Raw genomic sequence first — 288,358 nt, 5'->3', positions numbered from 1 at the left:
ATTACATATTAAAATCTTCTAATGAGCTATTCTGAACACTGTGTGTGCCTGAAGCAGAGACAGTATCTCAGAGAGTGTTTGTTTACATTCCAGTGTTGATACATTTGTGTTTAACAAGTAAAGCCCCCTCATCGGGATTCGATCGGTAGTGTGGTCAATTTTGCATAGTTATCAATGCAAAATCAACCACACTACCGATCGAATCCCGATCGTATCCCAATCAGACAGGTCGGATTTATTTGATCCAATCGATCGCGTGTGGAATTGTATGGTGTATAGGGGGGCTTAAAAAAGATACTGTTATCTGCAGTTTGGATGCAGATTTGAAGCTCAATAGCAGGACAAAGTGCTGTGTTTAACCATTTCAATAATGTTCAGCTAGAAGTTTTTTCTGGGATAGTAGCTTTCAAGCTGTGAGGAATCTTTTAGAGCAAAGTAGAAATGCTGCCTTTCAGACCACTTTAACGTGAACCCGAGGTGAAAATAAGCAGATGAGATAAACAATTATATTATCCTACTACTCCTAAAAATGACTTTTTTTTAGATATCCCATGGTTTTATTTTACATTTAAGCATTTACAAAGTAGGCTGAATGTTTTATTGTCTCTGTTCAATGGCAGTCTATTAAGTGTCCCAGAGTTAAAATACATGAATTGCTGACCTTTTTCTATCTCTCCCCTGCCCTCACAAGTTGTATTTTGCCAGGAAAACTTTTATGGATGTAATTTACTTATCAGTGATGTTTACTATATTCCTGACAAGCTACTGACAAGACAGAAGCTGTCACTTTCATGCCTGGAAATTAACTCTTTTAAGCAGCAAAATAAAACAAGAAAAACAGCCTAGTTATTAACCACTTCTGTACCACAGGGTTTTTTGCTGATCGTTGCTGCGTGGACTCTTCAGCCCACAGCACCGATCAGCTGGCAGCCAGGGCGATCAGACCCTTTTTTCCCCACTAGGGGGATGTCCTGCTGGGGGGAGTCTGATCGCCGCCGGCTGCTTGCACTTGCGGGGGGGCTCTTCAAAGCCCCCCTCCGCAGCGCTTCCTGGCCTCTTTCCACTTCCCTCCCTCTCTCTTCCTCTGTGAGCGGCGCAGGACGGATTTCCGTCCTGCGCCTGATGGGATAGGCTTTAGCCTATCAGATGCCGGCGATCCCCGGCCAATCAGAGGCCGGGGATCGCCGATCTCCTCTACGACGCTGCTGCGCAGCAGCGCCGTATACATGTAAACACCGGGGAAGATCTTCCCCGTGTGTTTACATTTACCCTGCGAGCCGCCGATCGGCTCGCAGGGTGTTCACGGAGATACCCTCCGTGAGCTGACATGGATCGTGCGAGCGGCCGTTTCCATGGAATCCACTTCAGGATTCAGGGGCGTACTTAAGCGTACGCAGAATCCTGAAGTGGTTAATATGTTTAGTACTGTACATACACATGTTTATCTTATCATGTCACATGTCGCCTCGGGTACCTTCTAAGGCACACATGAAGTGAGAGGCAGATGAAAGCTGTCATATTTGTTTCCTTTTTAACCTCTTGACGACCAGCTAATGCCGATTGGCGTAAACTGGTCGTCTGCGGTTAACCATGGTGTCAGTTCACGGAGGGTGTCTCCGTGAACAGCCGGAGAGCCGCCGATCGCGGCTCGCCAGCAAAATGTAAACAGGCGGGGAAGAAATCCCCGCTGTTTACATCATATGGCGCTGCTGCGCAGATCGGCGGTCCCCGGCCTCTGATTGGCCGGGGATCGCCGGCATATGATAGGCTGAAGCCTATCCTTCAATGCGCGGGACGGAAATCCGTCCTGCGCAGCTCACAGGGGGAGGGAGAGGGAGGGAGCGGGAGAGACGGCGGAGAACGCTGCGGAGGGGGGCTTTGAAGAGCCCCCCCGCTAAGCAACTGCAGCCGGCGGCGATCAGACCCCCCCAGCAGGACATCCCCCTAGTGGGGAAAAAAAGGGGGGTAGTCTGATCGCCCTGCTGCACTCCTGATCGGTGCTGCGGGCCGTAGAGCCCACGCAGCACCGATCAGTGAAAAATCCCCTGGTCGGCAAGTGGTTAAACAATGCAGATTGCCTAGCTGTCCTACTGATTCTCTGCCTATAATACTTTTAGCCATTGACCCTGAACAAGCATGCAGATCCGATGTTTCTGGATTAAGTATGGTTGGATTAGCTGCATGCTGTCCTGGGAATCTAATTAGTGTGCAGCCAGGGCCGGCCCTAGACTTTTTGCCGCCTGAGGCAAATTTTTAAAAAATTGTCACCGCTGCCCCTCCCCCCCCTTGGGGGGGGGGCGCCGAGCTGGAGGGGTAGCTGGCAGGACGGGGGTATTGGGCCAGCGGCGGGGAGGGGGGTCGGACCCCCCCCCCTCCCTCGCCTGGGTCCCCCGTCCTCCGCTCCCCTCCAGCCTAAATAGAAGCAGCCGTATGTGTAAGAGGCACGGGCGGGGAGGACACTCACCTCTTCCCAGCGTGCGCTCCACTGACGTCACTTCCTGCAGTGTTGCAGGAAGTGATGTCAGTGGAGCGCACGCTGGAGCGAGGAGGAGGTGAGTGTCTCCCCGCCCGTGCCTCTTACACATACGGCTGCTTCTATTTAGGCTGGAGGGGAGCGGAGGACGGGGGACCCAGGCGAGGGAGGGGGGGGGGTCCGACCCCCCTCCCCGCCGCTGGCCCAATACCCCCGTCCTGCCAGCTACCCCTCCAGCTCGGCGGGCCGGCTCCCCGCACCCACGGACGGGCGGGTGCCGCCCCTGGAAATTTGCCGCCTGAGGCAAAAGTTTCACCCCGCCTCATGAGCGGGCCGGCCCTGTGTGCAGCACTTAGACCTCTTGCACACTGCAAGTGATTCCGATTCAGATTCCGCTTTTCAATCCGTTAACATCCGATTCAGATTCTGATTTGCAGTTTTCTCCCTGCACACTGCAAATCGGAATCTGAATCTGATGTAAAAACTGATTAAAAAGCGGAATCTGAATCGGAATCGCGTGCGGTGTGCATGAGGCCTTAGGTGACTATACAGCTATCGACTTGAAAACTATGAAAATTGGTGCCGCCAAGAGCATGCCCGATTGAGGATGTGACCAATTGCTGGGCAAAATTGGTTGCATGTACGACTGAACATGCTGCAAGATGTTGGGCCGTCGTGGTCGGCCGGGTGTGTGGTAGTAACAGCGAGGGATAGCGGGATGAGACGAAACCCCTACCCCTATACTATACTTTACCTGTCCGTGTCCGCCGCTGACTCCAGGCTCCACCTGCAATCCACATATACATGTCCCACATGGTTGCCAGAGTAATGTGGGTGCATTTGTGACATCACACACACGCTCACGTATAGCCCAGCAACCAGCATGTATGCAGATTGCGGATGGAGCCTGGATCCATCGGTGGACATGGACAGATAGAGTACAGCGCACTGGGCAGGGCACATTTGACTGAAGGGTGGATAGCGGCGAGGCGGTGGATGCGGCGCCACAAGGCCAATTCCTGATCGATTTCAGCATGAATCAGCCTGCGGTGTTTGGGCAGCCAAGAGATCTCTCTCTAATCAGATTCGATCAGAGAGAGATTTTTCTCTTGGTCGAATCTGCCCATCATTGCACTAGATGTATGGCTACCTTAAGGGCCCGTTTCCACTAGCGTAAAGGATGTGAGGCGATCGCCGCAACGCCTCGCATCCTCCCGCAGGTAGTTCCGGTTGCCATCTGTACAACTGGATGTGGCATCATGTGGCTTCCCGTCGGCGGCTATGGGGACTCAGATGCATGCTGCAGAAAACTGAAGCAGGCTGTCCATAATTCCCCTCATGTCGCATCGCACTGGATCGCGTAGGTAAATTTGCGTCAATGGAAACTACTCCATTAATGTGAATTGGTTGCAGTTTCCTTGCGTTGCGATGTGGAGTGGTTTCCACATAGCAACACGTCTAATGGAAATGGGCCCTAAGCTTTCCCACCTGCATAAATATTGTTGTTTTATCTCTAATTGTAGGAGATAAGGCTCATTTATATGAGAGAGTTTCTTTGTGTAACCTGAACTGATAGAAAGCTGGACATTCTGGGAAAAGACAGGAAAATTGCAGCAGCCTGTCTTATGTCTGTTTGCTATAATGTTTTTTTCAGATGTCTGCCTATCTGCCTAGATTAGATCACATGGACATGAGGGGTGGAGTTATGACATTAATCTCCCGGCATCCTTTGCACCTATGGTTTGGAAAGAAAAAAAATGTCCCGTGCCCAATTTCACACTAGGGGCGGGAATTTCAAGACCATATGTGGAATACGGATCCTGGGAGTGAGAAAATCACACTTTATTATGGGTGATTTTATATATCTTGGCAACTTATTAGGTTTAAAGCAAACTGTTATTTTTAATTTAGGTACTCTTTAAGGTGGCCATACATCTAGCAATTATGAGTATCAAGAGACAGATCTCTCTCTGATCGAATCTGATTTGAGAGAGATCTGTAAGCTGCCCATACACCACAGGCCGACTCTCGATGAATTTCAGCGTAAAATCTAGCGGTAATTGGCCTAGTTATGCCACCACGTCCCTTCACCATCCCCAGCACTGCCCCACTGTTATGCAAGATTGCTGCTCCCAGTAATAAGCATTGTGTAGGGACAGTCATTTTCCCAAAGACAATGTTACTTTGGCTCAAAGGCAGATAGGATAACTATATGGTCAATAAGGAGCTGGCTGACAGATTTTTAATTGTTAATTATACAAAACTTTAAATCAGGGGTCAGGAACCTTTTTGGCTGAGAGAGCCATAAATGCCACATATTTTAAAATGTAATTCTGTGCGAGCCATACAATAGGTTTCAAACTCGGACAGTGCGCATGTGCAGCAGAGGGCTCATGACCCTGTTGCCATGGTGATGTGTATACAGTTGATCTTCTGGGCAGCGGAAGTGTGAGACACGTCTTCAGCTTCTCTTGGGTTTAAGCAACATCAGCAATTTCCCAGGCAGGAGAAATACCGACAAACAGCTTGTACAATTAGCTAGCTGACTTGGGGGTTGATTTACTTTGTAGGACAAAATCCCCGCACTTTGGCCCAGTAGGCTGTCTGTCAAGTGACAGGCAGTCTATTGGGCCAATCAAAGTGCGGGGATCTCATCCTACAAAGTCACCGGACCTGACAGGGTTCAGAGTGAGGTAATTGGAGCAGCTGTTTGTTTTTTTGTTTTGTTTTTTTTTGGGGGGGGTGGCGAGTAAGCTAGTAGTCACTACTTAAATCCTCCCCCTTTTAACATCTCAGTACTTCTGGTTGTGGTTCCTCCTTTCTTGTTTCTCCTCCTCATGACAGATTAAAAAAGTAATTCTCACTTTGAGAAATATGCAAGTGATTCATGGGTTTTGAAGGATCAATTCTCACAACCTTACACCACTTGTTTGGTAATCCCCACAGAAATAATGACAAATATATTCCGGTGACACATCAACAAAACTTGATGAATTAGCCCCGAGAAAATGCCAATATGTTATGTGTGTTCCCCACATCCGAGTTCTCTGATCTTTCCACTACGGCTGCGAGAAAAAGGATCGGAGAGGGTCAGATGTATTCTTGGTTATTATTGGAAATGAAGCGGACCCGAACCTTCATTATTAGAAGGATAGAAAACCGCATATTCAAAATGATCATAAAATCATATTAAAGAGAAGCTGTCAGCCATACTATCTCAGAAAAAAACACATATATAAGTAGATAAATACTTGCTCTACTCACATAACATATGTATTGTACTGTCCACGTTTTGATTTTAGTGATTTTTTTTACAGTAAAAAAAAGAGAAAATCCTTCTTAGCAATTCCCATATTAACTGTGGCTATTATGAAGCCAATCCTGATGTCATTTCCTCCCTTACTCTCCTCTGCCTGATTTGCTCGCCCTTCACTATAAAAAGTACATTGTCTCAGCATGAGAAATTTTGGCCAATCAGAGAGGAACAGAGGTGTGGGAGGGAAAACAAGAGTAAAAGAAGCTTCAGCCAATCAGGCTGCATTAATTAAGTCCAAGGGGAAGTAGAGAAGCAAAAAAGGACAACCTAGCTAGCATGCCTTGCAACTTCCTTTTTGTGTACCAAATTTTGTGTGTACCAAATAAAGAGTCAGGTAAACTGGGGAATGATCATTTATCAACAAGAAAAGTAACAGTGATTTTAACTTTTGCATTGCTGTGTTACCATCCTTATTACTTGTTTACCAGATAAAAATAAAGAATTGATTTTTTTCATTTTGTGCCTGACTGTTACACTTTAAAGGCCTAGCTCAGTTTCTGAATAAAGCTAATAGCACTGTAAATCATATTTTAATGTGTAAAGTTTACAGTTTTTGCAATTAAACATTATAACTAATTAAAACCTGGTGTACCAGTTCATTGTTATTGAGCTTCTTCCAATGGCAGATGTCCAGCTGCTGCTCTCACCCTCTTCCCTCCTCCCTGAATTAGTGCCCACCCCCTACAATGATGCGTGCATCAATAAAATGTTTCGCCTATAGTATAGGCAAAGTCCGGATTTTAGCGGAAGTGTGATGGTTGGAAATCTGGTTGGGTGGATGGATGTGCTCTTGATGGGTGGTTGAAAATCTGAATGAATAAACTTGCTAGAATGTGGGATGGATGGATAGATCTGAACAGATGGATGGATGGATGGATGGATGGATGGATGGATGGATGGATGGATGGAAGTCTGTATGTATGGATTCCTTGCTGAATATTTGGATGGATGGAAAACTGGATCTGGGTGGAGCTGCATGGATGGTTTGAAGGATTGATCTGGATGGATCAATGTAAATAGTTGGCTGGAAGAATCTGGATAATTGGATGAATGGATAGAGATGGAATGAAGTCCAAATGGATCAATAGTGATGGTCATGCCTAAGAGAAGTCATAAAAACAAGGAACACCAAGAGCCCCAATAGTGTAATATGTACTGATAAATGGTTACTAGATAGAGTAAATATTAACACTTACAAACCAGGGTTACCATTAGGCAACCACTGTAAAGGCAGGTGGGGAGATTTTCCTGACCCCACTCAGGAATAAGAAGTCGCTCTCTGTAGATGAGAAAAAAGGGGGTTCAACCCTCCACCCAGGGTGGACTTAATATTATGCAGGAGAACAGAGGCACCAAAAGGATAAAAGGAAGCTAAATGAGCTTAAAAACCAAATACTTGGTAAAAAGAGGAGGTAGTGGTGGACTTACCTCCTCCAAGTAGACACACAATGACTGTAGTAAAGACAGTCAATATATTTTATTTATGAACTCCAAATATGCAACGCGTTTCACAGGTTTGATCCCGCTTCATCAGGCAATAACAACGGAGCAATAGCATATGTGGTCAGTAGAAGAGCCAGGCACCTCTGTGAAGCAAGAATTTGTTTTTTAAGCTCATTTATCTAAGATAAGTCATGGAGAAGCATGTGATTTGTTTGATCAGCTGATTTGCTGTGACCACATCCTGATTTAAAACAAGATCATGACTAGCAAATCCAGGGGCGGACTGACAACTCATGGGGCCCCCGGGCAATAGGAGATTATGGGGCCCCGTACCAGTGTCGCCCACATTTCATGTTATTTTTTACAGCGTAAGATCTAATAATTTACTGCCGATAGATATTTTATACTGAAAAAAAACACCCCTGCGCGGCGCGCCAAAAACCGGGTGTGGTCACGCAACAGAATGTGGGCGTAGTCATGGGTGGGGCAAAATATACATGACCTTGGCAGTGGTGTAAAAGGTCTGTCGGGGAAGTTTGAGCTCTGCCTTAGTGTTTCCCCCCAAAATACATGCAATCTGACTGAATTTCACCAAAAATCTACACCATTTGGCAGAGGTTCCTCCAAAATACAGATAATAAGGCAGTCGTTCCCCCAAAATAGACGTAATCTGGCAGCAGCAGTTTCCCTAAAATACACATAATTTGGCAGCGGTTGCCTAAAATATACATAATCTGGCAGCGGATCACCCAAAATACATGTAATCTTGCAGGAGTGGTTCCCCCAAAATACACATAATCTGGAAGCAGCGGTTACCCCAACATACACAATCTGGCATCGGTTCCCCAAAAATACACATAATCTGGTAGCAGCGGTTCCCCAAAAATAGTTAATCTGGCAGCAGGTACCCCAAAATAGGTGCCCCCAGTATAGGTAACCAGGTCAAAAGGTATCTCCAGTGGAAGTAACCAGGTCTATAGGTTTTCCCAGTGCAGGTATCCAGGTCTATAGGTGTCCCCAATATAAGTAGCCAGGTCTATAGATGTCCCCAGTTAAGATATGTTGGACTAATCAAAAACAGCTGTTACAAATGACACACTGCTACCGCACTCCAAAGCAAACCTATGGGGGAAAACACATTATCTGCATTGCGGTGCGGTCCATAGGAAGTCCTTGATCTGACAATGGTCCAGAACTACGTTAGCGTGCAGCTTCTGCGGCGATTTGTGTCGGCCCAAAATTCTCGTTCGTCTATGGCGACGCAGGGATTTTTAAACACTTTCCAATGCGACGTCGCAGCGCACATGCATGGAAGTGTATTTTTTACAATACACTTCCGCGCACATGATCGCTTGGTCGGCAGGAAGTGAGCGTCACTTCCTGTTTGGCCAGATGCCAGATGGGGAATAACCGTGGGGAATAACCGTGTAGTAATGCGATATTCCCCTGTTTCTGTTGGTGCGGCTGCCGAACCGCCAGTTTGCAGTGTGAAACCAGCCTCACAGTCTGGGCAAAGCACCTCCCCCAGCCTCTTGATTGCACCATGTGGAGGAGGAGCATAATGCTAAGCCATCATTCTGCTCTCCCCTCCTGTAGTCAATCCACGTTAAACTTGTAGACAACCAGCATTGTTGGAAGCAGTAAAAGTTGAACTCGATGGACGTATGTCTTTTTTCAACCCAAATAACTATGTAACTATAACTGACTGACAGTAGTTCCTCCCCTGGCAGTGCAGACTGTACCTGAGGATGATGTAAAGGTGCTTTCTGGGTTCTCCTGCTGGCTGTATATAAATGCATTTAATCTTCTTTATTGAACACATAACCAGATTAAATGGCATATTTTATATATCCCCATATTTTCCCAGAATTCAGCCTGAGCTTGGGCACACTCACTCTGCCATCGTGCAACCATATTTTAATTAAATACTCCCCAAAGAGCTGGTTCATCTGTTTTCGTCCTATTCCATCATGAGCCCTAATAAAATTAATAATGAATTATGTGTGCGGCGAGCCAGCCTCCCTGAATAATTAACATGTGCGAGACGCTGATAACGGCGCATTTTACAAGGTTTATCTCAACCCAAACAAACATAAACTGCAACATATAAAATGTTTATATCCCTGATGTCTAACGAGGGCGAAAAACGCTGTTGTCTATTTGCGGCGTAGAGGCAGACGTCTCATCAGAGGTGGGTCACTTACCTGTGATTTGCACCCTCTGCTCTTCATTGGCATTTAAAGGACACCTGAAGTGAGAGGAAGTGGTGGACTTACCTCCATAAAGCAGACACGAAAGACTGTCTGAAAAGTAGCAATCACATTTATTAAATAGTACCCCAAAAGTGCAACGCGTTTCGCAGGCCAAGCCCACTTCATCAGGCAATAAACGTGGGGACAAAACAGAATTTTGGCAATAGCAGGTGTAGTGCCTCTAACTGAGGCGCTACACCTGCTATTGACTGAGGCGCTGCACCTGCTATTGCCGAAATTCTGTTTTGTCCCCACGTTTATTGCCTGATGAAGCGGGCTTGGCCTGCGAAACACGTTGCACTTTTGGGGTACTATTTAATAAATGTGATTGCTACTTTTCAGACAGTCTTTCATGTCTGCTTTATGGAGGTAAGTCCACCACTTCCTCCAAGCAAATTTTAAAGGTTTTATCCACTTTTATTCTGCTGGCGCCTCTGTTCTCCTACTGCTATACCGTGTCCACCCCTGGTGGAGGGGTGATCTACCCCTTTTTCTCATCTACAGAGAGCGACTTCTTAATCCTGAGTGAGGACAGGTCTAATCTCCTCACCTGCTTATACAGTGGTTGCCTGTGTGGTAACCCATGTTTGTGAATATACTCTTCTCACTGATTTGCCTTCCTTCGTTTAGGTTTTAACATACTACATTATATTGGGCTCTCGGTTTCTCTACACTTTACCTGAAGTGAGAGGGATATGGAGGCTGCCATAGTTATTTCCATTTAAAGGGAATCTTAAGCGAATAACAAAAAAAAAACAGATACTCACCTAAGGAGAGGGAAGGTTCTGAGTCCTATAGAGCCTTCTGTCAGAGGCATAGCGATGGGTGGGCAAGGAGGGACATATGTACCCGGGCACAACACTGTGAGGGCGCTCAGCACAGGCGCTGTACCCTCACGTGTGAGAGGCAGCTCTCTGGTTACCTTAAATGCCCCTGCTTCTTTATTTCCCTCTGCAGAGGAGTGCAGAAGCATTAACAGCAGCAGAAAAAGCAGGGCACATATGGCTATCTAAAGGGGTGGTGTCAGGCTTGTCTGGTCAATGACTATAGGTCAGGTTGTATGCCCATATGACTGACCTATAGCCCAGCCCGTAACACCTGCACAATAACTCTGCAGGTAGATGTAGCATACAGACTGACAGATGGTATTCTCCAAACAAAGCAGTATGAGTAATACAAGGAAGACAAAGAACAAACTTGCGTTCAACAAAACAGTCTGGCCCTTTAACAGTGCACTATGTTTTCGGTGTTGTTCTCTTATACTGGGTGGTGCCAGTTAGCTATAAAAACAAGAGGGTAAGGGAGAGAGAGAGAGCGCTCCGATAGTGCATTAAACTTGGTGGGTAATTAACACACGCTATAAATTTGCACTTACTATTTGTATCTATTTGCTGCACTTTCGCACATAACCTCCTCCAGTAGGTCGCCTCAACCTCTTCCAGCCTGGCCAGGGCTGGTAGTGCAGATGGGATGTATGGGAGATCGTCTGTCTCCCTTACCCTCTTGAGTAATACAAGGCACAGTGTTCACAAGTGAGATAGTCACCTGAGGCCTAAAGGCTGAGGCAGTCCAGATGATAGCCAAGTGACTGCAGGCTGGAGAGGATAGGTAGACAATTCAATCACTTTACAGGTAGCATGGTCAGTTCAAGCCGATGTCGGTCCAGGCTGAGTTCATGAGAACCTTTAACAAGCAGGGGTCGATCCAGGCGGCAATCAGGAAGATCCAGGTACAAGCAAAGTCGGCAACAGAAAATCCAATCAGAAGACGTGGTCAGGAACAAGCAGTGGTCGGCTACAGGGATCAATCTAGAATAAAACTTGGTCAGGATACAGTCAGTCGGCAACAAGATCAATCAGGTGTGTAAGCACAATCTCAGCAACAAACCACAGCATAAGCTATCACGGGCGATGACAGAGGTCGCTCAGTTTAGCTTTATACAAGGACTAACCAATCAGAAAGCAAAGGAATCCAAAGTAACCAAAGGGCAGCGTGTCAGCAGGAAGGCTGACACGCATTGTGCACACATGGTCACTGTTTACAGTGAGCCGGGAGCCGAGCGCCGTGCACTCCAGTGACGTCAGGTGCTTGCCGAGACACAGAGGCTTGCGCCTCAGCGTGGGTCTCGGCGTTCCGCTGCCATGAGTGGCCACCGGATCTTACTGATTATCAAAAGGGAGGCACGTCTAACTATCTATAGGGGCGCACATCTGGCTATCTAAACGGAGGGGGGATGGGGGGGGCACATCTGGCTATCTAAACCGCATTTGTACATTTGACTCCACCCTTGACCATGACCATATTCTGATGCGTAGCCACGTCTATTTTTTCCGGGGGGGGGGGGGGGGGGCAAAAGCTGTATTTGTCCCCGGGTGCTGAAATCCCTAGCTATGCCTCTGCTTCCTGTTCCTCCTACGGTCCCTTTGTTCCATGACTGGATCCCCAGTTAGCAGTCTGATGGAAGAGAAACTTCTCTCTTCCATCACTTCCGCTGCTGAGAGAGGCTTCGGCAATCTTCCGGAGCCCGAGTGCTCCTGAAGACAGCCGCTCCGTACCTACGCGTGCACTAGAATGCCTGCCTGTCTTAGGGAGCACTCGGGCTCCCGAAGATTGCCTAAGCCTCCCTCGATGGTGGAAGTGACAGTAGAGTGCAGTCTCTGATTGGTCAAAGACTGCTAATGGGGGATCCCGTACTGGAAAGTGGGGACCGTAGGAGGAACGGGAAGGCTCTGTAGGACCCAGTGCCTTCCCTCTGCTTAGGTGAGTATTTGTTGTTGTTTTTTTTATACTCACTTCAGACTCACTTTAAATCCATACTATGCCATGGAAAGAAATACATATATAAGTAGATAAACACTTGATCTACTTACATAACATGTATTGTACTGTCCACGTTTTGATTTCAGTAAATGTTATATAGTAAATGAAGTGATCTAGTAAAAGCCACTGCACCAATGGTAACAGAGTGATGTGCCAAAATCTCCTCTGGAGTCACAAGTACAATGTAGAATGCTCCATATGATCCGCACCATCAAAGTAATTTCTTTATTGTTGCTCAATTAAAAGAATTAAAATCCATATGTGGGTTTGTACATAAGGATGACGCACAAGAACGCCTGTGCGTCATCCTTATGTACAAACCCACATATGGAGTTTAATTCTTTTAATTGAGCAACAATAAAGAAATTACTTTGATGGTGCGGACCGTATGGAACATTCTATATAGTAAATGAAGAGAATTCTGTTCCTGGTGGGAACCATGTCTTTTGCCCACAGTTTGAGGCTAAATACTGATGTCATTTCTGCCCTTAACTTTTTTTTCTTTTCTCCTCCAATTGCTGAGTCACCTCAGCCTTGCTTGTAAACAGTGAGCAGGGGATCGTGTTTCGGATAAGCAGCTAGCAGAGAAATAAAGGGAAGAAGAGGAATATATTATAGATAAAAAGAAACCCAGCATGCAACTGTTTGGCACTGACTACTAAAGGGCCAGTGCTCCTTAAGGTGAGTGTAAAGCTGAAAAAAAGTCTTGTCTTGAGGCAGTAAATTTAAATGGGAGCGACGGCTCTGGAATGAGGGGAACAAGAGAGGAGGACAGTGAAGGCTCCCCTCTCCATAGGTAATAATTACATTTTATTTTATTTGGGGGGGGGGGGAGCTTCAGGGCCAGGCTGAGTCAGAGGCAAGAGAGGCTCCAGCTTTAGGGCGCAGTGTAGGAGGGGGCGCACAACTCACTCAGTTATCATTCCCCTATTGTGTTTGAAGCAGAGAGAAATAAGAGAAGGGGATACATGGCAGTGACTGCAAGCCAGATAACTAGAGATGAAGGTGTTGGGGGCCCTGGGGCGCCTCTTAGTCTAATAGCAATCAGTGTGTGCCGGCTGGGGTGGGAGAGATAGAGGGGCGCACTTTGGTGTCTCAGCCTTGGGTGCTGGAGGACCTTGTCCCGGCTCTGGGGGGCTTTACACTCACTTAAAGTGTGATAAAAAAAAGTTCTTGCCTGATATTTTTTTTTTCGATCAAACAAGCTATAAACACAGATGAGTTGCATCGCCCCCAATCCACAAAGGATGGAGAATTACAAGACCTTTTTTTGTACAAAAATATGTCACATTTCCTTCATCGGCACAGCGTGATCAATATAACTGCTTTTAATGGATAAAGGCTTACAAGTCACAAAGATAATGATGTTACTGAATTTCTATGGCAATTTTCTGCAGCTTTCAAAAAGTCTGATGTAGCTACAGCACCACCCAGTGGTTGGCCAAGGAGCTTGCAGATAAAATTATTTCTATAAGGCTAGGTATAGATAAAAACAGGGTCGGTTGTAGACTTCTTGCAGCCTGAGGCAACCTTGTGAGGATGCTCCCCCCCTTTCCCCCGTTTTCGAGTGATCGCACAGCACCAAAAAATGTTTTCATCCCAAAGTATAGGTAGGTAGCCAGCCAGGTGTAGTTGCCCCCCAAATATAGCTAGTATAGTTTCACCCTAATATAGATAGTATAGATGCCCGAGTATAGCTAATATAGTTGCCCCAAGTATAGATAGTATAGTTACCTCCAGTATAGGTAGTATAGTTGCCAGTTGCCACAGTATAGGTAGTATAGTTGCCCGCAGTATAGCTTAGCTAGTATAGTTGCCCCCAGTATAGCTAGTATAGTTGCCCCCGGTATAGATAGTATAGTTCCCCAGTATAGCTAGTATAGTTCCCCCAGTATAGCTAGTATAGTTGCCCCCGTATAGCTAGTATAGTTGTCCCAGTATAGCTAGTATAGTTGCCCCTAGTATAGCTAGTATAGTTGCCTCCAGTATAGATAGTATAGTTGCCCCAGTATAGAGAGTATAGTTGCCCCCAGTATAGCTAGTATACTTGCCCCAGTATAGCTAGTATAGTTGCCCCAGTATAGCTAGTATAAATACCGCAGTATAGATAGTATAGTTGCCCCCAGTATAGCTAGTACAGACTATACTAGCTAAACTGGGGGCAACTATATTCGCTATACTGTTGCAACTATACTGTATAGTTGCCGCAATATAGCTAGTATAGTTGCCCCCAGTATAGCTAGTATAGTTGCCCCAGTATAGCTAGTATAAATGCCGCAGTATAGATAGTATAGTTGCCCCCAGTATAGCTAGTATAGACTATACTAGCTAAACTGGGGGCAACTATATTAGCTATACTGTGGCAACTATACTGTATAGTTGCCGTAATTTGGCTAGTATAGTTGCCCCCAGTATAGCTCGTATAGTTGCCCCCAGTGTAGCTAGTATAGTTGCCCCACTATATCTAGTATAAAGTGAGATGCGAAAGTTTGAGCAACCTTGTTAATTGTCATGATTTTCCTGTATAAATTGTTGGTTGTTATGATAAAAAATGTCAATTAAAGATATCAAATAGGAGACACACACAGTGATATGTGAGAAGTGAAATTAAGTTTATTGGATTTACAGAAAGTGCGCAATAAGTGTTTAAATAAAATTAGGCAAGTGCATAAATTTGGGCATTTTATTTGTCATTTCATTGATTTCAAAACCTTTAGAACTAATTATTGGAACTCAAATTGGCTTGGTGAGCTCAGTGACTCCTAACCTACATACACAGGTGAATCAAATTATGAGAAAGAGTATTTAAGAGGGTCAATTGCAAGTTTTCCTCCTCTTTTAATTTTCTCTGAAGAGTAGCAATATGGGGGTCTCAAATCAGCTCGCAAATGACCTGGATTGTTCACCATCATGGTTTAGGGGAAGGATACAGAAAGCTGTCTCAGAGATTTCAGCTGTCTGTTTCCACAGTTAGGAAGTTATTGAGGAAATGGAAAATTACAGGCTCAGTTCAAGTTAAGGCTCGAAATAGCAGACCAAAAAATCTCAGGTAGACAGAAGCGAGGAATGTGGAGAACAGTCAGAACCAACCCACAGACCAGCATCAAAGACCTACAACATCATCTTGCTACAGATGGAGTCACTGTGCATCGGTCAACCAATCGGCGCACTTTATACAAGGAGATGCTGTATGCGAAAGTGATGCAGAGGAAGCTTTTTCTCCGCCCACAGCACAAACAGAGCCGCTTGAGGTATGCTAAAGCACATTTGGACAAGCCAGCTTCATTTTGGAATAAGGTGCTGTGGACTAGTGTTGGGCGAACAGTGTTCGCCACTGTTCGGGTTCTGCAGAACATCACCCTGTTCGGGTGATGTTCGAGTTCGGCCGAACACCTGACGGTGCTCGGCCAAACCGTTCGGCCATATGGCCGAACTAAGAGCGCATGGCCGAACGTTCCCCGAACGTTCGGCTAGCGCTGTGATTGGCCGAACGGGTCACGTGGTTCGGACCCGAACGCGCTCTGATTGGCCGAACTGTCACGTGGTTCGGGTAAATAAATACCCGAACCACGTCATATCTCCGCCATTTGTCTGTGGGTTTAGCTTTGGGTAGGCAGGCAGGGTAGTTCGCGCTCCAGCCACGCTAGCCAGGGTCCCCCCTGTCATTGTGTCACTGCTGGGAACAGTAGTACACCGCTTGCTCAGCCACACTATATAGCATTCTGTTTACTGCCACTCTGTGTACCTCGCTCAGCCACACTATATAGCATTCTGTTTACTGCCACTCTGTGTCTGCTGGGAATAGTAGTACACCGCTTGCTCAGCCACACTATATAGCATTCTGTTTACTGCCACTCTGTGTACCTCGCTCAGCCACACTATATAGCATTCTGTTTACTGCCACTCTGTGTCTGCTGGGAATAGTGGTACACCGCTCGCTCAGCCACACTATATAGCATTCTGTTCACTGTTCTGTGTCTGCTTGGAATAGTGGTACACCGCTCGCTCAGCCACACTATATAGCATTCTGTTTACTGTTCTGTGTCTGCTGGGAATAGTGGTACACCGCTCGCTCAGCCACACTATATAGCATTCTGTTTACTGTTCTGTGTCTGCTGGGAATAGTGGTACACCGCTCGCTCAGCCACACTATATAGCATTCTGTTCACTGTTCTGTGTCTGCTGGGAATAGTGGTACACCGCTCGCTCAGCCACACTATATAGCATTCTGTTCACTGTTCTGTGTCTGCTGGGAATAGTGGTACACCGCTCGCTCAGCCACACTATATAGCATTCTGTTTACTGTTCTGTGTCTGCTGGGAATAGTGGTACACCGCTCGCTCATCCACACTATATAGCATTCTGTTCACTGTTCTGTGTCTGCTGGGAATAGTGGTACACCGCTCGCTCAGCCACACTATATAGCATTCTGTTCACTGTTCTGTGTCTGCTGGGAATAGTGGTACACCGCTCGCTCAGCCACACTATATAGCATTCTGTTCACTGTTCTGTGTCTGCTGGGAATAGTGGTACACCGCTCGCTCAGCCACACTATATAGCATTCTGTTTACTGTTCTGTGTCTGCTGGGAATAGTGGTACACCGCTCGCTCAGCCACACTATATAGCATTCTGTTTACTGTTCTGTGTCTGCTGGGAATAGTGGTACACCGCTCGCTCAGCCACACTATATAGCATTCTGTTTACTGTTCTGTGTCTGCTGGGAACAGTAGTACACCGCTCGCTCAGCCAGAGTATATAGCATTGTGTTTACTGCCACTCTGTGTACACCGCTCAGCCAGACTATATACCATTGTTTACTGACACTCTGTGTACACCGCTCAGCCAGACTATATACCATTGTTTACTGACACTCTGTGTACACCGCTCAGCCAGACTATATACCATTGTTTACTGCCACTCTGATTCTGCTGGGAACAGTAGTACACCGCTCGCTCAGCCAGACTATATACCATTGTTTACTGACACTCTGTGTACACCGCTCAGCCAGACTATATACCATTGTTTACTGCCACTCTGATTCTGCTGGGAACAGTAGTACACCGCTCGCTCAGCCAGACTATATACCATTGTTTACTGACACTATATAGCAGACTATATAGCATTGTGTGTACACCGCTCAGCCAGACTATATACCATTGTTTACTGACACTCTGTGTACACCGCTCAGCCAGACTATATACCATTGTTTACTGCCACTCTGATTCTGCTGGGAACAGTAGTACACCGCTCGCTCAGCCAGACTATATACCATTGTTTACTGACACTCTGTGTACACCGCTCAGCCAGACTATATACCATTGTTTACTGCCACTCTGATTCTGCTGGGAACAGTAGTACACCGCTCGCTCAGCCAGACTATATACCATTGTTTACTGACACTATATAGCAGACTATATAGCATTGTGTGTACACCGCTCAGCCAGACTATATACCATTGTTTACTGACACTCTGTGTACACCGCTCAGCCAGACTATATACCATTGTTTACTGCCACTCTGATTCTGCTGGGAACAGTAGTACACCGCTCGCTCAGCCAGACTATATACCATTGTTTACTGACACTCTGTGTACACCGCTCAGCCAGACTATATACCATTGTTTACTGCCACTCTGATTCTGCTGGGAACAGTAGTACACCGCTCGCTCAGCCAGACTATATAGCATTGTGTTTACTGCCACTCTGTGTACACCGCTCAGCCACACTATATAGCATTGCGTACTCTGCCAGTCAGTGTGTATATTGCTGGGATCAGTAATACTCCACTCACCGTCAACCACTATATGAGCTCAACATGAGTTCCCCAGAGACCTCCGCTGTGAGCAGCACTCCCAACAACAGCAACAGCCAACGCCCCACGCAAGCTATAACATCCACCCCAGCAGCCAGTGGTCAGCAGCAGCCCTCCCCGGAGGAGAACGTTGTGTCCATCAGTCCGTCGCCAGAGCGATTAATGAGGGCTGCCATTGAGGAGATGATGGGGCCTGATGTGGAGGAGGAGGTCTGGCTCAGGCCAGCATCCCAAGTTAATGTTGAGGACGATGAGGGGTCTGTGTCTGGGGATGTTGGGGTGGCAGAGGTGGTGGGTGGGTCAGACTCAGGAGAAGAGTTGTATGATGAGGATGATGATCGGGACCATCTGTATGTGCCTCAGAGTCCGACCCCGGAAAACATGTTGTATCGTGTGTTTAGGTACTAAAATCTGCGTTCCCTCCCAGTAGTGTTGGGCGAACAGTGTTTGCCACTGTTCGGGTTCTGCAGAACATCACCCTGTTCGGGGTGACTATATAGCAGACTATATAGCATTGTGTTTAATGCCACTCTGTGTACACGGCTCAGCCACACTATATAGCATTGTGTTTACTTCCACTCTGTGTCTGCTGGGAACAGTAGTACACCGCTCGCCCGCCACTGTATAGCATTGTGCTCTGTGTCACTGCTGACAATAGTGGTACACCGCTCACCCACCACTGTATAGCATTTCTGTACTGCCACTGTACTGCTGCCAGTCAGCGTGTACTTTAAGGATAAGTGAAATGAGGAAGAAATCTGGTGAAAGAGGGAGGGGCAAGGGAAGAGGTGTTTCCCCTGACGGTTCACGTACAGGCCACAGGGGAGCACCCAAGAAAACCCACTCAATACTGCCCATGTTGTCCAGGACAACAACCCTCACAGATCCAAAAGAACAGGACCAGATAATTACTTGGATGACCTCTCAAGCGTCCAGCAGTGGGTTAAGCAGCACCAGCACATCACGCACGAGGTCCGAGTCCTCAGCCAGTTAAAGTCTGGGCTTTCTTTGAAGACTGCACTGAGGATGTTACCATGGCGATTTGCAAGGTGTGCAAGCCCCGCCTGAGCAGGGGGAAAAGCCCCGCCTCAGCAGCAGCAGTAGCCCAGCCATTGCGTGGTTCACAACATTCACAAACATCAGACGATGCTGACACTGTCACTTTCCGGACTAGTGCTCTTGAGGTCTCCCAGTGTTCATCAAACACAACAACCAACAGCCCTTCGGTGTGCAGCGCTACGGTTGAGTTGTCTGTCTCTGAGATGTTTGAGCACAAGAGGAAATTGCCAGCAAATGACCCCCGGGCCGTGGCAGTAACAGCCAGCCAGCATAGCCAAGCTTCTGGCCTGCGAAATGCTGCCATATCGAGTGGTGGAGACAAACAGCTTCAAGGGCATGATGTCAGTGGCCATCCCACGTTACGTGGTTCCCAGCCGCTACCACTTTGCGCGCTCTGCAGTGCCTGAGTTGCATGAGCACGTGGTCAGCTAAATAACCCGAAGCTTGAAGAATGCCGTTGCCTGCAAGGTTCACCTCACCACTGACACCTGGACGAGTGCGTTCGGCCAGGGTCGATACATCTCCCTTACCGCGCACTGGGTGAACCTTGTGGAGCCTGGCAGCGATTCCTCACCTGCTACGGCGCGGGTGTTGCCCACGCCGCAAACAGCTGGATAACAACAGCAGCACCTACCTCTCTGACTCCTTCTCCTCCAACGCATCTCAAAGCTGTACCTCATCCGGAAATGCTAACCCAGCACCAGCAGCAGTAGGATCGTGGAAGCAGTGCAGCACAGCTGTTGGCATGCGTCAGCAAGCGTTGCTGAAGCTGATCTGCCTTGGGGATAAGCAGCACACAGGGGAGGAAATTTGGAGGGGAATAAAGGAACAGACGGATTTGTGGCTGGCACCGCTGGACCTGAAACCGGGCATGAAGCTAGACACCTGGCACGAACTGGCAATGTACGCAATAGAGGTGCTGGCTTGCCCGGCAGCCAGCGTTATGTCGGAACGCTGTTTCAGTGCTGCCGGAGGCATCATCACAGATCGGCGTATCCGCCTCTCCACAGAAAATGCAGACCGTCTGACTCAAATTAAAATGAATCAATCCTGGATTGGAAACGACTACGCAACACTCCTGGACCCCAACCAAGTAACATGACCGATGAACATCTGGGATGGTTTAGCGTTTCCGGTCCCTGTTTATTGAACCTCTCATCTGTATTACATTTATGACTGCATGGCGGCAAAAAGCATTGCTGCTATATCCGCACGCTTTTTGTCCTCATGCAAGGCCTGGGTTGTTGTGTCTCACAAAGCGTGGCCTTCTCCTCCTGCGCCTCCTCCTGTTCCATCACGTGTGCTGCTGCTGCTGCTGCTGCTGCTGGGTTACCGTTGCCGGTCCCTGTTTATGGAACCTCTTATCTTTATTACATTTATGACTACATGGCGGTACAAAGCATGCTATCCGCACGCTTTTTGTCCTCATGCAAGGCCTGGGTTGTTGTGTCTCACAAAGCGTGGCCTTCTCCTCCTGCGCCTCCTCCTGTTCCATCACGTGTGCTGCTGCTGCTGCTGCTGCTGCTGGGTTACCGTTGCCGGTCCCTGTTTATGGAACCTCTTATCTTTATTACATTTATGACTACATGGCGGTACAAAGCATGCTATCCGCACGCTTTTTGTCCTCATGCAAGGCCTGGGTTGTTGTGTCTCACAAAGCGTGGCCTTCTCCTCCTGCGCCTCCTTCTGTTCCATCACGTGTGCTGCTGCTGGGTTAGCGTTGCCGCGTGGTCCCTGTTTATTGAACCACTTATCTTTATTACATTTATGACTGCATGGTGGTACAAAGCATGCTATCCGCACGCTTCTTGTCCTCATGCAAGGCCTGGGTTGTTGTGTCTCAAAGCGTGGCCTTCTCCTCCTGCGCCACCCTCCTCCTGTTCCATCACGTGTGCTGCTGCTGGGTTAGCATTACCGGTCCCTTTTCCTGGAACCTCTTATATGTATTACATTTATGACTGCATGCCGACAAAAAGCATGTTACCTGTGCAAAGAAAACAGACATTTCCCGCATTTAAAAGACAGTTTTCCCTTTGAAACTTTAAAATCGATTTTCTCAAAAACTATAAGCTCTTTTTGCTAAAAAAATTTTTCCTCTTGTACCCACTCCCAAGGTGCACATACCCTGTAAATTTGGGGTATGTAGCATGTAAGGAGGCTTTACAAACCACAAAAGTTCGGGTCCCCATTGACTTCCATTATGTTCGGAGTTCGGGTCGAACACCCGAACATCGCGGCCATGTTCGGCCTGTTCGGCCCGAACCCGAACATCTAGATGTTCGCCCAACACTACTGTGGACTGATGAAACTAAAATTTAGTTATTTGGGCATAACAAGGGGCGTTATGCATGGAGGAAAAAGAACACAGCATTGCATGATAAAACACCTACTACCTACAGTAAAATATGGTGGTGGTTCCATCATGCTGTAGGGCTGTGTGGCTAGGGCAGGGATTGGGAATCTTGTCAAAGTTGGGGGAAGCATGGATTCCACTCAGTATCAGCAGATTTTGGAGACAATGGCCTCAATTCACTAAGCTTATCTCCTGTGTTTCTATAGTTATCACCATGGTGATAAGGCATGTAGTATTCAGGAAACATTTTACCTCAGGCAAACTGTGTGGAGGTAAGTTTTCTCTTGCCTTATTAGCTCCAGCATGATCTTAGTGAATTGAGGCCATTGTCCATGAATCAGTGACAAAGCTGAAGCTGTGCCGGGGCTGGATCTTCCAACAAGACATCGACCCTAAACACTTCTCAAAATCCATTAAGGCATTCATGCAGAGGAACAAGTACAATGTTCTGGAATGGCCATCTCAGTCTCCAGATCTGAATAACTGAAAATCTGTGGTGTTAGTTAAAGAGAACTGTCCATGCTCGGAAGCCATCAAACCTGAATGAACTAGAGATGGTTTGTAAAGAGGAATGGCCCAAAATACCTTCAACCAGAATCCAGACTCTCATTGGAACCTACAGGAAGCCTTTAGAGGCTGTAATTTCTGCAAAAGGAGGATCTACTAAATATTGATTTCATTTCTTTTTTGTGGTGCCCAAACTTATGCACCTGCCTAATTTTGTTTAAACAGTTATTGCACACTTTCTGTAAATCCAACAAACTTGATTTCACTTCTCAAATATCACTGTGTGTGTCTCCTATATGATATATTTAACTGACGTTTTTTATTGTTTATTATTAACAACCAACGATTTATACAGGAAAATCATGACGATTAACAAGGTTGCCCAAACTTTCACATCCCACTGTAGTTGCCCCCAGTATAGGTAGTATAGTTGCCCTAGTATAGGTAGCTATTATAGTTGTCCCCAGTATAGATAGTATAGTTGCCCCAGTATAGCTAGTATAGTTGCTCCCAGCATAGGTAGTAAAGTTGCCCCAGTATAAGTAGCTATAATCCTTGTCCCTAGTATAGCTAGCCACTTAAGCCCTCGGTCGTTTTCACTTTATGCATCCGAGCAATGTTCACCTCCCATTCATTAGCTTATAAAACTTTATCACTACTTATCACAATGAACTGATCTATATCATGTTTTTTCCGCCACCAATTAGGCTTTCTTTGGGTGGTACATTTGCTAAGAGCTACCTTACTGTAAATGCATTTTAACAGTAAGAATAAGAAAAAAAGTAAGAATTAGGAAAAATCTGAAAAAATTAATTAGTTTTTGGCCATTATAGTTTTAAAATAATACATGCCTCCATAATTAAAACCCACGTATTGTATTTGCCCATTTGTCCCGGTTATTTCATCATTTAACCTCCTTGGCGGTTCAATTTTTCCGCCAAGGAGGCTGCATTGCACTTTTTTTGAAATTTTTGTTTGTTTGTTTCATGTAGCTACCTGAGTGGTAGCTACATAAAACACCACTAGAGGGCGCATGTGTCCCTCTAGTCCGATCGCCGCCGGCAACAAAAGTAAACAGGAGATTGCGTATAGAACGCAATCTCCTGTTTGGCTTCTCCTGTCGCCATGGCTACGATCGGAATGACGTCATGGACGTCAGCCGACGTCCTGACGTCAGACCCATCCGATCCAGCCCTTTGCGCTGCCCGGGACTGATTGGTCCGGGCTGCGCAGGGCTCTGGCGGGGGGGGGCACTCTTCCACCGCTGCGTGCGGACGATCGCCGCAGAGCGGCGGCGATCGAGCTGGACGCGCAGCTAGCAAAGTGCTAGCTGCGCGTACAGCTTTTTACAGAACAGAAATCGCCACACCAGGGGCTGAGATATCCTCCGCGGCGGCTTACCTCGAGCTCAGCTTGGGGTTACCGCCAAGGAGGTTAAATGATGTCTCTATCACAATGTATGGCAACAATATTTTATTTGGAAATAAAAGAGCATTTTTTCCATTTTGCATCCATCACTATTTACAAGCTTATAAAAAAAAATAGAAATATCTTTACATAGATATTTAAAAAGTTTAGACCCTTAGGTAAATATTTATGTGTTTTGTTTTGTTTTTTATTGTAATTTTTTTTTAATTATTATTAAACATTTTATGTGGGTACTTTTGGGAGGGTGGGACCATGGCCCGTTTCATTGATTTCTGGGCTAATGATCCGCGGCCGGGAGCGCACGTGCACGCACCCGATCAGCCATGGGAGCGCACATGTCCTCCTTGATGTAGTTCTACGTCAAGGATGACAAAGTGGATAGTATAGTTACCCCAGTATAGCTAGTATAGTTGCCCCCAGTATAGGTAGTATAGTTGCCCCAGTATAGGTAGCTATTATAGTTGTCCCCAGTATAGATAGTATAATTGCCCCAGTATAGTTGGCCCCAGTATCAATAGTATAGTTGCCCCAGTATAGGTAGCTATTGTAGTTGTCCCCAGTATAGATAGTATACTTGCCCCAGTATAGCTAATATAGTTGCCCCCAGTATAGCTGCCCCATTATAGTTAGCATGGGTGCCCCCAGTATAGCTAGTATAGTTGCCCCTGGTATAGCTAGTATAGTTGCCACAGTATAGCTAGTATAGCTGCCCCCAGTGCGTGCCCCCATCCCCCCGTGGCCACCTGCCCCTTTTACCTTATGAGCTGGCATTACTCCCCGCCAGCCCCTCTCCTCCGTCCGTGCTGGTCTCTCTCACAGCAGCACGTCCTGCCAGCACAGGAACACAGAACAGTAAACTTCTTCAGCAACTACATGTTGAATAAAGACTTTTCATTGTGTGCTGTGCAAGAGTCCGGATCCACTTTAAGAGCTGCAAGATGGGCACCCATCCCATGATGGCATTTGCTCTATTCACTCCATCCTCTTTCTCCCCATTCTGAGTCACACTGATTTTGTCAATTTAATCTGATTGTCACACCCCTGCAATGACCATTTCCTTCACAAGTATGTATGGTGGAAGAAGAATATCTCATGAATATTTGGGCGTATATTAATGATCCAAACCCACACTGCCTAGAATATTAAATCTTGTCAAAAATGATCTGCTGCTAGTTACAAATATTCATGGATGTCAAGAAGTATATTAAATATACCTCATCAGAAAATCCAATTTTATTCCCTATGCGTCCATCTTCTGATTCACGCTGCGAGATGCTTTATTCCATAGATATACATAACATTTCCATAAAGGAAATCTGTCATCCAATCTTCTGCCCTTCAGGATGAGACAGGGAAGATATTGGTAAAACTGCCGGACCCCTCTCACCATAAAGTAGAATTTGTTTCACTCGATCCTCAAATGTCCCTAATAGTTGTGATCATTTTCAAATGCTATCATCCCTTTTAGAGTGAATCTGAAGTGAGTTTAAAAATAAAAAACAGATACTCACCTAAGGAGAGGGAAGGCTCTAGGTTCCGATGTTTAAGTGTCTTACGTTACTTCCTGTATAAACAGGAAGTAGCATGAGGCACTTAGACATCGGAACCTCCAGCACGTGGATGGAGGTATGTGTATTTGCCGCTGCCAGCCACTGATTATTGATGCAGGAGGGGAGCGCAGAGGAGAGAGCCGGAGGTGAGGGAGGGGGGCCCCGCCGATGTGCGGCCAGCTTTCCCATTATGCTGCAACCCCTCCTATCCCCCAAAACGGAAAAAAAATTGCTTATCTCTTTACAATATTGATTTCTAAATGATTTAGTCAGAGTTTGCCCATTGTAAAATCTTTCCTCTCCCTGATTAACATTTTTACATTTATCACTGGTGGTGATGTCTTTAATGGCCCATACTCACGGGCAACTAAACTGCCTGTCGCTTGCACATGGGAGCGTGTGCGCGACAGGCCAGCAACAGCTCGTCGCCAGGTCCCTCCGCATGCACACGGCGGAGGGACCTGGCAACTGATTCGGCGGAAGCTGTCGCTGTTGTCCCTCCCCCCGCCGGAAGCGCCGTCTATTTGTTATTATGTTGCTGTCGCTAGTCCGCGTACTCACGCGGACTAGAGACAGTTGCGGCGGAGTTGCGGCGGCGACTGTCGCCAGGCGATTGAAAGTTTCAATCGCCTGGCGACATCAGCAAAGGGCGACAGTTCGGGGCGCGCGCACGTGCAACGCCGCATACTCACGGGCGGCCTGTCGCCGCAACACGCGCGCCGCGTGTTGCAGCCACAATTGTAGCCCATGAGTATGGGCCATAAGGCTTGTACACACATGCAACTTTTACGAATGACTAACCCAGCGGCATGACCAACTGCACGACCAAGCGATTGCACTTGTATTTTACACGCACCAAGTACCTGAATGACCAACTTATTTACATACTGCACATGCAATCAAACGACCTACTGCACGTTATGGCCACATTCAAAACAAGTACAAGTCGTCCAAACGACTTGTACATACATGGCCTACTGCATGACAGCCCATCAGTCCTGTGAGTTGAATCACCTTTTGGATCGGGAAAACCACCTGTTATCAGTCGCTCACCTAGTCGTTTGTCACACGGTCACACATCCAACTATCATCCAACAGACCAAGTTTGGACGATACTTTTTGGAAAAGTTGCACGTGTGACACGTGAGAGTTCTATGCACAGAGGTAGATACTGCTTGCTTGGCAGTTGGAAAAAGCAACAGGAAACTGGACCATGGTCATGACATCACACTGTGGGAGGGGTTTCACCACAATATCAGCCATACAGACCCACCCTGATGATCTAATCCAGAAAAGGGAAATATTTCTCATTGAAAAGGTGGTATAAGCTACTGATTGGGAAGAAGTTCAATCCTTGGTTACAGTTCCTCTTTAAATGTGGGCGAGTAATCCCTGGTGCTACATTTAGCAAAATAGGTTGTTGTTTTTTTTTCCTTTCTTTATTTCTTTTTAGTTTTTTCTGAAATACGTTGTTTCACTAAATTTGAGATCTTCGTTATGGTAGCATTTATACTGCACAATGTAGAAACATACATAAAGTAAACTGTATGATGACTTCCATCTGGAAGGATATAGTGACGTCTAGAGGCTTTTTACAGAACTGCAAGGAAGTTCTAGAGCTTACTTACGAGGCAGTATAGTAAACTGACAAATGTTCCCAGGTTTTATTCAAAAATGTTTGAATGAATGAATTGAATAAATTGTTTATTCTAATCTGTCAGGAATAGACTGCATTTTCATGTATTTAAAGGAAATCTTAACTCAAAAATAAAAAAGCAGTTTTACTTACCTGGGAGTCGGGACTTCTTGAAGCCCGCTCGAGTCATCCAGTGCCCACACTGTCCATCCATATCGATCCAGCAAGCAGCGGCGACCCCAAAGCTGGCCCTGATCGCGCTACCGTTGGCAGCAACATTCTGGGCATGCACACTACAGTAAAATCGTGATCAGAATGCGCACAGCTCGGTGCTGTGCATGCATAGTAGCCGCTGACTAGCCATGATCGGACATGCAGCAATTGGAGTGGACTCCGAACAGAACGGACATAAGACATATGTCACACTCACCTGTCCCGGAGTCCAGTGGGGGGGTCATCTTTGCCATCCATGAATGCAGGTCCTGAAGGTCGGCTATGACAGCATGGATCTGTCCTCCTTCTCCAGCATGCTTCTACGGAGCGCATGCACGCCTCCTGATTCCTTTTCAGTGCATGTGAAGGCGGAGCCTCAGCACTGTCGCGATGGCACTTGTCATTAGAGCCGCGACATGTTAGCACACCGTTCCATGTGTTGTAAGTTATTGTCGCAAGTTACAGTCCGTCCAGTCCTGTTAGTCCAGTCTGTCCAGTTAAAGTCCATGTACTGACAGACCTGTCAGTACAGTCAGTACAGTTCTTTCAGCGCAGTCCATCCAGTTCCCCCCCCCCCTCCTCATTTATCCAGTCCGATCAGTGCTTTCCAGTCCAGCCTGTCCTGGTAGTCTCAAGCCTGTCCAGTCCCGTCACGTCAGTCTTGCCTCATCTGTCCCATCCTGTGATCCCGGTCCAGTCATCCCTGGCCAGCCTATCTGGTCTTGTCAGTCCTGTCCAGTCTTTCCAGTGCTGTCCCACTCATCCGGTTCTGCCAGTCCTGTTCTCATCAGTTCTGTCCAGTCATTCTGGCCCAGTAATCTCTGTCTTGCCAGTTCTGTCTGTCCTGTTTATTGACCCTACCCTTCAGTGCAATATCTTATTCTCTCTTCCTATCTCTACTTCCCTCACTGCAGGATTCGCTCTCCTGTTCCTCTCGTCACTGGTGGGGTGGTCCCAGGGGACATGATCTGATGGGCATTAGGGAGCAAAGTTGTCTGTCACCTTCTAAGGGTGACGGTCCTTCATCCCTTGCAGGGTGCTTTGGTGGAGATCTGTGGTCACATAGACTCCAGCTCTGGGAGTGCCCATACCAACCACTGGTGCCAAGATCATCAGGGCCCTGACAGCACATGTATGAATGGATCCTATGTTTGAAATAGGATCTTTGATATTTCTGTTGGTTTGTTCCATGTATGAAACAGTTGAGCACCATGTCATGTTCCAGCTCTATGATCCTTCCTCCTCCACAGAAGGAGGAAGTATCCGAAATCTGGAACGTGACAAGGAACGCAATAGCCAGAGGCAGCTATATGGTTGAGTTAACCACCCCTTCCCTTCAGCTGTGTTCCGCATATTTAAAGATTCAGGTTCTCATCTGCAGCATTCATAACGCCGTTCAGAATTCCTATGATTACCCATACTCACCATACTCAAAAGACCGTCCTTTCTCTTTGAGGTGAGGTGATTGCGATTAGTGGAAAAATTGTAAACATGCAAATTATGTGGTCAGTGGTCTCCTCTGCTCCCTCCTGGGCTTCCCGTGCAAGCCAAAAACTCCACCAGACCCTGTTGAGCGAGTCCTTCGTGGTCAGGGCTCAGCCTCCTGGCAGCCGTCGCATCCGCCAGCTGATTGGCTTGCTTGCACATGTCCTCCCAGCTCCTCCCATACTCGTTTGTGCAGGAGGGGAGTTAGATGCGTGCGCTCCTGCAGTGTGCAGGGCCGGATTGGTCAATCCCCAGCCGGCACTACTTTTCACTCACGGCCATCCCAGCACTGCACCGCTTTGCGATGGCCAACTAGATCATGCGGTGGGTGAGCGGGTCCATGTGACCATGGACTCATGGAGCAGCCGGTTCGGTACAGGCCGCTATCTGTCCTTCACCACACACTGGGTCAGTTTAGTGGAAGGGGGTGAGGAGGGGACAGCAGCATCAGGCACAGCAGCAATCCAGTGGGTGGTGCCACCCTGCAGCAGGGTCAGGGGAAGTGCAGCAGGTTCCTCTGATCCGGTTCCAACCTCCGGCAAACCCGGCATCAAACACCCCGCCTCAGCAGCAGCATGAAGGCCAGCCACTGCCAAGCGCTGCTGGAGATGGTCAGTCTGGGGAAAAACAGTCTGACAGCAGCCAACATGCTTCGCTACCTCAGGAAGCAGGAGAGGAGTTGGCTGACCCCCAGAGGCCTGAAAGTCGGAGAGGTGGTGTTCGACAATGGGGCTAACCTGGTTGCCGCCATCCACCGGGGAAACCTCACCCACATCCCCTGTCTGGCCCACGTCCTGAACCTGGTGGTGCAGAAATTCCTGCGCATCTACCAGGGGATGGACACTCTTTGGGGAGCGGCAAGGTGAGCCGTGGGTCATTTTCGCCGCTCGCGTGGTGCCACAGCATCCCTGGAGTTGAACCTCCCACGGCACCGACTGATTATTGATGTTGCAACACAATGGAACTCCACCCTTGCCATGTTGGATCATCTGGTTGAACAGAGGCAGGCTGTCAACCAGTACCTGGCCAATGCCACTGTGGCCGCCACCTTGTCCGATACCAGCACCACCCACCTCCCGCCCTTCATCCCCAGTGCTGATTGGGGAAAAATGCAGCAGGTGTGTGCTTGTTGCTGGCTCCCTTCCTGGAGGCCACCAACATGGTCAGCCGGGACCGTGCATCGCAGTGTGAGTGGATGACCATGGTGTGCATGCTGGACGAGGCCCTCTATGCTCTGCTGGAAGTGGGAGAGACAGCCTTGATCCAGCAGGATCAGCAGTTACCTGCACAGTCCACCTCTGTGCGGCAGGGGGAGGAGATTGAGGACTTGGAGTTTGAAGAGTTGGAGGTCCCTGACCTTGAAGATGAGGGGGCACAGCCGAGTGCAGCTGCAGTGGTGCGGCGGTGGAGAGAGCTGGAGGAGGCTCAGGGGTCAGATGAGGAGGAGGACAGCATTGTCGGCTCTGGGGGTGATGATGATGTGTCAGCAGAGATGGTGTCCCTCTTCCCCATGGCAGCGCACAGGCTGCAGTGCCTGCGCAAGGACCCAAGGGTCAAGCAGATGCGTGATCAGGAGGACATGTGTATCACCATGATGCTGGACCCACGGCTGAAGGGGAAGCTGCATCAGTTCCTGCCTGCCGGAGGAGACCCTGTGTGCCAAAAGAGGGACTTGCAGCGGTCCCTGGTTCGGCACTTGGAGGAAGCCTTCCCCCAGCCTCCCACCCCCCCTGCTGTCAGAGTCCAGCCAGCACAGCAGCAGGTGCCTGCATCCAGCAGCAGCAGGCGCCCAACAAACCTGCTGTCTTTGACAAAGGCGGTCTACGCCACGGCAGTACAGCTGCCTACAGAGGAGGTGTCTGCAGCAGCATCAAGCTCTCAAAGCCAGAACCAGCTCTTGACCCGGAAGGTGGCAGACTACATGGGATCCTACAGCGGGCTTGACACCAACACCCCTGTGGATCCCTTGGATTACTGGGTCAAGCACCTGGATATTTGGCTGGATAGCTGGCGCAGAACGCCCTGGAAGTGCTGTCCTGCCCACCTTCCAGCGTGCTGTCCGAGAGGTGCTTCATGGTCACCGAGAAGCCTTCTCGTCTGTCCACCCAGTCTGTGGATAGACTGACGTTTCTCAAAATAAACCAGGCTTGGGTGGTTGGTGAATTCCTGGCCTCTGTTGTTGGCAAGAGGGGGACATGAAGTGGCTGGGAATCACTATGCCTGCGTTACCACCCTTTTCCACCACAACCTCTTTGCTCCGTCTTGACCAATAAGCCTGGTTCAAAAAATGTTTACAGCCGTGGTACCAAAACTAGGTGCCATAGGTGCCATGGTCTATCTAAACACAATTGCTGTGTAATTTTTTGGAGGTGTCTGGGCTAATAACTGTGCTGTCCGAGCTGTGGGGGGAGGCCCCAACTGCGGCAGTACAACCGCTTCCTGGAAACTCTCCTTTTTAATGTTTTAACTGTGCCGTGGTACCAGTACTAGGTGCCATGGTGAACTATCTAAACACAATTGCTTTGTAATTTTTTGGAGGTGTCTGGGCTGAAAACTGTCATGTCTCACTTGTGCGGTTGAACTTTGGACACAATGTGAGCTGCACGACCGCTGTCTGGAACCTAGTCCTGATGTTAATTTACAGCCATTTTTTATTTATTTATTTATTTATTTATTGTATTTTAACTCCCCACATAATCAATGAGTGTTTCTCTTTTAAAAAAAAACCATGATGCTACAACATGCATCATTTACTCTAAAAAAACGTTTTGGAAGCAATTTAAAGGCCACTTCCGGTTTTCTATCCGGATATCCGAATCAATTCGGATTTCCTGGATAATGGGTTCGGATATCCGATCGGATTCAGGTACCGGAACGTTCGGATTTGGATATCCGATATCTAGGTATCTGGATCCGAATCAATTTGGATTTTAAAAAGGGGTATCCGAGCATCCCTGATTACGACAATACCTGAATTTTCCATTCCAAGTTTTCATTATTACGATCGTTTTCGAGATGACATTTTTGTAACTACGAACATTTTTGTAACTACGAGTATTTTTCAGAGTGAATTTTGGTGTAAAACACGAAATTACGATTTAGTGTTACCCGTAATTGTGTGTAATTTTCTTGTTTTATAAGAAATGACAAGTAATGTGAAATTAAACATGAAATTACAAATGAACGCAAAATTATGACAAGTAATTACAAATTTTCTTGTAATTACGAATTACAGTTTTGTGTCGTAGTTGCAAATTTTGCGTCGTAATTACAAAAACGAGAACCTTTGACTCATCACTACCAATTACCTCTTTAGATCTAGAAAGGCCAAAGGCCACAGATATAAGCAGAGGGTTTATGTAATGCAACGGTTTAACTAGGTCACTGTGCAAATATTGTTTCATTATTGCTTCGGTTGTCCCTCCTTGATTGCCGTCGCCGATAACATTATTTTGTTATTAACGGAAAACAGCGTCACAGAGTCAAGAATATAAATGGCTTACTCAGCTGAGTAATAGTCAAAGCTTGTGACCTTACCTTTTGTGTGTGTGTTTCCACAGAGAGATACTAATGCATAGAGTGACTATGCACAGTTTGTTACATGTCTTGCGAAATTTCCACTACCTCACCCTGTCTATGCTTTCTATTACTGACAGGTGATGAAGTACCCAATATGTAAAAAAAAATGCTGTGTATTGTTTGGTGTGTGCAGAGGCACAGGGAGAATGTGCTGGTGGACCTCCCGATGTCAGACTGCACCCTACGAGACAGGGCCGGATTTACCATAAGGCATTGTAGGCACATGCCTACAGGTGCCTGAGGATGGAGAGTGGAGAGGTGGCTCACTCCCCCCTCCCATAGTGCATCCCTCCCTTCTTCCCTATGCAGATTCCCGAAGAAAGTGTAAAAGAAGTTACTCACCCAACTCTTGGATGAGATCTTCCTTCATTACTTACATAATACTGAGCGTACCTCTGGCTGCCTAATGCTAAGTAAAGGACACCTGCAGGGCCGGATTACCGACCAGGCAACAAAAGCAGTCGCTTGGGGCCCCATTCAGAGTCAAAGGGGCCCCATTAGCACATAAACCAGCCCTTGCCATCCTGTCAGCGGTGGCTGGATGGTATAATGGTTAAAGGGACTCTGAGCAGTGCAGTAACTATGGAAAGATGCATATCATTTTAAAGCTCTCTTTCTCCTCTTTCCAATGATATCTAAACGGCTGCTCTATGCCTTTTAGTTTTCGATATTTTCGCGATTGAAATCGCGGCCACAGGACGACTTTTCTCCAAAGTCAGCGGTGGCTGGATGGTATAATGGTTAAAGGGACTCTGAGCAGTGCAGTAACTATGGAAAGATTCATATCATTTTAAAGCTCTCTTTCTCCTCTTTCCAATGATATATAAACAGCTGCTCTATGCCTTTTAGTTTTCGACATTTTCGCGATTGAAATCGCGGCCACAGGACGACTTTTCTCCAAAGTCAGCGGTGGCTGGATGGTATAATGGTTAAAGGGACTCTGAGCAGTGCAGTAGCTATGGAAAGATTCATATCATTTTAAAGCTCTCTTTCTCCTCTTTCCAATGATATATAAACGGCTGCTCTATGCCTTTTAGTTTTTGATATTTTCACGATCGAAATCACGGCCACAGGACGACTTTTCTCCAAAGTTGGCAGCTCGATTCAGCACAATGCAATGAAATATAAGGAACCCAGGGGGATATAATTACAAACATCATGCTGGTAGGTGTGAGGATGTAATGAATCAGTTGTGGGTATGCTTAAAGGCATATCCACAGGCACCGCTTGGAGTCCCTTTAAGGGCTCTGCCGCTGACACAGGAGACCAGGGTTCGAATCTCAGCTCTGCCTGTTCAGTAAGCCAGCACCTATTCAGTAGGAGACCATAGGCAAGTCTCTCTAACACTGCTACTGCCTATAGGGCGCGTCCTAGTGGCTGCAGCTCTGGCGCTTTGAGTCCACCAGGAGAAAAGCGCGATATAAATGTTATTTGTCTTGTCTTGTCAAATGATGCCGTGCGCTGCTGATTGTTTTCAGAGCCAGGCTCTCCTCCTAGGTCCCCCTCCTGCTACTGTGCGCTCTGCCGCTGCCCACTCCACCCTCCCTTCCCACAGAGAACCACAGCTGCAGCAAGAATGATAGCAGCAGATGGCAAACGCTCACTCACCTATCCATGATCCAAGCAATAGAGATCCCGTCATCTGAAACCCATCTGTCTCTTCTACAGTGCAGCCGCTCGCTCTGAACTTCCTGATTCTCAGATCAGACATGAAGTAGGAAGTAGTAATAGTAGTAGTAACAGAGCGGCAGCACTCTAGAGGAGACAGATGGGCTCCGGATGACGGGACCTCTATTGCTTGGATCGCAATAGGTGAATGTGATTCATCTGGTGCTGTCATTCTCCCCCACTGCGGTTGCCTTCTCTGCTGGACTATCGTATTCACTGGGATGGAGGCTGCATGGTGGCTGTCTAGTTTGGGAGGAAATTGGTTGTTCGGTGGTGGGAGTGGTTATGTCATTCTGTCTGGGGAACGGCTTCCGGTTTAGCGGAGTCCAGAGCTTTCTGCTATTGCCAGGCTGGAGATGCAGGGGGAAAGTGCTGCTGCTGTGATATCTGGCGCCCTCTTCACAGGGGTGCCCCAGACCCTGAGTGCAAATGTCCCAGCCATTCATTTCTCACTCTGCATTTTGCCGCTGCTATTCCCTGCATTGTGCACCCACAGAGGAAAGCGTGCTGTTGCCCATAGCAACCAGTAGCTCGGCTGCCCGGTGTGTGCAACATATTGCTGTGCAGCTGCATCTTCTGATTCTATTACGACATGATGGGGGGGCCCAAATCAGTTACTTTGCTTAGGGCCCCATTTAGCCTTCATCCGGCTCTGGACACCTGTAGCTACTTATGACGGGCTAGGGAAGGGAGAAGTGTCAGCTGAGACAGCCAGCACACTGGCGGAGTGGTTCGGCAGGGTTTGTAGGATCATGGAGGGCGAGGTCTAGGGTGCCAGGACATCTGGGCCTATAGGCTCCTGTGATGTAAATCTGGGCCTGCTACTAGACTAGGTGATCACGGCCAGTGGGGCAACTATACTACCTATACTGAGGCAACTATACTAGCTATACTGGGTTAACTATACTACCTATACTGGGGCAACTATACCTAGATACCCTATACCTGTACCTGCTGTACACCCCAAATTGTTTTGCTGCCATACCCCCCCCCCCCCCCCCCTGCTTTCCTGGTACCCTAGGCCTTTGTGGCCTTGTCTGAAATCCAGCCATGATTTCGAAGTGTGTCCTCTTTTCTCTCCATGTCCTGCCACCCTTCTGCTTTCACCGCCAAAGGCCATGGCCTTTGTGGCCTTCCCAGAAAGTTTGGTACAGGACTGGCATGCTACAGAACTGGATCAGTACCGGACCAGTCTGTGTGTAACACGCAATACGCAGGAGCATCAGACAGCACGAGCATGATGGATACTCTTATGCTCTGTGCAGCGGTACGTTCTTAAAGCACACTGCTGCATATATTCAGTCCTCAATGTAGTGCTGTCCCATTCAGTGTCACTGGAGGGGGGGTCAGCACTGCAACAGGTGCTATGCATGCCTTAAAATGCTGCAGAGGAATGCAAAAGTGTTCTCAAGCAAGGGAGCAGCCCCTGCAACTGCAGAGGGGCTCAGAGCTCAGAGGGGGCCTCATCTTCTAACCTTCCTTTGCTCTAATAAAGGGAACTATCCTTCAGATCAGGTGGTTTTGCGGCTATTCTTGTTATGGGTGTGAAGATTATGGTGGCCACACTCAGGGCCGGCCTGCCCATGAGGCGGGGTGAAACTTTTGCCTCAGGCGGCACTTCTGGGGGGGGGCGGCACCCGCCTGTCTGTGGGTGGCCACCCGAGCTGGAGGCGATAGCGGACAGGAATGGAGTATGGGGCCTAGCGGCGGGGAGGTGGGTCGGACCCCCCCCCCTCGCCTGGGTCCCCCGTCCTCCGCTTCCCTCCAGCTTTAAAAAGTTACGTTGCTGCAGCTATTGTAAGAGGCAACGGGCGGGGATCACTCACCTCTTCCTCGTTCCAGCGTGCGCTCCACTGACGTCACTTCCTGCTACGCCGCCCACTGTATTGTGAGTGTGCGGCGTAGCAGGAAGTGACGTCAGTGATCCCTGACCCCCCTCCCCGCCGCTAGGCCCAATACCCCCTTCTAGCTTGGGCGGCGGCGATTTCTTTAAATATTGCCTCAGGCGGCAAAAAGTCTAGGGTCGGGCCTGGCCACACTTGTTTTATGACCCTGGCAAGATGGACCCCCAGATTGTGGGGGTCACCAGGGGTAGGCAAGGGAACGAGTGTGATTACTCGGGGGCATTAAAGTTAGATTTGTATCGTAATTATGCCCCTGTTCTCCAGCCCTTTGTCTTTTTATTTTTATTCAGTACAGGGCTGGCGGCTTGAAGAGAAATGCACTGTCTTCCTTTGGCTGTCATCGTGTTTTCTCACTGTAAATAAAACATTACTATATTAACGTTTCCATTAGGCAAAATCACTCAGGAATAACATTCATTTAAGAGGCGAGTGCACAATGCCATTTATATTAAACCTGCCCATCAGCACTAATGGCTCTCACAAACAACTGCGTCTCTCTCAGTAATTTCCCCAGAGGCTCCTAGCACTTCCTCTTCAGCAGCCAGCGGGGCAGACTTGTCTGAAGCAGTACAAGGAAACCTGGACCAAACCCGGTGCAAAAGCGAAGCATTGTTAAGAGCGACCAATCAGAATCCTCGATCTTGGCATCTCCTCAGGGGCGTAACTAGAAATCACTGGGCCTCCCTGCGAAACTTTAAATAGGGCCCCCTCCTGCCAAAACAAATCTACAAATCTTTGTCTGCAAAACTTTGTATGATTCCCTATCAGCAGCTGAGCAGATACAGTCATTAGAACAATGGTGAAGAGAGCAGAAATGTGTTTTCTCTCCTTGCCCTTAGTTGTCAGTCTCTCAGGACGGGGCCCCCTGTGGCTTATGGGTCCCCCTGCGGCTGCATCCCTTGCAGGGTCTATTGTTACGCCCTTGCATCTCCTCCACTCTTGCAATAGGTTAGCTGTTCTAAATAATCCTATATTGCTGAAGCCATAGAACCCTGTCCCTCTTTCCTCCTCATTTGTCCCTCTTTCAGGACTCATGTACAGATCTATATAAATATATGTATTTTTCTACTGAAAAAAGTCTTTAATATACTCTAAATGTTATTTAAAATCCTTTAAATTGATAAATTTCTTATTTTCAAATGTTAATATGAAGTAAAATGAACCAGGATAAAAAGGACCAGTGTGGTTCGAATTATAAAACAGCATATTATTCCTATGAAATCTTTATAATATGCGTGACTGGGGGTGTGTCGGTGGCGTGGTTACTGGTGTGGCAGGGGTGTGGCCTAAGTGTCCCTCTTTCTGATTTCAAAATGTTGGGAGGTATGCTGAAGCTGGTTGGTTGCCAGGGGCATTGATAGTACATAATGCTCAGCACATCTTCTACATTTTTTTTTAATAGATTAGACTTAAAGGGGAACTGAAGTAAGAGGTATACGGAGGCTGCCATATTTATTTCCTTTTAATCAATACCAGTTGCCTGGCAGCCCTGCTGGTCTATTTCTCTGCAGTAGTATCTGAACAACACCAGAAACAAGCATGCAGCTAGTCTTGTCAGATCTGACTTTAAAGTCTGAAACACCTGATCTGCTGTATGCTTGTTCAGGGGCTATGGCTAATAGTATTAGAGGCAGATGATCAGCAGGGCTGCCAGGCAACTGGTATTGCTTAAAAGGAAATAAATATGGCAGCCTCCGTATATCTCTCTCTTCAGTTCCCCTTTAAAGGGAACCTGAACTGAGTTAAATTATTTATAATAAATATCTGATGTAGCTGCAAATGAATATTACATACTTACCTCACCGTCAGCTCCTCTCAGAAGCTCACCATTTTCTTTTTACAGTGATCCCTTCTAGTTCTGACAATATCTTATCAGAACTGAAATATACCAGTTGCTGTCAGTTATATATCAGCTGCTGTCAGTTACAACTGAATGTGCAAGGTAATGTCCATGTTTCTCTATGGCTCAGGTGGGCGATATTACAGTTTAACAGTGTGCTGATCAGGAAGCTGTTATGAGGTAATGGCCATTTTCAAAATGTAGGACAGAAAATTCCATTGATCACAGTGGACAAATAGGACGCAGGAGAGGAGAAAGAGATTGAAGAGTAGACTGCATGGGAGGTAAGTATGATCTGTTTATGGTTATTTTGACTTTTAATTTTTCAATTCAGGTTCTCTTTAAAGGACACTTGAGAGGGATATGGAGGCTGCCATATTTATTTCCTTTTAAGCAATACCAGTTACCTGGCTAATTCTGCTTATCCTCTTCCTCCAATATTTTTGCAGCGATCGGCTCAGGACCGTGGTAAGCCATCGTGTAGAATATCTGCCCCATCAGAGTTAGAGATCCGCAGATGTGGCATAGATTCTACTTACTACGGTCCTGAACCAGTTAAAGTATACCTGAAGCTGAAGCTCAAGTAAAAAATCAAATACTTACTTGGGAAGAGGGAAGCCTCTGGATGCTAATAAGGTTTCCCTCTGCGTCCTCCAATCCCCCGACAAGGAATTGTTGATAATCTGATCGGGGCCGTGCTCCTCTTCAAGGCCTTAGGCTCTCAAGGAGTTTGCAGGAATTGCACACAGAATGGGGTCAGAGACATTACATGGAAGGGGGCTGCTGCCTACAGGGGAGCTGCAGATGCAAGAGAGGTGTGGCTGTAGATGGTAATGAAGGCTGCATCAGAATACAGAAGACACACCTACTAGAATCAGAATAGTTTTCGCCAAAATACAGCAAGAGTTATACTCGGAATTATTTGCGGTACACATGGCATAGACATAGTATGGGAGACAAGGCACACAACACAAAAAATCATAGCAACACAAACAATCATAGCAGCACAATTTTAGCTACTACTGTAATGGTGTAAGTCTGGCCTTCACAGGTAACAGGCCCGGGTCTGCAGGAACAGACCAGAAGATAATACTAATAATGATGATGATGGTGGAGGCCCCCCGTATGGACCCAGGGCAGTGAGAGCGAGGGTGGGCAACGGTAAGAACTGACTGGGATACCCAGCTAGGGCATGCCAGTAGGCGGGCCTGACAGGGGGAGGTTGGAGTTCAGCAGCCGAACCACTTGGGGGAAGAGGGTGTTCTTGCGTCTTGTGGTTTTGCATGGTATAGTCCTGTAGCGGCGGCCCAGTGGGAGGAGTTTGAAATAGCGACTGCCTGGGTGGGAGGGGTCACGGGAGATTTCTGTGGCCCTCTTAATCATCCTCGCGGAGTGGAGGAGATCAAGAGGTGGAAGAGGAGACCCGATGATTATCTCTGCGTCGGTTATGACTCTCTGCCGTTTGTGTTTATCGCTGGCCGTTGCGCCTGCGTACCAGACAATAACTGAGGAGCAGTATACCTGCTACACTCCAGCTAGGCTGGTTCAGGTCACACATTTATAGTTTTAACCTCCTTAGCAGCAACCCCGAGTCAGGCTCGGGACGGAAATCCGCAGCACAGAGCGGTAACCCCGAGCCTGACTCATAGCCACCAGGAGGTATGGAGACACACAGCACAGCAGGCATTTCAACTCACCTCCCCCGGGATCCAGCCACTGGCAGCCATTCTTCTTCTGGTCCTCGAAGGCTCTCAATCCCTCTGGTGAGATCACTGTCTGTGATCTCACTATAGGGGTAGAGCGCCACCCAGTGGATGGAGGGTGAATTGCAGCGGGGGAGGTGAGTAAGTGCAGGGCTGCCGCAGATGTTTTCCTGCTTTTAGGGTCTAAAAGCTTGTGAAAAAAATGCCCTACTTTTAGACCCTAAAATCTAGAAGTAATCAGACCACTAGGGAGGTTAAACCACAATTTGTAGCTGCAATTTGTAAAATACAAAAAAAAAGTGGACTGTGCATAGTAAAGTACCAATATATAATCCCATATTACATCTGCCATAGTGCATGAGCGACGCTGCTACCACTCCCTGTGTGGGCAACGGTTTTATGGTTCCCCGAGTGCAAAGGTTCCCTCTTATCACTTGCCAAGGGGAGTCCCGCAGGCAACACACCCTATTTCCTCTCCTGCGGTGACACAAGTACAGAGGTGTACTATAAATAGGGTGATGACCTGATGACTATGGAGCAAAGATGAAAGTGACAATGCCTCTGTGACACGCAACACTATTCAGCTGATAATAACGTCCCAATGCCTGCAAAACAAGACACCGAATTCTTCAGCCTGATGCTGGGGGGTTATATATTATCGGTAATGATGATGGCAAAATAAAAACACTCCAGATATTTTATGCCCAGCCAAGGCACAGGTTTCCAAAACTAATGCAGGCACCCAGTGACTGGTGGTAGAGACATGGCAGGATTTCAGGCAAGGCCACAAAGGCAGTGGCCCAGGGCACCAGGAACGTGCCCTGCTTTTTCTGCTGCACTCCTCTGCAGAGGGAGGGAGAGTAGCAGGGACCAGTGGCGTACCTAGGGCATTTGACACCCGGTGCTGGGTATTAAAAGACACCCCCCCCCCATACTAAGTACGCCATGGCGGGTAATGCCAGGTGTAGGTGCCCCCTATATAGGTAATATAGTTGCCCCAGTATATGTAATAAAGTTGCCCCCAGTATAGGTAGCTAGCACAGCTGCCCCCAAGATAGGTAGATAGTTGCCCCCAGTGAAGGTAGTGTAGTTGCCCCAGGATAGGCAGCATAGCTGCTGCCCCAATGTAGGTAGTGCTGCTGCCCCCAGTGTAGCTAGTATAGTGGCCCCCAGTTTAGGTAGTATAGTGGCCCCAAGCCAAGGTAGCTAGTATAGTGGCCCCAAGGTAGCTAGTATAGTGGCCCCCATTGTAGCTAGTATAGTGCCCCCCCCCCCCAGTGTAGCTAGTATAGTGGCCCCGAGGTAGCTAGTAAAGTGGCCCCTAGTGTAGCTAGTATAGTGCCCCCCGTATAGCTGCCCCCAGTGTAGCTAGTATAGTGGCCCCCAGTGTAGCTAGTATAGTGCCCTCAAGCCAGTGTAGCTATTATAGTGGCCTCCATTGTAGCTAGTATAGTGCCCCCCCCCCCCCAGTGTAGGTAGTATAGTGGCCCCCATTGTGGCTAGTATAGTGCCCCCCCAGTGTAGGTAGTATGGGCCCCCATTGAAGGTAGTACAGTGCCCCCCCCCCCCCAGTATAGCTAGAAGGAGGGGTGACCAGGATAGCGGTGTGGAGGGGGGAGATATCCCCCCTCCCTCACCTGGGTCCCCTCTTTCTGCCTCTCTTCCCCTCCAAAATGACAGCGGGTAGCAAACAGGCAGGGCGGGCGGGCGGAGAATACTCACTTGACTTCCGCGTATCAGCCACTGGAACGCTGCGTCGCCGTCACATGCCTCTTCTGCGCCTCCAATGCCGAGGCGCACAAGAGGCATGTGATGGCGTTCCAGCGGCTGATCCGCGGAAGTCAAGTGAGTATTCTCCGCCCGCCCTGCCTGTTTGCTGCCCCAGCTGTCATTTTGGAGGGGAAGAGAGGCAGAAGGAGGGGACCCAGGTGAGGGAAGGGGGGGATATGTCCCCCCTCCCCGCCGCTATCCCTGTCACCCCTCCTTCTAGCGCTGCTCTTCGCCTCCTGCTCTGCAATGGGGGGTCGTGGCGACAACCCCCTGGCTGTCAGTCACCTGGGGCGCCATGCCCCTCTGCGGTAGGAACCTCACTGGCAGGGAGGCAGCCAGCAAGCCTCCTCTCGCGCATGTGGAGGTGCAGCGGCCGTGCTGAGCCCCCTTAGAGTGCTGCGCCCGGGGACATGTGTCCCCCCTTGCCCAACCATAGCTACTCCTCTGGTCAGCTCCAACCTATCAGAGTAGTGGTGGTGGGTTGCTGTTTAGGCCCTCCCTAAATCCAGGCTACAGATTAAGGTGTAGGGGGACGTAACATAAAACACGGGTGACTGTGATGGATGATCAGTCATGATGGAGGAGGAGACCAGTAAACAAGGCTGAAGATGTGGATCTTGAGGGCCTATCTGAATTCGATAAACATAGGAGCAAGCCTAGTAACATGAGGGAGGGAGAATACCTTTGGATTTGGCAACCATAATTTTGGCACCAGCACTGCATTTCAGGCAGCTATGAGGTTTTGGTTTCTGAGAATTTATCATCTTTATGTTATTGTTAAAGGTAAGGAGGGGGAACACCGAGAGCCCAGTATAGTGTAGTATGTACTGTAACTTCTAGGTATAGAAGGAGAAGTATAATGTTATACTCACAAATCTGGGTTACCGTATCAGGCAACCACTTTGAAGGCAGGTGGGGATTATTAGACCTTTCTCCACTCAGGATTAAGAAGTCGCTCTCTGTAGATCTGAAAAAAGGGAACCAAGTCCCCTCCACCAGGGGTGGACACACTTATTGTACAGTTGTACAGAGGCACCAAAAGTATAAAAGTAGGATAACATGTTTTAAAAGAGAACAATGGGGTGTTAGTAGTGGACTTACCTCCCCAAAATAGACACAGAAAAATGTTGCTTAATTCAACAAAAGCGATTTATTTACATACTCCAGATAGATGCAACGCGTTTCGTGGGCACATCCCACTTCATCAGGCAATAAAATTGGAGTATAATCGACTCATACATTCTCAGTACAAGATTAGCGCCTCTGTCTAGCGCCTCGGTCCTCTTTCCTTTGTTCTCCTGCCATAAACCTCACCCCCATACATCCCTTTACTTAAAGCCTATAAGACCCTTAAAAACCTAACTAATAACTAGCCTCTGCCCTCTTCACTAACCCTAACCCTTTAAAAGATTACAGTACTTAAAGGGAGCCTTAAGCCCTCTGCAGCTGTCCGGTGCCCTCGCAGTCACGATCGGATCCTCCTGTCCCCCGCCGCTAGCTACTTTGATTTTCAGCCAACAGGCTTACTGCGCCTGCGCAGGCCTGGTCATGCATCTCCTTCTATGCGTTTCCGTCCGCAATAGCAACCTACTCAGGTGCAGGTGCAGGAGTGCCAGGAAACTGGTATTGTTTAAAAGGAAATACATATGGCAGCCTCCATATCCCTCTAACCTTAGGTTCCCTTTAAAGGAAACTCAAAGTGAGAGACACACAGAAGGCAGATATATATATTTCCTTTTAAACAATGCACATTACCTGGCTGTCCTGCTGATCATCTGCCTCTAACACATTAAGCCATAGACCCTGAGCAAGCAAGCAAGCATACAGATCAGATGTTTCTGACTGAAGTCTCACTCAGGTGTGTGATTCAGACATTACTGCAGCCAAAGAGATCAGCAGGACTGCCAGGCAACTGCTGTTTTTATTTAAAAGGAAATAAATATGGCAGCCTCCATACACCTCTCACCTCAGGTTCCTTTTAATAAGGTCCTTCCATGCAAATTTCCATAGACTTGAAGGCTCATACACACATCAGACCATAGTCTTTTGAAAATGAAAGATCACAGACCAATTTTACCCCCTTCCATCTAGTATGAGAGCCATACCTACACAGTCTATTCTATGGAGCTGAACTCCCCATCAGACAGCAATCTTTGCAAGATGCTGCACACACAGATGCTGTAGACATTCAAAAGATCAGTATCTGCAAAAGATCTGTTCTTGCAAAAGATCCGTTCCTGCAAAATGCATTCATAGTCTATGATATCTGCAGATCATCATACACACCTTGTTTAAAAGACATTCATCTGCAGATCAGATCCACCAGGATGGATTTTCAGATCTGCAGATGATTGTCTGATCTGCAGATGAATGTCAGTTAAACAAGGTGTGTATGATGATCTGCAGATATCATAGACTATGAATGCAATTTGCAGGAACGGATCTTTGGCAGGAACAGATCTTTTGCAGATACTGATCTTTTGTGTCTGTACAGCATCTGTGTGTGCAGCATCTTGCAAAGATTTCTGTCTGATGGGGAGTTCAGCTCCATAGAAAATACTGTGTAGAGTATGGCTCTCATACTACATGAAGGGTGGTAAGATTGGTCTGTGAGCTTTCATTTTCCAAAGACTATAGTCTGATGTGTGTATGAGCCTTAAGCCAATCAGGTAAGTGTAGCTGCTGGATAATTAGCTGCCAGCTGGATATTTCACCAGCTACTTCTGGCCTTGATTGGCACTATTTCAAGTCAGTGGAAATACTCTGTTCATCTCAGCAGAGTATTTCTGCTTTGTGATCCGTCGCTGGAACGTTGTTCTGCAGCCAGCCCATGCAAAGTCCACGGCGGCAGAGATAAGCGTCTGGCTGTATCTGCCGTACCTAGTCTAGGCTTGTAATAGGGAAGAGCAAAGGGTGGCATTGCCACACCTTGCTGGGCACTCCGTTTATTATGTGTCAAAACCCATAATGTAATGATTTAACTGCTGAGATTAACGTTACAACGAGCTATTCCTAGTGACAGCAAACACTGGCCAGCTACACGAATAAGTTGATTGTGCGTTGCTAACTGCTGGAAATAGAATACAGCGAATTGCCAGGTTGCTATATAACAAAGTGTGACAATGCTACAGTATATGAAGAATACATTATGATAATGTATGGTGACCTAGAAGTCAGACCGGTATTCCTGCTGTTATGATCAGTGAACTGGCACAGAGCTATAGATGAGCGGTAGGTGTGAGGTTAGAGTTACACAGAGGCACAATACATAGGTTTCTGTGTACAGCCGGCAAAGGTAACATGAGTAGTCCAAGGACCTGGGAAAACCCCACATGTTCGAAAGCCATTAGTTGCTCCTTCCCAGTATAAGGATCAGAGCCGGATTTAGGCCAAGGCCCCCTAGGCCATGGCCTAGGGCACCACAGCAGCAAGGGCACCAAAGCAGCAGGATAAACTGGTGCAGCATTTGCAAGCTTGCAAATCCTGCAATGTGGGGAGATCAGGTGAGCACCTGACTGTGGTACTCTGCTGCTAGCTGCCTGTGCAGCAGCCACCTTGCTCTCTGTGCATGTTTGCATTGTAGCTGGCGGCTATGGACTTGGGCAGCATTGGAGACGGGAAGAAAGAAGACGCTTCTGCACTGGAAATGAGCGTAGAAATGAGTGACACTGATGGCTGCTGCAGTGTGAAGGCGAGCTGGCTGCCTATACTATAAGGTGGTGGTGGTGGGGGTAGGAAAAGGAGGGATAAGGGAGTCATCAGGCTAGCTATACTGGAAAGAAAGGAGGGAGGAGTCATCTGGCTACATATACTAGAGGGAAGGGGAGGAGTCATCTGGCTAGCTCTACTGGAAGGGGGGGGGAGGGGTCATTAGGTTACCTATACTAGAGGGAAGGGGTAATCTTGCTACCTATACTGAGGGGCAGAGGCTGATGACAGTGGCCTAGGGCGGTAAAGAGTACAAATCCGGCCCTGATAAGGATAGGAACCCACTAGAGTGTTTTTGGCATCGTTTTAGGATCGCCGACAATCGTCAATGATTCCCAAAAACGCTTTGCCAATGAAAGTGAGTGGGTGGCAACCCATTATTGCGATTGTGATTAGGGGTAATCGCAGGACATGCAGCATTTTGTGATCAATGCAAAGTATACTGTATATGCGCTGCATAAATTGCTTATCAAAGCTATTATGCAGCGCTTTGGGGGGCCGAGCAATTCGTTTTTTAAAAAAAACTTGTACTTACCGGGTCTCTGTTTTTCTTTCTTCCGTCTGTAGCCCCGCTGCTAAAGGAAGAGGTCAAAGGCGCTTCTCTGATTGGTCCTAGAGAAGCACCTATGACCTCTTCCTTTTAGGGGCGGGCCTACGGACGGGAGGAGGACATCTGGTAAATATAATAAAGTTTTATTTCAAAACAAAAACGTGAATCGAAAATCGGAAGCGCTGTACAAGTTACTGTACAGCGCTTTTTCTGCTGAAATCTTGTCTAATATCTACCGGTGCAAAGAGGTAGAATCGGCCATGGCAATCGCAAACGCCCTCGGAATCGCTGCACACGACGCTGCAGCGATTTTGAAGTTCTGCAGCAATTCCTAGTGGGTCCTAGGCCTAAAACATAGAAGCCAAAAAACAACATTCTATCCTGCATAGCTTGATGATTTTCCTAATGCGTTGCCATGCACTTTTGTGCGTTTGTGGGTATTGTGGCGATTTTTCACGTGTGTTTGTATTGTTTTGTGCATTTATGACAAGGAATAATATTTTTTCCTTTTTAATAAAACAAACAACAAAAACAGCATAACCCTTCCCTTCATTAACCTTTTTACTTACTTACTTACTTAGGGCTGGTGCACACCAAAACCCGCTAGCAGATCCGCAAAATGCTAGCAGATTTTTAAACGCTTTTTTTTATTTTTATGAGGCGTTTTGCTAGCGTTTTGCGGATTGCTGCTGCGGTTTTCAGTATAGTAGATTTCATATATTGTTACAGTAAAGCTGTTACTGAACAGCTTCTGTAACAAAAACGCCTGCAAAACCGCTCTGAACAGGCGTTTTTCAGAGCATTTTGCGTTTTTCCTATACTTAACATTGGGGCAGAAACGCATCCGAAATCCAAAAAATGCCTCACCCAGGCATTTTTCGTTTCTGCAAAACGCCTGCCGCTCTGGTGTGCACCACCCCATTGAGATACATTGACCAAGCAGATCCGCAGCCGCAAGCGGATCTGAAAACGCCCAAAAAGCCGCTCGGTGTGCACCAGCCCTTAATCCTGTATCTCCCACTGGAGCAAAGGGCCTCAACAAATGTGTGCCACCGGTTTCTGTCCTGGGCGATTTTTTCTATCTCAGTCCATGTTGCCCCTGCCTTCTTTATTTCTTCCTCTACACTTCTTCTCCAGGTTATCTTTGGTCTTCCTCTTTTTCTGCTGCCTTGAGGATTCCATTTTAAGGCTTCTTTCTCAATTGACTTGTCCTTGCGAAGAGTATGGCCAATCCATCTCCACTTTCTGCGTTTGATCTGCACGTCCACTTGTTGTTCTTGGGTTCTTTCCCACAACTCTTTATTTGAAATTACATTTGGCCACCAGATATTTAGTATTCTTCGAAGGCAGCGGTTATAAAGGTTTGGAGGCTTTTTGTTATCTCTGCTGTCACATTCCATGTCTCACATCCATACAGGAGGACTGTCTTCACATTACTTTGGAATATTCTCAGTTTGGTTTTCGTGGAAATATCATGGAAATATCAACCTTTTTACAGGACACCTGAATTGAGTAGGATATGGCGGCTGCCATATTTGTTTCCTTTTAAACAATACTAGTTGCCTGGCTGTCCTGCTGATCTCTTTGGCATCAGTAGTCTTGAATCACACACCTGAAACAAACTTGTGGCTACCCAGTCAGAAATATCTGCATGCTTGTTCAGGGTCTATGGCTAAAAGTATTAGAGGCAGAGGCTTAGCAGGACAGCCAGGCAGTCTGCACTATTTAAAAGGAAACAAAATGTCAGCCTCCATATCCCTCTCAATTTAAGTGTCCTTTAACCCTATATACCCCATCCAAGCTCAGGGGCGGTAAAAAACAACAACCCAGGGGCCCCCCTGAGAAATTATCATGGGGCCCCCTTGAATCCAAACTCCTCCTTGCTGTACCTCGCCCCCCCCCCCCCCCCCCCATCCACACACACACACTCTGCCCCGACACCATTGCAGAGTAGCGCAAGGAACGGAGTAATATTTTCCCGCCTCCAGTGCTGCTGCCATTTGCCGGTGAATGCGAGCATAAGTATGTACTCAAAGTGCAGCAGAAAATGTCACCTTAGCCCTGTTGCCCGGGTATGTATTTGGCTGGTGTTGCCTCTGGCCACTTTTTCTAACCCTAACACACAATGACTCAATGACCTAGTTGGTGAGCTTTGCAGTCTTTAGCAACAATACTTTGCATTGCAATTAAACAAATCTGATTGGATGTTTATGGCTCCACCACTTTTTCTGAATTTGAACCCCAGTCACCAAATAACTGTAAACAGAGGCGCTCGGTTGCTATACAGACCACAACTAGTTCCTTTTCTCCATTGATTGCCTGATGAACGGACGGATCTAGGGGGGGGGGGGGGGGGGGGGGCAAGCGGGTCTCTTGCCCCAGGCGCAGTTTGTTGAATTCTTAAAAAGGCGGAAAAATTTGGATGGGGAATAGCAGTTTAGGCGCCAAAACCTGACCTTGCCCCAGGCGCAACTTGGGGCAACTTGGTCTCGATCCGTCCCTGCTGATGAACGGGGCTTTGCCCGTGAAACGCGTTGCATACTGGAGCTACAATTAAATGTTATTTTTATGATACAATAACGAATCCTAGTCTGTTTTTTCCTCGAGGGAGGTAAGTCCACCCTACATTGGCACCTCTGTTTAAACTTTTGGGATCTAGTCTAGTCCCACCTTGGTGGAGGGGTGTAGCCCCAATTTTTCCTGTCTACAGAGAGCGACTTCTTATACCTGAGTGGGGTCAGGTTATTATTTTCCCCACCTGCAACTGAAGTGGTTACCTAGCTGGTAACCCATACTTGTGAGTATATCAAATATTGGTTTATTTTGCTCATCTGCATCCAAACTACTACACTATATTGGGCTCTCGTTTTCCTCCTTTTGTTTTACATGTACCAGGTTTGAGGCTTGTGCCATTAACAGCGCAAGAATGGCAACAATGAAATATTCCCCCTTGAAAATCAATAGGTGAATTTTGATTGGCTTTTCTAGGCTCCACCCACGTTTCTGAGTATTAATTCCAGTCACCCAGTGACCAACTGTGCAAAGTTTAAGAACCCTGCCATTAACAGTGTAAGATTGGTTGCCGTTTACATTTTCCCAGTGAAATTCGTATTTGTCTCCGCCCACTTTTTGGTTATGCGGATAAAAAGTTTCCTATATCTTATTCCAGGTAATGTACTATGTGTGTGCCAAATTTCATTGCTTGGTGTATTTACCTTCTTAAAACAGAAGGAAATCTGCAATAATTCAGCTACAAGTGAACATTTGTGGTTACCCACAATGCACCTCTACTGAATATGCAAATTATCCCTTTTCGCCCTTGGTAAGCCAAGCATGCATCCAGAACCGCTGGTGTATAGCAAGCCTATAGCCAAATTTCATTAACCATTCAGCCATTGTTGCATGATTGAGTAACAAACATCCAAACATCCAAACTTACACATTTATAATATTAGTGAGATTTCCTTTCTAGGAGAGATGCCTAATTCAGGTAAAGTTCTTTGTTCATTTGGTTTTTTTTAAAGATAGGTGGTGGGGGAGTGTACATATATGTACGCTGCCGGTTAGCTGGGCACAAGGTGAGCCAAGTAACACAGCTCTCCCTGCTGCCGCTCAAATCCGCGGCGGCGTAAAATACTATTCGCCCTCCGAGTCATCGCAACTCGGAGGGAGGAGTAGTTCAGAGTCCGGCTATCACCGAAACCCCAAATTAACCTTCTGCGCCTCGCGCAGTATAACATTGCTGCTATGGGCAACTAGTTTTGGCGCTCAGCATTGGACACCATGCGCCTAAACCGGGGACGTAACTAGAAACCACTGGGCCCCCCTGCGAAACTTTGGATGGGGCCCCCTCCCCCCAACCAGATATACTAAGCACTTGGGGAGGGGTAGAAAGACTTGGGGTAAAACGGCGCTGTACACCAGAGCCTGCTGCACACTGAATAGCGACTGTCTACAAATTTTTGCCTGTAAAACTTTCTAGGATTCCTTATCGGGGGCTGAGCAGATGCAGTCATTAGAACAATTGTGCCGAGGGCAGATAGCTTTTTCTCTCTGTGCCCTTAGTTGTCAGTCTCTCAGGACAGGGAAAAGAAACTTCATTCCCATGGGGCCCCCTGTGGCTTTTGGGCCCCCCTGCGGCTGCATCCCTTGCAGTGTCTGTTGTTACGCCCCTGGCCTAAAGCACCTGCTTCGTCGGGGGGGGGGGGGGGGGCACATGATGCTCTGGGAGGGATCACCCCAGTGGCATAACTATATATAATGGGGGCCCCCAGCAAAAGTTTGATGGGGCCCCCCAATTTTCACACCCCTTCCCTTGCTTCCCCCGACAAACTGTGCAGAATTATCCTGCAGGATGTTACCTTTTTTTCTGTGCACGAAAAAACACATTAAGTGTGAACTAGCACATTGATTAACATGAGTTCTCGTTTTTTCTGTACAAAAAACGCGCACAAAAAGAGTCAAGTGTGTCGAAGGGAAGACAGCATCAGAGCATCGAACTCCCAGGAAGGCCTGCCTCTTGGGGGCGTGGCCTGACCTTCCAGTTTATCAGAGTGAAGCCTCTGGCAGTACAGCCAGTCTACAGAGTCAGCCTGCAGCTATGGCTTATCCAGGAATGCCAGGAGCAATGCCAGGAGTCATGGCAGGAGGAGCATACTACCCTGGGGTGAGTGCCGAGCATCTCCTTACCTGCAGCAGCAATGTGGTTTGTGCCTGTTATTATGGGCTGGCGGTACAGGCAGGTCCCCAGAGTCCTGTAACTAAGCAGCGCAGGGAAGACATTAGCAGGGTAGTGTTATTGCATTAGTATGAATGAGCTCACTGTGGGTGTGTTTCAAGGTTACAGGCATCTGTGAGCAAAGAAAAATGACCCTATACCGTACCCCTTTTATTATTTTCTATTTATATAGCGCCAACATCTTCCATAGCGCTGTACAACGACGTACAAGATGGAGAAAAGTGGGGGGCTTAGATACATGAGCAATTCAACACACAGTACAATCAGAACATTCAGCAATACAAGTATATAATACGTACAGTCTAGGAGTACACTTGGGGGCCATTCACACTGTCACGATTTTACTGCCAATCACTGAATCGCCGGCGATCGCTAGCGCTTTGAAAAGAGCTAGTGTAATTAAACGGATATGGCAGCGATCGCCGGCGATTTCCGATAAACAAAAACACGGCAGCCTTTTAGAGCGATTGCGAAATGTAAAAAAAAAACGCAAATTGTGATTGCTCCAAAAATTGCGAAATTGTCCAGTAAAAAATACGCTAAAAACGTGAAAAAAAAAAACCTGTTGCAAAATGCTAGCGAGTTTGCTAGCGTTTTGCTATCCCCAGTGTAAATGGACCCTAAGCAGAATCACCTACGTTGCGGAGAACGCATGTACATAGTGAAAGTATATGGGTCGCGTACAAAACGCGTATCTCAGTGTTTTCTAATCTGCATTTTATGAAACGCACAACTTGCTGCATATTTCTGTGGAACGCATCTGACATTTAATGTAGACACAGAAGCAATGCGTTTCATTGCGTTTTTACATGCGTTTGTGATGCGTTTTTTATAAAATAAATACTGTATATATACTGTATTTTACTCCCTTGAAAAAGGGGAAATATGGAAAAAATGCAAACACATCAAAAAAATCACCTAAAAACGCAATAGCAAACACATAGAGAAAAGCACAGAAAAATGCAAAAACGCACAATGCAGAAAACTCAGTACAGCCAAGTGTGCTCACAGCCACAACTGATGTGTAATTTGAGGCATTACTAATACTGGTACAGTTGGTAAAATACAACAGCAGTGTTCTCCCCAGGCTCTTTTAGCCGGGTGCTCCACCCGGCTAGTTTTGGTGACCACCGGGCTGTTATCAACTCACCTCCTCCTACGCTTGTGCAGAGAAGCACCGGCCCTGCATTTTCTCATCTTGCCCCACCCGGCTACTTTTTCATGCCACCCGGCTACTATTTCATGCCACCCGGCTGGAAATAATTTCTGGGGAGAACACTGCAACAGAAACACTAAAGGTGGCCACACACCATACAATTTTTTAAATATCTGTTCAATTTAAAGAATTGCAATCAATTTTTCTGACTGATTGTAACATTTCAAAAATATGACCAATGTACCACACACATATGTACAATTTTTTCCTCAATTATGATAAAACTGATTGGAAACTCAGAGAAAATTGCTAGGGTATGTATATTAATACATTAACAATCCAACACACACCATACAATCTTTAGTAGAAATTGAACAGAAATATCTGGCATTCCGGATCGATTTAAATAAAAAAAAAAACGGGAAATCCGATCAGATTTTTCAGTCGAATGAAAAAAAAAGCTTTCGATTTTTTCGAGAGATACGATCGTTTTATCGAATTACTGTAAAATCAGATCATTTTATTGTATCGTGTGTGGCCACCTTTAAGGTGGCCATACATGGTACAATTTTTCAATTAGATAATTTAGTTCGATTATTATGTTAGATCGAATAGAAAGATTTTTCCAGCATGTCCGAATCATTTTTCCCGGAAAAACGGGATAATCGTTCGAATTTCTTGATCGAATTTTTTTTTTTCAACTTTCATTCAATTCGATCATTTAGATTGAATAAACGGGAAAATCTAACGTTTTTATTGTACCGTGTATGGCCACCATAAGGCAGAGGTGCCCATACTTTTTCAGCTACTTTAAAAATGAGGAAGTCAAAATGATCTACCTATGTACAATTTTAGGAGCACCATTGTATATACAGGATGGAAAATGTAGTGCAGTCGGGATCTACCATGAAGTTCTTTGTGATCTACCGGTAGATCGCGATCTACTCAATGGGCACCTCTGCACTAGGTGGAAGTCCCTGCCCTTGTGAGCTTACAATCTTACCTCTAGCATGTTACATTACATATGGGCAGCATGGTGGCATAGGGGTTAGCTCTCTCGCCTTTCAGCGCTGGGTCTCCTGTTTGTGTCCCCGCCAGGACACTATCCGCAAGTTTGTTTGTTCTCCGCATGCCTGCATGGGTTTCCTCTGGGCACACTGGTTTCCTCCCACAATCCAAAAACGCAAAGCACAGGGAAAAGCGCTTTTAAAAACACTAACCAAATCGCTCAGCGCTTGCGGTAGCGCTGGCGATTTGTAATGTGAACAAGGCCTTATAGATTATTTAGTCAGTGTGATTTGTAAAATCTTTCCTCTCCCTGATTTACATTCTGAAATGTATCTCTGGTGGTGACATCTTAAAGGGAACCAGAGACGAAGCAACCTCATGTATTTTACCATATATATCAGTGGGAACATTAGAGAAAACACCTACCCTGCACTCTGTTTCATTCTGCACTGCTCAGCCTGCTTGTTATCAGCCCTGATAAAATCCCTGACTGAGCATTCAGCCTGGCTTTGCTACAATTACTCAGCTATAATGATTCCTGAGCAGAGCCAGCAGGGGGCAGGCTTGGACTTGAAAAGGCATGAGAGAACACAGACTGAGCTATAAATATTCCTGAACAAAGCCAGACTGAATGCTCAGTCGGGAATTTTATCAGGGCTGATTAGAAGCAAGCTGTGCAGTGCAGAATGAAACAGAAAGCAAGGTAGGTGTTTTCTCTAATGTTCCTACTGATATATATGGTAAAATACACGAGGGTGCTTTGTCTCTGGTTCCCTTTAAGGACCCATTCACACAGCCGACACTATCGCTTAGCACTTTTTAAGCACTGTATCTCGATCGCTCTAAAATCGCGGTAAAATGCTGCATGTACTGCGTTTTGCAATTGCCATGAATTGCCCGTGATCGGTGACAATCGTGAGTAAGTATTGCGGCGATTAGCAGGAATTGCACGATAATCGCCCCAGTGTGAATGGGCCCTAGTCCTGCCAGGTGACCTCTGCAGAATGTTACTGAGAGCTCTATGCACAGAGGTAGAAATTGCTTGCTCGTCAGTTGGAAACAGCTGTTATTTCCCACAATGCAACGAGGTTCACAGACAGCAAACTATCAGAACCATGGTCATGACATCACACTGTGGGAGGGGTTTTCACCACAGTATCAGCCATACAGACCCCCCTGATGATTTATTTGCAAAAATGTAAAGATTTGGGGTATCCGCTACTGATTGGAGTGAAGTTCAATCCTTGGTTAAAGTTTCTCTGGACGTATGAGACTCATCGAGCACTGGGGGCCCTATAATGAGTAGTTACGCCCCCCTGCTTGTAGTATTGATCAGTCAGAGACAGGTGAGTGATTGAGTACTGTAACGCCAGCCAGGGTTACACTCGGAGCATCAGTTTTAGGAATCCCTGACAATAATATTAGTTACATATTAAACAAGGCAGTATATGGAGATGGTGAGATGCATCATCTATGTTTTATGGTATTTGCACATATTGATTAAAGCCTCTGGTTAATCATTGAGGCATTTGTCATGCTTGGACTTTGGATTTGGGTAGGACGGTGGATTATGGATTATGTCTTGGATCACGTTACACTTACGTTATTTGGTACGGTGCCTTGCAGCGCGCAACCCTACATGGCACAGCAGCCTACTCTGTGGGGTGAGACAAAGAGTCAAGCTGTATTCATTGCAAAAAGAAGTATTTGCAGCAGTTGCTGCACATGACAGCACCAGCTAATATACCAACCTTTTTTAACAACCCCACTATGTTCTGATACGATCCATGTAAAAAGGAGTAGATCATGATAATTAAAGTTTTAAAAGTAAATCAAAGCAGGCCTTATATCTGGGGACCAGGGGGCTGATGCACAGAAGCGCAGTAATATTGCCTGCACAGATAGGGCACGGTCAGGAATATTACCGCTACTTCCAGGAGCGTGGACCGCAAGTTATGCTATGATCGCGGCCCGTGGTACCCGAGAAGCGCCACCGTTGCTATGGTAAAACTCAGTATTATTTGTTACCGTGGCAACGGTCGTTGTGAGCACCTCCAGTCGCGATAATAGCTTTCAATGTTGGAGGTTTATATGTTCTGACCCTGCACTGTATACTTTACAACATTAGTTGCCTGATGCACAAAAGTGCGGTCATATTGCCGTGCACAGACATGGCACATCAATAGTACCGTTACTTCCGACAGAGTGTACAGCCACACATTAAAGGAGTCATCAAGCAATATTCCCTACCCAATAATCTACTTACCTGGGGCTTCCTCCAGCCCCTTGTAGCTGACATGTCCCACGCCGCCGGCCCGGGGCCTCCGCACTCTGTCAATCAAGTAGTTCTGCGCCTGCACAGTACAGTCTGGACAACGTGCACTCGATGGAGCAGTAGAGCGTGACCTCGGTGTCGCCCTTTGCACCGGCGGGGATCCCGGGCTGGTGGCTGAGAGCAGAGCTGCGGCGTGGGACATGTCAGCTGCAAGGGGCTGGAGGAATCCCCGGTAAGTAGATCGGGGGTACGGGGTACGGGATATTCCCTGACGTTTCCTTTAACCACTTCAGGACCACAGTGCTAAACCCCCCTAAAGACCAGGCTATTTTTTGTTAAATTGGCCACTGCAGCTTTAAGGCTAAGTTGCAGGGCCGCACAACACAGCACACGAGTGATCTCTCCCCCCTTTTCTCCCCACCAACAGAGCTCTCTGTTGGTGGGGTCTGATAACCCCCCCCCCCCCCCCCCCCCACAGTGTTTAATTTTTTTTAATAAATATTTGTCATTTTTAAAAAAATATGTTTTACTATTTATTTTTTTAAAACCCCCTCTCCCCCCAGCCAGCCAATCATGGCGATCAGCTCTCATAGGCAGTGCTGCTCGGATACCATTTTTCACTATCTGGAAGTAATTCGGATCCGGATACCCCTCTATCCGATCCGGGTCGGATATCTGGATTCAAAATTTTCCAATCCGAATCCGGGTCGGATATCCGGCCCTACCATCCGGCCGGATTCGGCTATCTGGATAGAACACCGGAAGTGACCTGAAAATGGCTAAAAACCCTGTCGAAGGTCTCTCTCTCTCTCTCTGATTTTTGCCGTTGAAGGGGATTTTGGCTTCTGCTCGGATATCTGAACTAACTATCTGCCCGGATTTCAGATGGGAAATCCAGGTTTGCTCGGATAGTCTATTCGGATTTTAAAAAATATACAAATTGCTATTCAAAGTTCGGATAGTGGAAAAAGTTCGGATTATCTGGGTTGTTCGGATATCCGGAATCCGGATGAGCACCACTGCTCATAGGCTTCAGCCTATGAGAGCCGATCCCTCTCTTGTGCCCCAGGGGGACAGCCGTGTCCCCAGTACAGCGCTGCTGCTGATCGCAGCACTGTACATGGTAATTAGATGGCGGTTTCCCCGTCTAACAGTCTCCCGAGCGGCGATCACCACCTGCCTGTGCGCGATCTCCTGCAGTAGCTGGCCCCAGGACTTGACGCCAATTGGCGTTAGGTGGTCCTGGCAGGGGCGTAACTAGAAATCACTGGGCCCCCCTGCAAATCTTTGGATGCCCCCCCCCCCTTGCGCACATGGTCTACAGAAAATTTATACAGAAAACTGTCAGGAGTGTGCTCCCAGCCTCTGCTTATTACGCTCACTCTGGCCATCTCTGATGAAGCAAAACTGGCTTTTCAGACTTCTCCAGCATCACTACAGTACACAGCACTTGGGGAGGGGTAGAGAGGTTGGGGGATGGGCGCTGTACACAAGGCCCTGTTGCACACTGAATAGGGACTGTCTACAAATCTTTGTCTCCAAAACTTTGTATGATTCTTTATCAATGGCTGAGCAGAGGCCGTCATTGGAACAATTGTGCAGTCAACAGAAAGCTTTTTCTCTCCGTGCCCTTAGTTGTCAGTGTCTCAGGACAGGGAAAATAAATTTCTCCCCCGCCCCCCATGGGGCCCCCTGCTGCTTCTGGGCCCCCCTGCAGCTGCATCCCTTGCAGTGTCTATTGTTACCCCCCTGGGTCCTGGGCGCTGGCGTGGGGCGGTCGTTAGTTAAAGTCAGTGGGAATTGTTCTTAAAAAAATAAAATAAAAAAAGCAAAATACTTACCTAAGGAGAGGGAAGGTTCTGGGTCCTATAGAGCCTTCCGTCTCCTCTCTCTGTCCCCTCCTTCCAGTGGCAGCTCCTCCGCTTGAATCTCCCGCCGGGGGACATCCGAAGTCTTCGGGAGCCCAGACCTCCCGAAGACAGGCGGCTCCATACTGCGCTTGTGCGTGCTCAGTATGGAGCTGCTTGTCTTCAGCAGCACTCGGGCTCCCGAAGACTTCTGAAGCCTCCAAATTGGTGGCATACTGCTACTGAGAAGCCAGCGCTGGAACGGGCACCGGGAGAGGAGCAGGAAGGTTCTATAGGACCCAGAGCCTTCCCTCTTCTTAGGTAAGTATCTGGTTTTTTTTTATAAGACCGATTCCCATTCTGTAAAGCACCCTGTAAACCAAGCTCTAGACACAGTGCTCAAATTACCTGTTTGTTTGTTTTTTGAAGAGGTTACAGATCAACACTGGATGGCTTTTTCAGACTTTTGAAGAAGATTATTAAACCTGCAATCATTGTGAAAATTATAAACAGTGACTTATGGCTTTTAAATGATTAATATTTTTTTCTTTTTTTTTCCTGTTCAGTTTGGACCGCCCGCTGGTGGATACCCACAAAATGATCCTATGTATGGATACTTTCTACAGATTGCAGGCCAGGTACGTGTTAGAGAAAGTCTTGGATCAACGGGTCTTCATCTTCAGTGTCCTAACTAAGGAGCTCGGGGCCCCGGTGCAAGCTTTTCAAAGGGCCCCAAGCACTCTGTTGATATGAAGTCTCAAAACCTACCAAGGACAGCTGCAGTGTCCGAGAGATGTAATCAGAGCAAAGAAACGGATTACCGCTATGCCATGCACATATAGAGGTGATCATTACCAGCATAGCACTAATGAAAAGCTAATAACTTTGATGAAGGAGGGCCCCTAGTGATGGACTGTAACCCAGGGGCCATCAGAGCGTTCACAACCTCTGCATCCCCTGTTACTACGCCATTGTTAGTCTTAGGGCTCGTTTCCACCATAGCGAATCCGCATGCGGCGACGAGATGCGGATTCGCTTGTTACACTGAAGTGGCCGGGGCTGTTTCCACATGTGCGGCATGCGGGAGCGATTTGGCGGCGGGCCAAATCTGCACGACGGGACCCACAGAATTCGCCTGCGTCGGGAATCCGTGCGAATCGCCGCTAATGTATTTAATAGTAAAAACGCATGCGTTTGTTACATGCGTTTTTACCCGCGATTTCGCGTGTGATTTCGCACCTTTCTCAATGTTATTTTGCCCTGGCAGTGTCAAGGTTAATTTCGCATGGCACCCTGCCATGCAAAATCGCACGCGAAATCGCGGGTAAAAACGCATGCGGAAACACATCCGCATGCGTTTTTACAAGCGTCGGAATGCCGGCGAAATCGCGTCGCAACAGTGGAAACGGGCCCTCAGTCTTGGATCAAAGGGAAAATAAGATGACTAGGGAGAGAAAAATGATACCTACCTGGGGCATCCTTCAGCCCCCTCCAGGCTGATCGCCCCCTCGCCTGAAAGGCCTACAGTCTAGGGCAGTGATGGCTAACCTTGGCACTCCAGCTGTGACCAAACTACAAATCCCATTATGCCTCTGCCTCCCTGAGTTATGCTTAGAGCTGTCAGAGTATTGCAATGCCTCATGGGCCAAGGTTAACCATCACTGGTCTAGGGCATCCTGTGCACACGCGCCCAGCTGAGGTGTTCTCGTGGACGGGAGGGTTCAGCGCCTGCACAGTATTACTACTAGTGATGATCATAATCAACAAATTTCACTAAATTTCGCATAAATTTTCGCAATTGCGCTTATATGTCATTACAATTTGCAAATTCAATTTGAATTGATTTTGCGTAGTCATTCGTAATTTCACATAAAATGTTGCTTAACCACTTGCCGACCGCGCACTCATAACGCGCGTCGGCAAAGTGGCAGCTGCAGGACCAGTGACGCACATCTGCGTCGCCGGCTGCAAGCTAAATAATCAGGAAACAGCCGCTCGCGCGAGCGGCTGCTTCCTGTCAATTCACGGCGGGGGGCTCTGTGAATAGCCTGCGGGCCGCCGATCGCAGCTCGCAGGCTAAATGTAAACACAAGCGGAAATAATCCGCTTTGTTTACATTTGTACAACGCTGCTAAGCGTTGTACCAGATCAGCGATCCCCGGCCAATCAGCGGCCGGGGATCGCTGTCACATGACAGGCAGGAGCCTGTTAGAGGCTGCACAGGACAGATCCGTTCCTGTGCAGCCTCCGATCTCCGGGGCAGGGAGGGAGGAGAGGGAGAGGGGGAATCCTGCGGTGGAGGGGGCTTTGAGGTGCCCCCCCGCCAGCCACACGCAGGCAGGAGCGATCAGACCCCCCCCCCCCAGCACATCATCCCCCTAGTGGGGAAAAAAGGGGGACGATCTGGTCGCTCTGCCTGGTATTTGATCTGTGCTGGGGGCTGTAGAGCCCACCCAGCACAGATCAGCAAATACAGCGCTGGTCCTTAAGGGGGGGTAAAGGCTGGGTCTTCAAGTGGTTAATTTCTTGCCCAGATTAGCAGTGAATAGCAAAGCTTCCATATATGCTATTGACACCAAAATTGCTACATATGTTAAAAAGAATCGTGGGTACAAGTCAAAAAAATAATTTTTCAAAAAAACTGTAGTTTTTGAGAAAACCGATTTTAAAAATGCAAAGAAAAATGGTATTTAAACTTAGAAAAATTACAGTTTAAAAACCATTTTTCTTTGCATTTTTAAAATCGAGTTTCTCAAAAACTACAAGGTCTTTTTGAAAAATTCTTCTTGTGACTTGACTAAAGGTGGCCACACACGATACAATAAAATGATCCGATTTTACAGCAATTCAATAAAAACAATCGTATCTCCCGAAAAAAAAAACTAAAGCTTTTTTTTTTTCATTCGCCTGAAAAATCCGATCGGATTTCCCTTTTTTTTCGATTTATATCGATCCGGAATGCCAGATATTTATCTTCAATTTTTTTAAAGATTGTATGGTGTGTGTTAGATTGTCAATTTATTAATATACACGCCCTAGACATTTTCTCAGAGTTTCCAATCAGTTTTATCATAATTGGGGAAAAATTGAACATAGGTGTGTGGTACATTGGTCAGATTTTTGAAATGTTACAATCAGTCAGAAAAATTGATTGCAATTCATAAATTGAACAAATATTTAAAAAATTGTATGGTGTGTGGCCACCTTTATACCCACTATAACTTAACATATTTAGCAATTTTGGTAGCAATAGCATGTATAGGAGCTTTGCTATTAACCTCTAAAGTCGGCACAAAATTATGCGAAATTTTGCGAAAATTACGCGAAATACTACTATTACATACGAAATTAATTACGATTTTCTCTGAAATTTCGCATTACGATTACGATGCGTAATTGCGAATTTCAATGCGAAATTTCACATATGCAAAATTTCAGCCCACCACTGATTTCTACTGCAAAGATGCAGAACACTCCCGGCAACGGGAACTCGTGTGGCCGGTCTGCGCCGACTGGCCCTGACTGATGGACTTTTATGGCCAAAGTCCAGATGATCCAGGCGGCGGACAACCCAGAAGGAGGCGAGGGAGAGATCGGCCTGGAGGCGGGAGCTGGAGGAAGCCCCAGGTGTGTATAATTTTTCTCTTTTTACCCTCCCCATCTCGGGTACTTTAACTACTTCGGCCTCCTGGACGTACTAGCTACGCCCAGGAGGCCATGTGCACGTCAGCGCGCTCCCGGCCCGCGGTTCGTTAGCCAGGCAATCAGTGAATCGAGTTATGGTGCCCGATCACTGATTCCTCTCCCCCGCAGAAAAAGCGACAGCTTCTCTCGGAAGCTTCGCTTTTTCTGGCTGTTGCATGGGGGATGCGTCTTTCTAAGCGTACGTTGTGCTTAGAGTGACGTCATGTAAACAAACTCATGGCCGCCATCTTGTGGCCAAAAAGTAAAACTGCAACTCAAAGTGAAAAAATTAAAAGTCAACACACATTTACATTATAAAAATACTGTTTACATCCCACCCTCCCAAAAATACCCACATTAAAAAAAACAACATTACAATAAAAAAAAACATGTAAATATTTACCTAAGGGTCAAAACTTTTTAAATATCAATGTAAAGATGAAATATTTCTATATTTTTTTTTATTTTAAACTTGTAAATAGCGATAGATGCAAAACGGAAAAAATGCACCTTTATTTCCAAATAAAATATTGTCACCATACATTGTGATAGGGACATAATTTTAACGGTGTAATACCCGGGACATATGGGCAAATACAATACGTGAGTTTTATTTATAGAGGCATGTATTATTTTAAAACTATAATGGCTGAAAACTGAGAAATAATGAATTTTTTCCGTTTTTTTCTTATTCTTCCTGTTAAAATGCATTTACAGTAAAGTGGCTCTTAGCAAAATGTACCACCCAAAGAAAGCCGAGTTGGTGGCGGTAAAAACAAGATGTAGATCAGTTCATTGTGATAAGTAGTGATAAAGTTATAGGCTAATGAATGGGAGGTGAACATTGCTCGGATGCATAAAGTGAAAACGACTGAAGGCTGAAGTGGTTAAGTTAGTTTTTTGATTTTTTTAGGACAATTTATAATCTTACTTTGGTTAATTGTTAGATCTAAAATTTAAATGTGCACTGAAGTAAGTGTGAGCAGTATGATGATGATGTACATGATAAAAGGTTACCTACAGTGAAATGTGAAATTAATTGAAAATCTGTGTACAGTGACAGTCAGTGTGATGAGGGATTCGATCCGCTAGATTACTCTATTATCAGATAATGATCTGAAGGTGGCCACACACCATACAATTTTTTAAATATCTGTTCAATTTAAGAATTGCAATCAATTTTTCTGACTGATTGTATCATTCCAAAATTCTGACCAATGTACCACACACTTATGTTCAATTTTTCCCCAATTATGATAAAAATGATTGGAAACTCTGACAAAATTGCTAGGGTGTGTATATTAATAAATTGACAATCTAACACACACCATACAATCTTTAGAAAGATTGAAGAAAAAATATCTGGCATTCCGGATCGATCAAAATCGAAGAAAACGGGAAATCCGATCGGATTTTTCAGTCGAATGAAATAAAATCTTTCGATTTTTCGGGGGGATGCGATCATGTTTATCGAATTGCTGTAAAATCGTATCGTGTGTGGCCACCTTGAGAGGGATTTCTCCGTTGGCCACATCGACCAGTCTGAGCCACGGGTAATCTGCATTGTGTATACACGTCCAAACTACTCCCGATCAATAATGGGATCGATTTTGCAACGGTAACTTCCCAAAATCGATTCCATTATCGATCAGGAGCTGATAAGAACATGTCAAAAATAATCGTTTCAATCCCGTCGATTGGGCAGGAAGCTGCACCGTTTGTACCCAGCATTACACTTTAATCTATTGGTAACACTGAATATAAAATGTGCAGTAGATTTCATCTATATTTTGCATAAATGAACATTTTGTTTGTGTTGTAGGATGGTCAGCTAGACGCAGAAGAGCTGCAGAGATGTCTTACACAAGCTGGCATGTCCGGCACCTACAAACGTAAGCGGCCAGCGGATTTTTAAGTCTAGTGTAGTCATATCTGATTATGGCTGTCTTCCTACTTGAGTGGAGAATGAACGTTTTTTTGTCCGTTCTCCGCTCATTGCTTAACGGACTTTCACACTTGTAGGGCTGGTGCACACCAGGAACGCTTCTGAGTGCTTATGAAAACGCAAGTGCCTTGAAAAGCGCTTGGCTAATGTATTAGAACGGGATGGATCACACCAGAACAATGTGCTTTTTACCCAAACACAAAATTAAAAGAAAAATAAAACTGTTCACTTCCAGCTCATACATCACAAAAATTCAAAAATCTCTACACCAAAACGCTCCACAAATTGCTAGGCACACCTAGAAATTCGCTAGACACATGCCTGAAATCGCTTGGAGAAATTGCTTCCAAAAACGCCAAACGTTTGCGATTCTGCTAGCGCTTTTAGGGGTGCACTGACCCTCACTCTGCAATGGATCCGTGGGATCACTTCTGTGCAATCCGCAATAATCATGGGCAGGCGAATGCGTTCCCCCATAATGCCTATTGGGGTAACATATCTGCCCCAAGCTGCAGCCAGACCAGAGCGGACCATCGGTGCATGCATGTCACAGCCAGGGGATAGATCAAATTACAACTTGTGATTAGTGACAGATGAAGGGGAATTAGGCTGGCTAAACTCTCTAAACACATACAGGGTGCATTTCTCTATGTTTTTTTTCTGAATTCAGGGCCACTTTAAAGGACCACTATTGAGAAAAGTATATGTGTATGTATATGCATAAAATGTACATTTGTCCCAGAGTAAAATACACTAAAAATACATTTTTTTTACCTATGTCACTGTCACTTACAGTAAGTTCTAAAAATCTGACAGGTTTTAAAGTAGTTCATTTCCTCATGGAGGATTCTCAGGGATTTCTTTATTTTCAAAAGCACTTATGGAATGGAAGTTGCTCAATTCAACTGCCAAAATAATAAGCAAAGGAAGGCTGGCTGGCATCTTTGTATAGATCCTTTTCAGTATTTCCTATTAAAGAAAAAAGGAAATACTGAGAATACCCCATGAGGAGATGGATGCTGCAAGTACTTTACAGAGGCCCTGGCGGAGCACTGTTAATTAGGGGAGACCCAAAGGGTCCATCAGCCGGTCCAGCTCTGCAGCAGTTACATAGATTTTTAATAGGTTTTGAGCTGACATTTGAGCTGGCAAAATTCTATTTGCAGCATGTGGCCGGAATACATTTCTCTCTGATCAGATTTTGATCACGTCGGGTGGCCACCTACATATATGGCCACCTTAAATTTTGGGATCGATTTTCGGATGATTTTATTAATCTGATCAGATTGGTTAAGAGATTTTTGTCCCTTAGTGGTCCCAAAGGATCATTTCCGGTCGTTCATTCGAAGAATCGTTCTTAAACGATTGTTCGGCAAATTGTATCGTTAGTAGCCACCTCTATTTGTATGTGTTTACATGTATTATAAATGTTACAATTTTTTACGATAGTGGTCCCTTAAAGAGAAACCGTAACCAAGAATTGAACTTCATCCCACTCAGTAGCTGATGCCCCCTTTCCCTTGAGAAATCTTTTCCTTTTCACAAACGGATCATCAGTGGGCTCTGTATGGCTGATATTGTGGTGAAACCCCTCCCACAGTGTGATGTCAGGACCATGGTTCTGACATCACACTGTGGGAGCCTTGTTGCATTGTGGGAAATAACAGCTGTTTCCAACTGCCAAAAAAGCAAGCAGCATCTCCTTCCACAGAAATCATCTGCCAGCAGTAAAAATGTCACCATGTGATAAATGTCAGAAAGTAAATCAGGGAGAGGAAAGATTTTACAATGGGCAAACACTGACTAAATCATTTATGCATAATTATTGTAAAAATGAAGCACTTTCTTATTACATTATTTTCACTGGAGTTCCTCTTTAAATCTGTATTATTTTCCAAAGTTGGAACTTCGCCGCCTAGCACGGCAATCATAAATCAGGTCCATAAAGTGATATCACGGCAAGCTTTGTGCTGATAAAGACCACAACAGGCTGGAGCAGCTGTCTGCTAAGTGGGTTATATGACTACGTAAGAAGATATATGGTAACAGTGTCATAAACCAGCGGCACTTTACATACTGTATGTCTGGCTTACTAAGCGGCTCCCTCAACTACAGTATAAGCTCTCTATTGGTCCTGTGCTCATAATAATCACTTCTGTAGATACTTTGAACAGTGGTAATCATTAGCAAGCTATTTCCCATCCACTTCTTGCACCTCTGATACTGTAGTTGCCATTGGCAGATTTTGGTGCGCCGTATCAATTGTTACGTATACAGTGTTTGGGGGGCCCCAATGTAAAACTTGCATCTGGGCCTACAGCTCCTTAGCTACGGCGCTGCTATTTATCGTATCTATCCTCCAACGCCTAAAGTTGATTTTTAATATAATGCCTTCCGAGCCACCAACAAGCAAGAATATACTCTGAATTTTGGCAGTACTTTTTCCACCTTCCTTTTGGTACTTTTTAAATTGCAAAGTTCTGAAAACGTATTTTAAATAGGAACATGAAAAAGTATCTCCTAAGGAAAAAAACGAGTTATTCAGTACAAAGTCTTTCAGTGTCCCAGAAGCTAAAATATATGAACTATTGACCTTTTTTTTAATCTACCCCTTGCTTTCAGAAGATGTTCTCAGGTTCTCTGCCAAGCAAGAGTTTTATGGCTGTAACTCCTTATCAGTGAGGGTTATAGTATAGGCCAGTGATCTGCAAACTTGGCTCTCCAGCTGCTAAGGAACTACAAGTCCCACAATGCATTTGCCTTTATGAATCATGACTGTGGCTGTCAGACTCCTGCAATGCATTGTGGGACTTGTAGTTCCTTAACAGCTGGAGAGCAAAGTTTGCAGATCACTGGTATAGGCAGCTGGGTCCCGCCTAGAAAGAACCTGCCACTTGTATACCTGAATGTTTAACTCTTAGGAGCAGAAAAAGAAGAAAAGGAACACATCATTGTTATTTCTATATTTGGTGCTGTATATACACGTGTTAAACAGGGCCACCATCAGAAATGTTGGGGCCCCTCACACATCATCAGGCCTGGGCCCCCCTCCCTGGGCCCACCCACTGGTTGCTGTGCCTGCCCACTAGCCACCCCACCCCCATGTCCATGCGCAAAGTGCACTGCGGCAAAAAATGTGCATGGCTCCGACAGTGAAGAAAGCGGTATGCACAGCGTGATGCTGCAAAAAGTGGGCGTGACCATGGCATGTTGTAGGTGGAGCCAAATACTAGCAAAATACAAGTAGTCCCCGGTTAACAAATGAGATAGGGACTTGTAGGTCCGCTCTTATCCTAAATCCATTCTCTTCTGTCCCCCTCTCTTCTTCCTGTGCCTCTTTTGTCCCCCTCTGTCTCACCTCAGTTTCTGCCTCTTTTGTGTCCCTCTGCGTGACCTCATGTTCCCGTCTCATCTCTTTTCTCCCTGTGCCTCTTTTGTCCGCCTCTGTTCCCCCTGTGCCTCCTTTATCCCCCTGTGTTACCTCTTGTCCCCTTCTGTCTCAGCTAATCCCCCTGCCCTAGCCAGGTATAGGTGCCCCCAGTATAGGTAACCAGGTATAGGTTCCCCCAGTATAAGTAACCATCAAGATACAGGTGCCCCAGTATAGGTATTCAACTATAGATGGTGCCTCGGTATAGGTAGCCTGGTATAATTGCCCCAGTATAGGTAGCCTGGTATGGGTGGTGCCCCAGTATAGGTTAGCCAGGTACAGGTGCCCTCAGTATAGGTGGCAAGCTATAGGCTCCCAAGTATAAGTAGCCAAGCATAGGTGGTGCCCCAGTATAAGTAGCCAGGTACAGGTGGTGCCCTCAGTATAGGTAGCCAGGTATAGGTGGTTCCAGCCCCAGTATAGGTAGCCTGTAGCCAGATATAGGTGGTGCCCCAGTATAGAAAGTCTGCTGTAGCGGGCTCACTCATCTGCTCCCCACGTTCAAGCGCTGATGTCACTTTTCTGCTGGAACGCGGTGTGCTGGTTAGTGAGCCACAGACAGCACTTGCGGCCCTTGCAGTGCTTTGGGGTGCCCAGGCCCCCAGAAGCCCTGGGCCCCTCACTGCAGTGTCAGTTGTCCCCCCCTGATGGCTGCCCTGCATGTGTACCTCATCATGTCACAAGTAATCACGGGCACACTTCAACACCCACCCATTCTACCAAAACTGTTAGCTAAACACTGGAGACTGACCTCTGTATTTCCGCTGTTTTCATGATGTCATTCTGTCTTTTCAGCTTTTAACCTGGAGACCTGTAGACTCATGATCTCCATGCTGGATGTATCCTTTTATTATCGAGTATTTTAGCATCGCTTTCTGTTCCCGCCAGGATATGCTTTCTTTTACTGTTCTGATATTTTTGTTTTTGTTTAATACCTTCTATTTATTGAACAAAATCCAATCATGTTAAAGGACACCTGAGGTTAGAAGGATACAGTGGCCATCACATTTATTTCCTTTTAAAGAAAATCTAAAGGTGAAAATAAACTTATTAGATAGTGATGTGTATGTGTAATACAGCTAAGAAATAGAACATTAGTAGCAAAGAAAAGAGTCTCATATTGTTTTTTACTACAGGAAGAGTGAAAAAAAACTTTAGTTGTTACCTGTTCAAAAGAGCTTCTCTGAGCTCTTCAACTGGTCCTGTTTTCTGAAGCACTTAACCACCTTAACCGGTAATGACGAGCTCAGCTCGTCCATTACCGCCGCGGTGGATTTCTCAGGCCCTACTGGGCCGATTTTCATAATTTTTTTTTTAAACACGCAGCTAGCACTTTGCTAGCTGCGTGCTATATACGATTGCCGCCGATCCGCCGCTACCCGACGCGTAACACGCCGCCCCCCCCCCCAAGACCCCTTTGCAGCCTGGCCAATCAGTGACTGGCAGCGCTGAGGGGTGGATCGGGACTCCCTCTGACGTCACGACGTCGGTGACGTCATCACAATCGTCACCATGGCGACGGGGGAAGCCAAACAGGAAGTCCCGTTCTGAACGGGATTTCCTGTTTGCTCTGATCGCCGGAGGCAATCAGAAGGGGCGGGGGAATGCCGCTGCTCAGCGGCTATCATGTAGCTAGCACTAGGCTAGCTACATGATTTAACAAATATAAATAAAGAAATACCCCTGCGCCGCCACCCTGGAGCAATCAATAGAAAGCCAGGGTGGTTAAACAGCCAAGTAACAGTGACAGAAAGCTTGAGATAAGGTTTTACTGCAGGAAAGTTCAAAGGGTCATTATTTCTGCTTTGTTTTATAGCTTAAAAAAAACAGTGTGTGGTTTTAAAACTGCAACTGTGAGGCCTTGTTCACATTACAGGGCGTTTTTGTTAAATATTAAGCACGGGCGATTTTCAAAATCGCCCTGAAAGCGCTTGTGCAATGATTCTCTATAAGAGAGTTCATATCAGAGCGGTTCGTTTGCTATCCGCTTCGAAAATGCGGTGCTTGAGCCATTTTTGAGGCGATTTGCCTCAATGGAAGGTATAGGAAAAATGCAAAACGCTCACAAAATCACTTTGGCAAGCGATTGTGTGAGCGTTTAAAAAAAAAAAAAATACATTGTATTTATTATTTCCAGATTTTTTTCCGGATCAAAAGACGGAAGCGCTCTTCAAAAGCGCTTACAAAAACGCCCACAAAAACGAACGAACTCACAGAAAATCGTCGGAAAACGCTTTAATAAAACGCGGGAGAAAAAAGCCCATCGCGGACAGCCACGCGAGCCGAACGCAATGTGAACAAGGCCACACAGAATGATGCAGTGTTATAAAACATAAAGCTATAGTGTTCTATGTATTATCCGTACTGCACATACAGTTCATTATATCATAAGTTGTTTTTGTTTGTTTGTTTTTTCGCTGCAGGTTTGCTTCAAACAACACCAGTTGCCTGGCAGCCCTGCTGATCTTTCATGCATTGGTAGTGTCTGAATCACACACCTGAAACAAGCTTGCGGCAAATGCAATCAAACTTGAGTCAAACATCTGATCTGCTGCATGCTTGTTCAGGGTCTATGGCTAAGGCTACTTGCACACCAAGACGTTGCGTTAGGTGCTACGTTAAGGTCGCATAACGTGCACCTAACACAACGTATGGTGCTGCAAGTGAGGACGGTAGAGTGAGCCGCGTTAGGCGGCTCGATTCCTATAAGGTCTCCCAGAGTGGCGCTGATTGGCCAGCGGGACCACGTGATGCGGAGCGAGACACTCCGCATCACGTGGTCCCGCCGGCCAATCAGCGCCCGCCAGTGCAGTGAATATTAAGTAGCCATGTGCGCGGCTACTGTAGCTGGCTCTCCCCACCTCCTCTCCGCCCCCCACTGCGCATGTGCAAACAGTCTAACGTGGCTATAGCCGCTCTAAAGCCGTAGCATGCTGCACTTTCCGGAGAACGTGCAGCGTTACATGTAACGCAACGTGGGCTGTGTGAACAGCCCACTTGTGTTACATTGCTGTGCGTTGGGGGAGCGTTACAGGCGCACTAACGTGCGCCTGTAACGTCTTAGTGTGTAAGCAGCCTAAAAGTATTAGAGAGAGGTTTAGCAGTGTAGCCAGGCAATCTGCAGTGTATAAAAGGTAATAAATACTGTATGTTGGCCTTGATATCTCGCTCACTTCAGGTGTTCTTAATAGGGGTTCCGTGGAGGGGTTAAATAAACAAAAACCAACACTTACCTGGGGCTTCTATCGGTCCCCTGCAGCTGTCATTTCCCGTGCCGTCCTCCTACGATCCTCCATCCCTGCCGCCGGTCCTGGTCTAACCAGGCATCTAATAGACTGCAGCTGTGCAGCTTTGTTTATTTAACCAACAACAACAACAACAACAAATAACATTTGTAAAGCGCTTTTCTCCCGTGGGACTCAAAGCGCATAAGCATGGCTCCGACCATCGTGGTACAGGGGAAGAATTTTATAAATCTGGAAATGCCAGGCTAAACAGGTGGCTTTTCAGTCTGGATTTGAATAGCTCCAGGGATGGTGCTGTCTTTACTGGGTGTGGTAGGGAGTTCCAAAGAGTAGGGGCAGCATGACAGAAGGCTCTGTCTCCAGATTTTTTGAGGTGCACTCTGGGAGTGACCAAGTTTATAGAACTTGCTGATCTGAGGTTGTGAGAGGTGTGGTGCAGCTTCAGCAAGTCCTTCATGTATCCAGGGCCCAGATTGTGCAGGGATTTGAATGTCAGCAGTCCAATCTTGAAGAGTATTCTCCATTCTACTGGTAGCCAGTGCAGTGAGCGAAGGATCGGTGTAATGTGACAGTGGCGAGGCTGGTTTGTTAGCAATCTGGCAGCAGCATTCTGCACTAATTGCAGGCGACGCAAGTCTTTTTTGGGGAGGCCAGCATAAAGGGCATTGCAGTAGTCCAGCCGTGATGTGATGAAGGCGTGGACTAGGGTTTGAAGATCCTCTGGGGGAATCAGATGTTTAATCTTTGCAATGTTCTTCAGATGAAAGAAGGAAGATTTAACTACAGATGAAATTTGGTTTCTGAAACTCAATTCCCCATCGATTAGTACGCCAAGGCTGCGCACAAGGTTGGAGCTGTTTATGTCTGAATTCCCAATCCTGATTGGTGTTGCTTTAGGATAGAGCTGTTTTGATGGCGAGCACTGGCTTTGGACAAACAGGACCTCAGTTTTGTCAGCATTCAGTTTCAACCAGTTATCATTCATCCATGCCTGAAGCTCAGCTAAGCAAGAGTTTATTTTTGGGGTAGGGTCTGTTCCACCAGGTTTGAAGGACAGGTATAGCTGTGTGTCATCGGCGTAGCAGTGGTACGTCAGGCCATGTCGTTGGTTAAGTGTATCGAGTGGCAACATGTAGATTGCAAACAGCAGAGGGGATAGGATTGATCCTTGTGGCACTCCGAATTGTAGAGGTGCAGGTTTGGACATTATAGGTCCTAGGGATACTCTCTGTGTTCTGTCAGTCAGGAATGATCTGAACCACTGGAGGACTGATCCACTGATGCCACAGTACTCCTGCAGTCTGTTAAGCAGGATTTCGTGGTCAACTGTATCAAAAGCCGCTGAGAGATCCAACAGGATTAGGATGGAGCATTCCCCTCTGTCCCTTGCCATGAGCAGATCGTTGCAGACTTGGATGAGGGCTGTTTCACAGCTGTGGTGTTTCTTAAAGCCAGATTGTAGAGGGTCCAGGATGTTGTTTACTGACAGCCTGGTTTCAAGTTGCAGATAGACAGCCTTTTCAATAACTTTACCTAAGAAGGGGAGGTTGGAGACAGGTCTGTAGCTGCTCATAGCATCTGGATCCATGGAAGGTTTTTTGAGAAGGGGCTTGATGATTCCTTCTTTTAGAGAGGTAGGAAACCTCCCTGCTTGCAGAGAGCAATTTACTATTTTGTGAAATGCTGGACCAAGCAGGTCAGGGCATTTCAGCATATGTTTAGTTGGTCCAGGGTCCAGGTCGCAGGTTGTCTGGTGGAGACGACAGAGGGTGTCTGAGATCTCTTCCTCACTAATACTTTTGAAATCAGTCCAGGGTGTTAGGTTGTTTTTGCAGCTATTTCCATTAGTTGCATGAGTCTTGGGTGCTGTGGACTGAATGAGAGACCGAATAGAAGATACTTTGTCAGCAAAGTAGCAGGCAAATTTCTCACATAGCTCCTTTGAGGGAGTTATAGTGGGTTTTAGACAGGATGGATTACATAGTCTATCAACTGTGCGGAATAGTTGGGCTGGTCTGTTGGCGGCCTTTGCGATCTCCTGTGATAGGTAGGAGGATTTTTTCTTGGTGATCGCATTTTGGTAGCTTTCCCGGTGAGAGACAAGGGTGTGTTTATCTTTTGAATTCTGAGATTTTCGCCACTTCCTTTCTAGTCTGCGCACTTCTTTCTTTAGGTCCTTTAGTGAGCTGTCAAACCACCGTGCATGGTGAAGTGGTGTAGATCGTTTGATGCGAACTGGAGCGAGGGCGTCATAGGCAGATGACACTGCATGGTTGTAAATCAGGACCATGGAGTCTGGGTCTGCGCAATGATTGGTTAATGCGTCGAAGTTGAGGATATTCTGAACGTGCTGGGGTGAGACATCTTTCAGTGAACGGTATTTTATGAGTTCTTTCCCTCTGTGTTTTATCGCTGGTGCTGTCAGAGAGAAGTGGATGGTGTGGTGGTCTGACCATACCACTGGGTTTATATCCATGTGTGATATTAAAAGTCCGGAATGAAATATAAGATCCAGGGTGTGCCCTTTCGTATGGGTGGGGAGGTTGATAGCCTGAGAGAAACCCAGTTCATTCATTATGAGAAGTAGTTCACTTCCTAGCTGGGAGTCGTGATCATCCACCCATGCATTGAAGTCTCCCAGGATGATCCATCTAGGGTGTTCCACTGTTACGCAGGATAAGAGTTCAGATATTTCCTTAAGAAAGGCTGGACCATTTTTTGGGGGGCGGTATATGAGCAATATGTTGATGTTTACTTCTGCTGACAGTTGAGCTGCAATACATTCAAAGGTTTCAGTGGGGCCTATGGGCAGGGGCCTTATGTTCAAGGAGGATCTGAAGCATATGGCAACCCCCCCACCCTTGCCGACTTGTCTCTCACAGTGCAAGATTGAATAATTGGCCGGCACGGTTGCTTCAAGAGTTGGGCCTGCATGCTTCCCAAGCCAGGTCTCTGTCAAAAAGGTCAAATCAGAGAGCTCTATTAGGTCATGTATAGTTGCAGTCTTATTATTTATCGACCCCTTCACAGAACCCTTTAACTGCCTTTTTTACTCAGGTACACTACAGCGCCACTTTTTTGTCACCCCCTTCATTGCAGTGCGGCACAGGGAGCACTTGATATTTACCTGATCCAGACATAGGATTGGCTCTCCTCTTCCACTACAAGGAGTTCTGTAATCCCGACATTATCCTCTGGGTCCCGATCACATGATATGACATAAAAGAGGATGTCATCATTACAGTGCCAATCTCCTCTTCCACCACCAAGCGGCGCAATAACCCTGAAACTCTCCTTCAGGTTCTGATTACATGTCTTATCATGTGATCAGGATCAGAAGGAGCATGTTGGCATTACAGCGCCATTTGGTGGTGGAAGAGGGGAGCTAATCCTGCAAGAGGAGAGCATCCCCTTCCTTAATTCCTTTTACTTATAGGGATGTTTTAGCACTGAAAATTCAGGTATAATTCTGTTATTACCCTTAACATTGCCTAATTAAGAGGGACATGACTGGCAAGATGGGTTTTAATGAGTTTAAAGAGTTGGGCATGGTGCTGAATGGCTGGAAACAGAGCTTCATGGCTGCCGATATAAGCCGGAGCGGAACAGTGGACGGAATGGAGCTACACAGGGCTCTGACCACCATGGGTGAGTGCAGCAAGTACTTGTAGGGCCTGATTTACTGAAGGTATCTCAATTAGAGGGTATTGTAAGCCAGTGCTGTCCAACTGGCGGCCTGCAGGCCAAATCTGACCCACAAGCCACACCCGCTTGCCCTGACTTTTTTTTGTCACTCAGTCCCCCTCCACTGGCTGGCCCACCTCTTGTTTGTACTTGGCTCCACCCCCAAAGCCAGGGCATTGATGCTCTGCCCCCTCCAGCTGAAAAATCTGGTGCTAGCCACTGCCCCTGCCCATGAAGTTGGGCAGCACTGTTGTAAGTGATCCTGCAAACCTGGACTGGAGTATGTAAACTCTTCAGAGCCAAGGCACTGTTTATGCCCAACGCACTGCCAGTTGCCCTCTAGATGATGTATTTTTTATACAAGACTTTATATGGTTCAGAACATATTACAACAACATGGCTGTATTATAAAAGAACTCAAGTGCTAAACTGGCCTTCCTATTGATCACGGAATGTATTTGATGGATTATAAAATGATAATATGACAAGAGAGAGCTCACACTACTGTGGAGGAACTGAGATCTAAAATTATGAAAAAGCAATATTTATTTTAAAACTATAGCAATCAGTCTTCTCAGTTCCTAACTTTTTAAGCATGTTGTATAAAACAAGAGGAGATTTACACAGTGATAAGCATGCCCTGTCCAACCTTTATAAAAAATAAAAAATAAAAAAAATAAAATAAGAAAAAAAACTTTATAAAAAAAAAAGTTGGATACTCACCTATGGAGAGGGAAGACTCTGGATCCCATAAAGTTAAGGGCTCTGCCTCTGACACAGGAGACCAGGATTCTCTTCCTGCGCAGTAAGCCAGCACCTATGTAGTAAGGAGACAATGGGAAAAACTCCCTTACAGTGCTACTGCCTATAGAGCGCGTCCTAGTGTCTGCAGCTCTGGCACTTTGAGTCTGGTGCAAACCGAGCTGTTTTTTTTGGCGTTTTTGCAGCCGCTTGCAGCTGCGGATACGCTTGGTCAATGTATCTCAATGGGGTGGTTCACACCAGAGCGGGAGGCGTTTTGCTGAAACGCATACTCCCGGGGTGAGGCATTTTTTGGATTGCGGAGGCGTTTCTGCCTCCAATGTAAAGTATAGCAAAAACGCAAACCTCTCTGAAAAACGGCAGTTCAGAGTGGATTTGCAGGCGTTTTTGTTACAGAAGCTGTTCAGTAACAGCTTTACTGTAACAATATATGAAATCTACTACACCAAAAACGCTTCACAAAACCGCAAAATGCTAGCTGAAATGCTACAGAAAAATAAGAAAAAGCGTTTCAACATTTGCTAGCATTTTGCAGATCTGCTAGCGGGTTTTGGTGTGCACCAGGCCTGCCAGGAGAAAAGCTCAATATAAATGTTCCGTGTCTTGTCTTGCCCTGGTCTTCTCTCCATACCCTCATTCCACTTCCGGGCCCAAGCAGAATTCTTCGACCAGCTAAGTCAAATCCTTCTTCAGCCTTCCTCAGGGACTTCCTAAGATGAGCGGCTATGTAATGTGCAGGTGCAAGTATTTCCAATAAATCCCGAAGGTGCTAAATTTAAACGTGGCAAAGCAGTGGATCGAGCACGCGGTAAGATGACAGAGGAAGCTCTATGGGATGAAAAGCCTTCCCTCTCCATGGGTGTTTTTTTTTTTTAGCTCGCTTCACATTTGCTTTAACCACTTTATCCACCACTACAGTATATCTACGTCCTCTGTGACTTCATCTAAGCCACAAGTCAGTAGATATACGTCTTGTAGCAGAAGCAGTGCTGTGCAGGATTGGGCTTGCTCCTGTGCACATTTTTGGCACTATCTGATGCAGCACTAATTGGTGAACGGGAATATATGTCTCCTGAGCTAATGAGATTGATTTTTACCATTAAAAATACTTTTATTTTCTCATTTCATAGTGAAAAACACACTCTGTAGTATTATTTCAGAATCAAATATCTTCACCATAAATTGACAGGAACATAATGTAAGTTTTGTGATAAGCGATAAGAATAGCCAAACAAAATTTGTGGGTTTTTTTATCTACAATAGCACTTTTTATTTTTAAACTGGAAATGGTAAAACTGAGAAATAATGTGTTTTTTTTCAATTTTTTGTTGTTTTCCCATTAAAATTCCTAGAAAACAAAATTGTTCGAGGGAAAAAATGCCTTAAAATGAAAGCCTAATTTGTCTTGAAAAAAACAATATATATTTCATTTCTGTGTCATACGTAGGGATAATGTTATTTCTGATTAAATAAGGACATAGGTCAACTGTCAAAACTGCTCTGATCCATAAGTGGGAAACAAGGTCTGGATGCGAAGTAGTTAAACATGTGCTAACTTCAACATTTGCTCTGTTGTCTTTATACTTTTTTCATTTAGACCCCATCTACTCTTAATGCATTGTGTTGTGTAATATTGTGTTTATTTATTTATTTATTGTATTTATAAAGCGCCAACATATTACGCAGCGCAGAACATTAATTTAGGTTACAGACAATATTTAGGGGTGACATACAGCAATATGACAATACAGGAATACAAGAAAACCAGATCACACAGCACAGTATGAGTACCAGGTAATACTTAGTCAGTCACTTATCTGTATGTTTTTTGGGATCTGGGAGGAAACCTGATTTTCCAGAGGAAACTCTTGCAGACATAAGGGTAGCATACAAACTATTTATTTATTGTATTTATAAAGCGCCAACATATTACGCAGCGCTGGACATTAGTTTAGGTTACAGACAATATTTAGGGGTGACATACAGCAAAATGACAATACATGAATACAAGAAAGACCACAGTATGAGTACAAGGTAATGCTTAGTCACTGGAGGGGAGCATGGAGATTAGGCAAGTTAGGTTCACTCAGATGCATAGCATGGGTTCACAGTAATGGAGGTGCATGATCAGGTAGGACACAAAAGGAGGAGGACCCTGCCCAAAGGCTTACAATCTAGAGGGAGAGGTACGGACACGAATGGTAGGGGACCAGAGTTCAGATGTGGGTTTAGAGCATTTGTGAGGGGTAGTAGGCCAGAGTGAAAAGGTGAGTTTTGAGGGCTTTCTTGAAGATGTTGAAGGAGGGGGCTGCCCTAATGGTTGGAGGTAGGTTGTGTTGTGTTCCATTTTGGCAAATGGGATGCCACGCAACGCATTAAGTGAAAATAGGGCCTTAAATGTAGGGTTTGTATGATTTGCAAATAGCTTCTGTTTATATTTACATTTTACATAGCATCTTAAAGGGACTCCGAGCAGTGCAGAAACTATGGAAAGATGCATATCATTTTAAAGCTCTCTTTCTCCTCTTTCCAATGATATAGAAACCGCCGCACTACGCCTTTTAGTTTTCGCTATTTTCGCGATTGAAATTGCCGCGGCTGCGATTTCGATCGCGAAAATAGAGAAAACTAAAAGGCATAGGGCGACGATTTAGGGGTCGTCAGAAAGAGGAGAAAGAGAGCTTTAAAGTGATTTCCATCTTTCCATAGTTACATTGTATTACACAGGGCGACTTTTTCTGCTGAATGGAGCTGCTGACTTTGAGAAAAAGTCGCCCTGTGTAATACAATGTAACTATGGAAAGATGGATATCATTTTAAAGCTCTCTTTCTCCTCTTTCTGACGACCCCTAAATCGTCGCCCTACGCCTTTTAGTTTTCTCTATTTTCGCGATCGAAATCGCAGCCGCTGCAATTTCAATCGCGAAAATAGCGAAAACTAAAAGGCGTAGGGTGGCGGTTTATATATCATTGGAAAGAGGAGAAAGAGAGCTTTGATGATATGCATCTTTCCATAGTTTTTGCACTGCTCGGAGTCCCTTTAACTTTATGGGAAAGGCCTACAACCTTGGCTAGTAACTGTCTAGACAAAAGTTCTGTCTAAGCTTATTGGGCCTCTTCATGTCTTCCATTTCAGGCTTCCGGTTGAGCCAGCAAACGATGAACCTTCTGCAAAGGAGATACAGCATTCATGGAAGAATTGCATTTGATAATTATATTGCCTGTTGTGTGAAGCTCAGAGCTCTGACAGGTAACCGTCAGCCAGCAGTGTGGTGACATGGAATTATATGGAACGGGCAGACTGTGGTCGATCTCTGCCTCATCCACAATGTGTTTATCTCTTGCAGAGCTCTTCAGAAGAAGAGATGCAGTCAATCAAGGAATGGTCAACTTCATGTATGATGATGTGAGTATTGGGAGGGGGAGGCAACCAAATGACAATCGTAAAGCACCACCCTAGGGAGGAGACTGGCATTCTTTTCTGCTTTCCCTACAGTCATTCATGTAATAGCAGCAAATAGAATCAATACACTTTGGTGGCCAATTTATAAAGACGTGACACTCCAATTTCAGATTACCACATTGTTTTCTTGCCTGCTGATTGTCCCTTTTACGATACCCATATTATAAAAGTTTGATCTGCTGAAAGTGAACCTGAGATGATGATTTAAAAATTACCTTAGGCTTTCTCCAGCCCTCTTCAGGCTCATCGGCCCCTCGACAACCTCCTCTGTCACCTGAATCTCTGCTATGGGTCCTGATAATTGAGCCAGTCCATTGCTGACGGACAAGTGTTCAGTTATCCTATAAATAACATAGGATCCATAAACATGTCCGTTTCTCTGATGCATGTAGTGGGAACAAGCCTGAGTCAGTATCCTAAATGTTTGTACGGCCACACAGAGGTTTTATTACCTCTAATTAGTTTTTGGAAGGACTGCCAGTCTGCATTAAAGTGAACCTCCGGACTAAAAATCGACTCAGCAGCACTGAAAAGGTTTGGTGTTTCTTTAACAGTTTCGCAGCATCAGCACTTTGTTTCTCTTATACAAGCCTCATTTTTAGCTGCACAGAATAAAACTGCCCGGGCTTTTTTCCCCTGATGCTGTGCAAAGCATGATGGGATTTCTGATGTTCTTGTTCTGCTGTTTTGGAGCAATTTTTTTTTTTTTACATTTTGAATTTTACATTTGAATCTTAGCGCGTGCAGCTGGGAGGGGTAATCAGGACACAGGACAGTTGGAATTGTGTCTCATGCTCCCTGTCACCTCCTTTCAACCAAAAAGATGGCTGCCCCCATGACAAAGATGGCAGCCCCCATGAATCACAAACCTTTGCCTGTTCTTTTAAAACAGGGTGGGTGAGAGATGATATTACCTATCTATTTTAATTAACATACATACCTAATGTAACTTGATGACGGTATGTTTGTTTAGGCTGAAGTTCCCCTTTTATTATGGTAGCATTTTGTGTTTTCATTGCCTCAGTCATGAAAATGAATGTGATGTTGCTAAAGGAAGTAGCTGATTGCCACTTACCGTATTTTTCGTCATGTAAGACGCACTTATTCTCCCCCAAAAAGGGGGGCGAACAAGTGTTCTCCAATCCATCTTCCTACTCTTGGGAACATGGCACACGGCAAGCGCAAAACGGGGAGTCAAGAGATTGCGGTTAGGGATGCTCAAATCCGGATCTGGGAGAAACCCGGATAGTTGCTATCTGGATATCTCCCAGTAAACCTGGGCGGGGGGTCAAGCTTACCTGTCTGACGTCTTCTTTGTCCGTCCCTGGCGCCTCCCACGATGCGGTCCAAGCGGCGGTCACGTGACTACAAACACTTCCTCCTTCCGGGTTGAATGAGGAAGTGTTTGTAGTCACGTGATGCGCATGGACCGCATCGTGGGAGGCGCCAGGGACGGACGAAGAAGACGTCAGACAGGTAAGCTTGACCACCCCCGCCCACCCCGCACAGGTTTACTGGGAGATATCCGGATAGCAACTATCCGGGTTTCTCCCGGATCCGGATTTGAGCATCCCTAATTGCGGTACATACCGGGGATCTGAAATATCTGATCCGTCATAATGGCTGTTATCGCCGCACGTTGCCAAGCGTCGTTCATATAATCGCCTGCCTGTACCCTCATTGTGAATCACCCACATCACGCAAACAATTGCTCCAAAAAAATTGTGGGTCGTCAGAAAAATCTCCGTAAAAATCACTTTGTGGGTACAGGCTTTAGACTGTTTGTGGCTCTGCTGTGCTTAAAGCAGAACTGAAATAAACTAAAAAAAATATGAGTTTCACTTACCTGGAGCTTCTGCCAGCCCCCTGCAGCCAACCTGTGCCCACACCATCCTGAACCGATCCTCCGTTGCCCCGCCGCAGCTCACTTTTCTTCACGCATTGGAAGCCGACTTCTAAGTTGACCTCCAATGCGCCCTGGCCATGCGTATCCTAGTACATGTTCCTGTGGCCAGGAGCGTCCTGCGCAGGCACTGTATGAGAAAATCTCTACTGCGTCTGCGCAGTATGCTCCCGGCTAAAGTGAGCCGTAGCGGCGTACTGGAGCATCACTGAGTGGCTGTGCAGGCACAAGTCGGCTGCAGGGGGCTGGTAGAAGTCACGCTCATGCACAGAGAGTGCCCGGCAACAGGAGCGTGATATAGGACGCGCACCGCCGGGCCAGCGCAGGCGTACTACTCTGGGTCATAGCAACCCGGAAGTAGTACAGGGCCCACAGAGATTCGCCCGGCGAACGGTTCAAGCCATCTCTAATAAGATGCACTCTTTTCCCCAAAAAAAAATTGGGAGAAAAAGTCCCTATGTGTTATGCGTCGAATACAGGGAGTTTATGTCTTACAAATGCCTGCCAATATGAGACGCCGACCCGCCGCAACGTCAAGGACCCCCTGTACTGTGTCCCCCAAGTGTCTTCTGCTCCCCCTTGTAGCCTGCTCTGCCCCCCATGTGTGAGTATGAGTCTCATCTAATCAATGCCTCCAGCTCTGAACAGAGACCTCTTGTCTCCTGCACGGCTCCCCCTAGTGACGGCTTCTGCTGATCGTGTCATCAGCAGAAGCCGTCACTAGGGGGAGCCGCGCAAGAGACGGGGAGGCTACACCCAGGCTAAATGGGGGGGGGGGGGGTGTGACACACAGGGGAGACAGGAGGCAAAACATGGGACACAGGAGGCCACACGGGGGACACAGGAGGCATAACTGGAGACACAGGAGGCCCACTGGGGACATGAGGCATAACGGGGACACAGGAGACAAAACGGGGAACACAGGAGACAAAACAGGGGACAGAAGGGGCCACACTGGGGACAGAAGGGGGACAAAAGAGGACACAATCATTGGGGGAGAACGTCTACAAGACGATCCTGGAATATGGACACACGAGGTTTACTATATATATTATTATTTATTTTTTTCCCTGGCTTTTGCCCTCTAAACCTAGGTGCGTCATATTCCGGAGTATTTTATACGGTGGCAAATACAGTATATTTTTTGTACTAATTATAATTTATTTAACAATTAAAAAAAAGAGCCAATATATTTTTCTTGTAGTGAGATTTGTGCACATCTCTAGGAAATTACATTTTAATGTTCTTTTATTATTATTATTTCCCTAGTTTATAATGTCCGTCATGAGCATCTGATGAAGACGTCCAGAATAGCTGCCTAGTGACTCTATCGCTCCGTACTATCATTGCTGAAAGCGCCCGTAATTCTAACACCTTGTGTGCTTTTTGTAATTATTTTTTAATAAATGCCGTTTATGTCCAGGAAAAATAAAACAGAGCATGTGAATTTTTTTTTATGTTTTTTTTTTCTTTATATTGGGAAAGCAACACTTGGTACGGGTTCGAATCCCAGCCATGGCACTATCTGCACAGATTTTGTATGTTCTCCCCATGTCTGTCTGGGTTTCCTCTGGACACTCTGGTTTCCTCCCACATCCCAAAAACATACAGATAAGCTCATTGGCTTCAGCCCAAAATTGTACCTAGACTATGATACATAGTTACATAGTTATTTTGGTTGAAAAAAGACATACGTCCATCGAGTTCAACCAGTATAATCGAGTTCAACCAGTATAATCGAGTTCAACCAGTACATGCACTACAGACTACACGATATATACATAGACATATGACTATGGTAGGGATTAGAGTCTGAGCCCCTCTAAGGAGCTGATCGTCCGTTTTGACGGAACGCACCTAGGATGCGGTAAGAAAGGTAACATGAAAGTCTGTTGACAAAGCGTTACGTTATCATACCTCCCAACTTTTTGAGATGAGAAAGAGGGACACTTAAGCCTCACCCCTGCCACACCCCTAATCACGCCCCTGACACCCCATGCCACACCCCTAATCACGCACCTGACACACCCCTAGTCACGTATACCACAAAGATTTCATAAGAAAAATATGTGTTTTTTTATTATTCAAACCACACTGGTCCTTTCTATCCTGGTTCATTTTCCTTCATAGGAACATTTTAAAATTAGTAATATATCAATTGAAAGGATGAGAATAAAGTTTAGAGTCAATCAAACACATTTTTAGTAGAGAAATATATATATTTACATAGAAAGAGGGACAATGTCCTGAAAGAGGGACAAATGAGGAGAAAAGAGGGACAGGGCTCCCAAAGAGGGACTGTCCCTCCGAAAGAGGGACAGTTGGGAGCTATGCGTTATAATGCATCTGGGAACTTTTAATCGTACGATGCAAACTGTTTCCCGTCGGGTGTGTTAAGATCCCCGTCGAACCACAACTTCCCGTCATGCCGTTGTAATTACGCAGGCACGAAAATTGTGTTTGTGCACGCGTTGGCTAGTGTGAAAGAGCCCTGAGGGTCAGTTAAGCGACAAGACAATATACTCTTTACAGTGCTGCGGAAGATGTCAACGCTATATAAATACTAAATGATAAAGTGAAATTTCAACACCATAAAGGACTGCACATAGCTGTATTCAAACCACCGTACTGGTAAAAGGGAGAGTCGGAGGCACATGATTAGGTTTTCGGATCAAGTGACAGTGAAATTCAGGTGAGACTGTATCCTGGAGCAGCGTGATCTGCATTTGTGAATGTGTGCAAGTGATACACGTGTTGGGCCACAACATGCCATCCAGCCATGTGTGACATGATGGACACAGGAACGTAAGAGGACAGGGAGTGGAACAAATCGACGCACGACAAAGCACACAGACCGGCAGATTCACTGAGCAGCTTATAGAGACCCATTTGTGGTTGCACCTGTGTGAAACCAAACCATCAATTGAGATAAGAAATGTTTGGGAAGTGCTGCTAAGTACTGGTGTGTACATTTGAATGCTTATCTCTTTGTTTACTGTTATCTATTTCCTTTTGCACTTTTCTGACAGCAGTCTTCTCTAATCTGACAGCAGAGTGAGCCATGAGGGGAGGGAGGAATTCCCTCACAGTGCATCTGTTAACCGTGTGTGTGTGAGAGAAAGCTCTGCCTGTCTTTGTAATTGTGTGTGTGTGTGTGTGAAATCTGACAGGCTTTTCATATAGCTCTGCTTCAATGTTACACTGTTCTTAGCATGTCCGACTGCAGAGATTCATACCATGCAAATAAGACATTCCAAACATAGCTAAAACCTACACACAATAGGGTTGATTCACTAAAACAAATAGCATGCCTTATCCGAGTTAACACGCCTTATCAGAGATAACATGCCTTATCGAAAGTTAACATGCCTTATCAGAGTAGCATAGCGAGCACTATAAACTTATGCCTTCTAATTGGCAATGATGAGAGCTCCACTCGTCCTGCCCTGTGCCCCTGCGGGTTCGTAGCGCTCACTATGTTACTCTGATAAGGCATGTTAACCTCCTTGCCGGTTATCCCGAGCTCAGCTCGGGGTAACCTGCGCAGGAGGATATCTCAGGCCCCGCTTGGCCGATTTGCATAATTTTTTTTCCCTACACGCAGCTAGCACTTTGCTAGCTGCGTGTAGGTCGCGATCGCCGCCGATTCGCCGCTACCCGCCGCGCTGAGCCGCCCCCCCCCCGCCCCAGACCCCTGCGCAGCCTGGCCAATCAGTGCCAGGCAGCGCTAAGGGGCGGATCGGAGTTCCCTCTGACGTCACGACGTCTATGACGTCGGTGACGTCATCCCGCCCGGTCGCCATGGCGACCGGGGAAGCCCTGCAGGAAATCCCGTTCTCAACGGGATTCCCTGCATACTCTGATCGCCGAAGGCGATCGGAGTGGGTGGGGGGATGCCGCCGCATAGCGGCTATCATGTAGCGAGCCCTGGGCTCGCTACATGATTTAAAAAAAATAAAAATAAAAAAAAAGTGCGGCGCTGCCTCCTTGCCGGATTTTTTAGACCGGCAAGGAGGTTAACGTTGATAAGGTGTGTTATCTCAGATAAGGCATGCTATTTGTCTTAGTGAATCAAGCCCATGGTGTGGTTTTGCTGTCATCACAACTGGTTTAATGTATGGCATTAGGTATAATATATTGATGAAAGATGCTTCTGCCTGTAGAGGTATGACAGCCATGTGTGACGGCATCCCAGGGAACGCCAGCACATATCACCGAACATCACATCGGCCCCACACAGGACACCATGTGCAGTAATATCATGTTCAATCATCGGATATCTCTGGTGCAAATTGCAGGTGTTCTGCCAGCAGAGCAGACCGGTATGTCACACAAGGGGCTTAATTCACTAAACCGTGATAACTCAAATCTCACACTTTATGAAAAGATATCACACCTTATCAAAGCTATCACACCTTATCAAAAATATCACACCTTATCAAAGATATCACACCTTATGAAAAGATATCACACCCTATGAAAAGATATCACACCCTATGAAAAGATATCACACCTTATGAAAAGATATCACACCCTATGAAAAGATATCACACCTTAGCAAAGATATCACACCTTATCAAAGATATCACACCTTATGAAAAGATATCACACCTTATCAAAGATATCACACCTTATGAAAAGATATCACACCCTATGAAAAGATATCACACCCTATGAAAAGATATCACACCTTATGAAAAGATATCACACCCTATGAAAAGATATCACACCTTATCAAAGATATCACACCTTATCAAAGATATCACACCTTATGAAAAGATATCACACCTTATCAAAGATATCACACCTTATGAAAAGATATCACACCCTATGAAAAGATATCACACCCTATGAAAATATATCACACCTTATGAAAAGATATCACACCCCATGAAAAGATATCACACCTTAGCAAAGATATCACACCTTATCAAAGATATCACACCTTATGAAAAGATATCACACCTTATCAAAGATATCACACCTTATGAAAAGATATCACACCCTATGAAAAGATATCACACCCTATGAAAAGATATCACACCTTATGAAAAGATATCACACCCTATGAAAAGATATCACACCTTAGCAAAGATATCACACCTTATCAAAGATATCACACCTTATGAAACGATATCACACCTTATCAAAGATATCACACCTTATCAAAGATATCACACCTTATGAAAATATATCACACCTTATCAAAGATATCACACCTTATGAAAAGATATCACACCCTATGAAAAGATATCACACCCTATGAAAAGATATCACACCTTATGAAAAGATATCACACCCTATGAAAAGATATCACACCTTATGAAAAGATATCACACCCTATGAAAAGATATCACACCTTAGCAAAGATATCACACCTTATCAAAGATATCACACCTTATGAAAAGATATCACACCTTATCAAAGATATCACACCCTATGAAAAGATATCACACCCTATGAAAAGATCTCACACCTTATCAAAGATATCACACCTTATCAAAGATATCACACCTTATCAAAGATATCACACCTTATGAAAAGATATCACACCCTATGAAAAGATATCACACCCTATGAAAGATATCACATCTTATCAAAGATATCACACCCTATGAAAAGATATCACACCTTATCAAAGATATCACACCTCATGAAAAGATATTACACCTTATGAAAAGATATCACACCTTATCAAAGATATCACACCTTATCAAAGATATCACACCTTATGAAAAGATATCACACCCTATGAAAAGATATCACACCTTATGAAAGATATCACACTTTATCAAAGATATCACGCCCTATGAAAAGATATCACACCCTATGAAAAGATATCACACCTTATCAAAGATATCACACCTTATGAAAAGATATCACACCCTATGAAAAGATATCACACCTTATCAAAAATATCACACCTTATGAAAAGATATCACACCCTATGAAAAGGTATCACACCTTATGAAAAGATATCAAACCCTATAAAAAAGATATCACACATTAACAAAGTTAACATGCCTTATCAGAGTAGCATAGCGAGCGCTACAAACTTATGCCTGCTAATTGGCAATGGCACTCGTCCTGCCCTGAGCCCCTGCTGGTTCATAGCTTTCGGTATGCTACTCTGATAAGGCGTGTTAACTTTGATAAGGTGTGATATATTTTCATAGGGTGTGATATCTTTGATAAGGTGTGATATCTTTTCATAGGGTGTGATATGTTTTCATAAGGTGTGATATCTTTTCATAAGGTGTGATGCAAGTGGTTTGGCCACTGGTGCAGGCCGTCCCCAGCAAGTTTTTTCTATCAAGGCAATGCCAGTAGCAACCAGTAGCATAGCTAGAGACAATGGAGCCCCATAGGAACATTTTTATGGGGCCATCAGATCTAGGCACTCGAGGAATGCCAACTGCCCCTATCCTATCGATATGAGATGACTGGGCAATTTACATTTACATGTCTAGGAAAAGGCACCTGTTGTGGGCCCTTGTCACCGTGCACGATCGGTCTCATACTCGTTTGAGGAACATCATTAATGCCTGTTGTTCAAAGCATTTATTACGCTATATAATAATACCTAAGTGTTGCTGCGTCCTCCTTTTTCCCTGTGTCTGTGCGTTTGCGCTACTGCGCATGTGAAGCACGGACAGCCGTTGGGACAGGAGGAGGAAGGGGCTAGGGAGCAGGTGGATGTGCACGCGGCTGGCGGGTGTGCGCGCATGCGCACTGACATGCGGCGGTGTGACAAGAGACCTAGGGCCCATTTTTAAACTGGATTAGGTCTACTAGTGTTAATAATAATTCATACCTCCCAAATTTTTGAGATGAGAAAGAGGGACACTTAAACCACACCCCTGCCACACCCCTGATCACGCCCCCGCCACACCACGCATACCGTAAAGATTTCATAAGAAAAATATGTTGTTTTATAATTCAAACCACACTGGTCCTTTCTATCCTGGTTCAATTTCCCTCATATTAACATTCTACAATTAGTAATATATCAATTTAAAGGATGGGAATAAAGTTTAGAGTCAATCAAACATATTTTTTAGTAGAGAAATATATATATTTACATAGAAAGAGGGACAAAGTCGTGAAAGAGAGACAAATGAGGAGGAAAGAGAGACAGAGGGACAGAGCTCCCAAAAAGGGACAGTTGGAAGCTTTTGACTTATTTAAAAACATCGTAATTCGATACTGTCTGAACAAAATTTTCATCATTTCCTGTTGCATTAAAAAGTGTTCAGTTCTTACTGAGTTAATCATTTTATTGTCTTATTAATAATGTGTTTGGGCAGCAAAAAAAAATCCACTTCTGACCTCATGATGGCTAACCTTGGCACTCCAGCTGTGGTGGAACCAGGGCCGCGCCTGGGCGGGTGCTGCTGCTGCATTGCTGTTCACCCCCTCTGGCCGCCGCTCCCTCCCTCCCTCTAGCCGCCGCTCCCTCCCTCTCTCTAGCCGCGTCAGACCTCGATCAGGCGGCGACCAATAGTGCGGGCGCTAGGACCTAGCACACCGCACTGATATGCGGAAGTGACATCACTTCCGCATATAGAGCGGGGGCGTCAGGCGCCCGCTCATACTGGTCGGGTCGCCCGCTGATCCTGAGGTCTGACACTGCAAGGTGAGGGGGAAGCGGTGGCGGCTAGAGGGGGGGGGTCCCTGTCATTAACTGCCTAAAGGGGGTCCCTGGCTACATATACTGGGGACACTGGCTGTTTGTCATCATGTGCATTTACTGGTGAAAGGCTGTCTCTTATTATGTGCATTTACTGGTGAAAAGCTGTCTCTTATTATGTGCATTTGCTGGTGAAAAGCTGTCTCTTATTATGTGCATTTACTGGTGAAAAGCGGTTTCTTATTATGTGCATTTACTGGTGAAAATCGGTCTCTTATTATGTGCATTTACTGGTGAAAAGTGGTCTCTTATTATGTGCATTTACTGGTGAAAAGCTGTCTCTTATTATGTGCATTTACTGTGGAAAAGCTGTCTCTCATTATGTGCATTTACTGATAAAAGGCTGTCTGTCATTACGTGCATTTACTGGTGAAACGCTGTCTCTTATGTGCATTTAGTGGGGAAATTTTGTCAGTAAAAATAATCTTTTGTCAGTAAATTTTTAGGTATTTGTCAGTAAAAAATCACGTGAAAGGTTGGCAACACTGGCAGGCTGCGCGGCGCAACATGAAAGATACAGGCAGCCCACCTCACGCTTGGGCTTGGCGGGGGAGGAGCCGACGACAGCGAGCGAGAGTAGGGTGGCCGCAGGCAGCCATAAATATGCAGTGTGTGACTGCGTCGCACTCGCAGAGCCTCACAGCCTGAGTCAGTCCAGAGACTGTGTATCACTTTAGAAAAGGACTCATGTAGTCAATGCAATCTCAGGATTACAAAAAACTCCCAATAGAAAAAGCTTTATTGATACATATACAAAAGGGTATATCCAAAAATAGAAAAGTATAAAAACACACAATTCTTCGATATCAGGCAGTGAGTCCTCATAGAGCCAGAGACATAAGAACACTATCTGGTTTAACTTGGTAAGTGATTATTGCTTTGTGGGTATTAAATTTTTCAAGGCAACGGCACGTTTGTTTCGGGCTTTTGTAACACGTCCCAGCGTCTTCATCGCTGTTGGGAAGGTATTGTGTACGCCTGGTATGTTCAGGCGCCCCCAGCATATTACTTGTTGATTCTTACTTGGTTTTCCTCGCCTGATTGAGCCATACAGAGCTGGGTATCTTGGCCTGACGAAGGGCATATATAGTTACAAAAGCCCGAAACGAACATGTGTCGTTGCCTTGAAAAATGTAATACCCACAAAGCAATAATCACTTACCAAGTTAAACCAGATAGTGTTCTTATGTCTCTGGCTCTATGAGGACCCACTGCCTGATATCGAAGAATTGTGTGTTTTTATACTTTTCTATTTTTGGATATACCCTTTTGTATATGTATCAATAAAGCTTTTTCTATTGGGAGTTTTTTGTAATCCTGAGATTGCATTGACTACATGAGTCCTTTTCTAAAGTGATACACTAGCTATAGTGGGCAAGGCAGGCGCGGAGCTAGGGGGGGTCGGGGTAGGACAAGTGCCCCGGGGCGCCTGGTCCCCAAGGGCGCCCTCCGCCTGGCTGAGCTGCGGGGTTTTTTTTTTGGTTTTTTTTTGGGCGGGTGAGGGGAGCAGCGCAGAGAAGAGGGAGAGCTGTGCGGACGGTGGGGAAGGGGGGCCATATCCCCCCTCCTTCCCTCACCTTAGGTGCTCTCTCCCTCCCTCGCTGTCCCCTCCAATGTCCGGGTGGCTCTTGGCTGGCAGCGGCGGGCGGAACTCACCTCCGTCTCGCTCCAGCGCCGGGCGGAAGTTCGGGTGCGCAGCCGCTGCTCTGGTCTGGACCAGACCAGAGTAGTGGCAGATCCATCCGGCGCTGCGACGAGACGGAGGTAAGTTCCGCCCGCCGCTGCCAGCCACCCGGAGGGGACAGCGAGGAAGGGAGAGCAGCTCTTCTCTGCGCTGCTCCCCTCCTGCTGGGGAGGGGGACACCTGACCTGGCTACCTACTCTGGGCACATATACCCCTGGCTACCTACTCTGGGCACATATACCCCTGGCTACCTACTCTAGGCACATATACCCCTGGCTTCCTACTCTGGGCATATATACCCCTGGCTACCTACTCTGGGCACATATACCCCTGGCTACCTACTCTGGGCACATATACCCCTGCCTACATATACTGGGCATATACCCCTGGCTACCTACTTTGGGCACATATACCCCTGGCTACCTACTCTGGGCACATATACCCCTGGCTACCTACTCTGGGCACATATACCCCTGGCTACCTACTCTGGGCATATATACCCCTGGCTACCTACTCTGGGCACATATACCCCTGGCTACCTACTCTGGGCACATACCCCTGCCTACATATACTGGGCATATACCCCTGGCTACCTACTCTGGGCACATATACCCCTGGCTACCTACTCTGGGCACATATACCCCTGGCTACCTACTCTGGGCACATATACCCCTGGCTACCTACTCTTGGCACATATACCCCTGCCTACATATACTGGGCATATACCCCTGGCTACCTACTCTGGGCACATATACCCCTGGCTACCTACTCAGGGCACATATACCCCTGCCTACATATACTGGGCATATACCCCTGGCTACCTACTCTGGGCACATATACCCCTGGCTACCTACTCTGGGCACATATACCCCTGCCTACATATACTGGGCATATACCCCTGGCTACCTACTCTGGGCACATATACCCCTGGCTACCTCAGTGTTCTCCCCAGGCTCTTTTAGCCGGGTGCTCCACCCAGCTAGATTTGGTGACCACCCGGCTGTCATCAGCTCACCTCCTGACCTCCTTCTATGCTGTAAGCAGAGTTGCCCTGCATTTTCATCTCGCCCCACCCGGCTACTTTTTCATGCCACCCGGCTACTTTTTCATGCCACCCGGCTGGAAAAACATTCTGGGGAGATCACTGCTACCTACTCTGGGCACATATACCCCTGCCTACATATACTGGGCATATACCCCTGGCTACCTACTCTGGGCACATATACCCCTGGCTACCTACTCTGGGCACATATACCCCTGCCTACATATACTGGGCATATACCCCTGGCTACCTACTCTGGGCACATATACCCCTGGCTACCTACTCAGGGCACATATACCCCTGCCTACATATACTGGGCATATACCCCTGGCTACCTACTCTGGGCACATATACCCCTGGCTACCTACTCAGGGCACATATACCCCTGGCTACCTACTCTGGGCACATATACCCCTGGCTACCTACTCTGGGCATATATACCCCTGGCTACCTACTCTGGGCACATATACCCCTGGCTACCTACTCTGGGCACATATACCCCTGCCTACATATACTGGGCATATACCCCTGGCTACCTACTCTGGGCACATATACCCCTGGCTACCTACTCAGGGCACATATACCCCTGGCTACCTACTCTGGGCACATATTCCCCTGGCTACCTACTCTGGGCACATACCCCTGGCTACTTACTCTGGGCACATATACCCCTGCCTACATATACTGGGCATATACCCCTGGCTACCTACTCTGGGCACATATACCCCTGCCTACATATACTGGGCACATATACCCCTAACTACATATACTGGGTACATATACCCCTGGCTACATATACTGGGCATATATACCCCTGGCTACATATACTGGGCATATATACCCCTGGCCACATATACTGGGCATATACCCCTGGCTACATATACTGGGGACACATACCCCTGCCTACATATACTGGGCACATATACCCCTGGCTACCTGTTCTGTGGACATCTCTACCCCTGGCTACCTGTTCTGGGGACATCTATACTGCTGGCCACCTATTCTGGGGACACCTATAGACCTGGGGCTACCTATTTTTGGGGAAGCACTGCTGTCAGATTGAGTGTATTTTGGGGAACTGCTGCCAGGTGAGAGGTGTCTACCATATTAAGGGGGCATTCTGCCTATTTATGTGAAATGCTGTCTATTTATGTGCCTCATGACTGCTGAATTTGTCTTGTTGGGGGCCTCATGGTTACTGAATTTGTCTTGTTGGGGGCCTCATGATTTGTTGGGGGCCTCAAGATCGCTGAATTTGTCTTGTTAGGGGCCTCATGATTGCTGAATTTGTCTTGTTAGGGGCCTCATGATTGCTGAATTTGTCTTGTTGGGGGCCTCAGGATTGCTAAATTTGTCTTGTTGGGGGCCTCATGATTGCTGAGTTGGTCATGTTGAGGGCCTCATGTTTACTCATGATTGCGGAATTTGTCTTGATGGGGGGGCTCATGATTGCTGAATTTGTCTTGGAACATGCTGGAAGGTACATACTGAGGGAGGGTGGGTGAGCGTGAGCCTGCTAACCTCCATGTACATTTGAAGGGGCGTGACCAAATGTGGAGCACCCATAACCACGCCCACATTTGGTCACGACCCTTCACCTTAGGGGGCGCATTAATAGTCTTTGTCCCCGGGCGCTGAAAACCCTAGCTACGCCTCTGGGGCAAGGTGGACTGCCCCCAAAGAGGACTGTGTTTTGATCCTTCACAATATAAAGGACCTCACCCAACAACTTATTCCTTCAGTCCAGAGACTAGCAGACTCGCAGGCAGCCAAAGTCAGCCAGGAGCAAGCCCATGGAAGAGGGGTAGGATTGGGGTATCAACCGTGTGATTAGGTAGGACATGGGTGTGGTTATGTGGTTAGGCGCAGTTAATTTAACCACTTCTATAGGCGCCAGAGAAAATCTTGCACCCAGGTGCCAGGTACCCCAGGCTCACCCCTGGGTGGAACTACAAGTCCTATGAGGCATTGCAATACTTTGACAGCTCTAAGGCCCGGTTCACATTAGCGGCTGCTATCCGGAATCGCCGTGCCGGAGCCGGACCGCATGCGAACCGGACGAAACGGACGCACGGCATAGCAATGAAAGTCTATGCGACCGTTCACATGCGTCCGTTTCGTCCGGACCGGAGCCGGACCGGATCCGGACTCCGGCGTCCGTTCCAACATGCGCTATTTTTTGGTCCGGCTGACGTATCCGGACCGGAGCCGGAATGTTGCATCCGGCCAATGGAAACCAATGAGAACCGGAGAGCGCACAACACACTGGCTATAAAAACCGGATGTTGTACCTACCACACTTCCTATGTTGACTCTATGGTATGGTGGCCATTTTGGATGGGGACCACATGGCACCAGCGTTCACAGAGTGGAGCAGCAGTGACTTCATGCTGGAGCTCTTTGGCAGCAATATGGAGCAGGATCTGTCTGATAGCGAGGGGGTGAGGCCCTACACATCAGAAGACCTCATCCTACAGGTGCAGCAGGTACCAGCCCTGTGGGACAAGGGGGATGCGGACCACAGCAACATCAAAAAATGCAGAGGCCTGTGGAAAAAAATTGCCAAGCTGTATGTGGAGGACTTTGAGAACTTGAGCAAGAGACAGCAAGGCACAGAGGGTATGTTGACTAGAAGTTTTTGGGGGGGGGCTTGTGGTTTAAGCTTGTGATGTATTCAACTTTTGCTATGGATTTGTGTCACCCACGTGTTGCCCACCCACCCGTGGCCCACCCACCTGTACCCCACCTGTGATGTATCCCACCTGTGATGTATCCCACCCACCTGTGATGTATCACACCCACCTGTACCCCACCTGTGATGTATCCCACCTGTGATGTATCCCACCCACCAGTACCCCACCTGTGATGTATCCCACCCACCTCTACCCCACCTGTGATGTATCCCACCCACCTGTACCCCACCTGTGATGTATCCCACCTGTGATGTATCCCACCCACCAGTACCCCACCTGTGATGTATCCCACCCACCTCTACCCCACCTGTGATGTATCCCACCCACCTGTACCCCACCTGTGATGTATCCCACCTGTGATGTATCCCACCCACCTGTACCCCACCTGTGCTGTATCCCACCCACCTGTGATGTATCACACCCACCTGTACCCCACCTGTGATGTATCCCACCTGTGATGTATCCCACCTGTGGTGTATCCCACCTGTGATGTATCCCACCCACCTGTGATGTATCCCACCCACCTGTACCCCACCTGTGATGTATCCCACCTGTGATGTATCCCACCTGTGGTGTATCCCACCTGTGATGTATCCCACCCACCTGTGATGTATCCCACCCACCTGTACCCCACCTGTGATGTATCCCACCCACCTGTACCCCACCTGTGATGTATCCCACCCACCTCTACCCCACCTGTGATGTATCCCACCCACCTCTACCCCACATGTGATGTATCCCACCCACCTCTACCCCACCTGTGATGTATCCCACCCACCTCTACCCCACCTGTGATGTATCCCACCTGTGATGTATCCCACCCACCTGTACCCCACCTGTGATGTATCCCACCCACCTGTACCCCACCTGTGATGTATCCCACCCACCTCTACCCCACCTGTGATGTATCCCACCCACCTCTACCCCACCTGTGATGTATCCCACCTGTGATGTATCCCACCCACCTGTACCCCACCTGTGCTGTATCCCACCCACCTGTGCTGTATCCCACCCACCTGTGATGTATCCCACCCACCTGCGATGTACCCCACCTGTGCACATAAAACATACACAATGACCAATTATTATACATCAATTTATTGTAAAAAATTAATACATTTAAAATCACTCAAACTTGAAACTCCAAAATAAACACATTTCAACAAAACATATTAAAAACCAAACATTCACCCTCGTCCAGGTGGTGTGGTAAAATAAAGTCTCAGTTGGTCCCTGTTCCGCAGTGACACTACCCTTGGCCTGGTTGCATACCTCCGCAGGGGCATTAGTGGAAGCACATTCGGGGGTTCCGGAGTCTCTCTTTCCTCCTGCCGCACAAAGTTGTGGAGGATGCATGCTGCCTTCACCACGACAACTGCGTTGCCCGGTTTCAGCAGTATGGGCGTGTGGAACACCCTCCACTTTGACACCAGGATCCCAAATGTGCACTCCACCATTCTCCTTGCACGGCTCAACCGAGCATTGAAGTGTAGCTGGCTGGCATCAAGTCCCCTGTCTGGGTACGGACGCATTACATGGTCGGACAGGGCGAAGGCCTCGTCCCCCACAAACACATAGGGGTAGGCCGGTGCCCTTGTCCCAGGCCAGGGTCTGTCACGGGGGAGACGCAGTCTGCCTTCCTCCATCAGCCGGCAAAGGGTCGTACGCTGGAAAATTCCAGAGTCATTGGAACTACCGTACGACCCCACGTCCACGTACACAAACTTGTAGTCCGCATCTGCCACTGCCATTAGAACAATGCTGAAGTATTTTTTATAGTTGAAATAATGGCTGCCACTCCCCACAGGTTTCTGAAGCCGGATGTGTTTCCCATCCAGTGCGCCAACACAATTAGGAAACTTGCACTCGGTCCAGAAGCCCTGGGCGATCTCCTCCCATTTCGTGGTGTCCGGCACAGGCATGTATCTGGCCCTCAGTCGCGTCCAAAGGATCCTCGAAGTCCTCACGACGATGCCTGCCACCGTGCTCTTCCCAATACAAAATGTGACATGTAGCGATGTATATGTTTGTCCAGTTGCGATGTACCTACAAGAGAAATAATCGAAATCAATTTTTCATGTCGTTACAGGAGAAAGGTACAAGACAAGGTGGCGCAATATACGGGATGCATATGTGAAATGGCTACGGAAGAAAAAACTTGCCGAACGAAGTGGCAGTGGCGGGGGAAGGCGACAAAAAGACTACCAATTTGCCAAGCAATTGTCTTTCATCAATGCAAGCCTGGAACCTAGACTGTAAGTACCACTACTGTGGGCAGGAACTGAGAGCTCATTTACCATGACTTCGGCCATGTATTGCTATGGCCTCAATTCCCATGGCTAGCGAACTTTTCTCACAAGCTTTATCAAATGTTGGGTAGAAACGGGTGATAAAGTGTTTGCTAGTGTTTGCTAGCTCTGTGAATTGACGCCACATGCTGTTTGGCACACCAATAAATATTTTTTTTATCTACAGGACTGAAGACAATTTGGAGCAAGAGGAACCGATCCAGGAGTCACGGTTCAGCAGTGAGGAGAGCTTGGTGGATGATGACGTCGCCGATGTAACCTATTGCCCCGAGGCGAGGAGTAGGAGGAGGGAGTCCTTAATCACAACTCCGTCCTTTGATGATGACTTGGCAGAAGAGAGCTTGGATGTTGAGGTTGCAGGACCGAGTGTGGAAGAAGCTGAACCTCCACAATCGACCGCTATGGAAGCTCCAGGGGAACAAGAACAAAGTGAGGAGCACCGAGAGACTGCAGCACAACCAGCGCGCAGGGCAACCCCGACACAGGCCAGAGGACGGGAAGATGCTGCCACACCACCAGTGAGGACCACCACACCAGTGAGGCGTCGAGGTACCCTCCCCCCAACAAGGAGAGAGACAGAGTCCGAGATGTCCGGGGCTGTCTCCGGACTTCTCGGGATTCTTCAGAGCCACCAAACTCTCATAACCCGGCAGTTGCAAGATGAGGACAGGGGCCATATCATGGAGCAGTACAAGTCCCACATCACTACACTGCAATGTGAGCTCGACGTTGTACATGGGCACTACAGGGACGAGCTTAAAATGATGCATGAGATGCACAGAGGAGAAATCGACCAACTGCGTGCGCAGCATCATCAGTCGGTGGGCCAGCTGCAGAACATGATGCAGCAAATGCATCAACAAAGCAAGGAACTACTGAAATTGCAGGCACACCCGTGTTTTCACACTGTGATGTCTCTAATACCATATCTTGAAAAGGTGCCTTCACAAAACCTGATGGCGTGCCATTCCAATTTGCTGGAGGTGATTAAACAGCACATGGACACGCCATTATTGCAACCACCAATTTTTAGACCCCCACAACCAACAGCGGTGCCCACCTGGCAATCATCACAGATGTACACCGGCTACAGAGGCAGTCAATATGGGCCACCGCTGTCAGGGTCCAGCTCATCCACGACCAGCACCCAAGAGAGTCCAGATTTCCAGGCAGCAACTCCCACCTTTTCTAGTAGTGGTGCCGATACAATTTGAAAAAAAAAGTCAAATTGTTCCTGGACATGCTCCTCTGAATACCTCCGATCCTCGGAGGAAGGATACCATCACAGGGCTTTTTAACTTTTGGTTTTGCTGGACTTGAACTTTAGGGCCTGGTGTCCCCGAAAGACACTACCTGGGTCACAACCTTGTGCCTGTTGCACAGCACCTGTAGTCCTGCACCTGTGCCTTTGATTCCTCTTGTTCCTTACTTTGTTGATCCTAATCACTTGCACAAGACCCTTGGAGCCATGGGTGAAGGACACCTTGACTGGTCGGTGAGAGGCCTAGCCTTTTCACTGACCTGTGTCCTTCATCCATGGCTCAGAGGGTCCTGTGCCAGTGGTTAGGTTTTTGAAGCACTTCAATTTTAGGGCCTGGTGTCCCCGAAAGACACTACCTGGGTCACAACCTTGTGCCTGTTGCACAGCACCTGTAGTCCTGCACCTGTGCCTTTGATTCCTCTTGTTCCTTACTTTGTTGATCCTAATCACTTGCACAAGACCCTTGGAGCCATGGGTGAAGGACACCTTGACTGGTCGGTGAGAGGCCTAGCCTTTTCACTGCCCTGTGTCCTTCATCCATGGCTCAGAGGGTCATGTGCCAGTGGTTAGGTTTTTGAAGCACTTCAATTTTAGGGCCTGGTGTCCCCGAAAGACACTACCTGGGTCACAACCTTGTGCCTGTTGCACTGCACCTGTAGTCATGCACCTCTGCCATCGGTTCCTCTTGCTCCTCACTTTGTTCTTGTTCCTAACCACTTGCACAAGACCCTTGGAGCCATGGATGAAGGACACCTTGACTGGTCGGTGAGAGGCCTAGCCTTTTCACTGACCTGTGTCCTTCATCCATGGCTCAGAGGGTCATGTGCCAATGGTTAGGTTTTTGAAGCACTTCAATTTTAAGGCCTGGTGTCCCGGAAAGACACTACCTGGGTCACAAACTTGTGCCTGTTGCACTGCACCTGTAGTCATGCACCTCTGCCATCGGTTCCTCTTGCTCCTCACTTTGTTCTTGTTCCTAACCACTTGCACAAGACCCTTGGAGCCATGGATGAAGGACACCTTGACTGGTCGGTGAGAGGCCTAGCCTTTTCACTGACCTGTGTCCTTCATCCATGGCTCAGAGGGTCATGTGCCAGTGGTTAGGTTTTTGAAGCACTTCAATTTTAGGGCCTGGTGTCCCCGAAAGACACTACCTGGGTCACAAACTTGTGCCTGTTGCACTGCACCTGTAGTCATGCACCTCTGCCATCGGTTCCTCTTGCTCCTCACTTTGTTCTTGTTCCTAACCACTTGCACAAGACCCTTGGAGCCATGGATGAAGGACACCTTGACTGGTCGGTGAGAGGCCTAGCCTTTTCACTGACCTGTGTCCTTCATCCATGGCTCAGAGGGTCATGTGCCAGTGGTTAGGTTTTTGAAGCACTTCAATTTTAGGGCCTGGTGTCCCCGAAAGACACTACCTGGGTCACAAACTTGTGCCTGTTGCACTGCACCTGTAGTCATGCACCTCTGCCATCGGTTCCTCTTGCTCCTCACTTTGTTCTTGTTCCTAACCACTTGCACAAGACCCTTGGAGCCATGGATGAATGACACCTTGACTGGTCGGTGAGAGGCCTAGCCTTTTCACTGACCTGTGTCCTTCATCCATGGCTCAGAGGGTCATGTGCCAGTGGTTAGGTTTTTGAAGCACTTCAATTTTAGGGCCTGGTGTCCCCGAAAGACACTTGGGCAGCTATGCCCTACAACTCTTCCAGCACAAAGTTGGTGGTTGGTGTTCCTTAAAACTGACCGGGCTATACCATAGATATGTTATTTTTTTGTCTTCCATGTTGGAAGAATGTTTCCATGTTGGAAAGTGGTTGTTTTTGCAATAAAAAAATTTATTTTTACATACCTCAGTGTGATGAGTAGTTGTTCTTGTGGTGTGACTGCTCTCCTGAACGTGGTATCCTTCTTCCTAAGGTCATCCTTCACCATCTCCAAAAGGGTATCAAACCTGTCAGGAGATGTAAAGGAAGAAGCTGTAAAGTATGTTGTGGGACAAGGTGTTGGGTGGAGGATGGGGGAGGTGTGTTTACAGAGGTTTGGGAGTGTTGTGGAGGGTGGGGGTGTAGTGTATAGCTAGGTATACAGGGGTGTGGGGGTCAGGGTGGTGTGTTTAGCTAGGTATACAGGGATGAGGTGTTGTGGGGGTGAGGGTGGGGTGTTTAGGAATGGTGGGGGTTGGTGTATTTAGGCCTATATACTTACAGGGGAATAGACATCCGAGTGTAGCTGTAGAACTTCTGTGGGTGTCGTCTGAGGTCCCGGTAGAGGGCCTGGAACTCTCCCTTCCTCTGCCTCCTGGCTAGTAGAGGGTGCACCCACCATCTCCTGCGAGGAGCACGCCTTCTCCCCACATAGTAGTAGGTAAACAACAGGAAGGAGAGAATTCCCAGGTAATAAGCGTAAAAAATGACTGGATCCATGGTCCCAACTGCTGTCTCTGTATCCAAGGATGGTCTCCACACGTCCAGCTGTCTCCAACAATGACCCCAGAGCTTCTGCTGACCTCCCAGAACCCCAGGTATTTATACAGGTTGTTATCTCTTTAAGAATCCGGATCCGGACCGCAACCGTGTTCATACCGCACGGAAACCGTATGCAACCGGACCGGATCCGGACCGGATCCGGACTGGAACCGTACGGGTCAGGTCCGATCCGGCTCCGGTGCGGTCCGGACATCCGGTGCGGTTTTTGCAAAACCGCAAGTGTGAACGGGGCCTAAGCATTACTCGGGGAGGCAGAGGCATGATGAGATTTGTAGTTTTGTCACAGCTGGTGTGCCAAGGTCATCACAATGACTATTCCATGATGTGTGGCTATCAATAATTTAGCAGTCAGCTACAGGTCCGTTGTGTAGGTGGGGCTATAGAAGACTGGGCAGAGTTGTTACTGTGGAGTCAATGTGGTGGACGGGCTGGGAGGAGATTAGCGTTGTGTTGTAGTGTTGTCCGGATCATGAACGATTCGGATCTTTGATCCGAATCTATTTTATGAGTCGATCATCCGAATCATCAAAATGAACGATTCGGATCGCAAAAGGGGCGGGGCCAGGAGCGACACGCCCCCTCTCAGCGGGCAGCGGGGTCCTGGAAGCAGAGATCGCTCTGTTGGATGGGAGGCAGCCTTGCAGGGAGACAGGTAGATGAGAGAGAGGGGGCATGGGTGCCACTGCCAGATATGTGTAGAGCACACATACTGGCTATAACGTGCTGCCCATTATAGGCTGGCTGTTCCGTAGTGCTGCACAGTGATCACATTGGAAACTTTTGGCTCAGCACAGCTCAGTAACTTTGCAGGCACTGTAATTGCTGGGCAATTATATGATCCTCCTGCACTCGGCACTAAACAGCTGCACTTATCTTCTGGGAATGGTTTCTTTCACTGTGCGACCTTTTCTTTCAAAGTGTACAGATGAACATATAGGTGAAATATATAAAGCATATGATTGCAGCATGTGGGTATTACGTGCAAACATTTCTGATCTCTGCTCGTCCCTCCTGCCTTCTCTGTCCACTCCCTGCCCTCTGTCCATCTTCTCCCCTTCTCTGTGTGTCCACTCCCTCCCCTTCTCCTGTCCACAGACCTGTCCTGCTGTTCATTTCACCCCCGAATGCTTCCGGTAGTAAAATGATCCGAGATTCGGATCAAAGATCCGGATCTCTTCAATGATCCGATTCGAATCATCCGGATCATTGAAAAGATCCGAACTTCCCATCTCTATTGTGTTGGGCGGAGTGAAGGATGTTCAGGTAGTGTGGTGGGCGGAGATAAGGATGGCTGGGCTGAACGGTGCGCTATTTACGGATGATCAGTGGGCGGGATAGAATGTGTTGGGCGGAAATTTGGGCTCTGCAAGTTTTAAGCGGTGGGCGGGAAAAGAACTGACTGAGGCTGGGATAATTCAGGATGGGCGGAAGGTTGAAGCGATAGGCGTGGATAGGGTTTTTGCTGTTTGTTTGTGTGTCTGCCTGATGTTATCTGCCGTGTAGCTTTCCACTTTCTATTACCGTGTCGGAAGCGAGGAGTTATTTCTGCTTAGCTTACAAAAAGGCGTGTCGCCCCTCCCCTAGAAGACTTCTTGCACACGCCCCTCCCCCTCTAGTTTGTGCTCATTAGCGCGGTATGACCACGCCCCTTCCCTAGCTGTGCGCAGATGCGGATTTTGCCGTGTTGTGACCCCGCCCCGGGCAGACATGCTGGCGCGGCTGGGAGTGGCTGAGTGGGGATAAGTTGGCGTCTTGGCGAGGAGGGCAACAGGAGCCGGTAAGTGATGCTGCCTATGTGGAGCCCCCTGTTGGCTCCAGACAGGCCATGGGGAATCCAGAAGCTGTTTATTGACTTGCTGCCCGTCTCCGCGCATGATATTGCTGGAGATCCTCTAGATGTTTACTGCTGTCTATGCCCCCTCTGTGGAAATCACCCCTTCTTCCTGTGCTCCTTCTGTAGAAACTCCTCGCTTCCTGTGCCCCCTCTGTGGAAATAACCCTTCGCTCCCTGTGCCCCCTCTGCGGAACTCACCCCTCGCTTCCTGTGCCCCCTCTGCGGAACTCACCCCTCGCTTCCTGTGCCCCCTCTGCGGAACTCACCCCTCGCTTCCTGTGCCCCCTCTGCGGAACTCACCCCTCGCTTCCTGTGCCCCCTCTGCGGAACTCACCCCTCGCTTCCTGTGCCCCCTCTGCGGAACTCACCCCTCACTTCCTGTGCCCCCTCAGCGGAAATCACACCTCGCTTCCTGTGCCCCCTCAGTGAAAATCACCCCCCCCCCCCCCGCTTACTGTGCCCCCTCTGCAGCAATCACCCCTCGCTTACTGTGCCCCCTCTGCGGAACTCACACCTCGCTTCCTGTGCCCCCTCTGCGAAAATAACCCCTCGCTCCCTGTGCCCCGTCTGCGGAAATCACCTCTCGCTTTCTGTGCCCCCTCTGCGTAAATAACCTCTCGCTCCCTGTGCCCCCTCTGCAGAAATTACCCCTCACTTCCTGTGCCCTCATTGTGGAAATAACCTCTCGCTTCCTGTGCCCCCTCTGTGGAAATAACCCCTCGCTTCCTGTGCCCTCTCTGTGGAAATAACCCCTCGCTTCCTGTGCACCCTCTGTGGAAATAACACCTCGCTTCCTGTGCTCCCTCTGTGGAAATAACCCCCTACTTCCTGTGCTCCCTCTGCGGAAATAACCCCTCGCTTCCTGTGTCCCCTCTGCGGAAATAACCCCCTCGCTTCCAGTGTCCCCTTTGTGGAAATAACCCCCTCGCTTCCTTGCCCCCCCTCTGTGGAAAAAACTCCCTTGCTTCCTGTGCCCCCATCTGTGGAAATAACCCCTCGCTTCCTGTGCCCCCTCTGTGGAAATAACCCTTCGCTCCCTTGCTCCCTCTGCGGAAATAACCAGTTGCTTCCTGCGCCCCCTCTGTGAAAATATACCCCCGCTTCCTGTGCCCCCCTCTGTGGAAAGAACCCCCTACTTCCTGTGCGCCCTCTGTGGAAATAGCCCCTCGCTTCCTGTGCCCCCTCTGCGGAAAGAACCCCTATTTCCTGTGCTCCCTCTGTGGAAAGAACCCCTCGCTTCCTGTGCCCCCTCTGCGGATAGGACCCCTCGCTTCCTGTGCCCCCTCTGCGGATATAACCCCTCGCTTCCTGTGCCCCCTCTGCGGATATAACCCCTCGCTTCCTGGGCACCCACTGCGGAAATGACCCCTCACTCCCTGTGCTCCCTCTATGGAAATGACCCCTCGCTTCCTGTGCCCCCTCTGCGGAAATAACCCCCTACTTCCTGTGCTCCCTCTGTGGAAGTAACCCCTCGCTTCCTTGCCCCCTCTGTGGAAATAACCAGTTGCTTCCTGCGATCCCTCTGTGGAAATAACCCCTCGCTTCCTGTGCCCCCCTCTGTGGAAATGACCCCTCGCTTCTTGTGCCCCCTCTGTGGATAGAACCCCTCGTTCCCTGTACCCCATCTGCGGAAATAACCCCTGGAAGAAAGTAGTTGGGAGCATGGATACATATCGGAGTTCAATACACTACAATTAGGACATCCAGCAACACAAGTACAGCCGCATACATAGCTGGTGTTTGGCTTGAGCCGTCACCAATAATCTCACAGTAGGGAAACAATACTCACAAGCGGAATGTGTTCTCTGTGTGCTGCGTCTCTGGGACAGGAAGCGAGGGAAATCTCCCCACCTGCGACACGGCAACAAAAGCCGGACAGAAGTCCCAACGCCTCCCTGACTGGTCTCAGGCTATGTCTAGTCTCAGCGAGTGCAGCAAGGCCTTCCCTGTACATCATCATTAGTAGATCATATGCAGATGCATCCTAACTAAGACGTGAATGATTTGGAGCAACATTCCAAGTAATTAAAAACTAATCTTCATACATGAAGACATGAAACGCTAGCTTTTAATGTAAGCAAATTTATTTTGCCAAAAATTTAACGATCCCCCTCTATCTTGGGTTGCTGCAAATGAATGATGAACAACTCAACATTCAGCTCTCGTTTAATGCAGCATAATCTTGTTATAATAAACTCTGGTATAGTAAACATTTGGGTATAGTAAACTACCTTTCCAGGTCCCGGCCAATCTCCATTATAAGCCTATGGGAGCAACGGCCGGTATAGTAAACTCAGATATAAAACTTCTGTTATAGTAAATATGTTTTTTTTTTTTTCTTGGCCCCTACGTGACACTGACTCTGGATATAGTAAACAGTGGGCGGTGCATATGTCAGTGTGACACCCATGGTCAGCTGCTCTCTTCAGGCTGGTTGCAGGCGAGTTGATGCCTGATAACATTAAAGAATGGCATCAGCGCTGGATATACAATACTGTACAAATAAGCAGCCTGGGTAAATGAGGAATAATGTGAATGTAAAACAAGAGTATGCAGTGTTACCACTTCCACTTATCACCAATAAAAGCATTGTCACAGTCCTCCTACGGGATTGTATGCACTCCCAGGTATCTCTTCCCTTGTTAGCGGTGATGCTCCTGGTAGAGTGTAAAGCGCAGTACAGGTTACTTTCACTTGTAGTGCAGATCAGAGCGGGCCTACTTGCTGCAAAACTAAGGAGAGTGGAGAGGAGAGTGCTAAGTCCCGCCCACGGTGTTATCAGAACCACTCACAGGAAGCCAGTGGCTGCCTCTGTTCAGCGACGGCTGTAATTTTTAAGAAGCCGTGGATACTGTACCAGCAATTTCTCCAGCCTGGCTATGCAGCCCTAAGGTATACTTAACCTTGTAGTCCACCAAATGTGCAAGCGCTTGTACTGTACTTCCAATGGGAGGACAGAGTCGGTCCTTTGCAGCAGAGAATGTACCAGGGCATGCTGGGCCATTTATAGGACAATTTCTGAAATAGTAAACCACTTTTCCTGGTCCCCTGGAGTTTACTATAAGGAGATTATACTGTAATGAAAAGCCCAAACAATGTTTTTAATGAACGACAAACTATCTACAATGGTGCTTGGGCAATTTGATTGACTGACATGACAGATCACTTCAGCAGATAATCATTCACAATCAGCAATGTGTACAGAGCTCTGAACCATTTTTGAACGATGTGTCCGTGGCACTTCTATGGCAATTTCCCCTGCATCGTTTAACGATCTTATTGGTTAACAATCGTTTGGCTTTTTGGTTGCAGTCTTCTGCTGTCATTCACATCTTGCCTTCTGAATTTGGAACGTTTGTTTGTTTATATGCTCAATTGCACAAAAAATGCAGCAGGGCAGGGATTGCGATAGTGGAAAAAATGCACCCCAGACCTATCGCGCTAATATGAACGTTCGCTGAGATTTACATTCATTTTCTGGTACCAGGCGTTTTGCGATCTGCAAGTGATCGTAATTGGATCACGGAAACCATGATTGTGGAAAAGGGTCCTTGAGGTCCGTACCAACAACATTTTTTTTCTTTTTTTTTTCATGTTGGGCCACCGTTTTTGTGATCTCGCGGAACATTGTTTAACGATTATCCTGATAGTCATGTCGGATCACTGATCTTTCAATCGTTTAGATTCCTATTAACCTCCATGAAAACTGTAGCGTTAAAATGATCGTTTTTGTTGTCATTTTCGCAGTTTTGAAGATCTGATCGGGGAATGAATGTTTGTGGGTGCTGATCCCCACTCCGTCTTCTCGTGGGAACCTAGATTAATGCCTGGCACACACACAGAGATTTTCTGGAAAATGTACTGTCAGATCAATTATTTCCCACATGTCCAATCTGATTTTCCGTTCCACTTCTATGAAAAATCGATCGGCAATCAGATCGGACATGTTGGAAATAATTGATCTGACCTTAAAGAGGAACTCCAGTGAAAATAATGTAATTAAAAAAAGTGCTTCATTTTTACAATAATTATGTATAAATGATTTAGTCAATGTTTGCCCATTGTAAAAGCTTTCCTCTCCCTGATTTACATTCTGACATTTATCACATGGTAGTAGATGCTGCTTGCTTTTTTGGCAGTTGGAAACAGCTGTAAACAGCTATTTCCTAAAATGCAATGAGGTTCACAGACAGGAAACTGCCAGGACCATGGTCCTCACAGTTTCCTGTGGGAGGGGTTTCACCACAATATCAGCCATACAGCACCCCCTAATGATCAGTTTGTGAAAAGGAATAGATTTCTCCTGGGAAAGGGGGTATCAGCTACTGATTGGGATGAAGTTCAATTCTTGGTTACGATTTCTCTTTAAATCTGTCATAAAATTGTATTGTGTGTACCTAGCATTAGTGTTTGTACATCCCTGTGGCTGTATGACAGCTGTCAGTGTCCAGGGATTCCCTGCAGCTGTGTGATGTTGGCATGTTGTGTTTCTGGGAGGAGGGGCGGGGTCTGGGACTCCAGGATGTTGACTGTGTGCGGCCTGCAGTCACATGGCCTGTATGTTAATGAGGCAGCAGTAATAGGCTGGGCTCCACGTTTATCTGGGGGATGTAGCATTCAGTGCAGGGGAGGGTCTGACTGCTTTTCCTGTAGCAGGAAGTGTTCATGTGCTGATTGTACGCCTCTTTTCTCCCATCCCTCAGATCTGCCAGGAGTGATGCAGACAGAAGAGGTGGCAGCATGTGAGAAGTGCAGCAGCTGAGTGGGGTAAGAAGCGTCCGGTCCTCTTTTTTTCTAGCTCTGTAGTTCTACGCTGTGTGAGCTGGAGGTAGAAATGGGAAGTGTTGTCTAAGCTCTTGTGGAGGATTAAAAACAGTTAAACTTCCAGGACAACTATGGAATGTTAGCAAACCTCCCTCCAGCAAGCTTACCCCTGCTTCCTGCTTGTCTGTGCCATCTGTGAGATCGTATGAGGCCTATTTACAAAGGAGTAGCAATCAAAAAACACAGATTATTATTATTTGCTATGTATTTAGCGCCAACATCTTCCTCAGCACTGTACAGAGTAGATTGTCTTGTCAGTTAAAGGGGTTCTGTGGAATGTAAAAAAACAAACTGACACTTACCTGGGGCTTCTATCGGCCACCTGCAGCTGTCATGTCCCGCGCCGTCCTCCTGCGATCCTCCATTCCTCGCCGCCGGCACCAAATTATTCGTCTAATAAGACGAATAGCGCGTGGTTCCGCTCGCTTCTTCGGGAGCTTACTGCGCAGATGCAGTATGAGGTTTTCTTGTACTGCACCTGCGCAGTAAGCTCCTGATGACGCAAGCGGGACTACGCACTATTCGTCTTGTTAGTCGAATAATTGACCGGTGCCGGCGGCGGGGAACTGAGGATCATAGGAGGACATCGCGGTACATGACAGCTGCAGGGGGCCGATAGAAGCCCCAGGTAAGTGTCTGTCAGTTTGTTTTACATTCCACAGAACCCCTTTAACTGTCCCTCAGAGGGGATCACAATCTAATCCCTACCATAGTCATGTGTATGGTATAATGTATGTATCGTAGTCTAGGGCCAAATTTTGGGGTAAAGCCAATTAACTTATCTGTATGTTTTTGGGATGTGGCAGGAAACTGAAGTACCCGGAGGAAGCCCACGCAGACACGGGGAGAACATACAAACCCTGTGCAGATAGTGCCCTGGCTGGGATTCGAACCGGGGACCAAGTTCTGTAAGGCGAGAGAGCTAACCACTACACCACCGTGCTGCCCGATGGCCACTTCACTGTCAGGTTACCCCTTTAACATGGCTACATTTATATAAGGACAATCTGATTTTTACTGTGCTGATCAACACTTTGGCTTTGGTGTTTACCCTAACGTGGTATCATGCAGCTCCATTCTCTTTAATGCAGCCTCAGATTAGAAGTTGCAGATGATGACTAGTACGTAGTCATAATTATTAAGTATTTATATAGCACTGGTGGGCTAGTGGGGAGGTGGTCAGGCTGGTGGGGTGGTGGCCAGTCTGGTGGGCTAGCCTGACCCCAGATACAGCGTCACTGGCTCCAGGCTCTCCCAAACCTCAAGCGTATTCGGCGGGGGGCGGAGGTCAAGAGTGTCTCTGCCACGAGCAGTGTGGGGTAGGGGAATGCCCACAAGTGCATAAACTGGGGTCCGACCTCTATTCCCCCCCCCTCCCTCTTCCCCCGCTCAACCAGCTCCTCCGGCGGTAGATTCAGTGTCACTGGCTCTGCGCTGTCTCAAATGCTAGAGCACAAGCCGGCCGCCTGATCCACTCTGTCTCCTCTCTCCGATGCTGCGCACACGAAAACAGGAAGTAGTGTGTGCAGCATCGAAGAGAGGACAGGAGACAGTGTGGATCAGGAGGCTGGCTTGTGCTCTAGCATTTGAGACAGCCCAGAGCCAGTGACGCTGAATCTACCGCCAGAGGAGATGGCTGAGTGGGGGAAGAGGGAGGGGGGGGATAGAAGTCGGACCCCAGTTTATCCACTTGTGGGCATTCCCCTACCCCACACTGATGACGCGCCAGCCAATCACAACCCTCAGCACAGACTTCTGGCAGCCGGGCGGGGTTTGAAAACACCCGGGCGGCCTGCCCACCTAATTAGCCCTGGGGAGAACACTGCTCTTGACAAAGCATTTTCCCTGTGATTCCCAGGTTTCTGCCATTCTGCGTTCACTCTGTAATCACGTTTACCGCAGATGATTTTTCACGTCGGAGGTGGCGGAATACAGATCAGGCATCGTGCTTAAAATTTGGCCAATTTGAAATTTCTGGTCAAAACACAAAATTGTAACGAACGATTTGGGTGAGCCAGTGCAGCAGTGTGTGTTTTGCAGTGCGTGTTTTGGTGTATGTGGCAAAATGTGCAGTGATCAAGTGTGCTCCCTGCCTTACAGGGTACATAGTCATGTCACTGACTACCTTCAGAGAGGCTCACAAACGAATTCCTACCAAAGTCGCAGTCTGTCCCTGGGGGACCAGTTAACTTATCTGTATGTTTTTTGGGATCTGGGAGGAAACCTGATTTTCCAGAGGAAACTCTTGCAGACATAGGTGTAGCATACAAACTATTTATTTATTGTATTTATAAAGCGCCAACATATTACGCAGCGCTGGACATTAGTTTAGGTTACAGACAATATTTAGGGGTGACATACAGCACAATGACAATACATGAATACAAGAAAACCAGATCACACAGCACAGTATGAGTACAAGGTAATGCTTAGTCAGTCACTGGAGGGGAGCATGGAGATTAGGCAAGTTAGGTTCACTCAGATGCATAGCATGGGTTCACAGTAATGGAGGTGCATGATCAGGTAGGACACAAAAGGAGGAGGACCCTGCCCAAAGGCTTACAATCTAGAGGGAAAGGTAAGGACACGAAAGGTAGGGGACCAGAGTTCAGCTGTGGGTTTAGAGCACTTGTGAGGGGTAGTAGGCCAGAGTGAAAAGGTGAGTTTTGAGGGCTTTCTTGAAGATGTTGAAGGAGGGGGCTGCCCTAATGGGTGGAGGTAGGGAGTTCCATAGTGTTGGAGCAGCTCTTGAGAAGTCCTGGAGGCGTGCATGGGACTGGGTGATGCGGGGGGCGGTTAGGCGAAGTTCATTGGAAGAGCGGAGTGAGCGGCTAAGTGTGTACCTCTGAATAAGATCGGAAATGTAGGTTGGACAGGTTTTGTGGACAGATTTGTAGGTCAGACACAGTATCTTGAATCTGATTCTGGACTGGTTAGGAAGCCAGTGGAGGGATTCTAGGAGGGGATTTGCCGTGGTGGAGCAATGGGAGCAGTGGATCATTCTGGCTGCCACATTCATGATGGACTGCAGTGGGGCTGTTCGGGACATAGGGAGACCAGACAGCAGGGCATTGCAGTAGTCAAGGCGGGAAATTATGAGGGCATGGATGAGGAGTTTGGTGGTGGCAGAGGTCAGGAAAGGGCGAATCTTACAGATGTTACGAAGGTGGAAGTTGTAGGACTTTGTGAGGTTTTGGATGTGGTGAGTGAAGGAGAGTGCGGAGTCCTGGGTGACACCCAGACAGCGGGCTTGAGAGGTAGGGCGAATGGTAGTGTGGTTAACAGTGACATGCACATTTGGGAGGTTTGTGGATGGCCGGGGTGGGATGATCATAATGCAGATAGTATCCTGGACCAGATTTAAACCAGGGGAACCAGCCAGCAAGGCGAGGGTATGCTAGTCTACCTTACGGAACCCAGCAGGAAACCTCATAGGGAAATTCCAGTAACGTGATTGGGTGAATGGCACCCTCTCGAAACTGCTTGGTTTCCAATAGGTTGAAATAAACTACGCCCACACTATTTAGCCAATCACAATGCTTTGTGCTGTAGAGGGTACTGTGATTGAAAAACTGCTCCCTGCTGGTTCCCCCAAACTAGTTCTATATTTTTTCTTCAGGCTGGCAGATACCCCCTCGTACCCCGCATATCCAGCTAGTGGGACACAAGTGTGACCATGGGCAGCTCCAGTGATACAGAAGACGTCCATGTGGCTGTGATCCGGCCGAAGAATCCTTCAAGCCTGAATTCCCGGGAATACAGAGCTAAATTATACGAAGTAAGTAAATATTATTACCAGGGGCGCGTTCACACTGTGCGGTGCAATACACAGTGCTGTATATTGTATGAGGGCGCATCAAAAAAATGTCATACGAGACAAATACTGTGTTTCCCGGAAAATAAGACTCTGTCTTATATTAATTTTACCCTAAAATAATGTGCTAGGTCTTATTTTTGGGGAGGGCTTATAATTTTGGCCCCCAGTGGTAGCCCCAGCCCAGTAAAGCACTTCCCCTCTCGCCCTGATAAGCTGCCCTGTAGTGATACCCATATGTGCCCTCCAGGGAGTCTGGTCCACAACTGCAGCCCCAGCCCAGTATAGCTCCTCCCTCCTTCTGCAGAGTGTCGAGCAGAGCATTACAGCAGAAGAAAATCACCGACTTCCGACATGGCAGCAATAGCTTCTCTCCTCAGCAGCGCCTGGCTTCCTCTGGTTGACAGCGGTGGCTCATGTCATGTGATGCAGCGGGACGTGCGTGCATCACATGACGAGCGTCGTTGTCAAGGAGAAGAAGCTGGACGCTGCTGAGGAGAGATGTTTACGCTGGCGCACCGGAAGCCGGTGAGTTTTTTTCTGCAGTAAAGCTCCGCTCGCCACTTTGAGGGAGTGAAGGGGGGACAGTGGGCAGCCAGCTAGGTCTTATTTTCGGGGGCTGTCTTATATTTCAAGTATGCTTGAAATATAAGCTAGGCCTTATTTTCGGGGGAGGTCCTATTTTCCAGGAAACATGGTAACATTTATATCGTGCTTTTCTACTGGCGGACTAAAAGCGCCAGAGCTGCAGCCACTAGGGTGCGCTCTATAGGCAGTAGCAGTGTTAGGGAGTCTTGCCCAAGGTCTCCTTACTGAATACTGTTGGTGTTGGCTAACTGAAGAGGAAGAGCAGAGATTTTAATCCAGGTCTCCTGTGTCAGAGGCAGAGCCCTTTACCAGTAACCAGGAGGGCAAGCTCCAATATGTGTTTTAAAATATCATGGGGTGACATTAAAGAGGAACTATATTAAAAAAAAAAACATAATTGCTTATTTATTTTACAATATTCATGTATAGATTATTTAGTCAGTGTTTGCCCATTGTAAAATCTTTCCTCTCCCTGATTTTACTTTCTGAAATTTATCCCAGGTGGCGACATCTTTAGTCCTGTCAGGTGATCTCTGCGCACTGCTTGTCTACTGGGTTCGAAAGCCAGTACAAAATATACCTGGTCTCCCAGAATGCTCTGGCCGCGTTTAAGGAGGGGGAGGGATTCCACACAATAAACAGCCGTGAGAGCGAGGCTACATTGGTTACTGCAGGATCCTTCCTCCAATAGGAATCAGCCTGATTCCTATTGGATGAAGGTTCCTGCAGTAACCAATGAGAGAGGCTTTCTAACTATCCCAGCGCTACCCGGGGCTGAATACGCAGCACACGCGGGTGTATGCGCGGGACTACTTAGTTGCCGAGTGCCGATACTAGTATAACGGTCCGTAACAGTATCACCCGATCCTCTCCCTCTGCAGGACACCGTCGCACGGGCCACATAAACTGGCCTCGCGGGCCACAAATGGCCCTCAGAGCCATTAAATTTGGCCCTCAAGGGGTTTTCCCACTCTGCATTATGTTTGGCCCACTCTTGACCACCAGGGAAGCTATACTGGAGGTGAAGCCCTAGAACCCCAGGGATGCCATATTAGGGAGGTGGGGGGAAGCACTAAACACTAGGGAACTGTATAGGGGAGAGTAGGGCCCCTAGACACCAGGGTACTGTATAGGGGAGGGTGGATGGTCTCTAGACACCAGGGAACTAATATAGGGGAGGGAGAACCACTAGATACCAGGGAACTGTATAGGGGCGGGTGGGTGGTCTCTAGACACCAGGAAACTATATAGGGGAGGGAGAACCACTAGACACCAGGGAACTGTATAGGGGAGGGCCTCTAGATACCAGGGAACTGTATAGGAGTTGGATGGGGCTATTAGACACCTGGGAACTTTATTAGGGAGGAAGTTGACCTGTAGACATTGAGGTTGGCCCGCCACTAGGCCCAGTGTACAGTTTTGGCCCACTTTGTATTTTAGTTTGACACCCCTGCTCTAAAGAGAGACGTAACTGATTTATTTTGCGCTTCTGATTGCAGATATTAATGATTGAGGTGCCGGTGGAGGGACAGAAGAAGAAGAGAAGGAAGATGTTGTTAGAGACCAAACTCCAGGGGGAAAAAGACAAATCTCAGGAAATCCTCCACTATGTGCTGGAGACCACCAAACTCAACTCACCCACCAACCAAGGCGTGAAAGGTGGATGCAGAGTGTAGCTGAGAGTGGACCAGAGGCATATGGTTATAGCATACACTCCTGTGCCCCTTACACACAGCATATGGTTATAGCATACACTCCTGCACCCTTACACACAGCATATGGTTATAGCATACACTCCAGTGCCCTTACACACAGCATATGGTTATAGCATACACTCCTGCGCCCTTACATAGGCCTAGTGCACACCAAAAACCGCTAGCAGATCCGCAAAATGCTAGCAGATTTTGAAACGCTTTTTCTTCTTTTTCTGCAGCGTTTCAGCTAGCGTTTTGCGGTTTTGTGTAGCGGTTTTGGTATAGTAGATTTCATGTATTGTTACAGTAAAGCTGTTACTGAACAGCTACTGTAACAAAAACCGCCTGGCAAACCGCTCTGAAGTGCCGTTTTTCAGAGCGGCTTGCGGTTTTCCTATACTTAACATTGAGGCAGAAACGCATCCGCAATCCAAAATCTGCAGCAGCCCGGGAGTATGCGTTTCTGCAAAACGCCTCCCGCTTTGGTGTGCACCAGTCCATTGAAATACATTACCCTAGCGGATCCGCACCCGCAAGCAGATCGCAAACCGCAGCGGAAACGCTCCGGTGTGCACTAGGCCATACAGCATATGGTTATAGCTTACACTCCTGCACCCTTACCAGGAACGTAACAATAGACCCTGCAAGGGATGCCTCCGCAGAGGGTGCCTAGACGCCACAGGGAGCCCGTGGGGGAAAAGTTTGAGAGACTGACAGCTAAGGGCATGGAGAAAAAAAACGTATTCGGCTCTCACAGCATTGTTACATTGACTGCATGTGTCCACCACACAGATAAGGAATCACACACACTTTGGAATTTGTACACTGTCCCTGCTCCCTAGGGTTAGTAAAAAAACATCTGTCTCTCACTGCTGCAAAGTTCTAAAGACTTGATGTACAACCTTACAAACAAAGGAGTCACATTTTGAAAAAAAGTTGTAGACTTTCCCTTTTCAGCAAAAGTATTCCTAGATTCTTATCACACGGGCTAATGACTTTATGGCCTCTGAATACTTTTACAATGCAATGGAGTGGAGATTAATGTCTTATGCTGGGCATACACGGGTAATCGGCCGCCGGATCGACTCCCACGGCGTCCCCGCGCGTGCACCCGGATCGATTCCCGCTCGATTCGCTGCTATTGTCTGGCCGCAGGTATCGAGCGCGGAATCGATCTCCGAGGTGATCGGACACGTCTGATATTATCAATTGAGCCATCAGCGGCTCGATTGATAAGGGGGCATCGAGCCGTGTATGCCCAGCATAGTTGTTGCTGCTTCATTGAGAGCTTGTTGTCTCACATGGAGTCCAAGATCCCGTAATAACAGTATCAATCAGTGACATTCTGAATGTTTTGCCAAAGTAACAGTGATACTATATATCTTATGTTCAGCATGTCATTGTTGTTCCTCCATATAGCCTGTGCTCTCATGTAGTAAAATAATACTGCTGTGTGTGTGTATGTACTGGGAGCAGAGCTGCAACGAGGGACTTGTCGGCTGCAATGGGCTGGAGGAAGCCCCGGGTAAGTAGATCTGGGGGTAGCATAGATTGCCTGACATTTCATTTAAGTCTAATGGCCCATACTCACAGGCTACAATTGTCGCCGCAACATGCGGCGCGCGCGTGTTGCGGCGACAGGTCGCCCGTGAGTATGCGGCGTTGCGCGCGCACCCCGAACTGTCGCCCGTCGCTGATGTCGCCAGGCGATTGAAACGTTCAATCGCCTGGCGACAGTCGCTGCCGCTAATCCGCGTGAGTACGCGGACTAGCGACAGCAACCTCCATGAAGTAGGGAGCTTCCGGCGGGGGGAGGAGGAACGTCGGCGACAGCTTCCGTCGCACCGCTGGTCCCTCTTCCGCGTGTGTACGCGGAGGGACCTGGCGACGAGCTGTCGCTGGCCTGTCGCGCACACGCTCACGTGTGCTGGCGACAGGCCACTTTTGCAGCCCCGTGAGTATGGGCCATAAGGGCTTGATTCACAAAGCGGTGCTAAGAGTAAGCACGCTGGTGAAAAGTCCTTTATCACACCTAAACTCAGTTTAGGCGTGAAAAGTTTAGGCGTGATAACTATAGCACCAACTGGGTTAGCACCGCAGTGCACAGCTGATCAAAAGTTTTGCGCTACCAAAGTCTGGTGCACTTCTCTAACTGGGTTAGCGCCGCTTTGTAAATCGAGCCCTAAGTGTCTTATCTGCATGGGGAAAACACATTGGGGGGCCCAGTGATGTCTAGTTACGCCCCTGGCCCTTACAGCATATGGTTATAGCATACACTTCTGCGCCCCTTACATACAGCATATGGTTATCGATCTTCTTGCAGTGGTAACACTGGTTTCTGTGTGATTTCTGTCTCCAGGGAAGAGAGTGGTGTTAATGAAGACGTTTCCCCTGGATGAGGAGAAATCGGGCAAAGAAGCAGCTCTCTTCCTGGTCCCGGCCTCTGTAAAAGGTAAAACGTTTTATATAGTTAGCCAGCCAGTGATTGTAACTAACTAAAGGCAAAATTTAAAACTATAAACTATGCTATCTGTAACTACTTTACCACTGCTATATATGTCTTGCCCCGCCCTGCTTATTATTGTAGCAGCAGCTGTATCAGTTGAATGAAGTCTGCAGCACTGCTTCTGTTTATGGTGGTCCAAGACTGGTGTTGTATAGGAAATTAATATGGCAGCCTTCATATCCCAGTGTTCTCCCCAGAGCCTTTCAACTGGGCAGGGCGCCCACCTGAAATTGTCCCCCGCCTGGCTGCCATTTGCCCTGGTCTGCAAAAGAATCTTTCTTCCTCTACTTCATTAGAGCGAGCAGCGGCTGTGTCGGTGCAGCCAGCCTGCTGTCATTCAGAGGCGCTATCTCCACTCTCCTCCCCAGCTCCTGTCTGTAGTGTGGAGGGGGCGGGGAAACCTAGGAAACTTTTTTACAAGCAGCGGGGTAGATGAAGATAGGAGAGGATGCGTTGCTCTGATCACAGGCATGTGTGTCTTCCCGTCATCAAGTATGTATGAAGCCCCAGCGATGTCGCAGCCTGCACAGGAGACCACAGTGTTCTCCCCAGAATTTTTTTCCAGCCGGGTAGCATGAAATAGTAACCAGGTGAGTCAAGATGAAAATGCAAGGCAACTCTGCTTACAGCGCTGCCAAGCATTATAAATACAGCTCCCATCTGTCTCCCCTGTATTGCTTGACCTGCACTTCCTGCTAATCCGTTTGGGCTCTAGTGCGGGGAAGCAGGAAGTGAAGGACAATCACTACAGAGGAGACAGATGGGAGCTGCGCTATCTGGATCGTTCGTGAGGTGAGTCTGTCTCTCTCCCTCTGCCTTTTTATTACAATGTGGGGTGGGCAGCGCGTTGGGGTAAGGGGGGGGGGGGGGGGGGAGCGAACGAGGGGGGGATCTGTCCTGCGGCAGCCGGGGGGGGGGGGGGGGGTGTAGTGAGTATTGGTGTCGGGGGCCCCGTGTTACTTTTGCCCCGAGGCCCCAGTTTGGTTAGAACCGGCCCTGGTAGTAGCCAGTGTTTACCCCTTTTCTCCCACCCAGTAGCACCCATCGTGACAGTGACCTTCCCCCACCCGGCTACTTTTTCATGCCACCCGGCTGGAAAACATTTCTGGGGAGAACACTGATATGCTGATACTGCCTTACAAGGTCTCTTTTGATCCCAAGGGGACATATGATTTGCTCCCACTTCTGTGTATTCGTGCTGTATACTACTGTTTGTCTATGGCAAATGCCAATGCTGTATACTTATTTGTATTAACCTTTATGCATTTGAATCTCGTTGCTGGAGTGCAAGTCATTTATTTCCTAAAATAAGAGAACACTGATATCCCTCTCACTTCAGGTGTCCTTTAAAGTGAATCTGAAAGGAAATTTAAAACATAAAAAACAGATACTTGCCTAAGGAGAGGGAAAGCTTTGGGGTCCTACAGAGCCCTCCTGGTTCCCCTGCAGGCTTTTCGGTTTAAATCTCCCTCCGCGGAAAATTTAGGCAGTCTTCGGAAGCACTTGGGCAACTCTGTACTGCGCACACGTGAATACGCGAGAGAGCGTGTTCGCACTTGCGCTATATGGAGCGTCCCGTCTTCGGGAGCCCGAGTGCTCCCGAAGTCTCCCGAAGCCGAACCCAACACATGGGGGTAGAGTGCTAACGGGGGAGCCTGCGGCGGAACGCGGGGACAGCAGGAGAACGGGGAGGCTCTATAGGACCCAGAGCTTTCCCTCTTCATAAGTGAGTATCTGTTTTTTGTTTAAATTTCCCCTCAGACTCCCTTTAAAGGAAACCTGAGGTCAATAAAAGAAAAAAAAAAAAAAACAGACATTTTTATTAGACATACCTGGGGGCTCTCTTCAGTCTCATTGGTCTCTCGCCCTCCTCCCAGGCTGCCTGGATCCTCCACTAGGCGGCCCGGTAATTCACCCAATCAGGGAACTGCGCGCTCCCTATTGCACTTCTGGCAATGAGGGAGCATGTACGGCTGGACTGCGCCAACCGGATGAATTACCGGGCCACCTAGTGGAGAATCCAGGACGCTGAGGGACCCATCAGCCTGAAGGGGGCTGAAGGAAGCACCAGGTATGTGTAGTTTTTTTCTCATTGATCTCAGGTATACTTTAAAGAGCACCTAAAGTGTAGTAAAAAGGCAGTTTTGCTTACCTGGGGCTTCTACCGGCACCCTGCAGTCATCCTGTGCCCATGATGGTATTCTCGATCCTCTGGTCCCCCGCCGCGGCTAAGTTTCAATTTCCCCTGACTGGCCAGTCAATGGCCACTGCACCTGCTCGCACCTCATTCGCGCTCGACCTGCGCAAACGCAGAATGAGAAAATCTCTACTGCTCCTGTGCAAGATGCCCCCGGCAACCGGAGCGAGAAGGAGGATGCGTGCAGGTGCAGTGGCCATCGACTGGTCCATCGGGTGAATCCAAACTTAGCCGCGGTGGGGGACCATAGGATTGTGAGTACCGGCGTGGGCACAGGATGACTGCAGGGGGCCAGTAGAAGCCACAAGTAAGTAACTGCTTTCTTTTTTTTTTTTTTTTTTTTTTACTACACGTTATGTTCCCTTTCCTTTAAAGAGAGCCTGAGCTAAAAATTACAAGTCAAAATAAACATACAGGTCATACTTACCTCCTGTGTATTCTACTCCTCAATCTTTCTCCTCTCCTGAGTCCTGTTTGTCCACTGTGATCAATGGAATTCTCCATCCTCCATTTTAAAAATGGCCATTACCCCCTAACAGCTTCCTGGTCAGCACACTGTTAAACTGTAACATCACTCACTCGAGCCATGGGGAAACATGGACATTATCTTGCACATTCAGTTGTAACTGACAGCTGCTGATATCTAACTGACAGCAAGCAACTGGTATATTTCAGTTCTGACAAAATATTGTCAGAACTGGAAGGGATCACTGTAAGAAGAAAATGGTGAGCTTCTGAGAGGAACTGACGACGAGAATGTCATATTCATTTGCAGCTACATCATGCATTTATTTTAAATATTTTTACTCAGTTCAGGTTCCCTTTAAAGAGAACCCGAGGTGGGATTTAATTATGCTAGTGGGGCACAGAGGCTGGTTGTGCACACTAACACCAGCCTCTGTTGCCCCATGGTGTGCCTCCAAGACCCCCCTGCGCGCCGCTATACCCCCCGCAATGCTTGCGACACGCAGCTGGTCGCCAGCACAATGTTTACCTCTGCTTATCTGTTAGCGCCGCTCCCCCGTCAACTCCGTATCAGCGCTACCCGCCCACGTCCCTTCCCTCCCGCTGATTGGAGAGAAGGGACGCGGGCTGGTAGCGCCGATACGGAGGAGGCGGGGGAGCGGTGCTAACAGACAGGCAGAGGTAAACATTGTGCTGGCGCCACGCTGCGTGTCGCCAGCACTGCGGGGGGTTTAGCGGCGCGCAGGGGGGTCTTGGAGGCACACCATGGGGCAACGGAGGCTGGTGTTAGTGTGCACAAACAGCCTCTGTGCCCCACTAGCATAATTAAATCCCACCTCGGGTTCTCTTTAAGCCTGAATGATCTGCTGATTAACCAGCCAGCAGCTTCTGACTTCAAAAGGGCCTTGTTTCCAGGCCAGTACTGCAGGCAACACAGATGGGCAACTCGATACATGGCACCTGTGTTGCTTCATATTTTTCTCCAATGCTGTTGCTATCGCATTCAATTCATAATGAATGGAATCGCACTGCAAATAGGCAGAAATACACGCAACCATGCATTACAATTCTGCAGCTTTTCAAGTGACAGGTCTTCTTTAATGACTGTATTTGTTTGATATTGTCTTGTGTGTGTAGATAACTCAAAGAGCTCGTACAGCCCTGGAGGGCCGGTGTTTTACTGCCTGCAGGACATCATGAGGGTTTGCAGCGAGACCAGCAGCCATTTCTCCACCCTCACGGCACGCATGCTCATGGCCCTGGACAAGTAAGGACTTCCATAGGGGAGGGGTTCAGCTACTAACATCTCATTGGACATCTGTAACTCCCAGCAGCCATCAACTTCACTAATTGTCTCCTGTAGTCCAATCTTGCTTTTTAATCATGTAGTCTATCTATTATACTGTATTTTGCCATTTCTGATACACAGGAGAAGGATTTGTATCAGTAGCACATTATTTATTACTGCCACTAGATGGCAGTGTCTCCACTCGTGCTTATGTATAATTGCTGGCAATGAGGGGAATGCAAAAAAATCTATTAGCTTCTTTCTGGAGTGGAAACAATCTACTCGGAGACAACTCAAGGTGGCCATACACTGGTTAGATTAGCAGCAGATAGATCATCAGATAGATCTCTGGTGTATCTGATGTGTTTAGGAACATTTTTTTTACTAGGAACAGATTTCCGATAGATTTCAGGATGTATTTTTTTGCCATCAGATTTCCATTAAGTCCAATGCAAATTGATAAGCCATCTCAACAGATCTACCTAGATTTTCCAGCATGTCAGATCAATCGAAGCCGGCCGCAAATCGATCGGCCAATCGATTTGCGATCTATCGGCCACTAATCGGCTCAGTGTATGGGCCCCTTTAGGAGAACAACTGAATTGCATTATGAGCCCAGGTGTGAAAATATCAACTAGGCGAAAGCTTGGAGAAAAGGTGAATTGGTTCCGGCCCTGGGGCCCATATGCAATGTTTTCTCCTGTCAATATTCTTCTGGTGCTATGCACTCCATTGCGCGCTCCTCCAGAGACCAGATGTAAACCACCGTGGTTCAGGTGGCAATCTCACGTTCATTAATATGTATCACTCAAAGCATCGGTGATCATATCCAGTTCCAGTAAAAAAATCCTTTAATAAAAGCATAAAACAGAATCATCGCGCAGCATGTCAATCCAAACTGAATACACACTGCGCCTCTCGCGCACTTGGGTAACTTACAGACTCCCTTTAGGGATAGAGTAGCGAGTCATAGCGGCAAGTCTCTCCAGCATCAGACGCGTCTCCAATAGCCTCTCTGCGGCGTCCCGCTATTCAGGCTCCCGAGACTCCGGACTTCCGCACTGCGACCCACGTGACCTACGTCAGGCGTACTGGCTCCGACTTACGTGTTTCGTCACCAGGACTCATCAGGGGCTAGCACCAGAAGAATATTGACTATTACACAGGAACCACAGCGCACTCAGTGGATTTTATGTGATATTTATGGTGATATTTATATCAATCTGACTGATTTTGCTTTTTGCATTACTAGGGAGGTGATTAGTAACTAGGCAGCGCAGCAGTTTTGAAAGTGAATGTTTTCTCCTGAGTGTTTTCCTAGGAGATAATTTTTCATCTTGTATTTAAAGGGAACCTAAACAGACGGATATGGATGTTTCCTTTTAAACAATACCAGTTGCCTGGCAGTCCTTCTGATGTCTTTGGCTGCAGTAGTGGCTGACTCACACACCTGAAACAAGCATGCAGCTAATCCAGTCTGACTTCAGTCAGAGCGCCTGATCTGCATGCTTGTTGAGGGGCTGTGGCTGAGAGTATTAGAGACACAGGATCAGCCGGAGAGTCAGGCAACTGGCATTGCTTTAAAAGGAAAATCCAGATCAGTTTAGGTTCACTTTAAAATAACTTTTCAGCTCTCTGCATTTGGAAAAGTACCCCAAAGTAGGTGGAAATGTGGTATCTGAATGATTTTATTTTCTTGCTTGCTGGTACTCTGTCAGTTGCAGGGTGCTGAAAAGTTATGGAAAATGATCTCCTAGGAGAAAAGATGAATTGAATGAGGGTCTGAGGGCCACACGCAATTCTCTTTCTCACCTAAGTTTTCTCCTATGAGGAAAATTTTCATCTTTGATTTAAAGTGAACCTCCGGACTAAAAATCGACTCAGCAGCACTGAAAGGCCTGGTGTTTCTTTAACAGTATCACAGCATCAGAACTTTGTTTCTCTTATACAAGCCTCATTCTTAGCTGCACAGAAGAAAACTGTCCGGGCTTTTTTCCCCTGATGCTGTGCAAAGCATGATGGGATTTCTGATGTTGCTCTCATTCTGCTGCTTTGGTGCAATTTTTTTTTTTTTTTTTTTTACATTTTGAATTTGACATTTGAAGCCTAGCGTGTGCAGCTGGGAGGGGTAATCAGGACACAGGACAGTTGGAACTCTGTCTCCTGCTCCTTGTCACCTCCTTTCAACCAAAAAGATGGCTGCCCCCATGACAAAGATGGCAGCCCCCATGAATCACAAACATTTGCCTGTTCTTTTAAAACGGTGGGTAAGAGATTATATTACCTATCTATTCTAATTTAACATAATTAATGTAACTTAATGACAGTGTGTTTGTATAGGCTTAAGTTCCCCTTTAACATAACATTTTAGCACTCTGCAATGAAAAAGGGTAGGTAAAAAGTACTATCAAACTTATTTTGAGTATTTTTTTTTTTTTTAATTAATTTTTTTTTTTTTTAATTAATTTTTTTTTTTTTTTTGCTTGCTGATGGTTTAAAGAGAACCAGAGAGGATAACAGCAAAACTTTTATACATACCTGGGGCTTCCTCCAGCCCCGTACGCACGGATCGCTCCCACGCCGCCGTCCTCCGCTGCCTGGAACCTCCGGTACCGGGTCCCGTCATTACCGCCAGTCGGCCGGCGGACGCGGCCAATTGTCCGCATCACAGGGGTTTCCTCCATACACGTACGCTTGCGGGTGCCTACTGCGCAGCCTCATGCATACGGGTATGGAGGGAGCCCCGTGTGATGCGGACAATTGGCTGCGTCCGCCGGAAGTGACGGGTCCCGGTACCGACGATAGAGGAAGCGGAGGATGGCGGCGTGGGAGCGATCCAGGCTTATGGGGCTGGAGGAAGCCCCAGGTATGTATAAAAGCTTGCTCTATTTTCACGCTCCATTCCTCTCTGGTTCCCTTTAAAACACATTTTATTGACAAGTTTGAAAATATCCCCTTGGAGAAAACTCAGGTTAAAGTGACTTGCATGTGGGCCTCTCACTTTTTCTCCTGTGTTTTCACCTGGGTTATATTTTCAAACCCTGTCTTGTAAATCACCAGCCTGCACATAATCATCTTTTTTACTGGCAGACTAGAAAAAAAACTAGACAGCACCAACTGTTATCTATAACCACACCCCTTAAAGAGAATCTGTATTGTTAAAATCGGACAAAAGTAAACATACCAGTGCGTTAGGGGACATCTCCTATTCCCCTCTGTCACAATTTTGCCGCTCCTCGCCGCATTAAAAGTGGTTAAAAACCGTTTTAAAAAGTTTGTTTATAAACAAACAAAATGGCCACCAAAACAGGAAGTAGATTGATGTACAGTATGTCCACGCATAGAAAATACATCCATACACAAGCAGGCTGTATACAGCTTTCCTTTTGAATCTCAAGAGATCATTTGTGTGTTTGTTTCTTTCCCCCTGTTCTCATGCACTGAAGTTTCAGGCTTGTTTCTTCCTGCAAACAGCTTTGCCCTTGTCTGTAATTCTTCAGTATGTAAAAGCCCAGGCAGCTCAGAGGACGATTTATCCAGCTTGTAAAAGATAAGAGAGAAGAAAGAAGCTGCTCTAATCCTAAATAACACACAGGCAGTGTGCATAGAGGGGCCTGGAAAGGGGAGTTCATAGCAGAACCACAACACTGAAGAACTTGGCAGCCTTCCAGACACAGGCCGACAAGTCTGACAGGGGAAAGATACATTGATTTATTACAGAGACAGTGATAGTAGAAAGTGCTGCAGTAAGCCAGAACACATTAGAATAGCTTTTTGAACTTGTAGGATGATAAAAAACAGGATGCAATTTTTGTTACGGAGTCTCTTTAACCTTGCGATAGGCTAAAAGGTTTTATTTATCGATATACTTTGTACATACAGAGATACCGATTGCTTGGCAGTTGGAAACAGCAGCTATTGTAATGTTTACATAATGCAGTAATGTTCACAGACAGCAAACGGTCAGGACCATGGTCATTACATCACACTGTGGGAGGGGGTTCACCACAATATCAGCCATACAAACGCCCCTGATGACCTATTTGAGAAAAGGTAAAGATTTCTCATGGGAAAGGGGGTATCAGCTACTGACTGGGATGAAGTTCAATCATTGGTTACAGTTCCTCTATAAAATAAGAGGGTGAAGAATTTGGACTGCTCTGTTCGGAGCCAACATAATTTTGGGCTTGCATGGCTAACAAGATGGGGATTGGGATCACCTGATGCTGATGTTTCCTCCATAGATAACTATAGGGGGAGGGTTGCTGAATGAAGTGTAGATCGTTGGGATCAGGGAGGGGTTAGTTGGGGGGGGGGGGGGGGGGATTCTGAAAATAGGCTTTAAATAATTTTCAAGCACAAGTAAATATAAATTCAGCGTTAATCTGTGTGTTTTCTGCATAGGTGGTTGGATGAGCAACACACAAAGTCTCACGCCATTGCTGCTCTGTTCCGGCCGTCTCCTCTAGAGAGGATAAAAACCAACATCACCAATCCGGCTTACTCATCAGAAGACGGCCAATCGGAAGACTCGCTTCACATGGGCTACACCGCCCTGGAGATCAAGACCAAAATGATGGCTCTGGAAAAAGCAGACATCTGTATTTACAACCCTCTCTTTGGATCAGACCTGCAGTACACCAACAGGGTAGAGTTCTCATACACGATAATCAAACTGCTTTGTTTTTCTGTCAGTTAGCAGTTACCAAATAAAACTGACTACACCTATGGTGCCCACACACATATATATATTCTAATGCAATCTTTTTTAATTCTCAATTTTAGAGTGACTTTAAAGTGATTGTTTTTGAATGTTTTAAAATCTGTTCAGTTCAGTTAAATGCAAACTGTTCAGCTTTTCCCTCAATCACGTTTGATCTAAACCTAACCAATCGATTGACTTTTAAAGTGTACACGAGGTAAACCTCTGGTCTAAAAAAACATACTTGCTTTAACCACTTGAGGACCGGCATATTAATCCTCCTTAAGGACCAGAGCAGTTTTGTCATTTTAGGTGTCGCCAGTATAGATAGTCAGGCATAGGTTTCCCCAGTATAGACAGCATGGCTTAGGTGTCCCCAGTATAGACAGCATGGCTTAGGTGTCCCCGGTATAGACAGCGAGGCGTAGGTGTCCCCGATATAGACAGCGAGGCGTAGGTGTCCCCGATATAGACAGCGAGGCGTAGGTGTCCCCGATATAGACAGCGAGGCGTAGGTGTCCTCAGTATAGATAGCCAGGCATAGGTGTCCTCAGTATAGGTAGCCAGGCATAGGTGTCCTCAGTATAGGTAGCCAGGCATAGGTGTCCTCAGTATAGATAGCCAGGCATAGGTGTCCTCAGTATAGATAGCCAGGCGTAGGTGTCCTCAGTATAGGTAGCCAGGCGTAGGTGTCCTCAGTATAGGTAGCCAGGCGTAGGTGTCCTCAGTATAGAGAGCCAGGCATAGGTGTCCTCAGTATAGACAGCCAGGCGTAGGTGTCCTCAGTATAGATAGCCAGGCATAGGTGTCCTCAGTATAGGTAGCCAGGCATAGGTGTCCTCAGTATAGATAGCCAGGCATAGGTGTCCTCAGTATAGGTAGCCAGGCATAGGTGTCCTCAGTATAGGTAGCCAGGCATAGGTGTCCTCAGTATAGATAGCCAGGCATAGGTGTCCTCAGTATAGATAGCCAGGCATAGGTGTCCTCAGTATAGGTAGCCAGGCATAGGTGTCCTCAGTATAGATAGCCAGGCATAGGTGTCCTCAGTATAGGTAGCCAGGCATAGGTGTCCTCAGTATAGATAGCCAGGCATAGGTGTCCTCAGTATAGGTAGCCAGGCATAGGTGTCCTCAGTATAGGTAGCCAGGCATAGGTGTCCTCAGTATAGATAGCCAGGCATAGGTGTCCTCAGTATAGGTAGCCAGGCATAGGTGTCCTCAGTATAGAGAGCCAGGCATAGGTGTCCTCAGTATAGGTAGCCAGGCATAGGTGTCCTCAGTATAGGTAGCCAGGCATAGGTGTCCTCAGTATAGACAGCCAGGCATAGGTGTCCTCAGTATAGACAGCCAGGCATAGGTGTCCTCAGTATAGATAGCCAGGCGTAGGTGTCCTCAGTATAGACAGCCAGGCGTAGGTGTCCTCAGTATAGGTAGCCAGGCGTAGGTGTCCTCAGTATAGATAGCCAGGTATAGGTGTCCTCAGTATAGACAGCCAGGCGTAGGTGTCCTCAGTATAGGTAGCCAGGCGTAGGTGTCCTCAGTATAGATAGCCAGGCATAGGTGTCCTCAGTATAGATAGCCAGGCATAGGTGTCCTCAGTATAGATAGCCAGGCATAGGTGTCCTCAGTATAGGTAGCCAGGCATAGGTGTCCTCAGTATAGATAGCCAGGCATAGGTGTCCTCAGTATAGGTAGCCAGGCATAGGTGTCCTCAGTATAGGTAGCCAGGCATAGGTGTCCTCAGTATAGATAGCCAGGCATAGGTGTCCTCAGTATAGGTAGCCAGGCATAGGTGTCCTCAGTATAGATAGCCAGGCATAGGTGTCCTCAGTATAGGTAGCCAGGCATAGGTGTCCTCAGTATAGGTAGCCAGGCATAGGTGTCCTCAGTATAGGTAGCCAGGCATAGGTGTCCTCAGTATAGATAGCCAGGCATAGGTGTCCTCAGTATAGGTAGCCAGGCATAGGTGTCCTCAGTATAGGTAGCCAGGCATAGGTGTCCTCAGTATAGACAGCCAGGCATAGGTGTCCTCAGTATAGATAGCCAGGCATAGGTGTCCTCAGTATAGGTAGCCAGGCATAGGTGTCCTCAGTATAGATAGCCAGGCATAGGTGTCCTCAGTATAGATAGCCAGGCATAGGTGTCCTCAGTATAGGTAGCCAGGCATAGGTGTCCTCAGTATAGATAGCCAGGCATAGGTGTCCTCAGTATAGACAGCCAGGCATAGGTGTCCTCAGTATAGACAGCCAGGTATAGGTGTCCTCAGTATAGGTAGCCAGGCGTAGGTGTCCTCAGTATAGGTAGCCAGGCGTAGGTGTCCTCAGTATAGATAGCCAGGCATAGGTGTCCTCAGTATAGGTAGCCAGGCATAAGTGTCCTCAGTATAGGTAGCCAGGCATAGGTGTCCTCAGTATAGACAGCCAGGCATAGGTGTCCTCAGTATAGACAGCCAGGCATAGGTGTCCTCAGTATAGACAGCCAGGCATAGGTGTCCTCAGTATAGGTAGCCAGGCATAGGTGTCCTCAGTATAGGAAGCAAGGTTTAGATGTCCCCAGTATAGACAGCAAGGCGTAGGTGTCCTCAGTATAGGTAGCCAGGCATAGGTGTCCTCAGTATAGGTAGCTAGGCATAGGTGTCCTCAGTATAGATAGGCATTACTCACCTTCCCAGGTCCAGCGGCGAGCAGCTCTCCCCGCCATCTAGCCTCACACTAACGCTAAGTACTGGGTCCCAACTTGATGATGTCATCAAGCCCAGCACCCAAGGCTGGATGCCAGGCAGAGCGGAGGGGAAGCGATGATCATCGGAGGAACGTCAGGAGAGGTGAGTCCCGGTCCTCTTCTGGTGCCGCTGCCTTTAGTGATCATAACGATCAGCAGGGATTGTAGTGATCACATGATCAGGCGCAAATCACATGGCTCCTGATCAGTGAGGGGAGATGTCAGCTGTCCTCTCCCCGGCCAGGTCCGTGCGACCGCGGCGGGACTGTTACAGTTGCATCCTGTCTGCAGCAGTCAGCCACACAGAGGACGTAACTGTAATGTCCTTGGTCCCAAAGGGGTTAAGAAGAGGGAAGCCTCTGGGTCTGGTAAAGACCTCCCACGCTGTCCTTTGGCCCTCCGTTGCCACTCATGAACTTCTACTCCCACCCCCTTCCCCAATAAATCCAACAAACTTGGATTGAAGATCTGCACCACGCTTCTCTTCACGCCCGAGCATGGTCATTCTGTGCCTGCACGAGTACACCTGTGCCTCTGCAGTAAGCCAGAGCCTCACAAGCAGCTACGGGCTACTGCGCAGGTGCATTGGTGCCTGCGTGGTTGCAGCACAGCCGCACTCATGCATGAAGAGGAGCACGACCCGGATCTTCCAGAGGGTCCCGCTAGCAACAAGAAGAGGATGTGGGAAGCCTCTACAGAATCCAGAGACTTCCCTCTTCTTAGGTGAGTATGTGTTTTTTGATCCCTGGTTCACTTTAACCTTTTGTAAGGTGCTTGGCTTTGACCCCATTAGACCAGAGAAGGGATGCCGAAGGGACATGCATGCAGGGGGAGAAAGATGCGGCGGGAGTGCGGACATGGCACACTGCAGGAGGGGGGCTGAGGACAGTGTCAGGGGACAGCTTCTTGCTCCCCTTCCACGCCCTAGCAGCTGGCAGTGACGAGAGTGACAGAGACTTCAGCCAATCAAGGCTGAATTTGCATGTGACGTCACTTCTCTTTTGTGGCTGCTACTCTGCATACCACATTAGAGCCAGGGGGCATGAGGAATAAAAATCAATCAGCAAAAAGATGAGATTAAATTTTACACTTTTATATTGCCTCTTTAGCATCCATTTTACTTGTAGAACAGCTACTTATAGAACATTGATTTTAGATTTTATGCCTAACAGTTACTCTTTAAAGGAATACTGTAGGGGGGTCGGGGGAAAATGAGTTGAACTTACCTGGGGCTTCTAATGGTCCCCCGCAGATATCCTGTGCCCGCGCAGCCACTCACCGATGCTCCGGCCCCGCCTCCGGTTCACTTCTGGAATTTCAGACTTTAAAGTCTGAAAACCACTGCGCCTGCATTGCCATGTACTCGCTCCCGCTGATGTCATCAAGAGCGCACAGCGCAGGCCAATTATGGTCTGTCTCTGCGCAGTACACTCCTGGTGACATCAGCGGGAGTGAGGACACGGCAACGCAGGCGCAGTGGTTTTCAGACTTTAAAGTCAGAAATTCCAGAAGTGAACCGGAGGCGGGGCCGGAGCATCGGTGAGTGGCTGCACGAGCACAGGATGTCTGCGGGGGACCATTAGAAGCCCTGGGTAAGTTTAACTCATTTCCCCCCGACCCCCTGTCTTCATTTCTGCAATGATGAATTATGTAAGTACCGGTAATCAGATCCTGCTGCTATATGACCGGGTTACAGGGAAATGACCCTCTCTTCCTCTCTTGTAGGTTGATAAAGTGGTGATAAACCCGTACTTTGGGCTGGGAGCTCCAGACTATTCCAAGATCCAGATCCCGAAGAGGGACAAGTGGCACCGGAGCATGAGCAGCGTCATGGAAGACAAGTACTGTCCCCATCCTTTCTATCTTCCTTATGTACTGTAGTCTGACCTAAACATGCGCAGCTTCAAGTCCTAGTTTCAGGTAGGGATGGTCCATGAGATGCAAATAATTTCAAATCCATGCAGGATTATGCACATTTTTGTATGCAAATTTATGCAGCTTGAAAATGAACCAATCAAATCCTACTGAGGATAAGTTTGACTGGTCCATTTTCAGGCTGCATACATTTTGCATAATCCTGCATCAACTCGAAATTATTGGCATCTCATTACCAATCCCTAGTTTCAAGCTGTGTTCACACTGCACATAAAAACATTCTGCTTCAACAATCCATTTGGAACTGATCCGTTCACGTGAGTGGAACCCAAGTATGGGTCCTGCACGACTTTTCCGAATTGGCTGGGCGAAGCAGATGCCAGCTGAATTAATGAAAGCCTATGAGAACGGACATTGTCCTTTTTCGCTAGGCTTATCGCCGTGTACTTTTCACCAGTTTGGAGGGTATTTTTTTTTCTTTTTACTCACCTGCCGCCTTCTCATTGTGGTCTTATCTAATTGCTACCACCGCCACTTATTGTAAGGAGAAGTGCCGCTATACAGATTAGAGCCCCATCAGAAGCAACCAGCTCCCGTTGGATGGTAAGAAACCAATCAGAATCCTCCCTGGTTTGAATGGAGTAGGTTTAAGGGGAATAGAGTAGCAGCGCATCTGTACAGCACTCTGGCCCCAAACTGTCACCCAAGGGATCGAGTCCCGATCTCTGTGGGCAACAGTAATTGTGCATGTGTACACACCTTTAGGCCAAATCACATAAATAACTAAAGCTGCTTACTAAAGGAAAAAAAAAACTGCCATACAGGTACAATCAGAATGCTCACACACAGGTGAGTATAGGCTCGGCAGCCATATATTCATAGTGCAAGGCAGCCTGGGCCAATAGGCTTCATGCCAGTCCTATGACCCTTATAGATCACATAAACGGAGAGACCAAGCAGCTAACAGTGCGTTCAATAGCATAGGCGAATTAGTGCACTATAAGATGCAAATGTCCTATATTTGCTAAATTTTGGTTTTATGTAAATAAGCTCTGCCTCATTGCCTGCAGAAAAGAAAACGAGTTAGACTGTGTTTTCCTTTGGGGTGAAATGAGTAAGTTCTGTATTACTGACAGTGTACATCAGAACTGGATCAGTAAAATAGACTAGAAAGCTTAAAGGGCAACTGAAGTGAGAAAAATACGGAGGCTGCCATATTTATTTCCTGTTAAACAATACCAGTTGTCTGGAAGCCCTGCTGATCTATTTGGCTGCAGTAGTGTCTGAATTACACCAGAAACAAGCATGCAGCTAATCTTGTCAGATCTGACAATAATGTCAGAAACACCTGCTTGTTCAGGGTCTATGGACACCTACTTGTTTAGGGTCTATGGCTGAAAGTACTAGAGCCAGAGGATCAGCAGGGCTGCCAGGCAACTGGTATTGCTTTAAAAGGAAATAAATATGGCAGCCTCCATATACCTCTCATTTCAGCCGTCCTTTAAAGGGAATCTGAAGTGAAAATAAACGTATGATATAATGATTTCTATGTGTGGTACAGGTAAGAAACAGAACATTAGCAGCACTGATATTGTTTCCAGTACAGGAAGAGTAAAGTCCCATCTACATGGCACAATATTCCGTCAGATGGATCTATTAGATAATTTCCATCCAATCTGATTGGATTCCGATCACTTTTGGGTACTTATCAATGCAAAATCGATCGGAAACAATTTGGATTTCTACACACAATGCAATTTCTTATCAGATCACGGGTCAATCTGATGAAAAATTGTACCGTGTAGATGGGGCTTTAAAGGATACCCGAGGTGACGTGATGAGATAGACATGTGTATGTACAGTGCCTAGCACACACAACTATGCTGTGTTTCTGTTTTTCTTTCTCTGCCTGAAAGAGTTAAATATCAGGTATGTAAGTGGCTGACTCAGTCCTGACAGGAAGTGACCACAGTGTCACTGATAAGAAATTCCAACTATAAAACACTTTCCTAGCAGAAAATGGCTTCTGAGAGCAGAAAAGAGATAAAAAGGGTCAATAATTCATAGATTTTAGTCCTGGCATACATCAATGAATGTGTCACTGAGCAAAAGCAATAACACTGTTAAAACTTAAAAAGTAGATTTAAGCATAAAATAAAAGTGTGGAATATCTTTAAAAGTCATTTTTAGGAGAAGGAAGATAGATGCAATCGTTTATTTCATTAGTTTATTTTCGCCTCGGGTGTCCCTTAAGAAACTTCAGTTGTTATCTATGCAAAAGAGCTTATCTGAGCTCCACGACCAATTTGGTCGCTGCTTTCCGGAACATTTATACAACAAAGAAACAGTCAGAGACCGATTTGGATAACATTTTTACTCCATGGAAGATGGCTCATTAGCTCTGCTTGTCTTATAGTTTAAAATAGAGTGTGGCTTCTAATTGCCAATATTAGAGAATTATGCAATATTATAAAAAGCTAGATAGCTAAAAATTAAAATATGAGATTATTTTCTTTGCTACTAATGCACTATTAATTATTAGTACTACACATACGAACCATTACATACGGAGTTTTTTTTCCACTTCTGTGTCACTTTACTGTTAAGGCACGTTTCCACTTGTGCCGCACGCGTCAGTGAGACGCGCGGCGGCATTTCCGGGTCTGCGGGAACGCAGGCGAATCCCAGAAGCCATGCCATGCAGCCTCATGCGCGAAAACTGTGGGCAGTGTCGGCCCAATCGCTGCGCGAAAACTGTGGGCAGTGTCGGCCCAATCGCTAGGGTAAGCGATTCGGCCGGCAGCGCCATAGTTTCCTATGGCAGTTTCCCCGAGCGATTTGCCTGCGGGGAAACTGCGGATTCAGAGTGGTTTCCGCTCCAGTGGAAACGGGCCGTAAGTGTTTAGAATTGTACTTGTTCATGCACGTTATATTTTTATCCACTAGAGAGCGCCAGTGGGTGGATGATTTTCCTCTGCACCGCAGTGCCTGTGAAGGTGACACTACACTACTGAACAAGTTATTAGATGAAGGATTATCAGTCAATCAGCTGGACAATGACCAGTGGGCACCTGTGCATTACGCTTGCTGGTGAGTGTGTTTATTTCCTGTTATGCAGCGTTGGTCTTGTGAACTATCTGGTTGTACAGGAGCCGCTGGTACAATCTGGATACATTCTCTTTTTACATAACTGCAATGCGATGTTTTGAATATGTGCTCCCTATCAATAATAATACTATCATATTGCCTTATCGATTTTGCGCCTGAAATTTGATATGACGCTGGAGCGCTTTGATCCACGCTGTAATAATGTGGAAAAAATGAACACTGGCGGGTAAGCAATAAATGGTAAAATGTTTAAAAGTTAATCTGAAAGATGGATACTTAAGAAGAAGGAAGCCTCAGGATTCTGTAGAGCAAGGGTGTCAAGGCTCGCGGGCTGAATGCGGCTCTCCTCACCATTTTATGTGGCCCTTAAAGTGTACCAGAGACGAAACGTAAAAAAAATAATTCATACATACCTGGGGCTTCCTCCAGCCCCCTCCGGCCTGATCACTCCCTCGGTGCCGTCCTCCGGCTCCTGGATCTTCGGTACAGGATCTTGGTATCTTAGGCCAGTCGGGGTAAGTCGGCGCGTCGGGGAATTCCGCGCCTGCACAGTAGTACTAAGCAGAAAGCTGACTGATCACCAGGGCCGGATTTGTACCTTTTACCGCCCAAGGCCCACTGCCACCAGCCGCCCCCTACCCCCCCAAAAAAAAAATCCCCACTCCCCCCCCCCCACCACCACTGCTACCAACATCTCACCCCCAAACTTACACTTTCCCCAAGCAAAAAGTCTTAAAGTGAACATTACACAAAAAATACCTTAAAGGACAACTGTAACTAGATGGATAGGGAGGCTGTCATATTTATTTCATTTTAAGCAATACCAGTTGCCTGGCTATCCTGCTGATCCTCTGCCTCTAATGCTTCTAGTCATAGCCCCTGAACAAGCATGCAGCAAATTAGGTGTTTCTGACATTATTGTCAGATCTGTGCAAGATTAGCTGCATGCTCCTTTCTGGTGTGATTCAGACACTACTGCAGCCAAATAAATCAGCAGGGCTGCCAGGCAACTGGTATTGTTTAAAAGGAAATAAATATGGAAGCATCCATATCCCTTTCTTTACAGTTGTCCTTTAATAGATCATCCTGTTGTCCACTGTTCCTGTACTGAGCATATTCAGACCCCTCACTGCTGCCTGAGACCCTCTTCTTCCTTACCCAAATGTTGTGTTCCTCCCCCCTCTTAGTATATGTAGCCAGATGCTGTCCCCCTTTTATTATAGGCAGCCAGATGCTGCCCCCCCCCCCTTAGTATAGGTAGCCAGATGCTGCCCCCCTTAGTATAGGTAGCCAGATGCTGTCCCCCATTTATTATAGGCAGCCAGATGCTGCCCACCCCCCCCCCCCTTAGTATAGGTAGCCAGATGCTGCCCCCCTTAGTATATGTAGCCAGATGCTGCCCCCCTTAGTATAGGTAGCCAGATGCTGCCCCCCTTAGTATAGGTAGCCAGATGCTGCCCCCCTTAGTATAGGTAGCCAGATGCTGCCCCCCTTAGTATAGGTAGCCAGATGCTGTCCCCCATTTATTATAGGCAGCCAGATGCTGCCCACCCCCCCTTAGTATAGGCAGCCAGATGCTGCCCCCCTTAGTATAGGTAGCCAGATGCTGTCCCCCATTTATTATAGGCAGCCAGATGCTGCCCTCCCCCCCTTAGTATAGGTAGCCAGATGCTGCCCCCCTTAGTATAGGTAGCCAGATGCTGTCCCCCATTTATTATAGGCAGCCAGATGCTGCCCCCCCCCTTAGTATAGGTAGCCAGATGCTGCCCCCCTTAGTATAGGTAGCCAGATGCTGTCCCCCATTTATTATAGGCAGCCAGATGCTGCCCACCCCCCCTTAGTATAGGTAGCCAGATGCTGCCCCCCTTAGTATATGTACCTAGATGGTGCCCCCCTTAGTATAGGTAGCCAGATGGTGCCCCCCTTAGTATAGGTAGCCAGATGGTGCCCCTCTTAGTATAGGTAGCCAGATGATGTTCCCCCTCAGTATATGTGGCCAGATGCTGTCCCCACCTCCCTTAGTATAGGCTGCCAAATGCCGTCCACAAGTAACCCCCCTCCCCCTAAGTGTAGGAAGCCCGATTCTGTCCCCATCACCTCTAGCCGACCCCCCTCCCCCAGCAGCCGGTGCGGATTTCTTCATCCTCTCTTCCCCCCTCAGTCACTCGCAGAGCGGGAGTCAGTCACTGAACTTTCAGCGCTGAAGATTCCTCTGTCTCACTGGTCAGTGTCAGCCTCTGCAGTGCATCTCTCAATCCAGTCAGCGTCTCTTACATGTGACAGTGAGACAGAGGAAAGTTCGGTGACTGACTCCCGCTCTGCGAGTGACTGAGGGGGGAAGAGAGGATGAAGATGGACATTCGCACCGGCTCCTACTCTCTGGGAAGGTGGAGGGGCGGCTGAGCAGGAAGAGGATTAGCGGTGTAACAGGAAGCGCTGTGTAGCAGCGGTGATGTGGATGCTGCGGACTTAGGAAGCAGATTTCAGGGCTGGTGACAGGTGAAGTCAACCTGTCACCACCCGCCCCTCACCTTCTGGTGGATTCTGGCGCCCTAGGCACCAGTCTTGGGGGCCTTTCCCCAAATCCGGCCCTGCTGATCACTTAAGTACCAGCAGTCTCTGCCCCCTTAAGACCGCTGGTACAGAAATGGCGGAAACCCCGATGAATCGCTGCACATATCTGCCGCAACTGCCGTCACCGCCGCACGTCGGGAACCTGGGCCACTCATAGGATGGCAGAGTTCCTGTGAGCCGGTCAGGAGCAGCTTTCATTGGCTCCTGACCCTGTCTTTCAATGTAAGCCAATGGGAATTGCTTGCATTGAAAGACAGGGCCAGGAGTAGGCCTGAACGATTTTAGGAAAAGATTGAATTGCACAATTTCTGTCAAATTGTGATTTTGATTTGATTCTTGATTTTGTGCACTGTCCCAGGCCTGGCCACAAGGATCAGTTTGCGTGTGCAGTGCCAGCAATTCAGAGTCTTTCCTTTAGTTCTGTGAGAGTCCGCAGGGCAAGCTTTGGCCAGTTATCAAGCCTGGTTGGAGTGGAACCACAATTTGGCTTATGAATAATATCACCAGGGCTTTCATTGGTCAATTTTGTTTTTGTTATTGCTGTTCTATCTTAGTTGTTTGTTAGCGGTTTTATTATCTTTGTCAAAACTGTTGATGAAAATTTCAATAAAGACTTTATTGAGAAAAAAAAAATATCACCAGGGCCAGTTCTAGACTTTTTTGCCGCCTAAGGCAAACTTGTGAGGATGCAAAGAATTGTCAGTTGGGCCCAGTGCACACCAAAAGCTAGCAGATCCGCAATATGCTAGCGGTTTTGGGAGCTGATTTCAAAACAAACAAGTCTGGAAAGCTACCAACAATCAAAAGAAGCTTAAGGCAACATAGTCAACTAAAAACTAGACTTTTCACTTATCTGGGCATGCCTGGCATAACCACCTCAATCAGGCAATCGCCATACAATATAGATTGTACAATTTTGCCACAGAATATGAGCCAACAGATTGAATAGAACAGACAGATTAGGCAAGATATATGGAAAAGGCAAGATTGTACTATCGGGATCTCTTGATATATATATATAGGCAGTCGTACACCAGCTTCTCACCCTCAGCAAACTGTCCTACCCCCCCCCCCCCCTTTGCAAGCGGAGCCGGGTCTGGTGACGCAATGGACTGTGTATCGGGTGCTCTTGTCAGGATTGGCGGGCGGCAGCTGGTGTCTGATAGGTCTCCCGGGGCTTACGGTCTCATTGTGGGCATTCTCTCCCACAGGTAGACCATGAAGTCTCTGAAGCTTGGGCTGGTGGGCGCTGGGCTGAGCAGAGTGACTCCGGGGGTCCAACGCAGTAGACAGAAGTGTGGACGCAGCCAGGCGTCTTCTCTTCTGTCACTTTACCACCCGTCTGAGAACGGCTGTGGTCTAAGGCGGCAGCGCTGTCACACAACACAGGGATGAGCGAGGAGGCGGCGGCTGATTCTCTGTTTTTTCCTATGTTACATTTTGCACCTGTTAGAAGCCAATCACTTGTCTGTCTCCGAGCACTAGGCGGAAGGAGATGGTGAGAGCAGCAAAGCCGCCACTACTTACACAAAGCGGCAAGCAGGAAATGGACTGTGTGGCTGAACTGTTACACTGCAGCACAGCGGTAGGATTATCGGCAGAAATCGCCGCTCTGATAATCACGGAATCGCCATTTCCATGATCGCAATTTCGGTTTCAAAACGATAAATCGTTCAGGCCTAGCCAGGAGCCAATGAAATCGGCTCCTGACCCGCTCACAGGGCTCTGCCGTCATAGAGACAGGCAGAGTGAATGAGCTGCGGCGGGAGACGGCAGGGATTCATCGGTGGGAGGGAGGACCTTGATAGTTGCAATCTACGTTTTGATGGCTATCTGGCTGGCAGGGTGTGGATTTCAACTATCTAGATCCTTAAAAAAGAGAACCAGAGACGAAGCACCCTCATGTATTTTACCATATATATCGGTGGGAACATGACCGTAAAAACCTACCCTGCTCTCTTTCATTCTTCTCTGCTAAATCTGCCTGTTATCAGCCCTGATAAGAATCCCCGAATGAGCATTCAGTCTAGCTTTCACAGGAATGATTATAGCTATAGAGTCAGTCTTCTATGATGTCTTTTCAAGCCCAAGCCTGCCCCCTTGTGGCTCTGCTTTGCTGCTTTGAGGATAAATAGCAGGAAAGCAGTGCCACAAGGGGGCAGACTTGGGCTTGAAAAGACATCACAGAAGACTGACTGAGCTATAATAATTCCGGTGAAAGCTAGACTGAATGCTCAGTCGGGGATTCTTATCAGAGCTGATAATAGGCAGACTGAGCAGTACAGAATGAAACAAAGAGCAGAGTAGGTGTTTACTGTCATGTTCCCATTGATATATATATGGTAAAATACATGAGGGTGCTTTGTCTCTGGTTCTCTTTGTAGTTAAAGGAGTCATCAGGTGAATGTAACAAAAAAAAAACTTTACTCACCTGGGGCTTGATTGACAGCGGCGGTTCGCACATGTGCAGTGCGGATGACCTCGGGGTCAGCTTCCGGACCGGGACAGCGGCGGGGAGCCGAAGTGACAACGTGGGACAGTCTGCTGCTAGGGGCTGGAGAAAGCCCCAGGTGAGTAAAGCTTTTTTTTTTTTTTTTTTTGTTAAATTCACCTGATGACTCCATTAAGAGCTTCCAATGTCCATCATTGTAAGAAGCAAAGGAAAGACAGCACATTGCCCTCCTGTGCAGAGGAGCGCACCGTGACAGTGCGTCTGACTGAAACATTGTCAGTGTAAGCCAGGGTGCAGCAATAACCCACAGGAACCACCAGCGAAATTAACATGGACCCCGTTCCTTGGATCCAAGGAGGCCATAAGGTTCTTGAGGATCCAGAGGCTTCCCTCTTAGGTAAGTACCTGTTTTTTTCGACCCAAGGTTCGCCTTGGGTTCACGTTAATCTACCTGTAATGACATAAATATGAATGCTGGTGAGGTGTTTCATGATGTGGACGTCCTCTCTCTTTGCTATTGACCTGTTTGTGGTGCTGATTGATCGAGATGTGTGCAGAGGATTACAAGAAAAATTAGGTTCACGGAACAACCAATCTGGTTTCAGCTGGAAAATGAATCAGCCGCTTGTGGATTTGTCATATTAAAATGAATGCTTTGCTGTTTTCCAAGGTACGGAAAGGTGGAGGCCACCAGCATGTTACTGGATAAGGGGAAATGCAACCCGAACCTGCTGAATGGACAGCTCAGCTCCCCACTGCACTTCGCTGCTGGCTGCGGCCATGCTGAGATCGTACAGATCCTCCTCAGCCACCCCGAGATAGACCGGGTGAGTCTCTTATGTGTTTGGGAAGTGTCACTACCATTATGAGAGAGAGAGGGGAATGCTGGGTATGTTTAAAGGAGACCTGAAGCCAGATGGATATGGAGGCTGCCATATTTATTTACTTTTAAGCAATACCAGTTGCCTGGCTGTTCTGCTGATCCTCTGCCAATACTTTTACCCATAGACCCTGAACAAGCATGCAGCAGATGAGGTGTTTCCGACATTATTGTCAGATCTGACAAGATTAGCTGCATGTTTGTTTCTGGTGTCATTTAGACACAACTGTAGCCAAATAGATCAGCTGACATTGTTTAAAAGGAAATAAATATGGCCGTCTCCATATACTTCTCACTTCAGTTGTCCTTTAACCTCCTTGGCGGTAATCCCGAGCCGAGCTCGGGGTATGCCGCCGCAAAGGATTTCTCAGGCCCTGGTGGGCCGATTTGGATTTTTTTTTTTTTCTAAACACGCAGCTAGCACTTTGCTAGCTGCGTGTCTTACCTGATCGCCGCCGATGCGCCGCTAGCCGCTGCGATACAGGCACCCCCTCCCGCATACCCCTTGTGCAGCCTGGCCAATCGCCGCCAGGCAGCGCTGAGGGGTGGATCGGGACTCCGTGTGACGATCGATGACGTCACTCTGTTCATCGCCATGGTGACGGAGAAGCCCTAATGGAAATCCAGTTCAGAACAGGATTTCCGGATGGGCTTGATCGCCGGCGGCGATCGGAGGGGTGGGAGGGACGCCGCAGGGAGGGGGGGGATCATGTAGCTAGCAATAGGCTAGCTACATGATAAAAAAAAAATTAGGCCGCCAGGGAGGTTAAAGAAAACCTGTACTGGGAAAAACCTCCCCTGGGGAGTTACTCACCTGGGGTGGGGGAAGCCTCCAGATCCTATTGAGGCTTCCCCCGTCCTCCTGTGTCCCACAGCGGCGGCGATAAAGCTCCCCCCGAACAGCGGAGATGTAAATATTTACCTTCCCGGCCCCAGCCTGCGCAGTAGAGCGGACCTGACGGAGATCGGCTATTTTCGCCTATCTCCATGCGGAGAGCCGCAACAGCGCCCCCGCTGGAGCCAGGAAAGGTAAATAAATCAGCACTTGTCGAGGGAGGATTGCCGAACACTGCGGGGGAGCCAGCGCTGGACTGCCTGCAGCTACGGGGAGGGGGAAGCCTCATTGGGACCCTGAGGCTTCCCCCTACCGAGGTGAGTACCCCCCAGGGGAACTTTTTCTGTTACAGGTTCTCTTTAATACAAAACTGTAAAGTTCACACTGACACCATGCAATGCAATTATATTGTCATGGTGCATTCACATCAATGTGTTAGCGGTGCATTCCGAGGGAATCCCCTAGCGTGACGCAGGCAGTGCATTAAGTTAGCGATTCATGTGTGCAAACATCATCCGACTCCTTAGTCTATGAAACCTCCGAATCCAGGTACCCAAAATTGCTCAGACTCCACAGCCCTGGAAAAAAATAGTTCCTGCTGCACTATTGCAGATTGCGCCCAAATCCCTATTAGCACGGCAGTGGGATTCAGATGCAAATTTGGAGCTGCACAGGTACTGCGTATGTTTTCCTGGCATTTAGTGGAAACTTAGCCATAACAGTTGCAGTGAAGCATACTTTATACATATGTATGGTATGCTTCAGTGTATGTGTCTCACCGCAAATGTGATGCACAATGAAAATTTACCCCTCCAAAAAAACGAACTCAACTGTAGAAAGCTAATACTTTGCATCCAGTTACACAGTAAGTTGTATAGTGATGCTATATGTTCTGTACATCATTGCACTGAAGTACTAAATTAGAGTAGAGAATAGTACAACAGAGGCGCCAGGAAGAATAAAATGCACTAAAAACAGTTTCAGAATGGGAGGTAGTGGTGGAATTACGCAGGTATTACCCGATTCATCAGTATAAAGGAGTACTGTAACCAGAACGAGCTCTTGAGTAAGGAAGTGTATATTATTCTTCCTCAGGCCTCTGTTTTACTATTTTCTGTGAGTTTAGTCCACCCTTGGTGGAGGGATGTTACCCCCTTTTTTCTTCTGATCTATAGAGTGACTTCTTAACCCGAGTGGGGTCAGGTCTAAGTTCCCCACCTGCATTTTACACTGCTTGCCTCAGTGGTAACCCACCTTTGTGAGGGAAAGCAAGGCTACCCAAGCCCCAGTTATGACTTGTATCCGTTGTTTGTTGCAGCACATCACTGACCAGCAGGGGCGCTCTCCTCTGGACATCTGTGAAGAAAACAAGCAGAGCAAATGGGAGGAGGCTGCTGAGCTGCTGAAGAATGCCTTCAATAAACCTGTAAGATCTGCTCCTCTGGAGCCCTCAACACACACAGTTGATCCCCTTTGAGGAGTATCAATATATATAAAATATAACTTTTATTAATTCCTTATTAAAATTCCTGATGATTATTGACATAGTAAGGTAAGGTGCAGTGTATTTGGATCAATTGTACCACCAATAAGGTGAATTTGCTTTAGATCAGACCCTATACCTCAGCTAGAATGCTTATTTGTTCTCATATTCAAAAAAAGAACAGCCCCCCCCCCCCCCCCCCCACCACCACCAAATCCAACATTGGAGCCCTGTCGGTGGGTGCAAACAAAAGCTGCCATCAGCATGGGGGGTGGGGAGATAGGACACTGTACTTCAAACAGTTTAGAGAGTCACACTTAATTACATTCACACTTTCCCTCTTGATAAGGGCAGAGGGAAGGGGAGGGGAAATGGCAGCTCCTACAGCTATTAGAAACTGAGACAAACTGCAGGGGAAAAAATGCTTAGTTCCTTTAAAATGGATCCGAGATGAAAAACGAACTATAGCAAGTAACTTGTCTATATATCTAAAGTTTACATAGTTAACACAGCAAATCTAGCTGCAAACAACTTCAACGGTAGATGATTATTTCTTCCTGTGATACAATGAGAGCAGCCATGTTCTGCTTGTGATCATTACACACAGGCAAGCTGCTCTGCATCTCCAGCCCTCAGCCTGTGAACACTTCACTCCCCTCTCCTCCTCCCTCCTCCCCTCTGCCTCTGAAATCTCTGGCTAGTAACCTCCTCCTGCCCAGACTGAGCTCCCATAAGCCCTTGCTACATGGGTCTGAGAGTGCCTAGGCTTCGGAGGAGCTGTGGGCGAGGCTTGTTTCGTTTATCGGGAATTAGGGTATTAAAACAAAACAAAAAAGTATTTGGCTTGAGGAATGCCCTATAAACTATGTAAGGAACACAATTATGCCATGAGTCAAAGTTTATCTCGGATCCACTTTAAAATCTTTTTATCCTTTTACTAGTAAATGTATTCTAGTTTCCTCCAGCTCCACCGCTTAGGAGGTCATCTGTCCTGTCCATGATGACTTTGTGTCCCTCCTGTCACTTCATGCTTCCCAGCCTCAGGTATTGCCCTCTTCCTCCGCAGCTGTAATGGGAGGGAACGTGCATATTGATTACACATTCCACGACTTGTTTTTGTTTTGCTTTTTAAAAAAAGCCTGCAAAAGTTTCCTCTAAGTCCTGCCTGCCCCCCAAATTTGCCCAAGACTTTCCTTTTTATTAGTTGTCCCAGTGCTGCAAGGGTTGGCCCAAGGAGGCGAGAAGTCACTACAGGTGGCAGGGAGGACAAGTAGGAGACTGGCTCCTCCCAGCATCCGGCCCCTATCTCTGATTGGCAGTTCATAGTTCAGTGTGAGGTGTGATACATGTACATTAGTTTAAAGGGATACTGTAGGGGGGTCAGGGGAAAATGAGTTGAACTTACCCGGGGCTTGTAACGGTCCCCCGCAGACATCCTGTGTTGGCGCAGCCACTCACCGATGCTCCGGCCCCGCCTCCGGTTCACTTCTGGAATTTCAGACTTTAAAGTCTTAAAACCACTGCGCCTGCGTTGCCGTGTCCTCGATCCCGCTGATGTCATCAAGAGCGCACAGCGCAGGCCCAGTATGGTCTGTGTCTGCGCAGTACACTCCTGGTATCATCAGCGGGAGTGAGGACATGGCAATGCAGGCGCAGTGGTTTTCAGACTTTAAAGTCAGAAATTCCAGAAGTGAACTGGAGGCGGGGCCGGAGCATCGGTGAGTGGCTGCGCCAACACAGGATGTCTGCGGGGGACCATTAGAAGCCCCGGGTAAGTTCAACTCATTTTCCCCTGACCCCCCTACAGTATCCCTTTAACCTTCTTCATTGATGGCCTTCTCGTGTGTCTCTCTCTATCAGTATGAGAAGGTGCGCATCTACCGGATGGACGGCTCGTACCGCTCGGTGGAGCTGAAGCACGGGAATAACACCACGGTGCAGCAGATCATGGAAGGGATGCGTCTTTCTACGGAAGCACAGCAGTTCTTCGCCATCTGGATCTGTTCTGAGAACATCAGTAAGAAGACCTGTATTGTGATCTGAAGCTGTAAAAATCACGTGCAATCCTGGGAGGAATAATACTTTGAAAGATAAATACTTACCTAAATTGTGGGAAGCCTCTAGATCAGGCATGGGCAAACTTGGCCCTCCAGCTGTTACAGAACTACAAGTCCCACAATGCATTTTCCTTTGAGTCATGACTGTGGCTGTCAGACTCCTGCAATGCATTGTGGGACTTGTAATTCCTTAACAGCTGGAGGGCCAAGTTTGCCCATGCCTGCTCTAGATGCACCAGGGGCCCCCAGATCCTCCTCAAGCCCATCGCTGCTGCCCTGGGACCTTTTTTCTTCATGGCTGTGCTCCAGCAGGTGTTCCAGCTTCTCTGTATTGGGCATTCCTGGGGAAAGGAAGCCGCTTGTGCAGGGAGGTAAAAGCAGTGCGTAGGTCTTACACGCACATGCTCAGTATGGATGCGCTCCTACACGGCACAAGGCATATTCAATATTCTTTTAACTGTCATGTTCCGGAGGGTCCCAGTGCAGGAACGGTGGGCTCAAGAAGAATCAGAGAATACTCTGAACTATCCAGAGCACGGGTGTTGAACACAAGGCGTTCCTTGCCACTTTACGAGACCCCTGAAAGCTTCAAATGTAAGCAATAAAAGCACACTGCCTTCCCATCCAGAGGAGAACATCCCCACACATACCAGAGTAGCACAGTGGAGCAGAGTAATATTTACCTGTTTCTTCCTAGCAGCCGCACACTCTGTGCTTCCATACATCCTCCTGATCACGTGACATGTCTCAGGAGCAAGAGGTGTGCAGCATGGAGCGTGTGGCTGCCAGGAAGATCAGAGGAGACTCGAAGCTGCGCTAGAGGAGGTAAATATTAAACTGCTCCACTGCGCTACTCTGAAAAAGGGGGAGGAGTGGGCTCCCTACATTGGCTATAGTTACACCAATTAGTTTAAGACTAATGTAAATGTTAAATCTTAATAAACATTTTGGCCCGTAACTTAGACTAGGCTTTAGATTTTGGCTCCTTACCTGATTGAGTTTGACACTCCTAATTCAGAAGCTTCATACCACCAAGTATCTATCTTACACCGTATTTTAAATTTCACTTCAGGCACGCTTTAACTAGATTAACCACTTCAGGATCGCAGATTTTTTCGCCTTCAGGACCAGAGCAATTTCATTTGCCAATAACTTTATTGCTACTTATCACACTGACATGATCTATATATTATTTTTTGCAGGACAAACTAGGCTTTCTCTGGGCAGTAATTTTGCTAACCATTATTTTATTTATATGTATTTTGCAAGGAAGAAGTAGAATTTTTTTAAAAAAAAAATCACCATTCTCAGCTTTCAGCCATTGTAGTTTAAAAATAAAATGTGCTATTGATGATGAAACAGACACATTTTATTTGCTAATTTGTCCTGGTTATTACAACGTTTAAACTGTGTCCCTAGTACAAAGTATGGCGATAATATTTTATTTGGAAATGAAGGTGTCTATTTTTCCGTTTAGTGTTTTTTATATTATAATAATTATTCCAAGACTTTAATTACAAAATCCATAGTAATGACATACATATTAACAAATTCCCTAAGGTAACCATTTAAATATTATTATTTTTTTTAATAGTGTATTTTTTGTATTTTTTTTTTACAAGTGTTTTATTTTGGTAACTATGGGGTGGGGAGGAAGAGGTTAAAAATATATTTTTAAAAAAAACTATTTATTTACCCTATAGGTTAGTGTATTAGACTGTTTTGGGATGTATTTTTACTTTTTGGCCACAAGATGGCACTATACAGTTCTTTGTTCCGTAAATCTAACACAGAACGAAATGTTTACATTTTGTTTCTGGGGGGATTTTTGTTAATCTGCACTGTGAGTCATTGCCGACCCAGTGATCGGGGATGGAAGCATTCCCCGATCATGGAGGGACAGTACAGCGGTGATTGCGGACGGGAGAAGTGCGGCGATCGTGGCGGCGACGGTAAACAAACATACTGCAGGCGCTTATCTACTGCAGGGGCGTAGATAAGCGTCTGCAGAATCCGGAAGTGGTTAAACTGTGTTTTGTTTAGTGGAGTTTTGCCTTAATACTTTGTTTATAATGTTTAGGGAAACATTTATCAAGACAGATGCAAAGAACATGGGAATGAAGTGGTGCAGAACAACCAATCAGATTCCTTATTACATTTACCAGTTGACACCTGATTGGTTACTGTAAGCACCTCCTCCGGGGTTCTCTGCACCGCTCCTGATAAATTGGTCTTCTAATCTGTTTGTTCCTCTTAGGTCTTCAGCTGAAGCCGTTTCACAAGCCTCTGCAGCACATCCGGGACTGGGCAGAGATCGTTAATGAACTCACCAACCTGGATCCCCAGAGGGAGACGCCACAGCTCTTCCTGCGCAGAGACGTGAAACTACCTCTGGATGTGGAGAAGAAGGTGAGATGTTACAGAGCCTCTGCTGGCTATAGGACACTGCTCGCTACATTACTGGCACTTTCTTGTGGTAGCCGACATTAAAGTGGAACTCTACTCACAGGAAAGGGCTTGTATAGCTTTCAGTGTGCCCAGGCTGAAATCTTATTGGTCGCTTTCATTAGAGCCCTTAAAGTGGACCTGAACTCTTGCACAGGGCAGAAGGAAAGCATAGATAAATGCACCCTGTGTGTATTTAGAGAGTTTAGCCTCTTTAATTCCCCCTCTTCTGTGTCTAATCACAAGTTGTAATTTGGTCTCTCAGCTGCGTCCGCTAACTTGCCGGGGGGGGGGGAGGGGCGGAGCAGTGCTTTTCAGCGCTGCTCGATTCGGGCGCAGCCAGCGCCGCCATAGACTATAAAGGGATTCAGTCTATAGCGGCGCTCAGTGAGTGACGTCGGTACCGTCAGAAGACGGAGCCGAGGTTGCTAAAAAATCGTAATAATTCTGCTTCCAGAAATCGCTGGAAGCCGAATTATTTCATTCCCCCACTATCCATGGCGGCCTGGAGGGGGAATAGTAATTAGTTTGGCCCGGACTTGTGCAGAAGCAGGATCAGCCATATACCGCTGTATCCTGCGCCCAAGTCTACCGGCGCCGATTTCAAATGTACTCGGGAGGGGGATATACTCTATTGCTCGGTTTATACTGTAGAATGTGAGTTTTGAACAGACTTCTGCTTTAATCGCTTAAAGTGGATCCGAGACAAACTTTTGCGGTCTTCATTTTTGTGCCCCTTACATATAGTTTCTGGGACATTTCCCCCCCCCCCCCCCCAAATGCTGATTTTTATTACACTAATAGATTGTAAACTAATAAAATATAGGAGCTGCGCCCCCAACTCCTCCAACACCTCGGCGTTCGGTCCCATGCTGCAATTATTTATGGGAGCCGAGCCTGGCAAGGAGGAACGTCTCATTTACATTCGCCTGCCGCACTGTGCTCTGATTGGTGGAGGTGCACAGTGGGGCTGGAGCAGAGGCAGAAAGCCGCTGTGCGAGGAGGGGGCCATGGGCAGCGCGTACTGGCATCTAGGCGGGCGGCCGATGTTTCCCTCTACCTCCGCTACTCAGACCGCATGTCACAGAGCGACCCGCTGCGCTGCTATGACAGGACAGCGGGTCACCTATCAGCGCACATACAGGCAGTCTTCCTGAATACATGCTGATAGGTGACCCGCTGTCCTATTAAAGCGGCGCAGTGGGTCACTCTGACATGCGGTCTGAGTAGCAGAGGGAGACAGTTGCAGGGGAAGGTGCCGCCGAAGGTATGATAATCAGCTGTTCCCCCGGGGGGGACCTTACTACCTATACTGACTGGGGCAACTATACTGGCTGGGAAAACTATACTATCTATACTGGGGGGGGGGGCAACTACTCTAGCTGTGCTGAGAAAACTATACTAGCTATACTGACTTGGGCAACTATACTATTTACTCTGCACACTGATTTCAGATGCAAGGGGGTGGAGAGGGGAGTGAAGTTCACAGGCTGAGGGGCGGAGCTACAGAACAGCTCTGCCTGTGTGTGATGACAAGCAAAACATGGCCTCACTCATTGTATCACAGGAAGAAATGATCATATACTGTTGAAGCTGTTTGCAGCTGGATTTACTGTGTAAACCATCTAAACATTAGGTAAAATATATAGACAAGTTTCTTGCTATAGTTATTTTTTTCATCTCGGATCCACTTTAAAGTGGACCTGAACTCAAAACTTCCTCTCTGCTCTAAAAGATAAGCAACAGCATAATGACATTTAACCACTTAACGACCGCCTAACGTCCACACCGATAGGCGTTGGCAGGTCATTAGTGGTTTAGCATGGAAACTGCCGCTCCATGCACAGTTCACGGAGGGTGTCTCCATGAACAGCCTGCGAGCCGCCGAAAAATCAGCGCCGTAAAGGAGATCGGCGATCCTCGACCTCTGATTGGCCGGGGATCGCCGGCATATGATAGGCTGAAGCCTGTCAGTTCCGGCAAAGATGTCCGTCCTGCGCCACCCAGGGAAAGGAGGGGAGGGAAAGCCAGGGAGGGCGGAAAACGCTGCGGAGGGGGGCTTTGAGGAGGCCCCCCCGCTAGGCACATGTGAGTGGCGGCGATCAGACCCCCCCCCCCAGCAGGACATCCCCTTAGTGGGGAAAAAAGGGGGGGGGAAGTCTGATCGCCCTGCTGGAGAGCCCACGCAGCACAGATCAACCAGAATTCCTGTGGTCCTTAAGTGGTTAAAGTAAAACATTTATTTTGTTACAGCTGATACAAATCCTGCAATAAATCTGCAGTGTGTCTACTTCCTGCTTTCATGGAAGCAGACATAGGGTTAATATCCTGTGTTTACGAATTAGCTGCTCTGCCAAGGCTGCCAGTTGACAAAGCTGAGAGATCAAATTACAGTTGTGATTTAGTCACAGATCAGGGGAAATTAGACAGGCTAAACATGTCTCTGTTTCTCTTCTGCCCTGTTCAAGAGTAGAGTTCAGGTCCACTTTAAAAAGAAAAAAAAAAATCTTGATCATAATAAATATAAAATACATGGTAACACTACCTATTGCCAGTAACGCGAGCCTCTGTACCGTGTGTTAGATTGAAGACCCCCTGTCCATCCTGATCCTGTTTGATGAGGCTCGGTACAGCCTGCTGAAGGGTTTCTATCCGGCTCCAGATGTGAAGCTGATCACCCTGGCCAGCCTGCTGCTGCAGATAGTCTACGGGAGCTACGAGAGCAAGAAGCACAAGCAGGGCTTCCTCAAGTGAGTCGCAGCGAGACACCGATACCTCCAGAATGCATGCAAATTGTATGCTGTTTGGAAATGGGCAAATCAGAATTAGCAGGAACTGATCTGTCCCATTCCAGACTGCATACAGAGGTTAAAGAGGCGCCCACACTGCCTACTGCTATGGACTTATGGATGGTGTGTACACATTTGAAAGATTAATGAAAGATATCAGACCAATTTTACCCCCTTCCATGTAGTCCATGTAGTATGAGAGCCATACCTACACAGTCTATTCTATTGAGCTGAACTCCCCATCAGATAAAAATCTTTGCAAGATGCTGCACACAAAGATGCTGTAGACATTCAAAAGATCAGTATCTGCAAAAGATCTGTTCCTGCAAATTGCATTCATAGTCTGAGATCTGCAGATCATCATACACGCCTTGTTTAACCACCTTAGCGGTATGGACGAGCTCAGCTCGTCCATTACCGCCAGAGGGTGCCGCTCAGGCCCTGCCCGATTTTAATGAAATAAAAAGAAGCACACGCAGCCGGCACTTTGCCAGCCGCGTGTGCTGCCTGATCGCCGAAAGAGGGTCCCCCCAGCCGCCTGAGCCCTGCGCAGCCGGAACAAATAGTTCTGGCCAGCGCTAAGGGCTGGATCGGAGGCGGCTGACGTCAGGACGTCGGCTGACGTCCATGACGTCACTCCGCTCGTCGCCATGGCGACGAAGTAAGCAAAACACGGAAGGTCGCTTATTGCGGCCTTCCGTGTTACTTCTGGCCGCTGGAGGCGATCAGAAGAACGCCTCCGGAGCGCCCTCTAGTGGCCTTTAATGCAGCCAACTTTCAGTTGGCTGCATGAAATAGTTGTTTTTTTTTTTATTTAAAAAAAACCCTCCCGCAGCCGCCCTGGCGATCTTAATAGAACGCCAGGGTGGTTAACAGACATTCATCTGCAGATCAGATCCACCAGGATGGATCTTTGGATCTGCAGATGATTGTCAGATATGCAGATGAACGTGATACAAACTATTTATAAAACATGCCCAGTAAGTACTTGCTGGTCAGCTATTTTCCTGTTATGTAATGTCACAATGTGTTTGTGGTTGGAGTTTTTTTGGTTTGTTTTTTTTTACTTCTTCTTTTCTGTGGGCTGTTTCTCTAGTGGCATAGTTATTGCTTGCTCAGCACTTCCATCCTGTGGCTACACACAGACAGACACAAGCTAGTAAAGGTGATTTGTAAGCTTCAGCACTGATTGCACATTCATCAGCTCTCACTCCTGTAAGACTGTGTTCCCACTACAGTGGAGAACGGACATTTTTGTCCGTTTTCCGCTTGTCGCTAAGCGGATAGTGAACAGCTCCTATATTATAAATAGTAGCTGTTAAAGTGGAGCTGTCAGCCATACTATCTCAGAAATAAAAAACACATAAGTAGATAAATACTTGCTTTACATTTATAATCTACATATTGCACTATCCATATTTTGATTTTAGTTTTTTTTTCTATAGTATAAAAAAGAGAAAATCCTTCTTAGGATTCTCCATTTTGAATGTGTCGATCTTGAAGCCAATCCTGACATCATTTCCTCCCTTATTCTGTCTGTGTATCACTGCCCGTCCCCCTACAGACCACCCAGCTCTGCAATAGAAAGTGCGTTGATAAATATTGGCCAGTCAGAGAGGAACAGAGGTGTGGGAGGGGAAAACAGGAGGGAAAGAGGCTTCAGCCAATCAGGCTGCATTAGTTAAGTCTGAGGTGAAAGTAGAGAAGCAAATAAGTAAAACCCAGCATGCCCTGCAACTTCCTTTGTGTGGCAGATGTACCAAATAAGAGCCGGGGAAACTGGGGAATGATGTTTTATGGAGAAGAAAAGTAATATTGGATTGCCTGGTTAGCATCCTTATTACTTGTTTACCAGATAAAAATAAAGATTTGATTTTTATGCCTGACAGTCAGGGCTGTGGAGTCAGGACAAAAATCTTCCGACTCAAACTCCGACTCAGACTCCTCAGTTTATGAAACCACGACTCCAACTCCGACTCCGGGTACCCAAAATGACTCCGACTCCTCGACTCCGACTCCTTAGCCTAATACTTAACAGGGCTGTGGATTTTGTACAAAAATCATCCGACTCCGACTCCTCAGTTTAGGAAATCAACGACTCCAACTCCGGGTGCCCAAAATTGCCCCGACTCCTCGACTCTGACTCCACAGCCCTGCTGACAGTTACTCTTTAACACTTGTCATGCTGCAGCGTGATCTGTGCAGTCCACAATAATCCCGGGCAGGCGGATGCATTCCCCCATACAGCCTATGGGGGTAACGCATCTGCAGAAGGTGACATTTTGGATATCTGTACTTTGTAAGTATAATTTTGCCAGCTGAAACCATCATTAGTGATTATTTCAGCTGAATGTCTCTAGCCTGGCAGATGACCATACAAAAGAATTGTCTCCCGCTCAGCTAAGTTGATCAGTATCCAAGCGGAGGTCGCTCATCAGGGGCTGCTGTACACATTCCGGATTACCGGCTGAGTCACTATCGGCCAACTTTAGCCATGCATGTGACCGCAGCTTTATAAGTATGTCCTATTGTCTCCTGTCTATGATGTGACGTAGCTTCTGCTGTTTACTATGAACTCTTCCCTTGTCTTCTGGCAGTGAAGAGAATCTGAAGTCCATTGTTCCCAGTACGAAGGTGAAGAGTAAAGCTCCACACTGGACCAACCGCATTCTCCATGAGTACAAGGTGAGCTGGGGATCCGCCTCCCTGATCTCACAGAGGGTGGGGCAAAGCTTAAAGGGTACCTGAGATGGCAGCATATGGTGTATTTATACTTACCTGGGGCTTCCTGTAGCCCCGTGAGGTGTGGGGGTTCCTCTCTGGCCCCTCCGTTCTTTTGTAATAGCTCTCAGGAATCCGGCTAGTCGTGCGCTTCTGTGCATGCACCGCCCATTCGCGCCCCTGACGCGATCCCATGCACGGTAGCATTCTGCACCTGCGCGGGGAAAACCCTCCCGGCAGCAGGAGGGTACACGGGAGTAAAGAGTGCATGCGGGCAGATTACCGGCAGCTATCACAAGAGAACAGCGATGACAGCAAGGGATCCCCACACACACACCTTATGGGGCTAGAAAAAGCCACAGGTTAGTATAAATACACCATATGCTGCCATCTCAGGTTCTTTTTAATTAAACTCGTAAAACAAAACTCCTATAAGATTATTATATGAAGCGTTGGCTCCATTCACTACTTGTGGAAGGACTTGCGCGCCCGCAGTCAGAGTGCGCCTGGATGAAGCATGTGACAGACGGCTCTATAACATGTGCCTCATTTCCTCTACAGAATCTGAGCACGAGCGAGGGGGTCAGTAAGGAGATGCATCACCTCCAGCGAATGTTCCTCCAGAACTGCTGGGACATCCCCACCTATGGAGCAGCCTTCTTCACCGGCCAGATCTTCACCAAGGCCTCATCCAGCAGCCACAAGGTCATCCGGGTCTTTGTGGGTGTTAATGTCAAAGGACTGCACCTTCTCAACCTGGAAACCAAGGTACGCCCAGCTGAAAACTTCCTGTAGATTCCGTGGCGGAGGTCCTGCTTTATTACTGGTATTTGAAGAGGAACCACAAGGACATGTAGCAGAACTGTCCCCTGGGGAGGCTCAGAGAGCAATCGTCTCTCATAGGCTGATGCCTATGAGAGCTTATCGCTGGGATTGACTGTCGGGGGGGGGGGGGGGGGGGGACAAAATAAGGGGGAAAAATAGACAAATTTACTAAAAATAAAAGAATAAATAAAAAAAATTGACATCACAGCAATGATTAGAGCCCACCAATAGAAAGCTCTGTTGGTGGGCAGAAAAAAAAAGGGAGGGGGGATTCATATTGTGCTAAGGTGTATGGCTCTGCAACTAGCTCTTAAAGGGAACCAGAGACGAAGCACCCTTGTGTATTTTACCATATATATCAGTGGGAACATTAGAGAAAACACCTACCCTGCTCTCTGTTTCATCCTCACTGCTAAAAGTGTCTGTTGTTATCAGCTGTGATAATAATCCCGGACTGAGCATTCAGTCTGGCTTTGCAGGGAATAATTATAGCTGAGTCATTATAGCAGAGCCACAAGGGGGCAGGCTTGGGCTTGAAAAGACACCAGAGAAGACAGACTCAGCTATAATCTTTCTGTAGCAAAGCCAGACTGAGTGCTCAGTCGGGGATTCTTATCAGAGGTGATAACAGTCACATTAAACAGAGAACAATGAAACAAAGAGCAGATTAGGTGTTTACTGTCATGGTCCCACTGATTTATAAGGTAAAATACAAGAGGGTGCTTCTTCATCTCTGGTTCTCTTTAAAGCTGGAGAGTGCTGAATTGTAAAAAAAAAAAAATAGCCTGGTCACCAAAAGGGGGGGGGGGGGGGTGTAAGCCTGTGGTCCTAAAGTGGTTAAAGGACAACTGAAGTGAGGCTGCCATAGTTAATTCCTTTTAAACAATACCAGTTGCCTGGCAGTCCTGCCCTGCATGTCCCCGTCCCCTGTATGTCTTCCCTCCCCTTTTTGTCCCGCCAGCCCTGCCTGTGATGTCCTCTTTTCTCACTCACACGTTCTCTCTGCTTTGGTTCCAGGCTTTGCTGATCAGCTTGAAGTTTGGCTTGTTTAAGTGGCAGTTGGGTGATGGAGACACCTGCTTCCAAATCCACAGCATGGAGAACAAAATGAGCTTCATCGTTCACACCAAACAGGTAACCGTGAGCTTTGTGCACTTCTCGGGGTGACTTGTCTAACTTTATCATTCACTCTCTGGATTGGAGCACATCGGGGGGAGGGGAGGAGTCACGAGCTCCTGTCTGCACTGGGCTGCACTTACCAAGTGATGCAGGAAGCCTAGTCTGTGTTACGGGGGTTGTACATGATTCCAAATCAGCCTGGCAATTAGCATTTTCAGAGGAGGGTCTACAACAGCAGTTTCCACACTTCTCTTTTGTCCGAGAAATAAAGCAGGATTCTAGTTAACACTTTTATATTTGTCTTGGACAGAGCATTTCTACGAGTTTCCCAAAAGTTTGTATGGTGCAGTGCTGAGGATTATGGACTGCTCCAATCTCTGAAGCTGTACTGGTTTTTACATAACTGTACCACCACTCTGGTTCCTCCTCCTTTCCTATAGTCTGAGTTGATGCAAGATTATGCAAATTTGTGCAGCTTGAAAATGCACCAATCTATGCAGAATTATGTTTGTTGAACATCCTTAGTCCTTACCATCTGGCCTCAGTGACTAAACTCCAGTGCTATCTGCTTGTCGCAGTAATCTGGCCCTCCTGCAATCAGCACAAATAAAAATTCCATCATGCTTAGTTAGTGCTACGTTTGTGTCGCTAAAATTAAGATGTGTGCTGCTTTCATTTTGAAGATAATAGCACTTCTTTTCTCCAAAACTATAGCATGACCCAGCCCTTGTACAACAACCTACTGACCTGCGAGTATGGGTGGGTAGTGATGTTTGTGCTCATTTGCACTGCAAAAATCCTCTTTCTATCTTTTAATAGTTTTTGAGATATTCAAGTTTTTATAAAAGGTAAAAAGTTTACTCAGCCTCACTCAGTCTTTGCTTCTCTCACAGGCCGGCCTGGTGGTGAAATTGCTGATGAAGCTGAGCGGCCAGTTCATCCCTGGAGAGAAGAACATGGCAGAACGCTATGGCTATGGGTAGCACAAAATGGCAGCCGTCCACCTTCACACACTTCCTGTGCACTGCCTGCTTCCCATGCTCCATCCCCAGAGCACGGACTCCGCCCTACAGATGCCTTCATTACAGACAGACCGGCACACATTGCCTTCCCAGCTGCTTCTTTTTTATATATATATTTTTATATGTGTCGTTGATTTCCAAAGCCTAAAGGTCCGTACACACGCCGGACTTTAGGCAACGACGGGTCCGTCGTTGCCTCCCGCTGGGTGGGCGTGCCAGCGACAGTCCGGCGTGTGTACGCTCTGTCGTCAGACTGATACGGCTGTTTCTGAGCGATCCGCCGGGCGGATCGCTCAGAAACAGCCGTATCAGTCTGACGACAGAGCGTACACACGCCGGACTGTCGCTGGCACGCCCACCCAGCGGGAGGCAATGACGGACCCGTCGTTGCCTAAAGTCCGGCGTGTGTACGGACCTGTAACCTGTTACTGATATGCTGTAGAGTCATTGTATTTATTAAAAAGATCTTCTGTGTTAACATGTGGGCTGTTTATCACTGACTTTATGCTGGGCTTGTTTGAGTTGGTTTTTGTTGGTTATTTTTCATATGCTGCAAAAATCTCCGAAGCTAGAAAAAAGGGCTCACAAGCCCTTACGGAAAAAATGGTGCAGCCATAGACGCCTATTATAAAAGCCGCAATGTGCTGCAAAGGATGGAAAGTTTACCCTCTTTGCCGCAAATCACAGCTTTTATAATGGCCTTGAAATGCGGCAAGCAAGGTAAATTTTACCTTGCTTGCCGCGTATTGCAGTGGGGGGGGGGGGGGGGGGTCTTGGGGTTAGGCACCACCAGGGGGGGTCTTGGGGTTAGGCACCACCAGGGGGGTCTTGGGGTTAGGCACCACCAGGGGGGTCTTGGGGTTAGGCACCACCAGGGGGGTCTTGGGGTTAGGCTCCACCAGGGGAGTCTTAGCGTTAGGCTCCACCAGGGGGGGATCTTAGGGTTAGGCACCACCAGGGGGGATCTTAGGGTTAGGCACCACCAGGGGGGATCTTAGGGTTAGGCACCACCAGGAGGGTCTTAAGGTTAGGGACCACTGGGGGGGGGTTTAGGGTTAGGCACCACCGGGGGGGTTCCTTAAGGTGAGGCACCACCAGGGGGGGGTCTTGGGGTGAGGCACCACTAGCATAGGGTCTTGGGGTGAGGCACCACCAGCATAGGTCTTAGGGTTAGGCATCAGTATAGGGTTCTGTGCAAGTAGGGTTAGGTTTAGCCATGGTAAAATATCAGTAAACATTACCGATATTGTACTATCGGAATCCAGCAGTAAAATATTGCTAATTATTGTAGTTCTATTCTCTAATGTTCCCACTGATATATATTGTAAAATACATGAGGGTGCTTCGTCTCTGGTTCACTTTAAAAGCAAAACTGAAATGCCACCTGTAGTCTGGTATATGTGATCACAAGATGAGCTTATGCGCTTGGGTCCTATTGGAGAAAAGTGCTTTAGAAATGTTTTGCTGTTGTATCAATGTGGGATACACAGGAACATCCAACATGCACACTGTGATGGGCACAATTGTGCGCTAATACACTCACGTTTCCAGTGCAGACGTAGCACTCAACCTGATGTCACAGGAACAGCTTACTTGCACAGCTATTGTTAAAGAGAACCAGAGATGAAACACCCTCTTGTATTTTACCTTATAAATCAGTGGGAACATGACAGTAAACGCCTAATCTGCTCTTTGTTTCATTGTTCTCTGTTTAATCTGACTGTTCTCACCGAATCCCCGACTGAGCACTCAGTCTAGCTTTGCTACAGAAAGATTATAGATGAGTCTGTCTTCTCTGGTGTCTTTTCAAGCCCAAGCCTGCCCCCTTGTGGCTCTGCTATAATGACTCGGCTATAATTATTTTTTGCAAAGACAGACTGAATGCTCAGTCCCGGATTCTTATCACAGCTGATAACAGACACTTTTAGCAGTGAGGATGAAACAGAGAGCAGGGTAAGTGTTTTCTCTAATGTTCTTACTGATATATATGGTAAAATACACAAGGGTGCTTCGTCTCTGGTTCCCTTTAAGTGGAGAAAAAGGGGGAACCCGGCCTCTGGGTGTGGCGTTCAGGCAAGGAAACGGTAGCCAGATCAACTTCAGCGCTGCATGGTACTTCAAATTCAATTTTTGAATTATTCGCATTTGCGTGTGCGACACTGCACTCTCATCTGACTTAAAGTTACGGCTATTCTCGTGCGCCCACATAAGCAAGGGTGACTGTGACATAAAATACCACTATCACAGAAATGTGAAATACACATGCATTAGTAGTACATTTGTTCCAAAGTAAAATGCAATATAAATGTTTGTTTTCCTAAGTCCCTGTTACTTACAGTAGAAATGTGACAGATTTTGAACCAAGCTATTTGCTCATGGGGTATTCTCAGGAATTCCTTTATTTTCAAAAGCACTTCATGGATGTCAGTGATACACTTCAACTGCCAGAATAGTGTGCACAGGAGGAGACTGGCTTTCTACCACCATTGTAAAAGTTCTGTCCAGGGGGTGCTTTTAAAAAGAAAAAAATGAAGATCACACAGGAGATGGGCTAGTCCAAAATCTGTAAAATATACTAGCTGCTGTAAGTGACAGCTACATAGGACAAAATACATTTACAATGCATTTCACTTTGGGGCAAATGTACAACTAATACATGGGGAATTTGAAATTTCCAAATTTTTATAATAGTTGCCCTTTAACCTCCTTGGCGGTAATCCCGAGCTGAGCTCGGGGTATGCCGCCGGAGGTCGCCGCTCAGGCCCTGCTGGGCCGATTTGCTTTCTGAAAAAAGCAGCACACGCAGCCGGCACTTTGCCAGCCGCGTGTGCTGCCCGATCGCCGCCGCCGCTCCGCGGCGATCCGCCGCGTGCAGCGGCGAAAGAGGGTCCCCCCCCAGCCGCCCGAGCCCAGCGCAGCCGGAACAAACAGTTCCGGCCGGCGCTAGGGGCTGGATCGGGCGGCTCTGACGTCAGGACGTCGACTGACGTCCATGACGTCACTCCGCTCGTCGCCATGGCGACGAGGAAAGCGAAACAAGATAGGCCGCTCATTGCGGCCTATCTTGTTACTTTCGATTGCCGGAGGCGATCGAAAGTACGCTTCCGGAGCGCCCTCTAGTGGGCTTTCATGCAGCCAACTTTCAGTTGGCTGCATGAAATATTTTTTTTTTTAATTTAAAAAAAACCCCATTTCAGCCTCCCTGGCAAAATAAATAGACCGCCAGGGAGGTTAAAGGACAACTGAAGTGAGAAGAATATGGAGGCTGCCATATGTATTTCCTATTAAGCATATACCAGTTGCCTGGCAGCCCTGTTGATCTATTTGGCTGCAGTAGTGTCTGAATAACACAAAAAAGGCATGTGGCTAATCTTTTGAGATCTGACAAAAATGTCAAACACCTGATCTGCTGTATCTCCTGTTCAGGGTCTATGGTTAAAAGCATTACTGTATAGGCAGAGTATCAGCAGGATAGCCAGGTAACTGGTATTGCTTAAAGGGCAACTGAAGTGAGAGGGATTTGGAGGCTGCCATATTTATTTCCTTTTGATCAATGCACATTGCCTGGCTGTCTTGTTTGTCCTCTGCCTCTAATACTTTTAGCCATATACCCTGAACAAGCATGCAGCAGATCAGGTGTTTCTGACATTATTGTCAGATCTGACAAGATTAGCTGCATGCTTGTTTCTGGTGGGGTTCAGACACTGCTGCAACTAAATAGATCAGCAAGGCTGCCTGGGAACCAGTATTGTTTAAGAGGAAATTAATATGGCAGCTTCCATATTCCTCTCACTTCAGTTGTTCTTGGCCCTGATTTCACCAGAGGCGCACTGTGACCCGCGAAAACTTTGGGTTTGCTCCCAGAGGTGCTCGGATATCCCCAATCACGAATTCGACTCCGCCCACTTGCGAATTGACTTGTGATCACGACCATGAGTAGAAAGGGATATCCGACTCGAGTGCGGTTTGAGTCGAATAACCGCATCTAATCATGAATCACGAGTGGTATTCGTGATTAAAAACCTGACGACTTTACAGGTTAATAGCAAAGCCACCTTACAAGCTAGGAACACCAAATTAGCCAGATATGTTAAAGGAGAACTGTAGAGAGGTGTATGGAGGCTGCCATATTTATTTCCATTTAAGCAATACCAGTTACCTGGCTATCCTGCTGATCCTCTGCCTCTAATACTTTCAGCCATAGACCCCGAACAAGCATGCAGCAGATCAGGTGTTTCTGATTATTTTGACAGATCTGACAACACTAGCTGCATGCTTGTTTTTGGGGTGATTCAGCCACTACTTCAGCCAAATAGACCAGCAGGGCTGCCAGGCAACTGGTATTGCTTAAAAGGAAATAAATATGGCAGCCTCCATATACAGTTGTCCTTTAACCCTCCTGGCAGTATAAAAAAATCCGCCAGGAGGGAGCGCAGCATTTTTTCTTTAATTTTTTTTTTTTTCTATATCATGTAGCGAGCTCAGCGGCATCCCCCCGCCCTCTTCGATCGCCTTCGGCGATCTCCGATCAGGAAATCCCGTTCAAAGAACGGGATTTCCTGGAGGGCTTCCCCCGTCGCCATGGCACTGACGTCGGGACGTCATTGGGAGTCCCGGGCCACCCCTCGGCGCTGCCGCCGCCAGCAAAAAAAAATTAGACAAATCGGCCCAGCAGGGCCTGAGCGGCACCCTCCAGCGGCTTACCCCGAACTACGTTCGGGGTTACCGCCAAGGAGGTTAAGAAGAACAGTGGGAACACGAAGACATTTTTTTTTAAAAAGACCTTATAGTTTTTGAGAAAAATCGATTTTAAAGTTTCAAAGGAAAACCATTATACCTTTAAATGCGGTAAATACATAAAGGGCCTGTTTCCACTGCACGCAGAATGGATGCAGAAAAACTGACTCCAATGAATGCCTATGGGAAAATCTGCATCAGGAAAATCGCGTTTAGTGGAAACAGGTCCATAAGCATTCATTGGAGTCAGTTTTTCTGCATCCAATCTGCGTGTAGTGGAAACTGTCATTTACCACATTTAAATCTATACGTTTTTCCTTTGAAACCTTAACCACTTCCGGGTTTCGGGTGGTTTGGATGATCTGTGCTGCGGGGGCTCTTCAGCCCGCAGCACAGATCAGATAGCAGGCAGAGCGATCAGACTCCCCTCCCCCTTTTTTCCCCACTAGGGGATGTCCTGCTGGGGGGGTCTGATCACCGCCGCTCTGCTGTGCCTTGCTGGGGGGGCTCCTCAAAGCCCCCCTCCGCAGCGCTATTTCTCCCTCTTCCTCCTTCCCTCCCTCTTCATCATGGGCTGCGCAGGACGGAAATCCATCCTGCGCCGCCTCAGATAGGCTTCAGCCTATCAGATGCCGGCAATCCCCGGCCAACCAGAGGCCGGGGACCGCCGATCTCCTTCACGGCGATGCTGCGCAGCAGCGCCGTATGGATGTAAACATCGGGGAAGATGTTCCCCGCGTGTTTACATTTACCCTGCCAGCCGCGATCGGAGGCTCGCAGAGTGTTCACGGAGACACCCTCCGTGAACTGACATGGAACGGTTTCCATGGAAACCGCTTTAGGATTCAGGGGCGGACTTGTGCGTACGCAGAATCCTGAAGTGGTTAAAATAGATTTTCTCAAAAACTATAAGGTCTTTTTGAAAAATGTTTTTCCCCTTGTTACCACTGTTCTACCTAACATATTTGGCAAATTTGGTGTTTATGGCATGTAAGGGGGCTTTGCTATTACCCGCTAAATTTGGCGGGTTTTTAATCGTAATTACCGACTAGGGATCACGAGTTGGGTAACGAGTGCATTCGTGATCGAGAGCTGATCACTAATGCCGATTACGACCTCGTGATCGCAAAAAAAAGCCTTGTGATCACAAGTTACTCATGATTACGACCTCGTGGTGAGCATCCCTGGTTGCTACATCCAGTTAGTCTGTTCCAAAGCGTGTGGGGGGCTTATACTATTGCAACATCCTAGGATTGTACGGTGGTTCAACATGGCTGGGGATATCTCTATTATACAGCCTACTGAGGAGGAGTGCATTATGGGTGAATTCTATGTATTCTTCAGGTCACATGACATCAGAGGCCACAAAGCAATGAAGAGCAGCACACTAATTAGTAATTATACTCTGGAAAGGTGCTGAGGTCACACCTCCAATGATAAATCCCCTCTGTTGTGTTCCTGTGTCTTGTCACGGTATAGGTTTACACCAACACGTTTGCCGTGACTTACATTACACTCATGGCCGGATTTCTGGCAAGGCCACATAGGCCATGGCCTAGGGCACCAGATAAACAAGGGGCGGCTTGCAGACAGTGGGCATTATTTGCAGGGCATTATTTGCAAGTGTCCAAACAAATGAAAGGGGTCAGGATAACTGCACTATTTGTACCAGCTGGCATCTGCCTGTGCTGTGCTACAGGCAGCTGCAGTCCGTTAACCAAACGTTTGTGAACAGTGTGTGACTAGCAAAAAGCCAGACCTTGTCCAATGACATAGCAGCAGCTGCAGGCAGTTACAGAAGGCCGGGTCTCACGCACTTGGTGTGGGGGATGAAAGGACCAGGGGCAGCACCAGCAAATAGTACAGAATACAGAAGGCAGCCTCTCACAGTACCCATTTCTTAATTATTAATTGGCCAGCGCTGTTACCCTGAAAACAGCAGTGGGTACAGGACTCACTTTTACGTGTTGCTGACCCCACCCAATGTCCAATTGTGAGCCACTTTTGACAATGTGTGTGTGGTGGATGGCTCCCACCACGCCCATCACCTGTAAATCGCTTGATTGACCAGTTCCCCGTGTGGCATGATTGATTCACTTCATATTGCCATGGAGACCTCGGCACTAGCCGCAATAGAGGACACCAGCGGCCCAAAAATGTTTGTGGAGAGAGGTGGTAGGATACGGTTTCGGTTGGGGCGGCTGGTAATAGTCGGCCTTGGGCGGTAAGAAGTACAAATCCGGCCCTGATTACACTGATGAATTCTTACCGGATACAATAGAATGTGAGGAGCTCTGTAAGCATGACTCAGCACTATCAGCCAGGCCTGCTCTTTCCAGGAGCGGAAACTATTACAGACGCCTGGGACCTCAGGGAGTGTTCCACAGCAGCGGCTGCATAGTCTCATAACACTATTATACAATCATGCTAAAAGGCCTCCTTTCCACAAACTGTTGAGCTGTGTGCTCAGCAAGCAGTTATCATGTAGCAAGAAGCAGTTACCAGGGAGCAGTGAGCAGTTGAGTGAGTTTGAGAGGCATTTCACTGCCTAACAGTTCTTGGAAAGGAGGCCTAAGTTATTATTGCATCATGGTCAGCCAATGAGTGGAAAATGGGATTTTCCAGTAAATACATATGTGCTAGTTGTCCCTCTTGAAGAGGGAATATGCCCTTTGGCATAGCTAGGAGGTATGTGCCAGGATCCCTTCTGTTGTCAGGTGCGACCATCTCCATCTTCATGGCCACACTCCTCTCCGTATGAGAGTGGCAGCACTGTGCCGGCGCACAGATGACTCCACCTGTCCAGTAGCAGGGAGCCACCCGTGCACGGTTACAAATGGCAGTACACAGGCTGCTCCATGCTACTGCACAGCCAAGACCCATACTTTGCGCCTCCACGGTGTGGCTGCACTCGCACACAGGGAGGAACACGGCCATGAGCAATCTTCAACTTTGTCAAAGACTTTAAGGTCCCAGGGCAGTGCAGGGGGGATGACATAAGACTAAGGAAGCCTGCAGACTTTCGGAAGCATCCCCCTACTGAGATAAGTATTTAACCTTTTTTAAATAACTTCAGGTTTACTTTAACCACTTAATTCTATCTGGACAACTATAGTCGTCCAGATGGAAGCTGCTCAAGTCTAACTGGATGCGTATACTTGTCCAGTGTAACTGTTGCACCCGCCACTCATTCCCGGCGGCATTTACATGGCTGTGATTGGTGAAGGGGAACAAGTGTTACCCAAGCCAATCGCAGTGCCTGGGATGAATGGACAGGGCTCCAATCAGGGGTCAATAACGAAAGTAAAAAAAAAGTGAAGAAAAAATTGGAACACTTCCTGGTAATCCAGAATAGTGCTGGCAGCACCATCTAGCGTAATGTAAAATCACAGTTAGAATACATTTTTAATAAACTAAAAACAAATCTCTTCTAAAGCCCCCTCCCACCTCCTAATTACCAAACACAGACTTAAAAAACTACCAGTTAAAAAAAATAAATACATAAATTGCCTTAGGGACTCAGCTTTTTTAATATGTATGTCATTGGGGTATATTACTGTTATTCAGGTAAATAAGGGCTTGTAATTATTGACCGGATACAAAAAAAAAACCAAAACAGAAAAATACACCTTTATTTCCAAATAAAATATTGTTATATTATATATTGTACTAGGAACATAATTTAAATGTAATAACCGGGATTTATAGAAGTATTGCTTATTTTAAAACTATAGTTATGGAATTGGAGAATTATGAATTGTTTCATTTTTTCTTGTTTTTCCCTATAAAATGCATAGATAATAAAGTACGGTAATTACTGAAAACAAGTATAACCCGCAAAAATCCTAATTTGTGCCGAAAATAAGATATAGGCTAGGTTTCCACTGCTGCGATCACGCTCCGATTCCCAGCACACCTACTGAGCACGGTCAGCATGGAGCATCCAAATTTGTGTGCGCGGAAAAATCTGACGGCATGCAGCATAATCTCGTGTCACCCGTCCGAATCCCATAGCCACGCATGGCACAGCTAGAGGGATTTGACTGTGAGACGCATCACAGCTGTGCCGGCATCGCCTCTCGCAAGACGCATGCCGAGCACAGTGGAAACCTAGCCTCCAATCATCCAGGTGTGAGAAGCAGTGATAAAGTTATGGCCAAATGAACGGGAGGAAAGCTCACAGGTGAGAATAGCGCTAAACCGTAAGGGTTAAATGGCCTGTGGGCTGAAGTGGTTAGGTCAAAACATTGCAGCCTGCTCTACCACAAATAAACTAATTGCTAATGACACTGGATGCATGCTGAGGTCATATTTCACCTCCATTAGTGAATCCCTCTGTTGTATTGCTGTTTTTGTCTTGTCACTGTATAAGATTACATCCACACGCCTGCCATGACTTGTATTACACTGGTGAATTGTTACGGGTTACTATAGCGCCCGAGTATACCCGTGAGCATGACTCATCACATGACTCAGCACATGAATCTGCACATTAATCTGCACCATCACCCACAGCAGCTCTTTCCAGAACTGGACATTATAACGGTCCTTTTACACTTAAAGGGGCACTATGGTGAAAAATTGTAAAATTAAAATATGTGCAAACATAAACAAATAAGAAGTATGTTTTTTCCAGCGTAAAATGAGCCATAAATTACTTTTCTCCTATGTTGTTGTCACTTACAGTAGGTAGTAGAAATCTGACAGAAGCGACAGGTTTTGAACTAGTCCATCTCTTCATGGGGGATTCTCAGGGATTTATTTATTTTCAAAAGCACATAGTGAATGGCAGTTACTCTGTCCAACTGCCAAAAAAACTGTGTAGCGAGCAGGGAAGTTGGCCAGAATCATTGTTTAAATCCTTTTTAGGGAATATCTTTATAAAAAATAAAAGCCTTGCTGAGAATCCCCTATGAAGAAGATATGGACTAGTTCAAAAGCTGTCACATCTGTCAGATTTTTACTACCTATTGCAAGTGACAGCAACATAGGAGAAAAGTAATTTATGGCTCATTTTACAATGGAAAAAAAATGTACTTCTTATTTGTATATGTTTGCACATATTTTAAAATTTTTCGCCATAGCGCCCCTTTAATGCGTTGGCATGCCTAAGTACGTGTTTTTCCATAGCAGTGCATTGTGAAAAATCTTTGTTGAAAAGCGTATAGTGAGAACTGAGCCACAGGAAAACATGGACATTACTTTGAAAATCAGTTGTCTTGCAGTTATAACTGAGATGTTCACACTGCATGTATTGCGGACCAGTGCGGTCGGCGAACGCATGCTGCGCGTATTTTTTGCCCAAACGTGTGGCTGTCCCATTCATGATAGTGAATGGGAATCAGCCACGCTACGTATGCAAACAGATGGCGTGCGAACGTACGCGTTGCGTTCTGATAGCACAGCCATCTCCGTTTGATAATGTGAACGAGGCCTAAGTGTAAAAGGGCCCTTATGGAAAGACGGGTGCTCTGCAATTATTATTTCAGAACAGCTTGTGCTTACTCCAATGACCTCCAATAATACAAACCCACCACAACGGGTCAAAAAATAGGGTCAAGGTCAGGGTCAAAGTGAGTGCATATGACCCAGAGGTACTCACAGTGCCATAGTAATAGAAGTTGCAGAAGTTGCAACCGCGCAGGGGCCCTTGGACCAGAGGGGCCCACTTACAGGAACAGTCTAAATATAAAAATACTGTGCCAGGGTCCCTATTCAATTCACTTTTTCTCCTAGTAGATAATTTTTAATCTTCTGTTTAACCACTTAAAGAGGAACACCAGCCTAAACAAACATACTGTTATTAAGTTACATTAGTTATGTTAATTAAAATAGATAGGTAATATAATCTCTTACCTACCCTGTTTTATAAGAACAGGCAAAGTTTTGTGATTTCATGAGGGCAGCCATCTTTTTGGTTGAAAGGAGGTGACAGGGAGCATGAGACACAGTTCCAACTGTCCTGTGTGCTGGTCACCCCACCCAGTTGCTAGGCAATGTGAATAACAACATAGGAAATCCCATCATGCTTTGCACAGCATCAGGGAAAAACCGCCCGGGCAGGTCTCTTTGATGGGTGGAGCTTAGCTACAAATGCAGCTAAAATGATGCTTTGGTAAGAAAAACAGAGTTCTGATGCTGTGAAACTGTTAAATAAACACCAAGCCGTTCTGCTGAGTAGATTTTTAGTCCGGAGGTTCACTTTAAAGGGAACCTTAACTGAGAGGGATATGGATGTTTCCTTTTAAACAATACCAGTTGCCTGGCAGTCCTGCTGATCTCTTTTCTGCAGTAGTATCTGGATCTCATACCTGAAACAAGCATGCAGCTAATCCAGTCTGACTTCAGTCAGAGCATCTGATCTGCATGCTTGTTCAGGGGCTGTGGCTGAAAGTATTAGAGACACAGGATCAGCAGGAGAGTCAGGCAAATGGTATTATTTTAAAAGGAAAAATCCACATCCTTCTCAGTTTAGGTTCCCTTTAAGTACCAGCGGTCTTTCTCCCCTTATAGGAGTTATCAGGGGGAAAAGTCTAAAATAAGTGGTACTTACCGGGGGCTTCCTCCAGCTCCAATCTCCCAGGACGTCCCTTGCCACAGCTCTGCCCGCAGCCGTTCGCTGCAGGTCCGTCCCGGTCCCCGGCAATGACGTCAGAGCGACCTCCAGGTCGCTCTGTACTGCGCCCGCGCGAGCGACGCTGTCAATCACCACCACGTGGGCCGGAGCGGACTGCGCAGGCGCAGTAGTTCTCATGGCTCTGCCATCATAGAGACAGGCAAAGCAAATGAGCTGCGATGGGACACAGTGGGGATACAGCGGTGAAAATGGCGGATGCGCACAGCAGGGCATAGATTTCAATCACTACAATTAAAAAAACTTTTCACCACTCTGCAATTGACTAAGTACCAAGAAGTAGGTAAAAAAATACTGTCAAAATTATTCTGTATATTTTCATGCTTGCTGGTGGCTTAAAAGTAGTTATGGGCTCACGAGTAGTTACGAATAGTTACCTACTCGAACTCGTGATTCATATGAGCAGGGGTGTTGCTAGACTCAAAGATCAGTGGCACATGCCCCTGGATCTATTCTGGGGTGCCCCAGACAGAGTCAGTTGTGTTGCCTCAAGGGCCGGCATGCTGGGAGCTTTGGTGCATCAATCAGGGGTATCCCAGGTGCTGTGGTGCCTCTATGTAGGCATACTGGGTGCTGTGGTGCCATACTGGGCACTGTGATGCTTTCATGGGGGCATGCAGGGAGCTGTGGTTCTTCTGTGGGGGTGTGCTGGGAGTTGTGGTGCCTTAATGGGAGGCCCATGGGAGCATGGGGGGGAGGGTCAGGGAATACTATGTGGGAACTGCCAGATAACCCGGCGGCAGGCCAGCCTGCCCAGCAGAAAGCAAGCACAAAAGCCAGGTAACTCTGCCTAATGTTTAAGTGACACTGCCTATTTACTGTATATGATATGCTGCATTTTTGTTTTTTTGTATTAATGGAGAGGGGGGCTTCACCCATCATTTTGCTGGCCTACTTAAACCACTGTTCATTTCATGTAAATTTGGCTACACCCATGACCACACCCACATGGTGGTGAATGGCCACACCCATTTCCCAGCTGGAGTGCCCTGGATCTCATCCTAGCAACGCCCCTGCAAATGAGGCTTAATTGCCTCAGCTGTATGCATTGGGAGACGGGGGGTTACTTACCCAGAATTCCGTCGTCTTCTATGCGTTCCAAACGTCTTGCATGCGGCCTATGGGACGCGTTGCAAGACTCAATACCACGCACTTCCTCCTTCAAGCTGGAAGGAGTAGAAGACGACGGACTTATGGGTAAGTAACACCCTCTCTCCTAGCCGCACAGCTGAGGCAATTAAGCCTCATTTGAATCCCGAATTCGGGTAGGTAACTACTCGTGAGCCCAGGGCAGTTTCTAGGCTAAATTGCGCCCAGGGCGAGGGTGTAAAAATTGTGCCCCTTTCCCCCCACCTCCGTGGATTCGGGAACCCTTACTCTTTAGGGACAGAAACACAGCCACAGGTCACAAGTAGATCTGCCTACTTTCTAGTGACCAGCCACTCATCCAGGAGGAAGCAAGAAAACACCCAGGTAAGGAGAGCCCGGAAAGCCAACTCCTCCATGGGTGCCGCGCACTGACAGCCTGCAGTACCGCTACAAGACATCAGGTGTCATCACGTGGTGGTGACGTGATGATGACTTGAAGTCTGACGCAGGCAGCCTAGGAGGAGTCAAGGCAGATGATCGCGCTGGTAATCTTCTTTCTTCTTCCATTTGGCTGCACCGCGCGTCACCAGCTCCCTAGCGGTAATGTCCTTCTGCCTGCGCCCCCCTTCATCTACTTGCTGGTCTGCGCCCAGTGCGGTCGCCCTGCCCGCACTGCCCAAGAAACGGCCCTGCGTGAGCCCATCACTACTTAAAGTGAATGGGAACCGCATTTAAAAAAAAAATGAAGCAAATACTTACCTAAGGAGAGGGAAGGCTCTGGGTCGAATAGAGCCTTCCGTCACCTCTCTCGGTGCTCTCTATCCTGTGCTGGCTCCCCCCCGTCCCCCGTTTCAATCCCCCACCGAAAGGGTGTTTGGAAGTCTCGGGAGCCGTGTCCTCCTGAAGACGTGCGGCTCCATACTGCACAGGCGTGAGCGTGCAAGAGAGTGTGCTTGCGCAGGCGCAGTACAGGGCCGCCATTCTTCAGGAGCACTCGGGCTCCCTCTGAAGACTTCTGAAGCCTCCATTGGCTGGGTAAAGCTGCTACCGGGCGAGCCAGCGCTGGAACGAGGGGACCAGGAGAGGAGCCGGAAAGCTCTATAGGACCCAGAGCCTTCCCTCTCCTTGGGTAAGTATCTGTCTCATTTTTTTAAATGCGGTTCCCATTCACTTTAAAAGGCATTTTATTGATAAGGTGTGAAAATATCATCTAGGTCCTAGGAGAACATTTTGGAGCAAAAGGGAATTGGCTAAGGCTGAAAGGGGCTGATGCACAAAGCTTTTCTGTGAATTATCTCACTTTACTTATTAACTCACAATTTATCTCTCCTTAAAGCACACCTGAAGCAAAAAAAAACCCTTATGATGTAATGAATTGTATGTGTAGTACGGGAAATGAACAGAACATTAGTAGCAAAGAAAAGAGTCTCTTATTTTTATTTTCAGTTATACAGCTTTATTTTATATAACATTGCATCATTCTGTCATACTTGCAGTTTACAAACCACACTCTTATTTTAAGCTATAAAACAAAGCAGAGCTAATGAGCCTTTGAACTTTCCTGCAGTAAAACCTTATCTCAACCTTTCTCTCACTGTTTCTTGGTTGTCTAAAGTGACACTGCAGCGAGAAAAGAAACCTCATGATATAATGAATTGTATGTGCAGTACGGATAATTAGTGGAACATTAGTAGCAAAGAAAATAGTCTCTTTTTATGTTCAGTTATATGGCTTTTTTTTATAACACGGCATCATTCTGTCATATTTGCAATTACAAACCACACTCTGTATTTTAAACTCTGAAACAGGGCAGAGCTAATGACCCTTTGAACTCCCCTGCAGTAACACCTTATCTGATGCTGTATCTCACTGTTTCTTTGATGTATAAATGCTTCAGAAAATAGGACTGTCTCTGACCCATGTTTGGTTGGAGAGTTCAGAGCAACTCTTTTGCATAGATAACAACTGAAGTTTCTTAACTCTTCCTGTACTGGAAACAATATGAGACTCTTTTCTTTGCTGCTAATGGTCTATTTCTTAGCTGTACTACACATACAATTCATTATCTCATCTTCCGCGACCCCCGGAAGCTGGCCGGTCGGTGCCAGTCGGTGGCTACTGCGCTTGCGCAGCCTTCAGCCACGTGCACCCTGACCGTGCTCCCTTTGTCGGGAGCGCTTTGCACAGTAGCGTTTTGTCTCGTACTGCGCAGATGTAGAATGCTGCCAGGAACAGGGAGGAAGCGTGTGGCCGGCCAGCTATGCAGGAGTCTCCGAACGACGGCGTGGGCACAGGACAGCTCCAAGAAGCCCCGGGTAACTTACATTTTTTTTTATTAGGCTTTAGATTTCCTTTAACCACTTAAGGACCACAGGCTTTCCCCCCCCCCCCCCTCTTCCCCCAGTGACCAGGCTATTTTTTACAAATTAGGCCCCTGCAGCTTTAAGGCCTCCGCAGGGCTTTACAACCTAGCACACAAGTGATTCCCCCCCCCCTTTTTTTTCTGACCACCAACAGAGCTTTCTGTTGGTGGGCTCTGATCGCTCCCGCAATGTTTGTTTGTTTTTTTATATTTATTTTTATTTTTTTTATAAATAAATTTGCCCTTTTTAAAATTATTTTTATATCCCTTCCTTCATCCCTCCCCCCACCAGCCAATCACAGCGGTTGGCTGTCATAGGCATCAGCCTATGACAGCCGATTGCTTCTGTGCCTCCCAGGAGGACAGCTGTGTCACACGGCTGTCCCCAGTAAAGCGCTACCGTAGATCGCAGCGCTGTACAGTGTAAATAGACGGTGTTTCCGCCGTCTAACAGTCCCGTAGTGGCGACCGCCGCTGGGAGACTCATTCAAGTGGAGATGCGCGCACATCAGCGCGCTCCATCTCCTGCAAAACCCCGCCCCAGAACTTCACGCCAATTGGAGTTGAGCGGTCCTGCGGCTGCTGCCACGTTCACGCCAATTGGTGTGGAGCGGTTGTAAGAGGGTTAAAGTTTGTGAGAGATGAAAAATATTTTATGAGAACCACAACAATCATTTCAAGCAAGATGCTCCATAATGTTTGATAAGTCGTAACAGTACGTCTTACATGTGAAACACATACAGTACATTTACAGTTTACAATCAATCATATATATACTCAAAGAAAAACAAATACAATAAATCAATTTCAAAAAAATATACATCTAATTAAAATAACAAAAAAAATCTTAAAACACAGACTACACAGAGTTTCAAGTATGAGGCTAACCCCCCTTTACCACATTTTCAAGTAAGACTGAAATTCAGACTGACAAATATAATAATTTTAAATTAGGTAGAAAATAACTGAAAGCAGTCTCAGCACAAAAAACACTTTCCAGTTTTAAGGACCACTAATGCAAAAATGTGTAAAATTGGAACGGATCGGACAGGTTTTGTGTGTAAAATTGGAACAGATCAGACAGATTTTGGTTTAATTCAACAGAACAAAGAAAATACTGAAAAAACCCCATGAGGAGGTGGACTAGTCCAAAACCTGTCAGATCTGTCAGCTTTCTACTAGTTACTGTCAGTGACAGCAACATAGGAAAAAAAATAAATTTATAGTGCATTTTACTCTGGGAGAAACGTCCAACTAATACACATGTATTGTAATTTGTTTTTGTGGTAGTGGTCCTTTAAAGAATTACTGTAAGGGGCAAAGGGGAAAAAGAGTTGAACTTACTGGTCCCCCGCAGACGTCCTGTGTCCGTGCAGCCACTCACCGATGCTCCGGTCCCCGCCGGCAGATACTTCCGGAATTTGCGACTGTAAAGTTATAGTCGCAAAACCACTACACCTTACTGCGCCTGTGCGGCCTTCTTCTCACTCCCGTTGACGTCCCAGGAGCATACTGAGCAGGCCGTACTGCACCTGCGCAGTACGCTCCCATGACATCAGCGGGAGCGAGGAGCAGGCCGCGGAGGCGCAGTGGCAAATTTCAGAAGTGAACCGTCAGCGGGGACCGGAGTATCGGTGAGTGGCTGCTCGGGCACAGGACATCTGCGGGGGACCATTAGAAGCCCCGGGTAAGTTCAACTCTTTTTCTCCTTTGCCCCATAAAGTAATCCTTTAAATACGTGCCTCTTCTGCACTAGACAGACCACATGCACCTGTAACAAACTCCACCCATAGGTCATGTAAAGCCACACCCACTTCCCATAAACCAGACCAAACTTGATCCGCTTTACTAGAAAACAGATAAAACACAAAAGTCAGATCTATATATATATATATATATATATATATATATATATATATATATATATATATATATATACACAGTATATACACAGTTCAGTTTAAAATTAAAAAAAAACTTTACCTGAGTTTGCCTTGTGCATTTTTTCACATGCAAATGCTAGAGCAAAACAACAAAAACAAGCAGCACCATTGCAGAAGTTTTTGGCCTACACTAAGGCCAAAAACAAGCCATTGCACACGATTCTGTTTTGATCCAGTCACAGCCCTTCCTTCATTCATTGGTGTACCTGCTGGGGACAGATCCGGACAGGCACACTGATATGCACATAACCTGATACTTATTTTATAGGCATTTAAGTGGTGATCTCTATTTCAGGGAATGTACACTTTGTTTTTGCAGATTTCTTTTGTCCACTCAATAACGTATAGTTTATTTATAATGGACGATATACTCAGAGAAACGGAGGGGAGAGAAAACAAAATGACAGTTCATATAGTAGTGAGGCGATCACATTACTGTCTCTCCAATCGCCAAAGTTCTCACAGTAAGCCAGGAGTTCCCCCGACAAATCCGACAGGCTGGAGGACGAAACATGTTTCCTTAAATTAGTCCCATCCTACAACATACACTCTTACGTGGTTACTCAACTTTAGAGTCAGGTGACTCCTCCACCTAAACAAACCGCCCTGCTCCTCCCCACTGTCCTGACAGCACCTCATTCCCTGGATCCCACCTTCCATAGGAAACAACAGGTCTACTCTGCCCACTTCCCACCATCCTGCGGTAGCAACCAGAAACCCCCACGTTGCAACTCAGAATGGCGCATTCCCTATTGAGTCATATCTACTGTAAGAGGTCAGGATTCCTACTGGTAAACCAGCATGGTAACGTTCCTGTAACTTCAAGACATCAAGTTAGGGGTTTGGGGGTAGAGAATTGTCTATATGAAAAGGGGAAGAGGTGACCCTGAGGTGGGTTCCCTAAGGGGCGACCCTGAGGAATAAGGAATTCTTGGCCATAAACTTTTAAAATTATTTTTACAAATACATATTTTAAAGAAAAGATTTTTCTTAAAGAAACAATATGCATTTCCTTTAAAGCAATACTGTACGGGGTCGGGGGAAAATGAGTTGAACTTACCCGGGGCTTCTAATGGTCCCCCGCAGACATCCTGTGTCCGCACAGCCACTCCCCGATGCTCCAGCCCCACCTCCAGTTCACTTCTGGAATTTCAGACTTTAAAGTCCGAAAATCACTGCGCCTGCATTTCCGTGTCCTCGCTCCCGCTGATGTCACCAGGAGCGTACTGCGCAGGCCCAGTATGGTCTGTGCCTGTGCAATGCACTTGTGGTGAGTGACATCAGCGGGAGCGAGGACACGGCAATGCAGGCGCAGTGGTTTTCAGACTTTAAAGTCTGAAATTCCAGAAGTGAACCGGAGGTGGGGCTGGAGGATCGGTGAGTGGCTGCGCCAACACAGGATGTCTGCGGGGGACTATTAGAAGCCCCGGGTAAGTTCAACTCATTTTCCCCCAACCCCCCTACAGTATTCCTTTAACCCTCTGGGGGCGAATCCCGAGCTGAGCTCGGGGTAAGCCGCCACAGAGGATTTCTCAGGCCCTGGTGGGCCGATTTGCATAATTTTTTTTTTGTTGCACGCAGCTAGCACTTTGCTAGCTGCGTGTATATACCGATCGCCGCCGCTCCGCGCTGATTCGCCGCTACCCGCCGTGCCGCGCCGCTCCCCCCCCCAAGACCCCGTGCGCAGCCTGGCCAATGAGTGCCAGGCAGCGCTGAGGGGTGGATCGAGACTCCCTCTGACGTCACGACGTCGTTCTGAACGGGATTTCCTGTTTGATTTGATTGCCGGAGGCGATCGGAGGGGGTGGGGGGATGCCGCTGCACAGCGGCTATCATGTAGCGAGCCCTGGGCTCGCTACATGATTTAAAAATAAAAAAAAATTAAAAATAGTGCTGCGCCACCTCCTGGGCGAAATAATTGAAACCCCCAGGAGGTTAAGGCCTTGGGTAGGAGAAATATGGATGTCACAATCGTTGGCCTATTTCTAAAAAAATAATAGCCTCACATACTTCTTCCATTAAAAATGAGAACTTATGATATATAGAGGCTCAGCACCACAGCCAGGCAACCATCATATTTAAGAGGATCACAGTAATTATCTCACTACAGTTCCCTGAATACAAGTGACATCAGTCTGCTGCTGATATGATGGACCTGGGTTGACTTCAGAAGAAGACACTAAACCAGAAAGTGGAATGGAGACATCAGCAGAGACTTCTGATTGGCTAGAGCTTGGTTGAAGGCAAAAGAAGGCACTATCCAAGACAGCAGCCCGGAGACATCAGCAGATGCCTCAGTTTGTTGATGGTTGGTTGACATTAGACTGAAGTTAGAACAAGAAGGCAGTATCTCTGTCAGCGGAATGGAGACATCACCAAAGGCTTAAGCCTATTCTTGGTCGGTTGGAATTGGGTTGAAAGCAGAAGAAACATCCCAGCCAAAGGACCTATCAGTCCAGGCATCAGTATGTTGCTAACTGGTTGGAGCTGTGTTAAAGTCAAAAGAAGGCAGTTTCCCAGTCAGCGTAAAAAGGAGATATCATTCTGTTGATGACTGGGTTGAGGTAGACACTGTATCATTCTGTGGTTCAGAAGCATCAGTAAAGTCATCAGTCTGTTCCTGTGTGGCAGCAACAGGATTTGGAGAAGAGGTAGGTGCTATCGGTGGAACAGAGGCATCAGTCTGTTCTTGATTGGCTGGAACTGGTTGGACTTGGGAATCAGATATAGGCAATGGCCCATTCACTGGATTGGTAGTATCACTGGAGACATCAGTCTGTTCCTGATTGGCTGGAACTGGTTGAGAGTCAGATACAGGCAATGGCCCGTTCATTGGAATGTTAGTATCACTGGAGACCTCAGTCTTTTGCTCATTGGCTGGAACTGGTTTGGGGTCGGACATAGGCAATGGCCCATTCACTGGAATGTTAGCACCTCTGGAGGTATCAGTCTTTTGCTGATTGGCTGGAACTGGAATGGAGTCAGAGTTAAGCACTATCTCAGTCAATGGAGTGAAGGCATTAGTGGAGACACCAGTCTGTTGCTGATTGGCTGGATCAGGGTTGGTCTCAGAGGTAGGCACCACCTCAGTCAGTGCAATGGTGGCAGCCATGTAGGTATCAGTCTGTTGCTGCATGTCTGGACCTGAGCTGTGGTCAGAGGAGAAACAAGAAAACAAACGCTTTCCTAAAGTATTGTAGGCAAATCGAAAATACATTGCGTGACCCATGGCCACAAAGGCCACGGATATCAGGACAAGCAGACCGAAAGCCTCCGGGTTGGGCCCCAAAATCACCATAATGAAGTGCACCAGGTCCAGCAGGTTGTTCATGGAGTTTTGGACCCCGTTTATGATTCCTCTTTCAGATTCCTCCACGTTTTCCTGGAGAAGCTGAGTCACTGTGAGGTCATATGACCAAAGCCCTGTAAACAAAGAACACATCTGAGTATTCAGGTTACCTATGGGGTAAATGGAGCTTTGTACTACAGTTTCTGCTGAAAAGGATGTTACACTCTAATGGCGCTACTACAGTCATAAGATTTAGGCCTTGTTCACACATAGCAGGATTTGCGTGCTTTGTGCTTTTTTGGGAATTCGCACATCTAATATATTTTGTCGTCCAGCAGTGTAATTGGCAGGCAACAGATGTCTCTATGATCAGATTGGATCAGAGAGAGATCTGTCTATTGGTCGATCTGCCCATCATTGCCTGACGGATGGGCAGCTTTAGGGTTAGGTTTCGATGGTTAGGGTTAGTATTAAAGCAAGATAGTCTTGGCCATACACTGGTCGATTTGCCATCAGATTCGACCAAGAAATAGATCCCTCTCTGATCGAATCTGATCAGAGAGGGATCGTATGGCCACCTTTACTGCAAACAGATTGTGAACCGATTTCAGCCTGAAACCGTTCACAATCTGTGGTGGTGGTGCTGCCGCCGCTCCCCGCCCCACATACATTACCTGCTCCGCCAGCGCGAGTCCCCTGGACACCGCTGCTCCATCTCCGCGCTGGTCTGGTCTGGTCTCCGGCATGCTGCACTTCTTCCTGCCTGGCAGGAAGTTTAAACAGTAGAGGGCGCTCTACTGTTTAAACTTCCTGCCGGGCAGGAAGAAGTGAAGCATGCCGAAGACCAGACCAGCGCGGAGACGGAGCAGCGGTGACAGCGGGACTCGCGCCGGCGGCACAGGTAATGTATTGCCGCTGTATTGCGTCGGTCATCGTGCATTCGAACGCCGCTATCGACGCACTCCCGACCCGCCGGCGCTTGAAAAAAATCTTCCGCACGGATGGATCGACGGGAGTCGACGGGAACGATGGACTTCGGATGGAAATCTATCGTTCTGTCAGCGGTGTGCGCAGTGATTTCACAGCCGCTGTATATCGGCGGGAAAATCGTTAGGTGTATGGGCCCCTTTAGGTTATAGTTAGGCACTGATAACAAGGGTTCATGTTAATGAGAGGTTTATAATTCTGGCTTTCATGTGTTAAAGTAAATTTAATCTAGTATTATAGTCATTTATATGTGTTAATTATCTGTATCTGTTTTACCTAAACTAAACTACCCTTCACCCTTTGTAGACATGGCTTCGAGACATGTTATTTCCTTTTTCTTGTTAAAACTAGTCTGTGAGACCACACCCAGCCTACTTCTTGGACGTGGTAATAAAAGTCAAGCCCAGTCATTCAGACAACGAATCATGGTCCAAGAGGTTGAGTTAAAGGGACTCCGAGCACCTCTCATGGGCATGCCTTTATGCCAGATGACTTCCAACAAAGTCGTGCGATGACCCCTCTGGAGGAGCCTCTTGCAGTGGCCATGCGTGTCACTTCCTCTTCCTGCTTCATTCAGTGATGCACTTCTCTAACAGAGAAGACAGGGGTGGCCCGGACGTTATAACATAGCCAAGATGGCAGCCGCGATTTTTAAACTGAAATCGAACGAAAATTATTTGGTGTAGAACTGAAAAGAGGAAATGAAAGAGGAGAGCACAAGATACAAAGGTATGCATATTTAAGTACTTTACAGTACTGGTCGGAGTCTTAAAGGCATGCCCATGAGAGGTGCTCAGAGTCCCTTTAAAGGTGGCCATACACTGGTCGATTTGCCATCAGATTCTACCAACAGATAGATCCCTCTCTGATCGAATCTGATCAGAGAGGGATCGTATGGCCACCTTTACTGCAACAGATTGTGAATCGATTTCAGCCTGAAACCGATCACAATCTGTGGAGCTGCCGCCCCCCCTGCATACATTACCTGTTCCGGCCGGTGCGAGTCCCCTGGTCCCCACTGTCTTCTTCTCCGCTCCAGGTTCCAGACCGTTTCTGCAGCTACTGAACTTCCTGTCCAGGGGAGGTTTAAACAGTAGAGGGCGCTCTACTTCCTCTCCAGCGCGGAAAGAAGACAGCGGGGACCAGGGGACTCGCGCCGACCGGAACAGGTAATGTATACCTGCTGTATTGCGTCGGTCGTCGGGCTTTCGAACGCCGCTATCGACGCACTCCCGACTCGCCGGCGATCGAGAAAAATCTTCCACACGGACGGATCAACGGGAACGATCGATTTCGGACGGAAATCGATCGTTCTGTCAGCGGTGTGCGCGGCGATTTCACAGCCGATTCGATCACTGTGATCGAATCGCCCGTATATCGGTGGGAAAATCGTTAGGTGTATGGGCCCCTTAAGTCAGGAAATATGCCTATATATAAAGTTGGGTTATTGTCAGCAGAGAAAGTCAAGTCTCTGAACCCTCAGGCTAGACATTATGTGAGCAGCCCTACTGCACGGGTCATGATGTCTAGAACCACTAGAAGGACAGTTGTATCTTGCCTCCTCATATGAGCAATAAATCGTCTTAACTTGATCCTAAAGGCTCATACACACATCAGACTATAGTCTTTGGAAAATGAAAGATCACAGACCAATCTTACCACCCTTCATGTAGTATGAGAGCCATGCCTACACAGTCTTTTCTATGGAGCTGAACTCCACATCAGAAAAAAATCTTTGCAAGATGCTGCACACATGCTGTACACACTCAAAAGATCTGTAGCTGCAAAAGATCTGTTCCTGCCAAAAATCCATTCCTGCAAATTGCAATGATAGTCCATGAGATCTGCAGATCATCATACACACATGATTTAACTGACATTCATCTGCAGATCAGATCCACCAGGATGGATTTTCAGATCTGCGGATGATTGCTTGAACTGCAGATGAATGTCAGTTAAATCATGTGTGTATGATGATCTGCAGAGCTCATAGACTATCATTGCAATTTGCAGGAATGGATTTTTGGCAGAAACAGATCTTTTGCAGATACTGATCTTTTGTGTCTGTACAGCATCTGTGTGTGCAGCATCTTGCAAAGATTTCTGTCTGATGGGGAGTTCAGCTCCATAGAAAAGACTGTGTAGAGTATGGCTCTCATACTACACGAAGGGTGGTAAGATTGGTCTGTGATCTTTCATTTTCCAAAGACTATGGTCTGATGTGTGTATGGGGCCTAAGTGTGGTCTTGGAGAATTTCCTTCACAGCATGCAAATATAATCCAAACTGTATGCAGTTTGGAATTAGGTAGGAAGTGCATTTCATTAGTCCAATTCCAAGCTGCATACAATTTACATAAAATTTGCCTGCAAGCTGAAATTAGTAGTATCTTATTGACCGTCTCTAGTTAAGGTTAAATTGGACCTGAACTCTTGCACAGGACAGAAGGAGAACATAGAGCAATGCACCCTGTATTTATTTAGAGAGCCTAGCCTGTCTAACTCCCACTCAACTGTGACTAATCACAACTGTAATTTGATCTCGGCCTGTGCCACCTGACTGCCACGGCATATAAGCTAATTTTAAAGCACAGGGTGTTAACAATATGTCTGCTTCCATGAAAGCAGGAAATAGAAACACTGCAGATTCAGATTTATTGTAGGATTTGTATCAGCTGTAATTAAGAAATGTTTTTCTGTAAAGGTTATTATGCTGTTGCTTATCTTTTTAGAGCAGAGAGGAAGTTCTGAGTTCAGGTGCACTTTAAATGGTAGATGTCTAGGAGGGCAGTTGGCATAGGCACCAGCAACAAGTTGAAGCCCACACCAGATATATGGGATTGAATAAGGAATGGAAGGCGACACAGGGGGTAGACTAGAAGGACCTTTCTCTTGGACTTACCTACTCTGCCCACAATGATCCCAGCAAAGAGCAGACAAACGGAGGTCAGTGGTACAGAGGCACCATTGGGTTCAGCAGTAGTTGTGGTGAAGTTACTCATTAATTCTTCCATAGCACCTGTAAAGTTCTCTGCATGAGCAGCAGCTGGAGAACCTGTTGGCTCCAGGTGTCCTCCAAGAAGGTGAGTCCCGAGACTTTCAAATGGAGACACGCTGAGATCGAACGGGCTTCCAGGCATGAAGACTGAGACCACACAAAGCAGGAGGCTGCTCAGGTGAGCCACCCCAGATATGGAGCCGGCGCGGACCAGGCCACACTTCCGCCTGAGCCAGGTGAAGGCCATCGTCCCCATGATCCCAAACGCAGCAGCTGTGGCCATAAGGAGGCTGAGAACAAAGGCACTCAGGCCCTGGGTGTAGGCGTAGCCGGTGGTGATGCTGTCAAAGCCGAGGACGGTCATGTAGAGGAAGGCCAGGCCCATTCCGGCCCAGAACACCGACTGGTTGTAATAGGACACCCAGCCATCTTTCAGAGTGCGGAATGGCTCTGTCACTTTCTCCATACAGGAAGTCTCTTTCTCAGGTTCCTCGGGGACGTTCCTCTTCTCTTCCATCAGCTCGTCTTCCTCCGCTGGATCCTCCAGGCTCGTTCTGTCTATAATGTAAATGAACACATCAGAGAACATGTCACACGAATCAAAGTAGACAATTTTGAATTGAGCCTTGTACACATGTCAACTAGCAGGGATCAGGACTTGGTCCCTTGAGCAACAAATTTAGGCCGAGTCTGTTTTGTTGCTATGTAGGGGGGAGAAGGGCCGAGGTCACGGCAAACGGAGCAGCCGGGTGAGCATGGCCGAGGCAGAGGCTGAAGAGGCTCCAGCCTCAGGGCGCAGTGTAGGAGGGGGGTGCACAATTCATTCAGCTGTCATTCCCAATTGTGTTTGAAGCAGAAATAAATAAGAAAAGGGCATCCATGACAGTGACTGCAAGCCAGATAACTAGAGATTGAGGTGTTGGGGCGGGCTGGGGCGCCTCTAGACTAATAGCAATCAGTGTGTGACGGCTGGGGGGAGGGATGGAGGGGCGCACTTTGGTGTCTCAGCCTTGGGTGCTGAAGGACCTTGTCCCGCCTCTGCGGGTGAGTAGAAGAATAGCACGCCGCTAGTCTACTTTAGGTGATCCAGCAGGAAACCTCATAGGGAACAGTTCTCCAATCAAAGCATACAGCACAAAGCATTGTGATTGGGTGAATAGTTTGGGGGTAGTTTACTACAACCTTTACAGACATAGAACATTTATATTGCGCTTTTCTCCTGGTGGACTCAAAGCACCAGAGCTGCAGTCACTACGGCACGCTCTATAGGCAGTAGCAGTGTTGGGGAGTCTTGCCCAAGGTCTCCTACTGAATAGGTGCTTACTGAACAGGAAAAGCTGAGATTCGAACTCAGGTCTTCTGTGTCAGAGCAGAGCCCTTACCCAGCACATTATCCAGCCACTGCTACCAACAGTATCTGAAACCTAGCAGTTAGAGAGAGTGTTGTCCACCCAATCACATTAGCAGAATTTCCCCATTAGGTTTCCTGCTGGTCCCTGAATCTAGACTAGTGCCAAAAGAACAGTGCCCTTGGCATGCATAATAGCTACCTCATTTTTTTTTTCCTTTTAATTTTCCTTAAAGAGACACTGAAGCGAAAAAAAATTATGATATAATGAAGATTAGTAGCAAAGAAAATATTCTCATATTTTTATTTTCAGTTATAATAGTGTTTTTTTATAACATTGCATCATTCTCTAATATGTGCAGTTTACTCAACACTCAGCATTCTAAATGTTTTTACAGAGCAGGCTGTGAACTATTGACCTGTCCTCTGGCAGAGAAAAAGAAAATCCTTGACTGACAGTTAACCTCTTTAGCAGTATGCTGGACACTGTGTCAGGCATACCGCTTGCTGGCCCCAGGAGTCCCTCATGCATAATTAATACGATCAAATGGGTGTAAAACCTTTAGCTAGCACTAGGCTAGCAAGTACAAGTGTCCAGCTCCCCCCGATTGCTGCTGATCCCCCTCCCCCGATCCCCCCCTGTTAAAAAGACACTGAAGCGGAAAAAAAATGATGATATTATGATTTGTATGTGTAGCACAGCTAAGAAATAAAACATTAAGATCAGATACATCAGTGTAATTGTTTCCAGTACAGGAAGAGTTGAGAAACTCCAGTTGTTATCTATATGCAAACAAGCCATTAAGCTCTCCGACTAAAGGTCTGTACACATGCCGGACTGGAGGCAACGACGGGTCCGTCGTCACCTCCCGCTGGGTGGGTGTTCCAACAACAGTCCGGCGTGTGTACGCACTGTCGGCGGACTGATACGGCTGCTTCTGAGCAATCCGCCCGGCGGATCGCTCAGAAACAGCCGTATCAGTCCGCCGACAGTGCGTACACACGCCGAACTGTCGTTGGAACGCCCACCCAGCGGGAGGTGACAACGGACCCGTCATTGCCTCCAGTCCGGCGTGTGTACGGACCTTAAGTTAGTCGTGGAGAGGACTGTTATCTGACTTTTATTATCTCAACTGTTCCTGGACTATTTACTTTTCCTCTGCTAGAGGAGAGGTCATTACTTCACAGACTGCTCTGAAAGACTCATTTTGAATGCTGAGTGTTGTGTAATGTGCACATATTATAGAATGATGCAATGTTAGAAAAAACACTATATACCTGAAAATAAAAGTATGAGAATATTTTCTTTGCTGCTAATCTTCTAGTAATTATTCATGGTACAGAACCAATTCACTATATCATATTTTTTTTTTCGCTTCAGTGTCTCCTTAATACATTACCCAGCCTGGATCCAACGATCGCGCATCCTACCTGCGCAGCTTCGTTATCTCTATGGGGGGGGATCGGGTTTGCTCATGACGTCATGATGTCGGCAACGTCATGTGGGATCCTCCGCATAGTGAAGACCGGAGCTGTGCGGGGAGGCTGCGCCGATTGCTGGATCCAGGCTGGGTAATGTATAAACGGGGGAGCTGCGGGGCTTGGGGGGTGCCGGCAGTGGCGTAACTAAGGAGCTTGGGGCCCCGGTGCGAGTTTTACATGGGGGCCCCAAGCACTCGATTAATATGGACCCCCAAAACCTACCATGGACAGCTGTAGTGTCAAAGAAGTGTAATCAGAGTAAGGAAACAGTTTGTTAAGGATTACTACTATGCAATGCACATATAGAGGAGTTCATAATTAGCATCACTGGCATAACAATAGGCCCTACAGCCCCTGCTCCCGCGGGGGGCCCGGGCCCCCCCCTGGGGCCGTTTTGTGGGGGCTGGAGGGGTGGCAGCATGAGGGGAAAGTCTTGGTCACAGTCGGCGGGGAGAGGGGAAGTTCTCTCCCTCACCTTGGGGCTCTCCCCTCTGCACTCCCCTCCAGCTAGTTACAGTGTGGGCAGCGGCGGGCAGATACATACCTTCTTCCGTGCGTTCCACCGCATACAGCTCGCTCTAGAGGCTGACGTCACTTTCGGAAGTGACGTCAGCCGCTAGAGCGAGGAGTATGCGGTGGCACGTACGGTAGGTATGTATCTGCCCGCTGCCCGCACTGTAACTTAAAGGAATACTGTAGGGGGTTCGGGAGAAAATGAGTTGAACTTACCCGGGGCTTCTAATGGTCACCTGCAGACATCCTGTGCCCACGCAGCCACTCCCCGATGCTCCGGCCCCGCCTCCGGTTCACTTCTGGAATTTCCGACTTTAAAGTCTGAAAACCACTGTGTTTGCGTTGCCGTGTCTTCGCTTCCTCTGATGTCACCAGGAGCGCATGGCGCAGGCACAGACCATACTGGACTTGCTCAGTACGCTCCTGGTGACATCAGCAGGAGCGAGGACACGGCAACTCAGGCGCAGTGGTTTTCAGACTTTAAAGTGTGAAATTCCAGAAGTGAACCGGAGGCGGGGCCGGAGCATCGGTGAGTGGCTGCGCCAACACAGGATGTCTGCGGGGCACCATTAGAAGCCCCGGGTAAGATCAACTCATTTTCCCCCGACCCCCCTACAGTATCCCTTTAAGCTGGAGGGGAGCGCAGAGGGGAGAGCCCTGAGGTGAGGGAGAGGGGGGGGGGGGGGGGGAACTTCCCCTCTCCCCGCTGACTGTGGCCAAGGCTTTCCCCTCATGCTGCCACCCCTCCAGCCCCCACAAAACGGCCACGAGCTGGGCCCCAGGGAGGGGCGCTCTGAAATTCTGCAGGGGGGCCCGGTGGGGCCTAGTTACGCCCCTGATTAGCATAGCACCAATAAAAAGCTAATAAGATGGATGAAGGTGGGCCCCTCTGGCCCGAAGGCCCCGATGCGGTTGCTACCCCTGCACCCCCTATTGCTACGCCACTGGGTGCCGGACACTTGTACTACCTAGCCTAGTGCTAGCTAAACGTTTTACACCCATTTGATCGCATTAATTAACTTAGGGACTGGCAAAAGTTTTGAAACGGCGTAAGGGCTGGTTCAGACGGACGCTTGCAGAGCGTTTACAGCCAGCGTTCAGGGCTTGGTGTTAAACGCTCCCATTCAAGTGAATGGGAGCGTTTGTACCAAGCTTTTACGCGCGTTTGCACAAACGCAGCGTTCGGGTCCCGATTTTCCCTGGCGTTCAAGGAGCCCCTGGAAGCTACATGTAGCTTCCAGGGGAGGTTAACCGCGACGGCTAATGTCCCCCTAGGGGAAGAAAAAACGCGACCGCATCCAAACGCACACGAACGCTGCTGAACGCGACGCCAGCAAACGCAACGCCTCCAAACGTCCGTCTGAACCAGCCCTAACGCTCAGGAGGTTAAGATAACAACCTTCCGAACTCAGAGCTCTCTGCGACTTTGAAAGTTGTGGAGCTCAATGGCTTTTTTTGTATAGATAACAACTGGAGTTTCTTAAAGCAATACCAGTTACCTGGCTATCCTGCTAATCCTCTGCCTCTAATACTTTCAGCCATAGGCCCTGAACAAGCATGCAGTAAATCAGGTGTTTCTGACAAATTTGACAGATATGACAAGATTAGCTGCATGCTTGTTTCTGGTGTAAAATCAGACACTTCTTCAGCCAAAGAGACCAGCAGGGCTGCCAGGCAACTGGTATTGCTTAAAAGGAAATAAATATGGCAGCCTCCATAAACCTCTCACTTCAATTGTCCTTTTAAGGAAAAAAGATTTTTTCTAGAGTTTCACTTAAAATGTTATGCCTTCACCTAAACTACCCATGAAGACTCATTTCAGACAAGATGAACCTGTTCACAACAGCTATACATAGTACATGAATACCGGCATTCAAATCTTCCCACAAGAGGCTATTTATTAACCTGACTTGAGCCCTGGGGATTACTGAATTTAGACTGAGCCGTGTGCAAACAGCATTTTTCCTTCTCAGATGTCAAACGATAAGGCCAGAATACTCTGACAAATACAAAAGATTATACTCAGACACGGAAAGGAAGAATGGGAGGGGGAAAGGTGACCCAGCCTATTAGATTGTATATACCCTGGGCGGATTTGTTCTTTTTATCGCCCAAAGCCCACTATCACCAGCTGTCCCTGGACCGACAGCATCAGAACCCCCCCAACATGGAACAGGGATTAGATTGTAAGATCCTCTGAGGACAGTTAGTGACATGATGGCAGGGATTAGATTATAAGCTCCGCTGAGGACGGTTAGTGATGTGATTTCAGGGATTAGATTGTAAGCTCCTTTGCGAGCGGCACATTCGGTGAGCGATAGGCAGCTCAGAGATCACTGTAAGTACCCATTCGCTGCCCCTTTATCGCCCGAGTGCCAGATCCAGCTGTTGGTAGCCGTCCACCGCTATGTGCAAACTCTGTGTAGCAGGATGAATGTTCAGCAGGCTGACTGCTACTGCCACCCTCCTGCCCACAGCCCGCCCCTTGCTTTCCTGGTGCCCTAGGCCATGGCCTATGTGGCCTTGCCTGGAATCCTGCCATGTATGTACCCTAAATATAACCTAAAAAAAACACACTGCCTCTAGGTATACCTCTTGTATACTACCCCACCTCTTATCCCCCCCCCCCCCCCTTCCTTTCATTCCTTTAAATTATAAGCTTGCAAGGGCGGGGCTCTCACCCTTTCCTGTGGATGATACTGTTTGTGATTGGTGCTGGTGAATTTATGCACAACTTGTTTGGTTAAAAAAAAGCAGTTCTTGCAAACTATTAAGAAGACAAATATACCTACTACGCCAAAGACTGAGGCCAATAACTGGTTTTGAAAACAAAGAAAACCCTGAGAATGCCCCATGAGTAATTGGACTATTCCTAAACCTGTCTGTTCTGTCCGATTTTAACTGCTTTCTTTTTGCGCTGGAGTGGTCCTTTAAGTAATGAGCCCAGGCAGCAGATAATGCAGCGCACCTGTCTCATGGTGATCCTGACACTCGGCATTGATAAGGAGACAACAAGTAAATAAGCAGCACAAACAGCTCCACCAGAGAAGTGCAACTTCACTGTTATTTCAATTTGACAATGGTTATCTATATTATTTTAAAGCAAGTCTAAAGATATTTTTATAATAAAAAAACAGATATTTACCTAAGGATACCCGATGTGACCTGATGAGATAGACATGTGTATGTACAGTGCCAAGCACACTAATAACTATGCTGTGTTCCTTTTTTTCTTTATCTGTCCAAAAGAGTTAAATATCAGGTATGCAAGTGGCAGTTTCTGTCCGGGTCGGGACTGGGTCAGACTATAGCATAACCCTCACTAATAAGTAATTACAGCCATAAAACACTTTCCTGTCAGTAAATGGCTTATGAGAGCAGGAAAGAGATAACAACGGGTCAATAATCCATAGATTTGAGCTCTGGCATACTTCAATGAAGGTGTCATTGAGCAGAGGTAATAAAACAGTAAAAACTTAAAAACTAGATCTAAACATAAAAGAAAACTGGGGGATGTCGAAAAAAAGTCATTTTTAGGAGAAGGAGGACAGATACAATTGTTTTTCACATCAGTTTATTTTTACCTCAGATGTCCTCTAAGGAGCGGTAAGGCTCTGGGTCCTATAGAGCCTTCTCCTGCTGATCTCCTCGGTCTCCTGCAGGATCCTCCGTTTGAATTTCCCGCCGCGGGAGACTTTGGCAGTCTTCGGAAGCAATCGGGCTCCCAAAGACTGGCGGCTCTGTACTGCACATTTGCGAGAGAGAGCGTTCACGTCTGTGCAGTACGGAGAGTCGCCCGTCTTCGGCTGAAGCCTACACAACGCGGAAGCCAATAGTCTGTAACTGAACGTATGTGGACTGCTAACGGGGAAGCTTGATGGGGAAACGCAGAGACCGGGAGGAGAACAGGAAGGCTCTATAGGACCCAGGGCCTTCCCTCTCCTTAGGTGAGTATGTTTTTTATTCTAAAAATCGCTTCAGACTCCCTTTAAAGGACCACTATCGCGAAAATTGTAAAAATTAAAATACATGTAAACACATACAAATAAGAAGTACATTTCTTCCAGAGTAAAATGAGCTGTAAATCACTTTTCTCCTATGTTGTTGTTACTTACAGTAGGTAGTAGAAATCTGACAGAAGCGACAGGTTTTGGACTAGCCTGTCTCCTCATAGGGGATTCTCAGGGTTTTGTTTAGTTTCAAAAGCACTTAGTGAAGGGCAGTTGCTCCGTCCAACTGCCAAAAAAGGGAAGCTGGCCAGCATCTTTGTATAAATCATTTTCAGGGAATGTCTTTATAAAGAATATAAGCCTTATTGAGAATCCCCCATAAAGAAATGGACTAGTTCAAAATCCATCAGATCCATCAGATTACCTACTGTAAAGCTGGCCACTAACGGTCCAATTTCTAGTGAAAAATCATTCGAGCGATCAGAAATTCTGATCGGAAGTAAAATATTGTAATACATCGTTCACTACACCATCAACAAACCAATCTTTGCTTCCTATCCATCACAACCAACAAGAAAATCCAAATTTTGGTTATTCGGACGCCATTTTTTTCACTCATTCATAATCGATTGTGTCCACCAATGGAGATTATTTACAACCAATCCGATCAGAATTTCTGATCGCTCAAACGATTTTTCATTAGAAATTGGACCGTTAGTGGCCACCTTAAAGCGGAATATAACCCTGCATTTCAACTTTGCTCTAAAACATTATTTACAGCATATTATATTATATGCAACCAGCATTTTTTTTTTACTAGACCAGCATTGGAAGGGTTACACACAGAGGTTTAAAGTCCCTGGAGAGATGTGCAGAAGTTCAGATAAATACATTTAACTAAATAGAATGTAACAAGTGAGAAATGTTACACACTCTTTGGCTGTCCTCCAGCTCCTTCTCAGTCAGAGAGAGTGAGTCACATTCCACAATTAGATACATTTAAGTAAACAAAATGTATCTATGTCAGCTTCGGATGCGTCTGCAGTTCTCTCCAGGAACTTTAAAGCTCTGTGTAACCCTTCCAATGCTGGTCTAGTAAAAAAAATATGCTGGTTGCATATAATATGCTGTAAATAATGTTTTAGAGCAAAGTTGAAATGCAGGGTTATATTCCGCTTTAAGTGACAGCAACACAAGAGAGAAGTAATTTAGGATTTGTTCACATCTAAAAATCGAAATCGCTGACGGCATCAATTTTCGATTTTTTTGCACTTCGATTTTGTGTAAAGCGTTTTTGCAGATCGATTTGGTTTTTCACTTCCTGACTTGCGTTGAACGCTTTGACCTGGAAGATGTATTTATTCTTAAAAGCGCTGGGGAAATCGCTATACCAAGTGCTCTGTGATTTCCCTATACCTTCCATTGAGCAAAAACGTTCAGAAAATGGTACAGGCAGCGCTTTGCTGAGCGGATCGGAAACGAACCGCTCAGATGTGAATACTCTCATAGGGAATCATTGCACGAGCGATTTTAGGGCGATTTTGAAAATCGCCGGGAATTAAAAAAAGCAGCGACATGCCCTAGGTGTGAAAAAGCCCTTGTGGCTCATTTTACTCTGGAAGAAACATACCTCTTATTTGTATATGTTTACGTGTATGTTAAATGTTACAGTTTTCCGTGATAGTGGTCCTGTAAGCATGAAAAAAACCAAACATCTGCCACATGTTCTATAATATATAACACACATATAAAAGGCTGTAAGGAAACTTCAGTGTATGGCAGCCATACCGGTCCCATTCAGCTGTTTCATCTCTTGCGCACTCTTGATTTTGGCTTTCACGGCCAAGGCCGGCGTCTTCTGATAAACCTTCCACAGCAGCAGATACTCCACACACATGGAGACAAAGTTCCACCCAACAATAAAGCCGCAGCCTAAGACGGAGGAGCCGAACGTCACAATCTGCCCGACGGCCATTGGCGCCAGAATGTTCGTCAGTTGGTCGATTCTCCTCATGGTGGCATTCATGTCTGGGGTGACAGTGAGAAAAAAAAATTAGCAAGCTTGTTGCCAGGAGAGCGGAGACTCAGTGGGACACTGCGCACAATGCATTGTGGGAAATGGGGCGGGGACATGGAGATGGCGTGTTAGGCATAGTACACACCAGAGGGCTCCATAGCAAGGCTTTTTTGTGGCCCCAATACCTAGGTACACATAAGCCAGGCATGTCCAAAGTCTGGCCCGGGGGCCAAAAGCATACAGCCCAGACTTTTCTGGTGGCCCCCAAAAGCTCTCTACACTTGTTAACTCCATGCGGCCTGCAGGCTGTAGCTGCGGTGCTGCATACAGGCGCCACCTCAAGTTGCTGCTCTGCCTCCGCTTTTTCTCACCTGTAGATTATCAGCTACCATTGTAGCAGTAGCAGCCACTGATTAGCAGCCGCCACTGTGCCAGCAGCAGTAACAGCCACTGATTAGCAGCCGCCACTATGCCAGCAGCAGTAACAGCCACTGATTAGCAGCAGCCACTGTGCCAGCAGCAGTAACAGCCACTGATTAGCAGCAGCCACTGTGCCAGCAGCAGTAACAGCCACTGATTAGCAGCAGCCACTGTGCCAGCAGCAGTAACAGCCACTGATTAGCAGCAGCCACTGTGCCAGCAGCAGTAACAGCCACTGATTAGCAGCCGCCACTATGCCAGCAGCAGTAACAGCCACTAATTAGCAGCAGCCACTGTGCCAGCAGCAGTAACAGCCACTAATTAGCAGCAGCCAGTGTGCCAGCAGCAGTAACAGCCACTAATTAGCAGCAGCCACTGTGCCAGCAGCAGTAACAGCCACTGATTAGCAGCAGCCACTGTGCCAGCAGCAGTAGCAGTCACTGATTAGCAGCCGCCACTATGCCAGCAGCAGTAACAGCCACTGATTAGCAGCAGCCACTGTGCCAGCAGCAGTAGCAGTCACTGATTAGCAGCAGCCACTGTGCCAGCAGCAGTAACAGCCACTGATTAGCAGCAGCCACTGTGCCAGCAGCAGTAGCAGTCACTGATTAGCAGCAGCCACTGTGCCAGCAGTAGTAGCAGCCACTAATTAGCAGCTGCCACTATGCCAGCAGCAGTAGCAGCCACTGATTAGCAGCAGCCACTGTGCCAGCAGCAGTAGCAGCCACTGATTAGCAGCAGCCACTGTGCCAGCAGTAGTAGCAGCCACTGATTAGCAGCTGCCACTATGCCAGCAGCAGTAGCAGTCACTGATTAGCAGCAGCCACTGTGCCAGCAGTAGTAGCAGCCACTGATTAGCAGCTGCCACTATGCCAGCAGCAGTAGCAGTCACTGATTAGCAGCAGCCACTGTGCCAGCAGTAGTAGCAGCCACTGATTAGCAGCTGCCACTATGCCAGCAGCAGTAGCAGCCACTGATTAGCAGCAGCCACTATGCCAGCAGCAGGAACAGCCACTGATTAGCAGCAGTTACTGTGCCAGCAGCAGTAACAGCCACTGATTAGCAGCCGCCACTGTGCCAGCAGCAGTAAAAGCCACTGATTAGCAAACACCATTATACCAGCAGCAGTAGCAGCAACTGGTTAGCAGCTACCACTGTGCCAGCAGCAGTAACAGCCACTAATTAGCAGCAGCCACTGTGCCAGCAGCAGTAGCAGCCACTGATTAGCAGGAGCCACTGTGCCAGTAGCAGTAAAAGCCACTGATTAGCTAACACCATTATACCAGCAGCAGTAGCAGCAACTGGTTAGCAGCTACCACTGTGCCAGCAGCAGTAACAGCCACTAATTAGCAGCAGCCACTGTGCCAGCAGCAGTAGCAGCCACTGATTAGCAGCTGCCACTGTGTCAGCAGCAGTAAAAGCCACTGATTAGCAAACACCATTATACCAGCAGCAGTAGCAGCAACTGGTTAGCAGCCGCCACTATGCCAGCAGCAGTAGCAGCCACTGATTAGCAGCTGCCACTGTGCCAGCAGCAGTAACAGCCACTGATTAGCAGCCGCCACTATGCCAGCAGCATTAACAGCCACTGATTAGCAAACACCATTATACCAGCAGCAGTAGCAGCAGCAACTGATTAGCATCAGCCACTGTGCCAGCAGCAGTAACAGCCACTGATTAGCAGCCACCACTGTGCCAGTAGCAGTAACAGCCACTGATTAGCAGCTGCCCCTGTGTAAGCAGCAGTAACAGCCATTGATTAGTGAACACCATTATACCAGCAGCAGTAACAGCCACTGATTAGCAAACACCATTACACTACAGCAGTAACAGCCACTGATTAGCAGCTGCCCCTGTGCCAGCAGCAGTAACAGCCACTGATTAGCAGCCGCCACTATACCAGCAGCAGTAACAGCCACTGATTAGCAGCTGCCACTGATTAGCAGCTGCCACTGTGCTAGCAGCAGTAACAGCCACTGATTAGTAGCTGATACTATACCAGCAGCAGTAACAGCCACTGATTAGCAGCTGCCACTGTGCCAGCCATGGGCGTCCGCACGCCGGGCAAATTGGGGCACCTGACCCCCCCTGGCCACCAGCTGCTCCATCCCCCAACCCCCCCCGTCGCCTAAGTTCCAGCAGGTAGCCTAGCGTCAGACCTCCGATCAGCCGGCGACCACTGAGTGCGGGCGCTAGGACCTAGCGGACACTGCACTGATATGCAGAAGTGACATGGTCCCAAATCACATGATCATGTATCTGGTACCATTTGCCTTGTATAACGTCCTAACCTTGTTACGTTACGTATGTCATCCTTTTGTATCATTGTATGTATTTATTGTCCAGCGCTGCGTAATATGTTGGCACTTTATAAAAACAATAAATAATAAATAATACAATAAATAATAATATCTCTATGGAAGATTATGGATGGAGGGAGATATACAGCTATCTAGAATGAGCTCTTGCTGGGCACGGTGTGTCATGGCAGAATGTTCCTGGGTTGCAAGCATTGAGGAAATAAGACAAGAATGAACCTGCCAGCTGGTTTTTGTTCCCTCCGGCGACCACGACGATCCAGTCCCTCTGCAGGGTGATGGACATGGCTGTACTGGCCAGGTTAGCGACATCAGCTATTGCAATGACGAAGATGTAGCACAATATCTGCAAAGAAGAGACATTACATTAAGCATTTTTTAAGTGTATAGTTACTGAAAAATAAGAGAGCATGATGGAATTTATTACATTATAATAGGGAAAGATTGGTTTTCTATAGCACTGAGATACTTGAAGGACACTTGAAGTGAGATGGATATGGAGGATGCATTATTTATATTTTTTTAAACAATACCAGTTGCCTGACAGCCCTGCTGATTTCTTTGGCTACAGTAGTGTCTGAATGACACACCTGCAACAAGCATGCGGCAAATGCAGTCAAACTTAAAGGGAACCTAAACTGAGAAGGATATGGATTTTTGCTTTTAAAATAATACCAGTTGCCTAATGCTACGTACACACATGCGACAACGATCGTTCGTTATGAACGACGAACAAACTTTTAATTGACGAAAGAACGACCTAAGTAAAGTTAGTTTTAAAAGGTGTGTAACGATCTGATCGTTAAAACGAACGTTACATCACATAAAGCAACTATTGCGCTTGCGCATGAAAATGAAAAGTTCCATGGAGAAATAGTGAAATGCGCATGCCAAGCCTAGTACGAATGACCGGTTCCAACGATGTACTACTTTTGCAAACGATCGTCGTTGGGAAAAATCCGCCAAGCTAGATAGTTCGTTTTGAACGATCTAGCTCGTCCGTCGTTAGACTTAATAGTCGTTGGCTGCTTTTTTTCAAACGATTGTCGTTTGAAATGATCGGGGAACGATCGTTTCAAACAACTATAGTCGCATGTGTGTACGCACCTTAACTCTCCTGTTGATCCTGTGTCTCTAATACTTTTAGCCACAGCCCCTCAACAAGCATGCTGATCAGGTGCTCTGACTGAAGTCAGACAGGATTAGCTGCATGCTTGTTTCAGGTGTGTGATTTAGCCACTACTGCAGCCAAAGAGATTAGCAGGAGCCAGGCAACTGGTATTATTTAAAAGGAAATATCCATATCTCTCTCAGTTAAGGTTCCCTTTAACCTCCTTGCCGGTCTAAAAAATCCGGCAAGGAGGCAGCGGCGCACATTTTTTTAATTTTTTTTTTTTTTAAATCATGTAGCGAGCCAAGGGCTCGCTACATGATAGCCGCTAAGCGGCGGCATCCCCCCACCCACTCCGATCGCCTTCGGCGATCAGAGTATGCAGGGAATCCCGTTGAGAACGGGATTTCCTGCAGGGCTTCCCCGGTCGCCATGGCGACGGGGCGGGATGACGTCACCGACGTCATGGACGTCGGGACGTCATAGGGAATCCCGATCCGCCCCTCAACGCTGCCTGGCACTGATTGGCCAGGCAGCGCAGGGCTCTGGGGCGGGGGGGGAGCGACTCGGCGCGGCGGATTGCGGCGGATCGGCGGCGAGCGGCGGCGATCGGAAGTTACAAGCAGCTAGCAAAGTGCTAGCTGCTTGTAACAAAAAAAAAATTATGCAAATCGGCCCAGCGGGGCCTGAGATATCCTCCTGCGCAGGTTACCCCGAGCTGAGCTCGGGATAACCGGCAAGGAGGTTAAAGATTACTCTAGGTGAAAATGACAAAGCTGTCTGGAGGATGGGGGTTGCAAGGCTAAATATTTACCTGTCATTGTCAGGCCCTGTCATTATTTTCCCTTTAGGTACTCTTTAAGTCAAACATCTGATCTGCATGGCACTCCCCTATGTCTCTAGTCACTCCTCCACTCACTCTCCTACAAGCTCCTAGCCACACCTCCAGACACTCCACTACAAGCCCCTAGCCACACCTCCAGACACTTCACTACAAGCCCCTAGCCACACCTCCAGACACTCAGACACTCCACTACAAGCCCCTAGCCATACCTCCAGACACTCCACTACAAGCCCCTAGTTACACCTTTAGTTACCCCCCTAACACGCCCCAGTAATGTCTCCAGTCATTTCCACCAAGTCTCTAGTCACATCTCCAGACATTCCACTACAAGCCCCTAGCCACACCTCCAGACACTCCAATACAAGCGCCTAGCCACACCTCCAGACATTCCACTACAAGCCCCAAGCCACACCTCCAGACAATCCACTGCAAGCCCCTAGCCACACCTCCAGACACTCCACTACAAGCCCCTAGCCACACCTCCAGACACTCCACTACAAGCCCCAAGCCACACCTCCAGACACTCCACTACAAGCCCCCAACCACACCTACAGACACTCCACTACGACCGCCTAGCCAAACCTTTAGACACTCCACTACAAGCCCCTAGCCACACCTCCAGACACTTCACTACAAGCCCCTAGCCACACCTCCAGACACTCTACTACAAGCGCCTAGCCAAACCTTCAGACACTCCACTACAAGCGCCTAGCCACACCTCTAGACACTCCACTACAAGCGCCTAGCCACACCTCCAGACACTCCACTACAAGCGCCTAGCCAAACCTTCAGACAATCCACTACAAGCTCCTAGCCAAACCTTCAGACACTCCACTACAAGCGCCTAGCTACACCTCCAGACACTCCACTACAAGCCCCTAGCCACACCTCCAGACACTCCACTACAAGCCCCTAGCCATCCCTCCAGACACTCCACTACAAGCCCCTAGCCACACCTTCAGACACTCTACTACAAGCCCCTAGCCACACCTCCAGACACTCCACTACAAGCCCCTAGCCAAAACTCCAGACACTCCACTACAAGCCCCTAGCCACACCTCCAGACACTCCACTACAAGCCCCTAGCCACACCTCCAGACACTCCACTACAAGCGCCTAGCCAAACCTTCAGACACTCCACTACAAGCACCTAGCCACACCTCCAGACACTCTACTACAAGCCCCTAGCTACACCTCCAGACACTCTACTACAAGCCCCTAGCCACACCTCCAGACACTCTACTACAAGCGCCTAGCCACACCTCCAGACACTGCACTACAAGCCCCTAGCCACACCTCCAGACACTCCACTACAAGTCCCTAGCCACGCTTCCAGACACTCCACTACATGCGCCTAGCCAAACCTTCAGACACTCCACTACAAGCGCCTAGCCACACCTCCAGACACTCTACTACAAGCCCCTAGCCACACCTCCAGACACTCCACTACAAGCCCCTAGCCACACCTCCAGACACTCCACTACAAGCACCTAGCCACACCTCCAGACACTCCACTACAAGCCCCTAGCCACACCTCCAGACACTCCACTACAAGCCCCTAGCCACACCTCCAGACACTCTACTACAAGCCCCTAGCCACACCTCCAGACACTCCACTACAAGCCCCTAGCCACACCCCTAACATGCCCCAGTCATGTCTCCAGTCATTTCCACCAAGCCCCTTGTCACACCTCCAGTCACATTCCCACCTCCACTCACTCGCCCACCATGCCTCTAGTCACATCCCCAGTCACTCCCCCACAATGCCCCTAGTCACACCTCCAATCGCTCCCCCACCATGCCCCCAGCCACACCTCCAGTCACTCCCTCACCATGCCCTAATTCAGACCTCCAGTCACTCCCTTAACACACCCCTAGTCACATCTCCACTCACTCGCCCACCATGCCTCTAGTCACATCTCCAGTAACTCCCCCACAACGCTCTTAGTCACACCTCCAATCACTCCCCCACTATGCCCCCAGCCACACCTCCAGTCACTCCCCCACCATGCCCTCAGCCACACCTCCAGTCACTCCCCCACCATGCCCCCAGCCACACCTCCAGTCACTCCCCCACCATGCCCTAAGTCACACCTCCAGTCACTCCCTTAACACGCCCCTAGTCGCATCTCCAGTCGTTCCCCCACTACGCCACTGTTCACATCACCAATCGCTCCTCCAGCAAGCCCCTACTGACATCTCCAGTCACATTCCCACCTCGCCCCTACTAATATCTCCAGTCACTCTCCCACCACGACCCTAGTCTCACCTCCCGGGGGAGGGGCTCTAACCCCACAGCACTCTTCCCACCCATAGAGGAGACCACACAGTCTTGGCTGTACTTAAAAACCTTTTCCTATGCTGGGTTGGCCCTCCGATACTCAGAAGTTAGTATAATTAATAGTGAAAGTACTAACCAACAACCATCCATGGTACATAGACAACAGTTCCGCCTTGTGCAAGAAGATCCCCATCAAGATGACCCCACAGATAATCACAGAGACGTTCTGCACTATCAGGGCGGTCCGCGCCACTGTCAGAGGAGCAGAGAAAACAAGGGGTTAAACATACCAAAAGGACAAAACCGGTAATAACATAACCCTCAGGCAGGTGCACAACACAAAGCACTCAATCAGCATGAGCAGGTACAGATCACACTGCATGTGCTTCAGTGGACTTTATCATTATGGGAGGTGCCATATTTACTCATCACATATGCAGGGTTTGCTTCATACTTCTCTAATGCTGCTCCTCATATCTCACTGCAACTTTGTGTGACAGTAAATAAGGTAACATTAGCCTCTCTAGGCCTGCTGCGTGGAAGACTGATCATAAAATTGCACAGTTCGAGGACATTTAAAGTGTACCAGAGCTGACAAATTAAAAAGATTTTATACATACATGGAGCTTCCTCCAGCCCCATCCGCTCCGATCGCTCCTCCGCCGCCATCCCCCGCTGCCAGCAGCTTCGGGAACCGGGTCTCCGCACTTCCGTCAGTTGGAGACAGTCTAATGTAAGAGAATTGCGCTGTTTGCAGCCGCTGGAGAGATACGTGGAAGGCGCACTTCTCCTGCGTAGCTGGCCGCGACTGACATAAGTGATGGGACCCGGTTCCCGAAGCTGCGGGCAGCGGAGAAGCAGATGGGGCTGGAAGAAGCCCCATATCAGTGGTGTAGCTAAGGAGCTGTGGGCCCCGATGCAAGTTTTACATTGGGGCCCCCCAGCACTCTATACATAACAATTGATAAAGTACACCAAAGACTGCCAATGGCAACTACAGTGTCAGAGGTGCAAGAAGGGGATGGGGAGCAGTTTGTTAATGATTAACTCTATTCAAAGTATCTGTAGAGCACAGGACCAATAGAGAGTTAATACTGTGGTTGAGGGAGGGCCTCTTGGGGCCCCTCTGGCCCAAGGGCCCCGATGCGGTCGCAACCTCTGCAACCCTTATTGCTATGCCCCTGCCCCAGGTATGTATAAAATCTTTTTAGTTTGTCAGTCCCTTTAAGCGTGAATGTCTTCTTATTTCTTACATATATACATAATGCAAGAAATTAAATAATACAAGAAAATTATAAATCCAATAACATCAGGATACAAATAGTGTTAAAAAAAAACAAAGCCCAGGGACATATTTACCATAAGGCACTGTAGGCACATGCCTACAGGCGCCTGATGATGAAAGGCCGGCTCAATCCCTGAGTGCCTCTCTCCCTCCTACCCTTTAATGAGAGTGTAAATGAGAGGTTACTCACCCTGCTTTCTGCATTCCGCTGACAAGATCTCCCTTCAGTCAGGGGCACCTCCAGCTACTTAATACCACAGTATTAAGTAGCTGGAGGTGCCCCTGACTGAAGGGAGATCTTGTCAGCGGAATGCAGAGAAAGGTTCCTCTTGCTACCTAATACTTGGGGCACCTCTAGCTACTTAATATTGAGAGTACTTCTTGTTACCTAATACTAAGGGGCACCAGTAGCTACCTGATGAGCAAGAGAAGTAAGGGAGAAGTGACAGCTGCGACAGCCAGCACACATGTGGGGCAGTTTGGGGTTTGCAGGTTCATGGAGGGCGAAGTCTAAGGTGCCAGGACATCTGTGCCTATAGACTCCTGTGAGATAAATCTGAGCCTGCCCGAGCCAAAACTCGTAAAAAAAACCCCAAAAACATACTTACCTAAGTAGAGGGAAGGCTCTGGATCCTCCAGAGGGTTCATGTGTCCTCCTCACCCCCACTGCTGCTGCCCGGGACCCTCCTGAAGATCGTGATAGTGCTCTTTTTCAAGCACGAGCGCAACCATGCAAGTACGGCCATGAAGAGAGAGGCACGGTCACTATCAGAAATCTGACAAGCCTCTCCAGTCCTTTCTAGGTGTCCTGGTTTCAGTGCTGTCACCTTCATTCAAATTCGGCACCACCTCGAGCCCTCGTAAAGCGTTGGAAGCACTCGTGGCAGCTCCATACTGCTCAGTTGCTCAAATACCCGCAACAAGGATGACAGTGGTGGAACGAGATCACGGAGAGAGGACCGGGAAGGCTCTATGAGATCCAGAGTCTTTTCTCACCATAGGTGAGTATGTGACTTTTTTATAGTCACTTCAGTTTTACTTGATGTGGGGCTTAAAGGGAACCTTAAGCGAGTTCAAATAAAAAAGTTTCACTTACCTGGGGCTTCACTCAGCCTCCTGCAGACATGCTGTGCCCGCACCGTCACTCACCGATCATCCAGTCACCTGCCGTGGCTCAGTTTCAGTTTCAAAAGCAGTGCGCATACGTACATAGTACATATTTATACTGCTCAGGCGCAAGATGGCTATAGGGACGGGAGCACGATCGAGGATGCGCACTGCTGAAAATGAAAATCAGCCACGGCGGAGGACCGGATGATCGGTGAGTGACAGCGCGGGCGGATGAAGGGAACCTGAACTGAGAGGAGTATGGATGTTTCCTTTTAAACAATACCAGCTGCCTGGCAGTCTTGCTGATCTCTTTGGCTGCAATAGTGGCTGAAACACGCACCTGAAACAAGCATGCAACTAATCCAATCTGACTTCAGTCAGAACACCTGATCTGCATCCTGGTTCAGGGGCTGTGGCTAAAAGTATTAGAGGCAGAGGATCAGCCAGACTGCCAGGGAACTGGTATTATTTTAAAAAGAAAAATCCATATCATTCTCAGTTTAGGTTCCCTTTAAAGAGAATTTGTATTGTTAAAATCACACAAAAGTAAACATACCAGTGCGTTAGGGGATATCTGCTATTACCCTCTGTCACAATTTCGCCGCTCCTCGCCGCATTTAAAGTGGTTAAAAACAGTTTTAAAAAGTTTGTTTATAAACAAACAAAATGGCCACCAAAACAGGAAGTAGGTTGATGTACAGTATGTCCACACATAGAAAATACATCCATACACAAGCAGGCTGTATACACCCTTCCTTTTGAATCTCAAGAGATCATTTGTGTGTTTCTTTCCCCCTGTTCTCATGCACTGAAGTTTCAGGCTGCTCTTTTCTTCCTGCAAACAGCTTTGCCCTTGTCTGTAATTCCTCACTATGTGAAAGCCCAGCCAGCTCAGAGGACGATTTATCCAGCTTGTAAAAGATAAGAGAGAAGAGAGAATCTGCTCTAATCTAAATAACACACAGCAGCGTGCAGAGAGGGGCCAGGAGGGGGGAGATGCATCCCAGAACCACAACACTGAAGAACTTGGCAGCCTTCCAGACACAGGCTGACAAGTCTGACAAGTGAGAGATAAGTTGATTTATTACAGAGACTGTGATAGTACAAAGTGCTGCAGTAAGCCAGAACACATTAGAATAGCTTTTGGAACTTGTAGGATGATAAAAAACAGGGTGCAATTTTTGTTACGGAGTCTCTTTAATGACAATCAATATGACACGCTGTCCTTGGTGCTGATCTGTGTTTTTCTATATTCATATACTAGCTGCCCCTTCACCATAGAATGTCCAGCTTAGGTATCGGGAGAGTCAGACTGGTGGAACTGGAGGTGGTCTCACAACCCACTTCTACCAGGAAATGATCCAAATTGTTTTTAGCAAATCGGGGCCAAGGTATGTCCGATCTCATCCCCAGAGCAGCAAAACAAACAAGGTAACTCCTGGCGCTGGACGTCTCTGCTCGAAGCGTCTGATCCACACTCTGTTCCCTGAGGGTGTATAGCAGAAACAAGTCAAAATAGAAGCAGGTTCTACTGCAGGTTCTGGTCAGGAGACAGCCCGTTCTCCGATCACAGGGTGAGCAGGGGGAGTGGGAGTGGCAAAACCTTTATCTATTTTGGCTCATCCCTTGTTATACTCACCGATCCCGGGGTCCAGTGCTGGCCTCTCAGATGGCCGTCCCGGGAGACTTCCAGGAACGGTGTGGACGCCGGCCTCCAGCTGCAGCAGCGGATACGCGCTCTAAGGACCGCATACCTCTCCAACACAATTGTAGCCTTGGCGGGGGACAGGACTACAGCACTGGCGCAAAGTCCATGGTATTTAAACCCTGACCAATTGCTACAGTGCTGTTCTGTCCGAGCAGCCATGGCTTGTCGCAGGCCATTTGTGACTCTAGCTACACCAGTCAAGTTCTGTCCAGTCACATGAGTCTGGCCTGTTCCTCTAGTCTGCCCTTCTTCCATTATTGCAGGATTCACCCTCTCCTGTTCTTCTCATCCCTGGCGGGACAGCCCTAGGGGGTCGTGACCTGGCGGGTACCAGGCAACAAAGTAGACCGCCGCCCATTAGGGGTGACGTTGTAATGAAAAATTTTGCAACCCATCATATTCTGCATCTTGCCATAGAGGACAGTGTATGACTGTGTAGGCGTGGCTCCTCTCTGTTAACACGCCTGTAATTTTTTGCAACCACAGATCCCATTGAGCTAGAAGGGGGATTGTTCCCTCCAGGGGAGGGTTATTAGTTGAGCAAGAGGGGAGATTGTTCCCTCGGGGGGGGGGGGGGGTGTTATTAGTTGAGCAAGAGGGAAGATTGTTCCCTCGAGGGGTGGGGGGTTATTAGTTGAGCAAGAGGGGGGATTGTTCCCTCCAGGGGGGGTTATTAGTTGAGCAAGAGGGGGATTGTTCCCTGGGGGGGTTATTAGTTGAGCAAGAGGGGGGATTGTTCCATCCAGGGGGGGTTATTAGTTGAGCAAGAGGGGGGATTGTTCTCTCCAGGGGGGTTATTAGTTGAGCAAGAGGGGGGATTGCTCCCTCCAGGGGGGGTTATTAGTTGAGCAAGAGGGGAGGGTTCTGTGTGAGAATAGGGTTTGGTTGGGTTGCATTTTCTGATACAGATAGGTTGAAGTCAATGGTTAGGTTGCACTTTCTGATAGTTATACCTATAAATAAGTGCAACCGGTTGCAAAATCTGATAAAGTTGCAAAAAATTTCACCACAACGGCCCATCATCCCTTGCGGGGTGCGCTGTTGAAGACTCGTGCTCGCTTAGACCCCACGCCCTGGGGGTGCCCGCACCAATCACTGATTCTGAGATCAACAGGACCTTGACATCCCTAGAGTAACCTGTGGTTCTCAGGAATGCTACCATGGAGGGGAAAGCTGGCACAAGTGTAACCCTCTGATTTTCTAGCTCACCTACCTTTTAGCCTCGGGTTGTTGTCCACCCAAGCTCCAAGGATGGCCCCAAGCAGGAGAACTGAGCCGGCCACCACCAGCCCATAGATGGCAGTCAGCAGTAAGTTGTTACCGTAGAGTTCCACCAGGAAGAGAGAGACGGCAAAATGCCACATCCGGTCCCCCTGGGAAAAATAAAGCAAACTTGAGTGAAATGCTTTCAAAGTGTCCCCACAGCTTCTACAGCTGCCCATAGACACCCGCTTAGTATCTTCCCTCTGCTGTAGTGCTGAGATCAAGCACTGGGTATGGGAGCATGGGGTTCCTAGTTACCCCCTTACCTGCAAATTTTGTATCAATATTTATGTAGTTCAAAAATGAAAAGTATTTTCAGTTTTTACTCGGGTCATTTCAGAAAACATGTAGGCTGTAGAAAGAAGTAGTAGTCATGTGACTGCACTCTTCTGCATGCACTCAAAGTGATGGATGTGTACCCAACAGCACAAACTCTAACTCATACACTTCTCAGCTATTCTCATTATACTCTGTTATGACCCAGCAGAGACTTGCCAGCTAAGAGAAGACAACCTTTAAAAACGACGGTTTGGGTTTGCTGAATCACTCATGTTCTTTTCTGCAACCTCAGTAATTCTGTTTGTGTCGCTGAGCAGTGGTGGTGCCTCAGGAGAAGCAAGGCAATCAGGAACTGGCTGGTTCTTGCAAACCTCATACGCACAGGCAGTCACCTAGTCAGCATGTCTGGCCACCAAGGGACCAGGAAGCTGGGAAGGCAGCAACTAATACGCCAGATAGATTTCCTAACCATTGTCTAACAAACAACGAAACACAGAACAATTTTTATCACGCTTTTCTATTGGCAGACTCTAAGCACCAGAGCTGCAGCCACAGGGATACGCTCTATCGGCAGTGGCAGTGTTGAGGAGTCTTGCCCAAAGTCTCCCTACTGAAAAGTTGCTGGCTTATTGAACGAGCAGAGCCAAGATTCAAACCTTGGTCTCCTGTGTCAGAGGCAGAGCCCTTAACCAGTACACGGGTTTATATGAAAAGGGCGCCTGTAAAAACGGGCGCCTGGTGGAGCCCATATATACCGACTTCGGCTACAAAAAAGGCGCCTGGTGTAGCCCATATAAAAACTTCGGCTACAAAAAAAAGGCGCCTGGTGTAGCCCATATAAAAACTTCGGCTACAAAAAAGCTCCGGGGTGTGTTAATTACTATTCCCCCTTCAGGCCGCCATGGATAGTGGGGGAATGAAATAATTCGGCTTCCAGCGCTTGTAGCCCATATAAAAACTTAGGCTACAAAAAAGGCGCCTGGTGTAGCCCATATAAAAACTTCGGCTACAAAAAAAAAGGCAATAATATGGGCTACAAAGGTGCACCCTACTGTAGCCGAAAACCTTGTAGCCGAAAAATATGGGCTACAAAGGGGAGCCCGCTTGTAGCCTATATCAAAACTCGGGCGCCCTTTTCTACACCTTGTAGCCCATATTTCCATAAATAACATTGATGTCTATGGCGGCGCCCTTTTCATACAGGCAGCTCAGGCACCCTTTTCAACCGATACCCCAGTACACTATCCAGCCACTAACGGAAAGCGGAAAACGGAAAGCGAGTAGAGAGTGGATTGTGGATTGTGACTGTGTTATGCACACGCTTTACTGGAGTTGTAAACAGGGCTGGATTTCTGGAAGGGCCACCAAGGCCCTGGCTTTGGGCAGCAGCTGGCTGAAGGTCGGCTGGGCATGGAAGAGGGATTGCTGCAAATGGATTACATTGGTTGCAAATAAGGAGCAACAGATAGAAATAGTGAGTTGCTGCCTGAGGGATTTGTGTATAGTAAAAGGGGGCTGCTGTACATTGTTAGGAGATTGAGATTCTTATATCTGCTCCATCTACAGCAGGGGTCTCAAACTCGCGGCCCGCGGGCCACTTGCGGCCCTCAGTACAATATTTTGTGGCCCTCGCCAGCAAAAGCGACACGGAAGCAAACTATTTTACCTTATAGTTCGCTTCAGTGCTCCCAAGTAATCCGCCGCATCCCCGCCACTAAACGAGGGCTGTAGAGCCCCCAAATCCCCCGGGCAAACATCCACGACTGTGCTGAGGGGCAGAGCTTCCAGCTGTAGCTCTGCCCCTCCTGACGTCAATCGCCGCACGGATCGCCGCCTCTCCCCGCCCCTCTCTGTGAAGGAAGAGTGAGAGGGGCGGGCAGAGGCGGCGACCCGCCGCGATTGACGTCAGGAAATGCTGGCGGATTGCCCCCCGGGCGACTTGGGGGCTCTGCAGCCCTCGCTTTGCGTCGGGGACACGGCGGATTACTTGTAATGGAAGCACTGAAGCGAACTATAAGGTAGGACACTTCATCTGCAGAAGAAATAATTAAAACTGTTAATAATGACATTTGAGGACTTTTTTTTGTGTGAAATCCCTTATGCGGCCCAGCTTCAACCTGACTTTGCCTCCTGCGGCCCCCAGGTAAATTGAGTTTGAGACCCCTGATCTACAGGAACATAAAAGCACTGAATTCTAGGTACTGCATTCTAGCTGTAAGTTAATGTTGTGTCTCAATAAAGTTGTGGTTGTTGTTCCACACACCATGAGGCTGTGTTAACATGGTGCCAGAAGATGGGAAGAGAACTGGTGTTTTTTAGCTACTAGTCTGCACAAACAGGACTGAAAGCTGTTCCTGTATACTAACCTAGCATCTCAGCAGCCACACAGAGAGAAAATGGCTACAAACTACATACCAGTACCGGGTGCAATGGCCTGCACAGGAGACCTGGCAGCTAACTGGAGATTCTTCAGATCACAGAGGGAGGATTATGAGGTTGCTACTGAACTGGACAAGAAAGACCCCAAGATAAGGGCTGCAACCTTATGCTCAGTGATGGGGAGAGATTGTCTGCGTGTATACCAGTATACCAGCACCTCACATTTTCTGACACTCAGTGGTGTAACAAAAGGGGCTGCAAGCCATGCATCCACGGGAGGGGGGGGGGGGGCAAGAGGGAGACATTGGCCACCTACATTGGTTGGGAGGGTGGCCACTCCCCCCTCCCTTACCTTACTCTTTCCCCTCAATGCTCCCCTTCCAGCATCGATAGGTGGCAGTAGCGGTAGAGATGGGAAGTTCGGATCTTTTCAATGATCCGGATGATTCGAATCGGATCATTGAAAAGATCCGGATCTTTGATCCGAATCTCGGATCATTTTACTACCGAAGCATTCAGGGGTGAAATGAATAGCAGGACAGGTCTTTCCCTGCAGTGGACAGGAGAAGGGGAGGGGGGTGGACACACAGAGAAGGGGAGAAGATGGACAGAGGGCAGGGAGTAGACAGAGATGGGAGGAGGGACGAGCAGAGAGCATGTTTGCTTGCACACAATACCCACATGCTGCAATCATATGCTTTACATATATTTCACCCAGGGGCGTAGCAATAGGGGGTGCAGAGGTAGCGACCGCATCGGGGCCCTTGGGCCAGAGGGGCCCCGAAGGGCTCTCCCTCAACTACATTATTAGCTCTCTATTGGTCTATTGGTCCTGTGCTCATAATAATCACTCCTATAGATACTTTGAATAGTGGTAATAGTGGTTGAATAGTGGTAATCACTAACACACTGTTCCCCATCCCCTTCCTGCACCTCTGACACTGTAGTTGCCATTGGCAGGTTTTGGTGCACCGTATCAATTGTTATGTATAGAGTGCTTGGGGGGCCCCAATGTAAGACTTGCATCGGGGCCCACAGCCTCTTAGCTACGCCACTGATTTCACCTATATGCTTATCTGTGTACTTTGAAAGCAAACGTCGCACAGTGAAAGAAAGCATTCCCCGAAGTGAAGTGCAGCTGTTTAGTGCCGAGTGCAGGAGGATCATATTGCGCTGCAATCACAGTGCCTGCAAAGTTACTGAGCTGTGCTGAGCTGAGCCAAAAGCTTCCAATGTGATCACTGTGCAGTGTGCACAACTGGAACAGACAGCCTATAATGTGCAGCACATTTCAGCCAGTATGTGTGCTCTACACACACATCTGGCAGTGGCACCCATGTCCCCTCTCTCTCATCTACCTGCTGTCCCTGCAAAGCTGGCTCCCCACCAACATAGCGATCCATCTCAGCTCTGCTTCCAGGACCCCGCTGCCCGCTGAGAGGGGGCGTGTCGCTCCTGGCCCCGCCCCTTTTGCGATCCGAATCACTCATTTTGATTATTCGGATGATTCGACTCACAAAATAGATTCGGTTATTCGGATGATTCGACTCACAAAATAGATTCGGATCAAAGATCCGAATCGTTCATGATCCGGACAACACAACTGCTGACACTGACAAGCAGGATGGACAGAAAACACTGGATGCTTTGCAGAGATATTTTATGCCTGCCAGGAACATCATATATGAGATATGTCTTCAATACCACAGATCAAGGTCAGTCAGAGAATATAGACCAGTATGTCACAAGGCTGAGACAGCTAGCTGAAACATGTGAATTTGCTGAACTGCATGATGAACTTATTAGCAATAGGATAATACTTGGATCCAGGGATATCAATGCAAGGAGAAGACTGCTGAGAATGTCTGACCTGACCTTACAAAAAGCTATAGACATGTGCAGAAGCCATGAAACTTACAGAACTATATGAATGTTATGCATAGAAGAGGAATTAGGAGGGGGTTGCTGCACATGGAAGGGGAGCTTCAAGAAAGCCTAGGGGCACATAAAGTATAAATCCGGCCTTGGTTGTAAATGTGATGATACACCAGGACCGGTTCTAGACTTTTTGCCGCCTGGAGCAGTACATTGTGAAGACAAGCTAAGAACATTGTCTTCTCCATTCACCCCGCCCACCACATGCTGTCACTCCCATTTTACTCTGCCCCCTTCCCGAATAGCAACAGAACAAGTCACTAGCTTGCAGGCTAGTGACACTTCAGTACAGCCTCAGCCCTGTCATATTGCCTGAGGAATCGGGTCCTGATCCGTGCCAGGCAGCATTCCTCATATGTATGTATGAGGCTAAGGCTGCATACACACATCCAATTTTGATTGGCCAGTGGTTGGCCATTTTTACCACATCCATGTAGTATGAGAGATCTGCTCATAGTATTTAAAATATGTTGTCCCTCATACTACATGAAAGTGGTAAAATTGGCCAGTCAGTGGCCAATCAAAATTGGATGTGTGTACCAGGTTTATGCATAGTACACACAATGCAATTTTACATCAGATTGACAATCAAATCGATTATTTCTGACAGGTTCGATCTGATTCATCATAGTTTTTCTGCTCAATTTTGTATAGAAGTGATCAGAAAATCGATTTAAAAAAATGATCGGAAATCAGATCGGACCTATCAAAATTAACCAATTAAACGTCAATCTGATGGAAAATTGCAACATCTGTACCAGGTACAAAGGTGAAGTCATTTGTGAGACCGATCGTCATTTTCAGCAAAAGGTAAAGAAGTCTGCAGGATCAGCGCAGGCAGATGCTGCATTCCTTCCTCTATCTATGAAAAACGATTTTAAATAAGGAAACATTTTTGTAAATTCTGTTATGCACTCTCAGGAGCTATAAGTCATTAGCAAGATTGCACGAAGTCATGGAATAAACTGCACAGCAACTCTTAGGCCCGGTTCACACTTGCGGTGGCCCTCCGGAATCGCCGTGCCGGAGCCGCACCGCTTGCAGAACGGACGGAACGGACGCACGGCATAGCAATGAAAGCCTATGCGTCCGTTCACATGCGTCCGTTCTGCCGAACCGGAGCCGGACCGGATCCGGACTCTGGCCTCCGTTCCAACATGCGCTATTTTTTCATCCGGCTCCTCCGGCAGCCGTATCCGGGGCGGAGCCGGACTGCACCATCCGGCCAATACAAACCAATGGGAACCGGAGAGCGCACAACACACTGGCTGAGAAATCCGGATGTTCTACCCCACTTCCTATGGGGATTGTTGCGGCGATATTGGATGGGGACACATGGGCAAGCATTTTGGAGTGGAGCAGCACAGCTGGATCCGGATCCGGAGATGTTGGCAGCATGTCGCAGGTGGAGGTGAGTGCTAAACAGCAGAGGGCCTGATTCCACAGGTCCCCCTTCTGCTGACCTCCCAGACCCCAACATTTTTTTTGTTTTTAACGTTACTTTTGCCAAACGGATCCGGATCGCATCCTGATGGACACCTGATGCAACCTGACCGGATCCGGATCGGATCCGGATCAGAACCGTACGGTTCCGATCCGGTCCGGATCCGGTCAGGTCATCCGGTCCGTTTGGCAAACAACCGCAAGTGTGAACGGGGCCTTAGGCCTTGTTCACATTATAAATAGCCAGCACTATCGTAAGTGCTGAGCGATTTATAGAGCGTCTCAGTGACGTCAGCGCTGGACCTTCTGCGCATGTGCTGACCTTCTGTGCAAGCGCAGAAGGCCCCGGCTGATGTCTCTGAGTCCGACTGAGCCCCTTAGCGGGGGACGACTGCGCGAGAACGGCGGCGCTGAGGAGGGCGGCGAGGGACACATCTATGCTTATGGGGCTGGAGGGATCCCCGGGTAAGTAAAAAACTGCAGTGAGACTCATCTCTGAGTCTCTTTAAGCGCTCTTGCTGATCGATTAAAGGGGAACTGAAGAGAGAGGTATATGGAGGCTGCCATGTTTATTTCCTTTTAAGCAATACCAGTTGCCTGGCAGCCCTGCTGATCCTCTGCCTCTATTACTATTAGCCATAGCCCCTGAACAAGCATGCAGCAGATCAGGTGTTCTTTAAAGTCAGATCTGACAAGACTAGCTGCATGCTTGTTTCTGGTGTTATTCAGATACTACTGCAGAGAAATAGACCTGCAGGGTTGCCAGGCAACTGGTATTGATTAAAAATAAATAAATACGGCAGCCTCCGTATACCTCTTACTTCAGTTCCCCTTTAAGATTTCTCTCTTTTGTTTTGTGATCTCTTTGACCCGGAAATGAATAAATACAATGTATTTATTTTTAAAAGTGCTCGGGGAAATCGCTATACAAAGTGTTTTTTCAAGCGCTTTGCGATTTCTCTATACCTTCTATTGAGCAAAAACGCTCAAAAAATGGTACATGTAGGCCGTTTGCGATTTTAATAAAATTGAAACGCTCACATGTGAACACTGTCATAGTAAATCATTACATAAGCGCTTTTAGGGCGATTTGCTAAATTGCCAGCGCTTAAAAAAAAATCAGTAATTTTAGTAATTATGTGACGGATTTTAGATACACTGTAATTACGTGACGGATTTTGCGGCGAGAGGCGGCGGGTGATCGACGGCGGTACGTATGACAGGGGAGCCTTTGCAATTAGTGTGTAGAAGCCCTTAAATCACACAGACGTTCCTTGCTCAGGGGAAAAGCTGTCAAACTAGACCTTAGCATGATAAACGGCAACTATTCTTATAAGATTCGCTCACCCAGGTGGACAGCGAGTGGCCGAGGTACATGAGGAATTTTGCTGATGTCACGTACTTGACACAGGATCCTGCAAGGAAAAAACAGGTTGTCAGCTGTGGAAAATCTCCCTAAATCTCAAGAAATGTACGAGTCACTTACAGGTAAATATTTTTTGTTCTCAGCAGTCAATCAGCTCCTGCGTGTGGAGTTTCTGCAGGGCACAAGGCTCAGGATCCACCTGGTTTTATTTGCTTTTTGGTGATCAGGGGGAGTCGGGTCCCTGGTTTGAATCCCAGCCAGGGCACTATCTGCACAGAGTTTGTATGTTCTCCTTGTGTCTACATGGGTTTCCTCCGGGCACTCCAGTTTCCTCCCACATCCCCAAAACATACTGATAAGTTAATTGGCTTCTCCCTAAAAATTGGCCCTAGACTATGATGGACACATGTCTATGGTAGGATTAGATTGTGAGTATTAACATACTTGACATTTGTTTACAGCGGACCTGAACTCAGAACGTCCTCTCTGCTCTTAAAGATATGCAACAGCATCATAACCTTTAAACAAAATAAATTTCTTTGTTACAGCTGATACAAATCCTGAAATAAATCTGTCGCTGATTCTAAATACTGATTTATGGAAGCAGACATAGTGTTAACCTCCTGTGCTTTCAAATGGGCTTATCTGCCATCTCTGCCGTGGCAGTCATGTGACACAGGGGAGAGATCAAATTACAACTTGTGATTAGACACAAATGAGGGGGAATTGAACAAGCTAAACTCTCTTAATACATACAGGGTGCATTTTTCTATGTTTTCCTTGTGTCCTGTGCAAGAGTTCGAGTCCATTTCAAAGAAGCTTTTGTAACAGGAGGGGATTATGTGTTGCTCATACATCTGGCCTGTAGATGGCACTGTTATACCTGTTTAATGCATAAGATTATCTATACCGTTGTGGGTCGTTGGTTCCTGTTCTGCCCTGGCTAGGGACCTGAAGAGAAGACTGCTTATGTAGAGATTGGTAAATCCTGTACATAAACCTAGTTTCAGTTATCCTGCCTCTGTGACTACTGAACACAACACCCTCGGAGGGACAGTTAGTAACACAACTATATGTATTCTGTAAAAGAGCTGCGGAAGATGTTGGCTCTTTATAAATACTAATTAATAATACACAGCAATTAAATATTATCTAATGCTGATTCTGTAGAAAACACTTATCCCACCCAAAAAAACTTGAGTAACAATACAGTCCAATCAGAGAAACCTGATAAATTATAACTTGTAGAGCATTAATTAAAGCAAACCTGAAAATTAAAGGTCAAAATAAACACACATCATACTTACCTCCCGTGTAGTCTACTCCTCAATCTCTTTCTCCTCCCCTGTTTGCCCACTGTGATCAATTGAATCCTCCGTCCTGAAAATGGCCATTACCCTATAAAAGCTTCCTGGTCAGCACACGGTTAAACTATAATATCGCCCACTTCAGCCATAGGGAAACATGGGCATTACCTTGCTCATCAATTGTCCTTTCATTTATAACTGACAGCAACTGATGTATCACTGACAGCAACTGATATATTTCAGTTTTGACAAACGCATGTCAGAAATGGAAGGAATTGTTGTAAGAAGCAAAGGGCGAGCTTCTGAGAGAAACTGAGGCGAGGTAAGTATGTCATAGTCATCTGCAGGTACATCATGTGTTTATTTTAAATCCTTTTACTCGGTTCAGTATCACTTTAATACACATGTCAGAATAAGCATTATTTTATAAACACATTCACACACGTCCTGCCTGTATCCAGGGCACGCCCGCTTCCTCCAAACATCTCTGGGACTTTTCAATGACAGGAAAGGGAAGTGAAAATCTCCCGTAGGCAATATGTATTTATATCCATATTTTTGATATTAACAGAATGTGTGCAGCTGGGCCATTTTAGGATTAGGCAATAAGGAAGTGGCCTAGGTCGCCCCGCTCTGTGGGGGGCACCAAGAGCCATGCCGCGCGCACTATTCTTTATGGATTTATTATACACATTAGGGAAGGGAGGTGAGGGAGGTGATGGAGCTGTAGGTGTGGGAAAGAAATTCCACAGAGCGTGTCTTAAAGCGGTATAAAACCCTGACATAATATTCAATAAAAACATGTTTTCCTACTTTTTATATGCCATACGGTTATCATATTTGCATTTGCGCATCAGTATTATTATTCATTTATAAGTTATAGGTTTCCAAATGTACAGTTTTTTGCTTTGAGAGCTGACTTTGCATTTTATTAATAACTGCTTTTATTCATTATGTAGTGAAGGCAGAAATGCTTTGACTCTCTGTCTGTGTCGAGCTGCTTCTCCACAGACAGAGAATGTGTCACATTCCTTACTTGATACATTTAAGTAAACACAAGATAACATTATCTAAAGTTTGGATGAGTCTGCATTTCACTACACTGAACTTTCAAGCTCTCTGTGTAACCCTTCGAATTATGGTCTAGTAAAAAAAAATGCTGCTTGCATATAATATGCTGTAAATAATGTTTTAGAGCAAAGATGAAATGCAGGGTTATATTCCGCTTTAACAACTAGTCAACCCGACAGCCAAACAATAGTGACCTGATTAGGGCAGCAGTGCTGGGCCACGTGCTAGTTAAACTTATAATTGTTTCAGGCTGGTTAAGCTGCTAATAGCTTTGGACTTGGTTCTCATTCCTGTAAGTCAATTATACAGCGCGACAAAAATGTATCCTCCAGTCACTGTGATAAAATCTTATGTATGGTAAACACTTGCTTCTTTATAGGTTACAGCAGATTCAGCCATGAGTTATGCTTGGTACACATGATGAGATTTTCTGGCCGATTTAATGCCAGATCGATTATTTCTCACTGATGAGACCGCACTCAATTTGCCATACCCTTGTAAGGGGTCAGACGTGCCGGACCTTCACCTGGGTACCGCCAGGATCTACAGAATGCAGGAAAAAGATTTGGGTCCGCAACAGTCTTCTCAGGTTATCAAAATCTTTATTGAATCAAAATAACAATATGATGTTATAGGACAGCAACAGTCTGCTGTTTTGGGCTCCTGCCCCCTTTTCAAGCCATCCAGCAGTGGCTGGATGGTGTACTGGTTAAGGCAGGGGTCTCAAACTCAATTTACCTGGGGGCCGGAGGAGGCAAAGTCAGGATGAGGCTGGGCCGCATAAAGAATTTCCCAATCGCGGCGCATCGCCGCCTCTGCCCGCCGCTCTCACTCTTCCTTCACAGAGAGGGGCAGAGAGAGGCGGCGATCCGTGCGACGATTGACGTCAGGAGGGGCAGAGCTGAAGCTGAAAGCTCTGCCCCTTCCAGGAAATGCTGGCGGATTGCCCCCCGGGCGATTTGGGGGCTCTGCAGCCCTCGTTTAGCGGCGGGGATGCGGCAGATTACTTGGGAGCACTGAGGCGAACTATAAGGAAGCTGTTACCGGCGAGGGCCACAAAATATTGTATCGAGGGCCGCAAATGGCCCGCGGGCCGCGAGTATGAGACCCCTGGGTTAAGGGCTCTGCCTCTGACACAGGAGACCTGGGTTCGAATCTCAGCTCTGCCTGTTCAGTAAGCTAGTAATTCAGTAAGGAGTTCTTTGGGCGAGACTCCCTAACACTGCTACTGCCTACTGAGTGCGCTCTAGTGTCTGCCTTGCAAGCGCTTTAAATCCGACAGGAGAAAAACGCTATACAAAAAAAGGTATTATTATTATTATTATAATCTTTTTTTCTACAGATCAATTATTTCCAACATGTCCGATCTGATTTATGACCGAATTTCTGTTCACTACTATGGAAAATTGATCGTAAATCATTTCGGACATGTTGGAAATAATCGACCTGACATTAAAGGGGAACTGAAGTAAGAGGTATATGGAGGCTGCCATATTTATTTCCTTTTACTCAATACCAGTTGCCTGGCAGCCCTGCCGGTCTATTTCTCTGCAGTAGTATCTGAATAACACCAGAAACCACCATGCAGCTCGTCTTGTCAGATCTGACTTTAAAGTCTGAAACACCTGATCTGCTGCATGCTTATTCAGGGGCTAGGGCTAATAGTATTAGAGGCAGAGGGTCAGCAGGGCTGCCAGGCAACTGGTATTGCTTAAAAGGAAATAAACATGGCAGCCTCCATATACCTCTCTCTTCAGTTCCCCTTTAAATATGCCAGAAAATGTCATGGTGTGTACCAGGCATAAAACCACCAGCCTGAGAAGACAATATAGGCTGATAAGTCTTCAAGGACACCTGAAGTGAGAGTTATATGGAGGCTGCCATATTTATTTCCTTTCAAGCAATACCAGTTGCCTGGCAGCCCTGCTGACTCTCTGCCTCTAATACTTATAGTCATAGACCCTGAACAAGCATGCAGCAGATTAGGTGTTTCTGACATTATTGTCAGATCTGACAAGATTAGCTGCATGCTTGTTTCTGGTGTTATTCAGACACTACTGCAGCCAAATAGATCAGCAGGGCTGCCAGGCAACTGGTATTGTTTAAAAGGAAATAAATAGGGCAGCCTCCATATTCTTCTCACTTCAGTTATCCTGTCAATAGGTCAAACTGGCAGCTGTGTCCTGAGTAAAGGTGGCCATACATGTAGCGATTTGGCTGTATGATCGACTATTTGATTTGATCATTTTAACGAATCGAGAGAGAATCGCGTGTGTTCCAGTATCCCCAATCAAAAGTGGCTGATATCATGTCGAATCGACCAGCTTAGTTGATCAAGCAGGAAGCAAGATATCGATCAATCTCGCAGGAATCGTATACTGTTCACATGTCAATCGGTAGTTCCATTTATTGGTTTTATGCGCACTAACGATACAATCTTGTTTGTGCAATTATATCGCTTCTATGTATTATGAGGGACTACTTAAAGGGATACTGTAGGGGGGTCGGGGGAAAATGAGCTGAACTTACCCGGGGCTTCTACTGGTCCCCCGCAGACATCCTGTGCCCGCGCAGCCACTCACCGATGCTCCGGCCCCGCCTCCGGTTCACTTCTGGAATTTCTGACTTTAAAGTCTGAAAACCACTGCGCCTGCGTTGCCGTGTCTTCGATCCCGCTGATGTCATCAAGAGCATACTGCACAGGCCCAGTATGGTCTGTGTCTGCGCAGTACACTCCTGGTGACATCAGCGGGAGCGAGGACACGGGCGTGCAGGCGCAGTGGTTTTCTGACTTTAAAGTCAGAAATTCCAGAAGTGAACCGGAGGCGGGGCCGGAGCATTGGGGAGTGGCTGCACCAACGCAGGATGTCTGCGGGAGACCAGTAGAAGCCCCGGGTAAGTTCAACTAATTTTCCCCCGACCCCCCTACAGTATCCCTTTAAGGAGGAACTGTAGTGAAAATAACATAAGGAATAAAATTGCTTATTGTTCACAATATTCATTTATAGATGATTTAGTCAGTGTTTGCCCATTGTAAAATCTTTCCTCTCCCTGATTTACATTCTGAAATTAGGTGGCGGCACATTTAGTACTGGCAGTTGATACCTGCGGAATGTTCATCTATCATTGGTGATGACATCTTTAGCGCTGCCAGGTGATCTGTGCAGAATATTCGTTCCTGAGAGTTCTATTTACTGAGGGGGATATTGCTTGCTTGGCAGTTGGAAAAAGCTGTTATTTTCCACAATGCAATCAGGTTCACAGGCAGCAAACTGTTAGGACCATGGTTATGACATCACACTGTGGGAGGGGTTTCACCACAACATCAGTCATACAGACCTCCCCCCCCCCCCCCATGACCTATATGAGATAAGGTAAATATTTCTGGTGGGGGTATCATCTACTGATTGGGATAAAGTTCAGTCCTTGGTTAAAGTTCCTCTGGCTGGTAGGACTACTGGCAACATCAATCAATATTTACAAACTCTGCTCATAAGTAAGTAATCTAACTCTATCTCAGGAACTGTTTAATAAGATACAATGCACATGTCTCTAATATGCAGTCCTAGCTCTGCAAAACTCATTACCGCAGTCAATCCCGGGGGCCCCATCTTCACAACATACCTATGGAATCGCTGCCGGGAGACTTGGGCGCAGGATATAGCTGCTATATGGCTTACCCTGCTCTTGTGCAAGTCCCAGCGGAGTTAATTACTATTCCCCCTCCAGGTCCACGTGGATGGTGGGGAAAGATGTAATCAGGCTTCCAGCTATTGCTGGCGGTCGAATTACAGTATTTTAAAAGTACAGCATATACTCGCGTATAAGCCTAATTTTTCAGCATAAAAATGTGCTGAAAAGTTACCCCCCTCGGCTTATATGCGAGTCAGTGGAGCAAAACAGATAGTGGGGGAGGTTTTGTTCAAAGGGTCATATTTTCTGCTTTGTTTTACAGCTTAAAAGACACGGTATGGTTTTAAGACTTAAAATAAGACAGAATGATGCAATGTTATAGAAAATAAAGCTATATAACTGAAAATAAAAATAAGAGACTCTCTTCTTTGCTACTAATGTTCTATTCATTATCCGTACTACACAGACAATTCATTATCTCATAAGGGTTTTTTTTTCGCTAAGGTTTGCTTTAAAGTTGAAGAGAGCTGGTTGGAAAGTTCAGTGGATACTGTATATGCTTGGTTTCTCTATGCTTATCATGCCTGGTCCATTTTTGGGGCGTTTTTGCTATAATGGAAGGTATAGGAAGAGCGCTCAACGCTCACAAAACCGCTTTGTGCAGCGATTGCGCTTACTTTTTTAGAATAAATACATTGTATTTATTCTTTTCTGGGTCAAAGACTTGCGCCAGGGAGTGAATCTCAAAACCACTCTGGCAAAGCGCTTAGAAAATCGCTTTTTCAAAAAACACAGCGTGCCGTGGAGCGCCGGGAGGGGGAAAAAAACACACAAACGCACACAAAACACTTGCGTTTTCATTTTTAGGTGTGAATGAGGCCTCATTGTGGTTTTCTTGCCGACTTATGTAACAACACTGGTTTATAAATGAGAAAACATAATAGGAAGATCTCCCAGGGAAGCCGCCTGTAATATTTTGTTGTGGTTTTATCCCTCCACCAGGAACTGCATTTTCTGGATGATCCATTTCAAATGCCTCGGTCATCTGCTTGTTAGAGAACAAAAACAAAAAAACCCACAATGCAGCGCTTCAACGTCCGTTTCCGTTCCGCTGGGCTCAGCAGTCCAGAAAATTTGCTGCAGAAGGAAACTTGCGGTCCGTTCAGCGGATTGTGCAGAACTCATCTGTTTGAACAGACGGATGTGAACTGAGCCATAGGTTAACATTAGATCCATTCGCAATCCGTTAAGATCTGTTCCGTTCCGATCCATGAACAGACCTTTTTTTTTCAACACCAGTGTGAACCGGGCTTCAGGCCTGGAACCCACTACAAATCGCTTTGTGTCGATTTTGGTTTGGTAGCGATTTAAAAAACTGTAAGCTTTTTGCCAACGAATGTGTAGCCATTTGCGATTAGCGTTTTTAATTCTGATTGGTCCGTTCAATTAAATGAATTTTTTTTTTTTTACAGTGTGCAGTAATTTAAAAACGCTAGCAAATGGCTCGCTGTATAGCGATTTATGAGCAATTACGCCAGCGTTTATATACTTTACATTGCAGAAACGCTAACGCCACCAAAATGCTGCATGTCCTGAGCTTTGTGATTTGGTAATCGCAATCGCTCCAGTGGAATTTGGCCCATCCATTAACATTAGCTGAACGTTTCGTAAAATCGCTAGCATTTTGAAACGCTCCCTAAACGCTCAAAAAAATCGCTCTAGTGGGTTCCAGCCCTCAGGCCTGGAACCCACTACAAAACGCTATCGCTAGTCGCTAGCCTTTTGTATGAGCAGTTTGTAAGCGATTTTTATGAGTGATTGCTGGCAATTTTGGTAGTGTTTTTAAAAAGTGTCAGCTTTTTGCCAGCGATTGTGTAGCGTTTAGCGATTAGCATTTTTAATTCAGATTGGTCCTTTCAATTAATTTTAACATATTTACAGTGTGCAGTAATGTAAAAACGCTAGCAAAATCGCTCTGTGTAGGTTTTTATGAGCGATTATGCCGGCATTTATATACTTTATATTGCAGAAACGCTAACGCCACCAAAATGCTGCATGTCCTGGGATAGCGATTTTGCTAATCGCAATAGCTCCAGTGGAATTTGGCCCATCCATTAACATTAGCTGAGCGTTTAGAGAAATCTCTAGCGTTTTGAATCGCTCCCTAAATGCTCAAAAAAAAAACTACTAGGTTCCAACTCTCGCTCCATATTTATGGGTGATTAGATGTATTACGGACCCTGAACAAGCATGCCAATTGGGTGTTTCTGACTGAAGTCTGACTGGATTAGCTGCATGCTTGCATCCAGGACTCCCCACATCCTGCATGCATCCAGGGCTTCTCACGAGTGTCACCTCTCCTTCGGAACTCTCTCCCACACCCTATCCGTCATGCACCAAGCCTGGAAATTTAAACGTACCTTCAGGCTTTGTTCACATCTCTGACGGCAGCGATTTTCGATTTTGTTGAGGGTTTTTTTCCCCTCCCGGCGCTCCACTGCGAGGTATGATTTTGTGCAAAGTGCTTTTGTAAGCGCTTTTGCAGAGCGATTCCATTTTTACACTTCCTGACGTCAATCAAGAAGTGAACTCTTTGACCCGGAAAATAATAAATACAATGTATTTATTCTTAAAACGCAAATGCTGGATTAAAAAAAAAACGATTTGTGAGCATTTTGCGTTTTTCCTATACCTTCCATTGTAGCAAAATCGCCCTGAAAATGGTATATTCATCGCTTTTGTGAACGGAAAGCAGACAAAACACGTTGGTATGAACTATCCCATAAGGATTCATTGCACAAGGTATTTTAGGGCGTTTTTCAAAGTCGCCGGCGCTCAAAAAAAAGCGCAAAACGCCCTAGGTATAAACAAACCCTGAAGACAGTGTCTCCACCCCACTACCCTCCAGATTGTAAGCTCACAAGGGCAGGGACCTCCCCCCCTTTGTTTCCTGTTTCTGTGCAATTTATCAAATAAACATCTATCAGTATTGGTGATGTTATTCAAACCATACATCAATTATATGTATCAATACTTGGGTCACCGGTTGTCCTGATTTGAACTGCTCATGTATCTATTCTATGAATGTTTTTTGTACACTGTACAGTGCTACAGAAGATTTTGGCACTATATGAATAAAAATAACAATTTATTTTTCAGCTGTGGGATTCAGACACCACTGACCAAAAAAGATTAGCAGGACTGCCGGGCAACTGGTTTTGTTTAAAAGGAAACAAATATGGCAGCCTCCATAGTCCTTTCACCTCAAGGGCTCCTCCACATCCCTATAATATTTTTAACTTTCAAAGAGCCTGACGCCACCTTTCGATCTATAAAGTCAGCTGATTGCTGCTTTATGAATATGGCGACAAATGGGAGTGGATTTCAGCAGAAACTGGCTACCAAAGAAATCAAGAAAATTATTATCTTAGTATTTATATATCGCTGACATCTTCTGCAGCGCTGTACAGACTTTATGGTCTTGTCTCATAACTGTTCCTCAGAGGGGCTTACAGTCTAATCTCTACTATAGTCATATGTCTATGTATGTTACATAGTTATTTGGGTTGAAAAAAGACATACGTCCATCAAGTTCAACCAGAAAACAAAGTACAACACCAGCCTGCTCCCTCACATATCCCTGTTGACCCAGAGGAAGGCGAAAAAACCCTTACAAGGCATGGTCCAATTAGCCCCAAAAGGGAAAAAAATTCCTTCCCGACTCCAGATGGCAATCAGATAAAATCCCTAGATCAACATCATTAGGCATTACCGAGTAATTATAGCCATGGATGTCTTTCAACGCAAGGAAAGCATCTAAGCCCCCTCTAAATGCAGGTATAGAATTTGCCATAACTAATTCCTGTGGCAATGCATTCCACATCTTAATTACTCTTACTGTAAAGAACCCTTTCCTAAATAAATGGCTAAAACGTTTTTCCTCCATGCACAGATCATGTCCTCTAGTCCTTTGTGAAGGCCTAGGGACAAAAAGCTCATCCGCCAAGCTTTTATATTGCCCTCTGACGTATTTATCCATGTTAATTCGATCCCCTCTAAGGCGTCTTTTCTCTGGACTAAATAAACCCACTTTATCTAACCTTTCTTGGTAAGTGAGACCTTCCATCCCTCGTAGTATCGTATGTATCGTAGTCAAAGGCCATTTTAGAAGAAAACCAATTAACTTATCTGTATGTTTTTGAGATGTGGTAGGAAACCAGAGCGCCCAAAGGAAACACACGCAAACACAAGGCGAACATACAAACTCCATGCAAATAGTGCCCTGACTGAGATTCGCAACCAGGACCCAGCGCTGCAAGACGAGAGTGCTAACCACTACGCCACCGTGCTGCCTGGATGTAAAGGTATATATAGCGCCAGAGTTTTCCATTGATGTAAATAATTATCAGGCTAAAAACTGGTCAACTATTTTTATACATGTGATGTTTTACAAAAATTAAGGGACTTGTCTGGCATTCCGGCTGATCGCCAACCTTATTGTTAGACCCTTAGATGGCCAAAAGGCGAAGTTCCGATCTTTGTCTAAAGCACTTTTTGTATGTTAGGGTCGGTAGAGTTCCCCTTAAAGGGGCACTACAGCGAAAAACTGTAAAATTTAAAAGATGTGCAAACATATACAAATAAGAAATACATTTTTTCCAGAGTAAAATGAGCCATAAGTTACTTTTCTCCTATGTTGCTGTCACTTACAATAGGTAGTAGAAATCTGACAGAAGTGACAGGTTTTGGACTAGTCAATCTCTTCATAGGGGATTCTCAGCAAGGCTTTTATTCTTTATAAAGATATTACCAAAAAAGGATTTAAACAATGATGCTGGCCTGCACCCTACACAGTTTTTTGGCAGTTGTACAGAGCAACTGCCATTCACTAAGTGCTTTTGAAAATAAATATTTCCCTGAGAATCCCCTATAAAGGGATGGACTAGTCCAAAACCTGTCACTTCTGTCAGATTTCTACTACCTACTGTAAGTGACAGCAACATAGGAGAAAAAGTAATTTATGGCTCATTTTACTCTGGAAAAAAATGTACTTCTTATTTGCATATGTTTGCACATATTTTACATTTTTCAGTTTTTCGCTGTAGTGCCCCTTTAAGCTGTTGCAGAAAGCAGTATTTGGCACTCACCCGCACACCCGGAGCCTTTCTCGGTCTCTGTTGCCGACATGTTTCGCTTTTAATGTCGTGGTTGTCTTATTCTCATTTCTGCATAAGGTTTTCCTCAGTTGGAAGTGTGCCTTGGCAATACTGAAGAATGTACATCCATTGAAGGCATTGCGGAGTCATCTGTTGCAGCAGCTGTATATATGGTGGTGATGATGATGATGAGTCATATAGAACCTGGCACAGGGGTGTTGCTGCAGTGTGAGCACCTGTCCTCCTCTCTTGTGTTTCCAGTCTGCTAACATTCCTGCTGCTGTCAGCTCTGCTATTGCTGTGTCTTCACCCAAACAGGCCTCACATGGACTATTGCACACGGCACAGGGCACACAGCCAATCACCATCCAGAGATCTGCATAGACCCACCCAGATGAGCCTGCCCCACATCCTGCTCTATAGATTGCAATGCGTTGCGTGGAAGGATGACAGCCAGTTTTTACACTTCACCAGATGTGGTCAGGCTGTGTCTTATACAGATCAGGTTCAGGAATCTTTACAAAAAAAAAGGCATTTAAAGGGAATCTGAAAATAAACTTGTGATATCATGATTTGTATGTGTGGTACAGCTAAGAAATAGAACATTAGTAGCACAGATATGAGTCTCATATTGTTCCAGTACAGGAAGAGTTAAGAAACTTCAGTTGTTATCTATGCAAAACAGCTTCTTTGAGCTCTGCTCCTTTATAAAGTCATGGACAGCTCTGTCTTTTGAAACTCTTATCTCAACTGTCTCACATTGTTTCTTCTTTCTTTATGTTTTTTCTGCAGAGAAAAGTTCAAAGGATCACTAGCCTGCTCTGTGAAATCATTTAAAGAGACTCTGTAACAAAATTTTGAGCCTTATTTCTTCTATACTATAAGTTCCTATAGCTGTTCTAATGTGCTCTGTCTTACTGCAGCCTTTCCTAGTTGCACAGTGGCTGTGTTATCTCTGTTATATGATCTAATCTTCTCTCCTCTATCGGGTCTGTCGGGCTCAGGCAGTCAGGCTGGATGTGCTGTGCTGCTTGTGATTGGCTAGAAGCTATACACACCCTCTCCAGGCCCCCTGCACACTCTGTATGACTCACACACTGAGCTACTCTCAGCCTATCACTTGCTATGTCTTTTGTTTGTAAACACTGCATAAAACTGGCAATTACAAGCCAGGATTGCAGCAGGGAGTGGCAGAAACAGCACAGAGGGGCCCAGGAGAACATAGGGAATAGAATGGTATGCTTTTTATTGTAAGAATTTTAGAGTACAGATTCTCTTTAAAGGACAACTGAAGAGAGAGGTATATGGAGGCTGCCATGTTTATTTCCTTTTAAGCAATACCAGTTGCCTGGCAGCCCTGCTGATCCTCTGGCTCTAGTACTATTAGCCATAGCCCCTGAACAAGCATGCAGCAGATCAGGTGTTTCTGACTTTAAAATCAGATCTGACGGGGGCGTGGCTTAACGCTGCTGGAAGATGGCTGCCTAATCTCCTCTCTCCCGCTCGACAGCCGCTAAAGCTTGCTATTTGGCCAATCCAACGGGCTCCCAACAGATATGCCGGGTACCCGCAGTCAGCAGAACACACCGGCAACTGGCAGAAGCAATCCCAAGAAAGCAGGAAAGACCTTACTGGACATATTCCGATCTCAAAAGGACCACGCTCAGACATCCAAGATGGCGCCAGACAAAACCAGAGAAGGACAGGCCCAATCGTCGCCAGACTCCTCACCTACTGACTCAGGCAAACTCTCGGGCAAACAGCAGAGATCCCCTACTCTCGCTGACCTACAGCTATTTGCAGATGATATCAAGGCATCCATGCTATCTGCAGTGTCGGAGGTTCGAGCGGACGTCGCCGCATTAGGCTCTAGACTGCATACCTTAGAGGCGGCCAACACTCAAACAACCTCGCAGCTGAAAAAGCTAGCTAAAACCTCTGACAAGCACTCATCTAGGCTAACAGACCACACTAGATACCTCGAGGACTTGGACAACCGCGGCCGCAGATGTAACATCAGACTGAAAGGCCTACCAGAATCAGTAGCCCCTGAAAAGATCTGCGACGCACTCTCAGCCATATTTAATAACCTGCTGGACAGGCCAGCGGACTCCGAGATCGCCTTTACCCGCGCTCATAGAGCCTTGCGTCCGCGGAGCAATGACAGCGAGAAAACACGAGACGTCATCTGCTGCCTGGAGTCATTTCAGCTAAAAGAGAATATCATGAGGGCAGCACGAACACAAGACCAGATCCTGTTCAACGAAACGCCCGTTCAACTGTACCAGGACCTGTCCGCTATTACTCTAGCGAAGCGAAGAGTCCTAAAACCTCTCCTGCAAGCAATCAGAAAGAAAGGCCTGTTGTATAAATGGCGTTTTCCTTTCTCACTGTCTGTTACGTCTGAGGGGAAGACATACACCTTACGTGCAGCAGCCGACCTGAAAGACTTCTGCAGCGACCTGGATATCCCTGTGATTGACCTCCCGGACTGGGACGGAGACCTAGCATTCCAACGACCAAACACACAGGCATCCGGGTCCTCTCAGCGCCATCCACCTAACAACCAGAAGACATTCCACCGCTCCAGAAGCAGAGATTCGGAATCCGGAACGGAGACTACTCACCCTCGCCGCGATTCCTCCTCATCGGCGGAAGATGGCTAATCTACACCCGTGCTGCAGATCTATTGCATCAATCCCCAGCAAGTAAAGGCGTTGTAAGCGGTACCTTGCCTTGGATCCGGTAACTATACTGCCATGCACGGTCTTACCTGATATGCCAAGCTCATTTACTTCACCCCTGTTCGGATTGCATCCTACACACCTAGGAACAAACGGTCTCAGCTGCCCTACTCCTTTGTGGCATTTTTGTCCCCCTTCTTTTTCTCTCCTCAACTCATAAGACATTTGGATCTCTCCCTCCACCTCATAGAAGCTACCGCTCCCCCCCCCCTCATATGAATCAAGTCCCCTGACACTTCCTGAGGCTATGCGGTGGCCCGATCACTCAGAATACATGACATTCGGTATTGTATTCAATATGTCTTATAGCTAATACGGAAAGACCACATAGTACTCTTTTATTTCAGCATGGAGATATGACACGCTCTCTGTCAGATATCTGGGTCTATCCCTACTATGTGCTAGTATGATATGTTATTTATTTTATTAATATTGTGTTATTTGGGTCATAGGAAGTACTGTGATGTTATGCTCTTCTTCATTCCCTGGCTTACCTCAATATTTCCCTGAATCCCTCATAAGGTCATATCCGTATGCATGCCCTCCCCCTAGCCCCTGGCTGAAGAGACTCGGTCACCAATTTTCCTCCTTTAGCTTACTAGGCCACTTAGCCCACCAAACTGCCCCTTTGCCTTATTCAGTGACAGAGGACGAGGTAAAATCCACATACAAAGCGGGGGTTTATGTCTTAAATAATTTCCAGCATAATACACTGACAGCCTGGTATATAAACTTATCTACTCATACCCATCTTAGTATAGAACAATATAGGCCAGAGCTTGTTTCTCTTAGAGGGGGGAAATCCCAATAGGAGGAAGAGAGGAGAGGGAGGAACCATCAATCACTTAATAGGACTCCCTATACACCCGCACAGGGGTCGGGCTGTTGACTCTCTATAATCTAGACCCGTTTATTCGGTGGCCTTCCTCCCCCTACATGAGACCCCTTTTAGACTTCTTAGAGGCTAACACGTGGGGGGCTTACCCTGAAGGTAAAAATGACCCAGTAAAGGGGAATCTAATAAGAACGCAATCTTAGGGACTTTTTCTTTCTCAGGTACGGGCTGAAGACCAAACTGCGGTCCTGGCGGGGGCTCAGGCGTGCTCCCTGGCGGGCCCCTCTTTCCCCGCACCTCGCTTTCGTGGGGGTCGGGTTGGGCCCCGCCCGGGAACATGGAGCCCCCACTTCATAACCCGTTGGTTTAATTTCATATGTTTTCTAATATGGCGGCCAGAGTGGATTATGAACGCGAAGTGTCACTCCCAAACATACGGAATTTCCCGTATGCGGTAGCGTCTATTTGCGGTCATATTCTGGCGGTGTCTTTCATCACCCCCACCCAGTGTGTGATTTATACACTGACTACACATATCCCACTTTAGGAAGTCTGTGCGGCCCCCCAAGTCGCACACACGTGGGAATTATTTTCCTAAAAGCTATTTCTGTCTGTTCATATCAATACGTATGTTGGTCCATCACGGGGAGGACCTCTCTTCCTGTATTCTTCGTTTCTCCTTTCTCACTTCCCTTGGCCTCTTTTTCCTACTTTCGCTCCTTTCTCTATCCACTACTTCTACGGGGAAAAATTTGGGTTGTTGGGGGCTGGAACTACCAGCAGGACAGGCAACTGTGATAATGCACACGCATCGAGCAAACTGGAAGCTGGTCTCGTTTAACGTGAACGGCCTTAACACACCGGAGAAAAGATCGATTATTTTTGACTTTCTCCATCATCAAAAAGTGCAAATTGCTTATTTGCAAGAGACTCATTTACGAGCTAACCATATCCCTACGAGATTTAATTCCCGTTACCCTTTGGCTTTTCATGCTACATCGCCAACTTCTAAAACCAAAGGAGTCTCTATCTTCCTGCATCGAGATATACCGTTCACGCTGGACGAGTCAGTGTGTGACCCAGAGGGTCGTTATCTTTTTATTAAGGGGAAAATTGCTAATCACACAGTCACCATGGCTAATGTATATATCCCCAACAAGCACCAACCATCCTTTTTATCCTCCACGCTAGCTAAATTAGCTGCTTTTACCAGTGGTGTACTAATTGTAGAAGGAGACTTTAACATCCCCATTAACCCTATCCAAGACTGCTCTAATGGTTCAACCACCCTCTCATACGCGGCCTTACGGCGCATTAAATCCCAATTGCAGAGCCTATCCTTAATGGATCCTTGGAGGATATCCCACCCACAGGTGAAGGACTATACCTTCTTTTCTGCCATTCATAATTAGTATTCAAGGATCTACTACTTTTTTTGCCACAGAGAGACCTATCTCTAGTTATCAACACTGACATAGGTAACAGAACGATCTCAGATCATTCCCCGGTCTTTCTCACCATATCCGCCCCTGACTCCTCCACGAAAATCTGGAACTGGAGATTGAACCCAAATCTCTTGGCAGAGGCCGGTAGGAGACAAATAGTGTCGGAGGCCCTTGACGATTACTTTTCCATTAACAACAACCAAGCAACATCTAAACTCACAACATGGGAGGCACACAAAGCAGTAATTCGGGGACACTTCATTAGGATGGGCTCTAGACTTAAGAAGGAAAGGACAGAAATGACCGTCAAACTGATGGCAGATATTAACCGTCTGGAACGCGCCCACAAACTAACCTTAGCCTTAGCAAACCTAGAAGAACTTAATAAAGCTAGAAGTGCTCTTGACAAACTCTTATTCTGAAGCTAGACGGAAGTTAATGTCCGTCAAAAAAATATATTACGAGCAGGGCAATAAAAGTGGCAAATACCTTGCCCGTGCCTTGAGGAAAAGAACCCTGCACATGAATGTCACATGTATTACTACCAAAAAGCAGACCCAGGTCTTCAAACCAAAGGAAATCGCAGATGAATTCAAGTCATATTATGCCTCCCTGTACAACTTGCACAATCATAGCCAATCACCCGAACAACATAATATCAGAACCTCTGCCATCTCCAACTTTCTCGCTCAGCATGCGACCAGCTTACCCCTAGACCAATCAGACAAGGAAGACCTGGAATCCCCTCTTACAGAGGACGAGTTCCAGGTGGCAGTCGGAACTTTGAAGCCGGGCAAGGCACCAGGCCCTGACGGTCTCACGAGCCAATACTATAAAGCTTTTAGAGGCACTCTAGCCCCAGCGTTTGTTAACGCTTTCAACTCGATTACCCCTAACACCATTCCATCCACTCAGTTTCTAGAAGCCCACATAGTAGTAATTCCCAAGCCAGACAAGGACCCTGCACAATGCCCCAGCTACAGACCTATTTCCCTTTTAAATTTAGACGCCAAGATCCTGGCCAAAATACTAGCTAACCGCCTAATCCCATTTGTCTCTAGACACGTCAACCCAGACCAAGCTGGCTTTGTCCCTGGTCGTGAAGCAAAGGACAATGTCATGAGGACAGTAGACATCATGTCCTTCGCCAAAGTGAGGGGGGTTAAAGCGTTTTTGCTCTCAACTGATGCAGAGAAGGCCTTTGACAGGGTCGCTTGGGACTATACCCGAGCGGTCCTGTTAGGGCTGGGAATTGGGGATACTATGTGCAACCTTATTGGATTGTTATACACTAACCCTTCTGCAAAAATCAGAGTCAACGGCGCTTTCTCAGACCCATTCAAGATAACAAACGGGACCCGGCAGGGATGTCCCCTCTCACCACTAATATACATACTCACCCTGGAGCCCTTTCTAAATGCTGTTCGTTCAGATCCAGATATCCATGGTATCCCTGTAGGCCCATTAGACCATCTGGTAGCCGCCTTTGCTGACGACTTACTTTTCTTCCTGCAAAACCCGATGATCTCTATCCCCAATCTAATACGCATATTCACGGAATTTGGCCAATTATCTAATTTAAAAATCAACTTTCAGAAGTCACAGGCCCTAAACATCTCGCTTGACGATAGCACAATACAGACTTGCAAGACCAGCTTCCCTTTCCAGTGGTCCCAAAACCAACTTAGATACCTGGGCATTAATATCACCTCTAACTTGAAAAACCTATTCTCTGCTAACTTTATCAAATTAGACTCGACATTGAAAACTGATCTCGCCAGTTGGGGTAACCAACCCCACTTGTCATGGTTTGGAAGAATATCTTCCATTAAAATGAACCTCCTGCCCCGTATCCTATACATAAGCCAGTGTATCCCGATACATCTCCCTCCTACCTTTTTGAAAAGCCTACAAGGGGCAACCAACAAATTCATATGGGGCAATAAACCCCCACGGATCAAGAGATCCACACTCACAGTCCCAAAAGACTTGGGTGGGGCTGGGCTCCCTGACCTACAGAAATATCACCTGGCCTCCCAGCTAAGTAGGGTGGTTGAATGGGCCGTGGCGGAGAACCCTAAACCGTAGGTCACAATTGAGCAAGAATTGGCGGGTATCCAGGCCTCTGCCCTTGGATGGGTGGATATCCCACGTAGAGTGCAGGCAACTTGGCAAAACCCACTCATGGAAGCCACTATCAAATGTTTCAGAAAACATGCCACGTCCCTAAACCTTGCGAACCTATCAGGCCCACTTACTCCCCTAAAAGACAATCCAGCATTTAAACCAGCGGCAGATATACCTTTCCTCACATCCTGGGACCCCCACCATCCCCCTAGGGCGAGAGACTTTGTGTCTGCAGGGAAAACCAAAACACACCAGGAAATGGTTAGGATGAGAGACATGACACCCCTTTCCAACTGGCAATATTTCCAAATTCGACACTTTATGCACTCCATACTCAAAAGTGGGAACTGGGCCCCGACTCTAACTCCATTTGAAAACTTAATAGTAAGCCCAGCGCCACACAGACACCTAATCTCTGCTACATACCAGATCCTGGTGAGCGCCACAACTCCAGATAAATTTGGTTATCAGGAGGCGTGGGAGAGAGACCTGGGACAAACCCTCGAGGAAGAGCAATGGCAGAAAATCTTCAGTCTTAATCATAAAGGCTCCTTGAATGCAAATACCCAAGAACTTGGGTTTAAAATACTATCTCGTTGGTACAAGACTCCACAAATATTACACAGAATCTTCCCCTCATCCCCTGACTCTTGTTGGAGATGTGGGGCTGGTGGGTGCGATATCTTCCATATATTCTGGTCCTGCTCTGCTATTGTCCCCTTTTGGAGGGAGGCTCACCAATTAATGGAAGCAATCACATGGGACAAAATTCCCTTTCGCCCAGATGTCTTACTTCTTCATAGCACCCATGATTCCATTAAGTCATACAAAAAATCAATAACTATTCACCTGATCAATGCTGCAAGGGCAATGATTCCCCTCCACTGGAAGTCCCCCAATGCACCGTCCATAAAGTCATGGATTAAGAGAATTGAATTTATCGAGCACATGGAGCACCTAATCCTCTTATCGCACGAGCGATCTGAACAATATACCAGGACGTGGTCGGTCTGGACGGACTTCCAGTGTTCAGATACCTACAAACATATCATGGACCCCAATTAACCTGGTCTCAATCAGCTGACTGCATCTCTTTCCCTAACCTATCTCTCTTTTCCCCCCCTATTTCTACACTGACTTCTCCTATCCCTGCTCTACTGACCAACTTTCATCTTCCTTTCCTTCCCCATGGTGGCACAGATGTATACCAGCAGTTAACGTTATGCTTATATAGAATTGTAGTTTATCTCCCGTTCTTAAACTTTCAACATGTTCTCTATAATGAAGCCTAACAGGCGACAGTTCTTATGCTTCGGCATTTGCAAGGCATTGTTATATTGTATGCTCTGTCACATATTAAGTCGGTGATGTCTGTTCAATGCTTTTCAATTGGCATTCATTTGTTGTTGTCTATATATCTTTCAATAAAACTTAATTGTATAAAAAAAAAAAAAAAAAAAAAAAAAATCAGATCTGACAAGACTAGCTGCATGCTTGTTTCTGGTTTTATTCAGATACTACTGCAGAGAAATAGACCAGCAGGGCTGCCAGGCAACTGGTATTGATTAAAAGAAAAATAAATAGGGCAGCCTCCATATACTTCTCACTTCAGTTCCCCTTTAAAAATGCTGAGTGTATTGTGGAAACTGCAATTATTAGAAATTGATGCAATGTTATAAAAAAAGCTATATATCTGAAAATAAAAATATGAGAATATTTTCTTTGCTACTAATGTTCTAATAATTATCCGTACTACACAACCAATTCATTATAGCATGAGTTTTTTTCGCTTCAGTGTCACTTTAAGGGGACATTAAAGGAGAACCCCTCTAATGGTGGCCACTAATAACACAATTCGGTGGAACGATCGTTTATGAATGGCTATTTGTATGAACAATAGGAAATGGATAAAAATCTCCTTACCAATTCAAACAGGTTAATGAAATCGATCCGATTTTCGGATCGATCCTGTCGAATCGTTTTAGGAGATTTTTGTCCATTAGTAGTCCCAAACGATTATGTCCGATCATTCACATAAATAATCGTTCATAAATGATTGTTCAGAAAATTGTATGGGTTAGTGGCCCCCTTTAAGGCCTAGGACCCACTACAGATCACTGGACACAATCGCTCAGCATATTTGCTAACGTTTTGTAACGAGATTTCAGTAGCGATTCCCTGTATTTTTGTATCAATCTTATGGTACCCATACACGGTACAATAAAAACATCCGATATTCCTGTTTTTTCAACCAAAACTATCAAATCAATCGATCAAGAAAAAACAAATGATTATCCCCTTTTTTTCTATAAAAATCCAATAAGACATGTTGGAAAAATCTTTATATTCCATCTAACGGAATAATCAAACTAAATTGTGTAATTGAAAAAATATAAAACATTGTACCATGTATGGGCACCTTTTAGTGTTACAGATTGCAAAAGCGATTGTGATTAGCCATGTTCTGATTTCTGAACGTTTTTCTGTTTTATCTTCTACAGAAGTAATTCGAAAATCAATTAAAATAATGATAGCAAATCTATTTATGTATTGTATTTATAAAGCGCCAACATATTGCGCAGCGTTTAGATCAGACCTGTCGGAAATAATCAATTTGACCATCAATCTGATGGAAAATTGCATTGTGTGTACTAGGCATTAGGGCCCTTTTCTACTATATCAGTCGCTGTCAGTTATAACTGGAAGGACAACTGATGTGCAAGGTAACATCCATGTTTCTCTATAGCTCAAGTGGGCGATATTACAGCTTAAAGAGGGATTTTCGGCCACAAAATCAAACTTATTTTACCAACACCTCTGTGTTTATTATGCAGTCTACAACCTGACCCTGCATTGTAAGCATTCCAATATAATCGTAAATGTTTCTGCTGTAATAAATCTTATCTCAGTCAGCCTGGCTCTATTTGTTCCATTGCGGAGGAGAAGGAAGCTTGTTATCAGCCCTCCCACATTCCTGCTCCTCACTGATTGGCTGAGGCCAATTCAGTGAGCTGCTGAAATCTGATCTATGCTGTTCTCCTATGTGTTTAGAAAGCAAGCTAGCTATGTGCAGTTTCTAGAAGGAAAAAAAGTAAGGGAGGAAATGACATCAGTATTGGCTTCAGTCAGAGGGAATTAAGATGGCAAATGCCTGAAACAAAATCTCTTTATTTACTATATAAAATCCTCTGAAATGAAAACATGGACAGTACAATACATGTGTTATGTAAGTGGAACAAGTAGTTATCTACTTTCATGTGTGTGTGTGTGTGTGTGTCTTCCTAGGATAGTATGGCTGCCCGTGCTGTGTGCCGACCCGGAAGTTGTTACGGGGTCATCACCATTTTTAATATGGAGGAGGGAGAATTTTATCGATTATAGTGGATAAACAGGATGCAGGAGAAGAGGAAGTGATTGATGAGCTGACTACACTGGAGGTATGTTCAGGTTACTTTAAGTTTAGAGAAGGAAACATGCGCTATTTGTGAAACAGTTCTATAAATGAAATAATAGGACATAAGAACTAAACACCGGTATATACAGGGCCGGATTTAAGCCAAGGCTGCCTAGGCCATGGCCTAGTGCACCACAGGAGCAAGGGTGGGAGGGCAGCAGGCTAAACTGGTGCAGCATTTGCAAGCTTGCAAATCCAGCAATGCAGGGAGATCAGTCAAGCGCCTGCCCTGACCGTGGTACTCTGCTGCTGGCCGCCTGTGCAGCAGCCACCTTGCTCTCTGTACACGTTTGCATTGTAGCCGGCGGCTCTGGACTTGGGCAGCATTGGAGACGGAAAGGAAGAGGAAGCTTCTGCCCTGGAGATGAGTGGAGAAGTGAGTGACACTGATGGCTGCGGCGGTTTGAAGGTGAGCTGGCTACCTATACTGAAGGGGGTGGGTGGGAAAAGGAGGGATTAAGGGAGTCATCTGGCTACCTATAGTGGAGGGAAAGGGGGCGGAGCCATCTCGCTACATATTCTGAGGGGGGAGGGTCATCTGACTACCTATACTGGAGGGAAGGGGGGGGGGAAGCCATCTCTCTACATATACTGAGGGGGGGTCATCTGGCTACCTATACTGGAGGGAAAGGGGAGAGGGGTCATCTCGCTACATATACTGAGGGGGGGGTCATCTGGCTACCTATACTGGAGGGAAAGGGGTCATCTCGCTACATATACTGAGGGGGGTCATCTGGCTACCTATACTGGAGGGAAGGTGGGAGGAGCCATCTCGCTACATATACTGAGGGGGGGGGGGTCATCTGGCTACCTATACTGGAGGGAAGGGGGGAGAAGCCATCTCGCTACATATACTGAGGGGGGGGGGTCATCTGGCTACTTATACTGGAGGGAAGGGAGGAGGAGGAGCCATCTCGCTACATATACTGAGGGGGGGGGGTCATCTGGCTACTTATACTGGAGAGAAGGGAGGAGGAGGAGCCATCTCGCTACATATACTGAGGGGGGGGGGGGTCATCTGGCTACTTATACTGGAGGGAAGGGGGGAGAAGCCATCTCGCTACCTATACTGAGTGGGGGGGTTATCTGGCTACTTATACTGGAGGGAAGGGGGGAGAAGCCATCTCGCTACCTATACTGAGTGGGGGGGTTATCTGGCTACTTATACTGGAGGGAAGGGGGGAGAAGCCATCTCGCTACCTATACTGAGTGGGGGGGTTATCTGGCTACTTATACTGGAGGGAAGGAAGGAGAAGCCATCTCGCTACATATACTGAATGGGGGCGGCTGGTGACAGTGGCCTTGGGTGGTAAAGAGTCCAAACTGGCCCTGGGTATATATTGGCTATAATCCTCTTCACAAGATGAATAATAATAATAACAAAGGCTCAGATAGGCGTATCTCTCTAAAAACAGTAAAATAAGTCTGATATAGAGTACCGATATAATGTAAGGGAAAGCATTAGGGTTATCTCTACTGTATAATAATTACTGTATTAAATCAGAAGACATTTTTGTGGGTAAGATAATACTTTTATTTCTTGGATGGAGCTTGAAGGAAGGCAGGCTATATATGACATGTGATCAAGGTACAGAGAGTGCAGAATTATTAGGCAAATTAGTATTTCGACCACATCATCCACTTCATGCATGTTGTCTTACTCCAAGCTGTATAGGCTCGAAAGCCTACTACAAATTAAGCATATTAGGTGATGTGCATCTCTGTAATGAGAAGGGGTGTGGTCTAATGACATCAACACCCTATATCAGGTGTGCATAATTATTAGGCAACTTCCTTTCCTTTGGCAAAATGGGTCAAAAGAAGGACTTGACAGGCTCAGAAAAGTCAAACATAGTGAGATATCTTGCAGAGGGATGCAGCACTCTTAAAATTGCAAAGCTTCTGAAGCGTGATCATCGAACAATCAAGCATTTCATTCAAAATAGTCAACAGGGTTGCAAGAAGCGTGTGGAAAAACCAAGGCGCAAAATAACTGCCCATGAACTGAGAAAAGTCAAGCGTGCAGCTGCCAAGATGCCACTTGCCACCAGTTTGGCCATATTTCAGAGCTGCAACATCACTGGAGTGCCCAAAAGCACAAGGTGTGCAATACTCAGAGACATGGCCAAGGTAAGAAAGGCTGAAAGACGACCACCACTGAACAAGACACGCTGAAACGTCAAGACTGGGCCAAGAAATATCTCAAGACTGATTTTTCTAAGGTTTTATGGACCAATGAAATGAGAGTAATGCTACGTACACACATGCGACTACGATCGTTCGTTGTTAACGACGAACGATCTTTTAATTGACGAAAGAACGACCGGAGTAAAGTTAGTTCTAAAAAGTGTGTAACGATCACATCGTTAGAACGAACGTTACACCACGTAAAAGCACTCAATGCGCCTGCGCATAAAATTGTAAAGTTCCCTGGAGAAAAAGTGAAATGCGCATGTCCAGCCTGGTACAAACGATCGTTTCCAACGATGTACTACTTTTGCAAACGATCGTCGTTGGTTAAAATCCGCCGAGACAGAACTTTTGTAGCGATTTGGCTCGTTCGTCGTTAGACTTAATAGTCGGTGGTTCGTTTTTTGTAACGATCGTCGTTGGTAAAGATCGGGGAACGATCGTTACAAACGACTATAGTTGCATGTGTGTACGCACCTTTAGTCTTGATGGGCCAGATGGATGGGCCCGTGGCTGGATTGGTAAAGGGCAGAGAGCTCCAGTCTGACTTAGACGCCAGCAAGGTGGAGGTGGAGTACTGGTTTGGGCTGGTATCATCAAAGATGAGCTTGTGCGGCCTTTTCAGGTTGAGGATGGAGTCAAGCTCAACTCCCAGTCCTACTGCCTGTTTCTGGAAGACACCTTCTTCAAGCAGTGGTACAGGAAGAAGTCTGCATCCTTCAAGAAAAACATGATTTTCATGCAGGACAATGCTCCATCACACGCGTCCAAGTACTCCACAGCGTGGCTGGCAAGAAAGGGTATAAAAGAAGAAAAACTAATGACATGGCCTCCTTGTTCACCAGATCTGAACCCCATTGAGAACCTGTGGTCCATCATAAAATGTGAGATTTACAAGGAGGGAAAACAGTACACCTCTCTGAACAGTGTCTGGGAGGCTGTGGTTGCTGCTGCAAGCAATGTTGATGGTGAACAGATCAAAACACTGACAGAATCCATGGATGGCAGGCTTTTGAGTGTCCTTGCAAAGAAAGGTGGCTATATTGGTCACTGATTTGTTTTTGTTTTGTTTTTGAATGTCAGAAATGTATATTGTGAATGTTGAGATGTTATATTGGTTTCACTGGTAAAAAATAAATAATTGAAATGGGTATATATTTGTTTTTTGTTAAGTTGCCTAATAATTATGCACAGTAATAGTCACCTGCACACACAGCTATCCCCCTAAAATAGCTAAAACTAAAAACAAACTAAAAACTACTTTCAAAAATATTCAGCTTTGATATTAATGAGTTTTTGGGGTTCATTGAGAACATGGTTGTTGTTCAATAATAAAATTATTCCTCAAAAATACCACTTGCCTAATAATTTTGCACTCCCTGTATATCCTTCACATACGGGTCCCCTTGGGCTGTTGGTCCCAGCTGGTAATAACTTCAGAGGTTTTAAACCCCTTCCTTACCAGTAGTCTTTTTGATTAAAAAACAGGGCTCACCGACGTCACGCCGCACAGATCCATCGCTCTCGCCATACGAGCCGGTCTCTCCGTTGCTATAGCCCACTCGCTCTGCTGTCAGTGAGCCAGTCAGAAGCATGTTCCAAATCTAACTGCCAAAATAGTAAGATACAAGCCAGCCTCTCTACTCACTTGCACACTACTTTGGCAGTTTGACTACGTTTGCTCTTCATGGAATGCTTTTGAAAACAAAGAAAACCCTGAGAATCCCACATGAGGAGATGGACTATTCCAAAAGCTGTTGGTTCTGTCAGACTTTAACTGTTTACTTTTTTCGCTGTAGTGGTCCTTTAAACAGTCTCTCTCTGACTAGCTGGTTAAATAGATCAGGACATTACAGCTTTAAAGAGACACTGTAACATCAAAAAGATCCCCTGGGGGGTACTCACCTCGGGTGGGGGAAGCCTCCGGATCCTAATGAGGCTTCCTACGCCGTCCTCTGTCCCACAGGGGTCTCGCCGCAGCCCTCCGAACAGCCGGCGACTGTGCCGACTGTCAGTTCAATATTTACCTTTGCTGGCTCCAGCGGGGGCGCTGTGGCGACTTTCGGCACGGAAATAGACGGAAATACCCGATCTCCGTCGGGTCCGCTCTACTGCACAGGCGCCGGAAACTTGCGCCTGCGCAGTAGAGCAGACCCGACGGAGATCTGGTATTTCCGCCTACTTCGGCGCTGACAGCCGTCAGAGCGCCTGCGCAGGAGCCAGGAAGGTAAATATTACGTCACCGCTGCACGGAGGGCTACAGCGAGACCCCTGACGGATGGAGGACGGCGTGGTAAGCCTCATTAGGATCCGGAGGCTTCCCCCACCCGAGGTGAGTACCCCCCAGGGGCCGTTTTGTCGTTACAGTTCCTCTTTAAGGAAAATGGGGTTAACTTTAAACCCTCCACAATGGAGTCAAGTTGATTAACATTGCTCACACATCAGGGGCTATGAAAACACCCCAAAAGTCCAAGAAATCAATTTAAACTCACTCCACTTTCTTTTGCGATTATAGACAAAATTATATTTTTGCATTAAATCATTAAACAGAATTAAAAACGAATATGAATATGAATATGAAACTATAAGACTGGTCTGATGTCATTTGAATGCATATTTTCACCAGATTGAAGCTACAGGAAAACTTTGCAGCTGCAGGACAAAATATCAGATACATTTGTAATCAAGTAATAATGGGTTCTGCACGCAAAATACATCAGACGAATCCCTCTTCTAATGAATTATTATTTTTGTGTATTTTTATAGCACTGACATCTTCTGCAGCTCATTTACATAGTGTAGTCATGTCACTGCCTATCCCTCGAAGGAGCTCACAATCTAATCCCTACCATAGTCATATGTACTACCATATTAATATTCTTATTATTTATATAGCACTGACTTCGAATGGAGCACTTTACAGAGTACATAGTCATGTCACTGACTGTCCTCAGAAGCTCACAATCTAACCCTACCATAGTCTAATGTCCTACATATTATTATTATTATTATTATTATTATTATTATTATTATTTTTATGTATTTATGTAGCACAGACATCTTCTGCAGCACTTTACAGAGTACATAGTCATGACACTGACTGTCCTCAGAGGAGCTCACAATCTAATCCTACCATAGGAAATAATTGTCTAGTATTTCTGTTGTAGTGTAAAGCCTGGTGCCCACTGGCTACGATTTGCGGAAGTTCAAAAGTTTACTGTGATTTCCGGAGAGATTTGGCCCTGTATCCCTTCAATGTGATTTCTCCAGGATTGCTCCAGGATTGCTCTGCAAGCGTTGCAGTGGAACCACCCTCATAGGGTTCCTCTGTCTGAGCACTTTGTCGATCGTCAGGGATTGGCAAACGCTACTAAAGAGCTGCTAGTGGGTCCCAGGCCTCAGGCCATTTTTGGGGTGGAATCTAGCACTGCAAGGCGAGAGTGCTATCCACTATGCCACTGGTGCAGCTAGCAGCCTCCGAGGCTGCAATTTCACATGAGTGTGCAAAGGGTTAACTGTCTTTGCCACTTTGCTGGTCACACCCCCTTTAGCACCTCCAGGGTTAACTGTCTTTGCCACTTTGCTGGCCACACCCCCTTTAGCACCTCCAGGGTTAACTGTCTTTGCCACTTTGCTGGCCACACCCCCTTTAGCACCTCCAGGGTTAACTGTCTTTGCCACTTTGCTGGTCACACCCCCTTTAGCACCTCCAGGGTTAACTGTCTTTGCCACTTTGCTGGCCACACCCCCTTTAGCACCTCCATAATAACTTATTTAAATGTCCTTACTAGAGGGGATGTGCCTGGATGTATGTGGTTTGTTTGTTTTTTCTTGCAATTACTAAACTGACATCTGTGGCAGCCATTGTTTTGCTCTGTAGACTTTTCACATGCTTTGATCCTTTGGTTAAAAGGTAATCGCTATTGCCGGAGAAACCCACCAGAAGCAGTGTTGCCAACTCATCCCTTTAATTACTGACACATCTAAGTTATATAGGTTCTGGGGCTATTTGCACATAATCAGTGCCTTAACTGCATCTACCTAGCCCCAAAACCTTTATAATTCATATGTGTTAGTAATTAAAGGGATGAATTGGCAACACTGACCAGAAGGCTGCTATGTGGCCTCAGAGCATACTGGACCACAGTGATAGACCAGCGCTGTTTTTAGGCCTAGGCGACTAGGCAGTGACTTCAGACATCCCATGCTGTGGGGTCTCCAAAGAACGATGCCAAGTGCACTGTGCCTTTGGAAGTATTACACACATCTGCCAGTTACATGACAGAGGAGATGATCCAAACCTGTAAACAGTCAGCAGAAATTCCATAGCGCATGATTTAACACCCAGTCAGATTATTAACATAACCTGATTGCCACAACAATGGTGTGACAGGTGCAATCTGTATGCCAGTTAAGCTCTTTATTTTTAAATTTGATTTTGATTGCCTCAACATGTCCGCATTCCTGTGATAATGTTTAGCTAGTTGGATATATACATTTACTGTAGATCTCCATGGCTAAACGGCTTCCCTTTAAATTGGGCCTAGACTACAATGGACATAGGTCTATGGTGGGGTTCGGTTGTCAGCCTCTCCAGCTAAAGCAGGTGGTTTTGGCACTCAGCGCTGAGCTTTGAGCGCCCAAGCTCGGCGCCGCTATAGCACTAATGTTATAGTGCAAACCCTGTGCAAGTGTAATTTCGGGTGCTACTACTTGGAGGGGGAATAGTATTAAGTGCCGCTAGGAATTTGAGCAGCAGCTCAAAAAAGTACTTTGGCTCACTCTGCACCCAACTCAGCAGCAGCGGAATGATCTGTACGCCCCTCTGCCGAAAGCAACTTTTGCTATTTTGAACAGAAGTGTGTTTCTGACACCCCTTTGTTAGGTTCTCTTTCTGTTTGTGTGGGTTTCCTCTTTATACTCCAGTTTCCTCTCACATTCTGAAAACATATAAATTAATCTGTTCCCCCAAAATTGGCCCTAGACTACATGTTTCCATGATATTCTATTACTGGGGGAGGAGGCGCCTCAAGGTGTATCGGGGTGTTTGCCATGTATGTTTGTTCCTTGGAACCCTCACACCCCTTTTTTCTTTTCCTGGAGAGCGACCTACATTGACTAAGACCAAAGAACCTGAATGAGGACCGTCTTTCCTCACCAGCCGTTACACTGTGTTTGCCAGTCTTGCAACTTATTCTTGTGAGTATTCTGCACAGTGTTGTTGAGTATCTCATATCCTTGATGCGCTACACCAGTGTTTCTCAACATTTTATTGGTATGTACGCATTTTAAAACCCTGTAGTCACCAAGTACCCCCTAGCATAGTAAACATCACCACAAGTACCGCTTGACAAATATATTTAATCGTAGTACATGATAATTGGTTCTAAACCATTTCCAAGCATTTACTATTGCTTTTAATTAACTGAAACACCATTTTGGTGTTGTTTAAATTAGATTTTTTTACTTTCTAAAACTCTATATTTGTTATTCTTGGTTAAGTATATCAAGCCCGAGTACCCCCTGGAACCATCAGAAGTACCTCCTGGGGTACGCGTACCACAAGTTGAGAACCTAGGTGCTACACTATCAGGGGCTCCTGGTGTCCCTGTCTCAATTCTTGTCTCCTTTGGAAGGTCCTCTGACTCCATTGGTACCACACCCTCTACATTATATACTACTGTATATACAATGTTTTAAGCGCACATCCACAAGTCCTTCACTTTTCATATACAGACTCCAAGTTCTCCAATAGTGGAGTGCAGTCCTCCACCATAGACTGTAACGTGCAGTGCACACAGATTTGCACTGAATGCAGATTGTCACTTATTGTGGAAATACTGAAGACCAAACCACAGGTAAAAGTGAAATAATGTAAAGGTTTATTTACAAGTGCAGGATATATACACAAGTGATGCTGCAATTGGTGCATGAACATAAATACAAGTGTATTCAAGTGAACTGTACAAGTAGCAATATGATTGCAAACTGACAATACAATTGCAGGCAAATGTCTTATGATCAGACATACATCAATCAAATATACAGTAGATATACAGTGTGCACACAGTGAGACCCAGACCCTGTCTAACTAAGGTAACTAACTAATATATATATACAATAATATACACTCAGACATAGTACATAATGCAGCAGGCAATTGGAACGTCATACAAGCCAAGATCAGATACCAGGACATCAAGCAATACAATTGTAACGGTCTTGTGTCCTTGTTCAGATGTCTGATTATGTGGTGATCTGCAGAATCACCAATAATGCAGACTCTATACCCGATTATGTGTGATCTGCAGAATCACCAATAATACAGATGCTATACCCGATTATGTGTGATCTGCAGAATCACCAATAATACTAGTATAGCAGACAAGGAGCAGAGTGTGTAATGATTGTTGCAACCGTAACTTTAATGGTACAATGAGACCTCACCAGAGGGGCTGGTGAGGTATAAACAGTACACTGAGTGTGCACTAACGTATAACCTCCAGCAAGCTGGAGAAACAATACTGAAGAGGCTTAATCTCCCGAGGAGCGGGTGATTCAGAATATACTGCAGGCAAATGATCACCCGAGGGGCGGGTGAGTCAGACTGTACTGCAGCCTACGAGATACAGAAATACTAAAATGACAGGTACCTAATGAGCAGGTCATTAAGGCTGAACTAAAGCCTAGCAGAGCTGCTTAAGCAGCGGAGCTGGCGCAGTTAACACCTCACTGGTGACGAGGGCCCATCGATGAGTAGAAGAGTCAGGCAGGCAAGATTTGGCAACAGAGAGGTAAGTATCAGTACAGAATCGTGAGACCAGAGAGTACCGTATATACTCGCAAGCAAGCCGACTCGCATATAAGCCGACCCCCCAACTTTTGCCTGAAAAAACAGGAAAAAATTATTGACCCTCATATAAGCCGGGGGGTAGGAAATGCTGGCCGCATGATCCCCCCCAGTGTGTCCCAGTATAGCTAGTATAGTGCCCAGTATGGGAAGGTAGTGCCTCAGTAAGTTAGTAAAGTGCCCAGGATAGCTAGTATAGTGACCAGGATAGCTAGTATAGTGCCCAGGATAGCTAGTATCATGCCCAGGATAGCTAGTATCGTGCCCAGGATAGCTAGTATCATGCCCAGGGTAGTGCCCAGGATAGCTAGTATAGTGCCCAGGATAGCTAGTATAGTGCCCAGGATAGCTAGTATCGTGCCCAGGATAGCTAGTATCATGCCCAGTATAGCTTGTAAAGTGCCAAGGATAGCTAGTATAGTGTCCAGGATAGCTAGTATCATGCCCAGGATAGCTAGTATAGTGCCCAGGATAGCTAGTATCGTGCCCAGGATAGCTAGTATCGTGCCCAGGATAGCTAGTATCGTGCCCAGGATAGCTAGTATTGTGCCCAGGATAGCTAGTATAGTGCCCAGGATAGCTAGTATAGTGCCCAGGATAGCTAGTATAGTGCCCAGGATAGCTAGTATCGTGCCCCGGATAGCTAGTATCGTGCCCAGGATAGCTAGTATAGTGCCCAGGATAGCTAGTATAGTGCCCAGGATAGCTAGTATCGTGTCTAGGATAGCTAGTATAGTGCCCAGGATAGCTAGTATAGTGCCCAGGATAGCTAGTATCGTGCTCAGTATAGCTAGTATAGTGCCACAGTATAGCTAGTATCGTGCCCAGGATAGCTAGTATAGTGCCCAGGATAGCTAGTATAGTGCCCAGGATAGCTAGTATCGTGTCTAGGATAGCTAGTATAGTGCCCAGGATAGCTAGTATAGTGCCCAGGATAGCTAGTATCGTGCTCAGTATAGCTAGTATAGTGCCACAGTATAGCTAGTATCGTGCCCAGGATAGCTAGTATAGTGCCCAGGATAGCTAGTATCGTGCCCAGGATAGCTAGTATAGTGCCCAGGATAGCTAGTATCGTGCCTAGGATAGCTAGTATAGTGCCCAGGATAGCGAGTTTAAGGCCTCCCCCACCCCCCCTCGCTCCCCCCACGGCCGCTGCTATTACCTTAGCTCCGCGGCTTCCTATTCCCCTGTCCTGCTCTTAACAGCAGCTCTGCCCTACGGTGGCTGCTGCGTGATGACGGAGGAAGTCGCAGAGAGCGGCTTCCTGGTTACTATGGGAACCTCTCTCTGCACTTCCTCCGTCATCACGCAGCAGCCACTGTGGGGCGAGCTGCTGTTTAATTACGAGCAGGACAGGGAATAGGAAGCCGCGGAGCTAAGGTAATAGCAGCGGCCGCGGGGGGAGCGGGTGGGAGAGGGCAGGGGGAGCGGGGGACAGGCACCTCACTCGCAAGCAAGCCGACCCCCCAACTTTTGACTCACTTTTTGTGGGTCCAAAATTCGGCTTGCTTGCGAGTATATACGGTAAACGGTGATCAGGCAGGGGTTCAGCAACAGGAAGGTACGTATCGGTACAGAATCGTGAGACAAGAGAGTAATCGGTAATCAGGCAGAGGTTCAGCAACAGGTAGGCAGATAGGCGTAAGTACAGGATCGGAAGGCAGGATCAGAGTCAGAAGTAATAGCTAAGAGTCATACACAGGAGATCAATACAGTATCAATAACCTAATCTGGGTGTGAAATCCATAGCATCAACACCAGGGAACTAGTCTAAACAAATAACAAACACAGGGTAGCAATATCCTAGTCTTGGTGTGAAATCCGTAGCATCAACACCAGGGAACTAGCCTAAGGTCTGAGCGCTTACACGCAAGTATTCACGACAACAGACAAGTAACAATGAAGCCCGCAGGCTTTTGAAGCAGAGGAGACCTCACTGGCACGCCCCCCTCTCATCAGCCATTCCTGGGCGCCGTGGGTCTCCTCTCACGTCAGCCGACCAGCAGGTCAGCTGACGGGCTTCCTCCCCGCATAAAGGTCCCGTCTGTCGGTCCGCGCACTATGGCGACCCCCTGCCACTGATAACGTTCCGTCCTAGACATCGCACGGACGGATGGCCGCATGGAGGCAGCTACGGCGGCGGTGCTGCTCGCCGCCGCTGCCTCGCGTATTAACAATCAGTAAGCAATAGAATAGTCGGGCCAAGCCCATATCATACACCAGGGAGTCAAACAATCAGGTAAACAGGTTACAGGTAGCAAGAATCAGGTACAGGAAAAGGACCAGAACACAGGCTCTAGGGCTATCAGGACCAGAACACAGGCTCTAGGGCTATCAGGACCAGAACACAGGCTCTAGGGCTATCATCACCAATGAACTAGTACAGGGGTTCTGTTGGAGCTGGACTTATATACTGTGCAGGACGGTCATGTGACATCCTACAAGGCTGCAGAGACAGTTCCTGAATACAGAGACCTCTGCTGGTTTACAGAGGGAACTTCATGAAGATTGTGCAATGTTCTTGAAATGAGAGGGGACATCTGCTGGTGAACAGAGGAAGTCCATACAGTTCAGAAATGTCACCAGGCGGAACAGATCTTGACATAGACACCCAGTATCAGGCAGACTCACCAGATTGCTCTGACCACTGGTAGACTGGCCAAAGTAAGCCCATATCCAGGAGCCTTGGGGCCTCAGGATCCTGGTGCCACAATGATAAACTGGTGATGAATCACTGGATCACACAGTGTGTTCCCATGTCAGGGCCTCTTGCATCACAATACCTCAAAAGAATACTCTTCGCAGAGACTAGACGAGTGGGGAAGTAAGCGCCAGCGGACGGAGGGCGGAAGCGCACGCTGGAAACATCAGGAGGTAGGGCGGAGAAGGAACACAGCCCGGCATGGCAACGGGGGAGAGCCGTGAAAAACTCTAGACGATTTTATCTGGATGGAATAATGTTCGATCTGATTTCTGATCGATTTACTCTTTACTTCTATGGAAAATCAATCGGAAAATTGATCGGAAATCAGATCGGATATGTTGGAAATAATAGATCTGACAGTAAATATGCCAGAAAATCTCATTGCGTGTACCTAGCATAAGGGGGCCCAAACTAACTACAGATGCGCCAAAAGGATAAAATATTCTAAAACGTGTAAAATGAGAGGAGGCAGAGGTGGACTCACCTCCTCCAAGCAGACACACACGAGCGTTGTGTATATTCAAAACAACAAAAATGTATTTATATACTGCAGAAAGTGCAAGTGCAACGCGTTTTGGGGCATCTTCCACTTCATCAGGCAATAGGAACGGTGCATAAACTCCAATAGGTCTGGTGCAAAGCTCAGCGCTGATTTGTGGCTCACTTGTTATAGATGTGAAGATCATGAAGTCCACACTTGTTTTATGACCCTTGTAAGATGAGTCTCCCAGGCTGTGAGAGTCACCAAGGGTAGGAAAGGGTGTGAACATTGTGAGGGGGGGGGGGGGGGGGGTAAAAACAAGGAACACCAAGAGCCCCAATAGTGTAATAGGTACTGGTAAATGGTTACTAGATAGAGTAAATATTAATACTCACAAACCAGGGTCACCATTAGGCAACCACTGTAAAGGCAGGTGGGGAGATTTTCCTGAGACCACTCAGGAATAAGAAGTCGCTCTCTGTAGATGAGAAAAAGGGGGTTCAACCCTCCACCCAGGGTGGACTCAATATTATGCAGGAGAACAGAGGTGCCAAGAGGATAAAAAGGAAGCTAAATGAGCTTAAAAAACAAATTCTTGGTAAATAGAGGAGGTAGTGGTGGACTTACCCCCTCCAAGTAGACACACAACGACTGTAGTAAAGACAGTCAATATATTTTATTTATGAACTCCAAATATGCAACGCGTTTTCGCAGGTTTGATCCCACTTCTTCAGGCAATAACAACGGAGCAATAGCATATGTGGTCAGTAGAAGAGCTATTGCTCCGTTGTTATTGCCTGATGAAGCGGGATCAAACCTGCGAAACGCGCTGCATATTTGAAGTTTAAAGATTTGCTAGGGGGGGGGCATGACTTGTAGTTACGCCTCTGAATCTCAGAATCAGAATTGACTTTATTCAGAATTAGAATCTGTCCCTAAACTATGGTAGGGAGTACATTTTGACTGGCGTACACTCACATGACCAGGGTATATTACGGAGTGCGTTCTAAGTTGTCCCTCTGCTCTCTTTAGCTCCTCATGAGCTATCAGTCTACAGGAGAAGGGCTCTTTACAAACGTCAGCTCATTCATTCATCATAGTTAAGGTGTGTACAGGCACTAAACTTTTTTTTACTGACTTCTTAAGCTCGCCTTGCCCCACAGCTATCCTTTCTGTTCAGTCACATGCTGCAGGGCACAGAGGAGTTTTTGCCTCAAAGCCTCTGTTGTAGTCTTCCCAAGGAAGCTAGAGACCTTAAGCTCCATAAGGCAGCCCCCAAGCCCTCTCAACCTCTGGTGCATTGCTTTGGCCAAGAGCATCATTCTCCCCACTCACCCCGCTGCACCGTGATGTCACACATGCAAAGCTCCATTGTCCCTCTGACCCCCCCCCCGCAACAGTACATGTTCCCAGCCTGCAGGCTAGTGATGCATTTGTCGCCCTTCAATGACGCCAGAGGCGTAGCTATGGGAGGGCAAGGGAGGACATATATCCCCAGGTGCAGCACTGCTAGGGTGCTCAGCACAGCTACTGCATCCCCACGTATGTAAGAGGAGGTTTGCTGGCTGCCCGAAGTGCCGCTGCTTGCCTGCCACCCTCTGCAGAGGAGTGCAGAAGCATTAACAGCAGCAGAAAAAGCGGGGGAACATGTGGCTAGCTAAAGGGGGCACATTTGTGGGGAGTGGGGAAGTAAGCGTCAGCGGACGGAGGGCGGAAGCGCACGCTGGAAACATCAGACGGTAGGGCGGAGAAGGAACACAGCCTGGCATGGCAACGGGGGAGAGCCGTGAAAAACTCTAGGCGATTTTATCTGGATGAAATAATGTTCGATCTGATTTCTGATCGATTTTCTCTTTACTTCTTTGGAAAATCAATCGGAAAATTGATCGGAAATCAGATCGGACATGTTGGAAATAATTGATCTGGCAGTAAATATGCCAGAAAATCTCATTGCGTGTACCTAGCATAAGGGAGCCCAAACTAACTACTACTTCCCTCCTTCCAGTATTGGGACCCATCCTTCAGATCATTTGTTTTGTATAAGCAGACAGATGCGCCAAAAGGATAAAATATTCTAAAATGTGTAAAATGAGAGGAGGCAGAGGTGGACTCACCTCCTCCAAGCAGACACACATGAGTGTTGTGTATATTCAAAACAACAAAAATGTATTTATATACTGCAGAAAGTGCAAGTGCAACGCGTTTTGGGGGCATCTCCCACTTCATCAGGCAATAGGAACGGTGCATAAAACTCCAATAGGTCTGGTGCGAAGCTCAGCGCTGATTTGTGGCTACACTTGTTATAGATGTGAAGATCATGAAGTCCACACTTGTTTTATGACCCTTGTAAGATGAGTCTCCCAGGCTGTGAGAGTCACCAAGGGTAGGAAAGGGTGTGAACATTGTGAGGAGGGGTAAAAACAAGGAACACCAAGAGCCCCAATAGTGTAATATGTACTGGTAAGAGGAGGTTTGCTGGCTGCCCGAAGTGCCGCTGCTTGCCTGCCACCCTCTGCAGAGGAGTGCAGAAGCATTAACAGCAGCAGAAAAAGCGGGGAACATGTGGCTAGCTAAAGGGGGCACATTTGGCTATCTATAGAGGGGGCACATCTGGCTATGTCAGCTGGATATGTGCACATTTGGCCAGTCTACTCTGGCAGTGGCCAAATTATTGTATCTGGTGAGTCTGTATGCTGTCGGGGGTCCATGGTGGAGGATCATATCACATATGACTGAAGTAAAGGAAGTCTGCACATGAACTTTGAAAAGACTTATTGTGGATGTGCGATACACATTATTTTTGGAAAGCTTGCTTCCGTATTATAAGGAAATCTTTAATGACAGATCTTGACCTTTGGGCTGCACTATTTAACAGGCCTCTCTCCAGCCGACAATCAATAGATTACTTCAGTATGAGCATCTGCTGCCTCATAGCTAGACATGGCAAAGGTGACATTGCATAGGCCGTACCCCGACCCCCAACACCTCATTAGCAGTATTCGATCAGTGTATTGGCTGGAAGAAATTAAGTCTTCTGTGCTGGACCAGAGAATACGATTTAGGGCCGTATGAGCTCCATGGCAACGGTTCTCAGTGACTTGGTGACTGCGCTTTTATGCCTTCTGGTGATTTGCCTCATGTCTCTATGGCCCTGGGGGAGGGGACTTAGCTTGTTTGCTTTCGGATGTGTTTCTTTGTTATCAGTTTTTCTTTCACACCCATCTGAGGTTTCCTCAAACCGACCAATGATTAAAAAGTGGGGGGAGGGTCTGACACAGAATACAGGCTATATTCATACAACCTTAAGGTTAGGTGGCCACCAACGGTCCAGTTTCAAGCAAAAAAATTGTTCGAGCAATCAGATAATTCTGATCGGAAGTGAAATATCATAAAAAAATCGATTGGCGCCATCACTGGTTATCAAAATTGTCGATTGATCTTTTTTTCTGTAATCAGAAGTCAGCGCAAGCTATCGATTGGCTATAATCGTAATGTCTAATTTTAACATTGACAGGATACGATGTTTTTACGACCGGAAGTGAACGAATTTTTGTTCTGTGAATAGAATTTCGCTGAAGAGAAATGTTTTTAGCGGTTGCATCTCTGGTGATTTCCTCTCCCAAATGAGTCTGTGAAAGTTGCGGAAGAAGAAGATTGGACTTGGACTAGCTGCATAAATATTGGTTCACGAAGAAGATGAATCTGTTCAAAAAAGGCAAAGAAGCCTAGAGAAAAGAATTGGCTATTAAACAAATGAAAAATTAACAAATGAAACTATTAACCACTTGAGGGCTGCGGTATTAAACCCCCCTAAAGACCAGGCCATTTTTCATAAATTGGGCCACTGCACCTTTAAGGCCTCACTGCAGCACACAAGTGATTCCCCCCCACTTTTCTCCCCACCAACAAAGCTCTCTGTTGGCGGGGTCTGATCGCTCACCCAATGTTTGGGGTGTTTTTTTTACAAATATTTTTCTTATTTATTTTCTAATAAAAATGGCTATTTCTTTAATAATTTCCCCTCCCTCCCCCAGTAAGCCTATCACTGCGATCAGCTGTGATAGGCTTCACCCTATCACCGCTGATCGCTTCTGTGTCCCCCAGGGGGACAGCCATGTCACACGGCTATCCCCAGTACAGCGGTGCCTTAGATCGCAGCACTGTACTGGTATATTATCTTAGACGGCGGTTTCACCGTCTAACAGTCTCCGAGCTGCGATCGCCGCTGAGAGACTGAAGGCGGAGCACAGCTCTCCTGCTAGCCCCATAGAAGGCTGTTCACGCCAATCGGCGTGTTGCGGTCTTGGGGCTGCCGCCGCGTTCCCGCCAATTGGCAAGAAGTTAATAAAATAAAAGCAATTAAACTATTAAAAAAAAATTGGTTGAGAAAAATCATTCACTACACCATAAACAAACCAATCTTTGTTTCCTATCATAACTGACAAGAAAATCCAAATTTTGGTTCGATGAAAACCCAGCACGACTGTTTTTATAGTGGTTCATAATCGATTGTGCCCATCAACGGAGATTACTTACAACCAATCTGATCACATCCGATTAGAATTATCTGATTGCTCAAATTATTTTTTGCTATTGGACCTTTAATGGCCGCCTTTACTGGTTTTACCATAGATCCATTCTAATACACTTTCAGCCATTTACGTTATTGTACATGCAGGTCTGTGGAGGTGCACTATTATTATTGCTAATGTGTATTTTATATAGTGCAGACGAGCAGTGCTTTAAAGAGTCCATAACCATATCAGAGGTGATCACCAGAGCAGGATCATCCACCAGGCAACCTAGGCAGGTGCCTGGGGCCTCCTTTCTCTGACCTCTCTCCACTTCAGCTTACCAAAAAGACCACAGGGGGCTCGAATCTACTACCTTGCCCATGGCCCCATTAAAACTTAATCCATCTCTGGTGCTTTCTATTTAATCCCTACCATAGCCATTTCCATATCATGGTCCAAGGCTGTGATGGCTAACCTTGGCACTCTAGCTGTGACAAAACTACAAATCCCATCATGCCTCTGCCTCCCCGAGTTATGCTTAGCGCTGTCAGAGTATTGCAATGCCTCATGGGACTTGTAGTTCCACCACAGCTGGAGTGCCAAGGTTAGCCATCACTGGTCTAAGGCCAATTTTAGGGAGCAACCAACTTAGTTACAAATATGTTTTGGAATATGGGAGGAAACCAGAGGGTCCATAGAAAACCCACACAAATATGGGAAGAGTATACAGACTCCATGTAGATGGGGTCCTTGCCCAAATATGAAGTACTATTAACTACTATGAGTACTATTAACAGATTAGGTAGGTTAACTCTCATACTACATGGAAGTGGTAAAATTGACAAATCTGGCCAATCAAAATTGGAAGTGTGTATGCATCTTTGAGTCCAATGGTATAAAAGCGTTTTACAAATGTTATTGCATTGTATTATTGTATTGTATACTTGTTGGGCTCTTGACTGAGGTGGCTGGCACCTACCAAGTCACATGAGGAGTTGCCAGGTTGGCACACCAAACGTGAATGAAGAAATCGAGTTTTATTCAGCCATTAATGGAGCCAATCCTATCGATTGGTTCTGGCCATTCTGGGAATTATTGATGTCAGTCATTCATTTATTCCTGGGCGACGCTTGTCTCTATTGTTTGTGGCTCCTCCGAGGAAGTTGCCTGTTGACCACAAAACGCATCAGGCTGCTTCCTGAAAAACTTACCACTACAGCTGCTGAACATTTTCGGAATATTTTTAACTCTCTTAACGAGTAATTGAGTAAAAGGATGTCTATTGTGAAAAAATATAATTTTTCATTAGTACTGTATACTTTTCCTTAAATGCTCACAAACGCAGAGGACACGTTGCTTCAGTAATATATTAGCCTTCCTTTCCTAAAACCATTCTGCCAGTTTTTCTATGGAAATGTGTCTTATCTTTTTTTCACAGAAGTCCGCACCATCCATGGCAGGGGTTGGGGGAGGGGAGGTCACAGAGCTGCAGTTGTAAATATCGGAGTCTTCCTGTTACAAGGGGAAGATTAGCTGCTTAAATGCTCTCGTTATTACACATCGTTACAGATGGCTCTGCAGGTTTCAAATGTAAATAAATTAAAAGTTTTATATCTAAAGTCACCCGTACTGCTAATGGCATAGGGGCTGATGCACAAAATAGCGGTAATACTGCCGTGCACAGACTGCGCATGGCAATATTACTATAAGCGCGATCCATGGTACTCGAATAGAATGACCGTCGCTACGGTAACAGTAACGCTAGTTAGTAACGTGTGTTACCGTAGTAGGTCATGGTATTTGATTACCACGGGTCGGATCAGTGAATAATGGCGCACAGCGCCTATGCATAAAAATGGCGTTGCATTAAAAAGATACGCTTATCGCTATTTATCGTTAGTACTGCATAATAATGGTGCACAGGGGAAAAAAGAAGAAAAACGGCACACAGTAACGTTATTTATCAATAGTGCCGTTCATATGCCAAACAGCAGACGTTATTGCCCACAGTAACGTTATTTATCAATAGCGCCCTACATAAGCCAAACTGCAGACGTTATTTAACTGCAAAACGGTGAATGGATAATGTAACACTGTCAAGGTTAGGGTTAGGCACCACCAGGGGGGTCTTAGGGTTAGGCACCACCAGGGGGGTCTTAGGGTTAGGCACCACCAGGGGAGTCTTAGGGTTAGGCACCACCAGGGGGGTCTTAGAGTTAGGCACCACCAGGGGGGTGGTTAGGGTTAGGCACCACCAGGTGGGTCTTAGGGTTAGGCACCCCCAGGGGGGTCTTAGGGTTAGGCACCACCAGGGCGGTCTTAGGGTTAGGCACCACCAGGGGAGTCTTAGGGTTAGGCACCACCAGGGGAGTCTTAGGGTTAGGCACCACCAGGGGGGTCTTAGGGTTAGGCACCACCAGGGGGGTCTTAGGGTTAGGCACCACCAGGGGGGTCTTAGGGTTAGGCACCACCAGGGGGTCTTAGGGTTAGGCACCACCAGGGGTCTTAGGGTTAGGCACTACCAGGGGGGGTTTAGGGGTTAGGGATGGGTACAGAGAGGGTTCTGTGTTTTAACGCTAAATAACGATAAGGCTGTAACGCTAAATAACAATAAGGCTTTAACGTTAAATAGAGATAAGCGGCAAACGGATTAGCGGCAACACCGTGCACCATTATTCGCAGGTGCCATTTTCAGATGGATCCCCACGGGTTGCACTTATTTCAGAACTAGCTGCTGATAGTAACACTAAGCAGGGCCACTAAGCAGGCTTCCTCCGGTGGCGTCAGGCATCGTCCACCCCACCCCACCCCCTTCACTCCCGGCTACCTCTGGTGTCAGACGACTGCCTCTTGCAGCAGGACCCAAAGCGGCTCCCAAGCAGTGAGTGTACTGGAAGTAATTACTCACGGTTTACGCACTGCTATGGAAGCCATTGCAGGCAACTATACTACCTATACTGGGGACAACTACCGGTATACCTGGCTACCAATACTGGGGCAACTATACTGGCTACTTATACAGGGGGCACCTATACCTGGCTACCTATACAGGGGGCACCTATACCTGGCTTCCTACCTACGTATACTGAAGGTGAAAATTTTCAGGTGCTGTGCGATCATTTCAAAATGAAGGCGGGGGGGGGAGCATCTTCACAAGTTTGCCTCAGGCAAACTAGAACCGGCCCTGAGACTACGATTGCCATACGCAGTCTCTGCATGGCAGTATTACCGTGTTTCCCCTAAAGTAAGACATCCCCTGAGAATAAGAACTAGAAGGAATTCCTAGCATGCTTGAAATATAAGACATCCCCTGAATGTAAGCCCTAGGAGCAGCCCACATGATACCAGCAAGTCACGCTCAATACAAAGCCTGGATACAGGAAAGCAGCAGTATAATGAGAATTCTACAGTCCTGTATATGTGTGTCAGGCAATTTGTGTTTTTGTTGGAGCCAGCCCTCCTGATCTGTCATGATAAGCAGAAGCAGCACTTCACCTCTTCCCAGGACACACAGCTTATCCTATCATAGCTCTGGAGAACCTGACAGTTCTCTGCTTGCAAGAAATTGATTCTGCTGATCATGTGGTTAAGAGTCTATTTCTTGTGAGAGCCAATATCTGCAAACCACAAGCTCTGTGCATGCTGCTTGTGTTTCAGCATGGCATGCAGTATATACATTTTGTATAGGAAAACTACCAGCGTTTCCCCCCAAAATAAGACATCCTCTGAAAATAAGCCCTAGCACATCTTTTGGAGCAAAAATTAATATAAGACAGTGGGCCAGATGCAATTCACTTTTTCACCTGAGTTGTCTCCTAGGTGATATTTTTACATTTGTCATTAAAATGCCGTTTAAGCCACCAGCAAGCAAGAAAATACTCCAAATAATTTTGATAATACTTTTGCACATATTTCTCAGTACTTTTTCAGTTGAAAAGTGCTGGAAAATTATTTAAAATAAAAGATGAAAAACTATCTCCTAGGAGAAAACTGGAATTGCATATGGGCCAGTGTCTTATTTTCGGGGAAACACGGGTACCACTATTTTGTGCATTATCAACCCCATAGTCCTGTTACCACAACTTGCTGCATTGCAACACATTGGCCCATGAAAGAGGAACTTTACTCTATATAATATAATTTTAAAAAAAATTATTATTATTTTTTTTTTTACAGTAGTAATTTATAAACTATTTAGTCAGTGTTTGCCCATTGTGAAAATCTGATTTACATAAATGTATCACTGTTGGCAACATCTTTGTTGCTGGCAAGGTGCATCATGGCTTCCATGGCTTTGTTTATTGTGTGTTTCGAAGTGATCTGAAATAACACCTGGCTTCCCAGAGTGCACTAGGAGGAGAAGACTGCACAACTATATAGCCTAGGCGAAACATCACTGGGAGGACGGGATTATATCCCAATAGACAGAAATATAGACATATAGGAAGCCTTTTTTGATGCTGTAACCAAGATAATTGGAGTAAAAATGGGTATCCTGAAAAGTTTACTGCATTCTATTATACAGTGGCTTGCAAAAGTATTCGGCCCCCCTGAAGTTTTCCACATTTTGTCACATTACTGCCACAAACATGCATCAATTTTATTGGAATTCCACATGAAAGACCAATACAAAGTGGTGTACATGTGAGAAGTGGAACGAAAATCATACATCATTTCAAACATTTTTTACTAATAAATAACTGCAAAGTGGTGTGTGCGTAATTATTCAGCCCCCTGAGTCAATACTTTGTAGAATCACCTTTTGCTGCAATTACAGCTGCCAGTCTTTTAGGGTATGTCTCTACCAGCTTGGCACATCTAGAGACTGCAATCCTTGCCCATTTTTCTTTGCAAAACAGCTCCAGCTTAGTCAGATTAGATGGACAGCATTTGTGAACAGCAGTTTTCAGATCTTGACACAGATTCTCGATTGGATTTAGATCTGGACTTTAACTGGGTCATTCTAACACATAGATATGTTTTGTTTTAAACCATTCCATTGTTGCCCTGGCTTTATGTTTAGGGTCATTGTCCTGCTGGAAGGTGAACCTCCGCCCCAGTCTCAAGTCTTTTGCAGTATCCAAGAGGTTTTCTTCCAAGTTTGCCCTGTATTTGGCTCCATCCATCTTCCCATCAACTCTGACCAGCTTTCCTGTCCCTGCTGAAGAGATGCACCCCCAGAGCATGATGCTGCCACCACCATATTTGACTGTGGAGATGGTGTGTTCAGAGTGATGTGCAGTGTTAGTTTTCTGCCACACATAGCGTTTTGCATCTTGGCCAAAAAGTTCAATTTTGGTCTCATCTGACCAGAGCACCTTCTTCCACATGGTTGCTGTGTCCCCCACATGGCTTGTGGCAAACTGCAAACGGGACTTCTTATGCTGTCTGTTAACAATGGCTTTCTTCTTGCCACTCTTCCATAAAGGCCAACTTTGTACAGTGCATGACTAATAGTTGTCCTATGGACAGATTCCCCCACCTGAGCTGTAGATCTCTGCGGTTCGTCCAGAGTCACCATGGGCCTCTTGACTGCATTTCTGATCAGCGCTCTCCTTGTTCGGCCTGTGAGTTTAGGTGGACAGCCTTCTCTTGGTAAGTTTACATGTGGTGCCATACTCCTTCCATTTCTGAATGATCGCTTGAACAGTGCTCCGTGGGATGTGCAAGGCTTTGGAAATCTTTTTGTAGCCTAAGCCTGCTTTATCCCTGACCTGTCTTGTGTGTTCTTTGGACTTCACGGTGTTGTTGCTCCCAATATTCTCTTAGACAACCTCTGAGGTCGTCACAGAACAGCTGTATTTGTACTGACATTAGATTACACACAGGTGCACTCTATTTAGTCATTAGCACTCATCAGGTAATGTCTATAGGCAACTGACTGCACTCAGATCAAAAGGGGCTGAATAATTACGCACACACCACTTTGCAGTTATTTATTTGTAAAAAAAAATTGGAATCATGTATGATTTTCGTTCCACTTCTCATGTGTACACCACCTTGTGTTGGTCTTTCATGTGGAATTCCAATACAATTGATTCATGTTTGTGGCAGTAATGTGACAAAATGTGGAAAACTTCAAGGGGGCCGAATACTTTTGCAAGCCACTGTATGCTGTTACCCTGCCTATTTAAGTTTTCTCCTAGGAGAACTTTCCACACCTTGTCAATAAAATACCTTTAAATTCCCCAGGAAGCAACCCCCAATGCAGAGTGTGGAGTGGCGTGTGCTAGTGAAAGCATAGCTACCTCTCTTCTCTCTAGCTTGCATCCTCGCATCTCCACGGCAACTGCTTCACTGGCCGTCAGAGCTCCAGGCAAACTGCGGTCATATGACTACGGTCACATGACAGTGAGCCTGGAGCTCTAATGGCCAGTTCAGAAGCCGCCATGGAGATGTAAGGATGCAAGCTGGGGTGAGGAGAGGTAGCTTTGCTTTCACTGGCACGCTTCACTGCGCACTCTAGATTGGGGCTAGGGTCACACTGGGGGGTTGCTTATTGGTGGGTCATTGCATTTGACCTTTTTTTTGGCCAAAAGTGGTGGTAAGGGTGTGTGTGTGTGTGTGTGGGGGGGGGGGGGGGGACTTATGAGTGCTTGCATGAAATAATGGCGCCAGGAAATATTTACTATTTACAGTGGTAATCCCTAAACCTAAATGTTACCAATATTTTACTACAGCTAAGCCTAACCCTAACCCTACTCTCACACAGAATTCGCCGCACCACAATGTCACTTTAACCACTCCCTCTTCCTGACGCCTAATTTTAACCATTGCCTCCCGATGCAATCCCCCTCCCTGACGCCTAACCTTAATTGCCCCCCGCCACAAATCCCTTTTCTGGCGCCTAACCTTAACCCCCTGCCGCAAACCCCCTTCCTGTGCCCTAACTTTAATCGCCCCACGCCACAAACCCCCTTCCTGATGCCTAACCTTAACCATGCCACAAATGCCCCACACCAGGTGCAAATCTGCTGCAAAAAACATAATACACCCGATGCCCAGTGGTAGTTTGGGTGCTGTCATATGTATCCATATAATAATCATTTATGGGTGGAAATTTGGGTGCCAGGGTAGCCTGCTATGCAAATTGAGGCTACAAATAGCGAGTGTTTTGCCCCCGCTATTTGTAGTCACAATTTGCATAATGAGCGGCCCAGCCACCCAACCATAAACAATATTTGTATGGCTGCCTCTGCCCGCGCCTAAACTTCCGCAGCTCCTATGGCGGGCAAATTCCCTGCATCCCTTATCAGTTGCTTATGCGCAGTGATATATGGCAATTGCATTAATGCCATTTTGTGTATTGGCTGCTCTCTCTCCTGGCCAGCATTAGAGTTTTCAGCTGTTTGTGCTACAGTAGCTCTTCTGAGTGACGGCACCAGACAGGTCAGCTTTCACTCCCCAAGTGCAACAAAGAGCTTTGACCACCCATGATGCTGTGGCCGGTTGTCCTCCTTTGCAACAGAGGAGCTTACAATCTAATCCATACCATAACATAGTCAGAGATAGTCAAATGGGAAAAATGACACCGAGAGGCAAAGACAGCTACATGGAGAGAGAAGTGACAGACAGCCACATTGAAGGCGTACGTACGAAAAGGGCGTCGGGAAAAAAGGGCGCGTGGTATAAACGATAAATGGAAATATCGTTTATAGAAATTATTGTGTAGAATTTCGTTTATAAATAGTGTTTTAAGAATTTATAAATCACTAAATAATGTGTATGAGATCGGCAATTCTTAAAACGTTAATCTTCCCTGTTTGTAAAGTGAAACTTATATTTTCGTTTATTAAAAACCCTCCCTGTACCTATCCCTAACCCCTAGACCCCCTGTTGGTGCCTAAACCTAAGACCCCCCTGTTGGTGCCTAAACCTAAGACCCCCCTGTTGGTGCCTAAACCTAAGACCCCCCTGTTGGTGCCTAAACCTAAGTCCCCCCTGTTGGTGCCTAAACCTAAGACCCCCCTGTTGGTGCCTAAACCTAAGACCCCCCTGTTGGTGCCTAAACCCAAGACCCCCCTGTTGGTGCCTAAACCTAAGACCCCCCTGTTGGTGCCTAAACCTAAGACCCCCCTGTTGGTGCCTAAACCTAAGACCCCACTGTTGGTGCCTAAACCTAAAACCCCCCAGTTGGTGCCTAAACCTAAGACCCCCCTGTTGGTGCCTAAACCTAAAACCCCCTATGGATAATAATGTTTTACAGACATTAATAAATAAAAAATGTAAAGAAAAAAAATGTAAATTATTTTTTTGGGTGGATAATAATGTGTTAGAAATGTTTTAGAAATAGTGATTTATTATCTTCATAAACGTTATTCGTCACGGGCTCATTTTGTAAACTTAAATCATCACAAACATAGTTATAAATCCTTAAAAATCTCCGGGCGCCGTTATAAATCCTTAAAAATCTCCGGCGCCTTATTTTCCCCGTTCAGCGCCCATTAAACGATATTTATAATGGAAGTGAATGGGGCGCCCTTTTTGTCCACTTGTCTCATGCGCCCAAATCTACTGCTTCCCATTGAAGGGAGTGACACAGGGAGGGAGAGACAGCCACATGGGGGAAGGGTGACAGTGACAATAGAGGGAGAGACAGCCACATGGGGATATGAAAAGACGAAGCGACTGACGGTCATGAGAGGGGGAAGGGGGGCTGTAATGACAGCGGGCAAGACAGCCACATGATGGTGACACAAGGTGAAAGTGATACAAGGAGGATGAAATTGCCCCATGGGATGGAGAGTTATGGCCCATACTCACGGGCAGCAAAAGTGGATGTCGCCAGCACACGTGAGCGTGTGGGCGACAGGCCGGCGACAGCTCCTCGCCAGGTCCCTCCGCATACACACGCGGAAGAGGGACCAGCGGAGCGACGAAAGCTGTCGCCGACATTCCTCCTCCCCCCGCCAGAAGCTCCGCAAGAGTCCGCATACCTCAATGGAGGTTGCTGTCGCTAGTCCGCGTACTCACGCGGACTAGCGACAGTTGCGGCGGAGGTGCAGCGGCGACTGTCGGCAGGCGATTGAAACTTTTGGCCCATACTGCGCGCGCGTGTTGCGGTGACAGGTCGCCCGTGAGTATGGGCCGTCGCACGGGCGCGCACCCCGAACTGTCGCCCGTCGCTGAAGTCGCCAGGCGATTGAAAGTTTCAATCGCCTGGCGACAGTTGCCGCCGCACCTCCGCCGCAACTGTCGCTAGTCCGCGTGAGTACGCGGACTAGCGACAGCAACCTTCATTGAGGTATGCGGACTCTTGCGGAGCTTCCGGCGGGGGGAGGAGGAACGTCGGCGACAGCTTCCGTCGCGCCGCTGGTCCCTCCTCCTGCATGTGTACGCGGAGGGACCTGGCGAGGAGCTGTCGCCGGCCTGTCGCCCACACGCTCACGTGTGCTGGCGACATCCACTTTTGCTGCCCGTGAGTATAGGCCATTTCAATCGCCTGGCGACTTCAGCGACGCGCGACAGTTCGGGTTGCGCGTGAGTATGGGCCATAACAGAGAGAAATAAATACACAGAGAAGAGCCTAGAGCAAGGGTCAGGAACCTTTTTGGCTGAGAGAGCCATAAACGCCACATATTTAAAAATGTAATTCTGTAAGAGCCATACAATATGTTTCAAATTGGAACAGTTGCCATGGTGATGTGTATACAGTTGATCCTTCTGGCAGCGGAAGTGTCAGACACATCTTCAGCTTCTATTAGGTTTCTGCAGCATCAGCAATTTCCCCGAGAGCCAGACAGGCGAAATACCGACTAACAGCTTGTACAATTAGCTAGCTGACTTGGGGGTTGATTCACTTTGTAGGATGAGATAACCGCACTTTGGTCAAGTGACAAGCAGCCTATTGGGCCAATCAAAGTGCAGGGATCTCGTCCTACAAAGTCACTGGATCTGACATGGTCCAGAGTGGGACAATTGAAGCAGCCGTTAGTTTTGGGGGTAGGGCGAGTAAGTTAGTAGTGCATGCTGCAGCAGGAGCCAGGGCCGAGCCTGGGCGGGTGCTGCGGGTGCAAGGCACCCAGGCGCCTGCCTCTGAGAGGCGCCGCCCGGCCGCCGCTCTCCCCCTGTGGCCGCCGCTCGCTCGCTCGCTCCCTCCCTCCCTCTAGCCGCCGGCGCCGCGTCAGACCTCGATCAGGCGGGCGGGCGCTAGGACCTAGCACGCCGCACTGATATGCGGAAGTGACATCACTTCCGCATATAGAGCGGGTGCGCCTGGCGCCTTCTTACTGGTCGGGTCGCCCGCTGATTGAGGTCTGAAGCTGCTGCAAGGTGAGGAGGGAGCGGCGGCGGCAGAGGCAGCAGCGGCGGGAGGGGAGGATTGGGTGCGCTCCTGTCACTACCTAAACGGGGACCCTATACCCCCTGGCTACCTATCCTGGGCACATATTACCCCCTGGCTACCTATCCCGGGCACATATACCCCCTGGCTACCTATCCTGGGCACATATTACCCCCTGGCTACCTATCCTGGGCACATATTACCCCCTGGCTACCTATCCTGGGCACATATTACCCCCTGGCTACCTATCCTGGGCACATATTACCCCCTGGCTACCTATCCTGGGCACATATTACCCCCTGGCTACCTATCCTGGGCACATATTACCCTCTGGCTACCTATCCTGGGCACATATTACCCCCTGGCTACCTATCCTGGGCACATATACCCCCTGGCTACCTATCCTGGGCACATATACCCCCTGGCTACCTATCCTGGGCACATATTACCCCCTGGCTACCTATCCTGGGCACATATTACCCCCTGGCTACCTATCCTGGGCACATATTACCCCCTGGCTACCTATCCTGGGCACATAATACCCCCTGGCTACCTATCCCGGGCACATAATACCCCCTGGCTACCTATCCCGGGCACATATACCCCCTGGCTACCTATCCCGGGCACATATACCCCCTGGCTACCTATCCCGGGCACATATACCCCCTGGCTACCTATCCTGGGCACATATTACCCCCTGGCTACCTATCCTGGGTACATATTACCCCCTGGCTACCTATCCTGGGCACATATTACCCCCTGGCTACCTATCCTGGGCACATATTACCCTCTGGCTACCTATCCTGGGCACATATTACCCCCTGGCTACCTATCCTGGGCACATATTACCCCCTGGCTACCTATCCTGGGCACATATTACCCCCTGGCTACCTATCCTGGGCACATATTACCCCCTGGCTACCTATCCTGGGCACATAATACCCCCTGGCTACCTATCCTGGGCACATAATACCCCCTGGCTACCTATCCTGGGCACATATTACCCTCTGGCTACCTATCCTGGGCACATATTACCCCCTGGCTACCTATCCTGGGCACATATTACCCCCTGGCTACCTATCCTGGGCACATAATACCCCCTGGCTACCTATCCTGGGCACATAATACCCCCTGGCTACCTATCCTGGGCACATAATACCCCCTGGCTACCTATTAGAGATGGGAAGTTCGGATCTTTTCAATGATCCGGATGATTCGAATCGGATCATTGAAGAGATCCGGATCTTTGATCCGAATCTCGGATCATTTTACTACCGGAAGCATTCGGGGGTGAAATGAACAGCAGGACAGGTCTGTGGACAGGAGAAGGGGAGGGAGTGGACACACAGAGAAGGGGAGAAGATGGACAGAGGGCAGGGAGTGGACAGGGAAGGGAGGAGGGACGAGCAGAGAGCAGAAATGTTTGCACGTAATACCCACATGTCATGCTGCAATCATATGCTTTACATATATTTCACCTATATGTTCATCTGTACACTTGAAAGAAAAGGTCGCACAGTGAAAGAAAGCATTCCCAGAAGATAAGTGCAGCTGTTTAGTGCCGAGTGCAGGAGGATTATATTGCCTTTCAATCACACTGTCTGCAAAGTTACTGAGCTGTGCTGAGCCAAAAGCTTCCCATGTGTTCACTGTGCAGCACTATGGAACAGCCAGCCTGTAATGGGCAGCACATTGCAGCCAGTATGTGTGCTCTACACATATCTGGCAGTGGCACCCATGTCCCCTCTCTCTCATCTACCTGTCCCTGGCTCCCCTCCAACAGAGCGATCCATCTCTGCTCTGCTTCCAAGACCTCGCTGCCCGCTGAGAGGGGGCGTGTCGCTCCTGGCCCCGCCCCTTTTGCGATCCGAATCACTCATTTTGATGATTCGGATGATCGACTCATAAAATAGATTCGGATCAAAGATCCGAATCGTTCATGATCCGGACAACACTACTACCTATCCTGGGCACATAATACCCCCTGGCTACCTATCCTGGGCACATAATACCCCCTGGCTACCTATCCTGGGCACATATACCCCCTGGCTACCTATCCTGGGCACATATACCCCCTGGCTACCTATCCTGGGCACATATACCCCCTGGCTACCTATCCTGGGCACATATACCCCCTGGCTACCTATCCTGGGCACATATACCCCCTGGCTACCTATCCTGGGCACATATACCCCCTGGCTACCTATCCTGGGCACATAATACCCCCTGGCTACCTATCCTGGGCACATATTACCCCCTGGCTACCTATCCTGGGCACATATTACCCTCTGGCTACCTATCCTGGGCACATATTACCCTCTGGCTACCTATCCTGGGCACATATTACCCCCTGGCTACCTATCCTGGGCACATATACCCCCTGGCTACCTATCCTGGGCACATATTACCCCCTGGCTACCTATCCTGGGCACATATTACCCCCTGGCTACCTATCCTGGGCACATATTACCCCCTGGCTACCTATCCTGGGCACATATTACCCCCTGGCTACCTATCCTGGGCACATAATACCCCCTGGCTACCTATCCTGGGCACATAATACCCCCTGGCTACCTATCCCGGGCACATATACCCCCTGGCTACCTATCCCGGGCACATATACCCCCTGGCTACCTATCCCGGGCACATATACCCCCTGGCTACCTATCCCGGGCACATATACCCCCTGGCTACCTATCCCGGGCACATATACCCCCTGGCTACCTATCCCGGGCACATATACCCCCTGGCTACCTATCCCGGGCACATATACCCCCTGGCTACCTATCCCGGGCACATATACCCCCTGGCTACCTATCCCGGGCACATATACCCCCTGGCTACATATCCTGGGGACACTGGCTGTTTGTCATTATGTGCATTTGCTGGTGAAAAGCAGTCTCTTGTTATGTGAATTTGCTGGTGAAAAGCAGTCTCTTGTTATGTGCATTTGCTGGTGAAAAGCAGTCTCTTGTTATGTGCATTTGCTGGTGAAAAGCAGTCTCTTGTTATGTGAATTTGCTGGTGAAAAGCAGTCTCTTGTTATGTGCATTTGCTGGTGAAAAGCAGTCTCTTGTTATGTGCATTTGCTGGTGAAAAGCAGTCTCTTGTTATGTGCATTTGCTGGTGAAAAGCAGTCTCTTGTTATGTGCATTTGCTGGTGAAAAGCAGTCTCTTGTTATGTGCATTTGCTGGTGAAAAGCAGTCTCTTGTTATGTGCATTTGCTGGTGAAAAACAGTCTCTTGTTATGTGCATTTGCTGGTGAAAAGCAGTCTCTTGTTATGTGCATTTGCTGGTGAAAAGCAGTCTCTTGTTATGTGCATTTGCTGGTGAAAAGCAGTCTCTTGTTATGTGCATTTGCTGGTGAAAAGCAGTCTCTTGTTATGTGCATTTACATGGGGAAAAGCAGTCTCTCGTTATGTGCATTTACATGGGGAAAAGCAGTCTCTCGTTATGTGCATTTACATGGGGAAAAGCAGTCTCTCGTTATGTGCATTTACATGGGGAAAAGCTGTCTCTTATGTGCATTTAGTGGGGAATTTTTGTCAGTAAAAATAATCTTTTGTCAGTAAATTTTTAGGTATTTGTCAGTAAAAAATAACGTGAAAGGTTGGCAACACTGGCAGGCTGTGTGGCGCAACGGGAAAGATACAGGCAGCCCACCTTGGGCTTGGCAGGGGGGAGGAGCCGATGTCAGCGAGCGAGAGTAGGGTGGCCGCAGGCAGCCATAAATACGCAGTGTGTGACTGCGTCGCACTCGCAGAGCCTCTCAGCCTGAGTCAGTCCAGAGACTAGCAGACTGTCACTCGCAGGAAGCCAAAGCCAGCCAGGAGCAAGCCCATGGAAGAGGGGTAGGAATGGGGTATCACATGCATGCGTAAAGAGGTGGAAGGTGTGGGTGTGATTAGGAAGGACATGGGTGTGGTTATGTGGTTGGGCGTGGTTAATTTAACCACTCCCATAGGCGCCAGAGAAAATCTTGCACCCAGGTGCCAGGCACCCCAGGCTCACCCCTGGCAGGAGCGTGCTTACTTTGAAAATGTTACTTGCTCTGCTACACTAAGCTGTGCTGCTTGAGCAGTGTAGCTTAGTGAATCAACTCCTACGGATTTGTGTGTGAGCCAGATGTAGCCATCAAAAGAGCCACATCTGGCTCCCGAGCCATAGGTTCCCTACCCCTGCCCTAGAGAATACTCAAGCCCTGACTGTGGTGCAGCTGCATGGGCCCTAGAGTACATGGGGCCCCTGTATGGCTGCACGGGCCTATGTCCGCCTCACAGAGATGGATTCAAATGCAATGGGGTCCTAGGCAAGGCAGTGAATGTGGCACTCCCTTGTGGTCCTTTTTTAAGCTGAAGTGGGGAGAGGTCAGAGAAGGTGGCAAGCGGGCACCTTGATAACCACTAGGCCCCAGGCACCTGCATAGGTTGCCCAGTGGATGATCCTGCCATTTCACACCTAGTAATCATGCATGCAAAGTGGGTAAATGTGGCTTGATGCGCATCTGGTGAACTGGGCGCCGCCAAGAGGTAACAATGCAATCGGTGCAGACTGGGCAATTTGGGCACCAGAGGCACCTGTGTTCAACTATTGTATGGCTGAACTTCGGCTGCGACTTCAAATGTCACTCCGGCCAGAATTTGGCTATTGTATACTCCAGCTGGCTATATTATAGACGAGCGCTGTTCACCGCCGGCAATTGACCGCGGTTAGCGGTGGTTCAGTCTTTCAGTTACTCTTACCATAAAGAACCCCATTGTAAAAAAATAAAAATAAATGATACAATCACCTTTCCTCCATATAATATATAAAGTGAAGCATGTTTTCTAGTATTTCTTGTGACCATTGAAAAATTAACCTTAGCTCTCACATTCTTTATGGTCCTCATAGCTGGAGGTGTTGGGGGAGGGGTGCGAGTAGCATAGCTATCTACATTGAAAAACACACACACGTCCATCAAGTTCAACCTCTAGAGTCTGTCTGTACCTTAAAGAGAACCCGAGGTGGGTTTGAAGAATGTTATCTGCATACAGAGGCTGGATCTGCCTATACAGCCCAGCCTCTGTTGCTATCCCAAACCCCCCTAAGATCCCCCTGCACTCTGCAATCCCTCATAAATCACAGCCACTCTGCTGACAAACAGCTTGTCAGAGCTGGCTGTGTTTATCTCTATAGTGTCAGTCTGCTGCTCTCCCCGCCTCCTGCAGAACTCCAGTCCCCACCTGCATCCCTTCCCTCCCTGCTGATTGGAGGGAAGGGACGGGGGCAGGGACCGGAGCTATGCAGGAGGCGGGGGAGCAGCCGAGACTGACACTACAGATGTAAACACAGCCTCACAGCATGGCTGTGATTTATGAGGGATTGCAGAGTGCAGGGGGACCTTAGTGGGGTTTGGGATAGCAACAGAGGCTGGGCTGTATAGGCAGATCCAGCCTCTGTATGCAGATAACATTCTTTAAACACACCTCGGGTTCTCTTTAAAGGGAACCTAAACTGAGAAGGATGTGGATTTCTCCTTTTAAAATAATACCAGTTGCCTGACTCTCCTGCTGATCCTGTGTCTCTAATACTTTTAGCCACAGCCCCTTCACAAGCATGCAGATCAGGTGCTCTGACTGAAGTCAGACTGGATTAGCTGCATGCTTGTTTCAGGTGTGTGATTCAGCCACTACTGCAGCCAAAGAGATCAGCAGGACTGCCAGGCAACAGATATTGTTTAAAAGGAAACATCCATATCCCTCTTAGTTTAGGTTCCCTTTAACTGATATCAAAAAAATCTGGGCCTTCTATAGCCACCCCCCCCCCCCCCCCCTGCAGACGTCTGTGCCCACGCTAAGAAAATCGATCCTCTGGTCCGCAGCAAGAAATGACCAGACGGCAGACCATTGCACCTGAGCATCCCTGGCCGTCTGCATCCTCGCTCACATCGACATCCTACGCATGTGCAAGATTTCTCATACTGCGTGTCCTTACTGTAAGCAAGGGCGCGCGTGGCCAGGAACGCGCAGGTGCAGTGGCCCACCGACTGGTCATTCAGCAAAAACAAAACTGGCTCGCTGTAGGGGACTGGCGGATCGGTTTGTCCGGCGTGGGCACAGAGCGGTTGCAGGGGGGGGGCAGGTAGAAGCCCCAGGTAAGTTAAAATCTTTTTTGTGTGTGTCAGTTAAGGTTCCCTTCAATCTAGAGGAAAGAAAAAGCCACAAGGGCAACATTTTCTTCCCAACTAAATCAAAGTATCGTGTACATGTAATTGAGGCACCAGGAAATTTGGGCGCAGGGTGAAGCTGAAAAATGTCTCATTCTGCTGTGGCAAAAATCCTGGTGGTGTTAATTACTATTCCCCCTCCAGACCATATCTCTTTGCTTATCCATGCACACAGATTCTTTCCCAGCCCTTGTGTCCTCAAGAATAAAATTATCACTTCTCTATAAATAGGTACCATAAACTATTTTAATTTTGCTTTAATAAAGCCTGATAAAGCCTGATCAGACTTTGCTCTGCTGGTGCTGGGTGTGCAGCCGCCAAACAAGATGTTTGTTGCACAAATGAGTGAGAGCTGCCACCTGCTGGCTACATTTGATACAGCAGCATTATCTGAATTAAATCATTAAATAATGAATATTAAGTAAAAAAAAAAAAAAAAAAGTAGACAAAGTATAGGGGCTGTTTTCCACTCTATAATCACACTTGTTATGTGTGGAGGTATGGAAGTAAGTAGTTCATGGTGGCCACAGTGGTTACATGACCTCCTGGCCTTGAGGGTCATCGGGGGAGGGTGGGAGGGAGGAGTGTAAACTTGGGGGCACCATGGTCTCAGTTATTCCACTGATAGTAGGCAAGGTACACAGAGGGTAATAATGTAAACATAAAATTCCTAAATGCACCTTGACATGCAATACAGTAACATCATCCGTACATCAAGGCTGGACCAATTCCGTAGACAACCATTATACACACCAAACAGCTCTCTATATGGATTTCGTGGGTCATTTTCCACTTCATCAGGATAAAGAGGGAGGTGTCAGTTTATGTCCAAAAGAGTGACCTGAATTTACATAATAATAATAATTGTACAGGTTTTAGTTATTCTCAGACACATCTGGGTAGCAGAGGTTGGCACTCCAATGAAGTTTAAGATTTTTATTGGAGCTGTATACAATTCTTAATCCAATTTAACTTCATTTTGAGGTATTAAGTATAATACTCAATACCTCAATAGGTATACTAGGGTTCTGCACATGTGTAAGCTACGCTACTACCCTACTGCTATCACAATCCTCCTCACTACACTGCTGTTCTAATTGCCACAAACGTCCTAGTTCATATTCTACTTCTCTGACAGATTGCCAATCTGCATTCGAGGATTAAACATCACATAGCTCCAAAATGTCTCTTTTTCAGACTCTTTTGTATCTTTCCTCTTTTGTATCTTCCCAGACTTTTGTACTGAACAGATCTGCATAAAGATATGTTCTTATGTTCTACAATTGTGTTTATAGGACTCTAAACCTTATACTGTACTACGTATTTCCACATGTTGCTGTAGAGCAGGGGTCCCCAAACGTTTTGGGTCAAGGGCCGGATCAACATACTTCAAACTGCTGGGGGGCCGGTTAAATTGTGTAGAAGTCTTTGCGGGCCAGACAGTGAAGCATACTCAGGTGACAACCTGCAGTTCAATTGGACAGCAGTGTCACCTGATGTGGAATTTGATTGTAAACCAGCAAATTACTGCTTTCTGGCTTCCATGTGGATGGGTGGTGTCAGCACTGCTATTCCATATGCAGACCACTTATATTTAAAGATGTAGCTGACCGCATCTATAAGTAATACATTTTGTGTGGGGGGCCGGTAAAAAAGCCTCAGGGGGCCACATTCGGCCCGCGGGCCTTAGTTTGAGGACCACTGCTGTAGAGGATAAGTAGAAATGTAAGGATTGAATTGTGACAGTACATCCATCTTTTGCTCATAAATCTTAGTGGTATGCGTCAATAAGAATGTGGTAGAGGCGTGTCTGGAGTTGTGGCAAGGGCGTGTCTTAAAGAGGAAATTTTTGTGAAATAGCTGAAAACACTATTTTATTGTTGAGGTGAAAGATAAGTAATGATAATGTATTCATGAGATAAGTATTGAGAATCAAACCCTAAGCAACAAAAGTTTTTTATGAATTCAGAAGTTAAATTCGAATTCGAAGATCGATACCGATCACGAATTCGAATTCGATTGTATCCGAATTTTACTCTCGAATTTGGCCGTGATCACGGATGTTAAACCTGTGATCACAAATTCGGGTTCAGCTACTATTGCACAAAACCCGCCGACTTTAAGGGTTAATAGCAAAGCCCCCTTAAATGCCATAATCACCAAATTTGCAGGTTATGTTAAGAAGAACAGTGGGAACAAGGGGAAAAAACATTTTTTCAAAAAGACCTTATATTTTTTGAGAAAATTGATTTTAAACGTTCAAAGAAAAAAATGATACATTTAAATGCCGATCAATGACAGATCGTGGGAAATAGTTCCCAGCAGTTAATAGCACAGGCCACTGGCGAACGGAGGGGGCTATTCTGGGTGTCTGGAACACCTCCCCCCCCCCTCACTGAGCTGTGTATTCAGCCAGGGAAGCCCGCATAATATAAACAGCCTCATTCTCCCTCCCTTCTTACTTCTGGTGCCTCCCTCCAGCTAATAGAATGAGAGAGGCAGCCCAGCTTCTCCTACAAGAAGATGCAGCCTGCAGTGAGAGAATGTTGATTCTGGAATCCCCACTCTCCACAGCACAGAAGTGTCAGACATGATGCAAATAGAGGGCAGGCAAGCTGGTAAATATACACAACATGATGCAGAGCTTGCCTGGACTCAGGGTCCGTGGCAAACATCTGTCTGGTCTCTCCCTATTGTTATAATGACTGCATGTGTGGATAAGGTGTTAAACAAGTTGAAAAGTTTTTGACAGTCCCTAGACTCCAGGAGGGCTTCTTTCTGACTTGTGTGGGAGACTGGCAGGGACAGGAGTCCGATTACAGGCAAGTAACCTGTCTGATGTGGGACTACAATACAGATAAGTTATCTGCTCCATCTCAGGCTATTCTCAATTTCTCCACTCCTCTCTGGGCTAGTGCAACGCCAAAATGACAATAGCAATCGCTAGCAATTTGTGAGTGTGATTTTGTGAAGCAATTTTCAGAGCGATTTTTTTAATGAATCGCTCAAAAACATGCTACATGCAGTATACGTGCGATTTTGAAAAAGTCACAACGCTGCTGTGAGAACACTGTCATAGGGTAACATTAGCCAAGCGCTTTTCAAATCACTGTTGATTTGAAAAACGCTCAGAAGTACTCTTGGTGTGCACCAGCCTCCTTCATTCACCTTTGTTTCCCTCTTCCCCTAGTGCTGCTGGCTGTGTCTTCTTGTCATACAGGAAAGCTAAATAAAAGTGCAATTCTGGTGAGGCAAAATATTATTATTTAGTATTTATATAGCGCCGCCATCTTACGCAGATGCATATATCCCTGCATCATATGGGTATTGCTTGCGCTATGTGACACTATGTGGCCCGTTCCCGTTCCTCTCTCGGGGAGTTGTTCCAGCGCTGTATCCCGTTCAAATTTGCTGCTACCAGAAGCCCTCAGAAACACTCGTGTCCTTGAGTACTTCCAAAGATAGGCAGCTCCGTAATACGCCAGCGCACTTTTGTGCATGGGCAGTATGGAGCCACCTGTATTCGGAAGCACTCGAGGACATAAGTGCTTCTGGACCTTTCAGGAATCCCCCCCTTAAAAATCCTGCGTTTGCCCCTGCAGGCCCCTCACATCCTAGCAACACCAAATTTGCAGGATATGTTAAAAAGATAGTGGGAAACAATATTTGAAAAAAAAAATATTGTTTTTTATTTTGGGGGAATGTTCGGAGTGTGGGAAATCTGAAAAAAAAATGGTGTGGGGTCCCCCCTCCCGAGCCTCTGTAACCCCTTGTCCCCCATGCAGGCTGGGATAGCCAGAATGCGGAGCCCCGGCCGACTGAGCTATATCAGCCCGCATGGGCCATGGTATGGGGGGCTCCGGTGGAGAGGGGCGGCCAAGCCTTCCCCTCTCCCCCCGAGCCATTGTCCAATCCATGGACAAGGGGCTCTTCCCCAACTCCGGTGCCCCAGGAGGAGGTGGGGGCGACGACTCCCTGGGGGGGGTTCATGGTGGCATCTGGGAGTCCCCTTTAAGAAGGGGACCCCAGATGCCCACCCCCCTCCCAGGAGAAATTAGTATAGGGGTACAAAGTACCCCTTACCCATTTGCACAAAGGGTTAAACGAAATAAAAACACAACCACGAAAAAGTATTTTAATATTCTTAATTAACCAGAAATACTTACCTGTACCTTTAAAAAAAATGTTCCCACGCCCATATCTTCGGTAATGATCCAACGAATACAGTATCTTCTTATCTTGCGATCTTCAATTAAGTTAATTGAAGATCTCCCACGGCAATTACCTATACTATACCTTAGAATGCGTCCTGCCGACGCATAGCGCCAGCTCCCGCTGTCCTCCTTGCCTCCTCACCTGTCACCTAGGTGAGGATGACAGGTGCAGGCAGGTGGGGAGAGACCGCGGGTGCTGGCGCTATACGTCCGCACAGGATGCATTCTAAGCTATAGTAACCGGCTCATCAATGAGCCGGTTCTTTTTGTATTGAATCAAATGAATCAGCTCTGAACCGATTAATTTGATTCAATACAAAAAGAACCGGCTCATTGATGAGCCAGTTACTATAGCTTAGAATGCGTCCTGTGCGGATGTATAGCTGCCGGCTCCCGCGGTCTCTCCCTACCTTTGCTGCACCTGTCACTCTCACCTAGGCTGGCACCTGGTGCACCCATGGGTGCACCGGGTGCCAGTCTAGGTGAGGGTGAGGAGGCGGGGAGGACAGCGGGAGCCGGCGCTATGCGTCAGCAGGACGCATTCTAAAGTATAGGTAATTGCCGTAGGAGATCTTCAATCACCTTAATTGAAGTTCGCAAGATAAGAGGATACTGTATTCGTTGGATCATTACCGAGGATATAGGCGTGGGAACATTTTTTTTTAAAGGTACAGGTAAGTATTTCTGGTTAATTAAAACCAGATGCCACCATGAACCCCCCCAGGGAGTCGTCGCCGTCACCTCCTCCAGTGCCCCAGGAGGAGGTGGGGGTGACGACTCCCTGGGGGGTTCATGGTGGCATCTGGGAGTTCCCTTTAAGAAGGGGACCCCAGAAGCCCACCCCCCTCCCAAGAGAAATGAGTATAGGGGTACAAAGTACCCCTTACCCATTTCCACAAAGGGATAAATGAAATAAAAACACAACCACGAAAAAAGTATTTTAATAAGATTAACAGAAAATGTACACAGATGCGCAAAACACACACACATACATCTATAACTAAAGAAGTTAATATAAATCATTATACCTAAACTAACTAGCATTTGCACATGTAAGTCCTCTTGCCTGTAAGCAAGCAGTGCGAAGTGTGTAAGACATTTGTTCTTGCCATTGTGTTATTGATTTAATAAAGTCTCTGGGATAGAAGGATTACCCCAGGTGCGGTCATTCATTCAAGTAGTGAAGTGTGCTAAGTAATTTGTCAGCAGCCTGATCACTTTCATTGTGGTAGGCGGCCCTAGGCTGCTGGCATGGAAAGCAACATTGTGGCGCGTATAAAACTGTTTATTTATAAAGGTCCTAAGTCCTGCGTACGTTAAAAAAGGGCGCCAGGAAAAAAGGGCGCAGGGTTTTAAACAATAAGCATGAATAACGTTTAAAAAAAAATTGTGCTATATTTCGTTTAAAAATAATGTTTTATAAAGTTATAAATCATTAAATAATGTATATGAAATCGGGAATTGTAAAAACGTTAATCTTCCCTGTTTTAAAAGTGAAATGTATAATAACGTTTTATAAAAAATTAATAAGAATGTTACTAAAACTATTTTTAACCCTACTCTCACACAGAACCCTCCCTGTACCTACCCCTAACCCCTAGACCCCCCTGGTAGTGCCTAAACCTAAGACTCCCCTGGTGGTGCCTAACCCTAAAACTCCCCTGGTGGTGCCTAACCCTAAGACCCCCCTGGTGGTGCCTAAACCTAAGACTCCCCTGGTGGTGCCTAACCCTAAAACTCCCCTGGTGGTGCCTAACCCTAAGACCCCCCTGGTGGTGCCTAACCCTAAAACTCCCCTTGTGGTGCGTAAACCTAAGACCCCCCTTGTGGTGCGTAAACCTAAGACCCCCCTGTGATAAGCATTAATAACGTTTGAAAAAAATATTGTGCTGTTTTTCGTTTAAAAATAATATTTATAAAAACATATTATACTGTTTTTCGTTTAAAAATAATGTTTATAAAAACATATTGTACTGTTTTTCGTTTAAAAATAATGTTTAAAAAAAATATAAATCATTAAATATTGTGTAATCATGAGAAGCAGTTATAAAACATTAAGGGCTCGATTCACAAAGCGGTGCTAACCCAGTTAGAGACTTTAGGTGTGATAACCATTGCACCACGCTGGTAAAAAGCCAGTTTAGGCGTGATAAGTTTAGGTGTGATAAGTTTAGGTGTGATAAGTTTAGGCATGATAAGTTTAGATAAGTGTAGATAGCGTGCAAAGTCCTGCACGCAAAGCAGCGCCATTAAACTCTATGCGAAGTGCACCAGACTTTGCTAGCGCAAAACTTTTGATCAGCTGTGCACTGCGGTGCTAACGCAGTTGGTGCTTAAACTTATCATGCTTAAACTTATCACACCTAAACTTATCATGCCTAAACTTATCACGCCTAAACTTATCACACCTAAACTTATCATGCCTAAACTGAGTTTAGGCGTGATAAAGGGCTTTTCACCAGCGTGCTAACTGTTAGCACCGCTTTGTGAATCAGGCCCTAAAAGTCTCCGGGCGCCGCTTGTAAAACGTTATTTTTCTCCGGCGCCCTTTTTTCCTGTTGGGCGCCCATTAAACGATATTTATTATAGGAGTGAATGGCGGCGCCCTTTTTGTCCACCTGCCTCATGCGCCCAAATTTCCTGCTTCCTCCCACTAACCCCTCCCCTCAGCTCCAGCCATACTGTTGCTCAATCAGAGAGGGTGTGGACTATTCCTTCAAGAACAACAATACATACCTCAGATTATCCCAGGAAAAACGGGGCACAGTCAGACTCCCTCCTGGGCAGCAGTGGTGGAGCTAGTATAGTTGAGGTGATACCCCGGAAACCCTCATAGGGAACAGTCCTCCAATCACAGCACCCTCTACAACTTGAAGTTTTATAATTGTAAGACGTTTTGAATCAGGATGATAACATTTATTGGCTAACTTAGAGGTAAATACAAAGTAAGCTTTCAGCTAATAAGCCTTCTTCAGACTTTGTTCCTGTATATTAATAAGATGTTAAAACTCACAGCTTATGTACACTGGACATTCGGAGGAGAAACATTCTTTTGCAAACATAAATAAATGTCACAAGATGCCTTAATTACAACATTAGGTGGGTCTTATGCTAGGCATAGACGGGTCGAGCCGCCGGATCGACTCCAGCCGCGTCCCCGCTCGTCCGTGCGTGCGCGTGGATCGATTCCCGCTTGTCCCTGCCGGCGGTCCTTATCAGCCGCTCGATTCCCTGCCATTGTCCGCCGGCGGGAATCGAGCAGGCGCGGGTCGAGCGGCTGGATCGGGCCAGCTGAATATTATCAGCTGGCCGGATCAGCTGGTCGATACACGGTACAGAAACGTACCGTGTATCCCCAGCATTACAGGGATGCTAGCTAATTTATGACAAATAGATAAGACCACTTGTTTGCTAAAACATCAAATACCACAGACCCTGGGTGATGGGGAGATGTCGTAAAACCAGAGTTCAAAAGTAACTAGGCAGAGTACATCTTATGACATTTATTTATGTTTGCAAAATAATGTTTCTCCTCCGAATGTCCTGTGTGTGTAAGCTGTAAGTTTTATCATCTTGCTAATATACAGGAACAAAGTCTGAAGAAGGCTTATTAGCAGAAAGCTTTCTTTTCATTTACCTCTAAGTTAGCCAATAAATGGTATCATCTTGGTTCAAAACGTCTTGCTTTTACTGATGGCTAACACGGTACAACACTCTACTACTTCTTTAAAATTTTGTGAGCGTAGTTATTACTACAACCTATCTGAAACCTTAAATTTGTAGAGGGTGCTTTCATTGGAGAACTGTTGAAACAGCAACCAATCGCGTAACCAAAATTTCCCTATGAGGTTTCCCAGTGCGTTACCTCAACCATACTAGGGCCGACGTATTTGTCTCACTATTCTCCAATGAATCTCTTCTTTTTTTGAGTTCCATCGTTATCGGGCATTATGAACACTAGGAGAAAGTTATCAAAGCCAGAGCAAGGAAAATGGGAGCGAAACAGATGCAAAATGGAGTACTTGACATGATCAAGGATTTCAATTGGTCACTCCGAGAAACCGCTCCACCGTTGCACCCAATTAGCTGTAATTTTACTTGTGCTGGTTTTGATTCTGAGGCAATTGCGGGATTACAGACTATTAGGCTGGTGGTTTTCATCCTATGGATGATCAGTGTATGTACGGAATTTAATTGGCCATATACAGTATGCGTTTGCATTATTGCTCCAAATTTCTCAAAAAGACTTAGGGGTGCTCATTAGGATTTTGCGGAATTGAAATTTCCGCATTTCCAATCGAAAAAAAGGCATTTTCAATTGCAAATTGAAAAACGGAAATCAGAAATCGGAAATATCTTACCGCAACTCGGTAATTTTAGCCCAACCACAGAACTCGGAAGCATTGGACCAATTAGAGGATACAGAGTCAACGCGGAAGTATTTGGCCAATCGGAGAATGCAAAAAAATGACCCAAAAGACGACTCTTCGGGAAACAGAAATTGGTATCAGTGGAAATGGGAAATTCTGCAGAATCAAAAATCGTCATTTCCGACCATCCCTAAAAAAAGAGTATCTGAAGATAAAAAGTACCCGAAATGGGTACTTGCCTAAGTAGAGGGAAGCCTCTGGATAATCTAAGTAGATCAGCAGGGCTGCCAGGCAACTGGTATTGTTTAATAGGATATAAACATGGCAGCCTCCATATTCCTTTCATTACAGTTGTCCTTTAAAGAGAATCTGTACTGTCCGATTTGTGCAATAGAAAAACATACCAATCGAGTCACTGTGATCTCCTGGATCCCTCTTTGCCATTTCCGCTGCACCCCGCCGTGATCCTGGCTTTTAATCGCCAGTTTTTGGCAGTGTTTACAAACAAAAAACATGGCCGCTAACCAGGAAGTGAGGTTTGTGTATGTATATATATATATATATATATATCACGTTACAGTATACTACAAGTTTTTATTACATAGTGAACTCCAGTCAGGGATTCTCAGTTTCTCAGCATGGGAAGCTCCTTTCCCCCTCAGACAAGCTGAAATTGAGAGCAGAGAGCTGTCTATGACTAATAAACAAAGCACACACACAGAGCCTGCAGGGGGCGTGGAGCCTGAACTGCATAACTTCTCCCTATCACAGCAGAGGCGGTGCATTCCTCTCTGTCTCAACAAAGCTTGACAAAGAAAAGAAGATTAGATATATTACAGAGACAGTGCAACTAGAAAAGGCTGCAGTAATCCAGACCACATTAGAACAGGTATAGGAACTTATAGGATAGAAGAAATAAGGCTGAAAATGTTGTTACAGAGTCTCTTTAAAGGGAACCAGAGAGGATGCAATATACATACCTGGGGCTTCCTCCAGCCCCATACGCACGGATCACTCCCACGCCGCCGTCCTCCGCTGCCTGGATCCGCCGCCACCGGGTCCCGTCATTGCAGCGAGTCGGCAAGTCGGCCGGCGGACGCAGCCAATTCTCTGCATCACAGGGTGCTCTTCCCATACAGATACGCATGTGGCTGCTAACTGCGCAGCCGCATGCGTACATGTATGGAGGGAGCCCCTGTGATGCGGACAATTGGCCGCGTCCGCCGGAAGTGACGGGCCTGGTACCGGCGGATCCAGGAAGCTGAGGACGGCGGCGTGGGAGCGATTCAGGCTTATGGGGCTGGAAGAAGCCCCAGGTATGTATAAAATCTTTTTCTTTTTTCACCCCCCCCCCCCCCCGTTCCTCTCTAGTTCCCTTTAAAGCACACCTGAATGGAGAGGGATATGGAGGCTGACATATTTATTTCCTTTTAAACAATACCAGTTGCCCGGATGTCCTGTTGATCATCTCTCATTTCAGGTGTCCTTTAACCACTCGCCGCCCGGGTACAGTATATCTACGCTCCTCTGGACTTCAGTTCTCCGCCTGGAGCGTAGATATACGCACCCCCCGCCGCTACCACCGCTCCTTTTAAACAAAAGGACTCTTGCAGGTTGCACTAAACAAAAAGTTACTGTTGCCATCTTGTGGCCAAATAGTAAAACTACACCCTAAAGCATTTTTCACATACAAATACACTACACAAAAAATTAACTCATTACCTCCCACAGTCCCCAATTATTATTTTTTTTGTAATTAAAAAAAAATAAAAAAATTTACAATAAAAAAAAAAAATACATAAATAGTTACCTTAGGGACTGGACATTTTAAATATTTATGTCAGGAGGGTACAACACTGTTACTTTATAAACTATGGGCTTGTAAATAGTGATGGATGCAAAACTGAAAAAAATGCACCTTTATTTCCAAATAAAATATTGGCGCCAAACATTGTGATAGGGACATAATTTTTAACCGGTACAAATGGGCAAATACATTTCATGGATTTTAATTACAGTAGCATGCATTATTTAAAAACTATAATGGCGGAAAACTGAAAAATGTTTTTTTTCCAAATGTTTTCCTATTTTCCCATTAAAACACATTTAGAATAAAATAATTCTTGGTATAGTGTCCCACCTAAAGAAAGCCTAATTGGTGGTGAAAAAAACAAGATATAGTTCATTTTATTGCGATAAGTAATGATAAAGTTATAGGCGAATGAATATAAGGAGCGCTGAAAGGCTAAAATTGCTCGGATGCTGAAGGAGTAAAACCCCTCAGTTGGGAAGTGGTTAAAGTGGACCTGAACTCTTGCACATGACAGAAGGAAAACACAGATAAATGCTGTTTCTATTTAGTAGAGAGTTTAGCCTGTCTAATCACCCCTCCTCTCTTATTCATCTAACAAAACGAATAGTGCTTACTGCGCAGTGAGCTTCCGCAGATGCGAGCAGGAGTGAGCATGCGCGCGGCCGCGCAGCCGCAGTCTTGCTACAGGAATAATCAGGCCGGGACTGGTGGCGGGGAACGGGTGATCGGAGGAGGACGGGCAGGGACATGACAGCTACAGGGGGGCCGGTAGAAGCCCCAGGTAAGTGTCTGTTTTTGTTTCTTTTTACTATTAAAAGAACCCCTTTAAGGCCCTTTCATATTTTTACTTGTGATTGTTATGTGAAAGCCATCACAGAGAAGATCAGCTGAGTTCTGATTGGTTTCTGTGGACAAATCAGTATTTCACACCTCCTACTCCAGGCCCAGAGTCTTCACATTCCCCTAATTGTGCTGCACTTGGAAGGAGTTGCTAGGGAAAGGCCCTGAATTAATGCGCTTTACTGGCATACCAGTGGAGGTGGGATCTGGACACGATTTTCTGCATCGGTATTGTCTGACCAGTCAGGCTGGCTAGTAATGAATCATCACCAGTGACACTCGGTAATTGTACGCTGTGTGGAGTGTTTGGAATACGGGAACGGCTGTAACAGAGAAACAGCGAAAGTAAATACTTCTTTTATACATCCAGTAAACTGCTGTCCTTCAGACACTGTTTATGTATGTCTCCATGGCGACCTGTCTGCAATCACTGCTGCTGCAGTTAGCTGAGGCTCAGTGCAGGGTCCTCCTGTGAAGAGAAATAGAACTTTCTTCTTCAGCAAACTTCTGTTCATTGGTTCTTCCTCCATGTTTTGGAATCAAAGCAGCCTCGGCCTTCCACAGACCGCCTGTCCTAAACGTCTCTGGTAAGTTGTCTGTCTGTAGGGCAGCTAATCCCATTCCTGCTGCCACAGCAACCGCGAGTACAGCACGGACTCTCTGCTACTGTTAAAGGGGAACTGAAGTAAGAGGTATACGAAGGCTGCCATATTTATTTCCTTTTAATCAATACCAGTTGCCTGGCAGCCCTGCTGGTCTATTTCTCTGCAGTAGTATCTGAATAACACCAAAAACAAGCATGCAGCTAGTCTTGTCAGAGTCTGAAACACCTGATCTGCTGCATGCCTGTTCAGGGGCTATGGCTAATAGTATTAGAGGCAGAGGATCAGCAGGGCTGCCAGGCAACTGGTATTGCTTAAAAGGAAATAAACATGGCAGCCTCCATATACCTCTCTCTTCAGTTCCCCTTTAAGGCTTTATGCAAGCAAGGAATAGAGGCGCTATGAAAAAAGGGCGTAGGATACAGCCAAATTCCTTATTTTACAATAATAAGTATAGAAATATCGGTTTACAAATACATTTCGCTTTAAATTATCACTTTGTTTAAAATTCATTTTTATCGATTGTTATTATTTCAGAGACACATAGTTTCTGTTTAATCGTGTTTCTGTCTGACACTTAGCAGTAACGATCAATAACGTTACCGTAAAAATACATGTAAAGTGTAAATTAAACAGTACAAAACATTAGTTGTTATCCTAATCCTAGCTTTTCGTTACAGAAAACTTTTAGTGGGCGATTTTTTTAAGTCCAATATACCACCTTTCCATCAATCAAACAGTATTTTAGTTCTACTAATTTAGACAAGACAAGACAAATAACATTTATATTGCGCTTTTCTCCTTGCGGACTCAAAGCGCCAGAGCAGAGCAGCAGCCACTAGGGCGCGCTCTATTGGCAGTAGCAGTGTAAGGGAGACTTGCCAAAGGTCTCCTACTGAATAAGTGCTGGCTGTGATTGAAAAAGAATAAGTGTTATAGTTTGTCTTATTACTACTAAACCTAACCCTACTCTCACACAGAACCCTCCCTCTACCGATCCCTAACCCTTAGATCCCGCCAGTAATGCCTAAACCTAAGATCCCCCTGGTGGTGCCTACACCTAAGACCCCCTGGTGGTGCCTATACCTAAGACCCCTTGGTGGTGCCTAACCCTAACCACTCCCCTGGTGGTGCCTTACCCTAACCAACCCTCTGGTGGTGCCTAACACTAACCACCCCCTTGGTGGTGCCTTACACTAACCAACCCTCTGGTGGTGCCTTACCCTAACCAACCCTCTGGTGGTGCCTAACACTAACCCCCCCTGGTGGTGCCTTACCCTAACACCCTCTGGTGGTGCCTAACCAGACCCCCCAAAATGATAATTCTGAAAATGAATGTAAAAATGATAAAAAAAATTAAAATTACATTTCACAACGATAATTAACCCCCGAAATTATAATTCTGAAAAAGATTGTACAAATGATAAAAAAGTATATTTAACATAATTATAATTCTGAAAGCGAATGTAACATTCATTTAAAAAAAGTAGATTATCAAAATATTGAAAAGTTAAAATGATAATTTACAAAAGTGATAATGGTGAAATCGAATTTTATAATATTTTTCATTTTTAGTATTGTAAAAAACAATAAATAACAATAGGCGCAAAACAGTTTAACGGGCGTCCGATTTGTCCAGTTTTGTGCAGAATAGCCGATATTTAAAGCGGAATATAACCCTGCATTTCAACTTTGCTCTAAAACATTATTTACAGTATATTATATGCAACCAGCATTTTTTTTTTACTAGACCAGCATTGGAAGGGTTACACACAGCTTTAAAGTTCCTGGAGATTTCTGCAGACGCATCCGAAGCTGAAATAGATACATTTTGTTTACATAAATGTATCTAAGAGTGTGTAACATTTCTCAATAGATACATATAACTAAATAGAATGTAACAATCTGAACTTCTGCATATCTCTCCCGGAACCTTAAACCTCTGTGTTTAACCCTTCCAATGCTGGTCTAGTAAAAAAAAAATGCTTTTTGCATATAATATGCTGTAAATAATGTTTTAGAGCAAAGTTGAAATGCAGGGTTATATTCCGCTTTAACATTAGAGTCAATAACGGCGCCCAATTTGTCCACTTCTCCTATGCACCTGATTTTCCTGCTTCTGACTTTTTTTTTTTTACAATGATTAGTAGCTTCTCATAAAGGCAAAGATCAAAGCTTGATGCTCTAGAAGTCAGTGATTCAGAAAGCAGCTGGTAAAGGGACTCCTGGCCACGAACTTTAAAAAGTAATTAGAAATTATTTATTTTTACATCCAGAAATCCAGACACTTGTACATTGGCACCCTGAGTGAGGCTGGCAGTCTTACAGCTGCTGGACCTGGAAGTGAAAACCAATAGCTCACTTTGTACCAGTTTAGTAACTTGAGTGCCATGGCCCTGACATAGTCTGATTGAGGCTGTGATTGTTAATAGTTTAATTACCCATTCATGGCACAATGTATCCAGCGCTAATCTACCCCCACATACAGTGACACAGTTGTATCAAACCGAAATTGGAGAATCTAGCTGGAGTACTTACACCCAGAGGTGTATCAGTAGCCATAGCAGCCCAATGGTAATTGAGGTATTCACTATTAACTTTCTTATGTTCATTTATCCTCTTCATTTGTCTTAGTGTGCCCATACACGGTACAATAAAAACTTTCTATTTTCCTGTTTTTTCGACCAAATGGATCGAATAGAGTGAAAGTCAAAAAAAAAAATTTTTTTCCATCAAGAAAAATAAACTATTATCCCGTTTTTTTTCCAATAAAAATCTGATCGGACATGTTGGAAAAATCGTCATATTCAATCTAACGGAATAATAAAACGAAATTATGTATTCGAAAAAAATTAGAAATTGTACTATGTATGCCCATGGACTGTACTAGATTACTAGATTACAGGAAAATGTAAATTGCCCTAATAAATCATTTCCATAGGGTAGGGGCAGGTGGCATTGCTTAAAGTGGACCTCCGGACTAAAAATCTACTCAGCAGAACTGAAAAGGCTTGGTGTTTCTGTAACAGTTTCACAGCATCAGAACTTTGTTTTTCTTACCAAAGCATCATTTTTAGCTGCATTTTTAGCTAAGCTCCACCCATCAAAGAAAAAAAGCCTGGGCTTTTTTTCCCTGATGCTGTGCAGAGCATGATGGGATTTCCTATGTTGTTGTTCACGTTGCCTAGCAACTGGGAGGGATGATCAGCACACAGGACAGTTGGAACTGTGTCTCATGCTCCGGCACCTCCTTTCAACCAAAAAGATGGCTGCCATCATGAAAGCAAATATTTGCCTGTTCTTTTAAAACAGTGTGGGTAAGAGATTATATTACCTATCTATTTTAATTAACATAACTAATGTAACTTAATGACAGTATGTTTGTTTAGGCTGGAGTTCCTCTTTAAGATTGCCTACATACAGTGGCTTGCAAAAGTATTCGGCCCCCTTGAAGTTTTCCACATTTTGTCACATTACTGCCACAAACATGAATCAATTTTATTGGAATTTCATATGAAAGACCAATGCGAAGTGGTGTACACATGAGAAGTGGAATGAAAATCATACATTATTCCAAACATTTTTTAGGCTAGCGACAATCTGCGTGTCGCTAGGCTGTCACTTTTTTAAACGGGGGACAGCAGAGCCCGGGGGAGCCCTGGGGGGACACTGTAGGCTGGGCATTGTATACAGAATGTGCCTCTGTGTCCTAATAGGATTTCACAAACCCACCTCGGGTTCTCTCAGAAGATGAACAATTATTTCCTAGGAGAAAACCAAGGAGAAGAGGTGAATTGAATAAGGGCCATGGCTCATATGCTATTAACTTTTACTCCTGAGCTGTCTCCTAAGAGATAATTTTCATATTCTCTTTAAAACCGTTTTGCAATTGAAAAAGTACCAAAAAGTAGGTGAAATAGTACTATCAAAATCATTTTGAGTATGTTCTTATTTGCTGGTGGTTCAAATAGCATTTTATGACAAGGGGCCATATGCAATTCACTTTTTCTCCTGAGTTTTCTCCTAGGTAATAATTTTTAAGCATGTCAATAAAATGCATTTTCAACCACTAGCAAGCAAGAAAATAGTTAAAATAGTTTTGATAGTACCTATCTATCCACTTGTTGGTAACTTTTCAATTGCAGAGTGTTGAAAAGTTATTCTAAATGAAAGATGAAAGATTATCACCTAGGAGCAGGGCCGGGCCGAGGCATAGGCTGGAGAGGCTCCAGCCTCAGGGCGCAGTAATTGTGTATGAAGCAGAAACAAATAAGAAAAGGGGATACATAGCAGTGACTGCAAGCCAGATAGCTAGATATTAAGGTGTTGGGGAGGTTGTGGGCCCTGTGGCCCTCTTAGTCTAATAGCAATCAGTGTGTGACAGCTGGGGTGGGAAGGATGGGGGGGCGCACTTTGGTGTCTCAGCCTTGGGTGCTGGAGGACCTTGTCCCTGCTCTGCCTAGGAGAAAACACAAGTAAAAAAGGAAATTGCATATGGCCCACGGTGTGAAAATCTCACCTAGGAGAGAACCCAGGGGGAAAAAAATGAATTGCATATGGCACCGTATGAATTTTCATGGTCCATGCAATATACTTAAAGGAGTTATCAGGGAAAAAACTAAAAATGAGCTTTACTCAACTGGCGCTTTCTCCAGCCGCTTACAGCCGACTGTCCCACGCTGTCACCTCTGCTCCCTGCCGCTGTCCGCTCTCGCCGATCGGTATAGCTCTCCGCGGCCCCTGAGGTCGGCCTGAATACCGAGCGGTGAGAGCAGGACAGCGGCAGGGAGCGGAGGTGACAGCGTGGGACAGTCAGCTGCAAGGGGCTGGAGAAAGCCCCAGGTCAGTAAAGCTAATTTTTAGTTTTGTTCCCTGATAACTCCTTTAATGAAATAATAACAGGCTTTTCCTGTACATGGAAGTTTTTACTGTGTCTGACCGGTATCTTACACCTGAAGGCATAAGCTGGAAGATGGAGTGAGCAGGGTGAGAGAGGTCAGAGGCAATTCAATCTTGATATTCCTTTAATGTTAGTGAATGGTACCTAAAAGAAACATTTTTCTGAAGAAAATAAATAAGAAAAAAGAAACAATACTAAATCGGTTTGGATATAATAAAAACTGGCCAAGATATACAGGCTAGTGCAAATTAAAGGAAAGGTGTTTCAGAACTTTAAAGATTGGCCTGGAAAGGAAGGGCGTTTAAAAAGTTAATTTCAATATGGTTAACATAAGTCAGTTGAGTATTAATGGAACATTTATTGCAATCGTTGTCTAGATCATGTCTTGCAAATTAATTATGTTGTATTGTAGTGACAAATATGTTTTTGTTTTGTCATCTACAGACTTTAAAGGTATTTTTCAATCCTGATTTTACAGTTGTGGACACAGGTGAGAGTGACAACAATGTCACCAGAGACAGACAACCTCAATGCTGTCAATCTAAATGGCAAGAAGCTGACTGATATTCCAGCAGAAGTTTTACAATGTCCTGACTTGAAGTATCTCCAACTGAACAACAACTTCATCCATCAACTGCCAGAAGATCTGAAGTCTCTCCTACAACTTGAGATATTGTCCATTGAAGAAAACAGGCTGAAACATCTGCCTTCTGAACTAGGCCAACTTTCTAAACTTCAGGCCTTAAACATAAACCGTAACCAGATTACAAACCTCCCCGATGATATCTCAAACCTTCAACATCTTAGGCAGCTCTTTGCCAACAATAACCATCTCACACAATTACCTTTAAGCATCGGAAAACTTACAACTCTTCAGATCTTGGGACTTAGCGGGAACTCCTTAAAAACAATGCCAGAGTCGTTAACCCAACTCACCAACCTGCATGTGCTGAATCTGGAGTGCAATCAAATGTCCAGTTTGCCCAAGGCCATCTTCAAGCTCATAAACTTGGTCAAGCTCTGTTTAGGGGGAAATCAAATAAAATGTTTGCCAAAAGAGATTGGTGACCTGAAAGCCCTCAGAGAACTATCATTGACCAACAATCAACTCACCTTTTTACCGGTTCAGCTTTATAACTTGACCAACTTGGAAGAACTCATCCTGGACAATAACCGACTAAGAGGATTTTCGGACAAGATAGAGCGTTTGCAGCATCTGAAGGTGCTTTCTGCCACTAATAATCTATTTCAGAGCATCACCGAAAGTATCTGTAATTGCCAAAGCCTAGAAAGTTTAAATCTGAGTGACAACCAAATGTTTGAACTTCCCACAATGATTCAGAAGCTAAGAAACTTAAAGGAGCTTAAGGTTGACCGCAATGTGGTCAGTGTTATTCCGGAGCAACTGTGTCATCTGAAAGGTCTTTCGGTGGTTGCCTGGACAGATAATCAACTACTTTATGTTCCAATCGAATTGAAAAACTGTTTACAGGTCAGCCATCTGGACTTGAGTGGTAACAGGTTGGTGGAAATCCCACAAGCTTTGTCCTCCATGGTCTTGCTGCTACATCTGAACCTTAATCGAAATGAAATTCTGGACATACCCGAGACGATTGTTTACAACAAGCGACTGAAACATTTGGAAATGAGTGGGAACAAACTAAGTCAGTTCTCAGATTACGTATGTGCTCTTCATCAACTCGTTTACTTGGATCTTAGTAGGAATGAACTCTGCGCAATCCCTCCACTTGTGTCTGAGATGGAGTCTCTGACGGACCTTCTTCTCCAGCATAATAAGTTTACCTGTTTTCCCCCAGAGCTCTGCACCTTAAAGACTCTCCGAAGACTAAACCTGTCTGAGAATCAAATTCAGTCTCTACCAGCCCAGATCAGTCATCTAGAGACACTGAAGGATTTGGACCTCTCTAACAATTATTTCAAAGCTTTCCCAAGTGAGGTGTGCAAGGTTCTGTCGCTGGAGACCCTAAACTTCAGGCATGAGAAGGGGAAGAAGGTAAGATTTTCCCGATATAAAAACGTGTTGTTTGCATTAGTCTTTATTGCAATAAATATATTTAAAATTCCTGGCTGTCTAGCTCCAGTAGCTCAATTTCTTGTTCAGCTGACTGTGAAATTTTCTGACCTGGGAGTCGAACTCATGACCTCGTGTTTCGTAGGCAGGGGCAGTACCAATAGATAATCTCTGACTGACTGATGGTGCAATTTTAATGTATAGCTGTCCAAACTCCTCCCCTTATAAATTCATCAGGCACATGAGTTAGTCAGGGTGGAACTGGGGGGTACCACTGACCAGTTTTTCTCCGTTCATCTGCCAAGCTCACCTCCTCCATCTGCTGAGAGATTAACGGTTTGTGGCCCCAACTGTAGCTATAAATCATCCCTACATAATGTTTAATAAAGCATGTAACCCTTTCAATACTCTACCCATGACCTTTATAAAAGGGTTAAATAAAAGGATGGTGAGAAATGTGCTTTATTGAGCATGGCAAGAGGGGTTAAATGCTTTATTACACGCTGAGCAGGGAGGAACTGTACCTGCAGCGCTGGCCATAAAGAGTTAACCCTTTCAGTACAAGGAAAGGGTGAGCTGTGTCAGATATTGGCTCTGTGCTGGGGAAGAAACTTTCATTCTGCTGATGAGAAGAAGCAACAGAAGCCTGTCAGCCAGGGAACTAATGTTTATTTCAAAAAAGTGTAAATGTGCTATGTATACAAATTAGAGCATTGCTTATCAATGCAAATTTGATGTCTTTTGCATTAATTAAAAGATGAACTAAGGTTTTAAATAAAGATCTCTATGCAGAAAATAAAACACAATGCATATTCAGAAAGCAGCGCATACCTGCAGTCCAATAAATAGACTGTACAGCTTGCTATGGCTAGGCTGAAATCCAATAGCCTATCATTACACCTAATTAATACTACAAATCCTATCTGAAAGGTGCTTCAGACAGCATTCCTCCCAGTGTCGTAGCTAAGGAGCTACGTTCCTCAGTGCAAGTTTTACATGACCCCCCCCCCCCCCCCCCCCCCAAAGCACTCCATACATAACAATTGATACGGCACACTGAAACCTGCCAAGGACAACCACAGTGTCAGAGTGCCACAACACTACAGCTACCTCAATGTCTAGTTGCCACTTGCCACCTCCCTCCCTTTTAATGTTCCCTGGTGTTTAGTGGTCCTCCCTCCCCTATACAGCTCTCTAGTGTTTAGTGGTCCTCCCTCCCCTATACAGCTCCCTGGTGTCTACACCACCACCCTCCCCTATACAGTTCACTGGTGTGTAGTCTACCTCCTCTGTACAGTGCCCTGGTGTCTAGAGCCCCCTCCTTCCCACATACAGTTCCCTGTTGTCTAGGGGCCCCCTCCCTGCTCAATACAGTCCCCTGGTGTCTTGGGACCACCTCCCTCTCCTATACAGTTTCTTGGTGTCTAGCGCATCACCGCCCTCCCCTATAAAGTTCACTGGTGTGTAGTGTACCCCCCTCCCTCCTTTATACAGTTCCCTAATGTCTAGAGCCCCCTTCCCTCCCCTATACAGTTCCCTGGTGTCTAGTACTTTCCCCCTCTCTCTCCCATATGGCTTCCCTGGGGATCTAGGGCTTCACCCCCAATATAGCTCTAGAATGGGCCAAACCAAATGCAAGTGGGGAAACCACTTGGGGCCAAATTTGATGGCTCTGAGGGCCAGATGCCCTGCAGGCTGGAGTTTGACATGTATGATCTATAGGGTGAGGAGGAAAATGTCTGTTGTATAGTACGTTATACCAGAGTGTAGTTTGGCTTTAAATCCACAAAGAAATCCTGGTGGTTCTGGTTCTTCATAATTTAACTGGGAACCCTTTGATTACTCTCTCACCAGTCCTATCCTACCAGCCATGTCTTATCTATACCTTGCACTGATAAAAACCCATCAAGCGTATGACTGCACCACTGGTTGCAAAATATGAACCATAAACTTTATTGTATGACATCTTCAAACATAAAACCATTTAAAGGGACTCCGAGCACCTCTCATGGGCATGCCTTTAAGCCAGACGACTTCCAACTAAGTTGTGCTATCACCCCTCTGGAGGAGCCTCTTGCAATGGCCATGCGTCTCTCTTCCTCTTCCTGCTTCATTCAGTGATGCACTTCTCCAACAGAGAAGACAGGGTTGACCCGGAAGTTATAACACAGCCAAGATGGCAGCCGCGATTTTTAAATTGAAATCGAATGAAAATTATTTGGTGTAGAACGGCGATAGAACGGCGATTCAGGCATCAAATGAAAGAGGAGAGCACAAGCTGCAGAAAGGTATGCATCTTTAAGTACTTTGCAGTACTGGTCGGAGTCTCTAGGCATTCCCATGAGAGGTGCTCGGAGTCCCTTTAAAAACATATGATAATGACTCCCTCTAAAAATTCATGCAAATAAGTGTAATATCAATTTCATGACAAAGGTAGGTTCAATAAGAGCCCACCCTGTGCTGAACCCGGGTCCAGAAGAGAAAAAAAGAGTACTTGTAGTGCTTCAACTCATATGCAAAATCAGTGAAAAAAGTAACTAAGGTTGACCTGAACTCTTGCACAGGACAAAAGGAAAACAAAGAAATGCATCCCGTGTGCTTCCAGAGAGAAGAGCTTGTCTAATTCCCCTTCATCTATAAGTAATCACAGGTGTTATTTAAGCTCTCAGCTGTGTCAGCACAGAAATTCGTCAGTCTCGGCATATGCAGCTAATATGTTAACACTGGATGTTAATCTTTTCTCTGCTTCCATGAAAGGCAGGATGTAGACACACTTCAGATTTGTTGCAGGAGTTCTCTAAGCTGTAACAAAGAAAATTTTTTTTTAATAGGTTATTATGCAGTTGTTTAACTTTTAGGCTACTTACCCACCAGGACGTTGCGTTTTAGGGGACGTTATGGTCGCATAACGTGCCCCTAACGCAACGCCTGGTGGTGTTGGATGTGGACGTCAGACTCAGCCGCGTTGTGCAGCTCACTCTGGCGTCCGTGATGCCGTGATGCGTACTCTTGGACGCATGCGGCTTTACATGGTCCCACCAGCCAATCGCCGTATATAGCGGCCGCTCCAGGAAGTAAACACTGCACGTCACATCATGCAGTGAATATTAATTAGCCATGTGCCTGGCCGAGGATGAGGAGGGGAGACCTCCTCCTCCAACACTACTGAGCATGTGCAAACAGTCTAACGCGGCTTAGCTGCTTATGACGTACAGCACGCAGCACTTTAACTTGACGTGCTGCGTTACAATGTAACGCAACGTGGCACTGTGAACAGCCCATTGACTTTTCATTGCTGTGCGGTGGGCTGCGTTACAGGCTGCACTAACTTGTGCCTGTAACGTCTAACTGTGAAAGCAGCCTTAGAGCAGAGCAGATATTCTGAGTTCAGGTCTGCTTTAATAGAAATACATATTTCCTGCAATTCTATGTCGTACAAATCAATTAGTGCAAATAAAGTGCTGTAACAGGTGAATGGAGCAGCATATAGGTGTCAGGAAGGTGCAATGTAATGAAAAGCAGAAGATCTTTCCGTATTTAATCTCCACCTGAGCATGAGACAGCAACATCACATCCATGATACATGTCTCTAGGATATTGGGCAGCTTAAAGCATTGCACACACACGCCAGATGAAACTCACCCGAGGTGGCCGATAATGACCGCCTTTGCCGAGAATCCGGCATGTGTATGGCAGCCCCAACCCCACCAAGCGCTCGGTCAGGGATCCATCCTGGGAGATAGATTGGACAAGCTACGACCGATAGCATTGGTCTCCAGAACACTAGCCTGCAGGCTAGTGACGTATCTGCCAGTCTCGGTCCTGCAATGTCATCCCAAGGGATTGGAAACTGATCCCCGCTGGCCCAACTCGGATCTTGCATGTGTATGGGCCATAAGAGGTCAAACTTGTAATTTGTGATGATTGTTACACAAACTTGGATTGTATTTTATGCTTTAGATTTCGGCTCTCCCAGAAGATCTTTGTCAGCTGAGGAACCTCAGGAATCTTGACATTTCAGATAATGAGCTGAAGTCCATTCCAGACAGTATTGGGGAGATGAGGAGCCTGCAGCAGATATCGGCATCTAACAACCAGCTGTCCCGTCTCCCTGACTCTGTTGTTGTCATGGAAGATCTGCGCAGTGTAAACCTGGGCGGTAAGTAGATCTGCAACCCTTGAGATCTCATCATAGTGGAAGAGTCATGGGGTTAAATACTCACCTGTCCTCAAAATTGTTCGTATCTTTACCTCCCAATCAATTGGTGTGGAGGACTCTGAAAGTGCTCTGAAGGAGCGTTTACTACGACCCGAGGACAGGTACATATCACGACACCCCCCCCCCCCCCCCCCGCCATCCATACTCATTTAGACAAAGCCTGTCATTACAGGCGCTGTCATTTTTAACCTTAAAGAGAAACCGTAACCAAGTATTGAACTTCATCCCAATCAGTAGCTGATACCCCCTTTCCTGTAAGAAATCTTTTCCTTTTCACAAACGGATCATCAGGGGGCTCTGTATAGCTGATATTGTGGTGAAACCCCTCCCACAGAGTGATGTCAGTGCCCCACAGCACTAAGGCACTGACATCACACTGTGGGAGCTTTGTTGCATTGTGGGGAAAACAAGCTGTTTCCAACTGCCAAAAATCAGGGCCGGCCCGCTCATGAGGCGGGGTGAAACTTTTGCCTCAGGCGGCAAATTTCCAGGGGCGGCACCCGCCCGTCCGTGGGTGCGGGGAGCCGGCCCGCCGAGCTGGAGGGGTAGCTGGCAGGACGGGGGTATTGGGCCAGCGGCGGGGAGGGGGGTCGGACCCCCCCTCCCTCGCCTGGGTCCCCCGTCCTCAGCTCCCCTCCAGCCTAAATAGAAGCAGCCGTATGTGTAAGAGGCACGGGCGGGGAGACACTCACCTCCTCCTCGCTCCAGCGTGCGTTCCACTGACATCACTTCCTGCAGGACGCTGCAGGAAGTGACGTCAGTGGAGCGCACGCTGGGAAGAGGTGAGTGTCCTCCCCGCCCGTGCCTCTTACACATACGGCTGCTTCTATTTAGGCTGGAGGGGAGCGGAGGACGGGGGACCCAGGCGAGGGAGGGGGGGGTCCGACCCCCCTCCCCGCCGCTGGCCCAATACCCCCGTCCTGCCAGCTACCCCTCCAGCTCGGCGGCCCCCCAGAGCGCCCCCCCCCCCCCGAGGGGGGGGGAGGGGCAGCGGTGACAATTTTTTAAAAAATTTGCCTCAGGCGGCAAAAAGTCTAGGGCCGGCCCTGCCAAAAATGCAAGAAGAATCTCCTTCCACAGACATCACCTGCCAGCAGTAAAAATGTCACCAAGTGATACATTTCAGAATGTAAATCAGGGAAAGGAAAGATTTTACAATGGGCAAACACTGACTAAATCATTTATACATAATTATTGTAAAAAATTAAGCACTACTTTATTACATTATTTTAACTGGATTTCCTCTTTAAGTACTCATTAAGAAAGTGGCCTGACAGTTTACATTTTTAACTTTTTTTATTTTTAAATAAACAGTCCCTAAAGTCTCCGATCATGTCCAGAAAGCAACTCCATCAATCCGGTTGAAGGGGGCCGGGGGTCCTTAGATGAGTTCTTTAAGGATATAAGGCTTATTATGCAGATGTCCATTGCTATGTTAAAATGTCTGAGCAAGGATTGGAAGGCAAAATGGAGTTGTGGTTCAAGGTAGGAGGCACCAACAAAACGAAAAAAGTTTCAAACTGGAGGGGAGGAGGGTGGCTATGGTACTTACTGCCTCCAAGGAAATAAGCATATTATTTAAAAGTAGTCTATTTGGACACACAGGACAACGCGTTTCACAGGTCAAGTCTGCTTCTTCAGGTCATAGTGTCCAAAAAATGTCCCCAAAACTTTTGAATTATTGCTACCCACCTTGGTTGTGGTTGAAGGGGTGGGACAACACCAAAGACCCAAGTGTGAGACAAGTTCATGAGCCACACACCTGCAATGTATCCTTGCACAGAGATACAAGGTAAGTCACCAGAGAGGGATCGAGACTCAATCCCTCGGGAGACAGTGAGGGGCCGAGGCTGTACGTTGTGTCACTAGCATCTTTAGCTAAGGAGCATCGTAATGTGGGCAGAATGAGTAGGGAGAACAATGCACACGGCCAGTGTTCACCCGAGACCCGCCTAGTGTGTGTACAAGGCTTTAGCCCTCCTGTGATTGGTTCTGCTCCCTGGTTGCTGCTGCATGGGCCAACGTACTGTCTGTGACTAAGAAGAGATATTCATTTTATAGGTAACAAGCTGACAGCATTGCCTGGTGACATCCACCGTCTGAAGAAACTGCACACAATCGACCTGGATAACAATCCTATGCTGAGACCTCCTCGTCTTGTGTGTGAAGGCAAACAGCTCTATCCTATAGGACGTTATCTACAGGCTGCTGACCTCAGAGAAGGTAAGTCACAGACTGCATGAAGGACTTTGGAGGCAGCAATAAAATTATTTTGGGAGAGACTGTGGAAGAATGCAGAACGCCAGTAGTTTTCTGTTCATCAGCATTAACATGAAGCACTTCCATCTCCTTAAAGCAATTTAGGACTTTAAAAGGAGAGGAAATCGCATACTTATCTTGGTAGAGAGAAACCTCCTTGAGACCACCAATCCAGCGCTGAGACCTTCTGGAAGTTCAAGGCTGCACTACCTCCCATGAACGAACGCAGGCTCAGGATGCCTTGCAATTGCCCAATGGAATGCAGCAGCTTGGGCATGGTGGAAAACGCCAAGCCGGAGTGGCTCCATGCTACTGCTCAGGTGCAAGGCATGCTGTACCTGCGCAGTGCAGCCACATGTGTTTATAGACGGGAGTGCTGCTGCGCACAAATCTCTTGACAACCCTTGCTGACGAGGTTCAGGGAGTTCCAGCGTTGGATCGGTAGAGGTGAGGGGGACAAGGGAAGCCTCTGGAAAAATTTGGATTAATTTATTTCATTTGGATAAAACTGGATAAAAAAGTTTCCCCTACAGGTGCATTTGCCAGGAGTGTGACACTACAACAACAAAGTGCATTGTGGGTAACCACAGATGTATACTTTTCTGTTTTAAGAAGGCAAACCACACTAAGCACTAACACAAGAAAGAGAATGAAAACCTTGTAAAAAGATATGATTAATGATCAAAGGACCTCTATCACGACAAACTGTAAAATTTACAATACATATAAACACAAAAATTAAAAGTATATTTCTCCTGAACTGACAGGTTGTGGACTAGCCCATCTCCTCATGGGGGACTCTCTGGGTTTTCTTTGTTTTCAAAAGCAGTTAGTGAACGGTGGTTGTTCAGTCCAACTGCCAGAATAGTGTACAAGCAGGTGGGGGGGTTGGCTGGCATATGTGTATCGAGCCTTCCCAGGGAGTTCCTTTGTAAAAGAATAAAGGAAATACTGATAATCTCCCATGAAGAGATGGACAAGTCAAAAATCTGTCAGTTCCGTCAGACTAACTACAGTAAGGGACAGCAAAATAGGAAAAAGGTCATTTATAACTCATTTTACTCTGGAAGAAACACTTCTTATTTATGTGTTTACATGTATTTTAAAATTTACACTTTTTTGCTATAGTGGTCCTTGAAATACTGTAAAGGAGGTGATTGTGCGGAGAAATAATAAGATGCAGTGCGCCCGAAATTAAATAAATAAAATATTTCCTTAATTGATAAATGAAAAACAGCTCATACTTTTCAGACGACCCTTTATCCATAAGTAGCAGAAACGGACTAACATGAAATGGGGCCCTAAGCAAGATAGCAGCTTTTGCCCACCGCTGGTCATCTGGCTTTTGTTTAACCCCCCTGGCGGTATAAAAAATTCCGCCAGGAGGGAGCCCAGCATTTTTTTTTTTCATATCATGTAGCGAGCCCAGGGCTCGCTACATGATAGCCACTGCTCAGCGGCATCCCCCCGCCCGCTTTGATCGCCTTCGGTGATCTCCGATCAGGAAATCCCGTTCAAAGAACGGGATTTCCTGGAGGGCTTCCCCCGTCGCCATGGCGACGGGGCGGGATGACGTCACCGACGTCGGGACGTCATTGGGAGTCCCGAACCACCCCTCAGCGCTGCCTGGCACTGATTGGCGGGGTTACCGCCAAGGAGGTTAATAAGATTAGGTGGGGGCTAACAACCACTAGGCCCCAGACTCTCTCCAGAGCCTAGGCAACTGCCTAGGTTTGCATCTCACGTGAACTACTGTTTACATCTGCGGAGCGCGTACTGGGAATGCATCCTCCGCTTATCCAATGGCGTCTGATAACCACCCTGCGCTCCAGTGATGTCAGTGGCTCGCCGAGACCCGGAAGTTCGAGCTGCAGCCCGGGTCTCTGCGTTCTGTCGCCGCATACACACAGTGGATCTTACAGGTACACTTAAAGATTTGCTTATCTCAGGAATATGTTTAGCATTGTCTGTAGTCATGTTTATAGTTTTTCAACCTTTTATTCAATAAAACATATTCAAATAGAAATGTTGTTTTTGATAACAATGAATCACAACATGGCTTCCTTCTTGATAATACGTATGTCAGATCCGTTTTTGATGAAACCTGAGTTACATATTCACAACTGTGCACTCTCTCTGCTGCAGAGCGGATTATGCAGAAGATCTTCAAGCTGGTGTCCAGAAACCTCCTGCAAGAAGATTTCACCTTCCTCAGCAAGAAACTGCAGCTGCGAGAGGAAGAAATCAAAATCCTATTAAAGAACAGGTGAGATAACACAACCATCAATGGAAAATATAGTCCAACACAGAACTGTTTAGAGTTCCTTCAGCAAAAGAAAACCAGAGTGTGAGATTTTAGTGGCTTCTTATCTCTAGCCAAACCTCCACAGCCTTTATATGTCGTAAAGGACTGTCAAGTCAAGACAAATACAATTTATATTGCTTGGAAAAACAAAGAGAAATCGAGAGCCCAATATGGTGTAGTATCGTTAAGTTGGTTGTGGTTTAAAGCAAAAAATCTTAGCTATACTCACAATCAAGGGTTACCCATAGGCAACAACCACATCAAGTGCAGGTGGGGAGTATTAGAACCTGACCCCACTCAGGTTTTTAAGATGTCGCTCTCTGTAGATAGGAAACGGGGTAGCTCCCCTCCACCGAGGGTGGACTCAAGATTTCAGCAAGGCTTGGTGTACAGAGGCCCTAGAGTAGAATAAAAACGTTTAAAAACCGTCTAAAAGAGGGGGATGTTCAGGTGGACTTACCTCCCTCAAAAATATAAAACTTAATTGAGTCACAATATATTAATACATTTTTTTTATTTAACTCCACTTAGTGCAACGCGTTTTGCAGGTGTGGTCCTGCTTCATCAGGCAAACAGGAGTATAACTCAATGGGTCTAAATGCAGAAGTGAGCGCCTCTGTCTGCATTTAGACCCACTGAGTTATACCCCTGTTTGTCTGATGAAGCAGGACCACACCTGCGAAACGCGTTGCACTAAGTGGAGTTAAATAAAAAAAATGTTGTATTGATATATTGTGACTCAATTGAGTTTTATATTTTTGAGGGAGGTAAGTCCACCTGCACATCCCCCTCTTTTAGACAGTTTTTAAACATTTTTATTCTACTCTGGCGCCTCTGTGCACCAAGCTTTGCTAAAATTTATATTGCGCTTTTCTCCTGGCGGACTCAAAGCGCTTGAGCTGCAGCCACTATGACATGCTCTCTATACAGAGTAGGATCATCCACTAAGCAACCTAGGCAGGTGTCTGGGCCCTAGGGGGGTGTCAAGGTCCCGCGTGCGACCTTTGACCTCTTTTCCCTTGAGCTTACCAAAAGGACCACAAAGGCCAAAATTTACTACCTTGCCTAGGGTCCCATTACATCTTAATCTATCTCTGGCTCTATAGGCAGTAGCAGTGTTATGGAGTCTAGCTCAAGGACTCCATATTGAATAGGTGCTGGCTTACTGAACAGGAGGAACTGAGATTTGAAGTGAACCCTGGTCTCCTGTGTCAGAAGCAGAGCCCTATCCAGCCTCTCCTTAAGTCTAGTGCCTCATTTGTCTATGCTTAAAGGACATCCGAGGTGAAAATAAACTGATGAGAAAATCAATTGTATCTGTCCTCCTTCTCCTAAAAATGACTTTTTTAGCTATCCCACATTTTTCTTTTTATATTTAAATCTAGTTTTTACTGTTTCATTGTCTCTGCTCAATGACACCTTCATTGAAGTATGCTAGAGCTAAAATCTATGAAAGATTAACCCTTTTTATCTCTTTCCTGCTCCCAGAAGCAATTTACTGACAGGAAAGTATTTTATGGCTGTAATTACTTATCACTGAGGGTTATGCTATAGTCTGACCTGGACAGAAACTGTCACTTGCATACCTGATTTTTAACTCTTTCAGGCAGAGAAAGAAAAAAAAGGAACACAGTCTAGTTATTTGTGTACTTGGCACTGTACATACACATGTATGTCACATGTCACCTCGGTTGTCCTTTAAAAACAGCCCTGGGGGAAGAAGCATGTATGGAGGCACATAGGTTTGTATTTCAGGGGGTTGATTAAAGATGAGGTGGGAGGGGAGGGGGCAGGGAAAATAATTTGTAGGCTGCTGAGGATAATTTACTCCACAGTTTATCAGCTAAAATAACTCCACATATCACACACAGTCACCCCTTTTGGGAATATTTACAGTGTTGCCTATGCTTTTTTACTACAGGTAACACCTCGGGGTCCGCTGGCTCTGATGTGACAATGTCCACTCTCGTTTCAGATCTCTGCAGCTTCCGGAAAAGGTCCTGCATGCGCTCAATCTCTGGAGAAGCAGTCGGCAGTCTGGTTTAAGCCCAGCCGGCGTTTGTGAACAGCTCCTCCGTGTGCTGGTGATGGCCGACCTACATGACATCGCACTGAAAGCCAACGTGTTACGACTCAGTGTAAAGTCCATAAAACTGTAAACTCCGGGAACTGATACCCATGTGTCCAGGAAGACCCAACTCACCTGCATCAACGTCACTCCAGTTCTGTCAGATCTATTACCAAGGCCCGATTCAGAGTCAGCAAATATAATTGGCTCCTCAAATTAGTCTGTTAGCGTGTGGTTTTCATGAAGTTAAAATGAAGTTACCGTAGTTGCCACATTTGTTCTTCACAGATTCTCACAAATCGATCCATAGGGTCAACACATGGTGGAGAGGCGTCCAAGAGTATAAAAAAGTTAAAATATAAAAACAACTTGAGGTGGCTTGAATAGCAATACTAGGTAGGAAACACCCTAAGAAAAAAACACAGAGACGCCGGGAGACCGGATGGTGTAG

General features: G+C 46.7%; 4 protein-coding genes across 14 annotated transcripts; 3 read left to right on the top strand and 1 right to left on the bottom strand.

Moving 5' to 3' along the window:
• The first annotated feature begins 49,626 nt into the window (after nt 1–49,626).
• On the top strand, nt 49,627–79,643 carry SRI (sorcin). Its single transcript, XM_068238565.1, has 8 exons — nt 49,627–49,735; nt 56,660–56,731; nt 61,600–61,669; nt 65,948–65,991; nt 71,898–72,045; nt 75,980–76,093; nt 76,191–76,249; nt 79,479–79,643. Exons 1-8 carry the CDS (start codon nt 49,670–49,672, stop codon nt 79,503–79,505), a joined length of 600 nt encoding a protein of 199 aa, XP_068094666.1. The 5' UTR covers nt 49,627–49,669; the 3' UTR covers nt 79,506–79,643.
• A 19,405-nt stretch (nt 79,644–99,048) lies between these two features.
• Nucleotides 99,049–150,379, top strand: KRIT1 (KRIT1 ankyrin repeat containing). Of its 3 annotated transcripts, XM_068235481.1 has the most exons (19): nt 99,049–99,157; nt 103,918–103,981; nt 104,845–105,006; nt 107,658–107,816; nt 109,940–110,099; nt 112,494–112,586; nt 116,440–116,569; nt 120,995–121,238; nt 125,738–125,853; nt 128,834–128,977; nt 134,692–134,848; nt 137,055–137,162; nt 139,080–139,236; nt 141,534–141,685; nt 144,305–144,471; nt 147,108–147,195; nt 147,793–147,999; nt 149,074–149,190; nt 150,069–150,379. In XM_068235481.1, exons 4-19 carry the CDS (start codon nt 107,715–107,717, stop codon nt 150,156–150,158), a joined length of 2,232 nt encoding a protein of 743 aa, XP_068091582.1. In that variant the 5' UTR covers nt 99,049–99,157; nt 103,918–103,981; nt 104,845–105,006; nt 107,658–107,714; the 3' UTR covers nt 150,159–150,379. The 3 variants fall into 3 exon arrangements, with proteins under 3 accessions (XP_068091582.1, XP_068091584.1, XP_068091585.1); XM_068235483.1 differs by lacking the exon at nt 104,845–105,006; XM_068235484.1 differs by lacking the exons at nt 103,918–103,981; nt 104,845–105,006 and having other exon boundaries at nt 99,050–99,157.
• Nucleotides 150,380–168,424: 18,045 nt separating this feature from the next.
• On the bottom strand, nt 168,425–248,071 carry LOC137518116 (ferroportin-like). Of its 4 annotated transcripts, none has more exons than XM_068235472.1 (8): nt 248,046–248,071; nt 203,268–203,335; nt 195,835–195,994; nt 190,655–190,770; nt 186,502–186,628; nt 183,316–183,555; nt 174,139–174,792; nt 168,425–170,385 (listed from the first exon to the last, which is right to left on the bottom strand). In XM_068235472.1, exons 1-8 carry the CDS (start codon nt 248,065–248,067, stop codon nt 169,502–169,504), a joined length of 2,271 nt encoding a protein of 756 aa, XP_068091573.1. In that variant the 5' UTR covers nt 248,068–248,071; the 3' UTR covers nt 168,425–169,501. The 4 variants fall into 4 exon arrangements, with proteins under 4 accessions (XP_068091573.1, XP_068091572.1, XP_068091574.1 ...); XM_068235471.1 differs by lacking the exon at nt 248,046–248,071 and adding an exon at nt 214,445–214,739; XM_068235473.1 differs by lacking the exon at nt 248,046–248,071 and adding an exon at nt 214,008–214,076.
• Nucleotides 224,890–288,123, top strand: LRRD1 (leucine rich repeats and death domain containing 1). Of its 6 annotated transcripts, XM_068235475.1 has the most exons (7): nt 248,171–248,212; nt 269,625–270,109; nt 275,469–277,038; nt 281,017–281,215; nt 283,337–283,498; nt 285,680–285,800; nt 287,815–288,123. In XM_068235475.1, the coding sequence occupies exons 3-7, from the start codon at nt 275,530–275,532 to the stop codon at nt 287,996–287,998; spliced, it is 2,175 nt and encodes a 724-aa protein (XP_068091576.1). In that variant the 5' UTR covers nt 248,171–248,212; nt 269,625–270,109; nt 275,469–275,529; the 3' UTR covers nt 287,999–288,123. The 6 variants fall into 6 exon arrangements, with proteins under 6 accessions (XP_068091579.1, XP_068091577.1, XP_068091581.1 ...); XM_068235478.1 differs by lacking the exons at nt 248,171–248,212; nt 269,625–270,109 and adding an exon at nt 224,890–225,041; XM_068235476.1 differs by lacking the exon at nt 269,625–270,109 and having other exon boundaries at nt 248,126–248,212.
• Nucleotides 288,124–288,358: the final 235 nt, after the last annotated feature.

This window comes from Hyperolius riggenbachi, chromosome 5 (assembly GCF_040937935.1).
Source record: "Hyperolius riggenbachi isolate aHypRig1 chromosome 5, aHypRig1.pri, whole genome shotgun sequence".
NCBI classification, from domain to species: Eukaryota; Metazoa; Chordata; class Amphibia; order Anura; family Hyperoliidae; genus Hyperolius; species Hyperolius riggenbachi.
This window is presented reverse-complemented; position numbering and strand designations above follow the sequence as displayed.

Excerpts from the sequence above, each read along its gene's own strand:
- SRI (XM_068238565.1), top strand. The coding sequence starts at position 49,670 with ATGGCTTATCCAGGAATGCCAGGAGCAATGCCAGGAGTCATGGCAGGA. Across the intron at positions 49,736-56,659 it reads GAGGAGCATACTACCCTGGG|TTTGGACCGCCCGCTGGTGG; the intron begins GTGAGTGCCGAG and ends TTTCCTGTTCAG. Across the intron at positions 65,992-71,897 it reads TCATGATCTCCATGCTGGAT|AGGGACATGACTGGCAAGAT; the intron begins GTATCCTTTTAT and ends TGCCTAATTAAG.
- KRIT1 (XM_068235483.1), top strand. The coding sequence starts at position 107,715 with ATGGGCAGCTCCAGTGATACAGAAGACGTCCATGTGGCTGTGATCCGG. Across the intron at positions 121,239-125,737 it reads ACCTGCAGTACACCAACAGG|GTTGATAAAGTGGTGATAAA; the intron begins GTAGAGTTCTCA and ends CCTCTCTTGTAG. Across the intron at positions 125,854-128,833 it reads AGCAGCGTCATGGAAGACAA|AGAGCGCCAGTGGGTGGATG; the intron begins GTACTGTCCCCA and ends TTTATCCACTAG.
- LOC137518116 (XM_068235471.1), bottom strand. The coding sequence starts at position 214,484 with ATGTCGGCAACAGAGACCGAGAAAGGCTCCGGGTGTGCGG. Across the intron at positions 190,771-195,834 it reads CAACAACCCGAGGCTAAAAG|TGGCGCGGACCGCCCTGATA; the intron begins GTAGGTGAGCTA and ends CTCCTCTGACAG. Across the intron at positions 183,556-186,501 it reads GAACAAAAACCAGCTGGCAG|ACATGAATGCCACCATGAGG; the intron begins GTTCATTCTTGT and ends CTGTCACCCCAG.
- LRRD1 (XM_068235478.1), top strand. The coding sequence starts at position 275,530 with ATGTCACCAGAGACAGACAACCTCAATGCTGTCAATCTAAATGGCAAG. Across the intron at positions 281,216-283,336 it reads GCGCAGTGTAAACCTGGGCG|GTAACAAGCTGACAGCATTG; the intron begins GTAAGTAGATCT and ends TTCATTTTATAG. Across the intron at positions 283,499-285,679 it reads GGCTGCTGACCTCAGAGAAG|AGCGGATTATGCAGAAGATC; the intron begins GTAAGTCACAGA and ends TCTCTGCTGCAG.